At 38.7% G+C, this 243,466-nt stretch overlaps 6 protein-coding genes and 1 long non-coding RNA gene across 11 annotated transcripts; 3 read left to right on the plus strand and 4 right to left on the minus strand.

The window, feature by feature from the left end:
- Positions 1 to 10,062: 10,062 nt before the first annotated feature.
- Positions 10,063 to 13,885, minus strand: zfp36l2 (zinc finger protein 36, C3H type-like 2). 2 transcript variants are annotated; one of them, XM_028006779.1, is made up of 2 exons: positions 13,542 to 13,885; positions 10,063 to 13,459 (listed from the first exon to the last, which is right to left on the minus strand). In XM_028006779.1, the coding sequence occupies exons 1-2, from the start codon at positions 13,629 to 13,631 to the stop codon at positions 12,335 to 12,337; spliced, it is 1,215 nt and encodes a 404-aa protein (XP_027862580.1). In that variant the 5' UTR covers positions 13,632 to 13,885; the 3' UTR covers positions 10,063 to 12,334. The 2 variants fall into 2 exon arrangements, with proteins under 2 accessions (XP_027862580.1, XP_027862579.1); XM_028006778.1 differs by having other exon boundaries at positions 10,063 to 13,462.
- A 4,909-nt stretch (positions 13,886 to 18,794) lies between these two features.
- thada (THADA armadillo repeat containing) lies at positions 18,795 to 128,549 on the minus strand. 2 transcript variants are annotated; one of them, XM_028007547.1, is made up of 38 exons: positions 128,495 to 128,549; positions 128,146 to 128,237; positions 127,953 to 128,062; positions 127,170 to 127,297; positions 126,731 to 126,879; positions 126,610 to 126,642; positions 126,474 to 126,522; positions 125,289 to 125,455; positions 124,824 to 124,918; positions 123,727 to 123,950; positions 122,295 to 122,995; positions 121,001 to 121,155; positions 120,338 to 120,493; positions 119,820 to 119,915; positions 119,622 to 119,745; positions 119,399 to 119,544; positions 118,555 to 118,768; positions 117,434 to 117,569; positions 115,935 to 116,071; positions 115,310 to 115,456; positions 112,685 to 112,845; positions 102,350 to 102,459; positions 99,605 to 99,737; positions 96,446 to 96,568; positions 96,252 to 96,374; positions 95,463 to 95,554; positions 85,430 to 85,519; positions 79,085 to 79,216; positions 70,091 to 70,259; positions 54,787 to 54,890; positions 49,714 to 49,796; positions 37,718 to 38,097; positions 36,361 to 36,485; positions 33,332 to 33,404; positions 32,670 to 32,820; positions 32,456 to 32,578; positions 22,633 to 22,808; positions 18,795 to 20,835 (listed from the first exon to the last, which is right to left on the minus strand). In XM_028007547.1, the coding sequence occupies exons 2-38, from the start codon at positions 128,216 to 128,218 to the stop codon at positions 20,512 to 20,514; spliced, it is 5,712 nt and encodes a 1,903-aa protein (XP_027863348.1). In that variant the 5' UTR covers positions 128,219 to 128,237; positions 128,495 to 128,549; the 3' UTR covers positions 18,795 to 20,511. The 2 variants fall into 2 exon arrangements, with proteins under 2 accessions (XP_027863348.1, XP_027863350.1); XM_028007549.1 differs by having other exon boundaries at positions 128,146 to 128,227; positions 128,495 to 128,537.
- A 1,541-nt stretch (positions 128,550 to 130,090) lies between these two features.
- On the plus strand, positions 130,091 to 164,030 carry plekhh2 (pleckstrin homology domain containing, family H (with MyTH4 domain) member 2). Of its 2 annotated transcripts, none has more exons than XM_028007582.1 (30): positions 130,091 to 130,266; positions 134,436 to 134,568; positions 142,853 to 142,915; positions 142,992 to 143,141; positions 143,594 to 143,677; positions 143,738 to 143,819; positions 143,902 to 144,054; positions 145,098 to 145,852; positions 147,027 to 147,102; positions 147,320 to 147,414; positions 147,487 to 147,646; positions 148,828 to 148,964; positions 149,115 to 149,228; positions 150,656 to 150,742; positions 150,817 to 150,975; positions 151,476 to 151,556; positions 152,660 to 152,839; positions 152,955 to 153,063; positions 154,309 to 154,421; positions 154,784 to 154,963; positions 155,425 to 155,522; positions 157,063 to 157,240; positions 157,620 to 157,775; positions 158,940 to 159,037; positions 159,136 to 159,277; positions 160,292 to 160,428; positions 160,519 to 160,648; positions 161,331 to 161,417; positions 161,578 to 161,715; positions 163,005 to 164,030. In XM_028007582.1, the coding sequence occupies exons 2-30, from the start codon at positions 134,446 to 134,448 to the stop codon at positions 163,188 to 163,190; spliced, it is 4,251 nt and encodes a 1,416-aa protein (XP_027863383.1). In that variant the 5' UTR covers positions 130,091 to 130,266; positions 134,436 to 134,445; the 3' UTR covers positions 163,191 to 164,030. The 2 variants fall into 2 exon arrangements, with proteins under 2 accessions (XP_027863383.1, XP_027863382.1); XM_028007581.1 differs by having other exon boundaries at positions 130,092 to 130,266; positions 145,092 to 145,852.
- LOC114138369 (uncharacterized) lies at positions 154,098 to 155,448 on the minus strand. The gene is made up of 2 exons (XR_003594203.1): positions 155,312 to 155,448; positions 154,098 to 154,391 (listed from the first exon to the last, which is right to left on the minus strand). It is a non-coding gene; the product is annotated as an uncharacterized LOC114138369 (long non-coding RNA).
- A 5,329-nt stretch (positions 164,031 to 169,359) lies between the features above and the next one.
- Positions 169,360 to 171,846, minus strand: epcam (epithelial cell adhesion molecule). The gene is made up of 9 exons (XM_028007785.1): positions 171,496 to 171,846; positions 171,057 to 171,161; positions 170,704 to 170,968; positions 170,546 to 170,617; positions 170,401 to 170,464; positions 170,190 to 170,288; positions 169,920 to 170,117; positions 169,789 to 169,833; positions 169,360 to 169,694 (listed from the first exon to the last, which is right to left on the minus strand). Exons 1-9 carry the CDS (start codon positions 171,557 to 171,559, stop codon positions 169,677 to 169,679), a joined length of 930 nt encoding a protein of 309 aa, XP_027863586.1. The 5' UTR covers positions 171,560 to 171,846; the 3' UTR covers positions 169,360 to 169,676.
- An 8,107-nt stretch (positions 171,847 to 179,953) lies between these two features.
- On the plus strand, positions 179,954 to 208,919 carry LOC114138574 (fibrillin-3). Of its 2 annotated transcripts, XM_028007935.1 has the most exons (25): positions 179,954 to 180,106; positions 182,701 to 182,756; positions 182,860 to 184,938; positions 185,476 to 185,598; positions 185,725 to 187,965; positions 189,418 to 189,551; positions 191,118 to 191,285; positions 191,407 to 191,586; positions 192,683 to 193,262; positions 194,229 to 194,369; positions 194,459 to 194,676; positions 195,336 to 195,411; positions 195,504 to 195,794; positions 197,182 to 197,418; positions 197,505 to 197,654; positions 197,822 to 198,000; positions 199,404 to 199,596; positions 199,686 to 199,805; positions 200,791 to 200,895; positions 201,958 to 201,978; positions 202,068 to 202,129; positions 202,219 to 202,402; positions 203,182 to 203,310; positions 204,054 to 204,192; positions 208,243 to 208,919. In XM_028007935.1, exons 1-25 carry the CDS (start codon positions 180,066 to 180,068, stop codon positions 208,382 to 208,384), a joined length of 7,989 nt encoding a protein of 2,662 aa, XP_027863736.1. In that variant the 5' UTR covers positions 179,954 to 180,065; the 3' UTR covers positions 208,385 to 208,919. The 2 variants fall into 2 exon arrangements, with proteins under 2 accessions (XP_027863736.1, XP_027863737.1); XM_028007936.1 differs by lacking the exon at positions 185,725 to 187,965 and having other exon boundaries at positions 179,962 to 180,106.
- Positions 208,920 to 217,685: 8,766 nt separating this feature from the next.
- Positions 217,686 to 220,921, plus strand: calm2a (calmodulin 2a (phosphorylase kinase, delta)). The gene is made up of 6 exons (XM_028007248.1): positions 217,686 to 217,842; positions 219,122 to 219,152; positions 219,989 to 220,132; positions 220,218 to 220,324; positions 220,669 to 220,804; positions 220,893 to 220,921. Exons 1-6 carry the CDS (start codon positions 217,840 to 217,842, stop codon positions 220,919 to 220,921), a joined length of 450 nt encoding a protein of 149 aa, XP_027863049.1. The 5' UTR covers positions 217,686 to 217,839.
- The last annotated feature ends 22,545 nt before the right edge of the window (positions 220,922 to 243,466 follow it).

Genomic DNA, 243,466 nt, shown 5'->3' on the forward strand with positions numbered 1-243,466 from the left:
AAACTTAAGTGAATGGTGGCGGCCCAGGGGGAAACCCCCGTCTCCAATAGTCACGTTTCCTCGTGACAAATAATGTGCTGATATATCATTAACTGGTGATAAAATCACCCCAATGTTTCTTTGTGTCAAGCTAGTTGAGCTAACATTAGCAACATTAGTTGCTAATGTTGCAGATCAAATTTTGAAGGAATGTTGTGTTTACGTTTCAGCTTCCTTGCTGTCCACATTTTTAAGTGAGCATCATTAGACTGGAGCTGTCAGTCTCATCTCCTTTGGCTCAAAAAGGTCTCAGATCCGGCTTCTTATTACCCAACGACGCAACTAAACAAATTGTAACTGCGCTGTTTTCCCAGACTGACGGCATGTAGCAAGTACAGCTGAGCCAGTAGCTCCAGTTGTGAGCAGGTTTCAGGCTCTCTGCACACAGAAAAAGACACATGTCCACATTGTTTCTTTGCCAGAATGGGGTCATGTAAAGTTAGCACACACAGGTACACAAAGAAGGGACTTTCAAGGGTTGATTTACAACTGCTGGGTGACTCAAAGCTTCAGGACTTTCAGGGACTCTCCCCTGCTAGACGGAGAAATTAAACTTTCACTTTGGTTATTGCAAGTGGTTAGAGCTCATTAAAGAGAGGAAGTTTTCTCTTCAATATTTAACTTTTATAAGTGAATCAACCGGCTCTACAGCTGCAGGGAAAAGCTGATCAAATGGAGGTTTAGGACCTTGTCAGGAACTAATTTGGCAGGAAGAGAGGCTGTTATTCTCCTTTTGGCCAGCTTCCACCCATATGGCTCACATACACAGCGCTGAACATTTTTGATCACACTGCAAATACCAGTTTTATCGTTTTCATTGGGATTTTATCTAGTAGATCAATAACTGTAGTGTTTAATTAACACTATAGAGTAGTGCATGATTTGGATTTAAAAGGAAAATAGTATGTAGTTTTTGAAATAGTTTAGCGGTAAAAACAAAAATACAGTCCTACCTTTCACCGTATTCACAGCTGCAGGTTGTTTGCTTTATATTTCTATGAACATTCTACAGACTTGACATTTTTGCAGCTAAAACAATTTATAAAAAACAATATCAACAACAATAAATATAAATAATAACATAAACATTTGTAACCTAATATCGCGGGGCGCTGCGCGGTTGGCTGCACAAAGAGACAAGGATAGAAACCAAACTTGTCGCTTTACTGTAACTTTTAATGAGGAAAGATACGGCAGATAACAGCAATCAATCATAACGACCTGCAGCTGTCATTGCTAATGACCGTCAGCCCTCGGTGTGATCAGGATTTGCAGCAACACTTTTAACAAGGTAATTAGATTAACCTTCATAAACTTTATAAGTAAGTATGATTAGATTGCATTAAAGGTACCCGTCTAACCGTTGGTAATCATGGAGACAATGTCCGTGCTGTCATGTAGCCTAGCATGTATGGAAAGAACTGGTTAGCATCTCGTCTTTTGTACGTTTTTAAGGCTGCTCCAGTGTAAAGGGAAATGCTGTTTATGACATAGTGACATAAATCATGTGGTGTGAATTCAGGAACAGTCTGTAATTTGATCAACACATCAGTGGTAGAGGAGGAATGGGTCGCTTTCTAAGCTAGCTGTTTCCAACTTCTGTAAATTGGCAAAAACAACTTTATTAAACAATTCCAGTCGCTCTGTTCCATCATGGAGCCTCCACGCAAAGGATCAATAGCAGAAAATCCTGTGCAGTTATTAGAAATAAAAATATCTAACTAATCATGGATTCAAGTTTAGCAATGTGACGAAATGTGAAAAAGCTCAAGGAGTGTAAAAACTTTTTTTTTTTAAAGGATACCAAATATGAACAAAGTCTTAGCCACTTTATGCCATCAGCACTTGACCCCCAGGTCTGGGCTGTTCATGCCAAAACAATACCAGGACGAGCGCTGGACTTCCCAGAGCAGCAGTGGAACACAAATAGCAACTTCTAGAGACTACAGAGGAGAGGGGAAGCTGACGGAGGAGGAAAAACAGCGAAGAAGAGGTGGAAATGGGTGGTGGCCAGGAAGCACGACGCTTCCTGGCCTAATCACAACTCGGAGGGTTTCCTTTCATTGTAGCAGCGCCAGGCACCATTAACTAGTCGCAACGCTGCGACACACGCACACACACACACACACACACACACACAGACATCTATGCTCCACAGAAAACCACTGGTGGAGAAACACTGCACTAATTAACACATCAAAATGTACCACACCAACAGTTTTACTTCAGTAAAAGTAAAAATGGTTTAAAATACTTAAAAGTGCTGAAAGGAAAAGTACTTAATGGATTGGTCTAGATCACCTGTCAAACTCAAGGCCTGTGGGCCAAATCCGGTCCACTTTAGCTTTTTATGTGGCCCTCTACATTATAGACTAAACACTAAGTGTGCTTAAATATGTCATCAATTAAATCAATGCAGTTTTTATCTGTTTACTGCCAAATTATACCAGTCCCTCCAGTTTCTGGGAAATTCACACAAAATCAACAAATCCCTGATATAAAATTTGGAGTTTATTGCAGATTTTTCTGAAAAATTGTCAAAAACTTTCTTACTTGTATTAAACAGCTGCTTCATCTTAAATTGATGTCAGATTGTTTTATTGTCTATAATAAGACAATAATAAGTCGCATTTACAGTCATAAATAAGTACAGATATTTCCAAATTAGTACCACAAACGTTTGATTTTTATTGCAATAAAAATTCCAAAAAGAATCACAAAATGCTGGAGGTGCTGAAAAAATAATACTAATAAGATAGTAATATTATTATGTTCAATAATATTAATTAATTTTAAGAATTCATTGATGTTTTATCAGTTTGTGAACAGGTTTTATCAATATGTTCTGGCACAACCGGCCCTTTAAAAGCCCTTTTGTTTTGATTTGACCCAAAACGAAAATGAGTTTGACACCGCTGGCCCAGATTCAAGAGCTCAGTTTCATTTAAAATCTGAATGCTCTGGCTTTATTCTCGTAAATTAAATTTTTTTATCAATAGTACAAATTGGAGTTGAAATGTATGGAAATGATCTATTATCTATTTCTTTGTTCGGTGTGTCTAATGTAGAAAGCTTTTACTTTAATGTGTATACCGCAGTTGAAATAACATATTAGTTTTGATTTGTGTTAAATAAAAACTGTAAGATATAACATAACGTTTATAACATTTCTAGTGCAAATATCTTAGTAAACATAAAATAAGACAAAACTAACTTACAAGTAACTTTTCAGCTAGATTTAGGATCTTGTTTTAAGTAAATATTTACTTAATTTTCAGTAAAAAGTAATTGTTCCCCTTTCAGATTATTTCTCTTGCACTTTTTCATCAATAACAAGGAATTGTTGACTTAAAAAAAGCTACTATATCTTTCTAAAAAGTTACTTGTAAGTTAGTTTTGTCTCATTTCAAGTGTGCTAAGCTATCTGTACTAGAATCTAAACCAAAAGAAAAAGGCCAAGGAGTCACATTAACAAAAGAGAAAAAACATTAACATTTTGGCTAACTAGCTTGTTTTAAGTCAATAATTTCTTAGTATTGAGGAAAACGAACATGTTCCACTGGCAGATTGTTGCACATGAAACTAGTTTCTAGTGCAAATGTCTTATTACATTTGTAATACGACAAAACTAACATACAAGTAACTTTTCAGCTAGATTTAGGAGCTTGTTTTAAGTAAATAATTCCTTGATATTGATTAAAAGGTGCTAGTTCCAATGACAGATATATTTACTTATAACAAGACCATTTCCCATGTAATAAGTGAAATAATCTGCCAGTGGAACTAGAATTGTTTTTTAACCAATATCAAGGAATTATTTACTTGAAACAAGCTCCTATATCTTACTGAAAAGTTAGTCTGGAAGTTAGTTTTGTTGTATTTCCAGTGTACTAAGATATTTTCACTACTTGGTAAAATTTTGTGTTTTTGCAGTGAACACATTACAGAAACATAGTGGAGTAAAAATTGATTAAATCAACAAATCACAGCTACATAAAACATGTACTGAAGTTCATCCAAGCACTGAAGAAAATGTTCATTTTTTTCAACATCAACAATCTCAGACATTAAATATGGATTTTAAGGATGTTGTGTTAACACACACACACACACACACAGTGTGAGTCACAGGTATCCTTCTTGGCAGAGACCCGGCTCATTGTGCGGCCCTGCGGCTCTGCTCTGATAAACACTTCATTATGAAATCCTGAGGACACAGTAAATATTTGCCAAGGCCGTTATCAGGCCGCCTTATCTTGGCGTGAACTCTAGGCACCGCATGACTCCAGGGCTTTTATTTTCTTAATGCCTTTGCTACCGACGATAACTAGGCAAGAATGGCCCAATAGAAGTAGAAAGAAGTGGGGGGAAAAAATAAAATACGTCTCTTCTTTCAAAGGCTCCTGGAAATCCAGGCAGGGCAACAACAACAACATGGAGGGAAATGTAGGCCAGGCCTTTCAGCCGGTCTAGACGTGAGCGAATGAGAAGCAGCTCAGGTGACTGATAGCTGAAGCACATTTACAGCAGCGGAGTTAATCAGTTATGAGTCGATGCCTTCATCCCTGATCCGGTTCACAGCGGGTCAAACATCATCTAGGGTCGTATAAATCTAATTGTAGTTGTCTGAACAAACAGCTACGTGTTGATTATCAGTTCTCAGTCACCGTGCCTCAGCTTGTTTTTTTTTTTTTACAGCTGCTGGCCTATTTTACTCCACAAACCAAAGCTGACCTTCACTCATAATGAAATGTTAGTACACCCCATTGAATCTGGTATTTCACACGTTCAGGACAAACGACACACAAATGTCTTCATTTCTTAAAGAAGACCAATTATACTTCCTTAACAGGTGGATATTGGTATAAAAACATGTTCATTACATTTTTGCACAAGATCATTCTTATATAATGAGATTTTAGTCTCACTATCTCATTTCAGTTCTGTCTATGAGCTGTTTTAGGGCATCTTGTCACTTTAAATCCAAATAAGATGCTGCTAGCCACGCCCCCAATTCAACGTTTACACTCATGAAAATGGCTGCAAATAGATGCCCAAGTATACAATCATACATCTTTGAAAAGCAGAAGTCACACCTCCTGCACAACTAAAATGAATGAAACAAGTGGTTTCTGGTTGGTAAGTCAACAATAAAACATACAGCCTTAAAATAAGTTGAGCAAAGGTGCTGGAACTCGGGTTGGGTTGCTAGGTGATGAGCAGAACTCAGCTTGGGTTGCTAGATAATGGGTTGGGCTTCAAAGTAAAAAAAAAACATATTGTGAAAAAACAATAATTATTCAATATTTTTAACAATTATATCAGACGGACTAATATATTAACTTTTTGGGATATTTTGGAGATGAAAATAAAATAATTACATAGTAAACAAAATATTTTTTTATTATTTTATTTTATAATTTTTTAACATTAAACTTTTGAAGCTTTTACGAAAACTGTGTGTCTGCGCCTGGTGAAGTTTTTTTTAAAAAAAGGTTTGTTCTTCATTCAATGAAGTTTCTCACAGTGGAAAGAAAATATAGAAATTTTATTCAAATTTCTAGATTTCCTTCTAGAAATTTTACTAGTAGCGATACTTCACAATAAAATTACTCAAGTAAAAAATGTAGTAAAAAAAAACAACAACACTCTTTCCAAAAGGTTACTCAAGTAAATGTAACTAGTTACTACCCATCTCTGCTGTTTGGTCTGAATTTAAGTGGGAAAGTAACAGCCGAGATCAACACGTTTATATTAACACAACAACATCAGCAAAGAAGCAACTGGTCCTGAACCAGTCTCCGGAGGCCTGTGAGTCCATTTCTACGCTACAGGTTTAGAAATCTAAGCAGAAGGAAAGATTATTCACCAGTGGAAAATATTTGATACACTTGTTAACGTTCCCAGGAGGAAACGGTGGGACTCAACTATAACCAGGTCAGAGCGTGACTCAGCGGAAAGGGCGTGGCCAAAGTTTGGCCTCATTCAATGGAAATCAAACATTTATTGTATTGTTTACCGTTTATCTAGATAAATTTCTTACCATGATAAGATTTTGATTTATTGTTTTCACAATCAAATCCAGTTAATGATGTTTAAAAAACACCTAAAGCTGTCTGTATTCTCCACTGTCTGTTCACTGAGATTATCAATAAATATCAATAAACTTTCAAATATGATTAAATAAAGTCACTGTGTGCATGTTAGTGATACAAATCACACTTGTTTATGTGACTGGAGTCCTAAAGGAGCATATTACAAATGGGAATATTTTTCAAGAGCATTATTTGTGTTTGTATTTTGCAGGCAAAGCCATAATAAGTAAAAAAAAAAACACAAAAAAGAGCTTTTTTATCACGATAGTACCACAAAATAATGTGTTAACGCTTTCAGAGTCAAGTCCTCTGCTTTCCTAATGGGATCCAGATCAGGCCAAAATATTTTTGGCCCCCATAGCTTTTCATGTTGGCCTCTACAATCCAAAATACATCAACAAGTCCCTCCAGTTTTTCACAAACCAACAAATCCCCACTTTTTTCTGATTTTACAGTAAATTTTTCTCAAAATTGGTCATAAACATTGGGTTTAAGTGACTGCTGTCACAGTCTGTGATACAGTGAATAATAAAAAGCCACATTTAACATCATACATCCATCCATCCATTTTCTGTCCACCCTTGTCCCTAATGGGGTCAGGAGGGTTGCTGGTGTCCATCTCCAGCTACGTTCCGGGCGGGAGGCGGGGTACACCCTGGACAGGTCGCCAGTCTGTCGCAGGGCAACACAGAGACATACAGGACAAACAACCATGCACACACACACTCACACCCAGGGAGAATTTAGAGAAACCAATTGACCTGACAGTCATGTTTTTGGACTGTGGGAGGAAGCCGGAGTACCCGGAGAGAACCCACGCATGCACAGGGAGAACATGCAAACTCCATGCAGAAAGACCCCGGCCGGGAATCGAACCCAGGACCTTCTTGCTGCAAGGCAACAGTGCTACCAACTGCGCCACTGTGCAGCCCTAACATCATACATTAGCGCACATATCAAAAATTTCTTACAGGTATTACTAAATTAGCTCCACAAAATCTGACTTTGATTGCAAGAAAAACACAAAAACAATCAATACATCCTGGAAGAAGTGACAAGTGTAAAAAGATAAAGCCGACACAGAGAGAGGAAAAGCAGAACATAAGTGGTTTAAAGTTGTTTTACATCTGTTTATCAGTTTATTTCCTCTTTGCTGTGGCACGCTGCAGCCGCTGTCATTTTTTTACTTTCAATAAATGACAAAAACTGGACTGATTGCCTCGTTTGTTTGTTTGTAGAATGTGGCGATATTCATAACAATCAACAACCACGATGAAGAATGAGCAATATAAAAGAGAAATTTGCTTAGTCCGCTGTTGCATCTTGACATAATCCAAACTGTTTGTAGATTTATATCATGGGAGAATACATATTTTTCATTTCAAAACATCGGCAATTTTCCCAGCTTTAATTGAAGCCATATTTGATAGAAATCGGTTAAGAAATGAGGGCGCTGCTACCATTTTGTGACGGATTCCTGCTCATCCCGCATCCCGTACGGTTTTGTGCACGTGACTCAGTGACTCACAGTAATGGCGCCTGCAGGAGCGTCGCTCGCGTTGGCGGCTGATAGACGACGTCCAAACCAGTTATGTATATCAATGGAGAAATCCTTCAACCGCCAAATTCTGATACGATTCTATTTTTGTTTACATTTTGTGAAGAAGGAAGTTGTGTTCAGTGTCTTCTTCAGAGGTTTTGTGCCGATTCCTTTAGTAATTCTTGTTGCAGCGCCACCACAGGCAAGGAGTGGAGCAGGTTTTCCAATTAGTTTGTATCATTTCATAGTGCAGTGTGAATGCGAACCACAGGAGCTGAGAATGTGACAAATGTAGCAATTCTGGTCCCCAATCAAACCGAATTTACAGGACTATCAGGTGTGAAAGCAGCCTGAAGCATGGTAGTGGAGGGGTGATGATCTGGGCGTGTCCAGTGGTGGCAGAATCTGGGTTGATGACCCAGATCTACAGCAGATATGCAGTCATAAATTCAAAGCTCAGCTTCAAAGGTTGCAGTGGGATGTTAGAGCTTTACATAAATAAACCAAGCAGCGGTCTGACTGATGAAGTGGAACAGAAAGGTAAAACCGAAAGTTATAGACATATTACTATAATTTACATACAGGAAATGTTGCAGAAGCGCAGAATACTGGAGGGCAAATAGATGATTCTTTTACATGCCATTGAAAACCATCAAAGGTATCTAAAACCCGTCTTAGAGATCGACTTTTGTTCATCTCTGAATCAAATATCTGAAAGTCATTCAGCTCTGCAGAGGTTCAGTAACGAGTCACTGATCTGATTCAGGTGTGTTGGACAAAGGACACATCTAAAAGTTTCAATATAGTAGATCTTGAAGTCTAAACTTTTGCATTCCTGACTTAACTAATACTGAAAAGCCCATTTATTTCAGGAACTCTATCACAAACTGAGACATTATATAACATCGTTTAGCCTAATTACACACAGATGGATGTTTGAACACCTTTACTTCTGTTAATTATGATGATTTTCCACTTACAAGTGATGAAAACATGACTTTTAAAATTAGAATATTACATCAGACCAAAACAAAACTGTTATTTTCAAAAAGTTCTTTTAATCTGACAAACGAGACTCATTAGGGAAGATATTCTTATTTATCAAATATGACTGTTAGCAGGGCCGGATAAAGAAGGATAAAGGCCCCTGGGCTGGAACCATTTTGATGCTCTATCCAAAAAAAACCAAAAAACAAATAAATAAAAAATAAGGATTTTACTCATGTGAATTACAGTACACATCAGCTCCAACTTGGCCCCAAAAAGATGTACTATAACTTCTTCAAACATGAGGATTGTTTACATTGAACAATATTAAAACAGCACATCATATGAGTTTTAAATGAGATTGTAAGACATGCATTCATTACAAAAACACCCTAAATATTTGATGTTTTGATTCAGGAATGCCTCTATTTATCCATGAAGCCTGGATTTAAAGATGCCTGCTTTAGACTGGGGTGTCAAACTCAAGGTCCGCAGGCCAAATTCAGCCCGCCATAGCATTTTATACGGCCCTGTAAAGCAGGGGTCTCAAACTCCAGTCCTCAAGGGCCGCTGTCCTGCAGTTTTTAGATGTGCCACAGGTACAAAACACTGGAATGAAATGGCTTAATTACCTCCTCCTTGTGTAGATCAGTTCTCCAGAGCCTTAATGACCTAATTATTCTATTCAGGTGGTGCAGCAGAGGCACATCTAAAAGTTGCAGGGCAGCGGCCCTTGAGGACTGGAGTTTGACACCTGTGCTCTAAAGAGACACATAAATAAAGCCTTCAAGAAAACAGCTGTGTTTGTAAATATTTTATCAATCAAATCAAAGCGTTTCCATCTGTATTCTACCAAATTACATCAATGTGAATAAAAGTTAAATGTTATTTAACTTTACAAAGGACTTATCAAATGCAGAAACATATTTATTCATATTTTAACAGTTTAATGGGTATCACTACATTTTGAGCACATTAAGATTTAACTGATCTCAAAAGCTAAATATCAGATTTCCATATCCTGACAAATAAAAGGTTTGGCATTTATGTGATAAATTTACTTTTTAAGAATTTTGATTTATTGTTGCAATAAATTTCAACTAATGATGTTTAAAACCCCACAAAATTGTTCTTGTCAAGATTGTTTGTTCAGTGAAAACATCAATAAATACCAATAAATGTAATAATATAGTTAGTGATACAAATCAAGAAGCGCATTACAAAGGGGAATGTTTTCCAAGTGCAGCATTTGTGTTTGTGGGACTATAATTGCTGTGACACACAGACATAACTTTAGTTATGACAATAGTACTGCAAAATATCACAATAAAACATTAAGTGTCTTTTAAATAGGGTGTTGTTTTTAGTTGAGGGTTTAAACACAAAAAAAATCACAAGCCAACTTTTCCAAAATGATTTTTATTGGGAGAACTACAAAAAACAAACAAAACAAATGTACAGTACAAAGTTAACAGTCTCACACTCAATTTGTAGTGAACTGACTCCCCAAAAAGAAACATCACAACTCTTGTTGTCTTTTTGTCCGTTTTTGTTACATTCAAAAAGCTTTTCTTCTAATAAAGTAGTCAAAAGTACATAGTGCGCATCCCCCTGTACCTACTATGTACAAACCAAAATGTGTTCGTCCACTTCCCTCTGCAGCAAACTCTCAAGACTAGATTTTCAATATATATTTTCATAAAAAGAAAGAGGAATCGGGACTCGGAGAAAAGTTACGGTTGCTTCTGTCAGAAAGGCTGAGTGGTGACAACCTGAAAAGTTGCAGAATCCAACACTACATTCAGCTCAACGTGTATATAAAAAAATTTGCCATGTAGGAAAAATACTTTATTTGGTTATTTTTAAGGCATGTAGAAAGATGGTGAACCCCATAGGCACTACACAATAATAATACTGGGGCAAAAAGGGATTGCTACATTCTTTAGCACGCGGCTGGAATCACAGTGTGACCTCGTGCAAAAACAGGAGAGAAAAATTTAAAAAACAAATACTTTTTGGTTAATTTATTGACTTGGGTTCTTTGTCACTGACGTCTAAACTAGATCAACAAAAAGAAGAAGAAGAAAAAAGGTTTGGACGGTCTGTACACCTCTGTGTATACATTCTACAGAACATCTAAAGTCTGGGGGAGAAAAATAAAATAAAAGACCTTCGACAGCACTGAGCCTCAGGAGCAAAAACAGCAATCACACAAACTTTTGTTTTAATAAACGTAAACAAGGAAACAAAATTAATGAAATAAATATCACATACGTTCTCTTAAATTAAGATTTTTTTTTTACTCAATAAAAATAACCAAGTGAAGTTACAAAACGAAAAAAAAGGAGAAAAACAATATATATATTACTGTGAAAAGAACATACACTCCACTTTATGCAGATTAATAATGGCGATCATAATTTAAACATAAAAGAATATAGATCTATTGCTTCATCATACTTGATAAATACAGTATGGACACAAATTACCAATGTAGCCTATACTTTTTTTTCACAAGATAATAAATAAGTTAAATAGTCCATAGCAAGTTATGCACCGCTATGCAAATCCCTCAAAAAAAAAAAAGCTAAAAAAATATAGATATATATTCAACCATCAGCAGTGATTTCCCCAAACAAGCCCAACTCAAGAGTGCTTTTTAACCAAGCAACAAATTACTGCTGACTAACCAAACCAACCACTGGGTGGCGCTAGAAGAAGGCAGATCTGGAATGGAAGTTGAAGCAAAAAAAAAAAAAAAAAAAGAAAAAGAAGAAATGTGTTACTTTAAGTTAAGGCATATTCTTGGCAGGATGGGAGGAAATCTGAAACCGCTTAAAGTCTTTTTTTTTTTTCTTGTCAAGTCATGTTACACTCATCTAATCCCAGGAAAAGTGTGGCTTGCCTGATAGAGCGATAAGAGAGAGAGGAGAGAGGGAGGGCTGCCAGGAGCCCCATGGGCAAGGCACTGATGGAATGCCTTCTGTTTGCTATCTACGTTTTAATACAGCTATAATACATACAAGAACAAAACACTATTACACTAATGCCTGGTCAAGGATACTTGAAACTGAAGCTTAACTGATCCTCGTGGGACTAGAGATGCACCGATGCACCGATGAGACGCAACACAGACCGGAACCAGCTGATTTTTCCTTGTGATCAGAAAGGCTAAATACTGGAAAAAAATCTATTTTTTAATTTTTTTTCACCCCTAATAACAACCAACGCTTTCATTTCATACAGGAAAAACATCAACAAGCGTGTCATTAGAAAGGTTTGGGATACATCCTTCGAAAACTTCTATCATCAAGGAACCCGCATAAAGATTTTACTTCTGAGTAGGGAGAAAAACAAAAACAGTATCGGTAGATCAGACCACAACGAAAAACAAAACAAAAAAATCGGTATCTGTATCGGCCTAATCGGTGCATTTCTAGTGGAAACTGGTCTCTTGTCCCCCCTCCAGGGAGGTTTGGGCAGGGTTTGCACCCCTGCAGCTGGTGGGAAAAACATAAATCAGAATAAGTCTTGCTTAAAGGCACGTCAAAGGAGGTGACGAGCAGCCAAACTTTTGATATCCTCTGCTTAAAGGAAAGTCTCAGTCTCCAGCACCTCCAGACTCCTGAAACCAACCATAATCCAAAAAAATAAAATAAAATAAAAAATTAACTTAGTCATCTGAAATCGACAGCCTGCTGAAGATTGGCAGACGCCTTCCAGCGTCAAGAATCGGGGACTCGGAGCCGCTCAGGCTCCCGGAAGAGCTGAGGGACCCGCTCGCGTAGCTCTCCCGGTCTGAGAGCGAGTCCGGCGGGCTGGGCGGGGGCTCGAACACCGGCGACTCGCTGAGGCGGCGCAGCGCCTGGAGGCTCACGCTGCTCGGCGCGTTCCCGTAGAAGCTGCCGCCAACGCCGCCGGAGTGGTTGTTGGCGTAGCCGGCCGGGGAGTGCACCGCCAGCGGGGCCAGCAAGGCTTTCAGGTCCTGCCCGGGGAAGGAGAAGGCGCTGTTGATGCACGGCATGGAGCTGGGCGACAGCACGTCGTCGTAGAAGCTGGAGGCGGAGGTGCAAGACGAAGCGGAGGTCGGGGGCGGCGGGGTCCGGGATGTGGGGCTGTCGAGCAGCGGCGATTCGAGTCCGTGGTGGGTGGAGAAGCCGGAGAAGCTGAGGCTGTGGTGGAGCTTTGGTCGGAGCTGCTGCGGCTGCTGCTGCTGCGGGCTGTAGCCGCGGGGCTCCGCCGCCTGCACGTTGGCGTTGGCCGGCGGGGCGGGCCGCCGCTCGTCCGCGTTGTGGATGAAGTGACACCGGGGGCCGTAGGGGCAGAAGCCGATGGTGTGGAAGGTGCGACACGGCTCCGTTTTGTACTTCGGATGGCGCGTCAGGCTCCGCAGCTCGTGGTAGCCGTGGGCGAACTGACACTTCTCCCCGTATTTGCACGACCCGTTCTCCTCGAAGGGCCGGCACAGCTCGGTTTTGTATCGGGTGGAGTTGATCTGCGAGGCGGGCTTCTGCTGCAGCACGCCCCGGTCTCCGGTCTCGCTGTAGGCGCGGTCGCGGAACTTGTTCTCCTTGTTCATGAGGGCCGTGGCGCCGACGCCGCCAACCGGGGAGTTCTCCTTCATGCAGCTGCTGTACGAGCCCAGCGAGTACTTGTTGCCGTTGCTCATTGCCTCCAAGTTGCTGGTGGAGTTTCTCCGGAAAAATCCCGGCGTGAAGGAGCCGGCGACCGGAGCGCCCACCGCCTTCTTATCCAGCATGCTGTTGATGTGGAGGGCGTTCATGTTCATGCTTTTCTCCTGCTGGGGACAAGAAATTATAAGTATTTCTGCGCAACCTGTGCAACAAGTTGCATAAAAACGCGTTGAAAGTCGTTATTACCTTGTAAAGCATGTCCATGTCGTAGAAAGTGGACAGGACCGTCGCTGACATGTCTCTTCCCCAAATCTGCTGCCGCACTCCGTCTTTCATGGAGGACCGAGCGGGATCCTTCACTGCGACGAGGTGTTGTTGTTTGTGCCACGACTGGAGCTTAGTTGGAAAGTTTTGGTTGTGGAAAAGTTTTTAAAAGTTGCCCAAAACGTTTTATTTTATTATTACTGTTATAATTTAACTTGAAGTCCGGAGGAAATAATAAAAAATAGAAGAGGTTAGTATTGTGGAGCTGTGAAGTTGTGGCAGTTGTCTCCTCCTCTCTAGAACCAGAGTGCTTCACTGTGGAGCAAACAGCGTATAAATGCAACGCTGTGGCCGGGGAGGGGCGGGCCGAGTTCGGGCAAACTTCTTCCCCTCTCCGGTTGGCTGGCTGCTCGTCACCGCCTTGAAATCCAACCCTGGCCCACACTCCCTCCTTCCACCCCACACACCCCTGAAAACCTCTGGAAGTGGGTTAAAAACTTTTGCTGAGAGAATTTGGTTAATCAAAGACGACACCAAGGGGGGTACAGAGGGGGCCGGGGCTCCGACTTTTAATTTGTGATTTAATCAGAGTTGGGTACATTTACTACTCAATTACATTTCCTTGAGCAACTTTTTTTTAATGTGCTTTTATGAGTATTTTTTACTCTGCTGTACTTTTTTTTTTTTTACTCGTACTTGAGTTAAATTTCAGTATTTTCTGCCCACAGAATGAAAAAACAAACATGTTTTAACCAAAAATTCACCAGACACAGGCACACACCTGCAATTTGTCTTAGATTCATATGTTTTTTTTTTATTGAAAGGAAGTGATTTGTAAATATTTTTATTTTGCCTGATGTTATTTTTTGCTACTTATATAACTTATTTTCATTTTGGTTGTCAAAATACCAAAATTTCCACTTAACTTTATATTTTCGTCCATCTGATTATGTAATTTTTAAATATTAAATGATTGATCATTTAATCAGTTACTGAATACTTGGATTGGTCATTTTTACTTTTATTTTAGTAAAATATGCTGAATTATTATTTAGCTTTAGCTAGAGTGCACAATAGCACTCTATTCACTTCAGATGATTTACTAGAGGAAAGGACAAGTCTGTTAGTAACATTTATTTATTTTAAAGCTACTACCCAGAATATTCCTAAAAATAGTCAAACTCGCTATAGATATAGTTTTCCACCTACAAAACACAACAGCATAGTCAGTTTAATTTTCAGTTTTACAGTAATTCCCAATTTAATCAAGACACAATTGACTCTTTCCAAAAAATAAGCTTCACAACTCCGGTGACATCACAAAAGGTATAGAGTACCACATTTCCATGTCATCTTGAAAAGTTTGGAATTTGATTCCATAGAGAAAAATATTTTTAAAAAGTGTTATTTAGCTTTTCTCTAGATTGATATGTCTATTACTTCGAGTTTCAAAATCGACAGTAAACAGTGAAAAATAAAGTGCGAGTCAGGAAAAGAATGTGTAAGGAGCCTGGAAGTCAGCCATTTTCAGTAGGAAAGTAGCTTGTTTTGCTCCTACGCCTCTTGTGATGTCATCAAGCACAAATCGGAGTTAGCCTTTTGTTTCCTCAGTGCCCTTTAAATAAAAAGAGGTATTTCGTAAAGTCTTGTAGTTAGAATCCACTCTATATGACCAAGCTATGTTTTTACATCATTTGGTGAAAACAAACATGTAACTGGGGAGCAGCTTTAACAGACTCAGTTATATTTTACGCTTTAAGCTGAAGGTGTGAACTGCTGTGTGTTGCTGTTTGTCATCAGTTACATTCTTTGTTTAGCCTTAGCTAAAAAAAATCATTGCAGTGTCACTTTGTGGCTTTGCAGCTTGACTTTATAGTGAACTTTAGCTCTACTAGTTGTTTCTACAGGAGTCCTGTGTCTTGCAAAGTTTTCTAGATGCGCCGCTGCAGGGAGTTTTCTCTCAGTGCAAAGTTTTCCTGCATCTTGTTCCGAGAGCTCCTGGTGTGAAGACGGTTGCATTTTAAATGACAGAGAGCAGAAAAGTCCTGGGGATTTGAACCTTCCCCCTGTTTTAGCCTCTGGCTGGAGCTGACACATGTTTCTGTGATGGAAGGAAACTGTGCCTCCCCCCTGCTCTCCCCTCCCTGTGGACGGGTGAGACCACAAATATGAGCCAGGAAGAGTCCAGACAAGAAGAGTGCGGAACAGTTTTTAGAACCCACTGATTGCATAATCAGCTTCCCTGCTGCAGGAAAACCGTGTCAGAGCAAAACGTTGGGTTCATTTTGATTTGAAATAAAGTAAAACATGCAGGATTTGCTGTAGCGTGACCTTTTTCTTCTTCTTTTTAACTCCTCTGTTGTGTATTTTCCTGCTCCGTCTCAGAGCCCAGACTGCAGGAATGTGGTCTTCATGCGGAACAGCAGAGCAACACTGCCCCCCAGAGGTAATAGATGGAACTGACAAAGAGGGAGCTGCAGGGTTTTTGCTCTACAGACTGAAACGTTGCTCTGTTGTTTACAAACAGGTCAAGCTCAGTCAGATTGGATGGAGAGCATCTGGGAAAGTTATATTTCAAAACTCCTGATGCAAATATTCACATTTACTTAGGTTTGGTCTTTGACTATGCCTTTCTAGGCGTCACAGTCCAGTCCTTGATGCCATGTCTTCTGCAGTTTAGCTTTTTTTGTTGATAAAATACACTTTCAGGAATATTTTTTTACACAGTACCTTTCACTTTCACTTGAGTAGTTTCCTCATGAAGTATTGCTGCTCTTACTCCAGTAAAATGTCTTAATAATGAAGCTTGTTTTAATCCAAACTTCACCAGATACAGCCACACCTGCAGATTTTGTTCAAGTTTCATAAGTTTTGTAATGAAAGAATTTGATTTGGAAACATTTTTCTTTTTCTCCACTTTTGCTATTCATAAAAAATATTTCCATTTTGACTTTCAAAATACCAAACGTTCTGGATAACTTTATCCATGTGATGATGTAATTTTTAAGTATTAAATAATAAATGTTTTTATCAGATACTCAGTACTTGAGTAATTTTTTGGATGGTTACTTTCTACTTTTACTTGCATAAAAATATGTTGAAATAATATTTTTTAAAGCTACTCCTGAGAATTTTTTAATTAGCTAAACTCACTTTAGAAATAGGTGTCCACCCACATAGCCATATCAGTTTTTCCAATTTTATTGTAATTCACAATTTAATAAAGATATAATCTACCCTTCTGAAAAAAAGCTTCCTCTCACCCATGTCTTTGATGACATCACAAAAGGTATAAAACACTGGGTTTGTATTTTATCTGGAAAAATTAGAAATTTAATTTCCAGGATATATCTATCAGAAGCATCACAGAAAGAACAAGTATTAAGAACTGTTATTTAGCTTTTCTCTATGTCAATACATCTATTATTTCCAACTTCAAAATCTATAATAAATAAATAGTAAAAAAAAAAAAATAATAATTCTGGAAAATTTCCAGAAAACTTTGGTATTTCGACTAAGAAAGTATAAAAAGTCTGGAGTTTAGCTCTTTTCAGTAAATTTCTCTTTTTTCCCACCCGTTTGTATTTGCATGTTTGTTTTTTTTAGTAAATTTCTGCTGAAGAACACTTTTCAGCTAAATATTTAGGAATCCATGATTTCATAATTTACTGTCAATGATTAACCAATTGGAAATGTTTTGAATAAAGAAGACAATGGAAGATACGTATGACCAAAATTTAAACTCAAAGTGGAATCAATATCTACCAAAAGTAGCTTGTTTTGCTCCTATGCCTCTTGTGATGTCATCAAGCACAAATCGGAGTTAGCCTTTTGTTTCCTCAGTGCCCTTTAAATAAAAAGAGGTATTTTGTAAAGTCTTGTAGTTAGAATCCACTCTATATGACCAAGCTATGTTTTTACATCATTTGGTGAAAACAAACATGTAACTGGGGAGCAGCTTTAACAGACTCAGTTATATTTTACGCTTTAAGCTGAAGGTGTGAACTGCTGTGTGTTGCTGTTTGTCATCAGTTACATTCTTTGTTTAGCTTTAGCTAAAAAAAAAATCATTGCAGTGTCACTTTGTGGCTTTGCAGCTTGACTTTATAGTGAACTTTAGCTCTACTAGTTGTTTCTACAGGAGTCCTGTGTCTTGCAAAGTTTCCTAGATGCGCCGATGCAGGGATTTTTCTCTCAGTGCAAAGTTTTCCTGCATCTTGTTCCGAGAGCTCCTGGTGTGAAGACGGTTGCATTTTAAATGACAGAGAGCAGAAAAGTCCTGGGGATTTGAACCTTCCCCCTGTTTTAGCCTCTGGCTGGAGCTGACACATGTTTCTGTGATGGAAGGAAACTGTGCCTCCCCCCTGCTCTCCCCTCCCTGTGGACGGGTGAGACCACAAATATGAGCCAGGAAGAGTCCAGACAAGAAGAGTGCGGAACAGTTTTTAGAACCCACTGATTGCATAATCAGCTTCCCTGCTGCAGGAAAACCGTGTCAGAGCAAAACGTTGGGTTCATTTTGATTTGAAATAAAGTAAAACATGCAGGATTTGCTGTAGCGTGACCTTTTTCTTCTTCTTTTTAACTCCTCTGTTGTGTATTTTCCTGCTCCGTCTCAGAGCCCAGACTGCAGGAATGTGGTCTTCATGCGGAACAGCAGAGCAACACTGCCCCCCAGAGGTAATAGATGGGACTGACAAAGAGGGAACTGCAGGGTTGTAGAGCATTTGTGAAAGTTATATTTCCAAACTCCTGATGCAAATTCTGAGTTTTATCAAAGTCTGGCCTTTGACTGAGCCATCCTAGGTGATTTAGTCCAGTACTGAAACCTTTAGCCGTCTCCCTCGTCCAAAACACTTGAGTGAAAGAAGAATGACCTCGTCGGCATGCAGTCAATTTCTTTCAAAGTTCTGCTAATGATCTACTTTGATAGAGGTGTAATGAATCTGAGACACATCTAAAAATTACAGGAGACTGCCTCTCAAGGACGGGAGACATTTTTATAGTAGCTCCAACTAATGTCGTCTGGAATCAAACTCTTCCATCTTCCCTGCCACCATATTGTTCACAACTGTGCACAATATGGTGGCACAAACACGCTGGGCAAGAAAAGAAAATCTCATTTTGGTCTCACCTGACCAGAGTGCTTCATTCTCAAGCTTGCCATCTTGTGACAAAATGCAAACAGAACTTCTCAGAAACTCTCGCTACATGTTTGTAACAAAACTTATAAAATAAAATAGAATTTTTTTTATTGCACGTAACATTTTCCCTTTAAGATATAAACTTAAGACGGAAAATTTGTGCCATAAGTGGCCCACAGACAGCAAAAAAATCACAGAGTGCTGCAAATGGCCTTTGGACACCCAAAGGGTTAAATTATTTAACAAACTGCTGTTAAAATGCTGAATGTTGGTGATTGCAGGGTATTCTAAGTATTTAGTACAATCATTTTCATGAAAATGTCAAACTGTTCTCATTCTCCTTTTGGAGTTGTATCAATTAAAAAAAATAAAAACCACAGAAGAAAAACTGCAGAGTTGGCAGCAGAGGATGGGGCTTTAAATGCCAGATATTTAAGTCAGGAGGCCATAAAAAATAACCCAGTGCCACACGTATGACCAGAAATTGCTGGTTTTTGCAACACATACATTGTCATAATTCAAGGAGTGGTTGTACAATGTCTTTTTATGACGGGACTGAAAATACGCACAAGTACTGAGCAGTTTGGTTCAAAAAAACTAAGCAAAATAGCAACCAGGGGAAAAACAAGTGACATAAGAGGCTGGAATCTACTACTACCAACCCTAAAATTAGTCTGAGGGTTGCCCCGGGACTAAAAGTTGTGGACAATAGTTTAATGTGGAGGACAGAAATCCCTCGAACATGTCCTCTGCAGAAACCGCACAGAACATCGGACGGCTCAGTTTTATTGAGCGGGAACGTCAGGCAGCCGGTTCCAAAACATTACATCAGTTTTACTGTAGCAGGGAACGAGAGGGCAACCCGAGAGACAGACAGAGAGACGGACAGGAGAGAGACAGGCAGCAGAGAGACGGGCAACAGAGAGACGGACAGAGAGACAGGCTGCAGAGAGACGGACAGCAGAGAGACGGACAGGAGAGAGACGGACAGGAGAGAGACAGGCAGCAGAGAGACGGGCAGCAGAGAGACAGACAGAGAGACAGGCTGCAGAGAGACAGACAGAGAGACGGACAGGCATCCATTGTTCCTGACTCTTAATTACATAAGCAGTGAAACTAGACGGAAGAGCGCTGCTGTAAATTCAGCCTCCCTTCGTACAAACACGCTGGAGGAGCGTGAACGCTGGTGACGTGTTGGCCCGCTTCGCTTCAGGGCCGGCCAAAGACTTTTTGGGGCCCTGAAGCGTTTTTTACTTGAGGCCCCCTTATCCCAACACCAGATGCTTCATCATTCCTGAGCTGCTCTACCAGTATGTATGTAAAATACCGGTTAGCTTTAGCATCATTTGTAATTTGCCTACATCATACTGATGTTACCATGGTTACTGATTTTAACCTTCCAGGAGCAGCTCACAAAAAAAATATAATTAGAATTTTGAGTGGTATTTTAGTGTGCCATGTTATTTTTAGCTACTTGAAAGTAACCTGAGCAGAAAAACATTGAATTTACAGTAAACAAGTGAAGAAGTTTAATATCTTATAATTTAGAGTTTAGTTTGGGGATCAGAGTGTAATCGGGCAATTAGTTTTACTGGGTTTTATTTAGAGGTATCAGCTTAACAGGGGGCTGGAATCACATGCGTGGTAAATTTTTAATTCTTTAGAAAAGATCCAAGTTCATCTCAAGAAAAGGAACAAATTAATTAAAAATCAGATTTTAATAAGACATAAATAAAACACATTGTTTGATGGTATAAAACATAAATCCAGCAGAAACAGGTTAAAAATGTAAAAAATAGTCTAAATTCTTACAGTCCTGAACCCGTTGCCTGGAACCCGTGCAGCAGATCCAGAACCAGCTCCGCCCTGCGGCGCCGCAGCGTCAGCCGGGCGTGCTCCACGGCGCAGCAGAACTGCGGCAGCTCAGGCAGGCGGTCCAGAGCCTGCTGGGAGGCGAGGAGTTTGGCCCGAGCCTGCGTCTGGATCTGACCCAGCTGGTCCAGATCCACAGCCTGGTTCTGACCCAAACGGGTCAGGAGGGAGCGGAGATGTCGGTGCAGCAGCTGCACCCACTGCAGCGGCTCGGCCCAAAGGTTCAGCTCGCCCTTCTCAAACAGGAAGTCCTCTTCATCCTGGTCACAGCAGAACGGACCAGAGTTAACCGGACCGGACTTCACAACCGGATTACAGATTTAATTCACTGCCTGATTTAAGGCGGAGTCGATTTAACGACGATGAAGATCAGAGCCCGGCTAAGAAATAAAAACTCATAATATTACAAGAAAACGTACAAATTCATATAACAATGAAGTCATAATATTACCAGGACAAAGTTGTATGACAAAAAAAGTCATATTACGAGAATAAAGTCATAATATTATTTAAAAAAATAGTCGTATGCCAATAAAGTAAAATAAATAAATAAACTGTAATGTTACCAGAATGAAGACATCAACAAAATAAGTTCGTAATACGAGAAATAGGTCATAAAGTTGCAGTACTCAGATAAGACAAAAATATATAATATTATGAGAATATAGACATAATAATATCCAAAATAGTCTCATAAAACAACCAGAATAAATTTATAATAATACAAGAATAAAGTTCTAATGGCACCAGACAAACGTTGTATTACAAGAAAAGTCATAACATTAACCTGCGAAGAAAAAAAATACGAAAAAGTCATAATACAAGATTAAAGTTGTAATATTACTAGAATAAAGTTCTAATATGACCAGAAAACGTTGCAATATGAGAATAACGTTGTACATCAAAAACGTCATAATATTAACCAGAGGAAAAAAGTTGTATTAGCATAGCTTAGCCTGGCTTTAGATGTTTTTCATTTGGGAATAATATTTCTGAGGCCTTATAAAATCCCAAACTGCTGCGAGTTTATTGCATTGCGTAAACACAAACCTGAGATCTGGTCCAGCTTTTATAGAAATGGTCACACTGATAATTATCTACACTTATTTTATTATAGTTAAGTAAATAATAACAGTGTAGAAACCTTTGGTTGAATTTAGATTTTAGGATCTTGAAAAAAAACCCCAGATAATCTTTATTCTGTCCTGTTATGTAAAGCCTTAAAATGGAAACAGGGTGTACTTTCTTTTTATTATGATTGTACATTTAAACATCTTTGACCTTGACTTCTATCTTTGTGAAAAGCCCAAATAAGCGACGGTTTGTTATTCGTGGAGAGCAGAAGCCTTGGTGACTAACAACACCAAGACTGTTTAGTCTGCTAATGTGAGCAGAACAAAACAAGAGCAGCAAGCTGGAAAACCTTGATTTTCTCCTTTTTAAACATATTTAACCAGCTTAATTTCACGTCAACAAAACACCATATCTGATGGAACCAGGTATTATTTCCAAAGACCTGAATAATAATAATGAGACAGAAACATGTTGTGATCAGCGATAAACATGGCTTATCACAACATAAGCATTTCATATCAGTCAATATCGATAATTATTGATTAGTTTTTTGTTATAAATATTTAAAATTCTACCAAACTGGTAGTGTGACATTTCCTGTTTTATCTAGTCTTCACTTCATATCGTTGTTTTTTTATTTTTTAGCAGTTATGAGGCAAACTGCCTCACTACTGCTAAAAAGTGCGGAGCATGAAACTTCTGCTCCGCAAGGTTGTTGCTAGGTAACCATAGAATGAGTGAGTTGCTAGGCAACAAAGGAATGAGTGAGTTAGCTGATTCCACCAGTTGGCTGCCAGAGGTTGAGCGGTTAAAGTTCAGGTAATATTCTATTTTTTGAATATTAAAAATTCTATCATATGTATTATCTATTGATATTGATCACATATCTATCATAATAAATATTGTTATTGATTTATAGTCCAGGCAAACATTTTTTTGTTGTCAAAAAACCAGAAAGGTCACCAAGAAACCAAAGGTCTCACCAGACAGGAAGCTTCCTCTGCCTCGTCTTCATCGCTGCCATCCTCCTCTCCCATCAGCCACTGGGTGAGAGCGAGGAGCCCGGCTCCCAGCTGCCCCCACAGGTCAAACATCCCACACAGGAGCCCCACACCCAGGTCCAAGGCTGCTGGCGGACAAACGGACACGCCAGCAACATCTGAGGACAAAACAAACGGGTTTACAGCACCTCAGACGTAGCTGAAGACGCTGTGAAATTAGAAAATGTTTAGTTTTTACACACTCAAAATCATTTACTGGATGTTTTTGATTGAAAGAAGAAAGATCAACAAGCCCCAAACCTTTTTGAATGCTTGAGTTCTGATATCTTTCCACCAGAACCAGTTAGAACAGAAGTTAATACCTCAGATGGAACCAGTTTAATGCCTGGTTCAAATGGAACATTTTTAAGGTATTTTCCCAGCTTATGGTCTGGTAGACTCAGCTCCATTGGGGACCAAAATGGCAACATTTGTCACATTTTCAGCTGCTGCAGTTCGCTTTCACACTTCACTGTCATTTGATCCACACCAGAGTTCACTTCAACCGAACCGAGACCGAGGTTTTTAGGCGGAACAGAGTTCACTTTTTTCTGTCCGGATTAGTTTGATTGCGCGTTCACACATCTCCAAACAAACCAGACTTTCTTGGCAAACGAACTAGAGTTTGATTAAAGCAAACTAACCATGCTTAAAGGAAAGGCATCCTGAAGACCATACAAAGACCACCAACGTTCAGATGTCAGACGGAAAATCCCGCAAAACATCGAGATCAAACCTGAGATCAGAGTAAACCAACATGACCGACTAGAAAAGAAGCCATCCCGATAGTCAATGTTCATCACTTCACCTGCTAGCCATCGTAATTCCTACATTTGGCTACATCGTGTCGACCGACCAGCAGCTAGAAAATCTTTAGAAAAGCAAAGATTTTCTAGATCTTTGCTTTCCATTTCCAATACCACCAGCAATCCCAGACGTACCTTTTCTCTGTGTATTATTCCACTTGAACCTTATTTAGAGTGTGGTTGTGTGGCTCATTCAGATGATTGAGTTAAATCCTCAGCAGGCAATGAAGTTCAGCACCAGCCTGTTAATGATCCATTCATATGAATCAGGCGTGTTTTAAGTGGAGAAACATGTAAAACACGCAGGGCGGCGGGTTCCGAGAACCAGGATATAGAAACCCAGTTCTAATGTTTGCTGGTTAATAAATAAACTGTAATCAGAGAATGTCTGGGGGACCTTGACAGAAACCTGCAGGGAAATACAAAGAGCAGCCGACATAATGAGTCCAATCTGAACCTAACGAGGCTAAACACACTTCTACATCTCTGCAAGACAGCCATCACACTCCGATGGACGGAGTAGAAGAAGACGAGGCATAAAACTGGGACTTGTTCTCACTGTGAGTCAAGCAGGGCTGACTCTGCGATCCAAACGTGGCGTTAATGTGCATGCGTGTTTTCTTTAGGGCCTGGACAGCCTTCCGGGAAACAGAACTATAACTCATATAACCAGCCATCATGAGGGGTGTGTGTGAGACGATTCAGAAATACTCTGCAGTGGTGTGCAGATCATCTCCAGGATTGAGGCTTTGCCTACGAGTTTGTGAAGACGCTTTCTTACAGATTTCTACTGATTTGTCACAAATGTTTCAGATCATCACTTTCTGCGTTTGGAGCGGTCTCTGGTCCACATGCATGCGGACCGTGCCAGAGTTCACTTCAACCGAACCGAGGTTCTTGGATTCTACAATCTGAGGTAATCACAGTGATTTGTTCAGACTATTTTTCAGATGTTCCGCCAGGAAATGCTTGATGAATTAGCTTAAATTAACAAAATGTGTTAAAGGTGACCTATTATGCTTCCTTGGACAGGTTGCTATACATCTATGAGCTACACAAAACATTTCCATTACATTTTTGTACAAAATCATTCCTAGATAATGAGATTTTAGTCTGCTCAGTTCTGTCTATAGGCTGTTCCAGGCTATCTTGTCACTTAAAATCCAAATAATCTGCTGCTGGCCACACCCCCAAACTCAACGTTTACACTGACGTGAAAATGGCTGCAAACAGACGCAATTATACAACCGTACATCTCTGAAAAGCAGAAGTAGAGCCTCCTGCACAACCAACAAGTTTGTTGCACAACCAACAAATGGTTTCTGGATGGCAAGACCACAACAAAACACTTGTCTTTACCAGCAGCCATTGTACAATGCATATAGCAGTAAAACCAGCTGACCAGCTCCGCTTTTGCTGCTACGCAGCAGTTGAATGTGGATTAACAATCAGGAGATTTTTGAAATGGCTCGTTTTCCAGACACCCAAAAATATGAACTTGCCAAAAGAAGCTAAGTGTTTTTTTAAAGTCCTTCAGCTGTTTTTAGAAGCAGTAGAGACCCTTATGGAAATATAAAAACATACAAAAAGTGAATTTTGCATAATAGATGAGCTTTAAATGAAAAGGCTTTTAAAGACTGAGCGGTCATATTGATACATATATATCTAAAGACGGGAGTGTGAGGAGAGGAAACAGAAGCAAGCAGAGAAACGAAGCAGCTCGCTCGTGTGTGTGTGTAGGCGTGCGTGTGCGGGTGTGTGTGCGTGTTCTCCCGCCACGGCCTCTCTCACCACAGCTGTCACCCTGATGATACCACAGACTTCAAAAGGCTTTGGGAGCCACTAGCCAAAACACTAGCACTGTGGGAATTGGGGTGAGGTGGATGTGTACGATCCTCCGCCCTCGCCACCGGCACACTAACGGTTAAAAACACACAAACAGGTCCGGGGCGGCGAGCCTAGAGAGCTTTTCATCTGCGCAGAGGGGGCGTAAAATCGGAGCAGAGCCTGAAGTCTGAGCGTGGAGGGAAAGCCGCGCTACGGCTCGTTGATTGTAGAGTATTAGAGGAGATTTAAGAGTTTAGGAGCCTGAGTGACAAATTCCTTTCTTTCCCCAGAAGCCCTGCCTCTGAAGTTCGGCCTCAGCGCTCCTCGCCTTCCCCAACGTTCAGGGATAAAACAGGAAATTTTAGCTGCATGCCGTTTATCATCTTCCCAACAAAGGTTTCACACATCGCTTGACTTGATTCTCCCTCCTGCAGCCAAATGCCTCCTTTCTCAAGGGGATAGTCTTTCCCTTGGCTGGCGGCGTGTGCGCGCGTGTGTGTGTGGGTGTGCGTGTGTGTAGGGGTGTCTGTGTGCGTGTGTGTGTCCGGTGGAGATTCTGCTTCGATCAGATCAGTTGGTGGATGAATGGAGGGATTCTGGGAGAGGTAGAGTCACCGACTGGTTGAGGTTTTATGAGGTTTTTACAGTTTTGGTGTTTCATTAACGGCAACCTCCAGGTGGTTTGTGGATTAATGGGTCCAAGTTTAAAATGTGAATCTTAGATTATATTATATGCTGGATTATAATCAGAAACAGTCACAAACTGGACGGACGGACGAATGGATGGATGTATCGAACTCTAACCCTTAATCTTGATGAAAAGTTACTTATAACTTAGTTAATCTTATTTGCAGGCCACTAAAATATTTGCACTGGACCAAATATAAAAGAATAGCCAAATAAAAAAGTTACTTGTAAGTTAGTTTTGTTGTATTATTTCAAGTGTCTTAAGATATTTGCAGTAGAAACTCGATTAAAAATAGCAGGTTTTGTGTTTTGCAGTGCAGAACAAACTCTGCTTTTGCCTCTCGACACAGAAACACACAGCATCATCTCCTCCTTCAGAAAAGGTGAGAGCAGCAGTCTTTCTTCTTCAAACGAGCCGTCGCACCCTGAGCGACGCTGCAGACGCTGAGCTGGAGCCGAGACTCCAGGAAGCAGAGGTGTGAGATAGAGAAAGAGGTGTGAAATAAAAACACGCACTTTACAACCCCGACTTCCTCTGCTAGATGTTGGGGGAGGACGGAGTAGGCCGGAGACCAAGGGCAACAACAGCAACAGGAAACATGGCAACACAAAGTGCTAAAGCTGCTGGAGTGGCGAGCATTAGCATAAAAGTGACGGTCTGGGAATATCCTGGAAGCTCCTGATTTGCAGCGTTTAAGCATCAATCTCAGTCTGAGGTGAAAGGATCACATAAAAGTAAAAGGCCGACTCAGCAGGAGGCCGACGGCCTGCAGACCAAAAACTCACCATGATCTGCAGTCGTTCACCACTAACAGAGACGATTTACACATCAAGGATCCGGTTCTGGAAACCCAAAGTTACATCTTCTGTGTTAGGAGCTTAAACCGAATAAATGAGGGAAGGAAAGCGTTGAAAGAATCAGTGAATAAAATTATATTTGTATCTTAACGGGGTATATCAAACTCCTGACATTTAGGTGTTTTTTTATTTGAATTATATTATTAAAATCTTAGAAAGAATTTGAACAAAGCTTATTGGTCTCTAGAAATGCTTTCACTGCAAACATGTAAAGTCCTGCCAAGGACTTTGGTCCAGTTTCTAGTGCAAATATCTTATTACACTATAAAAATGACAAAACTAACTTACAAGTAACTTTTCAGCAAGATATAAGAGCTTGTTTTAAGTAAATAATTCCCTAATGATGAAAAAGTTCTAGTTCCACTGGTAAATTATTTAAGACGTTTTCCTGTGCTATAGTGGAGCTAATGATTTTTCATCAACATTAAGGATGTTTTTACGTAAACAAATTCCTATATCTTGGTTAAAAGTTACTAGTAAGTTAGTTTTGTCTTATTTCAAGCCTACCAAGATATTTTCACTAGAAACTAGACAAAAATACTTGGTATGACTTTGTGTTTTTGCAGTGTTCATAACATATTAACAAGATAAACAAAAAAAACACCACAGCACTATATTTGTGTGTTTTTCCTTAAATAAAGTGAAAAAAAAAATCCTAATTTGAGAACTGAATTGCAATCGAAATACTTTTTTTAGAGGCACATGACCAACAGCTGGATGTTACTACTGGCAGAAACCACAAAGAAGACAACAGGAAGTAGTTGGAAGACGATGGCGCTGCATGTGTTTTAACATCTTATCTTGTGAACAAACTTATTCATGTGTGATTTTAATTGTGTTTCTTATTTAATGGAAACACTGCAATTGTGAAATTATGTTTTTTCGACATTAGAGACAACATTTTACAGGCAATTGTAGTAGAAATTTAGCTACTTTCAGGGTCAAACAAACACTGCAGCAAACTAGTCATTACTGTACCAAACATGTGACTTTATTTCAGCTGAGAAATGAAAATCTCATTGGCTTTAACAAGTGAAACATGGTGCGATTCGCACAAACACCACGTCTCTGTACACCTCAGATTACAGTTGATTTGATCCAAATGTAAAGACTGAGGCCACAAATCTCTGCTCTCTGTGTCGTTGCTTTTTAACTCTGCTCAGATGACACAAACTGTAGTTTAGCGGCTGAGAGAGCGTCGTGTTAATAAAAGACTGGCTCTGCTTAATGAGCGGCCCTCCGTTGTGTCAGGTTAATAATCTGTGTCATCAAGATTAAATGAATGTTGCCGGGAAAAAAAGCATGAATGGCACTTTGTGCTGCACCGTTACGGTAATCAAAGTAGGTCACTTTGAGGGTTTGTTTGTTCACGGCTCACTGAAGCTGGTTGTCAGCACAATGCATGAACACCAGAGATGAATGTTATGCAAACAGTAAGCTAATGATTCTAGAAAATTAAAGCTGTAGTAGATCATTTTTATTTAAAAATGTTTTAATATATTTGTTAAAACTGTCTCCATGCCACGACAGTTTCTTATGAGACAAATAATCTATGAATGATAATCCTAGTGCAACGATAGCTGTCTGAAGAAATGCACCAAAAACAACCAATCAGAGCCAGGAAGCAGGTCTTAGCGTTGTCAATCAACTTTGTGTACATGCTGCTAAATGTGCTAATGATGGAAAAACAACGTACAATTACAGGAAAACCGCTTATCCGCCGTCATCAGTGACCATGCTAACTAGCCTTTACCATGGCCACCCCTTGGAGGGCATGCACATGCACTGCAAAAACACAAAATCTTACCAAGAACTTTGGTCTAATTTCTAGTTCAAATATCTTAGAACACTTGCAATAAGGAAAACAAACTTACAAGTAACTTTTTAGTAAAACATAGAAACTTGTTTTAAGTAAATAATTCCTTAATATTTATGAAAAAGAAGTTAATTGTAAGTTAATTTATCTGGCAATAGAACAAGAACTTTTTCATCATTGTGTGTATTAATGCTGAAAAACTAATCAGAATCTTCCAAAACTGAAATTGGCAAGTCAGGCATTTTAAAAGATTGGTGATCGACAAAACAAAATCAGTGAACCGCTATTTTCTTATGGGCTAATCCAGCTGGTGGAGCTTCATTTCAGAAGTAATGAAAGAGTGTGGTGGGTGATGGGAACCTTAAGGGGTTAAATTAGATTTCCTCTTCCTGTCCAGAACAAAACATCTGCTGTACAAAAACGGGTCAAGCTTCACAAATGCCTGACGTCCTCACAAGAAAGTTTTACATGTCTGCAATCTTCGGTTTTTGGGGTTAAAATTCAAACTATTTAATTTCTTTTCCTTATAACCATTTGTGTATAATTGTTTGACTTTTATTTGGTATTTTCTGAGCTTGTTTATGGATTAATTCACGCTGCTAAACAGGTTTTTCTTAACCATAGTTTTCCCAGTCTTCCATATCAAAGGACCAGGCGTTGCCACCGCCGTCTGAAGCAGCTAACGCCTCGGATACTTGACTCAGCAACGGCGGGTCATAAACCCGACACACACACACACACAACACACCCCTCCATGTAAAGCTTCGCTTGAGGCGGAAAAAGAGACAGAATGAGCTGAAACAACTTCAGTATTACAGTCATAAAACATAATAGCGCAATTTTTCCCTTTAGTTCTTCACTGTAGAGCTTCAAGGTGGAACAGGACGATCAAAATGTAGATTCAGTTTTCTTCCTCATAATGTAACGTGAAACTTTGCCTTCCACAAAGAAATAATAGTGTTCTCCACAGGAGCCGTGAATATGAATGGATGGAGGAGGACGAGCCGCTCTGTAATTATGTCCATTGTGTTTTCTTCATGTTGTACAGAAAGGAAACCTTTCCATCCCAGTCATGGTGCTGACCTCGGTTTCTACCTGATTTTCAGCTGATAATGGCTTATCTTCACCCTGTTTGGTCTCATTTATATAGAACATACACAACGTAAATAAAAACACTTCCAGAAACATTAAACTGCATTCCTGACTGAAGCAGGCTCTGATTTTTAAGGTAAAAAGAACATTTAACCCTTAATTTAAAACTAACATTTCATTTAGTCAACAATATATAAGAAGTAGAAATAATGACTCACTTCTGAAATAACAAAACAAAAAAAGTCTCTACAGTAAAATACAGGCAGCTCCAATTTTACCGTGAAAATACTGTAAAATTCTGTACCGTAAAGTTGAAAAATACCAGAGCTGCTGGTAAATTAGAGACTTTTTTTTTACAGTGAAGATTACTCTAGACTTTTTCGTTGTCAGTCGTTTTGACTGACTGCGTCAAAAAAAAAAAAAAATCCCGCCATAATCTATTTTTACTGGTAAACTTTTAAAATGATAAAAATAAAATATTCAGTTGCAATAAATTTTTGTTTAATTTAATTATTATGATAAACTGAGAATCCACATCACAGAGTCAAACATCAATAAGATGAATATGTGTAACGTTTTCTCCGCAGAGACAAAAACCATAGACTGTGTCCACAATAACTAAATATTATACAATATTATATATATAATACAACTGCATTTAAATTATGAATGATTCCCCTGCTGTGGACTGAATGAACCTGGATTGCAAACACGATTGTGTCTAATCCAATATGTCAGGATTCTGGAGGATGAATCTGCGCTCTGCTGCCGCTACAGTCAAAGTTTTGAAATCAGGGAACATTTCTCCATTTGAAGCCATCGAAAGTCAGCAAGATTCTCTAAGCGAAGAGTTTTCTGATTTCCCAAACCCTCAAATCAGATGAAATACGGCAACACTTTCTCCTTCTGCACCAGACGGGCTCCAGGCATCCTGCCCAAAACTCCTCAGCGCATCGTCAGCACCTGGATAACGAAATTAATGCAGTTCGGAGTCCAATTCTCTGGAGAGAATTTTATTTACTGATTTATGTAGTTACCTCTGCGATGCAAAGCTGAAAATGTCGGGTGTGTGAATTATAATCTGTCGAAATGACAGACGGCCTTCAGATTTTTCCATCACCATTTTAAAAAAAGGTGAGAGACGAAAAATATTCGGTTAATGCAACCGCTGGTTTAACCCCAAGCATGGAATACTTTCATAAAAAATAAACAAAGCAGTCAGACATTTGTAGAAAACACCTATAAATAGATTTGAAATATTTAAAAAATCTCAAACTTTTTATAATTTTGGACATTTTGGGGTCAATTGTCTCAGCAATAAGAAGACGACGTTGGTCAGTCCATCTTCAAGATTTCTTCTTTTAAATGTTTGTGCAGGTTAATAAAATATGCACCATTTTTTAACTAAAAATAATAAAGATAATAATAATAATAAACTATATTAAAAGGCACAATATACAGCTCAAACTTAAATATTAACATTTGGTGGTCTGTACCAGATTAATCTACTTCATATCTGCAATCTCTTGACAGGTGACAAAGAAAATATGACGCTACAAATTACTTTCACACTACACAGACAAACACACCCCTACAGGCTTAATCACTGGTGCAACACTCTCTCTCTCACACACACACACACACACACACACACACCCGCACGCCCACACACACTCATGCAGTCACTGATTACATATCTGAGCAGTTTGTAACAGATTTTTCAAGTTAGATTTAAAAAATCTAAAATAAATTCTCAAAAACATGCAGTCGGAGGCCGCACAAAATTAAAAGGCCCCTGAACCACACTTTGGACCCCTCTGATCAACTGTGAAATTACATTTGAATAGGGTACAAACAGGAAATTCATGGAGAGAAAAAAGCAACAAATACTGTATTTCCTTTGTGGCCTTTGTGATAACAACCCTGCAGTTATTTTTCATTTTGCAGTTTCATGGCTTGCTAAGTGATAACATCCAGTGGTGCAAAGACTCAAAGAGGGTGTGATTCTGCAGGGGACCTGGAGAAGTGAAGGAAAGCAGCCAAATGAGGCCAGGAGGCAGCACGAAGGCTGTTTATGAGTCTGAACAGCAGTCAGGGTGTCAGTCCCCTCATGGAGCATCTGAGTGGCTAAAACTGGCATTAATGTGTCTGTCAGCGAGCTCCACTGGGTCACATTACACAGTTCTTCAGTAAACAGGCCTCATACGTTCCAAACAGAATGACACATAACCACACAAACACACACTCGCACTTCCAACTGCTAAACCAGAATTAGAGCCCTTCCTTCCAGGAATGCGCCCCAACCCTGAGCAGGAAATGATGTCAAACTTTTTAACACCAGGATATATTTATGTCTGTCTATACAGATGAGTGTTTTTACATTTACATACATGCATAGATGAATGGTTGGATGCATAGATCTTCCTGCTCATGTTTAAACTTGGTGATGATGTCATGCATTCATTAGCATATCAGTGATGTCATCAGGCTGCATCATATTTACATCTCTAACCTGTATTTAATTACATTGAAAAATTTCTTCCATAAACCGTATTTTCAGTCGACAAAAAGCAAACAATTTTTTATTTTATTTCCCAGTTTATAAAACTGAATCTCTTGAGACAGGAAGTCTTATTTTGAAGTTGTGGCCAGCAGCATGGAAGCCAGCATAGGAGTTTACCTGAGCTGAGCAGGTGAGCTGGCACATAGCAGGTGAAGTCGGAGGCAGCGTCTCTCACTTCCTGGTCTTCGTTCTGCAGCAGCGTGAACAGACTGCTCCACAGCGACACGGTAGCACCAAAACCTAATAGCAGGACAGGAAACCCAAACACTGTGAAGTTCTAGACCCGGAAGGAAGAACCGGGTTCTGTTCTGCTGCTCTGGCCCAGACTCACCCAGTGGCAGCTGAGGGTTGGTCATCAGCGTGGATGAACAGGTGACCAGCACCTTGGCGACCATCAGCTTCACCTCCACCGGCTGCTCTTCAGCAGAGCAGGAGCACACCAGAGCCCCCCACTGGGCGAAACACGCCACTACACCCGGATCCTACATTTAAAAACAAACATGAATATGGACGCAGAAAAACAACCTGGCTGTTGAGTTTAACAAGTAAATTCAGCAGCTCAAAGTTGAAGACGAATGGTTGGATGAAGAAACGAGTGGTTGGATGGACAGATAGGAGGTTGGATGAATGAACAGGTGGTTGGATGAATACACAAGAGGTTGGATGAATAGAGAAATTGTTGGATGAGTAGACAAAAGGTTGGATGAACAGAGGAATGGTTGGATGAATAGACAGGTGGTTGGATGAATACACAAGAGGTTGGATGAATAGAGAAATTGTTGGATGAATAGACAAAAGGTTGGATGAACAGAGAAATGGTTGGATGCATAGACAGGTGGTTGGATGAATATTCGAATGGTTGGATGACATGTGGTTGGATGAACAGAGAGGAGGTTGGATGCATAAACTGGAGGTTGGATGAAAAGGCAGATGGTAAATAAATACAGCAGTTAAATATCACATGTTTAGGAATTACATCTCTGAGTTTTTTACCTGATGATCAGAGCTCACCAGCGCCACCACCAGCTGGGAGGCCAGTGTTACTGCAGCACAGAGGAGCTCCACACTGAAACAGAACATCAAACATCTCATATAATCATCAAATCTCAGCTCTGCTGCTTTATTTTTATTCATTTTAATAAGATACTTTAATTTCTACTCAGTAAACGGAACTCCCCAAGTCAGTGGTGGCCAAACGTTTTACATGTCGGACCAAATTTACCAAGATCAAAATACTTTGTAAGCCTAAGTTTTGTTTTTTTCTCAGTTAAATATACTTATTTATTTAATAAGTATATTTATTTTTTATACCTTGGACTCACTTGCCTTACATCATCAGTGGTTGGCTTTTTATGAACAATAGATTTAAAATCAAATGATTCGACTTGTAAACATTTTTCAAAGTCAGGACTTTTAATTAAATATACTAAAATACCTACATTTTTATTATTATTTTTTGTCTGCACCAGTAACAATTGTGTATATGTGTATGTATTTTTAGTCACACTTGTAGTTTTTCAGTATTTTCTTTCTGTGTGCTCTGGTAACCAAGCAACAACATTTTGTTGCCAAATTCATTGTTGTGTCTTTGTGCAACGACAATAAAGTAAGAGTGAGAAATGGCGTTCCACAGGGTTTTGTACTTGTTACCCTTTTTCTTTTGATATAATTTCACTCTGTAAAACTTTTAAAAAGGGTTTGTTGTTATGCTGATGATAATGTGATATATTTCTCCGTTGATCTTACATTAATGAATCAAGTAACAGACTACAAGTATGTCATAATAAATCACTATGTAGTGAATTGTTTTCTCTGGACAGTTTAGTAGTAATTAAGACATGATGGTCTAGTTCAATACAATACAAAACAATTACTCAGAAAATGCCCTGATTCTATTACTTCAAATCAGTTTGAAGTAATATTTAAGAAATAACATTCACAAATAAAGGTCATAGGGTCCAATTAGGGCTTCCTGCCATCCTTCACACACTAATACCTCCACTTTCTTGCCTTACTGTACACAAAAGAAGTGTGCTAGTACTCACCACGATATTTTGAGTCACAATACCCCGAGTGCCATTTAATCACATGGCAGACAAGGACAACCGGCAACCCAATCCCATCCCTCCTGAGCTCTAATCATAACCCAGGGGCTGCGCTGAAGGGAAAGTGGATCCCTGTGTGCAGAGATTGTGGCCAGGAAAAGGCTTCACAAGGCTTTGTAATCCAATCCTTATTCAAGCCTGTATTCTCTTGTCCGGGGTGAGAAAAGTACAGCCCTGGCTTGTCAAGAAAAGGTGTGTGCGTGTGTGTCTGCCAGTGGACGTCCAAGGGCTTACCGTCTGAGCACAGACACATGAACTGGAACACCAAGTGCCAAATGAGTTTGCGGTAAAAGACAGAGGACTCATGACTCACGACTCTTTCATAAACTGACAAAAACACGGCCTCATGCCAGGCAGGTGTGATTAGTCTTACAGCAGGATAATGGTGCAGATGAAGGCCTTTGAGAGCATAAATATCAGCTTTCATCCACAGAAACATTTCCACGCCTTGGATTTTATTTTGCAAATGCCCGCTCTGTGGCTGGAGGGACAGTAGGGCAACCACAGAACTGCTGCCAAGCAAGCACATAAACCCCAGAGAGAAGCGAAGTGGTGCCCAGGTGCAGCCAGTGACCCTGTGTGTCCCCTCCTGCATAGATTCTCACACTGAAAGCCCAACAGGTACCAGTAGATATACTGTCATCCATCAGAGCTAAAAGTTGAGAATGGACAGCTTTGATGCTGTTTTGACAGTAAGTTAAAATAAGGAAAGGACCTGCTATGTCCCATGTTTCTCCTTATGCTAACAGAGCCCTGTTGAGCCATCTAGAAAACTGCAAAACAGCTGAAACACTGAATTCCTTTAAATAAAAACTAAAAACCTGTTCAGAAAAACACGGACCAACATATCTGATGTGTACGGCACTCATCAAAATGTAATGCTTCTTCGATTGTTGACTGCATGGTGATTTCTTTTAAATTTTCTTTATAAAAATTTTGTTTTTATCAGGTCAGGCTCTTTGAACTGCATTCCTGCTGAAATGTGCTATACAAATAAACTTAATTGATTGATTGTATTCCTTTAACTATCAGTAGTTTGATTGCTTTGTTTCAATAAAGTAGAAAGTCTGACATTTCTTCCTGTTTCCAGGGGTTTCAAGTTTATTAATTTAAAACCTGATTTTAGTTTACGCTGTATTTTCCCTACTAATCTGAATTAATCTGAATTACAAGATAGTGCAGCTTCATAGCACTACCAACCTCTCTTTTGAAAATATATAAACCGATTTACAGCAGTTTTTCTTTAACCAATAGCTCTATTTTCGATTTGATGAATATCTAGATAACATAGAAGTATCCAATCTTTCATAATATTTACAGTTCTGCCTCAGACCTCATGACTGCACATGATTCCCAAAACTGAGAGTTACAAATTATATTGTCTTGGGATCATGTAACAGAGTTGTGCTTTACTTGTCTTGATACATTTCAGGGCTGCATTTGATACTTACAGTCATAAGATTGTAAAGAGTGAGAAATGTACAGTAGTTCCACAGGGTTCTGTACTTGTTACCCTTTTATTTATTTATTTTTGTGTAATTTCACTCCGTAAACTTTTAGAAAGCATAACATTTCTGTTATGCTGATGATATTCTGATTTATTTATTTATCCATTAAGCCTAAATTATTGACTCCAAAATTTCATAAGCTTCAGGTTTCTCTGTTTACCTGCAGGTCATATTGTTTAAACTGCAAAGATTTATTAAAATCTCTTTTCTCACATGACTTTGCAAACTGTTCTTAGAGACACTTAAAAGATCAGCAGGACAAATGTAGGCCAACGTTTCTTCTCCTGTGGCTTTAAGCTACTGCATTTAACAGATTAGTAATAAACTTTGGGCTGAACAAGACGTCAAATTCAGACAGAGGATAAGAATCCTCTGTTCTTATGGTCAGAACAGAGGATTTTTTACCAACCTGTGAGTAACGTTCTCAGACAGAGTAAGTAGATGGATCAGAACCTCCTTCTGGGATAAAGTCTTTTCACCGTCCTTCCACAAGAGCTCACCGCTGGAGCCCAACACACACAACACCTGCAGGACCTGAGAGGAGCAGAGGGAGGAAGAGAAAGTCAGCTACTTGTCTTTTTTTCCAGCTCTAGCTATTTTAGTTTTCCTTTTTCTGCTGAGCAAACATTCCTGCAGCATTCTGGAGTATAGACCTGGAAAGAGAGAGTGGGTGCAGGTTAACTCATGGTGGAAGTATTTGCATGCCATTTCCCATTAAATGAGCTAAAAAGGAAACCTACAAAGAGAAGTATTGTTTCCATCAATGTTTTTATGTGTATTTTGAAGTGTCACTTTAGAAAATGTTGATGGAAATGGAAAAATTCAAAATTATTTCCTCAATTTCATGCTTGCCTAAGGGGGGTTCAGAGAAACAGGAAACATTAAAAAGGAGATGGAAACACATTTGGCAGAATAAATTCCAACATAGCGAACTTTCCCATCCAATGGTGGGTCCATTAAGGAGGGGAGCCGTCACTCCTGAGAGTGGCCAAGGAGAAGCACTCTAGCCTGGGATGGGAGTGGTAGAACGCTCCCATCCACTGCAGGGTCTGTGCCTTACCAGAGGCATTAAACTCTATGTCCAAATCTCAAGTTTTTAAGTTTTCCTAAATGTGTGGCCCATGTCAGTTTCCAGTCTCTACTTCCTCGTTAGGAAGACAACATGGCTAAAAGACAAATCACAATATGGCTGAAAAACGTATCACAATACAAGAGTTTCATATCAAAATGTATTGATTAGTTTTCTTTTTTAAATATCTGAAATACCACCCAACTGATGGCGTGACTTTTTCTCTTTTATCCACAGTTTTATCTCCATGGCATTGTTTTTTATTTTTAAGCTCAGTTATGAGCCATAGAGGCAAAACCTTAAACTTCTGCTGCGCCAGTTACTCAACAGGTTGTTGCTAGGTAACTAAAGAGTGAGTGAGTGAGTTGCTAGGTAACCAAAGAGTTGCCTGGCAAGTTAGTTGTTTCCACCCATAAATTCTGGATTTAGCCATCCAAACCCAGTGAAATTATTGAATATTCTCTCAAATGTATTATTATCTGTTGATATTGATCACATGTCTATGACTATATTTATTGTCCAGCCATGAGAAACATAAAAATCAGACAGAAAACATGCCTAATTTCTATTTTAATTTTTTTACTTTTTTGAGACATTTTAAAAGTTTGCTCAAAATTCACATGCCAAATGAATGGAAACATAGCTACAGACACACCAGAAACACACTAGTGCTTTTGTGTGATTGTGTGTGTCTCACCTTTGCTAAACACTGCTGGTGTCGCTCTTGAACGGCCATGTTGGTCAGGTCGGACACGATGGTCTCATTGAGCCACAGAGGCCTCCTCTTGGCTTCGTCCCCCTCCTCTTCATGTAGCTTCCTCAGGATACCCTCCAATGCTAGCTCCCTCACCTCATAAAGCGGGCTACGTAGCAGACTGTCCAGAAGCTGCTGTCTCTGTTCAACGCCTCTCCACAGGTCAGGACAGTCCACACTCGCACTGAGGCTCACCTGGGCGAGGCTGAGCAAGTACTGCGTGTTGCCGGGGACAAGCGGAGCCAAGGAAGAGTCGGAGGTCAACAGTTCAGAGACCGTGAGGATGGAAAGGGTCGTCTGACGAAGAGCGCTGACCTCTGAATCTGAGAACCACACAAAGGTCGACGTTAGCCAACAATGAAGGTGACAGCTTTGGAATAAATTCAAAGCAGTAGGTAAATGTACTTGTGACAAGTGAGGAAGATAAAACATCAGTTTTAGATGAGCTTGATAGTGATATGAAGGTATAAAGATTTATTTTGATCTATTTTAGGATTTGGTTTAAGGGTTTTAAGGGTAGCTGGACTAGCATCTATAGGCTGCTGCTGCAAAACATAAAGATCAATTTTCCCCACTCTATTTGATTTTGCTACCATCCATTAAAGAATCATTTTCAATGAACTGAATTAACAGAGGTCTGTCTTTGTTCTTCAATACTGGAAAGTGAACACCTGACCCAGGGCTTACATTAGTGTCTTTAAATTTGAAGGCTATATTTGTATTCTTTCTTTCAGTCGTGTCTCTTTTATGCACATAGTAATTTATGTTGTTACTACTAATATTATCTGCATGAACTATGTTTTTTACCATTGAAAGTACACCTTATTCAGTGTTTTTCCTCTAGTTGTATAACTTTTTAGACTTCTCTATTAATGGTTTTACTGATGGTATTGTTTTTGTGAACTCTTCATGTTTTTGGCCATTGAAAGCACACCTGGCTCAGTGCTATTTTTCTCAGTTGTGTCTGTTATGGACAGTCTTTGGGAAGTCTTCTGTGTTTTTTTTGACAGAAAGTACACCATTCTGTTTCTATTTACAGCTGAGTCACTTTTATAGACATTTATGGTGCTACTACTGATATTATCTTTGGGAAGTCTTCTGTGTTTTTGTTTTTACCATGGAAAGTGCCCCTAACCCATTGCTTATGACATTAACCACGTCATTTTCCTAGATGCAGTCAAGGACAAACTCCTTTTTGCATTCATCCATCTATCGTCATATTTTGCAATTATATTTTAAAAATTGGCCAAACCTGAACTATAAACATTAAGAATTTGCACCAGAACATTTCTTTCACTGGCTTTTGCATATAAATGATATTTATTTAAATTTAGTCCACTATTTTTGACAAAAGAAAAAAACAAAATCACAAATTAAGACAAGTTTGTGAGGTAAACCACAGACCAACTCAAGAGGATCTTCTGCTCCTTTCTATTTGTTTATAGGAAAGGTCCAGAGTTGTTCCAACCCTGGCACCTGTGATCACACACTCAAGATGCCCACACACACTTGAGTGTGCACTTCCATTAAGTATATTCCAGTGGCAAGTCAGCTAAGGAGAAACTTAATGCCGAACTAAAGCTTCACCCCACCCTGCAGAATGTCTTCAGGACTGCAGAGACCCGGGTTTAACAGTCAGCTCAATTAGTTTAAACACACACACACCCTCACCCCCCCCACACGGCTTATGAAATCTAGTGCAACTCTATCTGCCCCACTCAAAATGGACCCTGACAAAAGAGCGGGAAACGCCGCATTCATCCGGAGATGTTCTGCGTTAGCGTGGAGACAGGCAGAGTTACTGTAGAACCTGATTCTCAAAGCGGATTTGGAGACCAAATAAGCAAAGCTTAATAATTATTATAGAGGTTTAAGGACACAATAATGGCAGCCGCGAAGAAGAGAGAATGATGACTGAGGGAAAGGCGCGTTGGAGAGAAACCAACAGTACAGAAGAACGCTAATGCTGTTAGCTTGACACAACTTTGTGGCTATTGTCTCGATTAATTCCATTTACTTCACCCAACAACCGACAGAAAAACCCATATCAATGGAAGATACTAATTAATAATTGGTAATTAAGCTGAAGATGAATTAGTATGTGACAGAAAGGTTCCTCGGAGTAAGAAACTATTTTAAAAAATGCTTAGTCACTAGTTGCTATGGTGATTCCCGCCATTTTTAAGGCTCAGGGGAAAAAGCAGAATTTAAATAGTCCTTTCGTTAGAAGAACTTTTTGGTGGCCATTATAGTATGTATTTAGGCACATGTAATATTTTATGAAGGAAATGTTAAAAACAAACTTCACTTTCAGTTTTGAAGCAATGGGGCTCCAAACGGATCGGTTTCCTGACTTATTTGACCAAAAACCCATTGCAGTTTATGTGGCATATTTCATAAACACTATATGATGCATCTCTATTAAAGGTACTAGCAAATAATTACTGATTAACATATAATCTGTTAAATTAATTTTTGGATGTGTTTACAGAGTTGGATCAAAAACTGCAAAGAAGAAGATATGAGCCAAACAGCAATAAGCACACTCTGGCATCCTCATTAATTTTAAGACCATAAATGTTCCTCTTAAAGAAACCAAAAGCGGAATAAAAATAAGAACTGAAACTATAAAACTTAAATTAAATTCAGAATAAAATGGTAAACTTGTTTTTATGAAGTCTTTGTTAAGGTGGACAGTAGAGGAGGGAGGAATTACTTCCTTCACTAATGAAATGAGTTCCAGTGAACTTGTGCACCATTTTTCATCCGGGTTCATAAATAGTCATTGTTCTCTCACAGCTGCGTTTGTTTAAATCCATCCACAGGTGAAAAACCGCACCAGCTCCAAACCCACACTCAAATAAACCAGGAGTTGATATTTTTGGATTTTCTGTTGAGAACATGTGAAGAATGCAAAGCTATTAAAGGTGATGAAGGGAGACAATATGGAATTACTCAGTGTTATACTTTAACACACCGCTAAAAAGAGATACATGCAAAGTAGATAGGGTCTGTTATGTAAAACGCTACAAGATTTGCCTTTATTAAGTGATAAAAGTGGCTTTATGATTTTAGTAATCTGTTACCTGGTAGTTTTGAGACAGACATACCCTTCTGGTGCTAAGATTGCATGTTAAATAAATGTTTGGCAGAGGTGGGCAAAGTAAAAAGTAGCCTAAAACAAAACAACAAGAGTAAAGTATTGTCTACTCAAGTGCTGATCAAATTATCAATCATTTAATGTTTAAAAATGACATCAGATGGACCAAAGTAAAAAGTTAAGTAGAAGTTTTGGTATTTTAAGGATCAAAATCACAATAATTCATAAAAGTAACAAAAAATAACAAAATCAGGCAAACTAGTTTTTTTTTCCAATTAAAAAAAAAGTATGACACGTTAACAGAAACTGCAGATGTGTGTATCTCTACTTCAACACACCTGAGTGAAATAATGAGGTCATTAGCAGGACTCTGGAAAACTTGACTGCACTTAGGAGGTGATTCAACTATTGGATTCTTGTGTGTTGGACCAGGGAGATATCTAAGAGTCGCAGCACACCGGCCCTCAAGGACCAGGACTGCCCACCCCTGGGCTAAGCAATCCAATGAGTGTTCGGCCTGTCATGCTAGTTGTTAACCTCACGGGGTCACCTGGACAGGTCACCAGTCTGTCGCAGTGAATTAAATTCTTTGTATTCAAACTGTTATTATACAGCTGATTCTGATCAGGCGCTGCACAGTGGTGCAGTTGGTAGCACTGTTGCCGTGCAGCAAGAAGGTCCTGGGTTCGATTCCCGGCCCGGGGTCTTTCTGCACGGAGTTTGCATGTTCTTCTTGTGCATGGTGGGTTCTCCCCAGGTACTCCGGCCTCCTCCCACAGTCCAAAACCATGACTGTCAGGTTAATTGGTCTCTGTAAATTCTCCCTAGGTGTGAGTGTGAGCGTGAATGGTTGTTTGTCCTATTTGTCTCTGTGTTGACTGGCGACCTGTCCAGGGTGACCCCGCCCATTGACAGGTGGAGATAGGCACCAGCGCCCCTTCCTTATCCCACTGGGATATTTTAAAACTGCATATGTATTTAATGAAGTGACCTCTGATCTCACACATCTAGGAGGCAAAAACGTGAACAGATTTGAATGGAGGAAATGCATTACATCCTGCATTGGGCTAAGAATGCATGGTGGATTGTACCAGCAGGTCCAAACAGGATCTGAACAGATAATTGCAACATCTCAAGTGAAACATGATTTTTGGGAAGTTTTTTTTTTCCTTTTAGCTCTGCAAAAAGTACAAAAACGTTTATGGAGAAACTGCAATTTAACACTTTTCCCTCGAGGAGGAACACCCAAACTGTTCTCCCCCACTTTTTTGTTGAACCTAATCACGAAAAGACTGATGAAAACGGAGAACACAGCCAAGCCAGCCGTTAATAACAGCCTGTGGTTATGCTGATTTCCCCTGTGCTTCTAGTTTACAGCATGAAACTCAAACCTTGAAAGAGGCAAACCGTGTTTGTAATTCTCTGCGAATGCAAGCAGAACTTCTGCTTTCTGTTCCGACTCTGGCAGCAAAGAAAAACAACAAACACACAAATCCGACATTAAGGAAAGGAAACTATTTCCCACGAAGAACCGTTTTTCAGAAGCAGAAAAGAAACTGTGGGTCATCTTTGATGGTCCACTGAGGCAGAGGTCAAATATTTAAACTAAATGTAACCCCAACATCTGGTTTAAATAAAGTTAAGGTTTTTGGTGATCTCAAGAGAAGATGTTACTCATCATCATCTGTTTGGATGGACAGAAGAAGAAGAAAGGTGAACCCAGTTTCACCTGCAAACTGTTCAAAAAGGTTCATGTCACTCTGAAGCAGCTTGTTACGCAACTCAGAGCTGAATATGATGAAGGTATTAGTAAAGAAAGCAAAGGAAAAAAAGGCACCACAAACCCTAATAAGTGCGCTACGTCTTTATTCGCGCTGCCGACAAGCGGCAAAAAGCTGGGACACTTTGCTGTGTTGAGGTTGAACTTCTCACACGCAACCAAGCAGCTGGATTTCCCATCAGCTTCCATCGTCGTCACCCAAACTGTGAAAAAAAACCCAGACACGCCGAGCACGCATCTACATGTGTGTGAGCATGAACTAGACAAATGGGAAAGTGATAAGTCTCCTATGAAGCCAGAGTTTTACAGTGTCCTGGTGAAAAACTTTATAATGACACATTTTCTCACCATCTCACTTTCTCTGCTAGAATCCATTTATGTATTACTTGAGTTATTGCTACCATTAAGTGCTCTTTGTTTCGCTTCTTCATAGAAAGTACTTCTGGCTTCAGAATCTGCATTTCCATTACAAATGTGAACAAATCTTTGTCGATATTCTGCTAATATGGGGGAAAAAAACACAATTTCGTAATTGGAGTGTTTCCATTAAATGAAAAATAAAATTAAAACCACACATGAATAAGCTTGTTCACGCAATGGGTCATTAAAAATTATGGCAGCGACTGATGTAAACACTTACAAGAGATTATCTTCATAATTCAGCCAATCAGAGGAGAAGCTAGCGTCTTATTCAGGCGTTGGAGCAAGAGGAGCGGCTACGTATGTGACGATTTGGGGAAATTGTAGTCGGCCATTTTACAGACGTATTGAATCATACGTCTATATGACACACAACGTTTTGTGAACTGTGTGATGCTGTGAGGGCTCTGGTGAAAAATAATAATAGTAAAAAAAACATCCTCCTCCTACCACTTCCTGTCGTCTTCTTCAACATTTCTGCCAGTAGTAACATCTGGTTGTTGACCATGTGACTCGTGACGCAAAAAAGGATTTTGATACGGATGAAAAACCACTTGATCCAACGCAAAAACGTTTTTATCAAAAACTGAGAATTTTTTTGTGTTTTCATTAAGCAAGTTTGTTTTTCTGATTTCAAATTGGACAATTTTGTAGTTAGTGGAAATACAGCTGTTACCAATTTTGCGCACTCTTCATATATTTTTTAGTATAGAAAGTTCTATTGGCTCCGTGTTGCTGTGTTTAGCTGGATGCAGCCAATGATTATAATTGTGTGTTCTTCATTTTCCAAAGAAGCAGTTAAATACTAAACTTCCTTCCAAGGCGAAGGCGCTGAAGATGCTACTGCTCCAGATTTCTTCCCCATAGAAAATACAAATTGATGGAAATATAAATTTCTTTAACTTCCCATCCTCTGGTTTTCTTTCCAACTAAAAGTACAGCTGGTCTGATGCATCTCTGTTTAGCCGTGTCTCTTTTCTTGTGAAAAAATAAAGACAGGAAATGTGTATTGAAATGCGTTTTCTTTGTGTGTTTTTGACTGTAAAGTAAATCCTGGTTCTGGACTGTGGTGTTTAGCTGTCTCCTTTCTAGACAAAATTATTAACAAAGCTATTGCTACCATTAAAACTTTGTTAGCTGTTTCTTTGTGTTCCTATGGAAAGTAAACTTGGCCGAGTCATAAAACGTTTAACAGTGTCTTCTTCTTAGAGAAAGTGACTGGTCCATTTAACGTTGTGTACTCCTCGTTTTACTTTTTATAAAATGTATTCCTGGCTCATGTGTCTGAGTTTAGCTGCATCTTGCCCTTGTTAGAGAAAAACTTTATTAACACAGTGTGTTTTTATTTTTCTCCACAGAAAAGATTCTGTTTGGTTCTCCTGGAGGTTTCTTTTTGTTAAAATAAAGTTGTTCCCTTCCTGTTTTGGCTCAAAATGACAAAATTAGTGGATAGATTTTTGCCAACTGCATCTTAAAATTGCATAGAACAGTACGTAACTGGATCTGCATCTGACTGTATGATTGTATTTGAATGAATTGGACTGGTTTTAATTGAAACAGGACAAAACTGGATTCCATATATTTTCATTTGAGCCAGACTTGTTTGTCTTACAAAGCGTTGAGTTGTTAATTATCAGTACAGACGTAAACGCTGCTCCAAGAGGGTGCAACCTGCAGATTTGGGAATACGTTTATCCATCTTGACGCTGGATTCCAGCGGTTTGAGCGTAATCCCTCTTGAAAGAAGAAGTACATCTTAATTTGAAATGGGTGCAAGCATCCACATTTGGATTTAGATGGCTTACCAAGCTGTCAGGAAGGAACATCAATCGTACGCTCTAATGTTACTGGAAGACTAATTATGGAAAAGCGAAGTTGAAAGCTGTCTATGGATACTTTTTAAATTTTTTTCCTCCAGGCCTGTTTGGATAAAACTCACATGTTGCACACTCACAGTGACGGGAAAAGGTCTTAGGGTTTCATTCAGAGTGTTATTACCTAATGCAGATGGAAAAGCATCATGGGGTAATTGATTCTGGATGCCTATTATATGTTAAATGTGGAAACTAATGGCATCTTTAATCCAGGACATGGCTGGCACTGCTTTAATCTCTGAGTCTTATTTGCTTTTAGAATAGTTGCAAAAATTTAGCACAAACAGAAGAGTCTACAATGAAGCAGTTTTCATTTATTGACCCGGTTTTGGAATGATAAATTTCAGCCAACTTGCTCGAGTTTTTATATGCTTTTTTGTTTTTTTTCTTGCCCCAATTCCTCCTCTCTTTTCAACTCAAAGCAAACTTTTCAGCTTATTTTACTGGTGTGTCTGGAAAGCAAAGAAAGGATAGATTGGCAGAGGTAGAGATGAAGCAATAGACGGCAGGGGAGTTTTATTTTATTTTTTTAAATGAGTCTGCATGGATCAAAGAGCAGCGCACAGAGACCTGTGTTCAGACTCCAGAAGAACTGGCTGTTAAATGCAAAGTTCCTACTTTAACACAAAGAGCCAGTTAGAGGGGGAATAAAAAGAAGTCATATTGAAAAAGAGGATTGTTCACCTCTCCGACCTCAGTGCCAGGCAGTCCGAAGATCCTGCTGCTTTTATATGAACTTCCCCAGCTGCTCCCAGTCTCTGGAACAATCTGTCTTTTACATATTAAATCCCACTCCGCTGCTGGTAATTTAGATTTAAGGACTCGCTTCTGTCAAGTTCACCTTCATCTCTTTAAACCGGCTGTTCTTACAGATTGATGGAATTTATCTACATTTTTAATATTTTATAATTAGTTCCAGATTGTTTTTTAAACTAAAATACAGTTAATTCAACATCTCTATTGCATTTACTGGAGTACTTGGGTTGTTATGCCTGATATTGTGAAAACAGTGCAATAAAAAGAAAAGAAAACTACAAGTATCTGCACAAAACACATATTTAGTTGTTTTCAACCAAATCTTCATTTTAGGTTTTAAGAAGCAATGTAGCAATCAGTCTCTAAATATATTACCAAACAATTTTAACTCCATTAATCTAGAGAGCTAGATTACTTACAAATGCAAAATATTGGAAAGACAGTTTCCAATCTTTCCAGAAGTAGATGTTCCAGCAAATTCACCCCAGGGTCAAAAGTACAATGCTCAGAGAAATTCAACTCTGACTCTGCAGGCCTCAGTTAGCAAAAAGGGAAATTAAATAGTGTTGAAACTCATATTGTTCAAGATTTTTCAAAAAGTTGATGCAGATAATGATGGCTGTCAGAAGGAAGGATCTCCTGTAGCAGCATGTATTACAGAGGAATTGAAGAAGCCTCTGACTGAAGAATTTTGTATGACAGACTCATGAAGAAGACGTGGAACATTGTCCGTAATTTTGTTTGCTTTTTTATTTTGCAATGAAATGTTCTTTGAACAATAATTTCCAAAAGTTTCAGAGCTGAACCTTTAAGGATGTTGTCACACTTGTTTGACTGGGAACCAAAATTGCCACATTTGATACATTTTCAGTGTTTTGGTTTTTTTCCACAACGCACTGGGTCAAATGAACCAAACTGTTGGAAAAACCTGTTCCCTCCTCGCCTATGGGGGCGCTGCACCAAGAACTACAGGAGGAAACAACATGAAAACCTCTGAAGAAATCAGTACAACTTCTTTCTTCGCATAATGTAAAGAAAAAAGAGTGGCGTCAGATTTTAGTGGTTGGAGCATTTCTCTTTTGTCTTTGGTTGACAGACCATGAGTCATTTCTCCTGCTAGCGCTGGACTCGCGCATTTGTTTTGGTTGTACTACCCAGAATGCCCTGCACTTTAGTCCACTTTCTCTGGTCCACTTTGCATTCACATATGCATTCGAACAGCACCAGTTTACGTCAACCAAACCGAGAAAGAGGTTTGTAGGCAGACCAGAGTTCACATTTTTGGACCACATCCGAGTTAGATTACATATTCACATCCAAATAAACCAGACTTTCTAGACAAACAAACAAGTTTGACTAAATCTACTGAACATGGCCAGTGGGAATGAACATTCGATTTCCCTTCTTTAGATGTTAAAACTACCAGTAGATTAATAAGAAAAACACTGAAATATGACTTGTTTTAGATAAAAACCAGAGTGCTAGCTAATGCTAGCAGAGTAAATGCTAATGTTTACGGAAAAGCCATATAAATGCTAATGGCTAACATTTTCAAAAAGACAAAAGATATTAAACTTATTTTCATTCATACACACCAGAAGATAAACTCACCAAGTTATAAAACAAACACAAACATACCATATAATGCAGAGTAAGAAAACTGTTTCTAGAGTCAAATATCTGTCCAAAGTTCAGAAAATTTAAGTTCGACTTTTGTCAAGGTAATTGGCAGGGGAAATTATCCTAAACAAAGCAGCAAATCCATAAAGAAAATAAATTTAGTTTTATGTGCATAAAAAGGAAAAGAACAACAGATGAAACCTCTGAAAACTGCTTTGGGATATTTAACAGGATGGAGACATCAGAGGAACCCCGGTCCTATTGGGTCTCTCTTATGTAAGGAGCAGGACCAAACGAGCCAGGAAGAGTTTTCATCCTCATTTCCAGAATTCCTCTCTGCTTCGACTGTCAAGACAGAACATGTGCTCGGCACATGGCCGACTAAAAAACATGAGCCTCCCTCCCCTCCGCCGTACACCAGTCCTCCATAAACTGGGTCATAAGCCCAAACCCGCCATCTGTCAGACGATACGCCCACCTTTGGTTTCACATTCCTTCGCAGCAGGGACCCCCAGAGTTTGGCGAGTGCACACAGCCGGACACACAGGCGCAGACGTGGGGCTTCTCTGGATTACCAAACCCATTGGGAAGGTTTTGGCTCTCAACAAGGAGGAAGCAGCAAATTTAGAGTGAAATTCAGGGCGAATGGAGAGATCACAGAGCGTAAATGATCAGGTAAAGTAGCACTCAGTAACAGAAATGACACTCAGTCAATTCTAAAAGAGTGGAAACTACCTTAAATCCAACTCTTATGCTTCCTTGAACAGGTGAGGATTGGTCTATGGGCTATACAAAACATGTTCATTTTGCACAAAATCATTCTTAGATAATGAGATTTTAGTCTTTATTTTGACCTCTTTTCAGAACGAGCTGTTTTAAATCTTTAAATCCAAATAACCTGCTGCTGGGCCACGCAACCCAACTCAAAGTTTACACTGACACGTTACAATGGCTGCAAACAGATACGCAATTATATAACCTTCTTTGAACATTATTCAAACATCTCTTCTGAAAGGTAAGTCAATCACTAAACCCTTGTCTTTTCCAGCATTCCTTACACAGGCATTCAGCTGTAAAACCAGCTGCCCAAATGTTCTGGAACTCAACTTGGGTTGCTAGGTAACAGGGCTGGGCTCGACTAGGGTTGCTAGGTAACGGTGCAGCGCCTGCTGATTTGTTACATTCTGTTTGATTTTGGGAATCGTTTTCATTATTTCCCCCCCAAAAATAACAAAACGTTGTGGGCTGTTTCTAGACATGGAAGTACAAAAACGTGTAAAATGTAAATTTTTGCATAATAGATCCTTTTGAAATATTCTGTTTTGAGGTGCTGAATAGTATTTCTTTTCTTTCTTTGACTCTACAGTCTTTGCAAAATACTTTAATAAATACACAGCTACAGCAAATTTCAATTGCGAGGATAAAAAAAAAAAAAGAAAATCAGACACGTAAAGGAAATGGTGAATCAGCCGATCACACTGAAGGATCTCAATGTATTTACGCATCGGTAGACATGGTGAGACATGGTTGTTGGAGTCTAACAGACAAGTATGATGATTTCAGAAACTAGTAAAGCCTAATTCACACGGCAAGATTTTTATGACGATTTTTGTCCTGATTTTTTTCCCTTCTGACAAACTTAAGGACGGTGCGATTATCGAAACGGCTCGTAAGATGATCTTAGGAGAAATTCCTGCCATGCGTTAAGAATGATCTGGTTTTCTCGGATGGACATTGGGGCAGCTCCAATCTAATATCTGGGATATTGTAATGTGTGCAGCCTGTTGCATGTGGCGTGTAGCCAATCAGAAAGCTAAGTGACGTAAACACTGAGGAGAATTGAGAATAAACGCTATCAAAACACCTGAAAGTCCAGCGGACATTGTAGACGTCTTTGTTTACATTTTAAAATTTAGTGGACTATATTTTACAATGAAAAATGTAAACAAATACCACCATGCATTCTTAGCCCAATGCAGAATGTAATGCATTTCCTCCATTCAAATCTGTTCATGTCTTTGCTTCTTTGACAAAATATTGCCATTGTTTCTTCCTCGTCTGCCATGTTTGTTTACTCTGAAATCACGTTTAGTCTCAAGAGGCTTTGCGAGATTTCCCATCTGAAATCTGAGGGTTGGTGAGTGAAATCATTCCGTGTGTGGTCTGTTGTCTTTGCCGCGTGGCTCGACAACACACTCTGCACGACCAAACCTGTTACACCCAAGATGTTTTATTGTCTCTCACACTTTGAAAATCGGCCAACAATTTTGTGAATCAGGCTTTATACACAATCTTAATTCCTTGAGTCATTGCAACAGATTCTGACAGAGCAAAACCAAGATGAGTTCCATGTGGATAATGTGTGTGTTTTTACTAAAACACAACTTACCTTCCAGAAGGCTGGCCTTTGTCCCACAAAGACACATCAGCACGTCCAAAAAGGCTCCTCTGGTCACCAAACAGGAATTCAGCCTGAAAATGAGACAAACACACAGCTCTGCATTTGACCTGCCAATAAAAAGTTGATGAAAATCAGCTTTCAGAGACTGAATGCACTTTTGAATGTGTTGGGAGGAAAAACACAAACTGTTTTGGATGAAGGATCTCTTTTATCACGGAGAAGACTGCCTGAGTGTTCCAGACCCAACTATTGATTCAGACAGATAATAATGCAGCCTCCAGCCTCAATCATCTGGTTTCCATTAAGATCACAGATGAAGATTTTCTTCTGAAAAAGGCTCGCATCTCATGGCCAACTACTGAACTGGGTCACTGTGCATTTGCTACTCTATAAATCTTTTAAATGTTGAGACGCTTCGTCTCCCAGTGTTTTTGGTGCCTGTGTTGGATAACATAATTTATAAGTGATGTATCATTACTTTTTCTCTTTTTAAAATGAAAAGAATGTCTTCAATGGGTGCTCGAATGAGGTGGCGTATATGTTTAGATTGTATGTAGGTCTGCATAAAGTTAGTTGATCGTATTGAACAACTGCACAATCTCCAACAATCATGGCCTATTTTTGTGCGCACAGCTTGCAAAACTGTGATTTAACATGACTCTATGGGCTGCTGCAGCTTTCTGACTGTGTGTGTTGTGTATTTTGTTTTCTGCTGGCTTCAGATATAAAATAAAATAATTCTCAGTCTGAGATATTCCCAAACAGCTTTAGGTGCAACTAAAAGAGCTCACAGAGAGCAGCTGAAACATCAGTAGATAAATGTTACAACAAGAATAAAGTTTAGAAAGCAGGACAACAAATCCTGTAATTGTTTTATCTGTCAGGAAATCTTATTAACAAGGAGTCCTATTAGCAAAAGAGTGAAGACATGCTAACATTAGCATTTCAGCTAGCTATTCCTATTTTTTTAACGTGCCCTATCCAGCAGTTTGGTACTCATAAATGTTCTCTGAATGCCACAATGAGGCTCAAAAGATTTACTTCACAAGTGGAGAATTACAGCGTTTGTTATAATGCTTTATATATACTGTATATACAGTATGTAATTATATCAAATTTTATTAGAAATTGTTATAGGTAGTGGACACAGGGACAGAAAATAAAGAGAGAAAGGTAGGGGAAACGAGAGAAGAGTCAAGCTGAGAAAGAAAGACAAAAACAAAACAAAAACACCCTAAAGTCTGCTTCCACACCAGCAGAAAGAGAGAAAAATAGAACAGAGAAATCATACTGGCAAATAACATGTATAATTATTACTACAACATAAATGAAGAGTACAGCAGCCCAACATGGATTGGATCTGAATCTAAACACCGAGTTTAAAACTCCTAATGAAAACATTAGAAGCAAAGGCAAAACAAGAGCTGAGAGAGGCTGTGTTGGGTAAGATATACGCTTAGAAACACTTAATTTCTAAGTCGGTGTAGAGGTTACAGGTGTTGCAGAGAGAGGATAAAATGGTATCTTTTTAACCATTTCCATCAGCACAGTGAGACTGATCTGAAAAACCTCTGACAGTAATCTGACCGTGTTTCTGGTGAAATTTAACATCTTCGCAGTAAATGTGATTCATTCCAAATTTAAGAGACCACGGAGAGTCAGTTTGGTTTGGAGAGCAATTTGGCAACGATAAACGTAATTTATTCTCCTTTTCCACTGCTTAAAAAAAGGCGAACTCTAGAATTTTATGATATTTCACAGAAAAGCAGCATCTGTTTCTACACTTCGAATGAAAAGTTAGATCAGGCCAGTATGTTGCTGTGAACCAACAGGAAGTGGAAATTACTGACAAAATGAACTAATTAGAACATTATCTTTATGTCATGGTTATTTAAGTGCAGTGACCCAGACAAAAAAGTTACTGTTGTCACTGGGTCCAAAGATTTCAGGATAAGAGATGGAAAGAGATGAAGATGGACTTTTATTTCAGTTTAAACCTTAAGGGCAAAAGATTAGTGTCTCATGAGCTGCCCCAAGCTGATCCAGGATTAAATCCATCTTTTTTTCCTTTAAGTCACTAAATAACCACTTCACGGCAAAGCTTATCGAGTTCCACTAAAAACTAACCTAAAATCATGACGTATATTTTCATCGTTATTATTTGTGTGTGGAGAGGTCAGAGCGGATCTTCAGGAATGAGACCAGATCGCTCTGCTACAAAGAATACAGTGTGTCAGCTTGACGTCATGATGTCATCACCCGGACATTAACACCGCACCGCCGTCTGCAGGCTTCACACACACAACACGAGACAAAACAGTCAGCATGAGTTGGAGGAGAAAGTTCATACTGAAGGTCAGATTAATTTTGAGTTATTTTAAAGTACCAGCAATCAGCAACGACGATAAAGCTTTTAAAAATGTTTGTGTGAAGCATGATCTGTGTTTTATACCATCTGTGAGCAAACTTTCAAAATACTGTAAAAAAAAAAAGAAAAAAGAAGTGAATTAGGCATTTTCATCCACTGGTTTGAAGTGAATCCAGCTTGTTCGCTATGTCAGAGTTTACATTGAAAATGTGTTTCCATCTCTTCTTCAGCACATTGACACTTTTTCAGAAAAGCCAAAACTAACCCGAGGCAAGAGCTAAAACTTTTTTGAAAAATTGAGGAACTTTTTCCGAATTTTTAGACCTTTTCTGATGAAATCAAATCAAATGTTATTTGTATAGCACATTTCAGCAGCAAGGCATTTCAAAGTGCTTTACATCATTACAAACACAGAAACACAAAGCAACATAGAATCAACAATCAAAACACAACATTAAGTCAGGTTCCATCAATAAATTTGCAATTGATTACGTTTCAAATACAATCCTAAACAGGTGGGTTTTTAGTCGAGTTTGCATCCATAGAAGGTTGACCTGTTACACTCCTACTGTGTTATATGGAACAAAATACCTGTTGCTATTTTTATTCCCTCTCACGCTCACAATCACACAGTTTAAAATGATGTAGACGCATTTTAATGGGCCTCTGGCACAAAGCTCCAAAGACCTCTTTCATGGGATTTCGCTCTGGGACTCCGCCGTCCCTCACGGATTTTTGTGCAATTCTATGGTGCCTGTTAGTGTCTAGAATTTCTGATGTGATTCTTCTAAATGCTAATTAAAATATGTTGGTTGAAACCTGGTCAGTATGTTTTAAATATGGGAGATCTGCAGCTCCTATTTTAATGAATGAAGCAAGTTTATGTGTAAAGCACATTTCAGCAACAAGGCAGTTCAGAGTACTTTACACCATAAAAACATTAAAATATAATAAAACACCAATTGAGAAAGAAAGTGGCATCTTCAAAATCAATAAACATCAAATATGTTGGTCATTGTTCCAGTTATTATGAGTCGAACGGTAAGCAGTTGGTTTTAGTCTTGAATTAAAGCACATGTGTCAAAGTTAAGGCTCAGGGGCCAAATCTGGCCCACCTTAGCTTTTTATGTGGCCCTTTAGACTCCAAACTCCGACTTACAACAGGGACTAAATGTCTTATTTTGAGTTAAATATTCTGCGAATGGGACAAGAACTTTTTCACCAATATAAAGAAATGAGATTAGCCTGTAGATTACATGTGTTAAACTCGAGGCTCGGGGACCAAATTTGGCCCGTCACAGCTTTTTATGTGGCCCTCTAGACTCAATACTCAAAACTGGAGGAATAAGTTCCTCCAGTTTTTCATAAAGCCACAAAATTTACACAAAATCAACAAATCCCCACATTTCTTTCTGATTTAGTGGAAATCTTTCTCAAAATTGGTCAAAAATATTGGGATTAAGTGACTGCTGCTTCAGGTTTATTTATGTGAAGTTACATTAATAAAATTAATAAAATTAATAAAAAGTCACATTAGACCTACTGCATTACTGCAAAATTCCTTACAATTCCTTTTTAAAAAACTAATCAACAATTATTGATATCAACTGATCTGAAATGTTTATAAAAAGTCACATTAGACCTACTGCATTACCGCATTACACAAAAACAATCAGGGGACTGATCAGTAATTATTTAATTTTAAGGAACACATTGAGTGCTGAAACAAACATCTATTCATTAATATTTTAACAGTTTAATGGGTTTCATCAATTCATTCTGGCACAACCGGCCCTTTAAGAACATTCAGACTTTTGCTAAAAAAATTTAAATGAGTTTGAGACCCCTGATTTAAAGAAACTCAGTGTTTCAGCTCTTTTGCAGTTTTCTAGAAGTTTGTTTCAGATTAGTGGTGCATAGAAGCTGAATTCTGCTTCTACATGTTTGGTTCTGGTTTTAACCCCGGTTCTGGTTAAAACCATGGCAGTATCAGTATTAATTTTGGCAGTTGAAAAGCCTTCATCCGTTAGGCTCCAGTTACTGTTTCACAATGATGCACAAAGTAAACGCTGAGTCATCAGACAGAAATCCAAACGACTCAGATGTTTAAATATGATAGTCACCACAGGATGACAGTATCCTGGAGACAGAAAAACCTCCAACCTGACACGAGCCTGAGACGGTGTGAGTCCAGAGCCCAGCACTGACTCAGACCAGACAAACAATGCATTCCATCCTTTCTGGAAGGCGGCCTTCCTCAAATTAGTGGTGTTCTGGACGAGCTGGGAGGTTTTCCTTTTTCCAAAAACAGAGACCCTTTGACCTGCAATGTCCTGATCAAACGGGCGCGCTCTAGGCAGCAGGAATTCACCTCGTCATCTTAATAAAGCCTCATCAGAGTAATCAAGTGAAGCTAGCAGCGTGTTATCTACCGGAGACCTGGGCCTGACCTCAGCCGGACCGGCCGTGCCCCACAGTGAGAGGCTCTTTGGTGGAGGGGCGGCCGGGTGGAAAGGTCTGCAGTCGGGTCAGCGGGCGGCCTCTTTGAAATAGAAACCTCAGCAGGACATGAAGCAGACACAGCCGGCCAGGGGATGTACGACAAACAAGGAGCTTTTTCTTCTGGAGGAGGGGAGTGGATGCTTATCGCTGCGTCGTTTCCAACACGTGTGCATGCGTGTGTCTAGGATTACCTAGAAGCCAGCCACATGCGCTGACGGAGGGCCTCTCCGATGCCACTTCCTGCTGGCAGGGGTCTGTGTGAGTCGGCCTGGAAGGAGCGCAGCAGAAACAGCACCTGCACACACAGACAAACACACATTCACTCTCACAACACAAGGATGGGTCAGCAGAAAGGAGATCTGGGTTCAGAACAGAAACCGCCTGGTGGGTCGTAACCCGCCAAGCTCTGCAGCCACAGACCAAACTAGAGCTGAGCGATAAATTTGTTTTATCAATTAATTGCTATGCTGACAGGAGTACAACAAGAACTGAGCAACTGTAGGATTGGGGTGTTAATATCTGTTTCATTTAATGTGTAAAGGGTTTGATGTTTATGTAAAAGTGCTGTGAAGAAGACAGGAACGACAAGATCCCTGAGGGAAAATCCAAAAAGGATTAATAAAGTTACTTTGCTTGTTTCTGTCTGTCTATATATCTAGCTAACTTTATTATCTATCATTATCCATCAATCTTTATATATCTTTATCTATATCTATTTATCTATCTCTGGATGATTCGGCTGACAAACAAATCAGAATATAAACGTCAGTTGATATCAATAATTGTTGATTAGTTTTTTATTTTAAATATCTGAAATACCACAAGGCGGTTGGCCTTTCCTCCTATCTACAATTTTCACTTCACACCGTTGTTTATTTTTTACCAGTTATAAGCCACAGTGGCAAAATCTTAAACTGCTGCTATAGTAAGTCGTTGCTAGGTAACCAAAGAGTGAGTGGAGTGAGTTGCTAGGTAACCAAAGAGTGAGTGAGTTGCTAGGTAACCAAAGAGTGAGTGAGTTAGTTAATGCTACCCAGCTAGCCTAGCTGGCTGTGAGGTTGAGCAGCTAAAGTTTGTCCTCTGCCTACATCTCCCAGAATACCTTGCGGTTCTGGATCAGAGTTTGAGCACTTTGTATTGCCTTGTTGCTGAAAATATGCTATATAAATAAAATTACGTCTGCCTTTGAAGTAACTAGTTGAATTTTGACATTTATTGAACTTTCAGAAATGACAATGCGCCACACCAAAGATAAAATAACGCCGTACAGGTGAACAACTCAAAACGAATTGTATATTTTTACTATATGTCTCTCTTTCTGTCGGCTTTATACGCTACAGCACACCCGTTGCCGTGGTAACCGCCAGCCGACAGAACAGAGATTACGTCTAAAACATAACATTCGGTCCGTTATGATATGTTTTCAGGCTTGATATTTATTTTGTGATTATTAACAAGCAGTCACCTGAACACAGCCGTGGATAATTAAACACCTGCTCAGCGTACACCATGCATTAGCTTCGCAGCCTGAAATCCATGGACGCATACAGTCAGTGATTAGTAAAGGAAGTACAAACTCTTCGTGTGAATAACGAGGTTCTGGTGACCGGCAGAGTAAGCACATGTAGTAACAAACATGTAGCCTTCATGTTCATCTTAGCCTGCAGATAAAAGCTACGTCAGCTAAGCTAATTTTGCCAGTTTGTCAATATAATATCTGATATTTATCTTAGTATTACACAGCGGTGGACAGAGTCATAAATTGTTATCAAGTAATAATTATAATGCACTTATATTGTTTATAAGTTTGATAGGAATGAGGTGTGAGCTACTGTAGTTCTAAGCTTGTGACTTGTTTATTGTTGTCATAGCAACTTCCTAGCAACTGTAATGACAGTTGGTCACAGTACCTACCAAGATGGCTGTCAGCTACAAAATTCTGGGAATTTTGGCACATAATATTTTGGATTTTTTATCACTGAATATTTTTGATAAGTGCATCAGAAGATGCACTTATCTTCTGTGCACGCTGAGACGTGCTCGTCTCAGCGTCCTGCGGCGTTCAGTTTGTCTCCTGAACTCTAAACTTTCCTGATTGGACACCCCTGACCTACTGCGGTTCTCTCTCTCAACAAATGTGTTTTTGCAGTGAACAAAACACATTTGGAGAATAGAAAACAGTTTGTACAAGTACATGATACTAGATCCGAATTTTGTGAAATTACATGTGGAGTTCCACAGGGCTCAGTACTTGGACCAAAGTTGTTCATCTTATATGTAAATGATTTGGTAAATGTATCAGGGTTTTTCAAATGTATTCTATTTGCGGATGATACCACTTTTTTTTGTCAGGGCAATGATATAAAAGGGATGTTAAAAGAAATGAAAATAGAATTTATGCAAATACATAAATGGTTCAAACTTAATAAATTATCTTTAAATTTGGACAAAACAAATTATATGTTATTTACAAGGAGACAAAGAACTGTAAACACTCCATTTAAAGTTGATGGTGTAGAGATTTGTAGAGTTAGTGAGGTGAAATTTTTGGGTGTGATAATTGACGAGAAATTATCATGGAAATCCCATTTGAATTATTTAAGAACAAAATTAGCAAAATCAATTGCAGTGCTTTATAAAGTACGGGATTTTCTGAATGATCATGCACTATTTATGTTGTATAATGCACTAATTGTTCCACACTTGGTTTGTTGTGTTGAGGTATGGGGAAAGGCATGTTATACTAGTACAAAATCTGTTTTTGTTTTGCAAAAAAGGGCAATAAGAGTTATTGCTTGAAAACATGGTAAATATCCAACAAATACATTATTTTGTAATTTGAGGTTTTTGAAATTCAATGATTTAGTTGATTATAATATTTTGTTGGTTATGTATAAGGCACACCTAAAAACATTACCCTTAAACATCCAAAAAAATTTTGAAAAGAGAGAGAGTGGTTATAACCTTAAGGGGACACAGATTTTTAAGAAACCTAAATTCAGAACTTGTTTGAAAGAACGATGTACTTCGATACAAGGAGTCAAACTGTGGAACGACCTGCAAAACGATGTTAAAAATGTTAAATCATTACACATGTTTAAAAGAATGTCAAAGATTGTTTTTTTGAAGAAGTATGAAATAGTATAAAGTCAAAGTATAGTATTGTTCAGTTGAGATTGATGATTGACCTTGTTTCTTTGTTCTTCCTTTGTTTTCTTTTTTTGTCACATAAGACAAATCAAAAAAAATTTTAGTTTTTTTTTTTCTTTTGTTTGTTTGTTTTTTGTTGTTTTGATCCATAGTTGAGAAAAAGGGGCAGATATTATAAGATTATTTTCTTCTTTCTGCTACCTTTCATTTCATTTTTAAATTATTTTATTTTTTTTCTTTGTATTAAATTTTTTTTTTTTTTATTTGTATTGAATGAAATGAATAAAGATTTAATAATAAAAAAAAAAAAAAAAAAAAACAAAGCATTACAGAAGTCCCCTGTAATGCTGTAGATAGAAGAAGAAAACCACTTGTGCTTTAAAGGAAATGTTTCCCACTTCAACCAGCGCTGTGAAACAGAAACTGCGCCAGTCTGCAGCAGGTGGACCGGTGGTTGGGAGTGTTCAGAGGAAAGGACACAGGCTGGCTGGCTGACCGGCCTGCTGGGGTGTGTATTCTGAGCCTTGGTAAGTATACTCTTTAAGCTGGGGCCACGGCCACAGACCAGTAGGAAGCCATTCATTACGCCGTGCAGGGAAGGCAACGTGGGGAAAAACCAGGCCGACCACGTAGCACCAAGCATGGCCACCGAGTCCTGGCCCGTCCCGTCCCCTCTCCACGCCCAGACAACACCCACTGGCTCGCACCAAAAGCTTTCACACCCCCACCAAGAGACGCTCTCTTCCTCTCACTGTCACTCAGCGATGAGGTTTTTCTTTTTTTTTTCTGGACCTGCTTCCAAAAGTGAACACTTCTAAGCCACTCTGCAGTCAGGAAATGTAACTCAAGATGATCTATGTGAAACGAATTCAGGCCAAGAAAAACCAAGAGAAGTAGAAGCAATGTCCAAAAATGATCAGATTGGTGATGTACAAATCCTGTTTAATGCAGAATAGGTCAAGTTTTTTTGGACTTTTTGACACCAAACATCAATCAGGACAGGAAGTTCTGTTTACAGAGGCGCTCCTTCCCATGAAACGGTTTGATTCATCCTCCTGTGTCCACGCTTTCCCTCTCTGCCCTCCACTGCTACACCTCATCCCCAGAGCTGGGAAGTCCCTGCATCCGAGGCTCAACCGGCTCAATCCAGCCCGGCATGGTGAAAAACGAAATATTTATAGAAAGCGATGCCTCCCTGTTCCTCCTCCTCCTCCTCCCAAGGACGGAGAGGAGAACAACACCCCATGTGGGTGGGGATGCTCGGCTGAATCAAGCTGAAATAAATCTGGGACAATGAAACAGCAGCACAGAGAAATGCTGTAGAAGAAAATATCTAATTTTTCAATTATTATTGCCATAAAAATGTTTGTTTAGCCATAAAATCCATACATCTCCAAATAAATCTCAGTTAAATGCTAATTATTCCAAGCAAATCGTGACTTTTTACATTGAAATAATTAGATTAATAAAACGTGTTTTTTCTCCAACGTATGAAATTTATTTAACCTGGTCCACAGGTTTCCATTATCATCTGATGAAAAATGACCCAAAAGTCCAACATATATCAACTTCCTCTTATTATATTCTATATACCCACTTGTGAATTATTTAACGATTTGGACAAGTAGTGATATTCAGTAAAATTTGAAAACGTGTTCAAATGAAGCTTGTTTTTCAGATTAAAAGCACCTTCTTGAAGTGAACCTTTAAGCAACTATTAAACTTACTTTTCATTAAGCCCATATTTATGTGTTAAAAATATTTTTTTTATTGGTTTTATGTGTTATTCTAATCTTAAATGTGTTGTTTTTATTAAAAATCATCATTAACACAAATAACAGCTTTAAAACACCTGTCTATGTGTAAATAAACAATATAACATGTTTACTGAAATAAATTAATTTACCAATTATATTATTATTTGTTAAATATAACTGTAAGTATTGGTACGTATCTCTATAATATTAATATCAATGACTGTCATACAAGAAATAATAACTTGCTGAGTCATGTTAGAACCAAACACTCTTTTTATTAAAGAGACAAACAAGAATTTAGATCTCAAACAAACAACTGCTGTATTATACTGTAAAATATCCACTATGTAAATTTGTTAAAGTTTAACATTCCTTCTTTATATACTCACTTAAACTAGACTACGCACCACAATAGTTCTGACGTTTGTCTTATTTGTGGAGCATTATATATATATATATATATATATATATATATATATATATATATATATATATATATATATATATACAGTACAGACCAAAAGTTTGGACACACCTTCTAATTAAATGGGTTTTCTTTATTTTCATGACTATTTATAAGGCAAGAAATCCCCCTTATTAACCTGACAGGGCAGGTTGACCTATGAAGTGAAAACCATTTCAGGTGACGACCTCTTGAAGCTCATCAAGAAAATGCAGAATGTGTGCAAAGCAGTGATCACAGCAAAAGGTTGCTACTTTGAAGAAACTAGAATATAAGGGGTATTTTCAGTTGTTTTACACTTTTTTGTTTAGTGCATATTTCCACGTGTTATTCATAGTTTTGATGCCTTCAGTGTGAATCTATAATGTCAATAGTCATGAAAATAAAGGAAACTCATTGAATTAAAAGGTGTGTCCAAACTTTTGGTCTGTACTGTATATATATTCACATCAAAAATGAATCTTTCCTCTTCTACCTTTAACTATGTTTACACCAAAATGGAATAATAATAAAAGCACCTCCTTGAATATAACCTAAAATTAGCCTGTTGTTTGAATAATTTTGGTCTTCAAATGTACATATGACAAAAAACCAAAAAAAAAAAAAACCAAGGCTGCTTAAATAGCAGCCTCCAGTTCATCTGCACTGCAGTAAAGCAGGAATTGGTACTTTTACTCCAGAATTTCCCCTTTGTGGGACAATAAATGCTGTTTCTATTCTATTTTAGCACTGTGGACAGGAAGTCCTAGAGAAACACCAGCAGATGACATGGCTCCTGAAATCCCCATAAGGTTTGTCATGTCATAATATTTCTTTATTGGTTTGATTTAGTATCTTAGTCTTCTAAGCTAAATGTTGACTTTTAATTAGCTGGAAGCAATAATCAGAGGTAAATCCTTAAAATATGTAGTGACATATTTTACATATTTTAGGTAGTGATTGCACAAAGATTATCCAATCTTTGTGCAATCAGATTGGATAATAGGAGTTGTACAGTTTGAATTACATAAACTCTCATCCTTACAATAATCTTTCAATTGTATAAAGAAAAATTACCTGCAAATACATTTAAATACACCATCAAAACATAAAATCTTACCAAGTTATTTTCTAGTGCAAATACCTCAGTACACTTGAACTAAGACAAAAATAACCTACAAGTAAATTTTCAGTAAGATATAGCAGATTGTTTTAAGTCAATAATGCCTTAATATTGAAGAAAAAGTTCTAATTTCAATGTCAGATTATTACATTTATAACATGGGAATAATGTCTTGTTATTAGTGAAATAATCTGGAAAAGGAACCAGTATTTTTTTCTTCAATATTAAGGAATTAAGGAATTATTGACTTAAAACAAACGAGTTAGCCAAAATGCTAACGTTAGCATGTCTTCTCTCTTTTGTTAATATGACTCCTTGGTGATATCACTCTTGACAAGTTAATCACGAGCGAAAAAAATATTAATAATAATAATATAGAAAAAAGTGTTCTCCTGCTTTGAAATCATACACTGCAAAAACAAAATTTTACCAAATATTGTCGGTCCAGTTTCTTTTGCAAACATCTTAGTGCATTTGAAATAAGTCAAAACTAACTTTCAAGTAAGTTGTCAGAAGATATAGGGGCTTCTTTTAATACATAAACAATAAAAAGTACGAGATCCACTGTTAGATTATTTCACTTAAACCAACATTTTCCCCATGTTCTAAGTGAAATAATTAAGTTTTTATGAATATGAAGGAACGATTGACTAAAAACCAACTCCTGTCGCTGAAAAGTCTTGTTAGTTTTGCCTTATTTTAAGTGTCCTATGATATTGGCAATAGAAACTAGACCAAATATACTTAGTAATATTTTGTGTTTTTGCAGTGTTTATTCTTATTTAAGTCGGTATATTTGTATTTGTCTGTACGCTGAGTACTTGAAACAGAAGTCATATGATTTATATATAATGATTTAAACTTATATGACATTTCCACATTGGAGGGTGTTCTGTTTAAATGGTGTTTGAGTTTTCATTTAATTTAATATTGACCTAATTTAGCTACTTGTTGTTAATTATTATATCTCATAACAGTGGCTAAAAACACCTGCCGCTGTTATAGCTTCGGTTTGCATATTTTTTGTGTTGAACCGGAAACCCCAGCCACCGTAGCGCTAAATATGACAAGAATCAAGACATTCTGTACGCCTTGTTTCATAACGAGGCATCTAACTACTTTTGCATGAGAGAGGGCTTTTTTTCTTGCGTGTGTTGTAGCAAGCCTTCCTCTCTGCTTTTGGGACCGGCAAAAATAGTGGTGGTGGATGTGAGGTCCATTCAGACTCTGTTATCAGCCTGCCCTGCCGTCCCTCCCACTGCCGCAACCACAGACTGACCACATGCTGCAGCGAGAGTGCGCCCTTTATACGCCAAGCTCACACACAGAAGGAGCAAGTGCAAATAATTGCACTGCAATCCAGAACTCCGTCCAGTAAAACACATGCACAAAGAGACGTATGAATCGACGTTAAAAGCAGACACGGAGACGCAAATTGCAGACGCGCCCAATTAGGCAAAAATGGATCCCAATAAAGATGAGCTAAATATAAAAGAAAATAAAGCGAATGCAGACGCGTTCTGACACAAAGCTTAGTTTGTCGTCCAGACACCACGTCATGCTGCTTTACATCTGCATATGCACATGGGTGTGAATGCAGCGTCTAAGCTAGCTTTAAAGAAGGGTTGCCCAAAGTCAGGGCCGGCGTCCTGCACCTTTTTGTTTCCTCCCTGGTGGTACCAACAACCTTTTCAGCATGTCAGTGTTCTTCTTAGGCCTTCTAACGAGCCATCATTTGATCCAGGTGCATTAAACCAGCCACCGCAGTGCTAAAGATGACGAGAATCAAGACATTCTGTACGCCTTGTTTCATAACGAGGCATCTAACTACTTTTGCATGAGAGAGGGCAAAAGAACTAAAAGAGAACTAAAACATGCAGGATGCCGGCCCTCGCGGACCGACTTAGGGCACCCCTGCTTTAAAGCCACAGACGGTTGTTTTCATGAGGAAGGGCGAAACTAAACAGTCTGGGGAAATAAACCTGTGAAGATACATCCTGCTTTACTTTGCTGTTGGGTATAAAGTATATTTTAATTTTGGTTAATTAATTGCACTGATTTTAACGTGTTGAGAATCTTAATCCAATTAATTGGCTTCAACATATTAAAGTCCCGAGCCGGGACCTTTGTATGTGGTACGTCCATAATTCTGATGTAAACAACAGCAATTGCTGCTTCTTTTGGATCAATGGTGGGTAATTTCAGATTCAAAAAACAGTCTGAGTGGACGCTGGAAAAGACTGTTGTTGTGTGGAAGTTGTGCTAAAAGGAGTTAGCCGATCAGCAAATCTATTCAAGCCTAAAAACACTAAATCTTGCCAAGGGTGTTTAATTTCTAGTGCAAATATCTTAGTTTACAAGTAACTTTTCAGCAAAATAAAAATGCTTGTTTTAAGTAAATAACTCCTTAATATTGATGATAAAGTTCTAGTTCCACTGGCAGATTATTTAAAGTATAACAAGATATTTTCCCCATGTTATAAGTTAATAATCTGCCAGTGGAACTAGAACTTTTTAAATAAATATTAATGAATTATATACTTAAAACAAGCTCATATAACTTACTGAAAAGTTACTTGTAAGTTAGTTTTGTCTTATTTCAAGAGTACTAAGATATTTGCATTAGAAACTAGACCAAAAATACTTGGTAGGATCTTGTGTTTTTGCAGGGTGTATTATAAGCCTGGCGGGCCACCTGGCTTTACTTTCGTCCCCGCCAGGCTAAGAGTTTTATGTTTATTTAAAATAAACAACGTTTTTTTATATATATACAGTAATAGTGACAGCAAAGACGGGTTAAAAAGACTCAATGTTGAGAAGCACTATAGTAACATAGTATGGTAATTATGTGAACACAATGTTTTTTTATTCAATGGAACATCGTAAACAAAGCCTGTATTTACCGCTCCACTTGCTAAAAACATCAGCGAATAAAGTGACAAGTAAAGGATCAAAACATATTATGACACTTTAATTAGGGTGAAACAACTGAAGTGCAAAAAAATATATTTATTTATGTTAATGCTAATTGTTAATATCATCCAATAACATAATTACGTTGAGATATTTCCAAATTTCCTCTCAACTTTAAACATTTTTTAACTCAAAAACTCGGTGACTTCCTTGCTATGGGCTTAGGTAGATTTCTGGGGGAAACCCTGAGCATCTCAATGCCAAACATGTTGCAGCAATTAGTAATTAGTATTGCTAATGTCAGCGTCCACATTTAAAAAGAAGGATTTTTACAAAGAAGCTAAATGAATGATCAGGGATTCAGCTAGATCCCAGTCTCTCCTACAGTTACCTAAAAATAAAGAATTAAATGTCATTTTTATCATTTATCACGACACTACCACAAAGTATTGTATTAAAATTCAAAGTCGATGTCAGCTCCCTAATGTAGAAAAACCAGCAGAAGCCCAGGATCTGAGGGAAACCCAGACCGTAACCATGGTGACGCGTTTTCCAGCCGATTCATAAAGTGTATGTGAAAGTCAGCAGAGAGGTAAGGCGCGGCGCAGTAGCTGTGATGGTTCCCAGATTCCCACTTGGCCCACTAACAGTTGTTCTCTGACAGTGACAGAGGAAGTAACTTCTCCCCCCGAGCAAAAACATCTGCTACCTGTTACACAAAAACACACACGGCGAACCGTGGTGCCCCGCGCTAGACGGGTCCCAAGGCTACACACCGCGTCCTCACACACACACACACACACTGCAAACATCCAGCAGAGGATTTCAGACAGTAAAAATGCAGGTCGCTATCTGCCGGATCGGGTGCTCTGCGTGTCAGATGCTCTTCTCCACACGTAGTCCAGACTTCTATCTGCCTGCTGCTAATTTCAGCTGCTTCTCCAGCAGCTGCTGCTGGGACAGAGGCTGCATATCAAACACAAACATCTCTTCATCGTCTTTACCTGCAGACCTGATAGTCTGGATATGCATCAGTCAGCAGATAGTGCTGACCTAGTTCGTTTTCATCCTTGTGCTCAAGCGTTGTTTAGCATCTTCAGTCAGGCGACACTCATTACACTGCAAAAACAAAATCTTATCAAGTTTTTTGAGATCTAGTTCTGCTGCAAATGTCTTAGTACATTTGAAATAAGACAAAACTAACTTACAAGAAGCTTTTCAGCAATGTATAGGGGTTTGTTTAAAGCGAATAATTCCTTAATATTGATTTAAAAATGTACCAGCTCAACTGGCAGATTATTTAACCTGTAACAAGACATTTCCCATGTTATAAGTGAAATAATCTGCCAATAAAACTAGAACTTTTTCATCAATATCAAGGAATTATTGATATAATATAAGCTCATATATCCTGCTGGAAAGTTGCTTGTAAGTTAGTTTTGTCTTATTTCAAGTGTACTAAGATATTTTCACTAGAAACTAGACCAGAAAATGCTTAAGATTTTGTGTTTTTGTAGTGTATGAATAATACAAGCATGAAAAAGCTGCCGAGCTCAAGGCACACAGTGTTGTGTCTACACTGAAGAGTTTTTCCAACAGTGACTCCCAAAGACAGAAGCTACAAATACCTTTGGATTTGTGAATTTCCCTTTGCGATTAATAAAGTATACTCATTCATTCGGATCCTCCATCAGGTCCCTACTGGTTTCTGTCCAAATCATGAAACAAATTATTTTCAGAAATAAAATAGAGCACATTGATCAGAAGAGAAAGTTTGATTTATTAGGGCCGCAATGATAAGAACTATGTTTGGAGGAGTTAAAAGAAACCAATTTTACAAAATTCACATTTCGGATGTTTTTTGTGCTTCCATTTGGGTTTCTACTGCTTCTAAAAACAGAAGAAGAAATGCAGCAAAGTTTTGGCAGTAAATTAACGTTTTTTAGTGTATAGAAAATGAGCTGTTTCAAAAACCTCTGGAATGTAACGTTACAAATCACCAGGCACTGCCCGTTACCTAGCAACCCCAGTGAAGTGCAGCCAGTTACCTAGCAACCCAAGCAGAGCCCCAGCACATTTGATCAGCTAGTTTTACCACTGTATGCACTGTACAATGGCTGCTGGAAAAGACAAGTCAACAACAAAGCACTTGCTGCATTCTTTTTAATTGTGCAGGAAGCTCTAGTAATGCTTTTCAAAGATGCATGTAGTTTAATTGCTCATCTGTTTGCAGCCATTTTCATGCGTGAACAAAAATGTCAAGTTGGGGGGTTGCGGCCAGCTGCAGCTTTTTTTAATTTAAAGTGACAGGAGGCCCTAAAACAACTCAAAATAGGCAGAACTGATCAGACTAAAATGTCATTATCTAAGAATGATTTTGTACAAAAGTGTAATGAACATGTTTTGTATAGACACATCATAACTTGTTCAGGGAAATATAATAGGTCAGAGCTTTTGAAACTGTACCCCTGGCAAAGATGGGGGTGGCGGCATCATGCTTGCTGCCAGAGCATTGCATTTAGTGAAATTCACCTTCAGAGTAAACAGCCAGTGCTTTTCTGGCTGCAATACCCTGAGGGGCCACAAGGGGACGTCTTTCTGCATAACACAGAAAGATAAGGAGACTCAATGAGATGTATAAATAGTCTAGTGAGCTTTTGGTGGCAGGAAAAAGGAAATGAATGTCTACACATGGCTTACAGGCATCAGAATCACTACAGCTCATAAGTTTATGTCCTTACTGAAGCAAAGAAGATGCATCCCAGTGAATCCAAACTCTATAATGGAAAGAGGCGCGCTTTACTGACATTGAACTTCAATGTTTGTTTTAACAAATAAAAAAAAGACACAAATGTGTCTCATAGCTGAAATATTGTTTTAAACGTCACAAATAGATAAATGTGGTATTTACCTATTTGTTTATCTAGTTTTAGACACAAAGAAAAGAACAATTTTATTTTATTTTTCATCAAAAAATGATCACTGGAAAATTACAGTTTGGTTCAAATGAGCATGCAGCTCCTGTTTCATCTTTTTAATTAGAAAACAGGTGGCCGGCGTCGCGGTTCTCCTGTAACAAGCCCCGAACACGGCAAAGACGAGATACAGGAAAGGACAAAGAGGCTTCCTACTTCCTCAGCTCCCATTCCAGGAGACGATTCCATCCTGGAGAGATGTGATCCCTGCCTTTCACGGCATGAAGAAATGGAACTGATGTCAGGAAACGGACAAAAGAGGAAGGTGGGAACATTCCCATCAAAGTTGGGAACTGTGTTTACTGGTCGCCATGGCAATTCCCGCTTCATTACATCACATATAAACACCATCATTTAAGCAGGAGAAGGTAAAACTCACTTTTCAAACATTGGTGAGAAACTTTTCCTGTCAAATGTGATGTATAATATAGTTAATTTAAGAGCTGGAAGGATTTTTATTGCATTTCAGTCTCTTTATGCAATCTGACACAATGTGACTGAAAGCAGCGCTGCTGTGAGTTTGGCCGCATCACAACATGAATTTTATACACTTTTCCACCCACTGCTTCAGCTATTACAGCTAGAAACTAGAGATGAGGCCCGACATGTGGGCGAGTCAAACCTTAACCTTCATTTCTACATAAAGACAATTCCAAAAGTCAGCCTTCTATCACTCATGTCACAGCAAGATCTGGAGCACATGTCAAACTCAAGGCTCAGGGCCAAATCTGGCCCGCCATATTTTTGTATGTGACTCTAAATTACATCAATAAGCCCTCCGGTTTTTTACAAATACGCAAAATCCACACAAAATCAACAAATCCCCACATTTTCTTTGATTTTAGTGCAAAATCTTCTCAAAATTGATCAAAAACATTGGGTTTAAGTGGTTGCTGCCTCGGCCTTACTTGGTGTCAAGTTATAGTGCGTGATTGATTCAGTGATTAATAAAAAGTCACATTTAACATCATACATTAGCCCAGATATCGCATAAATTCCTTACTAATATTTCTAAATTAGCATCACAAAACCACTGAATTCAAAAAAACCACAAAAACAATCCTGGAGGGACTGATCAGTAGTTATTTAATTTTAAGAAACACTTACTGAATACAGAAACAAAGCTATTTATTCATATTTTAACAGCTTGTTAATGGGTTTACATGCTGGTGCATAGCTATACCCCAGAAAAGCAGGAAATGAAAAATCACAAATTATAAGTTCCTAACTGGGTGCCATGTGACTCACTTATAGAGCAGGTCACCATCATTATTATTATTACTATTATTATTATTGTACACATTGGTTGTTTTCTGTTTAAATCCATATGGAAGATTTATTGATGCTTGGTTGCTGAAATCTAAGCATCAAATCTTTAATCTTTGTTACTTAGATTGTAGCTAGTTAGCAAGCTGGGAATATTAACAGCTAGTTAGCGGTAGCCTCAACCCCTTGAAACTGTTCTGTCCAGGCAGTTTCTCAAAAAAAAATAAAACCTACACATATTTAAGATTTGTGATAAACATATTTAAGACCAAATTACATTCTTTTGAAGAAATGTAGAACATTTTTAGGCCTTAGTTTTAGATAGATGAATTTAAGACTTAAGGATTTTTCAGAAACCCTGATTATTGATGCTTGAGGAAATTGGTTGTCATTGGTTGGAATTTATTGTAACACACGTATGGTAAGGCATTTATCCCAATAAATGATCAACAACACAATACAGAAGAAGAACAACAATCAGAAATCCATGTTGGAGAAACAGACGGCGACGAACCAGGGAGGACGAGATCGGGAGACATCTGGGGAGCATCCACACGTGGCAGCCATGACAGCAACACAAACTAAAAACCACTCTCCCCCTGAAACCTCGTCTAGGCTTTTATGAGGCAACCCCTCCATCCCACAGCGGACCTCCCTGGAGTCCTGACCGCCAGCGAGCGGCGCACACTCCGTCTCATCCTGAAGAAACCGCTGCAGATTGCATTCTTTTTGTCGACCCCTGCGTACGGATTCGCGCCGCGCCCACCAACCCCCATCAAGGCTCTGGGAATCCCCCTCTGCCCCTTTTCCTCTGGCAGTGTTGATGTTACAGGCAGACTGTTTGGTTGTGTTTAGTCAGGGTGCAATGACAGAACTAAACACGGGTATTTACCCTGAGATAACCGCCCAGTCTGGATAAGCTCTGTGTGGATTCTGTCCCAGTAGAACCAGCAGACATTCTGTCTTTAAAGGGATTTTCTATAATGTCAGGTTATGAGCAGTCAGTATCTTACCTGAGGTAAGAAACTGTTTTCATGTCTCTATTAGGTGATCATTGTTTTTAGTTTAAAAAGAACTCAGGCAGCACAGCTAACCCAATACTTCTAATATAAATTAAAGACTTTTATACACAAACTTATTATAGTTTAAATATAGTAGAACCTTATACATTTAAATAAATGTTATATTTTTGTTGACATTGTTTTTCTTCTTTTCAGTCACATAATTTAAACAACCTGTAGAGAGTTTGAATAAAAAAATAATTTCTGAATCGAATCGTGAACCTAAAAATTGGAAACGCTAAACACTGAAAGATTCACATCTCTTTTAGTGTTTATTTTTGTGTACAGTTTTGGCTTAATTACTGTTGTTTTTACACTGTTTTTTAGTTGACAATTGTTTCAATAATCAATTAATCACAATTACTCCGATTAATCGTTTCAGCCAAAACTCCACCATCCATCAAAAACATATTTAGTGTTTGTATTTTCTGATATTCTTTCACTCAGCTGTATTTCCTTGTCATGTTAAAGTTATCGAGAACGCTAAGAAATCCTTCTTTCCATCACTATCGACAATAACTCTTTGAAAAATCTGACATTTAGTTTCCCTTTGGCATCAATAAAGTATTTTTGAATTGAATTTGAGAATAAATACCCCACAGGCTGAAGTTTGAGTCCTCGTCAGCGCTGACCTAACTCTGACTCATAAACTGAAACGCAGAGCTCTGACAGGCGTATGATTGAAGTTTTGATTTCAGCTCTAATTGAGAACCTGCGGTTGCTTAAACAACCTATGATTACAGTGAGCGATGTATATTCCCAGTATGAGTGAACTGGTTTGTGTTGATGTGGGTGTGTGGGAGCAGACCTGCAGCAGAGCGCCATGGATGTGGTTTTGTTGGATGTTGGGTCCCGGTTCTGGAGGGAGTTCCTGCAGTAAGGTCCGGACGGTGGACGGGATCTGGGTGACGAGTACGAACGGGACGAGAGCCCGGGCCGCCATCTCTCTGGTTCGGTACACGGCCGACCGACTGCATCTGCACAACAAACATGGTGGCAACGTCATGGAAACGTATTGCATCTGTTTAACAGAGACGGATATCGCAAAAGATCAGAAACTTGAGGTCAATTTTGTAATTACACTGCAAAAACACAAAATCTTATCAATGATTTTTTGTCTAGTTTCTAATGCAGATATTGTTGCAACCTTGAAATAAGACAACACTGACTTAAAAGTAACTTTTTAGTAAGATGTGGAGGCTTGTTTTAAGTAAATAATTTCTTAATATTGACGAAAAAGTTCTTGTTCTGTTGGCAGATAAATTTACTTATAACATGGGAAAAATATCTTATTATAAGTTAAATATTCTGCCAATGGAACAAAACCTTTTTCATTAATATTATGAAATTATTTACTTAAAACAAGCATCTAGAGCTCAAGGCCCGGGGGCCAAATCTGGCCCGCCGTAGTTTTTTATGCGGCCCTCTAATATTACATCAAATTACATCAACGATTCCCTCCAGTTTTTCACAAATCTGCAAAATTCACACAACATCAACAGATCCCCACATTTTTTCTGATTTTACTGCATTTTTTTTCTCTCAAAATTGGTCAAAAACATTGCGTTTAAGCGACTGCTGCCTCGGCCTTAATGGATATTATAGTCCCCGATTAATACAAAGTTACATTTAACACCATTTATTAGCGCAAATATTTCTAAATTAAAATTGTGCCGTGTGAACCAGATCTAAAATTCACAAGCTCTACTCCTCTCTCCTCGTCTCCACTGCTGCCCTAATGCTCTCTGACTCTGGTCGCTATGGTAACGCTTACATATCCCTTCAAAATAAGACACAGATGCGCCACAAAAACGAACATTTTACTTTCGTGAAAGTTTTAACTCACGATAACGACTAATGGAGCCCTGAGCTTGTTTCTCTGCAACTAGACGGTCCAATTTGGGAGAGATGAGAGACAATGACACCAGAAGTGTTCCTGATGCACAGGGTGCCTGGTCTCTAGTGGCGAAGCAGTTTGAAGCTTCATTCCTTCATTAACATCCGGTCACCATATCATGCAGAGCTTGGAATGTGGGAATCGCCTGCTGGGATAAATCCATCCTCCTGTCTCTTCTCTGGGCTTTTTCCCTTCATAAAGAAACTTTCCAAAGAATCTGATCTGTTTCTTACTCATTTTGCTGCTTGTGGCTCAATGTTGGCGCGCAAGACATAACCGAGAGAATCTGGTTAAAGGATTTTCAAAATAAAAGATCCTCCAGACTCAAATAATACATAAAATGGAAATATTTCATTATTTCTTGCGCGGCCCGGTACCAATTGGTCCACGGACCGGGGGTTGGGGACCACTGGACTAAATGACCAAAGTTGTAGTATAAGGCAGAGTTTAGGACTCAACTAGACTGAATTACTATCAACAAAGCTCATCCAAAATGCTGTTTGTAAAATATTTATAAATAAATGTTGTTAATGATCTATAAAGTTCTGATTGTCTTGGATCAAAATGCCCTCAGGTCGTCAGAAACCTCTCAGGATTTTACAGTTTTCTTGTTGAACCATCAGTTCGTCGCTAATAAATTCACCACTTATTTGATTTGGCTTCTATTTTTGCTTATATCTTACATAACCTTGCTTTCGTTCCCTCACCCAGTTCCTCAACTTATTGCAAACTTCACAAAAACAACATCTTCTGGACCTGCAGATGAACGATAAACCCGAATTCAAATATTTTCGAGTCATTAGCTGACCGGGCAGGAAATAGTAAGCGACGTTTTGTTATTGCCCACACACAGACATTTCCCTCCCACGGTCGCTTGCAGCGCTCACCGGTAATGCTGAGTATGGCCTGTCACCCTGAGAGTAAAGCTAAAATTAACCTTGTTTACAAGCCGGTAGAGTTTCCTTCTCCGGTGTCATAACAGAGCCGGAGCTGACACGGGGGGGGAAGGACACGACCAGAACATGAATGAGATAAGACAGACTGGAAGGGGCAGAGCAAGAGTTACTGCAGGAAGTAGGTCATTTCAGAAAGCCTTTGTTTATTCTTTAGCTAAAACAGCCACATGAAATTGAAAAAAAGCAATAAACCTAATTCAGAAATTCACACAAAACAGAAAATTTGGTATACATTCATCTTTGGCACAAAAATACAGTTTAAAAACTCTTTGGTTTTCAGTTTACATTGTTATTAAATGCATAATTAACAAATAAACTTTATTTCAGTTCTTTTTTATCATTGGAAAGAAAAAACTCAAGAGTTTATTGAAATAAAGACAATTCAGATTTACTTTAAATCTATATCTTCTTGGTTTATCTAAGGATGCAACAGACGATTATTTTACTAATCGATTATTCTATGGATTATGTTGAGGAGTAATCTGAACAAAATTACCACATTCTGCAGATTTCTCATTTCACCTTTTAATGCTGCGTTCACACCAAACATGTCGCGTGTCTGACACTTTAAGTTTGACGTGTGTGCAAAATGTCAGACCCTTGACATTTTGCTTGACAAAATTTGCTCTATTCGCGTTTTGGGACGAGTCGTGCTTTTCCGTTGCTGGTCTCTTTGTACCATGAAACTGAGAGAGTGGCACCAAAATATTGTCGTGAAAGTTTCTGCAATCATAACGGAGGCTCAGATGTCTTTGCTGAACATTTTGTGTTCAGTTGTGTTGAAAAAACGACAGCTGAGAATGAAACGACGCACGTTGAAGCCTCTTCTCCTGGCAGGACACCAACTACAGGCCATTGCGTTACCAATCAGAATCTTTCTGATTGGTTGATGCTTCGCGTCGAGCGGCAAAAATTCAGATTTTCCAACTCTGTGTTGAACGCACAAATCACTCGAAATGCTTCGACCGCGCAGCAGACGCCTGGTTGAAGCATTTTGTAGAATATTAGAAATTTATGGGAAAGATTAAAATTAAAAAATAATAATTCAATGGCTTTTTATATAAGAAAATAAGTATTTTATTTGCATTTTAGTGCCTAAAATGCGATAGCATTCCTGTATTGAACAATCTATCGGTTGAGGATGCAGTCAAAGTATATTTGAATACTTTGAATGAACTGATTAATAATTGGATACCAAGAGATGTTTAATACAAGTTTTTTTGTCTACATTTTATTACAAAACCAAGGGAAACTAAAACTGTCTGTTTAGGAGTTTTGGACAGAACATACGAACAAAGGTTTTTCTCTGTAAGTGTAAAATGTGTATTTGTGCTCTGAAAGACGTTATATTCAGAATTTCTAATCGTACTTTCTGAACCGTCTGAAATAAGATTTGTTACATTTTATTTCTACATGTTAGACCACAGCAGTCGACCTATTTTTGTCAGTTCCAGGTACTTGATTATTTATTTTACATTGGCTAATTGCTCAGACTGAACTAATTAAAGTTGTTTTTGCTTATTTAACCAAATTTGCGTATATAACTGTGCTGTACTGGTGCAAATTTATTAAATAAATTAGCGATTTAGTAGATTTATGTCTGTGTTTAAAAAAAAGAAAGTAACATTTTAAGTGAAGGCAGCAGTGTTCCTCTGATCGGTATCGGCCGATATTAAACCCCAGATAGCTATTTCAAAAGTGAACAAAAATGTATCGATGCTTCTTTAGGCTCTAGGAAAGGAGACTCTTTTTATTTTATGTCATTATACTGTTTGACAGATTCAGAAAAACCAATTTACGTTTAATATTTTAAAATAAAAACTAACCTGACGGTAATAAACTGGCTCAGTCTTCACTTTCTACCACTCTCCTTTAGTGGCCCACATGTTAGCTGTCTGTGCTAATTTGTCCCAATGAAGCTGTTTTGTAAAAGGAAATGACAGTTAGGAAGGGTGTAATTTTAGAAATGGCAGCGTCCCCCAGGGGATCCGCAGGCAGACTGTTGACTGGCAACAACGAGGCTCATCTGAGCCTCATTTTGCAGAGCCGAGAGAACAAATTACTCCCCTGAAACTGCGAAACAAGCCAGGACATCGAGGTTTCTCTCCGGTGAGAAAAAGGAAGTGAGCCTTTAACTGTAACAAAACCAACGGCTTACGTTACTAATTAAACTGTTTTAGTTGTTGCATGACTTTAAAGGGGTAAGAATTATGTGTCTGTGTCAACTTTAGTTGTTATAAAAATGCTATATGTACATCAAATATGACTTAAAAGAAATTTTACACTTTAAAATTGGGCCTCTGTCTCTTTAAAAACTCCTGCTCTTTCTGAAACTCTGTTTTCAGGAAATTAACACAACATTTCTCCTCTATCAAGACCTTAACAACATTTCTACCGGCATTGCAGTAACTGTTCGCTAATTGCTGCTGGCTAGTCCGAAGCAGCCGAGTGTCACGAGGAAGGCGGAAGCTCTGAAACTTGGAAACTGCAGATCCAAGGAGGAGCTGTGCCTTAAAGGCGGGGCTGCGTCCACCCACGTGTTTTGACCAACTGAATGGTTGCCATGGCAATTATATAATTTCTCAAACATGCACGGAAGAATCAAATCAACACTCCAGACATGTTTTTGATGAGGGAATAACATTATAACACAATGTTAAGCTCAAAAAAGTTGATTTGACATAATACTGCCCTTTTAACCTGTAAATATAAAATAAAATAAAAACATTCATGCTCATGGAGTTTTACTAACTTTAAGTAGTTCATAACTATCAAATTTCTACATCTAGTGAGTTCCTGTCGGTTATCTGCAAATGTAACATCTGTGATGACTCGATTTTTAGTTTTTACAAAATTCCCAAAGGTTTATGCTGGGACTTTGACTAGGCCATTTTAACCTATGAATATGCTTTGATTTAGTTCAGCCTGTATGTTTTTGATTGCCGAGTCTCCTGTGGACATTTACATTCCCAGCTGTAAGACAGATGGGATCTACTTGTATGTTCTTCTGAAGGTGATTTATTGCACTGTAGTTTATTCAGGAGTGTCAGAGTAATGGGGACTGAATTAAAATGGATTCTTTTCAGAGTTTAAGTTGGAAAATGTTGAAAAGTAGATAATTTTCCACCCATTTCACAGCTATGGATCACTTTGTGTTGCCTCATCACTTTAAAAGGCTAAAGTTTGTGGTTTCACTGAAAAAAATGAGAAAAATTAAGGGATTTGAAAACTTTTACATGGCGCTGTATAGTCACTTCCAATGTTGAAGTGGGTTGACTTTCTAAATAAATAAAAAAATGGCTAAAATTTAATCCTAGGGTTATATAAATGGCAGAAAAAAATTTATTCAGCCAAATAAAACAGGCAGGGATAAATCTTAAAACATGCAGTGCTGCAGATGTTGGTTACGCTGAAATAAAATCGGTTCACATCAGTGAAAAGCTTCTCTATGGTCCTGATGGGAACACAATCCCACCCGTCGTACTCAGACATGAAACCCACGAGCAAAGCTTTTTCCCTGCTGATGGTCAGAGCAGATTTCTCCCGGCACTCGTTCGCTTTCCGCCCGACGAAAAGACAAACACCGGTACGTCATCCGCTCAGACGGCGGTCCGCTCGTTAACGCGCAGCCTTTAACGAAGCGCCGAGCGAGCCAGGTGAGCGGGTCAGAGACGGTAAATCACCATGGCAACAGCAGCTGCAAATAACGTGTCCGCTCCTCGTAATCCTCCAGATCGTCGTGAAATGCAAAGACACCAGAAAAATAGTAAATATCAGAGCTGGAGAACGAAAGAGGAGGCAAAAAAAGATCTGATCTCTGCACATAAACTTTTCCCACCGTAAAATTCAAGCACCTTTCAAGGAAAGTTTTCAAACTTTTCCAGCACCAAACTTTGGAGATAAAAACTTTACAACTGAACTACACAAAACCGTTTTAATTCACTGTTAAATGATTTAATTTATTACTGTTGTTAAGGTTTCTCATTCTACTGCGACAGAGTATTAGAGCCATACGAACAAAAAATAAAAGATAAAATTACGAGAAAAAAGTAATTAAACTAGAAGAATAACTTTAATAAGTTACAATTGATTGATTCTCAATCAATCAATATTAACTGCTTCATAATGTCTACTTTTAGAATTTTTGGTTCATATTTTGGTGTTTTTAGATTTAAATTTCACTTTTTGGTTGAACAAAACGTCCAAAATCTGATGTTAATGTTAAATAAATATTAAAATAAGTGTAAGTCTAAGTTGGGTAAGAAAAGTAACGTATGGAGTAATATGGTATATTGAAGTACTATTAGAAATATTTACTTCATCCTCCTAAACAATTCGATGATCCACAATTCCATCCACTGTCTGTAAATGTGAATATCAGTGCAAAGTTTAATTTTAGCAGTAATTTGACCAAAAAACTTTGCTTAGTAATAGGAAAAAAATGTTGTTATTTTAATAAGCCGCGAAACACTTGATATTTTTTCTAAGACAGAAACTAAAGATTATTTTAGTAACTGATTATTCGGAAGATTAATCGCATTAAAATAAAATGGCACATTCTACACGTTTTTCATTTAACCACTTCTAAAAATGCATTAAAATTAGCAAATGAACAAATAATTAAATTATTTTTATTAAAAGAAGAAAATAAACATTGGATTGCCTAAAACCCAATAAAATACCATTTCTTTAGTGAACTTGAATTGGGTGAAGCTAAAACTAAACCACCTGAGGAGTTTTGGCTAAAACATAATTATATACAAAGCTGTTTTAATCTTAAATGCAAACCGTATATATATTGTGGTTTAATTGGTGCTCTGAATAATGGCCTCTTATTTAGTCTGTATACTAAAGTTGAAATTAGTTTCAATTAATTAATCGTGATTAATCATTTAGGCCTACTTTTTTTCCACGTTGCCATCACAATGGGGCATTTGTGTGTAATATTTTGAGGAAAAAGATTAATTTAATTCAATTTGGAATAAGGCATTGTGTCATTGTGTCATTTACATGACACAATGTTGAAAAAGTGAATGCTTTTCAGATGCGCTGTATTTCACCATAAAGTAGAGTAACATTCACTTTAATCACCAGTCTGGGCGCAAGTCAACAAGAAGTAAATATTAGGCTAATTTCAACATGATATAAATGCATTTCACTTTATAAAAGCAAATAATGTCAGTTGAACTGGAAGCCAAAACATGATGAAGACCATTTTTCCACTCTTCTTCGACATGTTGTCTATTTACAAAGGACAACCATTTGTTTCTTACTGGAACTGCAGATTATGTTGGAGGGAACACAAGATGCCAACCTTTCAACTGAGTTTTCCAGTGAAAGTCAATTAGACTCCTCCCAAATACTTTCCATAAGTATTTTCCCTCATCTCCAATCCGAAGGGGAAAAAGTGAAGGCTGTAACCATAGTTTCCCATCTGCCTGGTTGGTTCACAATAAAAGAAACAAAACAGAACTAAACGGGTCAAACAACCACAGAAGTACAAGACATCACATGAAAACAAGCCAGATTAGACAGCTGGGGAGTCTCAGCAGACAAAAACAGAACCAAAACAGAAAGCTTATCTCGTTTCCACCCATAATAAACATTAAAACGTACAAAATGACAGAGATCTGCGAGATGCATCTGTAAAATAACAAAAATACTGAAGACGTTTATAGAAACGTTACAGAGGCACCTGCGTCAACATTAATATAAAGAGGGTAAGTCAGTAATGTTGAGACTGCGAGTGTTTTTTTAGCGATTTTGAATTGTTGCACACGTGGAGCTGCAGTTGTGTTGCTGACATTTCTGTAATTATTGCTTAATTATCTTCAAATAAACAGAACAAGCAGCTGAAATAAGCAATAACCAACAGAGAAAGGAGAAGCTGCTGCTCACGTCAAGTTTTAAAGCTGGTGGGAAACAACACGCCGCCATATGTAAGAGGTCAAAATACTAATATTTATGATAATGTAATTAGAACAAAGCGCCCAGTATGATGCACCAATCCCCTTTTTTCTCTTCCAATACTGATATCTGAGGTTCAGTATTAACCGATACCGACCTAATACAGATAAACAATTTTGAATTGACTTAAAATGTTTCTTTTTTTTTTTAAACACAGACATAAATGTTCTGAATTACTAATTTATTTAATAAATACATTTAAATACACCAATAGTGCCACAAACGTGGTCCAACATGTCAAGGCAACTTTAATTTGGGTTATAACAGTCGATGTAAATAAATAAAGAAACAAACTGACAAAAACAATAGGAGGACTACATTGGTCAAACATGGAAATAATAAACTGAAACAAATTTTCTGTCAAACGGTAGGAAGTCTAATTATTATGTAAAATAAATTAACCCCAAAGCATAAAATTAGACTACACAGATTTATCTGCCCTTATGGGTCATCCACATGATCACTGATATCCATTTTTTTCACTATTGGGACCAATACAGATATTGATATTCAATTAGTGAATCTTTAATGGAGGCCATCTTGATTCCATGCCTGATAAGAAATCTGACCCAAACAACTCGCTGCAGTCAAAGTAAATGCTTAACGGTTCTACTTTTCAGTATTTCTCCACAAGATTGAATTTAAATACGACAAAAATGGTTTAATGCTTTAGTACGAAGGCAAATTCAGGTTTGGGTTTGAGTGTCAGAAACTTTGGGTTTAAAGTGAAAAGTTTCTCAAAATAACACAAGCTAAAAAAATTAAAAAATGGCTGCCATTTATATGCTAAAGACAGACATGCTCAGTTATAAGTAACTGTTTATTTGCGCTTTTGATTATTTTTTTATTATATGAAAAAATACAGACATACATTGTTACTGCTTGTATTGCTTATAGTCGTTAGCTTGCTTGATCACTTAGCGAAAAATTCCCACATGAGGGTTTAGCCTTCAATACAAATGGAGCACAGGATCACTCCTACCTTATGATTAAGGGCCTGAAAGGAGCGAGACCCAGAGGAGAGGATGACCCATCCATGGGGGAGGGGTAGAGGCGACTGAGCACCAGCAGCAGCAAGAACAGGCTGGGGTGGAGCGTCACATGACCGCTGTCACTAAACACAAACACACAAACCACCAAATGTTAGCAGAGACGCTTAGCTGTTACCTGCAAAGGCAAGAATATTTTATATTTTTTGGTATGTATCAAGAAGACCAGTTAGGCAAAAGGCAGAATATAGTTAGCATCATTTAGCTAAATTATGCTAATTTAGTTAGCTTCATTTAGCCAAATGACGCTCATGCAGTTAGCATTTTTTAGCTTGTCATAAGAACAGAAAATTAGAATCTGCTGGATGTAAACAAACTTTGACAACTCATTTGTGACTTCACAGTTACAAAGAGCAGTTAGCAGCATTAGCATTGTCATAGCTAGATTATGACGTTTGCAGATGACATTCTGATGTGCCCAAGGTCGAGCCGCATTGAACTTATTTAAATGCTACATGACCTTTAGAAAAAAACTCACCTTATAATTTCATTTTTAAAGAACCATTATTTTGTTGGGCTTTTAGGTTATAAAATACACAAAATAATCTTGGGGGAAAAATGGAACTATTTTCTTTTATGCATTACTGATATTTGTATAAAATGATTTTCAGTCATGGGTTGCTGATTGTAAAGCAGTAGTTTAGTTAGTCTGCCATCGACAAAAAAAATGTGGCTTCATCTTTCAAAGCCATATTTTCACATTTGTATTAAAAATATACATATGTAAATATTGGGGCTGTGACAAATGGTTATTTTAGTGATAATCTATTCTGTTGATTATTCTGATGATTTATCAATTAGTTGATTAAAAATGGGCACACTCTGTATTTTTATTTAACCACTTATGTTTATTTTATACAATATTAAAAGTACATAAAAACACAAAGTAAATAAATAGGAAAACAAACATGTTATTGTCTAAAATGCAAACTCCAATCAACAAAATTAGTTGACCATGTTACCAATAATCAGATTGATCCAATTAATCATTTCAGCCGTAGAAAATGTGAAATAACTTGAATAAATTAATATATGTCACTATAGAACAACAAAAAGTTTTATTCACAAATTTTTAAATGTCAGTTCCAAAACAAAATATTTAGTTTAAAGATTAAATATTAAGCTACAAATACAAAATATTAGAAAATAAAATATCTATGATAGATGCTGATTACTGACACTTTAATGTCATCTTATTGTGGAAATATATTTTTTTCATTATTTTTAGGAAAGTCATTGCTTTATATTTATATTATATAAATATAAATATTTATATTTAAGAGAGCATCAATGCCACCATAAAAACCTTCATCATAACTTCATACAGAAACTGTGCGCCATTAACTTTCTTTTATTACACATTCTGACACGGTCAACTCTTCTTCCGTCCTTGGACTGAGCTTTTCATCTCCATCTTTTCAAATCTCATCCCTTCCAGCTGAGTCAGAGAGGAACGTTTTCATTTCTGCCAAAACGTTCAAAGTTTTCACTCTGACTCACTGGCGGTTCAGAAACACGAGAGGAAATTAAATTTTTACTCCACAAGAGTTTCACTTCTTCTCTTCCTGTTATGTTAAAAATGGAGATCAGAAGGAAAAAAGAAAATGTCTTTGTTTATAGAGCAGTGAGGGCTGGCAGCTGCGCTTTGTGAAGGTCTGCAAACATGAATGTTTTGCTTATGTTACCAAAAGTGTGTGAACGCGGCGTCCTTCGCAGAGACCTCCCCGTGACAACGCCGTGTGCTTTTCGTTCAGCAAACCCACACAGAGCGCGTTCATGTCCACTTCATGGGAAACGTAACCGCAGCCAATTTGGAGGCGATCAAATATTTAAACTGTCAAAATCAGATCGACAGGATGTGAGGTCACACATCCAGCAGAAAAAGAAAATGTCCTCCTAATTTTTACGGAGGGGAAAAAAATTTTGGTTTGCGTTCCCTTGCAATAAATTAGCAAATACTCCTTGGTCACAAATGTCGATTTAAAATTTCAAATATTTAGAGGTTTAGAGAAAACGTGTCTGTACATTCTTAATTTTTTGGTGCAAAAAACTGATTAAAAATTTATATAATAACGTTTTGAGGCAGGGTGTCAAACTCATTTTTATTTTTTGGGCCAAATCAAAAATCTGAATGTTCTTAAAGGGCCAGAATGCATTGATAAAACCCATGAAACAGTTTAAATATCAATAAATAGATGTTTGCTTCAGCATTCAATAGATGTTTCTTAAAATTAAATAATCACTGATTAGTCCCTTCAGGGTTTTGTGATTGTTTTTGTGATTTTATTGCAGACAACATCACAGATTACCAGATAATTAATGAAATATTAATGAAAGTTAAAGGTAAAAAAAAAAGTTAAAGGGCAAAAGGTCAACCATCCCCCCGACTTTTACTTTTACTACATCAAAATTACCTTTACACTTTTATTAATATCTTCAAAGCAGCACAAACAAAAGATTTTGCTGCACAAACGTAGTCGAGTTGACACCAATTTTGTTTGATTTAAAGAAAGCAGGGGGCTGGTTGACCTTAAAATAACCTCTGGAAACATTTCTTAATATCTTTAAAATGACAGCGGCACAAACGAAAAGTTTGCTGCACAAACGTTTGACACTGCTTTTGTCTGATTTGAAGAAGGTGGGGAGGCAATGTCACTCAAGTACTTTACAAAAACCTTATATTATAGCAGAAAAAGTATTAAATTACGCCGAATGAACTGACCAGCACATTACTGCGAGACGACGCAAAAGTTTTACAAGAGAATGCAAAAGGAAAAACATCCTCCATCCTCCGTACCTTTTAACATCTCCAACAATTTCAGGACATCTTGTTTTTTAAATCGGGTTTTTAGAGAGGAAACACAACACTGTGACCTTAAGATTCTGAAATCTCCACTTAGACGGAAGGGACATGGTAGCAGAGACGTAAACAAAAGAATATCTAAAGTAAACCAAAGCTTAAGCTTTCCACTTATTTGCCTCAGACAAATAAATCATCAGCTCTGTTTCAAAAACCGCTGGAATATGATACAGACGTTGTTATCCTGGGAAGGGAAGGGAGCTGAAGATAAGACAGAGCGCTGCAACTAATCACTTTAAAAACTCAGACACTGACATGGAATAGTTTACGAGATAAAACCTGGTACAGCAGACAGAAATGATCGCTGCTCTGAGATAATGAAGTCAACAAATAAATCTGGAGCCTCAAACTCTAAGCTACACTTAAAAAAACAACAAAAAAAACAGTTTTGAGCATTAAAATATAAGAAATAAATAAAGTAACAAGAATAAAATCAAATACTACAATAAAGTTATAGTATTACAGGAATAAATTCATAATATTACGACTTCATGCTTGAAATATTATAACTTTATTCTCGTATGATTATTATTGAAATATGACTTTCTTTAAGAAACTTACTCTTGTAATATAATGACTTTATTTTCCTAATTTTATTTTATTTTTTTATTTTATTTTTCTTAGTGTGGCCCTAAATTCAGTTCAATAAAAAATATTCTATTCATCCCAAAGGGAAATTAAATGTCATCGTGAATGGCGATGCTGCGGGAAGGAAGGATCTTCAGTAGCAGTCAGTCTTGCAACGAATCTGAAAAGGCCTCTGACTGAAGACTATTACTTTATGATAATCTCATCACTGTAAAGACATGCTAACTGCTAAATATCTGCTAGCATGTTATACAGACAATATTTCAGTGACCAATAGTTGTTGGCAAGCGCTGCTAATCCACCTCATTTGCTTTTGTTGCTTCTGTTTAAATCTCTGTCTGGCTGTTTGGTCGTCGTTCAGGTGCTATCGGAGCTTTGAGATGCTAATCACCTGCTTCCAGTTGTAAAAACAATGCCTTGTCGCCACGGTTACTCATCATAACAACTCAAGGAAGGTAAATAAGAGCTGCACAGCATCCAAACCCAGAGGGAACAGTTGCCCAAATAACAACATATAACATATAAAATCAAACTACTTTCACAATTCAAATGCTTACTTTAACTTCTGGTGACTAAAGTCCCAAGAACTAAACTAGGAAAGAGATATTTTCAGTTTTCTTCACCATCTTCTTGGAACCAGATGGAGAAAAACTTCAACTTGAAGACGTTGCCACTAAATGTTTTTAAGGCTGTTTTCACTCATTTGGGGAAGAAATCATTTTTCTTTGGATGTTTTACCTGAGGAATCTTTTTACTAGTTTATTTATGAGGGTGTTAACTTTCTCTGTTCTGCTGTGAATGTTTTGAAAACTCTGTGTGCTGCTGCCAGTCTTGGCCAGGGTTCTCTTGTAAAAGAGATTTTTAATCTCTGTGGGACATTCCTGGTGAAATAAAGGTTAATAACAAAGATAAAAAATTTAACCACTCAACGAAGTTTGGAAGAAATCTAAATGTGCACAGAATGTGACTTTGAACCGAAGAAATGAGCCGTGAGTTTAGGGTTTTCCTGACTATTTACTCATTAAAAGTGAAAAAATCCCAACATCCACGCCTTTGAAATGTAGCAGGCATAAAAAAATCTGCAGGACAAATCAAACCTTGATGCAGCCGGCTGAGATCGAATTCCCGACCTTATGACCTTTGATCTATATTCATTAGATAGACTGGTAATTTATCTCGCAGAATTTTCAATACGTTCACTGAACTCCAATCCAAAACTGCACAGCACTCTGGCAGGCAGAGGAAAAGGTTTTAGCAGCTCAACCTCTCACAGCCAGCTAGGCACGTTTGATGGAATCAACTAATTCACTCACTCTTTAGTTGCCTAGCAACTCATTTATTCTTTGGTTGCCTAGCAACGACCTGCTGAGTAACTGGCGCAGCAGCAGTTCACGTTTTTGCCTCATGGCTGCTTAAAAACAAACAAAAAAAAATAACATTGTGAAGTGAAAACTGCGGATAAAACAGGACCAGTCTGGGAGTATTTTAGATATTTAACACAAAAAACTAGCCAATAATTATTGTTTGAGTGATATGAAATGCTTATATTGTGATAAGATTTTCAGCCATATTGTCCAGCCCTACTCTGGTCCAAATAAAAACCTCAGTCTTGGTTCGGTTGAAGTGAACTCTTGTGCGCTGTGAATCAATATGTGAACATCAAGCGGACTGGAGTTTGCTCCAAAGGCAGGAAGTGGACTCCAGCGCAGGGTATTCTGGGTAAATACAATCAAAGCAAACGCACTAGTTTAGCCCTAGCAGGAGAAATGACTGTTGGTCTTTTTACCAAAGACAAACGAGAAATCCTAAAACTGCTCATATCTGACACCACTCCATTTTTGATCATTTTGTAAATAAGGACATTGTGCTCATTGTCCTCTTCAGAGGTTTTCATGTTGTTTCCTTCAGTGATTCTTGGCGCAGTGCCCCTGCAGGCGAGGAGGGGAACTGGTTTTTCAAAGCGTTTGGTTCGTTTAGCAGTGTGAAAGTGAAACACAAAAGCTGAAAATGTAACAAATGTTGCAATTTTCAACAAACTTCCTTGAAGACAGCAGAGAGCAAGTTTGCTTTACCCTCAGTTTACTTTCTGGCGTACTTTTGGTTGTTTTTCTGCCGTTTGGTTCATAATTACGTCCTCTATTCTCTCTGGATCTCGATTTTTGTTTGGCCCAATTTACAAAACACTAAATGTGTGCATGTGCACAAAAAAAGACGAGTCTGTCATCTATTTTGGAGCCGTCTGATGGTGAACGTTCAGTTGGAAACCACAAACAGCTGCTCTGCTGCCTCCTGTCCCGCTGTGTGTCCCTATAGCATGACGCGGTCGGGTCTGTTTGGGTGGCGCGGCGAAAAAAACAAGAAGTCAGACAGCCGAGGTCTGGTTCCGTGGGAAATTTGCAAATGTTTTAACAAGGGTCGAAGGGAGTGTAAAAGAGCTGGTCTGAAAGAGCTTTCAATTAATTGGATCCATATTAAGATAAGGCGGTCTGGGGAGCTGCTGGCCGACTACAAGGCTTTTACAAACAGGGGGAGCTGACAGCGATAAGGCCAATGAACCTCAGAGGAGTCAACCCTCCACTGCAAAAAAACAGAACGAAAACCAAGAAAGACATATACTTTATTCGGCCGTAAAGCCCAGTGCTTTGAGCAAATAATCAGTAAAGTAAGCAAGTGATAAGAAAAAGGCTGTGAGAACAAAATACAGAGCGTTGGAATTTGATCTGCAGAAAATAAATAGTTTAGAGTTTGTTTTTCCCTCTGGAGAAAATAAGAAAAAAAAAAACACCTTTAGCATCAGGAGTGATGAAGGTTTTAGCCTGAGTTGCCTCACCTTTCCACGGTGGCTGCAGCGTCCTCCAGCTGGCTCAGGAGGAACGGATAGAGAGCGGGAAAACGAGTGAAAAACTCCCGACCCGTCATCCTGTGGGCAGAGGGAGAGAAGGAGAACGGTACGATGATTAATAATAACGGCAGGAAATAATCCATGACCTCATATTTGATATTAATCCTATGTTATACTATGTAACTAGTCCGAATGTGTAAAACATACATTTTAAAGGGACAGTATTATGTATTTTACATCCACATAGAGCCATTTTATAGTACAATCCAGTACCTATGTTGACTTCATATGTTATAAAACTGCTACATACTGACTTAAAGGTGACCTTTAAGTCACCTTTAAGAACAGGTTAGGATAGGTCTAGGAGTGATACAAAACATCGTCATGACATTTTTTGCAAAAAAAGACATAGATAGTAAGATATTACTCTGTTCAGCTCTGCCAATAAGCTGCTTTAGGGCGTCATGTTGCTTTAAATCCAAATAATTTGCTGCTGGCCACGCCCCCCAACTCAACGTTTACACTTGCACATGAAAATGACTGCAAACAGATACGCAATTATACAACCGTACACCTTGAAAAGTACAAGTGGAGCCTCCTCCACGCTCAACAGGAATCCAGCAAGGGGTTTCTGAATAGTAAGTCAACATTACCAGCAGCCATTGTACAGCGCATTAAATGCCACTTAGTACCATTTATTACTCTATTTCGTTATAATACATGTAATTTTATTGCAAGGTTTCTATAAAGTTTATTATCATTATTACCACACAGCAGTAAAACCAGCTGACCAAATGTGCTGGAGCTCAGCTTTGGTTGCTAGGTAATGCGTGGAACTCTACTGAGGTTGCTAGGTAACAGGCAGAACTCTGCTGATTTGTGATGTTAGATTCCAGAGGTTTTTGAAACGACTCATTTTCCAAAAAAACATTAACTTATGCCAAAAACCGGTAGGGTGTTTTTTTTTAAGTGCTTAAGTTTTTCTTAGAAGCAGTAGAGACCTAAAAGGAAGTACAAAATCTTCCGACAAAAAACGAAGTTTTCATAATACGTCCTCTCTAAAAGAGGTCCATTTTTGATAACACTACAACATGATCTAATGCTCAAAAAGGTAGATTTTACATAACATCTCCCTTAAAAATGCATGTTTGAATCTCTGTTTATCTATACATAAACAAAGAAACAGAAACCAATAGAAAGAGAAGGAAACTTACAGGAAACAACAGCCAGACAGAGTGACTCAAAACACAGATGATAAACTCAGAAATACAGTAAACTTAATTTATAAAGTTTACTGTATAAAGTCAAATAAACCTTAATTTAGTAGCTTATCTCACTTCCACTCTGATGTTTTGAAATTTACGGTCTAAAATGCAAACTCAGTCTCCAAGCAAAATTTGGGTAGAATTACGAAAACATCAGCATGTGGGTTTTTCACAGAAAATTCAAGATCAGAATTCTCCTCCCAGTTTCTTTTAAATGTGCCATACAAATAAACTTGATTGACTGATTTATGCTTTCAAAGGTATAAAGTACCATAGCATTTAGACCAAATTCTGCATTCTAGTAATAAATGTGATAATTAGATGGACTTTCTCTGCCAATATTGATATTTCTTCTTGGTAACCGAGATGCTAAAGCTCGTAAAGACAAGATGTTGTGGACATTGTGATCAAGGAAGAGCAAGCAGAGTCAGCGATCCCTAATAATAAGGATATAATAACCTGACAATTTACCACCATTATTTTATTGTGTACTATTATGAGTGTTATTGTTATTACCACTGATTAAAGCAGTTTCAGCCAATCACATGTTGATCATCTCCAACCGACACAAACATCTTCTGTGTAACATCATGTCTCTTAGGGATAAGTTAAAGTCTCCAGTCCAAACACAACAAGCAACCAGCATTCAGACTGTTGTGTTTTTACCAGCAGATAAGACACTCCAGGCTGTTTTCTCTGGCTTTAAAATCACACACTCAACAACTATTTACAGCATAATGTGCACATTGTTTACCATTTACCCTCAGAGCCTCATTAATGCTTTACACCACAGATTCTACAAGGTGTCTGAAACAACATCACGCAATCATTCATGACCCAAATTTCTAGTGCTACTACATCCAATGTTGCTCTCTTGGATCAAGATCTGAACTTATGAAGAATAAATGAGTTAATTTACCTCATTGTCACGTTCAAGAAACCAGTTTTAGATGATTTGTGATTCTTCTGCTATACTAGTGTGATGACAAACGTCTTGTGTTTGTCGCAAGCAGTGACGTCTTTCTGTCTCCCAGTCAATGAACTGTAGCTATGTTTTCACACAACTTTGAGCAAACTTTTTAAAATGTTGAAAAAAGAGAGGAAAAAAGCACCTTCAGCATGTTCCCAACCATTAGTTTGGAGCCAATAGATTAGGCTACAGAAAGAGGTTGACATGACGCTATGCTAAGTTAGCATGGACTACAGATCTTCGAAAAATAGAAGTAATGTGAGGTAAATGTTTGCTACAGTAAAACTTGCTTGGCAAATGTGTTTCCATCTCCGGCTTAGCGCCTTAATGCTTCTTCGGACAAGCCAAAAACCACCTCAAGCAACCAAAAAAACTTCGAATTTTGAAGTTTCCATTAGAGCTGGACAATAAATCAATAATATATATCGTGACGGACGCGTGATCAATGTCAAAAGATAATACATCTGATGGAATATTTAATAATTTCACTTAACTTGGTGCTGTCAACTAACTCACTCACTCTTTGGTTGCCTAGCAACAACCTGTTGAGCAACTCGCGCAGCAGCATTTTACGGTTTCGCCTCATAACTGCTTAAAAATATAAAAAGTTGTGGAGCGAAAACTGGATAAAACAGGAACGGCAACACCACCAGTTTGGGAGTATTTAAAACATTTGAAACAAAAAAACTAATCAATAATTAGCGATACTGACTGATATGAAATGCTTATATTGTGATAGGTTTTTCAGCTATATGTGATACTTCAAAATGTGCATAAAAGTACGTTGATAGAAACACGGCTTGGCATTGGCAGCTCCACATGATTCTCATCTCACTTCACAGACATTTTGGCTTTTCTCTCCTTGATTTGATTTGTCTCCGACGGGACAATTCAAGTGGACAGAGGGAGAATTTGTGAACAATTATGTAAATTTTCTACCCTGTTTTTGAATTGTATTCTGACTGTAGTTTTAGAAATGGCAGCGGAGGAAGTGAACAAAGCCGTTCCCTCTGTGTTGGCCATTCTTCCAAATATTGAATTAACATTAACAGACATCTTGTTTGGATTAGCACTTCTTTCTTCGCAGAGGAGGACGGATGATTACAGCACAGGAAATTTATGGTAAGTTTTGTAGTGTTGAACTTTCGCATTACATACGTTAGCAGCAGACGTTAGCAATTGGGTAAAATTGAAAACTTCCAGGAAGCAATCGTTTCTCGTATAGCTGAGACTCCAGATCCTTTGTATGAAGCAAAGCGTAGAACAAGGGGCTGGTTTCTACTAGCACGACGCAGTAGCTCCACCCTAACTGTACCGCTTTTATAATGAAAACAGACAAAACAGCATAACAAACCACATTGACCCCTAACAGTACCGCTAAAAACATATTACCCACACAAAGACACTATGATTACCAGCCTAAACTGCCATTTTGCTTTTAATGACTTCCTGGAAAATGCTCCTGTGGAGGAAACCTGCCTTTTGTTTCAAATATCCCCACATAGCGTGTAAAAGTCATAACTGGAACAACATTAGACCAAAACAGTAAAATATCCTACGCAAGACAGCCAAAAACACAACAACATTGTGATAAAAGGCAGCGATAAAGGTTTCAGAACATGTATGTATGTCTGATGTTATGACGAGCCGATAAGTTTTTGCTCCAAATCCTGTCAAGCTAAACAAATCCAGCCTTCATCTTTGTTTATCCTCCCAAAGCCAGAAATAAACCCTCCCATTCTTGTGTGAGCAGCACCAACCGTCACGTTTGGGCCTATGCATTCGCTCAAACACATATGTGACTGTCAATAAAATTACAAACTTTATATTTAACTCTGGCGGTCTTCAACCACCATTCAGCCTGAGGGCCAATAAAGTTTTTATTTGACTCTGTCTGTCTAAATCAAGTCCCTTCAGGAGGGAAGAGGTTTGCTCTGCCCAACTGTTGATCACAAGACTGAGGAGACACTGCTGCACTTTCAGAACGACGGGGAAAACAAGCTAACACACATTCAGCAGAACAAAACCTGTCCAAAGGCCTTCTCCAACATGGAGGCAACACTTCAGAGAGAAATGGTGATCAATGTATGGCATCTGAATGCAGAACCTGCATGAAAAACATGTGTTTGAATGCGGATGTTCTCCTAATGAGAGTTTGTTTGCCTGACAAGTCTGCGCTCCTGGAAGTCAAAGGTCACAGGCAGCGTCAGAGCATATTAGACGGAGAAGGAAAAGGGTCAAATAAGAGGTTAGTGAGGCGTTTCCATCCACTCATCAGAGAAAAGGTTGTCATATGATTTTAATGATTTATTTGAACTGTTCTCATAAGACACACAGCTGCAGATGTTTGAAGTTTGTTGTGGGAGCGTTGAGATCAAAGCCATCAGTAGGACGAAGTGTGGACTTTTTGGCAACGCTCGCTGCGTTTCCATTGACCATAATGGAAAAGACGCAAAGATAAATTTGCTTACTGGAAACACACCAATTTTGATAAAAAGTTTTAGCAAAAAGATGAGGGTTTTTTTTTTCTAGCAGTAGCAAAATTTGCATATTTCGAAAACCTCAGAACAAGCAAAAAATCATAAGTTAAAATATGTGCACTAAATAGGAAAAAACCTTTTTTTATTTTTTGTTGTATAATCATTTCACTACTGAAAAGGGTATAAAATGCAACACTAAGGTTTATTTGTTTCTAAGAAAAACAATTCAGCTGATTTTTGGCAACAAGTTGATATTCTTGTGTGTCTGGACAAGCAGTCATTTCAAAAACCTTCCAAAAGTAACGTCACAAATCAGCAGGAACTGCTCCTCACCTAGCAACCGCATGGAAGCCTAGCAACCCCAGCAGAATTCTGCCCCGTCACCTAGCAACCAAGCAGAACTCTAGCACTTTTGGTTAGCTGGTTTTACCACTTTGTGTGCTGGAAAAGACAAGTGTTTTGCTGTTGACTTACCACTTGCTGCATTCTTGCTGGTTCTCGTGTGAGTGAAAATGTTGAGCTCTGAACTGATCAGACTAAAATCTCATTATCTAAGATTGATTTTGTGCCATAAATTAAATGTAATGTTTTGGCTAGCCCATAAATCTATCCTAGCCTGTTCAAGTAAGCATAATAGGTCGCCCTTAATAGTTTAATATTAAAATTTAGTTTGTGGTTTTAGCCTTTGTTTCAGGATTAGTTTGTGATTGTGATCTTTAATCATACTGTGGGTGGTCAGGATGTATTAAAAGCATTTTAGATGTGTATTTTTCTTGATGGGGAGTCTGTCAAATTCCTGCAAATGCATCTATAATCTGTGAAATCCATACACACTTGCATGACGCCAAGGCCTTTAGAAACACTTTCTCCTCTGCTGAAAAGGGAGTAACCTTCCAGAGGAGCTTGGCAAAGAAACATTTACGGCAACGCTCAAAAGCCCCTATGCGGCATTAATCTGGACATTTTTATATGTACATGTGGAGTGCAAAGTGAGGAGTTGAGGCAGCGTTGAGATAAAGCCGCCTCAACGCGGGGGCCTTGGCTGGAATGCAGTGAGCAATCTTCACTCTGTCAGCTTTGTTTACAGTTGCATTTATCTCCACCACGATATCTCATCGACATCCATCCCTGGTCACGGAGCGTAGCGAGCCATCAGTCTGAACTTTAGTTGGACGACGATCGCCAAGCAAAGAATGTCACTGGATACAAGTTATTTCAGAAAATACACATCTGGCATTCCCACAGACAACATCAAATCCAGGCTTTCCAAACACTCAAATACACATAATTGTGTTTGTCTGAGCAGGAAATGTGTTTATTCTCCAGCTCCAGTGAACCAAGAGAACGCTGCACACAGAGAGCCAAATATTAGAGTGGACAAGCTGTCACAATACGTTTTCTGCTGCCAGAGATCACAACCACAAAGTCACGGTAATAACAGGGACCAGATGCACAACAGACTGCGGAAAAGATAAACTCCCAAAGTTGCAATTATAGGAATAAGTTGCAAAACAACTGCAATTCTCTGATATGAAGAAGGCAAATTTGACAATTACGCTACTAAAAGAGAAATAAACCAAATCACTACGACTTAAAGAGATCATTTCCATAATAGTATTTTTCATTTATTATGAAACAAATTCTCTCACAAGTACATAAAAATAACCTCATGCTCTAATAAGAAGAGCATTACATTTCAGAAAGCTGAACAAGGTGTTGGACAGAAGACTAAAACCACATGTAGAAGATAAACAGGAGCCAACTCAGCTGGGGTAACAGCGCTCAGAGGCCTTGAGCCAGTAAAAATACTACCTAAGGAACCAGACAGAGGGTTCTGGAGCAGAAAGCCCTGGGAAAGTTAGGGCTGGATTACCCAACAACTTCAAAATCACTTTGGAGTCCCAATCATGCAGGGCCCAAAACTTCACTGACCGTAGGTCAAACTGCAAACCTTATGGCAACTAGAAATTAACATTTAATTTGATCAATCAATACTCACAAATGTTTTTCAAGGACAACTTCATGGTCTATGTTAACAAAAACCTACAAAAAAATAGATTTATCAATATCAGCCAAGCTAACTCTCCTGTGAGGCAGGAGACTCATGCCAACTCATGCCAAAGTAATGAGCTAAAAGTTACACAAAAATTAATAAACCCCATTGCTGATGTTGCAAGAAACCCAATTTACAGGGTCTCTCTTACTAAATAGAAATGAGGTAGCAGATATATTAAAATTTAAACCATGCTAACTTTCTGCAAGACTTCATTCTACCAACAGCTAGCATGCTAATTGTGACAAAGAAATATGCTACAGATTATACAGAAACTTAATAAAAGCTGCTTTACAATTGTACAAGGCTAATACAGAGTCTGTTCTTACATAGAAACAAAATAACATGTCTCCCAAGCTAACTAAGAAGCTTCGTTTGACCAATAGCTAGCATGCTAACTGTGACAAAGCAATATGCTAAAGTATATAGAGAAGTTTTTAAATACTCACCTTAGTATTGAGCAACGCTAATGTTTCTAAATCAAAATTACATGACAGATCAAAAATATCAACCAGCTAGCTTCTCTGAGCCTTTATTTTGGCAACAGCCAGCATGTTAGGTGTGACAAAGAATTTAGCTAAATGTTAAACAGAAAACTAACACAATTAACTGTAATGTTGTAAAAGGATAATTTATAGTGACTCTGTTTCTAAATAGAATTAGTCATTTTAATAAAAACAAGGCAACCCAAAGCTCAATTTTACCACCAGTTAGCATGCTAAATGTGATAAAGCTAAAATACGAATCAAGCTAATGTTAAATACTAGATCAGTCATCCTTATTAAACTAAAGCTTAGTGATGGTTAGCTGATTTTGCTATAACAAGGGTAATACTGTTATGTTATTATATTAATATGAAGATGCTGAAGAGCTGTAATACTTAGTAACATTAACACCAAACTTTAGCATTTTACCATCACATTAAACAGCACACACCACATTGTTTACCCAAGTTACTCGCTAATAGGGTCGTTTTATCAAAGTAGTTCCAGTGCTGGATCAAAACTGGAGTTACAGCTGGTTTTTAACAGGTGCTATAAAACAGAAAAGACCCGAATGTGTTTTCCGCAGGAGAGTTTACTCTGAGAAATGCCCAATGTCTTACTCTGATCTTCTGTGGAGAATCGCAGTGAGGGAACAATGCTAACCTACAACAGATTGGTCTCCATCATAACTGCAAACAGGCTTTTTAAACCCCGTCTTAAACAACAGCACCACTAACATTGTAAACCTGCTTTTCTAATCTTTAATATTTGCACAAGACCTTTTAGATCTTATTTTAAGCAGGATTTAATGACACTATCGTTCATAGTAGTAGACCTGTCAGTGTTTATAAACTGAGAAATTGTATTTAATTCAAAAATACTTAAATAATAATACAAAATAAATGAAGTCATACGTAGCGGTTGTGATTTCAAGTTATTGTAATATTTAAAGAGACAGTGGGAGCAGTAGAAGCTTTGAGCTTTTACTATTTTAGCAATAATTTAAAGTTTTACTAAAATGAAATCTCCATGTTTTGTTGTTTTCACTGCAGATTAACACTTGAACTAACAGAAGTTTAAAACACACCAATGAGAATATTTTAATTTTTTGCTGATTTTAATGAGCAGCTTTTCAGTTTTGAATTAAATCAAACGTTTTTGTGTTTGTTTGTTTTAATAAATAAAGCTCTATCATAATTTCAATCATTTTTAGTCAATTTTTCAGGAGACAATAAAAAGGAGACAATAAAATTACCCTCAAGCCAAATCATGTTGCTGCAGCTCAGCTTCTCAACTACCCTGCACTTCAGCTGGACATGATGATTGCAAAATATATAAATGCATGTGGGAAAAACACTTGAAGCCATGCCTGCCTTCTATTTCAATTCGCTTTTATCCAAACACTTGAGCTGTTGTTTGACAAGGTGCTGTGAGGCAGGATTCTTCCGAAAACCTTAAAAAGCAGTCCGCAATCTTTCAAACAATTCTCCAAAGCAGAGCCAATATGGATTCAACCAAAACAACGAGGGTTTAACTCATAAACAAGACGACTGCTTACACATGGAAACTCATTTTGAGCGTGCGATACTTATAGATTGTGATGTATACATCGTAGCCACGGCTAACTGTGTCACCTGATGTTTTTGACAGCAAGTCTTAGTGTAGGCTCACATTTAAAATTTTAAAAAAGAAAAAACACAGAGATCCACCCACATCTTTTATGATTTCCAAAGTTTTGGGCCGAAATCGCCAGCTCAAAAGTTTTCACTAGTCAAAAAAAACAAATCACCAAAAATGTTAGTTTTTTTTACCCACTCAACAATAAAATAAGCATTAACTATTTTAATTAAACAAATAATCAGGCTTTTTTTGTAGGAATGAGATTGTTCATCCAACTCTTCAAATGTTTTTGAACGTTTTCCTTGTTAAATGAATTGCAGCCCAGTTTGTCTATTATTTTGGGCTCGATTAAAGAAAACTGGAAAACCATTTTATCTGTTCTCAGCAGTAAAAACAGGATCTAGGTCACTCTTCATCTGAAAGCACCTCAGCCAAGTTTTAATACAGGAAGTAAAAGCAGATTTGGGAGCACCAGGCTTTACTTTAAAGTACAAGTCGATGAGCTTATGTGGTCCTAGTTACCATGACAAAAGAAGGGAACCAGGAAGCTTGGACAAGATGATAACTTTGTGTTGTATCTAACATTTTTTAAAATAGATTTTGGTTTAAAAGTCTTATTTTTTTTTCTAATTTATCCTTGAATTGTGGTTAGGGGGCCGCAAAAACATCACGCCAGGCGCCACAAATGGCCCGCAGACCCCACTTTGAACACACTCGGTTTAGGAGACAGTCCAATTATTGAAAAATGTTGAAAAATATAGAATAAAAGTGACATTTATCATCTCGTGCAGACTGTATAATATTTATGTGACTATTTAAAGAGTGATTACTCCTCATATCATTTCAACTTCCCTTTTTCTGCTTCATCATTCCTGCAGCAAACTTGAAATCTGAATCTGTGCAAAAGCCAATCATCAGTCAGGGCGGCGTTACAACAGCGCCGCTCGGTGGCGATGCTTATTCTGCAACTTACTTTAATTTTTTTTAAAATGCTTTCAAAGTTGAACGGATTTATCACATTTTTTTGACATTCATGCTGGTAAAGTCCTGGAAATTATTCTTTTACTATTTTCCTATTGGATGTCTGCAGTACGCTTCAAACCTAAAACTCAGTAGAGTAATTAAAGAGAGAGGGAGAAGCAGCAGACCTGTTCTTCTTTGAGTGTTCGTCTTTCCCTCTCTTCACGCCAAAGATCCTCGTGATCAGAGTGCTGAAGAGGAGCGTGGAGGAGTTCCTCACCTGGAAAACAAACAGAAGAAGAGAGGAGCTGGGAAACAAGATTCAGGAAAATGTTTTAAAAGAAGCATTCTTGAACTTCACTAAATTTAGAAATGGAAATAATTCAATTAAAAATAGTTTATTGATCGCAAAGGGAAATTAAATGTTGCTGTAACTCATATAAATTCAAAATTTTTCAGAGTTATTGCAGATAGTGATGGAATGACCTCCTGTAGCAGTCTGTATTGCAATGACTGAAGACACTGTTTTTCTAAGATGTACAGTGAATCTTCAGTGAAATTCATGTGTGACAGCAGCATCTTACAGGTTCACATGAAAAAAGTTCTTAAAATGTTAAAAACAAGATTAACAATAACAACAATAATAATAACTGCATGCATCGTATAGTTTATCAGGATAAATTTCTTGCCATGATGAGAATTTTCATTTATCATTTTAACTATAAATGAAACTGAATGATTTTTAAAATCTCCCAAAACTATCCGTATTGTTGAAATCGTTAGCTTTAATACACAGTTTGTTTAATGAGGGAATCAATAAATACCAATAAATTTGAAAAATGTAAACATTTGTTGAGAGCTGTTGGGGGAAAGGATCTCCTATTACGCTCCTTTGTGCATCTAGGATGCAGCGGTCTGTCAGTAATAAGACCTTAATGTTGCTTTTTATTAAGTAAAAGCTTCAGATTTAGACTTACTGCCCACACAGGAGAGGTAAATCCCAGCACAGCAGCTTGCATCCCGTCTGAGACGAAGGGAATGATGTTTTCCCCCAGACGAGTGTCTCTGTACAGAGCTCTGAGGATGTTCAGAGCATGCACCTGTGGTGAGGGAAACGCATGTTTGAAAACCACATCAGAAAAGTTTAAATCTGTGAGTGAGAGGGTCCAACCTGAGGCACGGTGGAGGCGTCGTTGTTCCTGTCAGCTGCCGGCGAGGCCAGAGTGATCAGCTGCCTCATGGTCGCCTTCAGCAGGCTGCAGCTGGACGCCTTCGGCTCCGAGGAGAGCAGCGCCTGCAGGGGAACGCGAAGGTAACGGAGGGATCGTTTAGAAACCGCAAAATTAAAGCGTGACTGACCTGAAACAGAGAGTTGACCTGACATTTGCCTCCTCGAGCCACAGTTTGAAGAGAGTTTACAAAGGATCACACGATCAATATTGATAGATAATACATCTGATAAAATATTCAATATATATATCATTCACTGAACTCCAATCCAGAACCGCACAGCATTCTGGGAGATGTAGGCAGAGGGAAAACTTTAGCCACTCAACCTTTCACAGCCAGCTAAGCTAGGTTGGTGGAATCAAATAACTCTCAATATTTGGTTACCTAGCAACAACTTGCTAGGTAACAAGCACTTTTAAGTTCTCCCTCAACTATGGTTACCTAGCAACAACTTGTTGAATAGCTTGCAGCAGTTTCAGTTTTCTCTTAACTGCTTAAAAATAAAAAAATAACAGAAATCAGAGAAAACTGGAAAGATCACACCACCAAAAATCTAATCAATAATTATCGATATCGACTGATACAAAACGCGTATATAATGATAAGTTTTTATTATCCATTCCTAGAATCAATGTGTTAGATATTTCTGTTCGATTGCTTGTTTCCTTTTGCTGGTTTTATGCACTGTACAATAGCTGCTGGAAAGTACAAGAGTTTTGTTGTTAATGACTTAAAATCCAGAAACCACTTGCTGGATTCTTGTTGGTTGTACAGGAGGCTCCACTTTTGCTTTTCAAAGATGTACAGTTGTATAATTGTGCATCTATTTGCAGCCATTTTCGCGTGGCTAGCAACAGATTATTTGGATTTAAAGTGACAAGACATCTTAAAACAGATTAAAATCTCATTATCTAAGAATGATTTTATGAAAAAAATTTAATGAACATGTTTTGTACAGACCACAGAGCTACGGTAACCTGTTCAAAGAAGCACCTTTTTGTCCAAACGGGTTAAAGCTGCTTGTTTCTCTTCTTTTCTGTTTCCTCCTTGACAGTGTTGGCTGTTTTTCAGCTGAATTAAATGTGAAAAAGTTGTGAAATCGAGTCATTGGAGCGAGAAGCAAAGGAGCGAGAGCCGTTTTCCATCCAGCCAGTGACAGTGGGAGGGACCTGGATGACTGAGAATCCTCACTAATGCAGAACGAGGCTGTTTGTTGCCTGTTTTATGGCTCTGATCTCAACTCCAGCTGCGCTTCATTCACATGAAGAGGCACTGATACTCTGACTGCATTACATCATTTCTGATGGGAGCAGAGAGTTATCTCACAGAGATGGGAGCCGGCCGGACCGGGCCGGGCCTCACTGCAAAAACACTAAAACAAGTTAACAAGAAAATGATTCTAGATTCCAGTGGAAACGTCTCAGGACAGCTGGAAGGAAGCAAAACAGCAAGAAATAGAAGCTTATTAAAGTAAATGATTAATAGTTTAATTTCAGTAAGTAAGTAAGTAACAAGGTAGGTAACTAGGTAGGTAGGTAGGATAGAAAGAAAGTAGGATAGAAAGAAGGAAGGAAGAAAGAAAGGAAGGAAAGTAGAATAGAAAGAAAGTAGGATAGAAAGAAGGGAGGAAGGAAGGAAAAAAAGAAGGAAGGAAGAAGGGAAGGGAAGTGTTGATTGTAAATATTTCACCCAAAACTCCTTTTATTATAATTAGCCGGTTCAAATCACTAAAGTAATTCTGTGTTGTTGCATTTTAGCCCATTTATTAGACTAAAAGAAATTGGCTTTTAGGTAAATAAAAAATATTTTTAGTTTTTTTAAAAATTATTTTTTTATTTGCATATTTTTAATGTATTTGTAACATTGCATCTAAAAAGATTAAGTGGTTAAATAAAAAATCTGTAGAAGGTGACATTTTTGTCCAATTAATCGATTAATTATCCGAATAATCAATAGAATAATCGGTTATTAAATTAATGGTTAGTTGCATCCCTATCAGATAACATACATTGGTTTTCTTTAACATATTTATACCAATTATACAAACAAAAATAAATATCAATACACGAGAATGTATTAAAAACTAAGTAGCAATTATTTTAGTTATAAGAATGATCTATTGATTATTCTAATAAGTAATTGGATAAAAAAAGCATCAGATTTTGCAAATTTAAGCATTTTTATTCAATATTATAAATACAGAAAAGATGCAAATAAGCAAACAATTCATTATGTTTGTAAATAATAAAATATTTGTATAAATGCAATAAAATGTTTTTGCCTAATTATTGCTCTGACTGTGGTCTGTTTTGAGTCTGCATGTTCCATACAACGAATAATAAATTACAAAATTAGTTGACAATTATTCAATTAATCGATTCGTCCCAATTAATCTGATTAATCATTTCAGCTTTATTGGAGACTAAGTAGCTCTTCAACATATACACTGAGATATATAACATTTCATGGAAGAAAGTGCAAAAGTTTTAGGTTTTTACTAATTGTAAAACCTAAAAATAGAAATAAAATGGTGCTTCTTGAAAATGTCAACAAATTTCCTGATGTGGAAAAATTCTTTGGTAGAGTATTCATGGTAGAGATTTATCAAAATAAAAAGTTGACTTTTTTTCAAATGTTTTATAATATTTGTGTCTCTAAGTGTGTTTTTTTAGGGAACTTTAATCTAACAGGAGGTCCTGGTTAAATAAGCTCAATCACGCAACAAGGAAATCTCCAGAAATCTTTTTAGTAGAAGAAGAAAACGCTCTTTATATTAAAAAATATTTAAATAAATTTACAGTAGAAGTTCAGATTATTTTTATTATGTACATATATGCAAATTGCAAAAATGAAAAAATGGGTGTACTTTCTTGTTATCATTACCTAAAAATTGCTAACCAAACTCCTTGTGTCAAGCTTTGCCAGGAAGAACGATCTCCGTTATAACAACAGGAATGTTCTGTTCACCTGCTGGTTCTGAGTCTCGCTGCGCTCTCAATGGGTTTATTTCTAAAGCAGAAACTTCTTTAAAATCATCAGCGCGACTTCCAAGGATCTCAAGCACCCTTCGGACTCTTTCTAAGCGTTTCGTAACGTCTACCTGGATGTAGAACGGTATTCCCGCACTTCGCCGTGTGGCACACAGCTTCGACGTCGGGTCGCTGGATTTGACCTCTTCCAGAACCTCGGAAAGCCAGTGGGACGGAAGCTGCTGCAAGTTCCGACTGCCGCTCCTTAAAACACAAAAACAGTAGGAAAATGATCCAGAATTCATTCATGTACTGCTAAATAAATAAATGACATTTAGTGAAAACTGAGGATAAAAAAGGAAAGGTCACAAAAGCAGTTTGGCAGCATTTCAGATAACTAAGATAAAAAGAAATAAAAACTATTTATTATCAATTAATCATATATTTGTATATTATCTTCACCTATACATTTAATTGTTTTATTTTTAGTATTTTTATTCACCAATTGGTATATATAAAACAAACAGTATAGAGTAACAAAAGAAACTGATGTTAACCAACAACTAGATTTCCTCTTAGAATAAATACGGTGAACCTGAATGTGTCTGTCGTGAAGTCGACCTACTGGACCCGAGACGAACACAGAAGGGTTACAAAAGCAAAGTACAGAACGTATTGCTCCACGACCCTCCTGGCTACGGTGGCCGTAATGTAATGAAACTAAAACATTTTGACTGTGTGCCACGCAAAATCGCTCTGGGATTTTGTAAGCATAACCAGAATTACCGTATTTTTCGGACTATAAGCCGCTACTTTTTTCCTACGCTTTGAATCAGGCGGCTTATGTTCCGGTGCGGCTTTTCTGTGGATTTTTCTTCAACCACCAGGGGGTTCTTTAGCAGGAAGTGAATCATTGGAAGTCAAACTTGGAAATCAAAGAAAGTGCTAATTTTCATTTAGAACAAGCACATGCTAGCAGCAGGCACGACGGAGAAATTTCTTCAAACTCATATGATGCAGCTTTTAAGTTGAGGGCTATCGATCTGGCAGTACAGGAGGAAAATAGAGCCGCTGCACATAAGCTTGGCGTGAACGAAACCACGGTTCGGCGTTGGAGACGGAGGGCCCTCCGTCTCCAACAAATTTATTAGAACGCTGCCCTCTGCTGCAGAAAACCGAGAGCGGAGGCGATACCAGCGGCTTACAGCCCGGTGCGGCTTATATATGTACGTTTCCAGTTTTTTTCCAAAAATTTGTAGGTGTGGCTTATAGTATGGTGCGCTCTATAGTCAGGGAAAATACGGTAATCCATATTAATTCACTAAAGGAGTGGTTTTACTGTTGTTTTCTGATTAAATTAAAGTGTGCCTTATACTCCAGAAAATGCGGTATGTTGTTCAGCCATATTGTCCAAATCAACATGAGGAACAAAAGTGGCATCTCTGTAAAACGTTTTATTTGGAGGAGTTTCGAGAGCAACAATTTGGGAATCTGCTGCAGCTAAAAGTGCAAAAAAAAAAGGAAAAAGGAGAAAGTGAATAAGGACGGAAGAAGAGCGCAGAGAGGGAGTGAAAACACAGAGGAACGCAGCAAAGACAGAGCATCAAAGGCCTGCGGTCAGGCACCCCGCAATCAACACCCTGTAACGCAACGCACGGTCTGCATACCATCCACACAGAGCAGAGCAAACACACACTCCCTGCATCCTTCACAACCACCAGAATGTCGCCCCCGATTATAAAACAGAAAGAGAAGGAGGAGAGAGAAGGAGGGAGGGTTTCCGCAGAACAACAAAACAGGAGGACGCTTTGCTGAGCACTTTGCTGGGTGGTTCAAAGCGAACGGCGCTGCGGCGGTGGAGCGGCCCGTCACCTGCCGCAGCATCGGCTTGGAGCGCTGCCACAGGAAAACAGGAACGCTGACCATCATTCATGCTAATGCAGGAATTACTCATGCAGCGTCCGCCATGCTTGTTGGTACACCGCTTCGTAATAAACCCGAGTTTTATTGCAGCAGCATAATCTCACACTGAGACATTTCAGACAAACCCAACCTTTAATTTCAGTCCTTTTATTTAGTCGGGGGAAAACCCGACATTAAGAAAAAAAGAATCGGTTTTATAAAATCCGAATGTGACATGGTTAAGTTAATCAGAGTACAACATAGAATAGAATATACTTGATTCCTAAGTTGAAATTGCTTATTTCCTGACAAGCTGCTCCATCCAAAGTGTTAAATATTCATAAATGCACTGCAAAAACACAAAATCTTATCAGTTACTTTTAGCCTAGTTTATAGTGCAAATATCTCACTTGAAATAAGACAAAACTGACTTATCAGTAACTTTTCAGCAATAAATAGGAGTTTGTTTTAAGTAAATTATCACTTAATATTGATGATTTTTTCACTTTAAAAAATGACATTTTTCCCATGTTGTAAATTAAATAATCTGCCTGTGGAACTAGTTGCTTTTTCTGGTCAAAACAGCATCTGGAAAAGTATAAAGTGTGTGAATATTTACACATAATCAGGATGTAGACATTAGAAGTAAAAGGAAAAGTCTTAGGATACCCAGCAAGTTTCCATAGCAACCATTAGACACCATCAGCAGGCTTGTGAATGAATGTGAAACCACCAGAAATGTGGCGTTTTTGGAATGCTGTAAAGACTTATGCATATAAATTTACAGATATAGATAAATGTGTTGAGTCTGAGTTTTAACATCAGGAAAAGAAAAGTAGGATTTAAATTGTGCAAACACTTCTGAACTCATCCACTTGCTAATTACTGCCCACAGCTGCTCAGGAGTGTTACCTTTCAGCCTCTGTTGGCCTGAGTATAAACACACACACACACACGCCCCCACACACACACACCTGCAGAGCGTGTCGGTGAGCCGTACGAAGCCCACGTAGGCCAGTTCAAAGGCGCCTCGATGGCGGGACTGCAGGAGCTGCTGGCGGAAGTACAAACCGACTCCTTCCACCTGGAGGAGAGAGAACCGGGATGAGAGGAGCAGCAGCTGCTGGTGTCATGGTTTCACAGCTTCCTGTCAGCCAATCAATCAATCAATCAATCAGTCACAAGGTAAAGTAAAACAAACTATCATTTCCATTTGCCTGATTTTTTCTCTTTTCTCTGTTTCTACCAAAGAGAAAAAAGTTCTACGTTCTTCTGGATGATTGAATTATTAGGGTTTTTTCTTATTTCTATGAAAATTTAAGAAATTATAATTTACATTTTTATCTGATTAATCATCAGAATAATCTAAAGGACAATCAATTACTAAAATAACCTTCACATCTGGATATAAATTCAAATTTAAAAAACTCAGATTCATTAATTAGGTGACAATTAACTTTATTTACAAGTATTAGAGTTAAATATGTTGCGATAAACAATAAATTAATTAATTATATGAGATTAAATGAAAACGAGCTCAATTTCCTTTGGCATGATTCATTGTTTTTCTCTTTTCTTTCTCTGTTTCCACCAAAAACTGGATGACAAAAGTCTTCAGTCTGGTCCTTTAGTCTCAGCTAGACCCTGTATTAAAGGATAATTCTGTTTATGACTAGACTAAATAATCTTATTTGTCATTTCTGTTTTTTATTTACTTTGGATGTTTAAAATTTATCAAATGTTCATCAGAATTTAAAGTTTATTGATTCAAAACAATATTATTGTTTATCGCAATAACTTCTGCAACAATTTATCGTCTGGGACAATTTGCTATCACTTCCTTTTTTTTTAAAGAAATAGAAATAAATGGGCACTTTCCTTCATGGTCTGAATGTATGCTTTGTTTTAAATTATTTAATTGCTTCATATTCATATCAGCAAGTTCTGCAGAGGTTGATAAATGAGCCGTTCATGAATCGGAGAGCGCTGGTCCTAAAGGTGCAGTATGCAGCTTTAATAAGAATGTTTGTTTTATTTTATTTGATAAAACTCAATATTTTCTGACAGATAATCTGTGAAAAAGATCAAGTTCTTCTGCCTCTTCTCTGTGGTTCTACTGCCATCTGCAGAAATACACAGATACCAGTCAAAATCAAACAGTCAGAGCCAGTAGGAGGGCCTTGGTGCTGTCAATCAGCTCATGTATGCGCCACTTACCCACTCCCATGCACAGCACATACAAGCTCAAAAGATTGCTTTATTGCTGCAGCTGTTCTAGTGGTGGAAAAACAGCTTATCGTTACAGAAAAACAAATAAACATTTGTTTTATGTGATTTATCCACATTATGTAGCCACAAAGCAAATAAAATGTGTCTAAAAGTTTTTTCTGAGTTTAAAATTTATTCTCTATTTTTTTTTTTTATCAATATAGAAATTTATTTTACACCTGAGAACAAAATACACGGAGCAGAACATTGTATTAGTAAAAAAGAAAAAGACAAACAGAAAAAAATTTGTATTAATGAATGAATATTAACTGTGTGTGTGTAAAACATTCAAGTGATCTGAATGACATCAGATTGTGGAGCAATTAAAACAATCAGGTAATAATAATGACAATGATAATAATAACAATTCAATAAATTATTGTTTATAAAAAGGGGAATAAAGACATAATTAAATACTAGTTTATAAATTATTTCCACCAAGCGGAGTTTGTTGTGTTGCATACAGGAACTACATGGGATGAGAAGAATAATGCAGAAAAAAGGAAAAAGAAGAAAAAAAGACGCCCTAATTTAATTAACTGATTTATTGTTATATAATGCAGCTTTAAGCATCATTCTTCACGCTGACCTGAACCTTTGCTTCTCCGCTGCTGATCTATCTGAGTCAGGGTTTATCTGCTCAGCCCGGCCGAAGCGCTGCGGTGGAAACGCTCCTGAAAGAGCAGCGGTCCAAAATTCCTCCGCAGCGACCAGAGAGCGACCGCCACGCTGAGGCACAGAGCGACTGACGAAAGTCGAGTCCTGATAAGTGTTTTCTGTTTACCCTGACTGTACGTTAGAGGTGTCTAACCAGAACTAAAAGGGTAATTACATGTGTGTAACCCAGAGACCAGAATAAAACCTCATAAAACAGAGCGGACGCACTTGATGTGGATGTGGGTCAGCTTACGACGAACAGGTGCTCCAAGACTGAAATGTCCCGACACTCCAACCATCGGTCACAAATTCTACGTTTTACACCAAATGTGTGATGTAAACAATAAAAAAATCTGTTTTATAACTCCTTTGTGGCCTTCGCACATCGAGCTGTGAGAGTGGCATGTCAGTAGCGTGACAAGTGTGCTGAAATAAGGACGCTGAGACATCCGCATAATGGCCACTGTCAGTAAAACCATCCAGTTAGTAATAGTGTTACCGACGGCGTTCTAACTATACACACGCAGAGACGCGCCGGGCCGTTTCTGTGGCAGTGTGCAAACTGTTGAGCGTGCTGCAGGTGAGGCGGCAGGGCGAGGCGGACGCAGCGCTCCGGCTCCCTGTCATTAAGGCTGCGGTATCACCACCACCGGAGCAGCGGCCAGGCCCGGCTTAGTCAAGGGTGGCACGGAGGGCACGGGGAGGGGTGGCACAGCCCGGAGGCACAAACAGCGCCCGATATGGACTGCAGGGCTCTGTTCCCACAGTAAAACTCCAGCATTTTCAGGTTTTCTGACCTTTCAAGAATCACACTTTGGAGACTAAAACAATAAGAATGAACTATTACTGCAGGGATGAGGTAACCTGAACGTTTTATGGTTTAAAACAAAACACTAATTTAACAAAAACCTTATAAAATATAAGCCAATCTTTATTTCAGTGAGTTATTGAGCCATTAGGAATAATAAATGTAATTTATATGATCGCCTGGAACGTTAGCTGGAGATAGGCACCAGCACCCCTCCAGACCCCGCTAGGGACAAGGGTGTTAGAAAATGGATGGAATTATGATTTACATTAAAACAATCCAAACAAATCATGTTAAAGGTGACCTATTATGCTTCCTGAAATAGGTTAGGATAGATCTACAATTTATACAAAACCTGTTCATTACATTTTTTGCACATATTCATTCTTAAATAGTGAGATCTTAGTCTGGTCAGTTCTGCCCATCAGCTGTTAAATCAAAATAATCAGCTGCTGACCACGCAACTCAACATTTACACTCAGACATGAAAATAGCTGCAAACAGAAGCGCAATTGTACAACAGTACATCTTTGAATAGCAGAAGTGGAGCCTCCTGCACAAGCAACAAGAATGCAGCAAGTGGTTTCTGGATGGCAACAAAACACTTGTCTTTTCCAGCAGCCATTGTACAGGGCATACAGCCGTAAAACGGTGTATGCAGCTTTACCGGTAAAAGCGGTAAAGCTGTAGAGACCCAAACAGAAGTACAAAAACATGCACAGTGTGAATTTTGCATAATATTTCCACTTTAAGGTGAATGACTTTCCTGCTCAAATTAAATGCTTAAAACACAATAAATAAAAATATGTCTAAAAAAAATTCTCGTTAACTTTTCTGGCATTTAGCAAATAGAAATAATTTTATTCATTCTTATTTACCTAAAATAAGAAAAAAAATTGCCTGATTTAACTTCAGATGGTGTGAAAAAAATCATGTCTGTGTCTTTTTAACAGGTGTATGAAAATAGTTTGTTTCAACTGTAAATAATGTATTTTTTCCCAAATTTAGACTTTTACTCAAACATTAGACTGCACTTTATTACTACACTTTGCTGTTTGGATGTCAAGCACTTTCCAAACCTTGAAAACATATAATTGAAAGGATTTCAAGCATCTGTGTGTGAAAAACCAGAACAGGAAACACAAAAACCCGTTTTACTCGTAAAACATCTGAAGATGAAGCAACAGATGAAACCAAGAAAATACGTAGGGCTTAAACAGCCTTAGTCCGATCTTTTAATCTGCCTTACGGCGGGTCAGTCAACCCGACTGACCCTCAACCGGACAGAGCGGACCGCAGCAGAACCAAGCCCCAATGACTTATCACGACGGGCTCCAGGACAGGACTGACCTCACCGGGGGTAAAAATGGCAGCAACAGTCACCGTTAGATGACTGGCGACCGCCGGAGCCCAGACCGCTGCGGTGCCGAGCTGGGCCGAGCCTATTTAAAGCCTTCCCCCTCCAAAGGTTCCCGTCTGTGTAACCGTTAAAAAGGGCCGTACAGGCTTCCTGTGCAGGGCGTGGGGGGGCAGGAGGGAGGGAACAGCGAGGGTTTTATTTAGACATCAACTTCCTGTTTGCAAATGTTTCCCAGAAAAAAAAATCCATGTGGAGAGAGAGAGAGAGAGAAAGATGCTTCCCTGAGTCTAATTACATGTACAGCTCGGCGCGCTGGCAGAAACCTAAATAGCAAATTTCCTCTGTTACAAAAACGTCTGAAGATTCTGCTACAGAAGAAACGGTTCTGGTCTGAATACGGTCCGATAATTAAAACCAGCTTAAAGCAACTATAACTAAAATCATTCAATTTTAGACTAGGACAAATATCCCAACTAAACTTATTTAATTTTATTTTCAGGAATATTTGTACTTTTTTAGCCTCTCAAAACTGTATATTAGCAATATTTGACAAACGTTCTGTAATAAATTAAAAAAAATCTGTAATAAACTCAAGATTTTTATAAAATATTTAATTTTTTTATATAACAAAATTTAATATTTTTTATTTAAAGAAAAATATTTTTAAATATATTTTCTTTTTTTAATACACTATAGAAAATATTTTTAATTTAGCAAAATATTCAGTTTATTTTTTTACATAATTCGATATTTTTTTATTTAAAGAAAATATTTTATAAATATATTAATAGATTTTAACCAAACTAAAAGTATTCCTCTCCACCAGAACCAGATGAATCACAGTGTTGGTGGTCTGCTGCACACAAGGACACATAAATCGCAACTCAGCCCAGAGCAGGTCATGAAATGGACCATGCATGGATGAAAAAGGTCAATAAATGGACCACAAACACTAAACTAAACAATCAGTCTGAATCAGTCTGAAAACCAGCATCTCGTTTTTATTTTAGTTTATGCTGCTGCGGCTTCACTCCGGTCCAGAGGAGACGACTCAACGGACAGGATGTTTTAGAAAATGGAGATATTTTTGAACGAAAAACAAAGTGGCAAAGCAGAGCTGGCGCCTCCAAAAAACGCTCCGTCGTATCTTTTGGTCGGTTTATTTATAGTTGGATAAATTTAAGTAAATGAGGAGCATCTTTGGAAAATTTAGAGTCGGAACTTTAATGCATCAATTTTGAATAATTAATTACATAGATTTTAACGCATTAAAATTTGTATCGCAATTAATCACCTACTTACTTTACATTCGCTTGTTTCTGGTACCAACAAAAACAACAAACAATAATAAACGACAAAGCTGCTTTTCTTGGCTTACTGAGGGTTAATTTTTGGTTTAGAAAATGATCTAATTGAACTCTGGAAAAGACTATTTTTGCATTTAAGAAATTAGCGTATTACTGAACCCTAGCATCTCGACGCTAAACATGTTGCAGCAGCAAAACATCCCAATGCTAATGTTAGCATCCACAGTTCACATTTTTTTAAAGAAGTTACATAAATAACTGATGTCTGTTTTATTAGCTTTAGTGTATAGCATTTGGGCAAACAGTGTTGTTTTAAAGTGCTTTATAAATAAAAGTGTATTGTGTTGGAAGATGCACTTTACACCAATCTGATGATTGAATAACCTAAAAAAACAAATTAAAAACAATAAGCATCTTTGTTGTAGAGATTATATTTTTATTCATTCAATTATTTAGAAGCAAAAAAGGGTTTATGAATAGGAAATGTTGCTTATTTTGTCGATTTACATAATTGCAGACTGACTAGGTCAAAGGGGTCAGATAGAAACCATTTATAGTAAAACATCACACTTCCTGTTCTCAGTGGGCGTGGCTTAAGTGATGTCATGATTTGACCATTGGGTATTGCAGATGCGGATGAATCGCTGAAGGTTTAGTGTCTCAGTGAGTTTTTGTTTGGAAGATTTAGCAGTTCTGTGTTATGGTAAGATGTACTTCGAGGCCCTTCAGCATGCACGAAAACTTACCGTTTTGATAACTTTTATTCCCCAATAAGCAATGAACAAAACGACCAAGTTTGAAACCAATTGGTCAAAATCTCTAGGTAGAGTTCGATCAAATGCGGAAGCTGTAAACGGCAAAGTAGGGTCAAACTTGGAACTTCAGTCCAATATGGCCGACTTCCTGTTTGGTGTAGAGAATTTTCTGTACGTCTTCAGGAGTTCTCCAACTGTACCCAATTTCATGCCTCTATGATAAAATAAGGTCAATGTGGAGAGTATTTTTCAAGTTGCCTATTGAGCCGTTTCTTCTGCGATTTTTGCGATGACCTTAAAAATATGTAAATTTCCCCCTTTTGTCTGTCAAGTTTGCTGAGTTTTCAGACAGGTTTAGGCCTCCAAAAAGCCAATTCACTAATGCTAAGATTACAATTTGCAGAAATCATAGCTTAGCTGCTTGGGTCTAACAAGATTGAAAACACTGAAACCAATACATCAGAGTCCAACTAGGTATGCGATGTTCCTGTTGCCATGGTTTCAACCCAAAAGCAAAAACCGGGCCAATGGTGGATCCCAGCTGAGGAGATGCTCAGCTCCACATATTTTAGAAGACACTCACATTTGGCTACTTATATCCTCTCTGGATTCGGGAATGAGTCCTGAGTCATTCTGACCGTTGATGCTAACGAACTCGAACAGGCAACGGGGGAAAAAGGTTGCGGTAAATGTGAAGAGTTCAAACGTTCTTGTTGTCCGCCTGGTCCATGGCGTGTGTTTGTTAAACCAGGGGTTATATAATAAGACCAACTGGCATGGTTACTGGAGACAATGTGATATCTGGGATGTCCTCACCCATTATCTCCTCTGGTTCTACCTCAGGTGTGACCGGGCGAGCCCACCTGTCCAACAACCCGACTGGGTTCACCTGCCGCTGAAACGGTTTCACAGCTGGAGCATTATTTATTTACGTATGATCACATAATGGTGAAAAGAAAGTATACCCTCCTCCTGTTTCTACATACCAGGATTAAAATAAAAATAAAAAGATATGGCTTATTCTGCTGAGTTTTCATTTAATCTTTTATATACAATATTAGACAGAGGTTAAAAGAGAAAAATAAATTCTTCAATTCCTTTTTTAAATAATATAAAATGAAAAATTTAGGGCTTAAAATGCAATAACAGTATTTATTTAACTAACACTTGATCATTTGAGGCAACTGGAGCTAAAAAAATGCTTTTAACATCAAAATGTGAAAAACTCAACCCTTTCTGCTTTACATTTACACAGTTTAGGGTTGATGTGTTTATGTTTTTTAAATGAATAATTGGACAGCAAAAAGTGCCGTATAGGAAATTTGTTTGTTTCTTTTAACAGAATTTGAAGCGGTTGAAGCTTGAGGAGTTTTTGGCAGAACAAAGTTTTTTTAACCTTAAATATAAAATAAATATATTTTTGTTCAGTTGTCAATTGCTCTGAGAATGTTGTTTTTTCAGCAAATTGTCTTTTTTTGGAGTCTGTATACTCCAATTAATGAGTAATTGATTATTAAATTAGTTGACGATTATTTTGATAATCAATCACGATTAATTCGATGAATTTTTTGTGGGTTAGTAAAAGTTTTTGGGATTTGATTTTGCTGATAATGAACACAAACGTTTTAATTCTTCCTGTTTTCTCTTCAGATCCAAGGGAAAACACAAACATGTAGCCTTCACCCCCCACGCAGACAAACACAGGCGATGTCTGGGTCTCATGTTATTATGAACATGCTGAACCGCTCAGACAATTATTCCTGTGTGTGTGTGCGTGGCTGTGTGTGTGTGTGTGCGTGGGTGTGTGTGTGTGTGTGTGTGTGTGTCGGTGCTTTCCTGCTGGTGTTGGAAGTGATTTGGAAGGAATGCAGTGGAAAAGGGAGGTGCGTCGCGGCCGTTAAACCAGCAGGGTTGCGCCCCAAATGAAAGCGCGCCACTAACGAGAGCGGATGCTAATTGAAGAGCCTCCCAGTGTGGGGTCACAAACGCACAGACACTCGATTTCCAACACGGCTGAGGACGCTGCGCCTCGACAACTGCTCCGGTTTCTACAACTTTTTCAGATTCAGGGGGAAGGAACCAGTAACAGCATCATTATTACGCTAATCAGAGAGAAAACGGAGGTAATTAGTAGCAGTCAATCATCCCCACTGATCTGTAAACACATTAGCCTGAAAAATATCAACTTCTTAATGCCTAAATTTATATTGTTTCTGCTGCGCTGCTATCTTAATTATAGATTATTAATTTGGACATTATAAATTTAAGTATGATGCTAATTATACCCATCAGGCACTTAAGGAATGAAACAGACTTTCCATTATATTGATGTTGCTAATACTCAAACAAGAATATGAAATGAAGTAAAAATATGTTTGTTTTGCCAACATTGCTTCGTAAATGCAGCTTAATGGCATAAAATTTGCAACTTTTTAAAAGATCGTTTTATTACACTGTCCAAGAATTCTTTAGACTGTTATAAATAAATGGATATTGTATTAAGATATGCACTTATAATATTAATTATTAATTATTTTCATCATTATTTATGCATATTTTCATGGTCTAAAGTTATCTGTTGAATCAAACTTGAGCTATTGATGAAATAATATTACAATTTCTACAATTATGCCGAAACTTTACAGGAGGGACAATGAGTCCAAGGACCGTGAGATTATCACCCCGCTGTCTGTCTTTTTTATCTTTTGCATCCCTGAATCTTGATGCTCTTTTGAGGTTACGTCCAACCGCAGGATTAAAGCCTACTTCAAACATGTCCGCATATCTGGGAAAATGAAATCGTTTTTATGCATTTTGGGCTTTCATCCACACAAGAACTCCATTTAATATCGTTTAAAACAATTATTTATAAAACTTCAGACCAAGGTGGAGATTTGAGAAAACTATTTGAGTTTACGTGTGAACAAGGAGGAAACTGAGATTTTCTGTGACAAATAATGTGCCAAAATATTGTTTGACATGATTCCCAATGGAAATTGTCTTGTGTTTTATTAATGTTATATTCTAAAATGCTACTTAAAAGTAGTTCAAAAAACCTTCTGTCACTATGTTCATTTCCCAACAGGAAGTTGTGGTTGTTTTGAAGCAACCTGATTGGCTGACAGGTTTTAGACTTGTGCTACACTACCCCCTATGGGTCTGGCATGTTTACAACAACGCTCAGAGGCAAATTTGAGTGGATTCATGTGGATAAAAACTTTTCTGAAATTGATCCTGTGTCTATTATATTACTTTTCAAAGATGTGGCTGAGATATGTGCCTTTATAAAGATTTCAGAAAAGCACGGAGGGAATCTGCGCTTTCTGATTGGCTACCTGTCACATTCAACAGGCTGCGTTAAAGCTCCCAGTCGGGGAAAACCCCAGAGGCTGCAGTGATAAACTGGCCAAGACAATATAACATGTTGAATATGCCGGATTTAGATCGGAGCGGACCGACTGGATCCGATCAGTCGGAACACACCACACACTACAGGATCATCGGTTGCGATTATAGCAAGACCAATCTTAAAATGTTGGACGTTCTAAGATTGTCGTAAGGGGAAAAAATCGTGTAGTGTGAACTATTGCATCAGGTCGTCGGATTCTGTATCTGAATCTAATGATTATTGAAGGGCAACATAGTATACAGACTTCATAATCTGTACTCTTTTGGTTGAATGTAGTTTTTATTTCCACTTTGGTTTTATGTTGTTTACCAGTTCCAGTGTTAAATGTTCTTTTGAAGATAAAGTGTATTTAATTTTGGCAGGACATCTCTTGCATTATTATGTCACTACCATTACATCAGTTTAAAATGGTCTTCAAACAATATTATTGTTTATCGCAATAATTTTTGAGACAATTAATTGCTCAGCAAAATTTGTTATCATGACAGGCCTATTTCTCACTAGCCTGATTTATTTGTAGTGAATGATGTACAGTATGTGGATTTTAAGTACTGTAGTTCTTAAAACATGGCAGCCACTTCCTTTATGACTTCAAAAAAGCTTCTCACCGTAACTCTAGTTGTAGTATTAGCAGTAAATATTGCTGTGGTATCAGTTACTATACACCCAGACTTCCCGTCCATCCCAGTGCTTCTCGTATTTATGGGTGTTGTGAAGAGCTCGAGTGACGAGGAGGTTAGCATACCTGCTCCTCTGTGATTAGCCCGGGGTGTGTCGGCTCGTTTTCATTGCTGTAGTGCAGAGGCAGAGTCTGACAGAGCTGGCCGAGCAGCATGGCCACTTCCTTCATGCTCCGCCAGCAACATACCAGCACCATCTGAGCCGTCACCCTGTAGCTCTCTCCGTCTGGAGAAAACACACACAAACACACAGAGTGAGGTGGGAAGGAAGACATCTGTGGTTCCAAATATGGACTTTTTGTCATTATTTACTCTTATTGTTTGGAAATGTCACACCGATTCATTTGGATCAGTAACTGTAAGAATTACAAGAAATAATTACAAAAGTTGCAAACATGTCAACCTTCCAGACCAGTCAGGTCTTCTGGTTCTTGTCTGCTCTGGACCAAAACCAGAACCAAACATGGAGAAGCAGAATTCAGTTTTCATGCTCCACAAATCTGGAACAAACTTCCAGAAAACTGCAAAACTGCCAAAACACTGAGTTCCTTTAAATCAAGGCTAAAACCCCAACTGTGTAGAGCTGCCTTTGATTTATAATAACTGGAATATTAATAAATATATTTGCTTGATGATGGGATTTGACTAAATGTAATGTTTATTGCTCTTTACTGAATGGTTACTGTATTACTGTTTTTATTACAAAGCACTTTAAACTGCCTTGTTGCTGATATGTGCTATACAAATAAACAACATAAAAAGATGAAACACTTCCCCCTTTTGGGCATCCCAGGTACTGCAAGAAAGAGATTCACCAAACTAAAAATCATGACAAAAAGACAATATAACCTCTTTTCAAGTCTAGCAATTTTGTTATTATAATTAGAATATTGACTAAATGCTGTGTGTGAAAAGCTATGTCAAAACTTCCTGCTTCCTCAAGGGATGAGGTGGGAAAGTAGCAGCCAGGTGTTCCTAATCAAATGTACCTACATAATTGTCATCATCAGTAAAATTGGCTCTATAAAAGCAGGAATCTAGACAGTTTGAAGCTCTGGAGCACACAGGTGTGTGTTAAAACAACGGCAAACCAAACACAACAAACAACCCATCGGCAATAACCTCAGGAATCGCTGGCCTACCGTTTAGGAAAGGTTACAAGGATGTTTCCACACAGATTATGGCAATCGTTTTACAGAGAGAGAGAAGTGTGTTGGGTTTCACCCCAAAAGGCAAAACCCAACGCGTGTCGAGCCATGAGAGAGAGAGAAGGAAAGAAAGCTGGAACAGAAAAGTCCCAAAAGAAATAAAAGAATATAAACACGACAATATCGGAGATTAAATAGTCCTTTCATGATCAGATTTAAGACATGTAGTTTATGTATTTAAGACCAGCTTTCATTTATTTTTAAGAATTGGAGACATTTTAAGGACTTAATTTTAGATACATGAATTTAAGACTTTTTAAGGATGAGTGGACATCGGATAGTCTGGTCGAATCGGTTGGATTAGGGACCAAAATTGTAACATTTGTTACAATTTCAGCTGCTGCGGTTCAATTTCACACAGCAGCGTGTCAAACAAAGCAAACTAATTAAAATCCTGTTCCCTCCTCACCTGTGGGGGCGCTGCACCAAGGACTGCTGAAGAAAACCACAGAAAAACCTTAGAAAAAGACACTGAACGCAACTTCCTTTTTCACATGTAAACAAAAATTAAGATTTTAGCTATTGTAGGATTTATCTTTTGTAAATGAACCATTTCTCCTGCTAGCGCTGAATTAGCATGTTTGTTTAGGTTGTATTTACCCAAAATGCCCTGTGCTGTAGTCCACTTCCTGCTTTTGGAGCGGTTTCTTGTCCGCTTGCATCCACACATGCATTCAAAACTGATGCTAATTTGCATTTTTACACAGATGACGCAGATGAAACAGAAACTTTGAGATTGACTGAACTCGTCTCATTTAGTGTTTTTAAATCCAAACTAAGAGCTCTTGAGGACGATTCTATGACATGTACCTGTTTTATAGTGTGACTTTTTCTTTTAACTGTTTAATTAGTTAAGTCCAGGCAGGGAGTCATTTTTTTTTTCTGTCTTTCCACAGTTTCCTCTCCACTCTGTCCTGCCTCTTGGCCAGGACTTCTTTGGGAAAGAGGCTTTTAATCTGAATGGGATTTTTATTCTGGTAAAATAAAATTTTAATAAAAAGAAAATAAGAAATAAAATAAAACTAATTTATAAGACCTTATAAAGCATTTTGAACTATCTTGTTGTTGAAATGTGGTATACAAATAAACTTTAACTGACTAATGTAAACAAACACAAAAAAGATGAAACACTTCCCCCCTTTGGACATATCAGGTACTGCAAGAGGAAGAAATATTCAGCAAACTAAAATTATGGTAAAAAAAAAAAAAGACAATGTAAAAAATCTAGCAATTTATCAGGAAATAGTAAAAATAATTATTAGTTTAAGTTTAGTATTGACAAAAGGTTGAAATAAACAAAAAGAAAAAACTGCCTCAACCAACAAACCAGAGTTTCTAGGTGAAAACAACAGGAATGTGAATAAACCCTACGAGTTATCACTGCTAAAAGCGGCTCTACAAGCTCTGGACTCATGGGGTGCACTTAGTTTGTCCACACATAGGTTAACCATTTTGTTTTTGACAGCGGGAAATTTTCTGTACCTGGGTTTAGCGGCGGTGTGCGCTGCGTCTGGGCCTGACTTCGATCATCTCCTTCGGGTTTCTCTAGCTCTCTGGCGCTGTTGAAGAAGTCGTTGGAGTCTCTGGGCCGAATCTCCTGCAGGATCCTCTGCAGACCTCCAGACATCTCTGTGTAAACACTCATTGTTAACACACTTCACAGGTTTCCCCCACAGGATGGAGGAGAAGAGGACGACTACACTGTAAAGGCAAACACTGTATTTAATTGAAAATAATTAGTTAAATCAGTTTCATCAAATTTCTATCAACACTCATTTTTAGTACTTTGACTTTGTTGATGAAAAGTCTTACCACCTTACTCTACTTGATTTCTTTGAAAATTTTGATTTTTCTTCTGTGTTGAAAAGTACTTCACTGCATGTGTCCAAGTACAAATATTTGGTTTTAGCAAGTATTGCTAATACTTGCTAAACTTTTAGCAAGTATTAGCAATACTTGCCGCTAGTAAGCAGCAGTTTTAGCTGCTTATTAGCAGCTAAAGCAGCAGCTGCTGCAGAAACTGCTTTAAGTAAGCAGCTGAAAAAAGCTGCTTACTTAAAACAAATAATGTTTACTTACTCGCTAATGTTAGGCTTACTGTCCTTACCGGAGTCGGTATCCATGGGAATGAGTCCCTCCGGCGACGAGCTCTGGACCACCGGGGACACCACGTCGGACATCCGGTAGCACACGGCGATCAGCTCCGACACCAGAGCCGTCCACTGCTCCGTCTGACTCAAACACCTCAGAGCCCAGACGCACAGATCAGATTTACACCAGAGGACCAACTACAGGGTTTCACCAGCTCAAACTTAACACCATTTAAGAAGACTTGTATCACTGTAGAAACGTACGAAACAAAATCTCTTGTTTAGATCATCACAGAAGACAAGTAGCGTCGTACGGGTGGGTGACAGGAATGAGCCAGAGGACAAAAGTCGTCCAGCAAACTGCCGATGATTTAAACATAAATGTAAATGATTGGGTGGGATTCTGGTCAGAGTAGAAGTAGAAAATACAGCCCTGGACGATACGGCTAAAAAATTTACTGATATAAACATTTCATATCAGTCACAATGCAAAAACACAAAATCTTACCAACTATTTTTGGTCAAGTTTCTAGTGCAAATATCTAATTACAGTTGAAATAAGACAAAATTAGCTTAAAAGTAACTTTTTAGCAAGATATCGATCCTTGTTTTAAGTAAATTATTCCTAAATATTGATGAAAAAGGGATAGTTCTATTGGTAAATACATTAACATAACATGGAAAAATGTCTTGTTTATAAATTAAATAATCTGCCAATAGAACAAGTACCATACTTTTTCATCAGTATTAGATATTTGCACCAGAAATTAGACCAACAATACTGGGTAAGATTTTGTGTTTTTGCAGTGTAGATAATTTATTGATTAGTTTTTTTGTTGTTGTTGTTTTAAATATCTGAAATACTTCCCAACTGATGGCATAAACTTCTCTGTTTTATTTACAGTTTTTACTCCACTTTGTGTTTTATTTTTACGCAGTTTTGAACCACAGTGGCAGAACTTCAAATCTGCTGCTGCGTCAGTTACTGAAAAGGCCGTTGCTAGGTAACCAAAGAATGTCTGAGTTGCTAGGTAACCAAGTTAGCTGATTCCACCAACCTAGCTTAACTGGCTGTGAGAGTTAAAGTCTTTTCATCTGCCTACATCTCCCAGAATGCTGTGCGGTTCTGGATTGGCGTTCAATGAATAGTCTATAAATTGAATAATGACAATTCTATCAGACGTATTATTACATGTTGATATTTATCTTATATATATTGATTTATTGTCCATCCCTACTTACCAATGATAAAAGCGAAAAAGCTAGCTAGCTTTCTGGCTAGCACTGGTTTGTTAGCAGCTAGTTAGCAGTAGCCTCAACCTAAAGATATCTCAAAACATTTGCTTGATGAAACATAAACTACATAGACTATTATATTTAATTAAACCACAATTAAATTAGGACTGCGATCCTAATTTAATTGGATCGCATATTTAAGGCCAACTTACATATTTTCTGATTCAATTAAGACATTCTAAGGCCTAAATTTAAGATAAAAAGCGATTCTCATGCTCACTCTGTGCTCAGACGCTGCAGGACGGCAGTGATGCAGTGCGCTCTGCCGTAGAGCGGAAACGAAGCGGCCGCCTGCAGCAGCGACGCCTCGGCTCCAGACAGCTCCGCCTGCAGACGGCGCAGCAGCAACTGGACCACTGACATGAGAAAAGCGGTCAGACATGCAGAGGTGACAACACTCACTCTCTACTTTAGTAGAATTACAGACACTTGTATGAAAAAATACTCCAGTAAAAGTAAAAGTAAAGAAGTACAAGTTTTGAAATCTACTCAAATAGAAAAAGTAAAAAGTAATTTCCATCTTGAAGAATACAAAATGATTCAGACGAGTCTAAAATACTTAAAAAGTTATATTTTTTGTGCAATCCGTGGATTTTTTTTCCATTTGGTTTTGTTTTTTTCATCATGGAAGTAAAGAGCCATAAGTGAAAATGTAAGGAGTCAAACACGTGCCAAACTTGAGGCCTGAGGGACAAATCTGGTCCCCCATAACCTCCAGGGTGCTTAAATATTATTTTATCAATAAAATTAATGCGGTTTTTTATCTATTTTCTGCCAGATTACAATCAGTCCCTCCAATTTCTTGCAAATTATCGTGGAAATTAACGCAAAATCAACAAATCCCAGCAATTCTTTGAGCAAATGCAGATTTTTCACAAAAATGGTCAAAACATTACAGTTTCAGTAATGCTAACAGCTGCCTCAGCCTTAACTGACGTCAGATTATACGTCTCTTTTACCGACATACATAAGCACAAATAATGTAAATATCTCTAAATTAACACCACAAAAACTTTTTTATTGAAAAAACAATCACAACATCCTGGAGGGACTGAAAAGAGGTTCAATATTATTTCATTTTAATAATTTATTAATGTCTTAATGGGTTTTATCAACACAACCGGCCCTTTAAGAGCATTCATGATCTTAATTTGGCCCAAAACAAAAATTAGTTTGACACTGCTGGAGAAGAAAGCGGGAGGAAGTAAAAGTAAAAAAATAAATACTCAAGTAAAGTACAGATACCTGAAAAATCTACTACAGTAAAGTAATAAATTACTTTAAATTTTTTACTGCAGACATGTGATCAACGCTACGATCTGCAGCTGTCGCGGTTTTTACCAGCCAGCGCGTTGAGCTCCAGGATGAGCGACCGGGACGCCTCAGGCCGGATCTGGAGGTCCAGACCCGGATCGCATTGCAGCAGAACCGGGATCAGGTCCGGCTGCTGCAGCAGCAGGTGCAGCAAGTGGGCGGCGGTGACGCTGTCGTAGGGTTTGGTGCTGGTGCTGAGGTCCAGAGCGGCCCGAAGAACAGAGAGCATCGTCTCCGGAACCTTGAAAGAAACAAATGGATCAAAACAGCAAATCAGAAAAAAACTGGAGGAGAAAAGAAAAGAACAAGAGAGAAAGATTCGTCCTCACAGAGTTACAGAGAAAACCAGAGTTTAAGAGTTTAATCAGTCGGATTTAAAAATAAAATACAATTCACAGTGAAGGAAAGAAAGAAGGATGGATGAAAAAGAAGCAAAGGACATAAGGAAGGAAGGAGAGGGGAGAGGATGGAAGAGTGAACAGCAGGTAAGAAGGAAGGATAAAATGAGATGAAGGAAAAGTAGTGAGGTAAGTAAGGACGGACGGACGGACAGATGGACAGAAGGAAGGAAGGAAGGAAGGAAGGAAAGAAGGAAGGAAGGAATGAAAGAGTCAGGGGGAAGGAAGGAAAGAAAATGAAAGAGAAAGGAAGGAAACAAGGAATGAATGAACACAGCAAAGAAATAGACGATGCAAAGAAAGACACTCAGATGGAAAGAAGGAAGGGAAGAAACCAATTGAAGGATTCAAGGAAGGAAGGAAACGAGCCCCTGCTTCCTTCCTTCCCGTGTTTAGTGTTTCTCCAGAGGTCAGACTGGTTTCATGTCTGAATCTAAGCTTATTATCACTGCACACATGGATAAAATGTTAACCTGGAGTCCAACGGCGGACGGAGGAAGCTGGCTCAGCAACGACGTGGCGAGCTGCTTGACTTCCAGGAAGTTGCTGGCCACGCAGTTCAGGACGTTCTGAGCATGTGCGGGGGTCACGACCTCACCGAGGGCAAACGGGCCGGACTCTGGGAAACGGAGTGAGAAGGGGGCGATTAGAGACAGATGGATCCATCTTATTTAAATATAAGCTCTGATTGGTTACCAGCAGTGAAGGAGAAGAGCTGAGTCAGCAGGTTCAGCAGGCTGAGGGACAGGAGGCATTTGGAGAACGAGGCTCCAGGGAGCAAAACCTCCAGCAGGTTCCCACACAGCCAGCGAAGAAAAGCCTGAAACCAAGAAATTCCCTAAAATTAGAGTTTCGGTTCAGATCAGATCATCGTGGCAGCGACTCTTTGCTCACCCTGTACTGATCCAGGGAGCACTGGTCTTCAGCCCGGCGCTCCTGGACGAGTCTCTTCTGCAGCAGCTGGCTGCTATCCTTCACCCTGCAGAGCAACTGTGAAGCACAGGAGGAGGTTTATCAGACTGTGAGGAACCGACAGAACCTGTTAGCCGCTACAGCTAGCGACACACATTGAGTCAAACTGTTTCGATGCGGCATGAGCAGGAATCAGTCACAAAAATGATCATATCGCCATAATTTCTTGTATAAACCATGGCTTAAATTATGCAGTTATTTAAACGCTAAATGACACCGCACCTCACAACATAGGTGCATGTTGTAGTTGTCAAAGTCAAGCTAGTGTAACTGACCTATTCCTCAATATTTTAAAAATAAGATAAACTGTTTACTGTTCTCTTAGACCTTGTTAGCTAGCTATTGCAGTGTTGACAATTAATGACAAAACATGGCATCACTTTATCCGATCATTTCTGATTGACTCGACAAACAGCAATGGTGTCCAATCAAAGCCTCACCTTCTTCATCAGGCTGGCGGTTTGCTGCCTGACGCCTGGTGATTGGCTGTTCAGATTGGGAGGGAGGAAATGGCGAATGAGATCCATTTCCTGTGAGGTCAGAACCTTGGTGCTGCGGTGACTCTCACACACCAAACCCAGAGCGTCCATCCTCACCTGCAGGAACCGGAGAACCAACTTCATAATTTACTGGGATTTTTTGGGATTCACCAACAGAAAGTAGGGCACACTTGTGAAGTAGGGATGCAAAGAATTAATCAACTTACAATAAATTGTCAAGCAATGGTTTATTAGATTAAAATTTGTTCCAATGTGTTAACTATTAGCGTCCCTTAGACGTTCTTTCAGTGTTGTAGTTTAGCCGCCATCCAGCAGAGGGCGCTGATGTTCATCCTTCAGTGGAACCAGGAGAGAAACAAAGATGGCGGCTATCCCAGAACAGCTCGAAAGAGAAATGGTTCAGAGACAAAATGCACTGTCTCTGGTTCTGTTTTAAAATATAAACACTCGACAAACTTGGCCGCGCGCTTTATTGATATTTATATGACGGAGCAGCGTCACCTTCTCATTCAAAAGTTACTGAAGTGCTACGAAGGCGCTCCACAGTTGTTCCCTACTTTGTGTTGGGTTAGAGTTGTGACCTGGAAAAGTGGGAGAGCTCACCTGATCGTGTTTGTGGATGAGTGCTTGTTGCAGCAGTGAGAGTGGGATCAATCCGCCCCACAGACTCTCCTCTGAGGCTGCGGCGACTCCCTGGGCTCTGGCCGCCCGCAGGCAGGTCATCAAGGCTCCCAGAGCTCCTCTGCTGGATGAAGGACCTGATAATTCAGGAACACATTGGAATTAGGAATGCTAATCAATCAATTATCGCTTAATGGCTTATTAGATTAAAAATTATTCCAATTGATTAACTAAAAATCTTTTGTTGTTGTAGTTTGGCCTCCATCCAGCAGAGGTGGTGGTCATTCTTAAGCGGATACAAAATGGCAGCTATCACAGAACAGGAAAGAGAAACGATCCAAACATAGTCTGGTTTGGGATGAAAAATCCACTTTATGCGGTTTTGAAATATAAACATTCGGGTGGATTTAGTTATCACCTGAATTCAGCCGGAGTGGTGTCACCTTCTCAACCAAAAAAACTGGTTTGCCACATAGGCGAGGATAATGTGACAGAAATAATTGGTAAATGGGAAAGCCTAAGATGATTTATTTTTTAAGATTATTTTTGTAAGAAGGCAAAAACTCTGAAACTTAGAAACTGCAGCTCAGAGGAGGAGCTTCACCTCGGAGGCGGGGCTAAGTACACCCAGGTGTTTTGCACAGTTGAATGGTTGCCATGGAGATTAAAGGATTTGTCAAACATGCATGAAAGAATCAAAGCGTAGTATATTAACATGACTTACAATGTAATTTAATGTCTTGAAATTGGGCCTCTGTCTCTTTAAAACCTCCTGCTTTTTCTGAAACCACCTTCAGGAAGTCATCACAACATGGCTCCTCTATTAACTCTCTTTCAACGTTTTTAGCATCATTACACTGAGAAGTAACTCCTACTATGACGTGCCCAGTTCCACCAGATGTTTGCTAATGGCTGCTGGCCAATCTTGAAGGAGACAGGAGAGGATGTGTTGCTCTGTGAAGCAGAAGCTCTGAAGCCAGGAAACTGCAGCTCAGAGGAGGAGCTTCTCCTCGGAGGCGGGGCTAAGTCCACCCAGGCGTTTTGCAAGAATCAAAGCAACGCTCCAGGTGTGTTTTTGATGAGGAAATAACATCATAGCATAATGTAACGCTTAAAAAAAGTGGATTTTTAATAATACTTAATACTTAAGAAAATGGCTGCTCAGGTTGATCAATGTTAGATTAACTCATTAATCGATAACTTGCATCTGTAGTTGGAAGTCTTTGTTTTTGAGGCAGATTAACAGCGATTGGTCACTACTGTGTTAGTTCTGTACCTGTCCTGGAGGGCGGCGCCCCCTGCAGGGCGTGCACCATGTGTGCCAGACTGGAGGGACTGCACCGCAGCAGCTTAGGCAGGAAGTAGTCCAGTATGTAGGTGGTTTGGTCCGGCCTGGTGTGGCACAGAACGTCCAGCAGGGGGTTCACCCAGATCCGGTGCCACAGCTCCATCCAGTCCGATTCCCGTGCCGACAGCTGCGCCTTGTGGCTGACGAAGAGCCTCTCCAGGAGGTCGCTGGCGTACGGAGCCACCGTTTGATCGCCCATCAGGTCCAGGAGGAGAGAGGGCAGACGAGGATGGACAGCCAGCAGGTGCTCCGCCCCGTAGAGCTCCACCAGGCAGCCCAGAGAGCCGTACTTCCCCCTCATGTGCCACTCCAGGCCCAGCAGGCTGCGGGTCAGCTCCACCACGTACGGATCGGAGGCCGGGTCCGAGTCCGCCGGCTTCGTGCGCCGGTGCAGGAGCAGGAGGTTGTGGAACAGAGAGCGGGTTTGGTGGCGGACGCCGTCCAGAGGATGCTCCCAGTGGGAGTAGATGTGATCCAGCAGGTGGCGCTGCAGTTTGGAGTCACCGCATAGCGCCACCTGGAGGCTGGGAGGACAGAGGCCCGTTTCCTCCTGCAGGCAGTCCAGAGCGGCGCCACTCCAGAGGGTCAACACCCGAGCTACCACCATGGCTGTGCTGGACTCCTTTACACTGCAAGAAAGAGAAAATCACCTTAAAGGTCACCGATTATGCTTCCTTGAACAGATTAGAGCTGGTTTATGGTCTATACAAAACATCTCCAGCACATTTTTTGCACAAAATCATTCTAAGATAATGAGATGTTAGTCTGGTCAGCTGTTTTAGGGCCTCTTGTCACTTTAAATCCAAATAAGCTGCTGTTGGCCACGCCCCCAACTCAACCTTTGCAAACAGAAGCACAATTATACAACCGTATATCTTTGAAAAGCAGAAGTGGAGCCTCCTGCACAACCAACAAGAATGCAGCAAGTGGTTTCTGCATGGTAAGTCAACAACTAAACGCTTGTCTTTTCCAGCAGCCATTGTACAGCACATGCACCAGTAAAACCAGCTGACTAAACGGGTTGGAGCTCAGCTTGGGTTGCTAGATAACAGGCGGAATTCTGCTGTGGTTGCTAGGTAACAGAGCAGTGCCACTCAATAGATGGTAGGTTTTTGAAACTGTTCATTTTCTATACACCAAAAACATTAATTTATAGCCAAAAGGCAGCTGGGCGGTTTTATTAAGTGGTTGGACTGTTTTTAGCAGCAGTAGAGATCCAAAAAAAGCATAAAAATTTATTTTGCATGATAGGTTCCCTTAAATGTAATAAATAAATTAAACAATTCTTTAAATCTGCAACTAGAACCAGGGTTTGTACACTTTTCCCACATTAAAATTGAAGCATTTTCAAACGGCGTACCTGACGTCCAGGTCCAGCAGCGTCTCTGGGACCAGCAGCAGCAGCTCCTCCCACTGCGGCCCGGGCAGAGAGCCTTTCCAGCCCAACATGGCCAGAGCACCATGGCTCAGATACAGAGCCACACCCGGAGGCCGTCCCCTCTTACACAGAGCCTCGCAACTCAGCTGGAGCCAACGCGGGGCCGAGTCCAAACCCGGAGCGGAGCCACGCAGCAAACTGCTCACCTGTTGAAATCATCAAAGGCACAGAAACACAGAATGACTCAAATACTGATTCAATGTTTCTGGTTTCTTTAGAATATTGTAAAACTATGGTGAAGAAAACGTACATCCCATTTCAGATCAGTTTCTGTCTTTTCTGCACAGATCTTCAGGTGTTTTCACTCCTCATAGTCGGTTCAGCAAGATATAAGAGCTTGTTTTCAGTCAAAAAACAATAAAAACCCCCTAGTAAAAGCAGATTTTTCACTCATCACAAGACATTCTTCCCATGTTATAAGTGAAGAAACCTGCCAGTGGAGCTAGTACTTTTTCATCAATACTAAGGAATTATTTAGTTAAAACAAGCTCCTATGTCTCCTATAGGACTTTTGAACTAAAAACTAGATAGAAACTAATTGGTAATATTTTGTGTGTTTGCAACATGATGCAAAAACACCCTCTGCATCTCCTAGATTTACTTCAATCTTGGAAAAATTATGTTTTTTGCTCATAAATATATTTTTTTTTTTTGCAAATGTTTGCCTTTACAATATGAGAGAAAGTCTTAGTTTTAATATCATAAATTATTTATTTCTTTTTGACATCAGAACATCCATGTTATGTTTTGTTTATTTAATCCAAAAAAATTAATCTAGAGATTTCTACGGAAATGTACGTCTCTGTGACCACATCAGTATATTTCTTTTTTTATTTTCTTTCTCTCCCTCATGGAAGCTTTTTTTTTTCTTCTATTCCATCTTAAATATTGACGACCAGAATCGATTCTTGGAATTAAATCATTCTAAAACCTGTTTTAGATCCTAATATTAACATTTATTTTCTCTGATCCAGAAAAGAGAGAGGGCGTACTTTCTTTTTCCAGACGGCAGGACTCACCACTGAGGCGACTTCGTCTCCGGCGCCCATGACGGACCTGATGAGCAGAACCACGGCCATGCCTGCTGTGCTCTGAACCGCCTGGATGAACTCTTCTGCAGGCGGAGAGAAAAACAGAAGAATCCAGTTAGATTCATGTTTGACTTATTTATCTCAAACAAGATTTTAAAAACAAGAAAAAGATCAAACAGTAGGACAGAGAAAAAATTTGCATACACAACCAAGAAACGAAGTAGGAAGAAGTGAACACTTATTTAATCCCACCCCTTATCTCAGTTTGATTAAATATATACCTACCAACACGCTAATTATTAAAATCTGTAATTAAAACCATGTTATAATATCCATGTGCCAACAAATAAATTAGATTACATAGACAAAATGATTACAAAATAACTCTCATGACAAGACATTAAAATCTACGGATAATAATAATGTTAATAGTAGTTTCTGTGTGTTTCTGACCGTCAGTGAGGATGTGGATGTAGCAGCTCAGCAGGCCGCCCAGCGGCTCCGGCGGCGCCGCCCCGACGGCGGCCTGAGATCTCTGGAGAACCAGCATGGACGTTTTCACCGCAGCCAGGCAGGACTGCATCAGCTGGGCCTGGGCGATGTGGCGCCCTGCAAGACCGCTGAGTGACCAGCAGGGGGCGACAGACGCAGGCAAATGAAAGAATTGCTGTTTTTCTAGAATGGAAAAATGTTGTAAAATACAGGAATTGGCTGCAGACGTTTTGATTTTTGAGGGATTTTAATAATCCACACAAGCCTGGCTATTCAGTTAGAGTTACTGTAACCACTTAAGCTTTTTTAATACAATGTTAAAAATATATTAAAAGATGCAGCTAAACAAATATCTCGTTTTAAGTAAATGAATATTGTATCACCTAAAATGCAAATAACATTTTATTCCCTTAATTTAAGCTTGATTATTAGTAGCACAGGATGCTTCTGACGATAAAAAAAAACTAACAACGTGTGAAAAGGTCAGTACTTTCTGTTCAACTTAACATCAATACAGCGTACGGCCGATCTGTTGATTATTTTCTGATTTACTGATTAATAATTTGATAACAAAAGAAGCTTAATAGGAGATATTTTTATACAGATTTTGAACCAGTTGAACCTAAAACTGCCACTTGAGATTTGAGTAAGACACATTTACAGAAAATAAATTTGTTTGTCTTAAATGCACAATGTTTTGTACTGTTTGCACAACTTTAGCTTAAATATAGCCTTTTTTAGTCTGTGTACTCCAGTTAATGATTAATAGAATACTCCATTAGTAGATGATTATTTCAATAATCAATTAATCACAATTAATCAGATTAATAATTTCAATATTCGTTTATATTTAAGTATTGAAGTTAAACAAATTGAAGGTAGCTGTTATTTTTTGTTATTAAACCAACAACACAGTAGTACGAATGCTAGTGAAAAAGCTCCACACCATGATGCTGCCACTACCATGCTTGATTGTTGGTAAAGTTTTCAATCTTATGTGGATTAAGGAAAACCAATAATAAACACAAACTGGAGCATCCAGTTATTGTTTCTAAACTCCACTCTGGAAAAATATTAGTTCCCATAAATCATTAAAGGATAAAATTTTAATAAATCAGCTGAAAAACACAGAATTCGTTTTCATACCTGTTCTGCTGAAGGTATTTGTGTAAAACCTCGCAGATGAATTTTAACACTATCAAAACAAAACAAAGAGAGACTTTGATGAAATTTAGTCTGCAAAGAGAAAACTCTTCAAACTCTTCAAACTTTTCAAACAAACCATGAAGCAGCAGCTTGTTAATGCATCTTTCACCTGGAAAAAACACCAAAATAAAACATAAACTCATTGCTTCCTATTAAAGTGATTTAATAGGCAGAAGTGATTTTCTTTTCTTACTTACCAAGATGGAAGCCATCCAGGCAGGCGCCGATGGTGTCTATCGTGTGTGGATGCTGTTCTGAGCATGTACTGGACAGACAGTCGGACAAACAGGAGGACAGACTGTCCACAGCCCGTCCCTGAAGACACTGAGGCACTGAACTCAAAGCACTGAGGAAAGACACAGCAAGGTAAGGTAATTTCATTTATATTACACATTTTCAGCAACAAGACAATTCAAAGTGCTTTACATAAATTAAAAGGAAATACAAACAAAGTAACAAACTAAAGGAAAGAGCAAAAGAAGAATAAGAATCTAATAAAGCCTAAACATTTTTCAGGCTTTAATCTGTGAAAAACATTGAAAACCGTCTTTTACTACTTTGTGTTGTTTATCCCAGGAAACTCCATGAGAAAATTTGAAAAAGTTCAAGAGATGTGAAATTAAAAGCGAGTTCTACCTGGCTGCAGCCCGTCTCAGGGGGTTCTTTGCCTGCACAGAGGTGTAGATCAGCGATAGGGCGTTCAGACAAGCATCCAGCGCTTCACCACCGTCTTCCTCACTCAGAGCCTCCAACTGGGATCCAGCCTGATGGAGCATGGACACAAACACATCACAACATCCATCTGAATACACAGAAATGTGTGTTTTCCAGGCATGGAGTGTCATTTTATAGCACAATCCACTATGTTACCTTCAGTTGTGATTGAAATGCTATATATACTGTATATATATATATATATCTCAAATATGACTTAAAATAAATTTTACTTATTAATTTAACACTTTGAAATTGGGCCTCTGTCTTTAAAAATTGCTGTTTCTGAAATTCCACCTTCACGAAGTGATGACAACATGGCTCCTCTACTAAACCCTTTGACATTGTTTTTAGCAGCATTTCACTGAGAAGTAGCTCCTATAATGAAACGTGCAGTTCCACCAGATGCTTGCTAATTGCTGCTGGCTAGTCTGAAGGAGCTGAGTGGAAGAGGGTTGCTCTGTGAGGAGGAAGCTCTGAAGCTCAGAGGAGGAGCGGCGCCTCGAAGGCGGAGCTAGGTCCACCCACGCGTTTTGCACAACTGAATGGTTTCCATGGAGATTAAAGGATTTCTCAAACAGCCATGAAAGAATCAAAGCAAAACTCCAGGTGTGTTTTTTTTTTTTTTACGATGGAATGACATTATACCATTATGTAACGCTCAAAAAGTCGATTTCACATAACACTACATCATAATACAGGGACCTTTTTAATCAGCTGGATCTGCTGCACGGCGTCAGTCAGCTGAAAGCAGGTCTGCAGGGTCTGGGCAAGATGTTTGACTTCATCTGCGCCTCTGTCCACAGAGAGGGACGCTGGGTGGGGCAAGAAAGGGAGACAAGTGAGCGGATATTTTGGAAAATTCAAAGCTAGAGCATAAAGACTGTAGAAATCTTACCTATAAGCTGGCATAGCTTCTCCTCATCCAATGCCACCGCCTCCATTTTAGTAGTTTTCTTCTTCACCACCATAATTTAACACTATAATAAGCTGTCACATAGTCAGATGTTTTCACTGTATGCTGTTAGACATGTTATATATTTTAAAAATCAGATAACTACTTCTATAGAAGCACAGCAAGAAACCAAGCTTTGTTGCTAAAGTTCGCCAACTTTCACAAGCCCCCTGAAAATAACTCAAAGTCTACATTAAAAAGACGTTAAATACAAGTAAAGCTATAAAACTGCAACATAATATCAGTAGCAACTCAGAAAATGCCGTTTGATGAAAACATAAAAGGCATTTACCTCAATTGTGCATGTGGTCTACAGCTTTGCTACAGCCGGTGCCTATACCGGATGAAAATAAAACAGCTTCCGGTAGATTTTCGCAATAAAAGATTCCCAAACAGCCTAGCTTACAGGAAAAACAGCCATACGACCTTTGTGAATGTTTCTCTTCCTAAATTAAACCCGAACTGTCAAAGAGTGACAACAATTTTGTCTTAAATTAATTGTAAAGTAAGTGTGCGAAATTAAAAGATTTTATTTTGAAGCTAGATTATTTTTGACCTTTCGTGGACCCCCGCATTGACTTCAGAGAGGAATGAAGCGACACGTAAGCAGGGCCGCCATATTGGAAGGGTAAACTGCGACCAGTTAGTTTTCATTTTTTAAAATACATATATTTTCATGCGGGCTTTTATTGTGCACGGTGTTTAAAATTACTGATAATCTAAAAATGTCCCTCAAGTTGTTCCTTAAACAACAGACTATAAAATAACACTCCAGAAGAGGGATATTAGAGTCTAAATATAATTGAATACTCAATAACTTTAAATATTGTTAATGTTAACTTATTTCTCAATTTATTTAGTAAAACACATCATACAGAATATTTACATATATACTGATGTTTAAAAGCAATTATTTATGTTATTATAGTTTTCCACCTACAGCTTATGAAAGTACAATATTTAAGATTTCCATATTATATCTCACTAATAAGTGACTAATGAAAAAATATGATTAATACTTGCCTAGAGGTTTGTTGTTGGGTTTTTTTTTCAAAATATGTTTTTAATCTTATAATCTACCTTTATTGTAAGATTAAGATTAAATATATATAATTTACTGAATATCTGTATCATAATACATTTGATAAATGAAATGTCCTTTGGTATCTGGCATCTATTTCGATTAATATGTGTACAAATAATGGAAGACTATGGTTATTTTTTAAATAAAATTTTGTGGACCCTCGCATTGAATGAATGAAAAGATGAACAAAAAGTATTCTAATACAAACTGTCAGTGTTATTATTATTATTATTATTATTATTATTATTATTATTATTATTAGTAGTAGTAGTAGTAGTAGTAGTAGTAGTAGTAGTAGTAGTAGTAGAAGTAGTAGTAGTAGTAGCTGTATTATAACGGTTCCTAAGACATTTGCAACTCTACGTCCCTGCGCTCCGCGTTTTGATTGGTGGATAATCCTTTCAATCATTGCGGTTGTAGACTGATGGTGCGTTCAGGGAAACCTTGAAAGTTCGAACTCTAATCGTAGAAACCATGTCACCCGTGTCTCCACCGTGTCTCGTTCCGACATGGTGGACTTTGCTGTCTGGGAAAAAAAGTTAATTAATAACGGAAGGAAAGTAAGCGTACGATTCATTTAAAACGACAAAACCATACTTCCGACAGACAAAGTGGATTTTATCGTTTGAAAATCTAAAACAAATTCTACATTCAAGTTCATTTTCCAACTTGGAAATTGGAAAATCCGACTTCCAAGTGCAACCGGAATGCAGCATGTAGATCCCAGAGCTTGGATAAACGCCTCCCGCGCATCTGATTGGACGTATTTCATAAACGCCCCTCCTTAATAAAAAAAAAAAAAAAAAAAAATCAACCCGTGTCCAACTTTTCCCTGAGCTGAAATGGAAACCTCCCGGAAAAGAGAGAATCCCCCTTATTTTTTCTCATAACTTAGGATTTTAACACCAGACACAATATGTCCGATTTGAGCATGGCGTGAAGACGCTCTGAAAACGAAAAACACATCAGTTTTATAGCAGGTAAGTTGGAAAAAATTGATAAAAATGGCTGGTGGGTTTTTATTACAAAGGGAAAGTAGGGTTTAGATTTGGAGCTCTTTTTTACACCAACTCAGTGCTTCCATATTTATCTATGGGAATACTTAAAGTTTTCTATCATTATCATTTTTATGTTTTGAGTAAGCTAGCTTTAAGTTTTGTTTTTTTTACTATTTTATTAAATAAGTTAATATTAGAATGTGTTCAATAATCACTCTGAGTCCATTCTGGTGGGTTTTTACATTCAAAATGGAATTATTCTAGAAAGTTAAAGAGTTTAAACGTTTTACAGCATCATCCTCACATTGTCATGAAGGCACAGAGTAAATTTATACTTTTGATTTGTGACTGCAGTTAATATTGCTTTTGGAAACTGAAGGCTTGATTTTCACTGGCTTGCTAATGTATTCCTACCACTTGAACTTTTTAAAAACATACATCTCTGTGTAATTTATTGCGTTTTATGTGAAGGGCCATCTTAAAATTGTGTTTAATAGAGAAGTCGATGTCTGTTGTTAAGAAATAAAAATCCAAAAACGATGCATTTGATTACCAGCCCTTCTTTAATTTGATTTCCCTTTGTAATCAATATTTAATTTCCCTTTCAATAAAGAATTTTTTAATCTGAATTTGAAAAAGTTAGTAGTTGTAAAATTGTCTTTTGCAGCAGTTCCAGCTGCTTTGCATATTTTCAATTCAAATCAAAAACACTTTATTTATCCCAAAATGAAGTTAAATATTATCATAACTCATATCACTGAAGTATCTTTAAGGAGTATTTGTGGATGTGATACTATGAGCAGGAAGAATCTCTGGTAGCAGTCAGTCTAACAACGGATTTGAAAAGGCTTCTGACTTTATGAATGTTTTCCCACCTAGCAGCCTGGTAAACTCTTTTAAATTGGGGACCAAAGTTGTAAGATTTGTTACATTTTCAGCTGGTTTGGTTCACTTTCACTGCACTGTGTTAAACAAACCAAACCCTTTGAAAAACCTGTTCCCCTCCTCGCCTGTGGTGGCGCTGGACCAAGAGCCACAGAAGGAAACGACATGAAGAAGACACTGAGCGCAACTTCCTTCTTCACAAAATGCTAATAAAAATCAAGTTAAAAGATTTCTCTTCTGTGTTTGGCAAAAGACCATGAAACATTTCTCCCACTAGCGCTGGACTCTGTCGTTTGTTTTGATTATATTTACCCAGAATGCCCGGCGCTGTAGTGCACTTCCTTTTTTTGGAGCGCTCTGTTTTCTGCTTGCATGCACATATGCATTCAAACTGCGCCATTCCTCACTTCAACCAAACAGAGACCTAGGTTTGTAAGCGGATCAGAGTTCACTTTTTTCGCCCGCATAAGAGTTCACAAAAGAACCGGACTTTCTGTACAAGTGAACTCGAGTTTGATTATAAAGCAGACTAAACAGGACTGGTGTTGAACCGTTGCATGGCAGGCTAAATGTGGAATTTACGATATTCCACTGTAACTTGTCCATGATGAAACCATCAGTTGTTGGGAAACATTGCTAATCCACCTCATTTGCTTTTTCCGTTCGTCTTCAAATTTCTGTTTAGCTATATGGTTAGAAAGCCGAACAGACAGACTCCAGAGTAGGGGATTTGATCCTCGCCCATTATGAAGCTGGAGTAGGGGATTTGATCCTCGCCCATTATGAAGCTGGAGTAGGGGATTTGATCCTCGCCCATTATGAAGCTGGAGTAGGGGATTTGATCCTCGCCCATTATGAAGCTGGAGTAGGGGATTTGATCCTCGCCCATTATGAAGCTGGAGTAGGGGATTTGATCAATAGAAGATGGTTTGAACTTTCTCCTTCTCTCTCTGCTCTATATCCAGGACGCCTCCTTTTAAACTCTTCTGACATTTGGTGTTCTTCCAGATGTTATTTTAACTGCTAATTCTTTGATATGCTAATCAGCTGCATAACCATGGCAACAATACATTGTTACCATGCTTAAGCAACAAATCATATCATAACGTGACAGAGATTTCTTCCCTATTCTCTTTTGCAAACAAGTTAATTAGCTTGTCTGAACATCAATTTTCAAGATTCAGGTCTGAACTTTAACTAGGTCATTCTAATACGGGAATATGCTTTAAGTTAAGCCGTTTAATTGTAGCTCTGGCTGTATGTTTAGGATTGTTGAATCTCTGCCTCAGTCAGGATCTAGGGTTGCCTAGTTTTTAGCTCCGTCAATCTTTCCATCAACTTCAACCAAACGTTCCCACACCATGATCCTGCCACCACCGTTAGTTCCCCATTTCATCCAATGTTCTCTAAACTCTCAGCTCCAAATGCAGGAGTTGATTTGTTTTTGTTCACTTCATCCTGGTGAAGTATGTTGTGTTAAACTCCTTCCTCTCTCAGCCTGTTGTTTTTGTTTTTCTCACACGACGGCTCTTTAATTTCTTTCCTCCGTCTGTGTTTACCGCGGCTGACCAGCAGCAGAAATAGGGTAGTGGAAAAATCGGTTTTATGGCCTTCATCCACACACTGTGAGACGGAGCTCAGGCTGGTAATGAGAGGTTACAGTTGAAGGAGACAGAAAGCCATCATCTCCATCAGAGATCCTCCTGCATCTCCGCCGCCCTCCTTCCTGCACTGGATGCCTGTTTTTCCCAAAGCTTGCAGTGGAAAATGTGACAGCAGTTTGTTCTATAAGGAGTGTTTTGGTCCTGCAAAGCGATGCAAGGCCGATGCCCACAGTGGCTCAGCTGGACACAGACCTGGAAAAAAAAATTAATGAATTTTCCACCTGCACTACAAAAACATAAAATCTTACCAAGTATCTTTGGTCTAGTTTCTAGTGCAAATATCTTAGTAAACTTGAAATAAGACAAAACTGACTTACAAATAACTTTTCAGCAAGATATAGAGGCTTGTTTTGAGTAAATAATTCCTTCATATTGATAAAACTAAGTACTACAGTAGCTCAATTGGCAGATTATTTCATGTATAACAAGACATTTAACCATGTTTTAAGTTAATTTATCTGCCGATGGAGCTAATACTTTTTCATCAATTATAAGGAACTATTTACTTAAAACAAGCCTCTATATCTTGCTGAAAAGTTATTTGTAAGTCAGTTTTGTCTTATTTCAAGTTTACTAAGATATTTGCACTAGAAACTAGACCAAAAAATATTTTGTTTTTTGCAGTGTTTAAATAATCTTTGTTGAATTCTAGCATCAGTGAACAACAGTGGGTCCATACTCTTTGCCAGAGTTTTTTTTAAGGATTAATCTCTTCTCTTCATTACAATATTCAATCCGACTTTAACATCCTAAAATTAGATGCTAATCCCAGTAAGTCTACATAATGTCATTGTAATTTTTTAAAAGGCATATAGTGCCTTTAAAGGCATATCTGTTATTCTTCCTTGAACAAGTTAGGATAGGTTTACTGGCTATATAAAATATGTTCATTGTGTTTTTCTGCTCATTCTTAGATAATCAGATTATCTAAGTTGTGCCTATTTTGAGCTCCTTTCAGAAATGCTGTTTTAGGACTCTGTCACTTTAAATCCGAATAAGCCACACACGCCCAACTCAACTTTTACACTCACACGTGAAAATGGCTGAAAACTGATGCTAAATTATACAACCGTATGTTTTTGAAAAGCAGAAGTACAACCTTCTCCACAATCACCGAGGGCTCAGCCATTGTGCAGCGCATAAAGCAGTCAAACTAGCTAACCAAACGTGCTGGAACTCTACTTGGGTTCCTAGGTAACAGGGCTAGGCTTGCCTGGGGTTGCTAGGTAACAGCTCAATGCCCCTAGACTGTGACTTAACAATCACTTTTGAAACGAATCGTTTTCCAGCCAACAAAAATTGCAAAATTAACTTATTGCCAGAAACTGTTTTTTTTAAGCACTTGAGTTGTTTGTGAAAAATAGTCAAGAGATCAACTCTACACTGTACTGATGTTCAGTTAAGCTTTTAAAAAAGTTTTTGAAGTATTTTTTTTGCCTTTTCTACGACTGATGAAGCGTTCACTAAAGGAATGCTTCGTTATTAACAATTTAGTCCGAGGAGAGCCTTGAAATGCTCGGTCAGGAGGAATAATAAGACTTTGTTCTTACGTCTCTGTTTCTCACTGCTGCTTCTGTCTGTCTGTGTGTGTTGCTGGAAAAGGTTCAGCATCATGGCAGAGGGGGAGGAGGCGATGAGCCAGGAAGACTGGAAGGAGAGGTGTACGGTTCTGGAGGCGCTGCTCGTGAAGTTCAGGGTCCAGATCGTCAAGATCCGGGAGCTCACCGCAGACAAGGTTGGTCCAGGGCAAAACCAGGCCTGATTGATGAATCTTTGATGGTTCTTCCTGGGATGAATGAGGGAGTTTCCACAGTAACAGAAGGTTAATTTTGAATTTCTCTGCTGATTTAGCCTAATGTTTTGAATCATTATCCTGCACAGAGACCCAATGGTGACTAATTTGTTCCCTCTTGTGGCTGAAACCATTAGATTTTCATTTTAAAATCTTCATATACAAGAGTTCAGGATGCCACGTATCCAGAGTCTTTGGAAAACTGCAAAAATACAATATCCTCCCAAGTATTTTTGGTGTAGTTTCTAATGCAAATATCATTTTACACTTGAAATAAGTCAAAACTAACTTACAAGTAACTTTGTAGCAAGACAAAAAGGCTTGTTTTAAGTAAATAATTCCCTAATATTGATGGAACGGTACTGGTTCCATCGGCAGATTATTTAACTTATAACAAGACATTTTTCCTATGTTATAAGTTAATTTATCTACCAATGGAAGTGGTATTTTAGCGGTAACTTAGCTTCCCAAGCTGCATTTTCTTTGGAATATTTTAGATATGCTCTACGAAAACGTCCCTGAAAACTGAACCACTGATAGATGGAAATGTAAACCCATTTGAAGTGTTTGTCCCTCACATCAAAAACACAAAATCTTACCGATTATTTTTGGTCTAGATTCCAGTGTAAATATCTCAGCAGGCTTGAAATTAGACAAACAAACTAAAAAGTAACTTTTCAGTAAGAAATAGGAGGTTGTTTTAAGAAAATAATTCCTTAATTTTGAAAAAAGTTCCAATGGCAGATTATTTCACTTATATAATGACATTTTTCCCATGTTATCAGTGGAACAATCTTCCAGTGGAATTGTTTTATCAATAGTTGATACTTTTGGCCACTTTTTATATTTCCTTTGTACTTTTATCTGGTTCTATGTTGGCTTTTCATTTTCCCAACAGTCCATGCATCAAGTCGATCCACAGAAAGCTAAGAAGTGATTCAACTCATGCATGTATTGTTTGGTGATCTCTGGGAAGGCTTAGCCTCTCATGAGTTCAGGAAGGGATCCAAATTCAGACGGGGAGCTGGTGGTGGTTCTGCTGGGCGCAGACCGGCCTCTCTGGGCCGGCCCAAACCGCTCCGTGGCCTAGATCTGAAGCCGCTCTCTGGGGATGCTGATTAGAGCTCTAATGTAAACATCAGTCTGACCGCGGGGCTCCGCCATGCATTGCATGATGGGATTGACCCAGCTCCAGTCAATTACAGATCCCTGCTGGTGCGCCGCTGGACAGCAAAACAAACTCCCACTGAGAGCTGACAAACCCGGCTTTGGTGGGTTTGTTCAGCATTTCTCTGCTTCTGCTGATCCAATCATCTAATACGAACAAGTTTGAGGTGTACAACAATTTATTTTATGGGAGTTTTGCTCTTTGATTGCGTTATTTCATATCTTTAAAGAGCAACTAAGGTTAAGAAAGTATTGGATGGAGAAATTGTAGCTTGAGAGAAAGGAAACATTTAAAGAAGATCAGTAATCCTTCAGTCTCTCCTACAAATGGGAGATCACTGATTTAACTTCCCAGCTCTAGAGTTCAGTCAGAGTTCAGCAGACTTCGACTTAAAAAAACAAAAAAACACATGGGAACCCACAAATGTAACTGAGCCTTTCAGAAATGTACACACCTCTGAAATTTTGCACATTTTGTCCCGTTACGCCCCAAAATTTCATCGGGATTTTAAGCAATGAGCACAAAGTAGATAATAATTGCAAAGTGAAAGAAAATCTGTCCTAAAACCCCAATAAAATAACCACAGACTGGTTTCAATGTGGAAAAATTTTTAAAACATCCAACATTCTTCAAGGCACTGTCATATTATTAAAGGGGGCCTTTTATCAAAGTTCATTTTGTACGTTTTTGTTCTTCCTTTGCGTCTCAAATGCAGCACAAGCGCTTAAAAAACCCACTCAGCCATTTTTTGGCAATAAGTTAAGTTTTTTGTTGTCTGGAAAAGTAGCTGTTTCAAAATTTCCCCATTATTAAGTCACATTCCACAGGCACTGCGCCGCTACCTAGCAACCCCAGCTACGCCAAGACTAGCAAACCAAGCGGAACTCCAGTACATTTGGTGAGCTGGTTTTACAATGGCTGCTGGAACAGACAAGTGTTTTGTTGTTGGCTTGCTGTCCAGAAACCACTTGCTGCATTCTTGTTGGTTGGTTGTGCAGGAGGCTCCACTTCTGCTTTTCAAAGATGTACGGTTGCGCATCTGTTTGAAGCCATTTTTACGTGTGAGGTCTAACGTTGAGTTTGGGGGCGTGGCCAGCAGCAGCTTATTTGGGTTTAAAGTGACAAGACGCTTTAAAACAGCTCATAGGCAGAACTGATCAGACTAAAATCTCATTCTCAAGGAATAATTTGGTGGAAAAAATGTAATGAACATGTTTTGTATAGACCATTGACTTATCCTAACCTGTTGGAAGCATAATCAGTCACCCTAAGGGGTTTGTTTGCTGTTAGAGTGTATATAATCTCTGGGTTTCAGCATATTCCTAATAATCACCTACGTTTTTTTAACAGATTTAGCAGTTATACTTAAAGTTAATGGTTTAAACTCAGCATTTAGATTTATTTCTGCAAAATAGTCACCTCGTGTAATCTTCTGAGAAGGTTTTAGAAACAAGTCAGGTATGCTTAAAAAAAAGACAGATTTTTAGGATTTGGCTTAAGAAAAGTAGATAAAGGAGCTTTGTGTGAAGAGAGAGCAGCCCAGGGGAGGAAATACCCGATTTAGTAAATATTATGTGAATGTGTGTGATATACAGGAAGTGAGTTTTCAGGCTGAGGCACTCAGTTATTCTGGGAGCACACGTGTACGAGTGCTGGTTAGTTTATTTCTAAATGGTTTTAATGCTGTTTTTTTGCACAAAAATTTAGAATTTTGTTGTGCACAGGCGAGTTGTAGATGTTTGAGAGGGATGTTGGTTTTGGCCAACAGGCAGGAATAAAAGGCCACACAAATTCCTAAAGAGACAAGAGAACATGTGTGTCACTTTCACTGGGAGTTAGTTTCATTTTTAACAACATAACTCAGAGTTACTTAAACAGTCTGCTAAAAAAGTTTACATTGTGCAGATTTTTTTTAATTTAACCACTTAAACTTATTTTATACAATATTAGGAATGCATAAAAAACAAACAATTCATTTCCAAATTTTAAAAAATCTATAACAGCAGTCCTTTAGTGAATGTGTGATCATTTGTATATTAATTCACAAATTTTTTGCATTAACCAATTAACTGGATAAAAAAATGTGAAATAGGAAAATTTTTTTTTACAGAATTTGAACCAGGTGAAGCTAAAGCTATGACCATTTTAGGTGTTATGAGAGGAAAATATTTACAAAGGTTTTTTATATCATTATTTTTTCCCCTTGTTTTTCTAGTTTTAATCAGTTTTGCAGCGAAACCTAAAACTGCTGCTGTGCAAGTTACTCAGCAGGTTGTTGCTAGGTAACCAAAGAGTGAATGAGAGTTGATTCCACCAAACTTGCTGGCCATGAAAGGTTCAGCAGTTAAAATCTTCCGTAAGACTACATTACCCAGAATGCTATGCGGTTCTGGGAATTATTGAATAAGATAATTTAGCTCCAAATTATTATGGAGCTAAATTGGGGACATAAATTTTGTAAAAAGAAAAAAGTTTAAACAGAACAAAAAAGTTATGAAACTGAAAAATTATTCTGAAACTGACAAGAAAAGTTTTAAACCAAAAAAATAGATTTGAAGCAAAAAAATGCTTTCAGACTAAAAAAATTAAAATAGAAAATGAGGATTTGAAACTGAAAACAAAAAGTTCAAACAATTTTTCAGATTCTAATCTTTTTTTGTAGTTTTTTTTCCCTTTGAAACCTTCGCTCCATGTCTATTGATATTGATCACCTCTATATCTCGACATATATTGTTATTGATTTATTGTCCAACTGATTGAACGTTAGTGACTGGAACTCACCCTTGAAGTACTACTTATGCAACAATCAGTTCCCAAGAATTACAATTTCAAGAAGATGCGTAAAGTGCTGTATCATACACTAACATTTCAGTTTGTTTTCTTCTTCCTAACATCTGCTTGCGTTTTATCTGCCGCTTCCCAATTAGCTCAACACAGACACATCTGGTTAATGGACCTCTTTCCAGCCCTCAGCACAAACATTAAGTTCCTGCATCTGTCCTGATCTTTACTTCCTGGTTTCAGGCGACAGAGCATCGTGGTGAGGATCTGTGCCGGTGTTCTTGGTGAATGTTTAACATGCCCAGCAGCGTGTGGGTCGCAGCCTACAGAAGGAGGCTTTGTGAGCTGGCTGCCTGGCCTGCAGGGTGTAGTTCAGGGAGAGGTTGACCACACTGCGGCAGCTCAGGAATCTCAGGAATTAAACTGGATTTTGGGCCCGAAGGGAGAAATTGACTGTAGGTGAGCCCAGCGGAGGAGGACGTGGAGGGAAGATGTTATTCTGGGTGGATGTACAAGAGCTTAACGTGTCTGAAATCCAGTTTAAACTTCTTTACTTTCTTCTTGGCCTGAAGTTAAAGGTGCTCACTTACAAACAGCCAGAAAATAACCATACTCCCCATTTCTGTTCGCTGCTTTTCATATAGATCTCTCTGCGTTGTTTGTGTCCGGTGATGTTTGTGGACCCCAGCTGTAGTTTCCAGTACACTTGGCCTGTAATTGGTCGGCTGTTTTGTGCCAGATGCTAAATGCGTTTTAAAGAGAGGCACATGTGGTTTGCCGTTTGTGGTGCAACGGCAGATCTAAATACGGAAACAGCGTCTCAGTTTGGGTGTCATGGTGGGTTGGTCTGCTTTTACTCAAATGTTCAGGCTGTAAAAGAAAATGTTTGGATATTTTTTAGTTATCGTTTGGTTTGAATAGAATCGCCTTCAGCGGCAACACCCAGTAGCGGTTTCTGGTAATAATAATAAAAAAAGACCGCTTCGTCTTTTTCTTTAGCCGCTCTCTGCTCACAGTTGCTAGGCAATATAAATTACGCTGAGGCAGAGGCTAAACAGCTAGCTGAAGGCTAGCTCTGTCTGAATTCACAGCTTTTTCTCTTCCGGTCTTCGAAGGACACGTCCTACGTGGACCGGGTCCTTCGAAGGATGCAGACCCTGAATTCAGACACGGCTATTGTAAGAAACCATTTTGTGTCACTTAAAGTGTAATATAGTAAAAATTATTTGCCACACTTCACCGCCATTGCCACATTGCCTTAACTGCCGGTTTGGACCGGCAATGAACTATGGGATCTGGTAGGCCATGAAGGATACACCGGACCCATCCTTCACATCTGGGGAAAAGAAGGAGGCATAATTCCTTTTGTAAATAAAAAAAAATAGACATTTTTTTTCCCTTAAATGTATATGTTTTTTGTACAGTTTGGTGTTTTTTTTAAATATGTGCAGTTTTGAGTCTTAATACTACAATTTATCAATTACTTAATTAGTTGACAATTCATTAAATTAATTGATTCATCATGATTATTGTTATTAATCGTTTCAGCCCTAATTTCCAGTTTGGATTCATCTTTGTGTAATAAGTAATAAAACAATGAATCTGTTGTGATATTTTGTACACTTCAGGTTGGATGGAAATAATTTCAGAACCAGGTAAAGAATCAGATCATTTATGTTCTTTTATTGGTGCTAGGGCTGCATGCTCTTCCTCTTATGAGCAACAGAGGACTTTGCATTCATGGTAACTGGGTGGAAACCGCTGGGATGCTGTTTTTAGCCTCAAGGTGTGTGCAGGCAGAGGAGAATGGGATGGCGCCGCTCCAGTTTTCCTTTTGGTACTGCTGACTTCCAGAGAACCCGGTCAGGCCGGAGGCGGACACGCCTGGCCAGACGACCTCACTGTTTTCACTGCATGACCTTTAACCTACTCTTATTTTAGGTAACTTCAGGATGCTTGAAACTCTTTAAAATCGGGTTAGGTGATTTCAAGGTTTGGAAAGCGATTGATTTCTGTATCAAGTCCTTGAAACTGCACAGTTTTGTAATAAACTGCAATCTAACACTCAATTAAAAGTGTAAATTTAGAAAATGTTATTGAGAAAAAAACCAAAAAAGTGACAGACAATTTTTCTTTTCTTGTTTTAACGTTAGTCACCAAGATTACTTCTATTTACTTAGTTCCAAAAAAAAATACAATAAAATTTTTTATAATTTTTTTTAACTCTCTTTGTAAATTGATGTCTATTTTGTTTGCATAGACATCATAACCAATTTTATTCATGGTTTCAGTTGTGTGTGGTTTTATTTCCATTTTATTTATTGATTTGGGTTGTGTTTTATTTTGAAATTTTAAAATATTTACCGGTTCTGGTCGTAAATATTCTTTACAAAATGAAAGTTCATTGGTCTTTGAGTGTGTGAACTTTCATTAATGCTATTATCAATATATTACTTGAAAATATTCTCAAACAAGAATATTATCATTTATTGCAATAATTAGTGGGACAATTTATCACTAATAAATTGTGATAAATTTAGCGTGAGAGGCCTAAATATGACCCAAGTGGATCATATTTAGAGAGAAAGTTCGCTGGCAGGATGAACTTTCACCTTGAATCAGACCTCTGAAGAGCTGCTGAGGAGATTCAGACATTTGGTTCAGGTGTGTTTCAGAAACATCTACAAGTTGCAGTGAAGTAGAGCTCAACCTAGACACCCCGGCCTTAAATCACAGATAATCTGTCAGGATGAAACGTATGTAAAATTCCCCTGTAATCTTTTCTGATTTCATGTATATTTTCACATGTGGCAGAAAATCCAAACTGTAAATTTCCCTGCACATTCCTGCGTTTTCCACCCCTTCATGAATTTGCTGAGGTTTGGGAGAGCTCCCATCAGAAGACACTGGGCTTTGAGCCGAGGAATGCCAGAGGAATGCAGCGGATGAAGTCATGACTCCTTAACTCCAGAGCCGCCCCATCAGCCCTGAATGGGTCTGTGTACACTGCAAAAAATAAATAAAAATCTTACCAAGGAATCTGCCTTCTAGTGCAAATACCTTAGCACACTTGAAATAAGACAAAACTGACTTACAAGTAACTTCAGCAAGATAGTGGAGCCTTTTCTAAGTCAATAATTCCTTAATATTGATGAAAAGTACTAGATTCATTGGTAGACTAGTTCACTTATAATTGGGGAAAAAATGACTTTTTATAAGTGAAATAATCTTCCAATGGAACTACTACTTTGTCAACATTCAGGAATTAACTTAAAACAAGTCTTATATCATGCTGAAAAGCTGCTTGTAAATTAGTCTAGTCTTATTCCACAGAATGATAAATGAGTAGTGTTTCATATCGATTGATATCGAGATTTGTCAGAATTGATCATTGTTATATTTTTATGTCTTAAATATCTGAAATGCTGACAAGCTGGTGGTGTGATCATTCCTTTTTTATCCACAGTTTCACTCCATGCCTTTGGGGGGTTTTTTTAAGCAGTTATGAGTCACAGTGAAACTTTTGCACCAGTTACACAACAGGTCATTGCTAGGTAACCAAAGAATAAGTGAGTTGCTAGGTAACCAAAAAGTAAGTGAGTTAGTTGATTCCACCAAACTTGCTTGGCTCACCATGAGACTTTGAATGAATAAAGCTTTTCCTCTGCTCCCAGAATGCTGTGCGGTTCTAGATCGGAGTTCAGTAAATATTCAAAATATTGAATATTGAAAATTCTATCTGACAAATTTTTCTTTTTTATTTACAGTTTTCACCCCACTTTGTTTTTTTATTTTATTTTTAAGCAGTTATGAGCCATAGCGGCAAAACCTGAAACTGCTGCTGCGCCAGTTACTCAACAGGTCGTTGCTAGGTAACCAAAGAATAAGTGAGTTGCTAGGCAACCAAAGAGTGAGTGAGTTAGTTGATTCCACCAAACTTGCTTAGCTCACTGTGAGAGTTTGAATGAATAAAGCTTTTCTTCTGCCTATATCCCCCAGAATGCTGTGCGGTTCTGAATCAGATGTATTATCTATTGATATTGATCATCTGTGTATCACAATATATGTTGTTATTGACTTTTTTTTTCTAGCCCTATGATTTTTGGACAATATGGCTGAAAACATATCACAACATAAGGGTTTCATATCAATTTACATAAAATGAAAGTAATTCATGAAGTTTCTTTCAGAGAAGAAGATTGATAAATTGTTGTGGTATCACTTCATTATTGTCGGGGAAATCGTTGAAGATTAAAGATCCTCTGTAATGTTTTGTAGATCCAGCAGCTGGAGACGCAGGTGATCGATGCAGAGAAGCGAGCGTTTGCTGCAAACCAGCAGGTGAGGTTTAAAAACATCTTCCTGTGTGTTGTGAGAGCTTGGCGTCTTCACATGTGGTTATGTGCTGCAATCCCAGGTGAAGTGGATGGAGGAGAAGCTGAAGGCAGCAGACGGCCATCTTGGAGACTCTGAGATGCGTTTGTTTGAGCAGTGCCAGGAGCTGCAGGCCTTGGTGCAGGAGAAGGAGGAAGTGATCACCCAGCTGGAGCAGCAGCTGGAGGAGCAGGTAGAAACCCAGATCTTCAAACACTTTCTACTGTTTGTTTTCACTCAAAGCTGCAGCATGTAACTTTTATAAAAAATATTGAGCTTCTCTATTTCCTTGAAGACATGCACCGCTCCGACCAAAAATGACCAATCAGAGGCAGGAGGCGGGTCTTTGCACAGTCAATCAATCTCATGTTCAGCAACTTACAGTTACAGGAACATCGTTTTTCTGCCATTATCAGTGGCCATGCTAACTAGCCTTAGCATTCACAAAAGGCTATACCAGCTGTAGCGTAGCAGAGAGCAGGGGTGTCATGATTGATACCTCCTAGCTCTGATTGGTTGTTTCTGGTTACCACTGGCAGTACACTCTTTTCTCCACAGATTTTTGGTCTCATATTATACTGTTTTAATAAATATGTAAAATAATATTTTTATAAAAGTTTCACACTGCAGCTTTAATTTCAACAGAAACAGACTCGACTCCAGGATGCCAAGTCAGTGGAGGAGAAAGCAGCTAAGATCAAGGAGTGGGTGATGCTCAGGTTGTCAGAGGTAAGAATGAGATAAAGCAGAGACTTTATGCTTCAGAGCTAACAATGCGTTTTACCTAAGTTTGAGGTGGAGAACGCAGCATTAAGAGAAACCAACAAGAAGCAGGAAGCTCAGATCTTGGAGCTGCAGAAACAAGTGCAGGGTGAGATGCACCGACTCCTCGCTGCCACTGCATGTCCGCCGGCTGCAGGTTTTCCTCCTCTTATCTGTGTTTGTGCTTGCAGCCTTTGAGCAGAGGTGCAAACCCGGGGAGGCGCAGCGTCTCAGCAGCCTCACGTTTGGATGCTTCCAGGTTAGGGGTAAAAACCCCCAGGTCCTAACCGGGCCGGCGCCATGTCAGCGGACCCTCAGCACACAGGAAGAGATGGATACAACGCGTAAGTCTTCACATAGAGGAAACTCTTATTTCTCAATTTATCTAAACAAGCAGGAAGACACAGGCTTGAGAAAGCAGCAAAATGTACATTGAAGGTACGTTTATGTTTTCATGTATTAATTAACAACCAAATGAAACCTGAAACCTTTAGAACAGAACTGTTTTGCACAGCATACCTGCAGAAAAATGCCACTCACAACATGGCCGCAATATTGACGTATGATTGGACAGTTATGGTAATTTTTCTATTTCTGTCGTGCTTTAGACTTTTTTAGGACTTTTGGTGCAGTTAATAGGAACATTGGTGGTATGGCACCATAAATTAGAACATCAATAAAAGTGATTTATCTTAGTAAATTAGCAAAGAGTGAAATAACATACCCAGGTCAATTAACTGAAATAGTTTGAATTATTTTCCTTGTCATAAGAAAAAAATTGGGTTCATATTTAGCTTCAAATCAAATATTTGGGTTGCTAATGTAATATTTAACTTGTGAATTTGATATTTAGTCTGCTAACTAAATGTTTACTTTGTAGCTAAATATTTAGTTAAATTTAAATAGTTAGTTTATTTACTAAATATTCTACTTGAAGCTAAATATTTGGGTTGCTAGCTCTATATCTTCTTAGCAAACTAAATATTTAGCTAACAAGCAAAATAACTCAAAATAGGTTTAAAATAGGTAGGTTGTTAGCAAAATATTTAGGTAGCAAGCTAATTAAAACTAACAAACTAGTGACTGTCTGCTGGACAATTGTCAGATCGTCTCAATGTTTACATAAGTTGTAGCATTTCTGTATTTAAAACTTATTTTATTGGTGAAATATAGAATTTTTAAAAAAGATTATCAGACATGAAATGTAGCATTTGTCTGTAATTAATCTATAAAATGTATTGTTTAACTGAACTATGGAGATAATGAGATGCAGCAGTCCAGAGTTGTGCCACGGGGACCCAAATCTAAGACTGTTTTGTCAGGAAAATGTTATTTCTCTAGTGTTTTTTTGCTTCAGTGAAAGTTTCTGTCTGTTTGGCAGAGACAGGCGGAGACGTCCCCGAACAGAACCAAAGTGGGCTTGGGATTTCTCTGCAGGAGGACAGCAACTCACCAAAGAAAAGTCCTGAAAGTGCGTCAGAGGGGCAGGAAGTGTGTGAGGGCAAAGGTCGTGTCTCCGGGTTCAGCCGGCCCTGCAGCGAGAACTACCTGACGGCTTCGGACGACAGCAGCTCTCTGTTTGATGATGACATGCAGCGCGCCGAGCGACCTGTTTTCGGCCTGGTCCAGCTGTCAGACGCAGCACCGGCAGACGGTTTGAGCAGGGCGGAGGCTAAGCTGGAGGACTGCGCCTCCGAGGAGCTCAACCAGCGATTTCAGTCTCAGAGACTCGACTCCTCATCGTCTTCCAGCGAGCCGACCACGCCCAGTCCTATCCTCACGCCAGCCCTGACGCCGAAGCGACCCAATGCCCCTCGGGACCCAACAGACAACCCGGCTTCCCCCAAACAGCCTCGTCTGAGGACCCCCGCGCCTCTGGTGAAGAAACATCTGAGCCAGCCGCCCGTCGGCAGCCAGGCGGCGCACGGACAAACACGCAACGCGCTCAGCATGCTCCGCCCCCTCCGGCCGCAGGAAACTGACCTGGACCTGGAGAACAGCATGGAGACGGGAAGGGAGACGCCTCAGAGCTCACCGACATCCAACCAAACGTCATCCGAGTCCAGTTCTGAGAGTCCGGATTGTGACGCCTCAGGGCCCTGCAAACCCCCGACTCCTCCACTGCACAGACTCCCGTCCTGGGTACGGCTGCAAAAACACAAAATCTTACCAAGTTTTTTTGGTCCAGTTTCTAGGGCAAATTTTCGCACACTTGAAACAAGACTAAACTAGATTACTAGTATCTTTTCAGCTAAATTTAGGAACTTGTTTTAAGTCAAGAATTTCTTAAAGTTGACCTATTATGCTTCCTTGAACTGGTTAGAGAATTGCTAATATCTGTGAGAACACATATAGCTACCTCTTGTAATAGTTCAAACACCAAATATAACTTAAAGGTGACCTATTAAGTTTCCTGGAGCAGAATAGGGTAGGTCGATGGGCGATACAAAACATGTTCATTATATTTTATGCACAAAATAATTGTTAGGTAGTGAGATTTCAGTCTGCTCAGTTCTGCTTATGAGCTGTTTTAGGGCCTGGTGTCCCTTTAAATCCAAATCAGTTGCTGGCCACGTTCCCCAACTCTACGTTTACACTTACACGTGAAAATGGCTCAAACCGTACATGTTTGAAAAGCAGAAGTGGAACCTCCTGCACAACCATCAAGAATGCATCTAGTGATTTCTAACTGGGAAGTCAAAAATAAATCACTCGTCTTTTCCAGTAGCCGTTGTACAGTGCATACAGCAGTAAAACTAGCTTAACAAGTGCACTTGAGTTCAACTTGAGTTGCTAGGTAATGGGCTGGACTTGGCTGGGGTTGCTAGGTAAGTCCCCTTTAACCTTGATGAAAAAGAAATTGTTCCACTGGCATTTTATTTCACTTACAACATATTAATTATGTATTGCTATTAGGGGTGGGCATTTATTGTATTATTTATTATTTATAGTGAAAAATTTATTATGATAATAATTTTGATTTATTGATGTGTCAATAAATTTCAATTAATAATGTTAAAACAGGAAGTTCTTTCTAACTAGTTATCCGCACGTGCTCAATGTTTCCATGACTATCTTTGTTTACACCTGTTTCTGTGAGGTCAATAACTTATAACCCCCACACTGAAAAAACACAATATCTTAGTAATTTGGGTCTAGTTTCTAGTGCAAACATCTTAATACACTTGAAATAAGACAAAACTAACTAAAACTAAAGTAACTCTTTAGCTAAAGGCTTGTTTTAGGTCAATAATTTTTTCCCTTGATAAAGCTTTTTGACGTTTTATGCTCTAAAAGTTGCTTATGTCCCTCGCAGGAAAGTCGTATCTATGCTGTTGCTAAGTCCGGGATCAGACTGTCTGACACGTCTTGTTCGGGTCATCCCAGCAGAGGTAGGAACCTTTGAGAGAAACCCTTTGTTTCTCTGTTATTCTAGGAGAAACTGGGAACTTAATTTATTTAAATGTACGTTTTTCAACCATTTTGTCCAGCCCTAAGAAATTATTAAAGCTAATTTAATCTGTTATCTGGATTAGAAAAGTGATGATGTGTTGGGATTGGGAGGCTAATGATTGAAAACGTTGACAGACTCGGGTGTCATCCCTTCAGATCCCTCTCTGCAGGCGTCCTACCCCGCCTTCGTGATGTACACGTCGCTCATCTATAAAAACATGACGGCTCCTGTCTACACCACGCTGAAGGGGGTGAGTGCAGCCGGCTCTGCGCTGATGGGCGGCGAAGCAGAACGGACTCTTAACCAGCCGGTTTGTCCGCAGAAAGCCACCCTGCTGAGCTGCAGCCCGTTCTCCGACGACTCGTCCAGCTCAGACAATTCCTCCAGTTCAGGAGAGGAGGACGGATCCGTCTGCAGCTCCCACAATTCCTCTGGGTCCAGGAAGGACGGGAGCCCAGGAAGCCCACGCTGCCTCAAGAGAGGTACAGAGAGGGGTATGGGGGTCAGAGGTCAAAGCTGCTGCCTGAAGGAGCCCTCATCACCATCCATCCATGCTACCATCCATCCTCAGCGACCGTTCATCACATCATCCACGTAGCCAGCCATCCTCACTGATCAGTCATCCAAGCCACCACCCGCCAGCCCGATCCAAGCAGCCACGCATCCATCCAATCCATCCACCATCCATCTAACTCATCCATCCTCCATCCACTATCACCATCCCACTATCCATCCATCCATCACTCCACCATCCATCAATCACCACCATCCAGCCACTATCCATCCCCATCCACTATCCATCCACCACCCCAGCCAGCCACCAGCGGAGCCACCCACCCAGCCAGCCACGGAGCCAGCCAGCCAGCACGGAGCCAGCCAGCCACGGAGCCACCACCCAGCCAGCCACGGAGCCAGCCAGCCAGCCACGGAGCCAGCCAGCCAGCCAGCCAGCCAGCCAGCCACGCAGCCAGCCACGGAGCCACCCACCCAGCCAGCCACGGAGCCAGCCAGCCACGGAGCCAGCCAGCCACAGCCAGCCAGCCAGCCAGCCACGAGCCAGCCACGGAGCCACCCACCCAGCCAGCCACGGAGCCAGCCAGCCAGCCAGCCAGCCAGCCAGCCAGCCAGCCATCCAGCCAGCCAGCCAGCCAGCACTAGCACAATCCATCCAGCCACGCAGCCATCCACGGAGCCACCCACCCATCCATCCACTTATCCATCCATCCATCCATCCATCCATCCATCCATCCATCCCATCCATCCATCCATCCATCATCCATCCATCCATCCATCCATCCATCCACTTATCCATCCATCCATCCACTCATCCATCCACTTATCCACCCACCCATCCATCCACTTATCCATCCATCCACTTATCCATCCATCCATCCATCCATCCATCCATCCATCCATCTGATGGTCCATCTCTCTGTTCATCCATCTGTCTTTAGCTTTATCAATTCATTCTTGGTTTTTGCAGATTCCATATTTAACGTTTTAACCACTCATCTAATATCTGTCATGAAACATGAGGTATTTGTATTCAAGGACTCAGAACTTGCTTCAGTTTAAAACATGATCTCAAACATTAAAAATGAAATTCTTTGTTTTCCATTTGTTCATCGTTGCCTCACTTGTAAATCCTCTGAATGTCTTGCAGCCGTGTCCGTGGCGTCTATGACGTCAGAGAGTGACTATGCCATCCCTCCTGATGCCTATTCCACGGACACAGAGTTCTCCGAACCCGAACAGAAACTCCCCAAGACCTGCAGCTCAGCCAGCGACAACGGCAAGAGTGTGAGCCGCACTTTTCAGCACATAGCCTTAAACTGTACTCAGTGGAGGAAGAATTTACTGCACAATCTAATGCTGAATTCTTGTAGTTCAGTAGGATTTTTTGAGATGTACTTTTGCAGAATGTAGTTTTTAAACTGTTGTGTGTCTTAGGAGCCAATGGAGAAGTCAGGCTATCTGCTGAAAATGGTTAAAACGTGGAAGAAGACCTGGAAGAGACGCTGGTTCGTCCTCAAAGATGGAGAACTGCTCTACTATAAGTCACCAGTGTGTTACAACCTCAATATTAATATATTTGAAACATATCTTCCTTTGCTAGATGTTTATGGACCGACTAGTTTAACTAAGAAATTCCCTATCATTTCTTTATTTTCTAGTCAAGACGAGAAAAACAAGCGAGCATGCTAACAGGATGAACACCAAACAAAAATAACTGAAACAGAAATGTTTAAAAGCAGCAAAAAGTTCTCGTATTTGAATGCCTATTACAACAGGCATTTATTATCACTTTTAAAGGGGTCTCAAATATTTTAATTGACCAGTTTGCTGTACATCAACTTCAATCTCCTAAGCCTATTTGGAAGTGTGTAATTGTGTAATAATTGTGGTTAGGACAGGGATAAACTTGCATTTATTTATTGTGAAGCAGACCTATGAGCTTTATTTTGAAAGTCTCAGGTAAATCCAGTTTTATAGAATTTTTTTTGAGCCTTTCGGTGAATTTACACTCTATTGTGTTCTATTAGTTTATGGTTGAAAGCCAACTTGCTGAGTTTTAGCAAGCAGAGACCTAGAAAAGGCTTTGTCTCTGGTTGCTATGGTGATTCCTGCTTTTGGCGGGAAAGCTGGAAGTTCATCAGACAGACAAGTAAGAATTTAAGACTTAGACAGTCAACATATGACAACTATAAGTAATAGTTGAAAAAAAATCTTGAATCTGGCACTCAGATTGTGCCAGACAGAGACATTTTTATGTGTCTACATTGTTTTATTTAGCAGATATGACGAGTTAAAGAGACTCTTCACTTCCAGTTTTGAGTGGATGTTTCACAGGAGAATTATAAACGGGAAGGTTGGTGTGAACTCTCCTTAAGCCTTTACATCAGTGTGAAACATACTGGCTGAAAGGCAACCAAAATATCCATATTCTGCTGCATAAAGTGTGCATGAGATGAAAAGAGTGTGGGATTTTAAACTAAAAAGTATTTTCCAGAGAGTGTGATGTCATTACCCAAAGCTGAACAGTTTGTGGTTGAAATGTAGAAATATTACGAAATTCAAACTCTGATTGTGTAAAAACCATAAAAGGCATCAACATGTAAATTCATTCAGTTAAAGTTTGACTATTGGTGATTTGTTTAAACTTTGATTAATGTTTCTACTGTAATATGTGACTGAAAATTGGAGCTTCAAAGAAGACTGACTTTGACTTATTTTGGCAAAATCCCATTGGAAATAATTTTTTTTCCTTTCATGAATTTTTAAAATAAATACAATGTTTCCCTTCTAGAAATCAAACTTAAATATACTCTGGCTTTATCCTTTTAAACTGCTTCTCATCAGAAAATGCTTTGTGTGGTTTTTATTTAACCTAATGCGTCCCATTAAACCATCCGTCTATAATCTAGTTAGAAAAACATGTTATTGGTGTTATAATTATCTTAAATATGTAAAGTTGACTCTTTCTCCAACAGAGCGACGTGATCAGAAAGCCTCAGGGCCAGATCGAAGTGAACGCGAGCAGCAGCATCACCCGTGGAGGCGGCAAGCAAGTTCTTCAGGTATTTGAGTTTAAATGAAAGGTTTTAACTTCAGTCCTCAAAAACATAATGTTTTTATGTTTTTTATACTCTAGATTATGACGGGGAAGCATGTGTATTATCTGAAAGCGGACTCTCCTAACCTGCTGGAGGAGTGGCTGCACGTCCTGCAGAGCGTCCTGAGGTTGAAAGCTGCCAGTCCTCTGTTCACTCAGCCAGACATCCGTCCCATCATGAAGGGACTTCTCATCAAGGTCCGCAACTATTTACTCACATACTCCAACACTGCATGGAATGAACAAATGAAGGATAAGATTTCATAGCCCTTTTGACTTTTTTATTATCAAATTACATCGTCCTACAACTGCTTCCTGTCCTCTTCTTTGTTGTTTCTGACAGTAGTAACATTTGGTTATTGATCATGTGACTCGTGTGATGCGAAAAAAGTGTTTCCATTGCAGTTTTGCAAAATAAACCAACTCTGACACGCCCAATTAAATCGACATGTTTCTATTAAAGCCAAACTCTTAAATTGATGACCTACAAATAATGGGGACCCGATTGGAAGTACAAAAGCATGGAAAAAGTTAATTTTGCATAATGGGTTTGCTTCAAAGTTTGTGTCTGTAATGTAACAAAATGTAAATAAGTTTATGGGATATTAATCCTAATTTGAAAACCAACTTGTGTATTTACCAAATTATTTGTTTATATGTTAGATTTTAGCAAAGGTCTCGTAACTCTTCTATTCCAGGTAAAGCACGGCTACTCAAAGCGGGTCTCGTGCGCTCTGATCGGCAAGACGTTGTACTACTTCCGCAGCCAAGAGGACAAGGTTTGCTTCTCCATCACTCGAGATCAGTGGCGTACACAAACATTTCGGGGGCTTGGGCCTCAAATGGAAAAAAGGGCACCTTGTGGAGTACAGGGAACCACCAGCTTAAACATATATATTCGTCTCAGGTTCAATAGGTTGACTTCACATCACACACTCTCAGATTCACTGTATTTATTCTAAGAAAGAAGATCAAGTTGGTGGTAACATTAGTCCAGCACCAATTGGCCTACTTGCAAAGAAAACACAGCTGCAGACGGCAACAGAAAAGGGGGCGGAGCTGTCAGTTAGTGGTTGCTATGGTAACCACCAACTGTCAAGAGCAGCATAACAGAACTTATGTAGCAATAAAAATCAGTAGAAACCAAATGAATTTGAAGAATAAATAAACCAATTTTGACAAATTTGACAACTATAATATGGTTAAGATGAAACTCTGTTTCGTAGAAAATAACTTGAGTATGAATAGTTATAGTCTGTCTGATTTATACATTTAATAAACAAAATATAGCAACGCAATAGCACAGAATATGAATGTAAGAAGTATAAATAATCTATACTTCTGCATGTAGCCAGTATGACATACAACAGGAATTATTCCTAGAGTTAAGATTAATGACAGTAAACTACAAGCCCTGACAAAAGATGATAAAATGATTAATATATTTTTTGTCTTGTTTCTTGTACAAATATCTTAGTATGTTTGAAAAACAAAACAAACTTACAAGAACATTTTTCTCAAGATAGAGGAGCTTCGCTTAAATAAATAATATCTTAATATTGATTTCTAAAAAAAGTATTGGTTCCGCTTGCAGCTTATTTCACTTATAACAAGACATTTTTCTGATGTTACAAGTGAAATAATCTGAAACAATCATCAACATTAAGAAATTATTGACTTAAAACAAGCTGCTATATTATGCTGAAAAGTTACTTTAAGTTAGTTTTGCCTTGTTTCAAGTATAATAAGATATTTGCACTAGAAACTAGGCCAATAGATTTTGTGATTTTGTGTGTCTGTGTATGTACTTGCACAAGACATAAAAACGTGGAAATGTATGTTTGTTGTCTGGTGGTCTAACCCAAACTATGCCTGCTTCCAGTTCCCTCTGGGTCAGATTAAGTTATGGGAGGCCCGGGTCGAGGAGGTGGCTGGGTCAAAGGAGTCAGATGATGAGCTGAAAGCTTGTGGGCGGAGCTTAGAGGCGGCTCCCTTTACTATCGCCGTCCACCCTCAGGAGCAAAGCCCAACATACTTGCTAATCGAGTCCCGCCATGAAAAGGTCAGCATCTGAAACTTTAACAAAATTTAAGTATTTAAATAGTTTGGAATAATATGAGAGCTTATATTCTTAGGATGTTAATATGTGTGTTTGTTTCTTTGTTGTTTTTTTTTAGGATTCATGGTTGTACCATCTGTCTGTGGCAGCAGGTACCACTGTGGGTAAAGTTGGCACCGAGTTCGAACAACTGGTGGGAAAACTCTTCCAACTGGACGGAGACGCAAGTGAGCAACTTTTATTAAATGGATTTCAAGTGCAAACGCTACAGTCGCAACATCCACTCATCCTGGGCCTGAATGTTGTTTAAATTATGGGCCTTATTTTATTTTAAAGGGGACCCTATTGCATGTTTTTATACTTCCATTTGGGTCTCTATTGCTTCTGAAAACAGTCCAACCACTTAATAAAACCACCGAGCCGTCTTTTGTCTATAAGTTAATGTTTTTTGGTGTCTGGAAAATGAACTGTTTCAAAAACCCCTCAACAGTTGAGTCACACTGCTCTGTTACCTAGCAACCCCAGCAGAATTCCACCCGTTACCTAGCAACTCAAGCTGAGCTCCAGCACATTTGGTCAACTGGTTTTACCGCTGTATGCGCTGTACAATGGCTGCTGGAAAAGACAAGTGTTTTGTTGGTGACTTCCATCCATCCATTTTCAGTTCACCCTGTGTCCCTAATGGGGTCGGGAGGGTTGCTGGTGCCTATCTCCAGCTACGTTCCAGGCGAGAGGCGGGGTACACCCTGGACAGGTCGCCAGTCTGTCGCAGAGCAACACAGAGACATACAGGACAAACAACCATGCACACTCACACCTAGGGAGAATTTAGAGAGATCAATTAACCTAACAGTCATGTTTTTGGACTGTGGGAGGAAGCCGGAGAACCCGGAGAGAACCCACGCATGCACAGGGAGAACATGCAAACTCCATGCAGAAAGACCCCGGCCGGGAATCGAACCCAGGACCTTCTTGCTGCAAGGCAACAGTGCTACCAACTGCGCCACTGTGCAGCCCTTGTTGGTGACTTACTATCCAGAAACCACTTGCTGCAAACATGTTGGTTGTGAAGGAGACTCTACTTATGCTTTTCAAAGATGTACAGTTGTCTGTTTGCAGCTATTTTCACATGCTAGTGTAAATGTGACAAGAGACCAAAACAGGAAGTGAAATACAGGGCAGGGCATTTTGGGTAAAAACAACCAAAACAAACACTATTACTTTGCGCTAGTGGGAGAAATGATTAGTGTTCTTTGGTCAGACATTTTGGGAAGGAGGAAGTTGAGCTCAGTGTCTTCGTCAGATGCATTTATGTCATTTCCTTCTGTAGTTCTTGGTGCAGCGCCACCACAGGTGAGGAGGGGAGCAGGTTTTTTAAAAGCTTTCGTTTATTTCACACAGTGCAATGTGAAGACAAACATCACCAACTGAAAATGTAACAAATGTTGCAATTTTCTCTGCTTGCTCCTCAGATTCTCAGATCTGGAGAAATCCCACGCTGTGTTTCAGGAAGGAGGCTCTCTCTTCTCCTCTCACCACTCTGCCATCACAAGCCCTGCAGACAGAAGCCGTCAAACTCTTCAAGGTACGCCACACACTCCAAAACCACAAAATCCTGCTGGGTAATTTTTGTCTCGTTTGTAGTGTAAAAATCTTAATACGCTTGAAAGAAGACAAAGCTTTCAATTAACTTATCAACATAACAGCTTCTTTTAAGACAATTATTTCTTGATATTGATGAAAAAGTGTTAGTTTACTGTTTACTAAGTGTACTAAGATATTTGCAGAAACTAGACCAAAAATAGTTGCTAAGATTTTGTGTTTTTGCAGTGACAAAAAGAAAACTAATTGTTGTGCACAAACACTTAGAAGTTAATGATTTACACATTTCTGTTCAAGCTTCACCACCATAAAAACTTTGTTTTCCAACATGTCTGTTGCTCCCAGACCTGTCAGCTTTTCATCAACGTCGCCATCGACGCTCCGGCCATCGACTACCACGTCTCTCTGGCTCAGAGCGCCCTGCAGGTCTGCCTGGCCCACCCAGAGCTTCAGAACGAGTTCTTTTGCCAGCTCATGAAGCAGACCCGCATGAAGCAACCACAAAGCCACGCAGGACCTCTGCAGGTTGGAGCTTTCGCCACAAGATGGCGCCAGTTGCGCACTAATTCTGGCACTCTACTCGACGCAAGCGGGAAATAAAGGAAGCAAATTAAAGCTTTTCAGTTTTTGTTTATCCAACTGAAACTAAGAGAGTTTAACTTTTTCACTGAAAATGTTTAATTTTGTTGTTTTTGTGCCACTAGAATCTCTTCTTATCAGTCATCAGCAGGTGGCAGAAGTCATGGAAACCTTTGGTGTGTTTCATATTAGATTCCAAAGTATGATAGTGTCACCCAGCCAAACAATAAAAACTCACAGGCAGAATGAATCATCTCCCTTGTGCACATAAAGAACCGGTTAGGTCACACCTACATTCAAAGTTTTGTTCGGATGTTTTGTTCTTATTTCACTAACAAATCCCACGACTCAGTCATGTGACCCTGCTGAATGTGTAAGGCCTCTGTGTGTGTTTTTTCGCCCTGCAGGGTTGGCAGTTTCTGGCTCTGTGTGTCGGATTGTTTCTGCCGCGGCATCCTTTCCTCTGGCTGCTCCAGGTTCACCTGAAGAGACACGGAGACTCCAGGTGGGAAAACAGCCGAGACTCTGACACGGAGGCATGAAAAACCACAAACGGAAGACAAAACACAAAATGATTTTTTTTACACGTCCAAACGCAAAGCAAAAACATGGATGGCGCAAACTCCAAAACACAAAAACTCAAATACAAGAGAAAAACGCTGCGCACAACAATGTCGCAAAAACACAAAATAGAATCACAGAATCAATTAATTACTAATTAATGGTAAATTACGATTAGCTCAATAATTTTCTTTCTGATCATAATTAGTTTTTTCCATGGTTTTAGTTGTGTTTTTGTTTTTATTTTTTGGTTGTCATGTTATATTTCAGTTCCAGTGTGGAGGCTCTATCCACAAAAAGTCAATTTATTTCAGGAACTTTATCACTAAATACCTTCCAAAGATTTATTGCACACAGATCAATGTTTCAACGTATTTATTTCTGTTAATTATGATGAATTTCCATGAAAATATGACATTTAAAAAGTGAATATTTCATCAGATCAATATTTAAAAAAAAAAAAAAAAACCCTGAAATGTGGGTTTATTTAATACCTGCTTAAAGATTTTTATTTTCCAAAGATATATTATAATCTGACAAATTAGATTCATCTGGGCATATTTTCTACTTTATTAAATGACTGTAATCATTGCTCCCGTTGATCAGAGCCTTTTTGAATGTTCACCTATAGTATATTAATGTTGAGGAAGTTACATATTGACGCAAAGTTCCTCATGAAGTCAAACATTATAAGTTCTGCTCCTGTCAGCTGTGCTTGGCTTCCCTTTCTTGCGCTTCCTTTTAATGATTAACTGGCAGAACGAAACAATGATTCGGTTTTAAATGGTTCCCTTCTCATTCGTTCGTTATTTAAGCTTCTTCTATCAAGCTAGTTTTGTTTTCCATCAACTAAGTTCAACGTACAAAAAGGCCCCAAATTATAGAATAGAATAGAAATATTCGTTTATTGTCCCTGACTGGGGACATTCAGGTGTAAAGTAACAGGAAGGCTGAAGCATGAAGAGTTACATAAATGTAAAAATCTAAACAAAAATAAGGATGAGAGACTGTACAGTAACAACTTAAAAATAATACTGCACAGTTATTAAAAATAACATACTCGTATTCAAAGAAATGTGCAACAGACTCGAACCGAAGAAGGTTAATTTAAAAAATGTGCAAATTGTGTGTATTAGGGCCACGCTAAGATAATAAAGACAATAAAATTATGAGAATAAAGCCATACAGGAATGAAGTTGAGATAATCCGATAATAAAGTCATAGTATTATGAGAATAATGTCATAATATTACAAATTTATTTTAGTAATTCTATTACTTTATTATCATATTAGGACTTCTCAAAATATTATGATTTAATCTCATGTTATTAGAACTTTATTGTTGTATCATTATTATGACTATTTTAAAAAATAATTTTATGGCTTTTTCTTGTAATATTACAATGTTATTCTTGCAATATTATAACTTCTTTTAAAAAAAAGAGTCAGAGTTTTTGCTTAAGAAGGATTTATCTCCCTCCCAGGACCGAGGTGGGAAAGTATGCCATCTACTGCCAGCGCTCTCTGGAGCGGACCCAGCAGAAGGGCGAGCGGCAGGCCCGGCCGTCCCGAATGGAGATTCTGTCCATCCTGCTGAGGAATCCGTATCACCACTCTCTGCCTTTCAGCGTCCCCGTCCACTTCCTCAACAACACCTATCAGGTAGGAGCACCAGAGTGTTTGGTTCACTTTCTGGGCTCGAAGACTCTGACTAGCAACAACCGGCGCAAATCAAGGTTTCACTTGGATGTGTGCCGGTGATATTAGTGATATTAACTCACCAGCTTGTTGTTTATCCCACTTTGTGTTCCATTGACCTTATATTTCTAGTGTGGTTTTATATTGACGGCTGAAGTGAATGTAGCTATATGTAGCTATATTATGCTACATATATCATAATTTATAGCCTGTGAAAAAGCTAAGTTTATAAGTTCCTTTCCTGAGACGAGAACTTCTTCCAAAGCTCAGGAACCACTGTCTCTCTGTGTTTTCCAAACCTCTTTTTTATCATCTGTCTTGTCGTTTGTTCTTGTCTGTATAGGTGGTGAGTTTTGATGCTTCAACAACTGTGGACGAGTTCCAGAGTCGCCTCAACCAGGACACCGGGATGAGGAAAACCGGACTTTCCGGCTTCAGCCTGTACACAGATGATCCCACCGGACGAGAACTGGAGCACTGCCTGTCAGGAGGCATCAAGGTGCGTCTTTCAATCGCAGGACGAGCCTGGCTTCCTCCGGCTTAGCACATTCAAGATCTGCTGTTGTTGTACCAAACTTCCAGAAAACTGCAAAACAGCAGAAACACTGAGATCCTTTAAATCAAAACTAGAAACCCAGCTGCTTAGAGACCAATTAAACACTGATTAACATTTTTTATGTGTATTGATGATTTTGCTGATGGCTCTCATCAAAATGTAATGTTTGTTACTGTTTTTCCTCAATTGTTGACTGTGTGATGCGTTTTTAGGCCCGAGCAGCGACAGCGCTGCGAAGGTTTACTGTTTTCATACTGTTTATTATTACGATTCTGCCCCCCTGAAGAGGGGACTTTTGGGGGGCTTTATCATATTCAAAAACTCAAATTTGGAGGATGCATCAGGACTGTGAAAAATTTACGTATTTTATGGTTGTCGCAATAATCGCACAAGAAACGGCTCAACAGCGCCACCTAGCAATTTTCAAAAGACCCTCCGCATTGACCTTACTTCATCGTAGAGACATGAAATTTGGCACACTTGTAGAGCTCCCCAAGATGCACAGAAAATACAATTAATGTCATAGTGCAAGTCGAACAGGAAGTCAGCCATTTTGGATTGAAGTTTCCATTTTGACCCCATTTTGGCCATTTACAGCCTTCACATTTGATCGAACTCCTCCTAGGGATTTTGATCGATCAGCTTCAAACTTTGTCAGTCAGATCATAAGGCATGGCTGATTAAAAGTTATCAAAACGGTGAGTTTTCATGCATGCTGAAGGGGCGTTTAATCTTGTGCCATCTGACATAGAATGACATGATGAACACTGTCAATGCTGGCTGCTGGCTGAACCGGGTGGACGTGGCCAAATGGTGAATTTCAATCCCTCACCATAACCATACGGTCATCTCTAAATCACACGTGATCCGATTTGCACCAAACTGGATATGTATGACCTTTGTTCACTTCTAAAGAGCCCAATAGCATTAAATTGTAATTGGACTCCACTGCGCCCCCTAGGTTAATCCATCAGCTATATCTCCTCACTACGTCAGCCAATCTGCAAAGCACCTTAAACTGCCTTGTTGCTGAAAATGCTATGCAAATAAATTAGATTGTCTGGTTTAACATGCTAACACTGGGCTGTATGGGATTTTTGTTGGCAGATTTGTGACATTCTCTCCAAATGGGAGCAGGCGTCCAAAGAGCAGCACTCTGGGAAGTCTGAAAACACCAGAACCGTCCGTCTTACCTACAAGAACAGGTACTTTGTTTTATTTCTCAGTTCTTCTTTGCTATGATGTGAAAAATTAAGAATAATTATTAGTAATTTCCTAATCTTTCTGCATTGTCCCTCGCCAGGCTGTACTTTTCTCACCAGATGAGAGGCGAGTCGGAGAGGGAGAGGTTGCTGCTAGCTTACCAGACTAACGAAGCCATCGTAGTCGGACATTTTCCTGTCAACAAGGAACTGGCTCTGGAAATGGCAGCACTGCTCGCCCAGGTCTGTTAAAAAGCTCTCTCTCGTCGGTTTTAAACTCAGAACTCCAGCAGATCTCATGAAGCATCACTGAGCCAAAAAAACATTTGGCAAAAGCATTTATTTCTTATGCAGGGGTATCCAAACTTATTGTCAAATGGGCCAAAATCATTGAGTCAAAAGGACTCTATGGTCAAAAAATTATTTTTTTTTTTACCAACTCAACAATAAACTGCCTGCCATACTTCAATTAAACAAAAAAAGTATTTAGATATGTTGCTGAAAAAGGATGAGTAAATTATTCTAGAACCAAAACTTAAAATTGGGATCTGCAATTAAAAATAATTTTTACATTTTCTAGGTATCAGTCGGAAAAAATAGAACATAGTTGAATCAATTTTGAATAATTTAATCAGGATTTAAGTCAGTCTTACTTTGAAAATACTTGCTGCATTTAGCAAAATGTATTAAATTAATTCTAAGCAGATTTGGGTAACGCAAGACTGCTTTTGAATAAAAGTCACTAATTCTTTTAAGAGAATGCAAAAAGCAAATCTTTTGTATAGTGCTGTTCTTTATTATTTCATGCAGTAAAACATGTTTTATTGTGAAAAGGAATTAAATTGTTTATTTGCATATTTTAAAGTATTTCTAATATTGTAAGAAATAAGGTTAAGTGGCAAAATAAAAAAATTTGCCCATTTTTATCCGATTAATCGATTAATTGTCAGAATAATTAATAGAATAATAAAATGATCATTAGCTGCAGCAGGTTTTGACTTTCTACAAGCTTTTAACCTAAAGTGTAAAAAAAATAAAATCACTTTTGTTCATTTTGTAGGAAATGTAATTTATGCTAATAATTTTGCAAAAATTTATTTTGTAAGACAATTTTCTTTTTTCAAATAAGCATAGTCAAATAAAAAGTTGAAATTGTCAGATATTCTGCTCATGCAGTAAAAAGTGTAAGACTTTCATCTGAGAGGCCAATGCGGGTTTGAAAGTGTAACAACCTGCTGTGTTTGTTCTCGTTTTCAGGTGGAGTTTGGAGATTTTGAACGGTCCTTGTTTGCATCCGGATCGGCCCAAAGTAAACCCAATCAGAGTTTAAAACAAGTGTTGGACAGATTCTACCCTAAACATTACCGCAGAACCTCATCTGAGGATCAACAGAGGTAAAAACACAAAAACAGTTTGCTTTTCGTCCTTGTATACAATCTCAGATCTGATTTTAAGGCCTTATGATGATATTTGTGCCGTTTTAGGCAACTGATGCAGCGTCTGTCGGCCCGCTGGGCCTCCCTCAAGGGGCGCGGTTCATCCGAGTGTGTCCGGATCTACCTGACTGTCGCCAGGAAATGGCCGTTTTTTGGTGCTAAGCTGTTTCAGGCAGAGGTGAGGGAAACTGTCTGAGAGGCAAATGCAGCTTTGCCAAGTTTGGGCCAAGATTGAGCTGTCAGGCTTCACATTTGGATCTAGAATGGAAGCCAATCCGTTTCCAGAGCCTGAAAAACAAGCCCGCATCATCACCCCTCCCCCACTGTGGTTGACAGTTGGTATGAGGTGTTTGTGCTGACACGCCATGGTTGGTTTGACTCCAAACAGCACGCTGAATCACCCTGTTTCAGATCAATCTGAAACGATTAATTAAATTAATTGTAATTAATCAGATCAATTATGATTAATCAATTATTGAGATAATCGTCAACTAATTTAGCAATCGATTAATAATTAACTGGAATATACACACTCTAAAAATGGCCGTTTGCTGAAAGAACAACATATTCAGAGCAGTAATTAAGCCAAAACTCTATTAAAAAAATGATAAATTTTGCATTTAAGATGAAAAACCTTCACTGTCTGTAAATATGTTCTACCCTACATTTTTAGTGGCATTTTTAGATTCACCCAGTTCAAATTCTATTAAAAGATCTACTATTATTAAAAAAATCTACTTTTGATATCTAATTATTAATCAATTAATCATAAAAATAGTAAACAGATCAAATGTGTGGGTTTACAAGTAGATTAACCATTACTTGTATATACACACATTTGTAAATATTTCCATTTTCAGACTACCACTCCCTCCCCTGAGTCGGGTCAGAGTGTTTGGCTGGCGGTGCATGAAGACGGGATCAGCGTTCTGGAGCACAACTCGATCGTAAGCTGCTCTTCTGGAACAGACATGCAGTCATAAACACTTTGGTTTACAGAGTGCTCACTGCCTCCATTGCCCTATCACTAAAAACATAAAACCTTTATGTGCTCTGAAGTCCGCTCAAAGACTGGTGTCGGTAACGGTTTAACCTGTGTGTCACCAGAAACTGCTGGTGACCCATCCCTACAAGAACCTGATGACGTTTGGAGGCTGCAAAGAGGACTTCATGCTGGTGGTGGGCCAAAACATCGGCAAGGACAAACCTACCGAGAAGCATCTGTTTGCGATGGACGCCTCCAAAGTGAGCAATAATTTATTGGGATGATCTTACCACATGAGAATCTGCCTATCACCTGATTTTTCTGTAAAATATTTGAAAGAAAATGGAGCTTGTAAAGCTGAAATACCTTGACACAATGCTATTTGGCCTTAGCAAAGCAGCCAATCCTGGAGCACAATTAATTTTTCTTGGCGCTGACTGGCTGTAACTTCCAATAGCGGACATACAGAAGACTGCAGAAGATGGTTTCCACCGTGGGCGTTAATGCATATTACGCAAAATTCACATTTTGCCCATTTTTATACTTCCATTTGGGTCTTAAATGCTTATAAAAATAACCTAAGTACCGGTACTTAAAAACATACCCAGACATTTTTGGAGTCCTGAAAATTAACAGTTTTAAAAACCTCCCAATGGTTAAGTCACATTCCACGAGCACCACACCGTTACCTAGCAACCCCACCTGATCCCAGCCCCGTTACCTAGCAACCCAAGCAGAGCTCCAGCACATTTGGTTAGCTGGTTCTACCTCTGTATGTTTTGTTGTTGACTTACTGTTCAGAAACCACTTGCTGCATTCTTGTTGGTTGTGCTGGAGCCTCCATTTCTGCTTTTCAAATTTGTGCCATTGTATAATTGCGTATCTGTTGGTAGCCATTTTCAAGGGCGAGTGTAAACGTTGGGTAGCCAACTCAATGTTTACAATTATTAAAAGAAATTATTAAAATGATCGTCAACTAGTTTAGTGATTGATTAATTGTTAACTGGAGTATACAGACTCTAAAAATCTAAATTTTTAGAGAAGCAGGAGAAATAGTTTCTGGTCTTTTACCAAAGACTAAAGAGAAATTCTACAATCTCTAAAATCTGATACCGCTCCATTTTTGTTTACATTCTGTGAAGAAGGAAGTTGTATTCATGTCTTTTTCAAAGGTTTTTGTATAACTTTTTTCTGTGGTTCTTGGTGCAGCGCCACCACAGGCGAGGAGGGGTACTGGTTTCTCAAAGAGTCGGTTTTTTTCACACAGTGCAGTGTGAAAGTGAATCACAGCAGCTGAAAATTTAACAAATGTTACAACTTTGGTCCCCAGTCAAACCAAGTTTATCAGACCATCAGGTGTGAAAATGTACTTAAAGTCATGGCCATTGTGAAAACATGTAAACATTTGCTGGGAAATATCATCTGAAAAGTTCCATTTCAGTTAAGTGATGCAAAAATGGCAATCAAATAAAGAGAGATGTGTTAGATTTTAGCTAGCAGCCAATTTACCCCACTTTGTTTTTGTGTCTGTTTTGCTTTCGTGGGACAGATCAGGGAAATCACCCTCCTCATCTCCAGTTACATCAACAGCGCTCATCAGCAGAAGGCCGCCGCCCACCACCTGTCCGCCCCGGCTCTGATGGTGGCCCAGCCCGTCAGCCTCAAGAGCAAAGAGCTGAGGAGCAAATCCCCGCCGGCGCTCGGACGCCCGAGCAAAGCCCCCACGTTGCTCTGACGCATTCAGCTAGAAAAACAAGCTCCGACTCTGTTATTTCTGCAAACAGAATGTCACTTCAGTTCATGCTGCAAAAGTGATCTGTTTGGTATATTTTAATATTAAAAAGTGGAAACCAGACCTCTCTTGGCTAGCGAAGATTTTAGCATCTATTCTAAGTACATTTTTGCTTGTGATGAGGAAGGTAATGCTATTTATTATTAACATTGTTCCTAAACTGCTCATCAGTCATGGTGAGTTTGGTTTCCTTCAGTAAAATTTTATTTAAAGTCTGATTTTGCCATTTTTATTATTATTTGTTTTGAATACAGGTAAAAAAGATGCAACAATTGCAGCTAGAGTTAAATCTAAGCATAAAAAAACTCATCTGTCTACCAATCAATAAAGATTTTTATCATGTTTTTTATCCAGAGAGCTGTTTTCACATGCTTTACAGAAGAAAAATTAGAAAATATTTAAGTTAATGCTTTGTGACAAACGCTTTGCAAGAATTTCTAAAATTTCTGTGCTCATGACGGCAACATGTTGGAATAGCTTTGTAATGTTGTATCACTGTTGCAACAAGGTATTGTTTTTACAACCGAGAGCAGTTGAGTAACGCTAATTAGAGTCGACAATGAGGTTTTATGGATGCAGAGCTGGACCAAAGAGCAGAAGGAGGAAGTTCAAACCATCTCATCAGTGATAAGGATCTTATCCCCTACTCCAGCATCTCTCTGCCCAGATTTCTAACCAAACCTGCCCACATCATCATCATCATCCACGACTCCTTGAAAATACATGGATGATGTGAGTTTATGAGTTGGGATAAATAAAGTTTGTTTTTATCATTGAATTAAAGAACAGAGTTTGTTTGTTTTTTACTCCAGGCTTCAAGAACAAAAGCAAAGTTCTTTCTGGGAAGGACATTTTATTCTTCCCAACAGCTCAACTTCAGAACTACTAGAACAGTTCTTAGTGCAGCATATTACTGTAAAAATCTTTGAAGTGTAGATGCAAGCTTAAGCATTCGGATGCTTACTTGCTTAAACACTTGGACGCTTACTTGTATGTTTTTTATATTTCCCATCAACCAGTTGAATTTGGCCAATTGTCAAGATGGCCACCATTTCTGAGCCTTTTAAACCAATTATTATTGCTATAAAATGGTACCGATTTTCATGACTTGAATGAACTTTATGTCACATCATTTGTTTTTGACTATGTGTGACAGAATTCCTTCATTTATTTAATTTAAGTTGAAGATTGTTCTGTTTTACTGTAGAAATTATTCATCGAGCTGTTAGCCTGGGAGTAATCATGTAGTTGCAGCAGTTCGCCATCAGAGGGCGTATCGAACACAGAACACTCCAACGGAAATTCAGCTCTGACGGCCGGTGATTAGCATTGAGTTGCTCTGATATCTGCTAACAGGTAAATATAAATTAATTCAATCATAGTAATGTACAGGTATTGTAGAAGTCCATACTAATGTAGGGAAAGTTGGCCGTTTATCGCTGAGTGTGTAATAGTTACATATAGGCCTGTCGCCATAAACGATAAATAAATTAATCGTACGATAAATTAAAACTATCGACGACATTTTAATTATCGGCATTATCGTCTCTTCCGGCCTATTTTTCTTTCTGTTAATGACACTGAATGAAAAAAAGGCTCAACTCCGGTGCTCTCCACTGACCCAATTTCGCTCCAACTCCTCCTCTTGTCATTTCTATATTCTTTGCATGTTGAATAAACATTAATGTTGTTTCCAGTATCATCTCCGATGTCAGCTGGACTTTGGGTTGCGCCTGTCAGCTGTTTGGGATTCTCCTCAATTTCCCCTCAGAAACCGCGAAGGAGAATCCCGCTTTCTGATTGGCTACCTGTCACATTCAACAGGCTGCGTTAACTTAAAGATCCCAGTCGGGAAAACCCCTGATTTAGATCGGAGCGGCAACGACGATCCACGGTAACACACCACACAATCTTAGAAAGACCAACTTTCTAAGATTGCCATAAGGGGAACAATAGGAGCAAAAAACCTGTAGTGTGAACTATTGCATCAGGTAGTCGATGTGCCCATCTTTAGATTTAAATCTAATTATTACTGAAGGGCAACATAATATACAGACTTCATAATCTGCAGTCTTTAGGTTGAATGCAGTATTTATTTCCACTTTGGCTTTATGTTGTTTAGTTTTTTTTTTCAAGTGCGTTTTTTGTTAATGGAGACCATCTTATTTTTGTTTATCAGTTCCAGTGTTAAGTGTTCTTTTGAAAATAAAGTGTATCCATCTTTGGCAAGAAATTGCATGCATTATGTCATTTCCATTAAATCAGTGTAAAAAGGTCTTCAAACAATATTATCGTTTATCGCAATAATTTTTGAGACAATTAATCGCTCAGCAAAATTTGCTATCGTGACAGGCCTAATTACATATTATAGTTTCAGTAAGCTAGCTAGCAGCTTATGATTGAACCGTTACAGTTGATGTTGAGGTACAGAATAGTGCAGTTATAATTAGTGTACTCGAAGAAGTGAATTAAGGTAGAATAAGTTATCTGCACAATATTTATTAATAATTTGTTTTTTAAGCCAGGTTGTAAATATTTGTTTACATGAAGCAGCCCAACAGAAATTCAGAGATGTAACGTCTGTTAACAGTTGTCTTCATTAAAGAAAGCCTCAAAACCATACTGATCTATTATAAAGTGTACAACATATGATAATGCTCTGCATACAAATCCAAAGTAATATATGTAGCTAAATCAGATACCGAAACTGAAAGGACTTTGCTGTCTGTGAATCTCACACCAACTGGTAGGAGATGAAAATGTATGAAATGGACTCTAAAGGAGTTGTCTTAATGGTTAACGTTAGCTTCTGCAAATCTTTCATGTCTTTAGCAATTTGGAGATAGCTCATGCAATTTTTAAAATGTTTTTAGCAATGTAGCGTTAGCTTAATTATTTACATGTGTAGCGGTTTAGCATTGGGAGTGCCAAAATGCAGCGGTTTGGTGTTAGCTTCTGCTAATTTTTTATGTGTTTTAGTAGTTTAGCGTTCTTGTTTAGTGAAGTAGAAATTAGTGGACCTAACTTTTTGGTTAGCTTTGTTCGCTTCTGGTAATAACTACTGCCAATTTTATGGAAGACATATTTTTCATTACAACATTGGCAGCCATTTTGAATAATATCAACCAAAATTTTTTTTCTTCAGTTAAAAATGTGACACCAAATACTTTAGTCTAATTAGCGATTTTAGTGCAAAATTCTGTTTTTCTTACAACCATGTTGGCTGGCTTGAAAAATGGCTGTCATCTTGAATTTACCAGTTGCTAACTTTTTTTTTTTAACCAGCCCCTGCGAACTTTTGTACGAAGTTAGGTTCTTATGTCTTCATGTGAAAGGTGTTTGGTGAAATATTCAATTATCTGCTGCAGTATCTGCTCAGAATATGCTTCAGGAACAACAGAATGGTCATTTTGTTCAGAGTTAAAGTTAGAAAACATTTATTTTTCTTCTTGCAGACTATGCTTTTCCTTTAACTTTTTCCCTGGGTCTTGTGTTATTGAAAAAGTGATCATCACAAAGCACTAAGGACTTTGACATGAGCTATAGGGTGCAGTCCCTCAACAGGAAGTGAAACCAAATGAAAGCAGGAAATAAAATGTAGACACTTGTTCAGCATAAGCGGTATGCGGTTGTTTTCTAAACCATAAGAAAACTCATTAGAGATTCAGGTTTGCTGAGCTGGTTATATCCAAAGTGTAGAGTAGGTTTTGTTTTGTGTGCCTAGTTACTGAACAGCCAGCAGAGCGGTAAACTTTAATCCCCTACTGCCTTCAGGCCTTTCTGAGTAAGAGAATAACTGGAATCGGTTGACTCACTTGTGTCAAAGACTGTGCGGGCACAGTCTTGTATGGGCGAGTCTTATTGTCTTTAGGTTTCACAGAGAATGAAACGTAAAGCTCAAATTAGTTTTTTTAAAGTGAGAGTATTGCAGTTGTGGTGTCTGGGCTATACCTTAGACCGGTTCTGTATTATAATCTGTAAGAAATTGAGTATTCTTGATGGAATACATGTTCTTTAAAGCAGAATACCAAACATCAGGACTTTGTTTGTCACTGTAAACAGTTTAAATACCTCAGGTCCAGTTTAACCTGAATTCAAAGTTGTTCTGCATCTAGGGAAAATGTGCTTTCTGATTTATTTGTAAGAAACAAACCATTAATCTGTGAAATATGAATTTGTGATGTGGCAAATATGATTGATATTATTCATAATTTGGACATTAATGAGTGTGGAACCAGTTTCAGTTTTATATAGAAAGATTGTCAATAGTCCAAACAACATGTTATTTATTTTGTCAGCATGTGCAATCAATTGGAGCTTAGATAGATCAGATTGGATGAAGTCAAAGTACACTGAAGATGTAACTGTTTATGCACAGAATAGGAATATAACATTTTATCATCAGCGAAGAGATGTAATAAACAAAAAGAGCAGTATTTGACCGAGATGTTGCTTTTTAGGTCAGTTATTTATTTTTAAGCAGTTATGAGTCATGGTGTCAAAACCTTAAACTGTTGCTGCGCCAGCTGGTTACTCCACAGGTTGTTGCTAGGTAACCAAAGAGTGAGTGAGTTAGTTAATGACACCAACCTTGCTTAGCTTGCAGTGAGAAGTTGAATAGCAAAGCCTTCTCTGCCTACATTTCCTAGAATGCTATGCGATTCTGGATCAAAGTTCAGTGAATATTCTATAAATTGAATATCCCATCAGATATATTTTCTATTGATATTAATCATGTGTCTATCACAGTATACATTGTTGACTTATTGTTCAGCCCTAACTTGGGTTACATTTTGAGGAGACAAAGGCCAATTTCAAAGCATCAAATTGCCTTCAATCATGCTTAACGTTTTTTTTAGTCCCAATGTATTGGATAGCCTTCAAACTAAATATTAATTCACTCAAAATTTTTCTCAGGTAAAAGTAGCACTACTTATTTATTTTACTCAAGAAGTGGCTGTCCCAAGAAATTACTCAAGTGTAAAAAAGGAAATGTTAGAGATTGCCAAAGTAATGACTGTTGGATCACAGCACCTTAATTCTTAGAAATGATGTCAGACTGAAAAATAGAAAGTTAAGTGCAAATTCTGGTATTTAAAAAACTAAAACGTGAAAAATCTTAAAGTGACAAAATGACAATGTACTTTTATACCTTAAACTTATGTTTTCTTCTCGCAGTGAGAGACAGTAGAACATATTTTAGTGTTTTGTGGACAAAGGGATAAACACGTAACTGGTTTCTGTAAATGTGAGTCACATAAAGCCTATGGAAAGCTACGTAAAGCCACAGAAACCATAACATTCAGTCATTTTCCTGCCTCCTCCTCATTGGTGCAGAGGGCACCTACAACAGGTGCCGACAGCGATATGCCCGCCCTCATTCCTGTAACACAGAGAGCTGGGGGGAGGGCAGATATAAGACACTCTGACCTGCCTGAACAAGTTACGAAACCTGCTTTTGGGGCCTAGTTGCTATGGAGACGAAGGGCGGGCGGAAGGGTACAAACTGGGTGAGGCATCAGTACACAACTAAGATACTTTGTTCAGTTTTTGTTTACGGTCTTTTGTTGGGAAGTTTTAATAATTTTGCTTCTATGGAAAGTTTTGCTCCTGCCACCTCAGAGCCATTTTGTTTCACGACTGTGGAGCTTGAATTTTCCATTTCTGTCTTATATAAATTCCTGGCGTGTTAACTTAAGCAACCAGACCGACTGCTTCAGCATGCGAAGAAAGCAGTTCTGTTGATAAGACAAGAAATTCCCAGTAAAGGGTATACTGTGGAAAAGTAAACCTACAGTGTGCGCAAGTATATTTTAGTAAATTAATTAAATGACAATGCTTCAGGTTAAGACTGCTTTAGAAAATTTACATTTAAGTAATACAGCAGGTTTCAAAGTCAAGTGACGTTATGGATGGAAAACAAAGCTGCCAGAGGCGCCACACCCAGGTGACCCTCACCTGAGCTCAAAATCTTCCACTGAAACTGCAAGTAAACAAGTCAGGCAAATCATTTGAGATCAAAGTGGTTTGTGTTACACAATGAAGAAATTCTCACTAAAAATAAATTTAAATTGCCACTTAAAAAAAACCCAAACACTTCAACTTGAGAATACACTTTAAAAGTAGTTTTATTAAAAAGTCAAACATCATAAGAAACTGTACAGTCTATGATAAGAAATTTCCAGCTTTTGAACAGATTCTAACATTAAAATGCATTACATCAACCACATTTTCAAAAAAGAAAAAAAAAAAAAAGTTATGATCAGATACATGTTGTGACAAGAGTTTCCACATGTTATAAATAAACAAGCAACCATAAGAGAGAGAAAAAAAAAGAAAAGTTTTCTGGAAACAAATCTCAGTTTCTCGAATAAAGACTAAAAACAAAATGGCACTCTCCCTCTCCGTAGACTTCCTGCTGCTTTATATTTAGGACTGCTCCCTTTGCTGGATTTTTAGAAGAGAAAAAAAGGCAGGTTAAACAAAATCCATGGCAGAACAACTAGTTTTACAGTGACAGTGTACAGGAAGCTGCTTTTACCTGAGTCTTGCTGTAGCGCTGCTGCCGTTTCCGATTAATGAGGAACTAAACCGGGAAAGAAAGATTGATTAGAGCTCCATATAGGTTCATGCAGGAGATTTAGGCATTTTCACCTTGAACTGCGCACTCACCAGAGCCAGAAGGCCTAAGACCACAACCAGCACCACGACCACAATGACGGCAATGATGCCACCAGTCAGGTACTGCATGGTGATAGTTGGACGCTCCTCATCTACGTAGTACACCACAATCTTATTCAGGTCCAGTTTCTGGCTGCCCCCGTTCAGCTGGACCTTGGTCTGGTTATTGAACAGAGGGGAGACCTTCAGCTGCAAGAGAAGAGAAAGTCAGAGAGGGTCCCTTCAGAACAACTCAACTGTATCAGAGACTTAGAAACTTACATCTTTCTCCATGTAGTAGGCCATGTTGCCAAGGTTAGTGGTACGGTCTCCTTTCTCCTTCTCTATGTCGATCACAATGTAGCGACCATCAGGGTCATACTAAAATTAAGACAAAAAGGTTTCATTAGGAGGATCCGTTTTCATGACGTTTGTAACTTGTTTTAAGATGTGGCAAAGCAAACTGCTCCAGTCATTGGCTAGAAGTTCTCACCTGAACATTTTTAACCAGACTCCCGTCGACCTGGTAACGGGTTTGAAGGAGGTTTTTTACGGAACTGTAGGATGGAAAGGTTTTCATTAGGAAGTTTAGTCATAAACAAGGTCTGAATAAGAGTGGAGGTGTTGCATAAACTTACTTTTCCAGAGCTTGTATATTCACTTTATTGTTAGACTCAAGTTCTTTGTGTGTCAGCTCAAGACGAATCATGCTGAAGAGGAATTAAAAATTAAAAAAAGTTAAATACATCACCTTCTAACATTCACCTGGAGTCAGAACTGCAAGAGTTTTACTCACAATGTCTCCACCAGCTTGGAGCAGTTCATGTTCTTATCGCCCTTGTCGGTTCTGCGAACACCAGCGCTGTTGACGCACCAGCACTCGTCTGTGTTGTTGCACTGCTTGGCCTTGAATTTACCATCATTCTCACAGTCTGGGTTGTAGATACCGTCGTTGTCCATAATGGCGTCTTCATGTGGCTTTCCACCGATGTTAATACGGACGTCTTGACCCATTTTTCTTCTGTACATCTCAGCCTTCATCAAAAAGCACTTTGAGACCACTAAAGGTGGGACGATGAAAAAAAAACCATGAGAACACAACCAAACACATGCAGCACGCATGCGTCACAACATGTATAGTTTACTCACATTTTTCACAGTCGATGGCTGGTCTGTTTGAGTCATCAAGGGTGATTTGACATGTACATGGGGCACCGTCACAGTTGACCCATTTCATTGTTCTACATGGACTACCTGAGCAAAGAAACAAGACAAATTTGTATTTAATCTGAGGTGAACACCACAGCCTGCACTTATTGCACCCCTGCTATTTGTTAAATAACTAGTCGGTAGGACCAACAGGTACTCTGGCAGGTTTGTTTAACACCTGGGCGTTGGTTTCCGCAAACTGACTAAGTCGCCAGAGTGAGGTGGAGCTCCCATCCCCCACCTCTACCGATCTGAACGTTTTCAATAGTTTCCATACATTAAAAAACATAAAATAACTCCAAAAGTAAAATTAAATACTATTAATTAAAAAAAGAGACTACAGAAGTGTTATTACACCTAATCAGTTCACGGTACTTACAGGCAGATTCAACGGTTTGCAAAGCTGCAAAGACAGCCAGGGCCAGGAGGATGAAACCCTTCATAGTGATCGTTTCCAAAAGAATAAACTTTAAAAACAATTAAAAGCGTCTCTCGAAGCGTCCGTCGTCCGCAGAGGTCAGACAAAGAATGAAGAAGGCGCTCAACAATACTTCCTTTTTCCTCCTGACGCAGGTGTGTCTACCGGCCGAACCTGTTTGGAGAGAAACTTCACCGGGAGCGCGCACGCACAAAAGAGCAAAGTCACGAGCACGGCACAGGTGTGGTAACAAGCACAGTTCCTGCTGATTGTAATCCGTGGAGTTTGTTGTCGCCCTCAACTAACAAAAACACTCGCGACAGAGTAGATTTATAAGAGTAGAAGCTCTTTACGTCACTCTAATTTGCATAAACGGTGATGGAGGGGGAGGGAGTGGGCGAAACAGGTACTCTTACCTGGTTCCGGTATGACCATATTTGTTGTCTGTTTCGGTCTTTCTGTCTCTGTTGACATATTTTCTGCTTTCGGCTGATAAACATTCCTTATTTTCTTTCGGTCTCAGTTTTGTCTTTATGTATTTTAGCAACACTTTGTAAAATATGTTTATATCAAAACAAGTCAGTTAATTTTAAAACAGCATCAAAAGACGTTTCACATTATTTGCATAATGTGGGCTATTAACCAGTTTTGGTGCCCGCAAGTTTATTTCTCACATAAAATGTAAATAGAAATTATTCTTTATTTTTAAGACCTCCAGCAGAGCCGGCTCAAGGCATAAGTGAACTAAGGAGCTGTGTAGAGCCCCCTGACTTTCAGCAGCCCCCCATAAACATTTGAATTTTACCACAGACCACAGAGCTACCATTTTAACATTTGTTAATTGAGAATGTGAATACTATCAAATACTGTACTATTAAATTTTATGCCATGAGTTTAGTCTTGGTTATCTGGAATCAAACTTTCAGAAAACTGCAAAACTGTCAAAACCAGGTTCATTTAAATTAATATTTTTTTAAAAACCCACCTGTTTAGAGTTGCCTTTGATTCATAATAACTGGAACAATGATTAACATATTTAATGTGTATTTTCTTGAGGATCTTTGATTGTGACGTTTGACAAAATGTAATGTTTATATATTTCATAATATTATGTTTTTATGGTATGAAGCACTTTAAACTTATTAAAAATATAGTTCATTACATGATTAGTGTACTGATTTAACAATTTTTCTAAGCTGATAGATAATGGAAATAAGTTGGCTAACAAAATAAAATGTCTTCCTAAATTTACATCAAAGCTTGTGCACAAACAAGAAGCTTCACTTGAACTGAAGGTGTGTCTGCAGCTCAGGCATTTTTAATTTGTTCTTCATTCAGTAAAGCTTCTCACAGCGCGTAGAGTATACAGAAATTTTACTAAAATAGGAGTAACGATACTTTATAAAAATATTACTCAAGTAAAAGGTACAGTGAAATGGAAATACTCCTATGAGTACATTTTGTCCCAGAAAGTTGTTTATGTAAAAGTTACTCATAGTTACCAACTCTGCTTAAATGCCAGTTGTAGAATACGTGACTTATAATGGATTAAAAAATATATATGTTCCTTATATTTCACAATTATGTACCACTTTCTAATGGTCCATCACATAAAATCTTAATAAAAAAACATTTAAATATGTGGTTGTGATGGAATAAAATTGACGTAACTATTGAAGCTCATTATATTATAGTATTTGTGTTACGGCATATTGAGCTAAACCAGTAAAACTGAATGTCAGCTGGATAATAAACAGAGTTATGTTTTTTTTTTTAATCAATTTTTGTTCTAGAGGAAAGGCTACAATATTATGTTTATTTCCTCAACTGTTATTCAGTTTTCTTATGCGATTTAATCTTATTTTTTGATGTAATGTGATAAACATCTTGTATTGGACCCAAAATCTTCTTTTTGGTTGAACTAAAACCAGCGTCCTGTTTGTCTGTTATCGTTTCATTCTCTGTGACAGGATAACATCATCATCTGTCCACGCAGGCGTTTATCAGCAGAAACTGGAGGCTGAGAAACATAAAACACTGAGCTGTTGTGAGTCACGTTCTGACAGCAGAGACGGTTGAGTCACAGGTGAAGATCCAGGTGAAGAAACATTCTCAGGCGTGTTGAGCTGGCTCAGGAGTTTTTGTCATTAATTCAGTGGAGGGAAAATATTTGATTAGAAATAACGCTTTGAGCGTTGCTGGTATGAAGCAACCAAAGCACAAATTTAAGTAAAAAGCTTCCTGGAGAGCAGAATACAATATAGGAGGACAAAGACTGATAGTCATTTCCTGGAGTCGCCCATTCCTCTACACTGTAAAACATTTGAGCTGCGTTTTTCTTCTTCTCTTTAAGTCAAATAAATTCAGCGAGTTTTAGATTTTGAGCTTAAATGTGAGTTTATGAAAGATAAACTTACAATAGTACGTTGTGTAAACTTTTAATTAATTTTGTCAAACTTCCAAGAGTTTTTAGGTTAGCACTTAAAAAGCTTGAAAGAAGAAAAAGACAGGAGTGGCAACTATTTCCCAGAATGCTTAGCGACATGTTTCTGAACCCTGAGATGGAAGTGTGCTACATTGATCTCACTCTTGTGTTTATTTTAATGCTTGAGGATAATGTCTTCACACTAAATGTTTTTGAGCAAAATTCATTGCGATGTTTAATAAAATTCATTATCAAATCAGAGATTGTGTTCATGTGATTTGAAACAAGAATTTTAATTATTCTAAAGTCAAATAGTTATTTTAACTTCATATTGTGAGTAAAATAATAGAGAAATGTGGCTCTTCAACCAGGTGAGGGCAGTTTTTTTTCTTGCATATTGTGAAATAATTATCTGGTTTAAATTGCAGCATCAAGTTAAAACTCACAATTCAAGATTAATAAACTTAAAAAACATTTCGGCAACTTTTCTCTTGTTAAATCAACTTCAATTTCTGAGTTAAAACCAAAACAGTTTTCTTGTTGACTTAAATTGCATTTTCATGTATTGGGTCATGTATTTGGGTCACAAATACATGACCCAGTGAGCCCAAAGGCTGTTATGTCAACAGTAATCAGTCCTGCAACATACATTTATGTTCATAATTATCGATTCTTCGTAAAATTCTCTTGATTTTTTTTGTCACATAGGCCTCAATCGGGTCAGATGGTAGCTTTTCCTGGGACTTGATAATCTCAGCTGTAATCTATACACTGCAAAAACACAGTCTTAAGTATTTTTGGTCTAGTTTCTAGTGCAAATAAGATAAAACTTACTTAAAAGTAACTTTCCAGCAAGATCTAGAGGCTTGTTTTAAGTCAATAATTTCTTAATATTTGTGAAAAAGTTCTACTTCTATTGGCAGATAAATTTATAACATAAAAAATGTCTTGTTATGAGTTACTTTATCTGACAATGGAGCAAGAACTTCATCAATATTAAGAAATTATTTACTTAATCCAGATAACAACATGAGCCATAATGCTACAGATGATTATTTGACCGACTGAACAAAGTATTGTGTTTATATAATGTTGCCTAGCAGTTGATAGTTTCCAGTAACCCTAAAACCGGTTTGGTCTGTTCTTGTTTCTCCCAGAAGGCATTAACGTTAATCATGATGCATATTAAGCCTGATGACAGCATGGATTTTCTCCCAAAGTCACGTGGTTGGGAATGAACAGTTAAAATTTTCAAAAAAGCTTTTTATTTTTACTTTTACCAAATGGTCTTAATGTCTAAGCAGTGAAAAACATTGTTCCCACACATTCCCACAGGCGTTTGATACGTTGTCAGCCTCCAGTAGATCCAGTTTGTCTGGGACGATGTGGAGCATGTCGCCGATTCTCAGAAACAAGGCTGGGAAAAGTTTTATTTATATAGCACATTTCATCAACAAGTCGATTCAAGGTGTGTTACATGATGGAGACATGAAACAACAAACAAGAAGGAAACTTTACATATTCTCAAATGTCATCATTAAAATCATCATAAAACTAGAATAAAGACGAAAATTAATAAGGTTCCAGCAGGAAGTTCAAAGTGCTTTGCATAACAGTAACCCACCGTAAAACAAACAGCAAACATTACATTTAGTCAAATACCGTAATCAAAATCATCAAGTTTAGAGTTGTTACTAATCAAAAGCATCTCTAAGCAGGTGAGGTTTAGCCTTCATTTAAAGGAACTCGGTGTTTCGGCTGCTTTCAGTTTGTTCCAGATTTGTGGTGCATATAAACTGAATCCTGCCTCTCTGTGTTTGGTTCTGGTTCTGGTTCAGAGCAGACCAGAACCAGAAGTCCTGATGGGTCCGGAAGGTTGCTATGACAACAGCAGCTCTTTAATGTATTGTGGTGCTGAGCCATTCAGTGATTTATAAACTAACAACAGTATTTTAAAGTCTATTCTCTGAGCTACAGGGAGCCGATGTAGGGGCCATAGAACTGGGTGATGAGCTCCATCTTCCTAGTTTTAGTCAGAACGCCAGCAGCAGCGTTCTGGATCAGCTGCAGCTGGAGGATTATTTTTTTTAATGCAGACCCTGTGAAGACGCTGTCGCGGTAATCAGTTCAACTAAAGATAAAAGCACTGATGAGTTTCTCTAGATCTTGTGGAGACATTTCTTTAATCATTGAAAAGTTGCTCAGGTGATAGCAGGCTGAATTTGTAACTGTTTGAATGTGACTCTGAAGGTTCATGTCTGAGTCTGTCACCACACCCAGACTTCAGGCCTGATCTCTAGTTTCTAGCTGTAATAACTAAAGCGGTGTGCTGACTCTAGATCGGTACTTTTAGGTCCAAAGATAGTTCAGTTTTTCTTGGCAAATGTTCATAGGAGTTAGGTGGTATTGGGTTTAATCTCCAGTCTCTAATCTCTAGTCCATGAGGGTTTGATTCATGATATTATAACCAAAACACCAAGGAATGAGACACTGTTTCTGTTTTTGCTTTAGCTCACCTCAAGGAGTTTCTTGATCATTTAGATCTGAGGATTGAAACATCCACGAAAACGTATTGATTTTGTGTCTTGTGAAGCATTTTTGTGTTGATTTCTTCCTAAATATTAGATGGTTATCCTGATGATTGACCCATTAAGGAAGGAGTTTTAGTCTTCTGGTAGAGGCCATCATCTTTTTTTAAAAAAAATGCATCGTTGTATTTCAGAGATTATGATGTTGTTTTGGAGAAAAGTTTAAATAAATGTGAGAGAAATGAAAAGAAAAATGATGTGATGGGAAAAAGAAAAAGTAGTTAAAAAATGGAGAAAGAAAGAAGCTGTGATGGAAAAAGGAAACAAAACAAAAACAAGAACAATTTTGAAAAAGAAAGGGAACATTTTAAAAAGAGAGGTCATAAAAATCACTTTCCATGCTTTTCAACCAGATGGCATTTAGGTGAATCTAGTACTAGAGTTCTCTACTGGTGAACTGGTGAGAGATTTTTCTCCACTCTTAACATCCTGTTCACAAAACCAACGCCAGTTCCTCTCCAGCGTTGTTTGAGCCCATTCCAGTTCTGCTGACATCATTTCTTTGTCTAACAGCAGATGGTACGCAAGTTCAGACAAGTGGAAAATGTTTCCTGACTCTTTGAGATCGACCTACATCTGCTTTACTCAGATGTCTTGCCTCTTGTCTTTCCTGAACATTGTCAGAGATTAATTAGCTTTTGTGTCACTCCCTCCTTAATACCCAAGGAATCATAAAGCATTGAATACTAACAAAAGAGTTTTAAAAAGTTTCCAATGTGACATAATGTGACTGCAATTAATGACTTTTTAATTTTGAAGCTTTTTGCTCATGTTTACCAGGGAAGCGAGTCAGTAACCCAGCATTGTTCCCAGTTTATGATGAAGTTGTTGCACAAAGTTTGTGTGTTACATGCTTTCAGTGGGAGTAGATTTTTAAAAGGATAAAAAAATAAACGCGCTGACACATGCACCAGCTTCTTCTGCATCAGTATTTCAAGTTTTGTTCAGGCATTGCTTCCTGAGAACACAATTCAATCAAATGTTAAAATCCGTTATTGTCGTTTAATAACAGCTTACTAAATGCTCCTTTCAGGGAAGGAATGCAACTTCCTCATAGCTTCACAAAAATGTTAAAAGAAAGCATTTCACACTGTGGTTTATGGTTGTCTGCATGTATTGCTTCAACTGTAACGTTAATATTTATTTGGCATGTCAGGGCCTGTTTAAAATGTTGTATCTGAGTTCCTCCATCACTGCAAGTATGTGAGTGACACAGTCATTTTCACAACCAAAATTACTCAATCTTGTGTTTGTAGCTATAAAAATATAAAACCTTTTAAATCCTCGTCAGGGATTTTAAACTATCAGATCAAGCTTGCATGGAGACGTCACATAATCCCATAAAAATCCCCCAAAAATCCCTGGATGAGGAAAATGTCCTTTTCACACCAAATTTGAGCAGAATTTATTGTGATGTTTGATAAAATTCATTGTCAGATCAGAAGATTTGCTGATGCAGTTTGAAACAAGAACTTAAATTGTTCTAATGTAAAATACGTAGTTATTTTAGCTTGATAATGTGACTGAAAATAATACACAAATGTGTGCTTTTAACTAGACAAGGGCAGTTTTTTCTCGCAAATTGTAAGATAATTATTTGGTTTAAATTCTAGTATTAAGTTAAAACTCACAATTCAAGATCAATGAACTTAAAAAACAATGTTTAGACAACTTGTTTGTTGTGAAATCAACTTCATGAACTTTAATTTCTGAGTTAAAACCAGAAGTTAACTTAGAAATTTTCTACAAAGTGGCTCAAGGATAACAAAGTCAATGTTTGACCATGAAGCCCTGATCTCAGTCCTAGAGAGAAAAACTGGTGTAAGTTTGGTTATTTATAGAGGATTGGGCCAGAACTCTGTGGAAGGAAACCAGAAAGTTTTGACCCAAGTCATCAGACAATTTGAAAGCAAAACTACCAAATACCAAGGAAATGTATGTAAACTTTTGGCTTTAAAGACATTAATACATAATTCTCTGACACATCCTTTCTCTCATTATTGTGGAGTTTAGCAAGTAGAAATAATTTAGGTAATTCTGGCTAAAACAGGAGAAGTTTGGTCTGATTTAACTTAAGACTAAGTGAATGTAAACCTCTGGTTGCAACTGCAAATGTCCCTGCAGTTGCACTTAAGGTAGAAGAGGAACTTTTCTCCTTTTTTATCTTTTTGATAGATATATGGTACAGCTTAGCTGTTTCCATTAATTTTGGGTCATAGCTTAACAGTTGTAACTTTGCGCCAAAGAGTTAGCTCTGATTTTCCAAACTGTGGCAGAAGTAAATGTCTCTTTTATTAATCCAGTAGCAGCTTGTAGGAATTTATTAGTGTCAGATATGACACAGGTATGATAAGATAGATAAACATTGGCATGATAAATTGTCCACGTCAAGACAAATATTCACTACTTGATGCGTCAAACTGCATTTGTTACCTGAAGAGATAAAAAAAAAAGGTGATAAATGGACTAATAATGCAATCAGGATTAACTTGCTTTATGCCATTAATGGCATGTAACTTGTTTCCTGAACAAACAGCAGAGAACATTACCTAGCAATCCAAGCGGATCCTGGCCTGTTACCTAGCAACAAAAGCAGAGTTTCAGGACATTTGATCAGCTGGTTTTACCACTGCATGTGCTGTACAATGGCTGCTGGAAAAGACAGGGGTTTTGTTGTTGACTTACCATCCAGAATCCACTTGCTGCATTCTTGTTGGTTGTGTGGGAGCCTCTGCTTCTGCTTTTCAAAGATGTATGGCTGTATAATTTTGCATCCGTTTGCAGCCATTTTCATGTGCAAGTGTAAACGTTGATTTTGGGGGCGTGGCCAGCAGCAGCTTATTTGGATTTAAAGTGACAAGACGTCCTAAAACAGCTCATCCTGAAAGGAGCTCAGACCAGAATCTCATTATCTAAGATTGATTTTGTGCAAAAATGTGCTAGACGTACAGTTTGTATGCAACTGTACGTCTTTGACAAGCAGAAGAGGAGCCTCCTGCACAACCAACAATGATACAATTGAAACGATAAAAAATGTAATCAGAGACTACAACCAAACCATCCTGTATCGTGAATGGTTGAAGATTAGTTTGGCCTTTTTATGCCGCTGCTGATTTGTTTACATTAGTTTATGTTAAATATTGGACGACTCATGGCAGCCAGGAATGTGTCTACTTGGGTTACATTGAAATCTCTTCCAGAAAAATCGAAACCCCTCTCTCCCATAACCAACAGATGAATAAAAGTAAATTGGCTGATTATCGTTGACGTCCAGTAAAGAGGACAAATGGTGTCCTCAGGTTGCTGGAACATTTATTGTGTATGAGTTGACACATAACCAGAGGAACATGGGTGTTCCTATTCCCAGAGGTTTAAGATGTCAGGGCTGAGCGTGCCGTGGCAGAGAGGGGCATTATCCCAGGTAGGGTGGAGGTATCCAAAAATAAAAAGCAGAAGAAGCTCCTCGAGGACAAAGGTGTGCAGCAAAAGACGAGCAGAGGGACGGAAATCTCCCAGTCATGGCAGACACAAACGGGACCATCAGACTGGGAATTATGAGGTGAGTTAAAATCTATTTTCTCTTTCTTTGGTTTTAGTCATTGGGATTAATCCAGCATTTTTATGTCTCTCATGAGAAAAACATTCATGTTTTTATTCATCAGTTTCTGTATGTTTGAGGAAAGAAAATAGTTAGTAGTTGTGTCATAAATAACTTTTGCGTAGAGCTAAATGTTCTTGTATGGTTGCAGTGACCAATTGGGTATTTATTTAAGCTTTTATAAACTATTCAAAAGAAAATATTTCAAAAGGTAAACGGGACAAAAGAAAGGAACTAATTGATTGAAGCCTGTGTGGAAAGCAGAAAAAATAAGTAAATCATAAAATATAAATAAAATGTACAATACAATATAATATAAATGATTACACCACCTGAAATTACAGGCTACATGTTACACATTAAATCATTTAAATCTGTCTTAATCCAGATTTAAATCTGGACTCTCTCAGTAAAGTCGTTTTGGACTAAAGTTACAGATTATCTCAGCTATTTCTAACCTAGTTTAATTTTTAAACACCTGCACATCTAAACCCAACTCTGTCTCACAGCAACGCTTCAGAAAAGGTTTCACTTTGTAGCAGGTTATTAATTCAGTATAAAAAATATATTTTCCTCAATTTCTGTCAGTTTTAGTTTTTATCACCGATTGAATTCAGCTCTAGCATCTGGGACTAATGTTTCATTCAACATAAATATTGATGTTCAATAATACAAAATGTTTCTTAATGTTTTAATATTCATTAGGGGGAAAAAAAAGTGGAGTTAGATTTTTTGAGGATGTTTTTTAAGAACTTTTTACACCCAGATGGAAAACATAATTTTAGACTTTAAATGAATGAATGACTGAAAACTTCACTCTGAACTTATAAACAAGACATATTATTAGTAGAAAAAAAATAATAATAAAAAAGTCTGCAGAATTAGCATAATTAAAAATATTGCCAATCAGGAAACTATTCATAGAAAAGTCCAACAACAATAAAATTGCTATCTTTTTATTGGTCGATTTAGCTAGCTAGCTAATTAGCTACCTGTCAGTCTGTTTCTAGTTGAAAATTTTCTTTAAATCCTTCGCCTATTTGACCCATTCTGGATGTAGATTAAGGCCACACTCCACACTACCTATAAATTATCTACTCTAGCTGTATATACAGTATATATGGCTGTAATTTATCAGTCATTTCATAGTTTATATATATCTATATTTCTTCAGCATCTACTTTTAGGACTCCTGAAATATTCCATATAAATAACCAATATGATAAATATCAAGTCTTGTTTCTTTTTATGTGGTATTTTATATATTATATTCAATCAGTCATATATACAACTATTATATTACCCAACAGCAGGCAGAGCACGTCTTTTAAAGCTGAGCTACATTCATGTTCTTTTGTGGTATATTTTTATCATTTATTTTTAATTATTTATATTCATACTTTTTCAAGTCCTATTCTTGCTGTTTAACAAATTTACACCACAAACCAACATGCACAAACTCCTTGGTGTCTCTTTTTCTTAAATTAAGCTTTGTGTACATTATTTGACTTCTTTTGAATTAGTCTATGTCCATAAAAAGTCTTCCGTTTAATCTTAAACATAATTAATTAACAATCACTGTGTTTAAGGTAAAAACTATGTAAATACTGATGTTCATTCTCTCACCATGAGGCTACAAACTTCTTTCAGAATAAAAGTACACATTGTATGTGTAAACAACTTTTTAGCCTATAGTTACAATAAAAGCATTAAAAAGTTTTTAAAAAATACAGAAAAAATCTAATAAAACTTTTTTAATGCTGCTTGGTTGTTATCTGTAACGGTAAATTTCACTTTTAACCCACATCTCTGTCCTAGTTGCAGAACCTCAGGGGCGGTAGGTGATCCTCCATGTATGTAACTGGAGTCTCTCCTGCCGTCCATCCAAAGCCTCCGTCTAAGGCAGACAATAGCCCTGCATGTCCTGAGGGGTGCTTTAACATTTAGACTGAAACCTAATAAGAGCAAACAAGAGATTATTTTCATTACTGTTCAGATTTATGGCAATTGCTTCTTTGAGTCATTTCCTGTAAAAGTACTTCAAACAGTGACAAAGCATTCAGGCCTGGGAATATTTGCAACAATTTGACTAGAATATGTTTGATAACAACCTGAACAAATCATCTAGCACTTGTGTCAAACTCAAGGTCCCGGGGCCAAATCTGGTCCGCCGTAGATTTTTATGTGGCCCTCTAGATTCCAGATTACATCATTAATTCCCTCCAGTTTTTCACAAATCTGCAAAATTCACACAGAATCAACAGATCCCAAATTCAACAGTTTAATACATTTATTAATACATCCTTGCACAACCGGCCCTTTAAGAACGTTCAGATTTTTGATATGACCCAAAATGAAACAAATTTTGGCACCAATTGGAACTCAATATGCATTTATTTGTCAAATTATCAAGATCAACTAATATTTTAAAAACATCAAAGCCAGAGACTGAGAAACTAGACACCCAAAAAATGCATCATTTGTCCTGAAGATTGCTTTAGCTAATAAAGTGAAATCTGTCTTATGTGAAAATGAATTTTTTTTTTCCCTTTTAGGTTTTCTATCTTGTGGCTGTTAACTGTCTTCGCCCTGCTGGTTTACTGCTTAGCAGGTTTGTGCAGTTCATGTGCTGTAATGAATAGAGTGATTGGTATTTCTTAAAATTTAGAATAATTTGGGTTTTCAACTTCTTGTTTTCCCTTCTTTCTTTTTAGCTGTCGTTGACAAGAGTGAATGCGAGGCAGAAGGCATTAAGTGCCACGCTCAGGCCGACTGCCTGAAGATTAGCAACAGCTTCACCTGTGCCTGCCGCGTGGGCTACCAGGGTGAAGGTCTGCAGTGCAGCGACATCAATGAGTGTCTGAGTGGCATTCAAAGTTGTCACTCGAAGGCCCGCTGCACAAACTCTCCAGGCAGCTACTCATGCGTCTGTCTCGATGGATATGTTGGTGATGGTAAAACCTGCCAGGACATCAATGAGTGTCAAACGAACAATGGGGGCTGCCACCCTTCTGCAGTCTGCACCAATTTGGATGGTGGGAGAACGTGTCAGTGTAGTTCAGGTTTCACAGGTGATGGCGTCCAGTGCACAGACGTCAATGAATGCACAAGGGAACGAATCTGCCATTGGAATGCCACCTGCACCAATAACCCCGGTTCTTTTGCGTGCACTTGTAACGCGGGCTATAAAGGAAATGGAATCTACTTGTGCATGGACATAGATGAGTGTTCAGAGAATCGTGTGTGTTCTACTTTATTAGGTTTCAAAGGCTGCGTAAACACACCTGGGTCCTATCGTTGTACGTGCCAAAGTGGTTTTCAAGCCACTGGACAGAACTGTATTGACATTGATGAGTGTGCAAACAACATCTGCAGCCCCAATGCAGATTGCAAAAACTCTGTTGGATCATACCAGTGTACCTGCAAAAGTGGGTTTGTGGGAAATGGGTTGACATGTGCTGATATAAATGAATGCATTGCAGGCAATGAATGTGACTCGAAGGCTGTTTGCATCAACAGGTTGGGCAGTTATCAGTGTTTGTGTGTGGAAGGTTTTGTTGGAGATGGACGACGCTGTGAAGATATTGATGAGTGTGCAAAGCCAAACATTTGCCCGTCTTTCAGTACCTGTGTGAACAATCCTGGGTCCTACAAATGTGACTGTGGGAGTGGATTAATATTCAATGGCTCCAAGTGCAATGACATTGATGAATGCAAAGCAGGACAATGCAGCCCTTCTGCAAACTGCACTAATTCACATGGTTCCTTCTCTTGTCAGTGCCTGTCAGGCTACAGAGGAGATGGTTTTACCTGTGACGATATAGACGAATGCTCTTTGAATTCAAAATGCCATTTGAAGGCCGTTTGCAAAAACGTACCTGGTTCTTTCAACTGTACATGTATGACAGGCTACTCTGGTGATGGGCTTCAGTGCAATGACATCAATGAGTGCCTGGTGAATAATGGAGGCTGTAAAAACAAAGCAACATGTGTCAATAACCAGGGGTCTTTTGCTTGCCAGTGCCAGTCAGGTTTCATCTTGATTAATAAGACAATTTGCCAAGACATCAATGAGTGTGTGGAAAAGAGCAATCCGTGTGGAGTGAATGAAGAGTGCAAAAACACTGATGGGTCTTATGAGTGCCCTTGCCAGGCTGGCTTCAACCGCCCTGCTAGCAACATGGCCTGCGTCGATAGGGACGAGTGTCAAGACAAACCGTGCCATATCAATGCCACATGTCTCAACACCATTGGCTCGTACTCCTGCACCTGTAAGAGAGGCTTTACAGGGAATGGCTCTCATTGTTTGGACAAAGATGAGTGTGCTCAGGCGCAAATATGCCACACAAGAGCCACATGCACTAACACTGTAGGGGGCTTTTTCTGCTCTTGTCAGCAAGGTTTCACAGGTGATGGATTTTCCTGCGAGGATGTGAATGAGTGTTCTCGCTCCAATACCACCTGCCCTCCTTTCTCACAATGTGTCAATTCTCCTGGTTCATATGTTTGCTCATGTTTGAATGGTACGGTGGCCTCTAATGACACCTGTGTGCCACCAGTTTTTCTGTGTGATCCTCCCTGCCACAGCAAAGGTTTATGCCACCTTTCACCTTCCGGATATCAGTGTGTTTGTGACATGGGCTTTGATGGCAATGGAGTGACCTGCACAGACATCGATGAATGCCAGATGGACAATATTTGCCCTGACAATGAAACTGAATGTTTGAATACTCCTGGATCATTTTCTTGTGTCTGCAAACAAGGCTTCACTCTCAATGGGACTCAATGTGTTGGTAATGATTTCTTTTAATATTTGTTATTTAAAACAATGAATGTCCAGAGCCAAGTTCAGCCTCTATATTAGGTTATGTGATATTAAAGTTGAAAGACAGAATTTATACAGAGCTGGGAAAAATTACATCCCCTCTAATTATATCAGACACAGATTACCGTAAGTAGAAAAGGCAGTTTTCAAATGACTATTTAATTTATTAATGGAAGACAGTGGACCCAAACCAATATGATGTTATGCAAAAATGTAAATGCCTCCTTTTTAAATCATAAATATATTTTTGTTGCAGTTTTTCTAGCCACACCAAATACCTTAACAGTCTATCTACTGATCAGGCATAACATTATGAGCAGTGAAAAACACTGGTTAGCCTCATCGTGGCACCAGACTGGTTTTTTGTATTGATTTTTTTAAGCCAAGTCATTAATTTGGTGACCATACTTGAACTAGATCTCTGCTTTTAGCTTATTCTGATTGCTAAATTATTTATCTTTCATTGTTTCTCTCTTATTACACTATTTGTTCATGACTTTTCCAGATGTGAATGAATGTGATACGGGGCAGGAAGAGTGCAGTGAGTTTGCCCAGTGCAACAACACAGTGGGAGGCTATTCCTGCTTTTGTCGAAGTGGTTACACAGGAGACGGGAAGAACTGCTCTGGTACGTATCAGTTCCTTACTATGTACAAGCTGTTGATCTTGCTTCTGTAAGTGGACACTCTTGTGAGTTTTTTAGCACATTTTGGGGCTGTTTCCCTGACACTGTCCCATTTTGGATAAATTATAGACATTGATGAATGCCAAGACCAAAATGGAGGATGCCACCCATTTGCCAACTGCACTAACATGCCCGGATCTTTCTCCTGTGTCTGCCCGATGGGCATGGAGGGGGATGGCTTTTACTGCAAGGATGTGGACGAATGTGAGCAGAACTCTACCCTGCCAAACAACTGCAGCTCGCAGGCTGTGTGTCTCAACACCAATGGTTCCTACCTCTGCCGGTGCAATCATGGATACCAAGGGGATGGTTTTATTTGTAATGATGTTGATGAATGTGAGTTGGCTACAGCTTGCAGCAAGAATATGACATGCACCAACTTTCCTGGCTCCTACAGCTGCTCTTGTATATTGGGAAACATATACAATGAGGGCATATGCGTTAGTGAAGATACCTGCCTAAATACTACTAATTACTGCCACCCGCTTGCCAAGTGTAACACACACCAGGGTTCTTACTACTGTCAATGCACAGATGGATATGAAGGAAGTGGGACTGACTGCTGGGACGTAAATGAATGTGATCAGTTACAAGATAAAGCCTGCCCTCCCTTCTCACACTGCCGAAACACGAATGGTTCTTTCATCTGCGAGTGTTGGAAAGGTTTTCGAGACAACGGTACACACTGTCAGGACATAGATGAATGTGAGATGGGAAACTTCACCTGCCCTGACAACAGCACTTGTAATAATACAGAAGGGAGTTACAACTGCACCTGTGACCCAGGATTCTCAGGCAATAATTCCTTGTGTTTGGACATTGATGAGTGCTCCCTTGGCCTGATCCACTGTCCTGTTTTTTCCAACTGCCTAAACACGATTGGATCCTCCATCTGTGGGTGTTGGGAAGGTTTTCTAGACAACGGTACACACTGTCAGGACATAGATGAATGTGAGCTGGGAAACTTCACCTGCCCTGACAACAGTACCTGTAATAACAAAGAAGGGAGTTACAACTGCACCTGCGACCCAGGATTCTCAGGCAATGACTCCTTATGTTTGGACATTGATGAGTGCTCCCTCGGCCTGATCCAGTGTCCTAATTTTTCCAACTGCCTAAACACGATTGGATCCTCCATCTGTGTGTGCTGGGAAGGCTACCAAAGCAATGGCACAGAGTGTGAGGACATTGACGAATGCCTGGACAATTCCACCTGTCCTGATCATAGCACTTGTGTGAACACCAAAGGAGACCACCAGTGTCTTTGTGATACAGGGTTTTCCAATAGTACTGACTTATGTGTGGACATTGATGAATGCAGTGAAAACAACGGGCGAGAGCTTTGCACAAATGGGACATGCAAGAATGCTCTTGGTTCTTATTACTGTGATTGTTTTACAGGATTCTTGAGTAATGGTACAGAGTGTGTGGATGTGGATGAATGCTCAGAGCTTCTCAACTCCTCAGTATGTCAGCCTTTCTCCACATGTGTTAACACTCTAGGTTCATACCTCTGTCCCTGTAATGTAGGTTTCATTCTGAATGGTATCAACTGTCTGGATGTGGACGAATGTCTTCACCCAGATCGTAGCCCATGTCCACAAAACTCTATATGTAACAATACAGAAGGGTCTTTCCTCTGTCACTGCTCCCCTGGGTACCAACCCATTGACACTGGCTGTGAGGATATTGATGAATGTAAGAGCAGCAACACCTGCCGCTCTGATCAGGTGTGCACAAACCTACCGGGAGCATACGACTGCTCTTGCCCTCTTGGTTACCATGAGGAGAATGAGGCTTGTGTCGACAGCAATGAATGTGAGAATTCCCCATGTCATCCCTTGGCATCCTGTTGGAATACACCTGGCTCCTTCTCCTGTCACTGTCACAGAGGCTTCACTGGGAATGGCTCCTGGTGCAAAGATGTGGATGAGTGTGTTGCCTTTACCAACCCTTGTCACTCCCTCGCTCAATGTCATAACACCCCAGGATCATTTGTTTGTGTCTGCATGCCAGGCTTCCTCAGCATTGGGCCCCTATGTGTGGACATTAATGAATGCCAGCAAGAAAATGGGCAGTGTCACTCAGCTGCTTCCTGCATCAATTATGTAGGAGGATTCAAATGCTCATGCAACCAAGGCTGGGAAGCTACCACGGATAACGGTCTTGGAAAAGAAGGCTGTGTAGACTTGAATGAGTGTGTGTCCCCCAACCGGTGTCCTCATCAGACATCCTGTACCAACCTACCAGGGAGCTACGCCTGTTCCTGCCCAGCAAACAACACAGTTTGCAATACCTTAGCCATAATGGGTTAGCTATGCATTTGTTTTTATTACATTTTTATAACCAATTCTTTATGCTGCTCATTTTGTTGATTGGAAACAACCCGATCAAATAAAAAACAACTCAAATCTATAAGGAACTAATCAACTTCCAGTCATGTATGTAGTTAATCGCAAAGTTATTGTTATACCTGACTGATTTAGATCTAAAATTATTTTTAATTTAACCAAGAAAATTCTGAGACAGACATTTCTAAAACGCTAATAAAGCTATGTAAAAGCAATATTATTTAAAATGAAAGAAATTGATGTTTTCTTATTTAAACATAATTTTCTGAATAATAAATTATAAATATTTTGTGGAATTACAGCAATCAAAACCTTCTTTTCATTTTTTCTTTAGTGTTTTGATCTTTGGTGATGATTGGAAGACCTCCTTACCATTACCCTAATCTTTAGCTCCCTTCATATGTTTTCTATTAGATTCAGGTCTGGGCTCTAGCTGGACCAGTCCAAACCATCAATATTACATCGATGTTAGTATTCCACTGATGCCCTCTCAGTTACCAGTGCTGCCTTTAACAAAAAATAATGAATTTGTTTTACTTTAATAAAACAGTGCTGTTACAAGAAAACTAAGCAATATTTGCTAAGACCATTTAAAACCATTTGTACTTTGAAAAATAAAGAAGCAATAAAAGTGAAACATTACAAGTTTAAAATAATTAAAATGCAAAATTAACTTATTTCTTAGCTGTATGTCTTAAACAAAGAGGGCAGAGAAAACCATACTGTCTTAGGCTGCGTTCACACTCAGCCTGAAGTGACCCAATTTCGATTTTTTTTGTCAAATCACATTTTTTTTGGCGTGGTCGTTCACACTTCCAAATATGCGCGAAGTCTGTGATCAGCAGTGTGAACCGCGAACGAGCTCAAAGTATCTGGCATGCGCAGTAGAGGGCGCAATGACGTCACACAGAGAAAGTGTGCTCAGTGTTTTGCCAAGCGCCAAAAAACAGAAGAAGTGCTCAGTGCTGGCGGAAGTAAACACAGGATGCTAACGGTGGAGCATAGCTAACGATTTTGAAGTTGTTGTCTGGCCGGAGGCTGGACATTAACAACTTAATCCTCATTATAGTTCGCCATGGTTGTTGTTTTTCTTCCCGCTTACGCATATCAGGACGCAGAATATTGACGTTTGTCGAGTATCAGTGACGTTCATCACCTCATCGTTAGGATTCAGGTCACATTTGAAAAGATCAGATACGTATCAGACATCCAAGAGGCTTGGGTCGCATTCGAAAAAGAAAAAAACCCGACCTATATTGTTCAGCTTGTCATGAAAAGATTAGACACAGGTCGCATAATGGCGGAAAAAAAAAAAAAATCAGAATTGGGTCACTTTGGGCTGCAGTGGGAACGCAGCCTTAGGTTGACAGCCAAAAAACCAAACTTGACTAACTGCCTGTTCTCCACACAGAGAGCTCTCTGTACCCATACGGAGCAGAGGCTGGAGATAGAGAGGTGAAAATAGAAGCAGAAGATGGAAATTCTCCGTTCATCACGCCAAAAGCAGGGTTTCCTTTCATGGGGAAACTGTACGACAGAGTATTTGTGAGTCTGACTATTCCTTCTTACACAGTCTCTCTACATCATGTTCGCTTTTCCTCAGATCACCTGACAAGTTTTCTATAGGTTTGTAGGACTGACATCACCATGAATGAAGGCTGATTTCTGTGTGGATTTGATTATATGTTTCAAATCGTTATCCGTCTGAAGGACCCAGCGATTCTCCCTTTTCAGTTTTCTGGGAGAGTGCATCAGATTTCCATCTCCTGATGTTTTAAAGTGTTGAAGATTTTCAAACGCTTCACTGCAAAAACACAAAACCTTACAGAGGATTTTGTTAGTCTAGTTCCTACTGCAAATCAGACAAAATTAACTTTCCAATAAGATATAGGAGCTTTTTAAGTCAATAACTCCTTAATATTGATTTTAAATAAAAAAATTACTAGTTTCACTGGCAGATTATTTTACTTGTAACAAAACATGTTATATGTGAAATAACCTGCCAATGTAACTAGTACTTTTGATCAATATTAAAGAATTATTTACTTAAAACAAGCTCATATTATATCTTGCAACAAAGTTATTTGTAAGTTAGTTTTGTCTTAATTCAAATGTGGGATATACACTGTAAAATATTTACACTAAAAACTAGACAAAAATACTTGGTAAAATTCAGCATATCTAAAAATCATTTTTAAGAAATCACTTTCAAAGTTTCAATCTTTTAGTCAGATTTTGCTCTAATCAGAACTGTTGTGCTCCTATATAGTATTTTACATATTTTGTCAATTTGATGCCATATTGGTTCTTAAAGCTGCTGTATTTTCTCAAGAAAAACACAAAAAAAACAGATTATAAATTGTGACGTGCAGAGTTGAATATTAGGTATTCATGGGTTAGCCAGACCATTTTGTTTTGTAATAATATGTGTTATACTTCTGCAAAAATGCAAGGAAAATATAACAGAGAGACTCATTAACTCTTAAAAGAACATATTTTATTATGAAACTATGTTGTTTGAATGGCCGTCCTATGCCTGCAGTGCCTGTGTAACTTGTTATTAGAAATGATCTGGCAGTATTTATGGAAAATCATATCATATTAGCATCAACACTGGGAAACATGTTGATGATAAGAAATGAAGACATTAGTTCCAGAGGTCTAAACTAATAAATTAGTATATCAATTACTGAAAATTTTCGGTTATATTTCAAATAAATTTGAATTCTTACTGTGTTTTTTTTACACTGAATAATTTTATTAAATTGAAACGTCGTTTTCCTCTAAAATGTTTCTGTTTGAGATTATTGTACTTCAATAGATTAATTCGTTTTATGCACATTTTCACCAGAAGCGCCAATAGAGGGCGCTCTATGACCAAAGTAACATCCTGGTGAGTTCAGGAGCTTTTCCCAGCAAAACGTTATGAGATGAGTCATTTTCTGTAATAACAATGTTCAGGCGTAATATTTACATCAGAGTATTTGGTTATTCACAGTTCACAGAATATTAAACTCAACAGAAAGAAAAAAACTTTGATGTCTGAACATTGTACTAACTGATTTACTTTCAGTAAAGAGCCTGACTGTGTCTTTATTTAATTTTTTTCAGTTTTCTGATAACGGCCTGGTCCAGTTTCAGTCGCTGGCTGAGAACGAACAATACTTGCTCCCGTCTCCCTCTACTGATGGTTTCCCTGACGACATGAAAGTGCCATTATTGGCTGTCTTTTGGGATGATGGTGACCTCACCAAAGGCAACGGGAAGCTGCACTATCAGGTCAGATGAAAACAAAGACCAACGCGCTGAAAATATGTTTTTTTAAATTGGGTTTAATTTAAACCAATCAAACTTACTTAATCTTTGCAATAATTGCATCGTTGTTGTTTGATTCTTTTAGGAATATTCAGAACTGGATGCATCAGATGTTTACTCCCAGATGGTTTTCAAACGCACAGCAGATGAAGTGACAAAGTTTGAGGGTTTGAAACAGAGGCCTTCGTTTTCCCCCACCTGGATCATGAAGATCACTTGGGAAAACGTGATGCCCGTCTCCTTTCAGAAGGTCAACCTGTCAGAGGTCAGGTCAGCTTTAAAACCCTGACAAAGAAACAATTAGTACAAACATAAAATATATTAAGTTCCTCACTAAATATGCATCTCTGATCACTGGGATAAATAAATTCTAGCATATTGAACATTTAAACTGTGTTGTTTATATGACCTGCCTGTATTTTGATTCATAAAGATGTGAAGGATCAGTGAGTGTTATTGCTTGGTTGTCCTACTTTAAATGTTGTGCAATGTGAAATTTTTAAGGTGAGTCAATGAATAGGTCGTGGTTTCTGTACAGATTTCCAGTTTGGTATCTGGTGCCACCTGGTGGTGTCTTAGTGGGATTTGATTTTGCCATTCGTCTTATTTTTTGCATCATGTCTGTGCAGATAGAAAAAAAGAAGTAAAGTTTTGCCAAAAAATATTCTCAAAAAAAGAAAATTTCTGAGCTTTGAAAGTCCAGGATTTGCTTGAAAACACACAGACATTTTTAGAATAATCTCAGAAATCTTTTAGAGAAAAATCCAAACATTTCCGAGCTGCAAAAGCAACAAAATTACTAGACAAAAACCCAGACTGAGATTAATCTCAGAAACATTCTAGAAAAAAAACATGGACATTTCTGAGTTTCAAAAGATTGAAATCTTCAACTTTTTCACATTTTTGAAACTTAAAAATGTCAATTTTTTTTCTAGAAAATTTCTAATATAAATTTCTGAATTTTTACTCGCAAATTTTCGACTTTTGAAACTCAGAAATTTCCAAATTTTTTTTTGTAGAAAATTTCTGAAACAAATTTCAAGTTCTTTGTTGCACATTTTTGAGCTTTCAAACTCAAAAATTTCCAATTTTTTTCCAAAAATAAAAATCCTGAGATTAATCTCAAAATGTTTTAGTTTTTTTCTAGCAAATGTTTGACTTTTGAAGCTCAGAAATGTTTTGTAGACAATTTCTAGTTTTTTTGGTGAAAATTTACTCCTGTTTTTTTGTCCCCATCTTCAGTGACTCCTGTGCAGTGAAGTCTTACCTGTTCTATCGCAGTTATTCCTTGTATTTGATCCAATTTAAAGAGTTGCTAACCTTTGTAGCATTTGGTGAGTTTAAATGGTTTTCCTTTGCAGACCAACACCTTCCAGTGTATCTTGACAACAGATGGAGTGCGTTCCTTCGCCCTTCTGCGATTTGGGCAGATGAAATGGGGACCTGGGCTGAGAAAGCATCACGATGCTCTGATCGGCTACACAGACGGAAAAACCACGTTCAAGGAGACCATCAAACCTCTAGGGAACCTCTTTGGGCGCGCAGGCAGATATAGACCTAATGAAGTTATAGGAACACTGGGGAATCTCGGCCAGCTGATATATGATTTAACTGGACCATTAGGGTCGAATGCAGATGCTGGAATCAAATGCCAGGCCTGGTCGAAGGAAGAGCCGGACCCGGCCGTGTGGATGTTGGGGCTGCCCTCCTGTCCCTGCACCCAGATGCAGGCACAGGAGGACCAGGCGCTCCTACTGGACCTCTCCGACCCGGGTGAGACAGTCCAGAAGTGGTGGGCGGGCACCTCTGGGCAGGTCTTTAAGTCGCTCCTGTCCAACCAGCATGGCGCCGGGAAGAGGTGTGTGTACGAGCAGGAAGGTGCCCTGCTGGCTGGGTTCAACGAGCGCTACTTCTACGGACACAGCACTCAGAAACATATCGGTAAGACCCTCAAGTGGTTAGTTTCCCTGGAAACAGTGGAGTACAGATAATGGGTGGTTTGTTGTTCCACTGGTAAATTTCTCCATAAAGTAAAATAATATTTCATTGCAGGAACATAATTAAACACAGAGAAATTTAACCTATAATTTTGCGCATTCATTCAGTGGGGAAAAATCCAACGTTAACTGGAATCTTTTATGCAAATTTCACTTCCATTTGAGTTTCTACTGCTAGAAACAAACCCACCCAGCGGTTTTCTGTGAATAAGTTCATGTTTTTTGGTGTCTGGAAAACGAACTCTTCCAAAAACCTTCTGATTATTAAGTCACAATTGGCAGGCGCTGCCCCGTTACCTAGCAAGCACAGCAGAGCAGAGCCCAGCTGAGCCCCATTAATTAGCAACCCGAGTAGAGTCAGTCACCTGGTTTTAATGCTGCACAATGGCTGCTGGAAAAGACAAGTGTTTTGTTGTTGACATACCATCCAGAAATCACTTGTTGCATTCTTGTTGCTTGTGCAGGAGGCTCCACTGATGCTCTTCAAAGTTTGAGTTTGGGGGCGTGGCCAGCAGCAGCTTATTTGGATTTAAAGTGACAATACGCCCTAAAACAGCTAAAAGCAGAACTGAGCAGACTGAAATCTCATTATCTAAGGATGATTTGGGGCAAAAACTGTAATGAACATGTTTCATATAGACCATACAAAACATTTGTTTTTGCTTTCCTCAATCCCTCAAAGATTTTCTCTCTGCTGTTTAGAGATAAACTTAGTCAAAGAGTTTTATGGTGTTTTCTTACTGCAAGAGTTGACTTTAGATTTGGAGAGCTCTGTAAAAAAAAAAAAAACAGAATATATTGTTGTATGGTTAAAATCTCCAATGCTTTAATACCCAGACATCTCGTCGGATCATCCAGCTAAAACTGAGCATCTATAAGAGACATAATTTCACCAAATGTTTCCTTGCAGACGGGGATCTCCTCCCATTTCAGTGGTGTTGCATCGACTCTCCCCAGTGCCATCTCTACCTCAGAAAGAGACCTTTGGATCGCTGTCAAGGTTATGTCTCCAGCATTCGCAGCAACTCCAGTGGGGCAGCGCAGGGCACCGGTGAGGAATCCCCAGAAAAAAGTTTAAAACGAGCAAATTATCTGGATTTTAGTCTTACTTTAAAAGTGAAAAACAATATTTCCCTACAGCGTTGGTGTACGGCAGTCTGCATTTCATCACCTTCGATGGGACAGAGTACTCGTTTAGGGCCCTGGGGGAGTTTGTGATATTACGTCTCTCATCCGCAAGCGGCTCTAATATCTTCACCCTACAAGGACAGATTGAAAAGCTGCAGACAGTCGCAAGAGAGATCATTGATGTCCCAGTGGTGGTGCGCATGGCTGCCTTCCACCAAGGCATCGGCAAGGTCAGGATGCAACGACGGCAACGCTCACCGTTCGGAAAAGTCATGTTGACCTCTGAGAATAATCCTTTTAACTCAGATTAAATCAGATTATTCAAACCTATTGGAGCACAGGCAAAGTTTTATGTGTTTCATTGGGATGTTATGTGATAGACCAAAACAAAGTAGTGCATAATTGAAAGGTGAAATAAAAACAATACACGATTTTCACATAATTTTGACTAATTAAATGTGACAGTTTTGTTCAGCCACCAACTTTCACTGAATTTATACCTTTAAACCTGACAAAGTGCTGGTTCTACTGGCAGATTTTTTACTTTCGTCATGTTTTCTTATGTTATAAGTGAAAACATCTGCCAGTTTTCATCAGCATTAAAGAATATTTTACTTAAAACAACCTCCTGTTTCTTGCTGAAATGTTACTTTTAAGTTAGTTTTGTCTTATTTCAAGTGTGCCAAGATATTTACAGTAGGAACTGGACAAAAATACAGTGTACGATTTAAGATGTTTTTGCAGTGTGAGGTAGATTATGAGGTCAGTATCGAGAGTTACAAAAGGAAATACAGTATTCCAGCATTTTTTACCTTTATGCTAGTTTTAGTAAAGCAAAACAAACTTGTACCTGCACCTTTAACTAGTTTTAATCTTTATCTGTTATCAGATTGAGTGGAGATGCTCTGACAAAGAGAGCGGACTGCAGATTTTTGTGGATGATGCTGAATTCTCTGTCAGAATCGGTAAAATGCATCACACACTTTCGATGTGCATGACTAAAATATAATTTACAGATCTTAAGAAGAACATCTTGTGCCTCTACCTGTCCTTCCAGGTGTTGTGTACGAGAACAAGCAGAGCTTTGCGGTGCACTGTCGCTCGGTGAATCGCTGTGCAGCGGTCTATGCCAGCGGTCTCAGAGTGGTCGTCTGGCGAAGCGAAGGCTACCGTCAGCTGGCGGCCATGGTGGAAGTCCCGGAGAACTTCTACAGACGCACCGTGGGTCTGATGGGGCTCTGGAGCACCAACCACTCCGATGACTTCCTCATGTCCAACGGGAAGGTCGTCCCCTCCCAGGATCTCAACCCCCCCCAGGAGGAGCAGCTGAAGCTGTTTTACATGTCCTGTAAGTAAAACATGGACTCAGTTTTCTGACAAAGTCTTCCCAGTCCAACCTCAACCCAAACTTATCTGAAGTTAATTTCCAGTCTGAACTTCAGAAAAGACATTTTAGGGTCTGATTGCAGTTTTCTGGCAGATCCCTGATTACTGATCTGTAAAAAGCCACACTGCAAAAAAATGTAATCTTATCAAGTATTTTTGGTTTCTGGTGCAAATATCTTGGCAAACTTGAAATAAGACAAAACTTACTTGTAAGTTATTTTTTAGCAAGATATTGGAGCTTGTTTTAAGTAAATAATTCCTTAATATTGATGAAAAAGTTCTAGTTCTTCTGGCAGATTATTTAACTTGTAACAAGACATTTTTCCCATGTCATAAGTTAACTGATTTACTTTAAGAACCATCACTTTTTCATCAATATTAAGAAATTATTGACTTACAACAAGTCCCTATGTCGTTCTGAAAAGTTAGTTGTAAGTTAGTTTTGTTTTATTTCAAGTATACTAGGATATTTGCAGAATCTAGACCAAAACTACTTGGTAAGATTTTGTGTTTTTGCAGTACCTGACCTGCTGATTCTGATTTTGGTCAATGTCAAATTTTTTTGTTTGAAAAGCTGTTAAATAAAGAAAGACAGTTGCTGACAGCTGCGAGCTGACTGAGCGACTGGCGGCGCTTTGGACTTTCCATCCAGAACGATTCACCTAATTCCAGGCGCTGAAGTGTCTCTAATATATTATCACACTCCTCTAAATGTATTTATTTATTTGTTTATTTCTAGTCATTTTGAACTTATCACTCTTAAGTATATATGTATTTTATAAACTTTGTATTTATTACCTAAGATGGAGTAGCTTTCAACAAATAAGCAATTTCCCCTTGGGGATCAATAAAGTATATTCTATTCTATTTTATTGTAAATAACTTGGTGTTTTTCTTTTTCTTATTTTTTAATATTTTTAACCAAAGGTTAACTTCAATAGGCACGAGATATTCTCCTGAACTTCAATGCAACCAGAGTATGAATTCAAATAAATAATCATATAAAGTATAATTTATTTACTCAAATAGGATCATACATTTTTCTGTTTCCCTTTCCTTTATAGAATCATAGTTTGGGATTTTTGTGTGTAAAATATGTGCATAATTGCTTAGAAGGTGATGCAAGCATGAAAGTTTACACAAATGTTGTTCAGCAATCTGGAAAACCATTTTATTGTGGTGATTAACTGTTTACAGTCACATTTTGTAGTAGAGGATGTTTGTTTTACCCCGAACAGTGTTTTAAAAATGGTTTTTGTTGCTCACCAGCTACGTTTGCTGGGGCTGAGCCCCCCCTGTCCTTAAACCCTAGTGACGCCCCTGCTGCTCACATCTCACCCGTTTTCCAGGGGCGGTCCCGAAACCTGAGAACCTGCTGGTCTCTTCGTCTCAAAACGTCCCCCTGGCTTTGAACTCCACCGCGCCGCTGCTGGAACGCCTCAGTCCTGCTGAGCTGGAAACGCAGATGAGAAATTGCAAAAACAGCGTTGAGTGCGTTCAGGACAGCGTGGCGTCCGGCATCGCCTACCTGGGCCAGAAGACTCTGGAGGCCCAGACTCAGTTCAGGAGCCTGGCTCTCCTCTTCGGTACATTTATCTAGCATTTCCAGAACTTGAAGTGCTTCTGTTTCTGCCTGAGCCTAATGCTGTGCGACATGTTTGTGATCCGGCAGGCAACATGCCGCCTGTAGTGACAGAGCCCGCTGTGATACACACAAAGGTCAACTCTCAGGTCAACGTTCAAATTGTCGCTCAGGACCCAAACGGTGACCCCATCACCTACACATTGCTATTCGCCAGCTCAGAGGCTCATGTTGGCAGGGGTGAGACACACACACACACACACACACTCTGCCTCCATCCATCACTGTTGACATTTGTTAGCTGGACGGCGAAGCCACAGTTGAGTCACACAGACAGAGAGCCTCTTCCTGCTATGACAACTGCGATGCGTAATTGGTAGGTGCGTGACTTTCTTCTTCCCTTCCAGTGAACGGCTACCTGACATGGACACCGCGCAGCACTAAGCCTTACCAGCTGGCTGTCAAGGTCAGTGACGGGCAGACGAGCTCCTTGTTCACCCCTGTCCTGCGCGTCTGCAACTGTCTTAACGGAGGAACCTGCCTGTATGACAGCGTGGCTGAGAATCACCTGCAGGGAAAGTTTCAGGTACTGCATTCCTGGATTTAAGCTGTTATTTTTCCTTTTCTTCAAAAGACAAAAGCAAAAGTGTAAATTAAATTTTGAAAGCGGAGGTAGTGGAGTTGCTGACCGTTTGCAGCTATGGCTACGTTTTAATGCTCAATTCCAATTTTTTTGTGAAATCTGATTTGTTTTTGCATCATTGACGATCACAAATTTTGCAGGATGATAAATTGCACCAGACGTTTTTGCGATAAACGATAATATTGTTGTTTTGACATTTTAGAAGCGACATAAAAGTAATGGCATATTCTCAAAGATCGTTCTGGAAGACATTTAAATATCCAAAATAAACTAAATTAATTATGAAGACTCTGTAAGCAAAATTGTACCATCAGCTAATTTACTTATGTGGTAATACAAATACTTATTTTTTGTTTTTGTATGTCATTGTAATCCTAAAAATGGCTCAGTGATAACCCTGAATATTAAACACTCATCAGAAGGATAAAAATCTACTGTTGCCATGGTGATTCCCGCCTTTTTTGTGGCCTGGAGGAGCTGAAGCACAGTGGGCGTGTCCCAATTCCGTTGGAGTCCTTCAGCATATGTCCTGTCGCCTAGCAACCAAACACAAGCTCTAGTTAACATGGAGCCTGAAATCTTGCTGAGTTTTTTGTTTTACTTACTTAATCCTTTTTAATTTATTCAATTATTTGTTTAAATTAAATTAGGCAAAAAGTATATTCAAAAATGTTTATGAAGATGACATAAACCCAAAAACACAACCAGTGTAAGCTTCTAACATTTTTTTCTTTAGTGAAAGCAAAAATAACCCAGTCAGCCTGCAATCAATCTGTTGTTTGGTGGTTTGTTTATTATTCTGTGTTTCTTTAGATCCGCCATGTTTCTGTTTTACTTCATTTCAGACCTTAGTTTGTGTCTCTAGTTTGTTTATTTCTTGTGTCTAGTTATGCTTTAGTTTAACTATGCTGCTTATGTCCACTCATTCTTTAGTTTTAGATTTATTTCCCTCGTCCCCTGGTGTTTTTGCTCTGCTCTGGCTCCCTGTGTTCTCCTTTAGTTTTTCTAAGCTCTGATAATCATTTTTTCACTAAAACATTCTTCATCTACAACCCTCATCAGATAACCTACATCATGGCTGAATCTTGGGATATTTTAGTCTGTGAAGGAATTTAACATTGTAGCAATGACAAAACACATCAAATAACATCAAGTGTGTCCATTATTTTTCCAATTGGACACTATATCATTTTGTCTTTGTTGAGAATGACACTAGAAACAATTTAAGCTTAGAATTGTCACAGTTTCTTAATTTGAGAAAAACCATCCAGTGGTGTAAAAAGTGTCTGTTTTTAAAATTTATCCTACCTAAATCTTTTCCTTTTTCATCTTTATTTAATTTACAGGTAGTTGGGTGCTTGTGCCCGAAGGGATACAGCGGGATGTTCTGTGGAAACACAACAAACACATGTCGGGGCAAACCGTGTTTCAGAGGGGTGCAGTGCGACCCAAAGTCCGGCCCTGACCAGTTCAGCTGTGGAGACTGTCCTGGCAACACCGTCTCTAACGGCAAACAGGGATACAAATGCTTTGAGTATGGTCTGTATTACATGATATATCGTTTTTAAATCTCACAACCTGAGACCCAATTCCTGTCCTTACCCTTGTTTCCTGGTGTTCCTCCCCAGACTTGTGCAGCCCTCCTTTCACCTTCCCGTGCCACAAGGATGCAGAGTGCCTATCCGCCAAGCTCAGCTACTCCTGCACATGCAAACCTGGCTTCAGTGGAGACGGATACAACTGCACAGGTGCTTAATGTCGACCCAAGTTTTTATACTCAGTTTACTCCATCGCTTTACAACTGCTAAGCTTTCTTTGTGGTCTGATTTGGAAGTGGAATAACAGTTGCAGTCTTTTTTGGTAATTTCTCATGCGGTTTCCACAGGCTGAACACTGCAAAACACAAAATCTTACCAACTGTTTTTAGTTTATTTTCTATGCTAATATATTATTACACTTGAAATAAAGACAAAGCTAACTTACAGCTAACTTAAATTGGAGTTTGTTTTAAGTCAATAATTCCTAAATATTGATGAAAAGCTATTGGCAGATTATTTTACTTTTAACATTTTTCCATCTTATATCTTTGCTGAAAAGTTATTTGCAAGTTAGTTTTGTCTTATTTCCAGTGAACTAAGACATTTTCATAGAAACTGAACTAAAATACTTGGTAAGATTTTGTGTTTTTGCAGTGTAGGTGGGGAGGTTCTGCTATAGCAGTCTGGATTGCAGTGAATTTGAAGAAGCCTCTGACTGAAGACACGCTGTTGTTGTATAACAGTCCCATGGAGAGCATAATTAGAGTTGATTAATGAAAAATCCTTCTTAGAAAGAATTTCTCCTCCACAGAACACCTGCATTTATTCTGAAATTAAATCACACACGGCTGGACTCTATTTATTAATTAATCAACTTCTGAAGGTGATTTGTTTTTATATTTAGGTTGATCAAAGTGAAAGAAACTGACTCTCATGTATTGTGTTTTCTTCTATTTGAGTTGATTTATCACAAAAATCCCTCTAATACTCAAACATTTGCAGTTGTAATTAGGCCTGTCACAGTAATCAATAAATCAATTAATTGCATGATAAATTAAAACAAAGTCAATAATTTCCATTGGCATGATTTATCGTTTATCTCTGTTTTTCTCTCTTTGTACCAAAAAGTGGATGATAAAAGTCTTGCCATGTAATGGGTGACTTGTTTGAGTCATTGTTGGTCTTTGTGTTGCAGATGTGGATGAATGTGCGGAGCTCATGGCCTGTAACAATGCCACGCATGAGTGTCTGAACAAGCACGGATCTTTCGGCTGCAAATGCAGATATGAAGACGGATGTGGTACGTACACTGATATTAACGGTAAATTACCAGCAAAGAGGATTTACTGAATAGACAGCATTGATACTTTGAGAGGATCAGAGATTTTTAAAAGACCCAAAAATCAGACCTGAACCTATTGAACGTTGTATTTCTGTTTATGGAACAATCTGTTTGGTTTTGAGTTGTTTTTTCAGGTTTGTTTATTCTGTTTATTTAGTCTCTTTCTTTTAATGAGATCAGTCTTGTTTCTGTTTTACTTCAGTTCAGTCCTCCTTAGTCTGTCCATGTTTATTTTCTGTCTCTTCCTTGTTACTCTAGGTTAGTTATATTTCTTATATCTAGTTATTCTTTAGTGTTAGATTCATTTCCTTGCCCCTTGTGCCACTTTCTCTCTCCTCAGCCTGCAACCCTTTCTTAATCTAATCTAATATGTTCAGTAATCAACCTTTTCATTACATATCCAACTCATTCTCATTTCCTCCTGCTAAATCCAGTTGAATCCTGTTATTTCCCGGCTTGCTTTTGTTCCTGTTTTTGTTCTGCTCTGGCTCCCTGTGTTCCCTGAGGTTTTTGTTGGTTTTTCCATTAAAACGTTCAACATGGTCCCAGGTATTTTCTGCATTTTGGTCCATCCACAAACTCACAATTCATGACACAATCTGTCTAAAGAAACCAAAGAGAGCAATTTTTACTTTTAAGAAAATCAAGGAATAGTGAAGCATATCGATTCAGTAAAGTGCTGCATCATACAAAGATAATATATTTATATGTGCACATTGCCTGTTTTGTGTTTAACAATATATCTATATGGATGATTGATTGATGTTTAGTAGCTTCTGGTAAAAGGAATTGACTTTTGAGAAAAATTTGAAACTTTTGAAATTTGGGTTTTTAGATTATATAAGATTTTTGTTTTCAAACTACTCATTTTCATTCAAATTTTGTTTGTCAATATATGACAAGAACATTTTAAACTCCAGAATGAAATAAATATTTAATCAGTAGTTTATTACAATTCAAAGAAAATAGCTCACAATCGGAACCGTCTTTGATTTTTGTTTTGTTTTGTTTTTTATGCAGGTAACTCTATGAATCCTCCAGGTTTGGGCTCCTACCAGCAGTTTCACTACTGTAGCTCCATCTGTCTTACAGAGATGTTTGTAAATTTCTCTAAATTTGTATCTGTTCAGGGTACAACATGTTCAATCTGTCCGTGAACTGGACAAATGAGAGAACGACGGGACGCGAACAGGTGTGTGGTTAGGCAGCGCGCTCTGATTTCCCCCATTGCATTGATAATTTCTGCTTGATGGCAAAGTGATGGTTTAATGTTTTCCTCAGCTGGATGACATTCTGACCAAAGGTTTCGCAAACAAGTACTACAACATCAGTTTGAAAGATGCATCCAACCCTGGCATGGAAGAGTACCGGCTGAATGTGTCCAGCGACACGCCCCACTGGTACATCCAGGACTACCTGACCAGAATCAGCGGATACTACGGCATCAACTCCGTGGAAATTGATGGTAAAATACTTCTGTGTAGCTCAAAACATAGTAAACAATAGAGCAGAGCTCGTTAGTAGCTACTTACATTTATTCAATTACATTTGTTAGAGTAACTTTTAAAAATATATATATTTTTAGGAGTAGTTTTACTACTCTGTACATTTTACTTTTACTTGAGTAATTTTATTATGAAGTATTTCTACTCTTACTTGAGTAAAATTTATGGATTTTCTACCCACTAAATGAAAAACAAACATGTTTTAACCAAACATCCACCAGACAGACACACACCTGCGGTTTTTGTTAAAGTTTTAGCAGCTTTTTTATTGAAAGAAATTGATTTAGAAAATATTTATTTTGCCCGATTTTGTTATTTTTAATAATTTTTGTCAATTTGGTCTTTAAAATACAAAAATTTCCTCTTAACCTTATATTTTATGCTTAAGTACTTTTTAAATATTAAATGATTGATAATTTGATCAGTTACTCAGTATTTGATTAGACTTTTTAGCTCATACTTTTTATTTTTACTTGAGTAGAAATATGGTGAAGTACTGATGCTCTTACTTGAGAATAATTTTGGGGTTTTCTGCCCACCTCTGCACACGTCAAAAAAAACAAACCATAAAGTTTCACTGCAAAAACACAAAACATTATCAAGTATTTTTGGTCTAGTTTATAGTGAAATATCTTAGTTTTATCTTATTTCAACTGTACTGAGGTAGTTGCACTAGAAAATAGGCCAAAAATACCTGATAAGATTTTGATTTGCTGCTTCACTTTGATTCTGTAAACAGATTTAGATGAGTGCAAGGCCAACGAGACGGGGTGTGTCTCACCTGCTGTGTGCACCAACACCTACGGAGGCTACCTGTGTGTCTGCAATGGCACAACTGTTGTGGATGGAAGCCAGTCCTGTAAAACTCGTGAGTTTACTGGAAAACATACACAGAAATGAAAAAGCAAAGCAAAACCCGACGACATCTCAGTGAAAATATCACTAAAAAGTTTGTTTATTTCAGTAATTCAACTCACATTATCCTGGTAAGCAGAATAATGGAGGAGCATTGTTGTGATGACGGTATGAAGGCTGCGTATCGGAAAGAGTAGGAGCTTCTTAAAGAGACAGAGGCCCAATTTCAAGGCGTCAAATTGAAAAGTCTTTTTTAAGTCATGTTTGATATATGCAGCAATTTTTATAACATCTAAATTAGACATAGTTCCCTTATTGTGCTATAAAATGGCACTATGTGCCTGGAAAATACACATTAGCTTATCCGCTTAAAAAAAATAATAAAAATTTATGCAATGATTCATGCAAAAGGAGCCCTGACCAAGCATTAGGGTGACATTTTTTATATGTCAACATTTGTATATTAAAAACCTTTTTTTATTGGAGAATTCAGAGGGAGACCAGACAACTTTAGTTTCTATTAAATCATGTTAGGTTCATTGGTCTACTTTTATTGGCTTATCAAATTTTCCAAGAAACTGAATTTTGTCAGCTGCAAAATTATCAAAGTAAGGATTCTATATAATATGATTATAATAAGAGTTTGAATCTTCAGTGCTGTTATGATTTATTAAGCTGCATTTCTCCGCATTCATTAACATATTAACTGTATGGTTTTACCATGTAACAACACTTTTCTTTTTCTCTCTCAACCAGACGAGCCATCAACGAAGTCTGAATCAAATATGGACCTCATTCTGGGTTTGGTTCTGGGCATCGGGATTCCTCTGCTCCTGCTGCTGCTTCTGGCCGTTCTGCTCTGCCTCTGCTGCTGCAAGAAGACTGTTACTGGAGAGTGAGTAGCACTGGCAGGTTGCAGATGTTACAGTTTTTAATTAGGACACAGCATTCAAAGCCGACCGAAAAAAATGGTTGCTGAGGCGCTTTTAACATAGAAGAGGATTAGGGCCACTGGAAAAAATAATTTCTGAATTTTGACTTTAATATTCTGAGATTAAAAGTTAAGAGTTCTAGAAAAAAAAAAAAGTCAAAATTCTGAAAAAAAATTTGAATTCTGAGAAAATAAGTGAGAATTCAGAGAAAAAAGTCACAATTATTAGGAAAGAAGTAAAAATCCTGAAAATAAAAGTCAGAATTCTGACATTTTTTTCTCAGTGGCCCTTATTGTCTTGTGAATTTTAATGATCATGCAGGTAAAAAAAAAAAGGTAAGTTTGACTCCAGTTTATGGGAATCCCAATCTGGAACAATCCCTAATTGTTCTCACTATGCAGACAATAAGAGCAGCACATCAGACTGCAGGCGGTTCAGTTTGTGTTTAGCTGAGTCGCTTCCAAACCTGCATACCGGCAAACATCCTGCAGCCTGATTGGCCTAGAAAGCTGGCAGTAACGGAGCTCTGAATGTCAAGCAACTGGGATATGAAGCCCGGTTTTTGGGTGGGTCAGCAGATCCTCGGGGCGGGGGGAGATGAGGTTCATGCAGAGCGTTAGAGAATAAACTGCCATAAAGACACACAAATTCACTACTGTATTTTAAGGTACAGTAGTGAAATTGGCCTGGCTAGAAACGGTTCTTCTTCCCAGAAACTAGGAGGCTGTAAATCCCGTCTGCTGCTGCAGCTCCAGCCTCCTCCCGTTTAATTTCTCAGTCGGAGGACAAACTGCCCACTCTAGTACTATATTAAACTAAACACTTCCTACTAACAGCCTTTGTGCGAGTTATGAAACTTTACTTTTATACCACACAAGATTATTTGAGGAGGCATTGCTTGGTAAAACAGAGCAATAAAAAGGATCATGGATGGATGGATGGATGGATGGATGGACAGACGGACAGATGGAGGGACGGATGGATGGATGGATGGATGGATGGATGGATGGATGGATGGATGGATGGATGGATGGATGGATGGATGGATGGATGGATGGATGGATGGATGGATGGATGGATGGACGGACGGAAACTGTTTTCTTCCAAGCTGAATAAAATAAAACCACAATTATATGTACTTATAAAAATAGCAAAAGCAGAATAATGTACCTATTTTAGCTTAGTTGGAATGTTTAGCTTAGCTTTAGCTTAGCATGGTGTAGCTTACTTTGACTTCTTACTTTCTTATCTGATTTTATTTGAGTCTGTTCTTTCATTTAGTAACTTTGGTTTTTAGTTAAAGCTGTTATTTATTTTATCTTAGCTGGATTTTCTATTACATGTTAGCCTGATTATTTGTATTGATTTTAAGTTTAGCTAAGTAGCTAAGTGTAGTTTGTGACAGTAGCCTGGAGAAAATATACCTTATTAGCGTATTTCATTGATTTTCTTTGGTTATAAGTTATTTATTTCACAGTTCGTTTAATTAAACTGCACTTATTTTATCTTAGCTTAATTTAGCTTAGCTTAGCCAATAATTTAGATCAATTTTGAGAATATTTTATTGCCTAACTAACTAAACTAGCATGTCGTAACTTAGTTTATAGTAAACTTGTTTTATTATCCTTTTCCTAAGAAAAACTTAGCTTAATTATTTTTATCTGGACTTAAATTACCCAAACCTCTCATGTTTTTCTTATAGAGTTTATTTCAGGTTAGCTTTTCTTTCATTTGGTTTGTTTGGTTTACTTTGGCCTATATTGGCTAAACTAATTTAAACAAAGCTTAATGTTAGTTTGCAATAACCTCTAATTGTTGGTGTTACTTATCAGCATAGCTTGTTATCTCACGTTGCTTTAGTTTAATCTTATCTACATTAATCTTATCATAATTTGTTGTCTTATTTTGTTTATACATGCCTATCTTAAGTTATTGTAGGTTTTAATCGAAATCTTAATGTATAAGTAAACTGTTACGTATAATTGAACACAAATTGTCTGTTAATGAGCAGAGGTTGTGATTATTATGAGTATTTTACCTTCTTCAATTTAAAAACCAGGTTTTTAAACTGAAGGGATTTAATGCATTTAATGCAAAGCCTCTTGTATTTTTTCCAGATGCACATGACATTGTATTTTGTAACATGTCCTTAGCAGCAAAGTGTGCTGCTGTACGTGTGCAGATGTATGGCATCTGGACCAGGTGCTAGAGGGCCGCAGAGATGCCTAATCCCCCTGATGACTGGCCTCCTTTTTCCGCTTTCACTCAAACACACTCTGAGTCCCACAATACCGTCTGCGGCAGCGTTGTCGGATCACCTTAGATTAGCAGGCAGAAAAATAAAACCCACAGAAACATTCATTCCGTTTTACTTTAAAAAAAGAAAAACAAAAAAAAAACTAGGGTTCACTCACATTTTCTGAGAAAGCTGCGACTAAACAGCAAAAATCTGATGATGCCTCTGCAACACAATCATTTCACAAGTTGTGTTGTCTTTGTTTTTAGTTTATCGTGGGATGATTAAGCAGCGGTCTGACTCCGCCTCGTTATCCAGAGGGACATTCTGCACATATTTACACAGAGAGTAGTGGTAATAATGCGTTTTAACTGCAAATAAGAAGCATTCAGACGTGAGCTCCATGTTTTTAATCAGCTTTAGCCCCAGATCTCAGTATCTTTCAACTCTCTGGGTATCTAGGCTAGAAGAGGCATGAATATGCATGAGTCACTGTTGCTCATCCGAACATTTCCATAAACCATCATAATAATATTATGTGTTGTATGAGAAACAGCAACAAACACAACCAGGACATTCAAACCACATGGAAATGTAAGACTTATTATTCAAAGGAGCAGACAGTCGACCACAATACAAACAAAACCTTTTTAGCCCAAATTGCAGATATTGTTCCCTTAAATTATTCCTGAACGCAACACTGCTACAGTGGCTCAGAGAAAGGTGTATAACATTCTGTGTTTATGTGATTTAAAGGACATTACACCATGATAAATGATTTTAAAATTATTATTTTCCCCTGCACAATTCAACCAACTCATCACAATGAGTTCAGGATAAAAATCTAAGACAAAACAAAACAAAAAAAACATGCATAAACTTAAGGCAATGCTTATAAAAAGATAATTTTGGTTCAGTTCCAGGTTTCATTCTTCTTGAGTTCCCACCCAACATCAGTTTTAGTTCATCTGAATCACCAGAAATAAATGATGGCGCTACTTTTAGGATTTTCCTGTCATTTAGACTCTTTGATCCTTCAGCTGAACACAGAAACTGTTCAATAGTATCAGTCAGAAGAAGGGTACAAAAAAATGCACACAGCACTGAATAAAATGTTAGTCTTTCTGTAGCTTGGCTTATACTGTGACTTCCAGTCCAGATCAAATTATATATGTTTTTGTCCTCTTTATGATGGTTTTTTTTTACTTATGCGACTTCTAGTCCAGGAAATACGGTAAAACCAGTTGACATCCAGGCTTGTCTTTATCCACTGTCATCTGTGGTCATGCTAACTAGCTTTAGCATATGTGGAAGAGTATGTTGTGGTGAACTAGCTGTAGCTTAGCAGAAAGCAGGAGGGGTAGAAGGAGAGGGGATGAGCAGTGCCACAATCAGGGGTGATTGACAGCGCTAAGACTCGCCTCTTGACTCTGTTTCTAGGTAGCACTGGGCGAAGACAGAAGAGCTGCAAACTGTGATAACATAGTGACAGTTTCAACAAAAAAATTTTTTTTACAAAAGTTACTGCTGCTTTTAAGCTAAAATTGAATAAAAAGATGCTTCAAACATTATTTTCCACATATATTTACACTTACTAAACTAGATTATTATAGTGTTGTGTTTTTTTTTGTCTTGTTTTTTACATCTTTCACCGTTTGTAATTTAGCTAAATTGACCAGAATATGTGCCACAATAAAGGTGGAAAAGGTTTATAAATTTTTTTTTTGAGATCCACTGCAGGCGGTAACGTTTACTCCTGGTTCCTCTTCTCTTGCAGTCTCCCCCACCTGATGCCAGACTACATCCAGCAGCAGTACAACCCCCCACCCTTCAACTACGCCGACCCGGCCCTGCAGTACATGAGCCACTGCAGCCCTCGGGTCTTAGACAACGTCATGCCCCGGCAGCGGCCAAGATAGCGACACCCACGGCTTAATAACGGCAACACAAGCACTTTCTCTGACATAGTACCAGATAATAACGCTGGGGGTGAATGTTATTTATATTTACTTGAACATCCAGTTAAATCTGCAAAGCTGAATTATTTTCATTTTCTGATCAACGGTTTTCAATTTGTCTGACCCAGCAGAAGCCGCCGATGTCTTGGCAAGAAGTGTTGATTAAAAGTAAAACACTGCAGTGCTCTTTATCTTCCAGTTAGTGGCTAGCCAGCAGTAGCATTTGTCAGAGTATCACGTGTCAGATTCACATAGGATATATGATTTTAATCTACTGGGATCATTATTCCAATACACCAGTCCATAAAAAGGTGCTACCGTTTTCTGTAAACCGTTCATACAACGTTGAGTTTCAAACTCTTGAGTTATTGTTTGTAGCTAATTTGCATCCTAGTTCATTTTCTAAATCAGAGTGTCAGCTGGAAGCTGCACTGCAAGTAAAAAACCATGTAAATATCTTGTAAAATATTAATAAAAAAATTTCCATTCAAGAAAATGTAACTGTGGAAATCATTTCAAGAACAAACTGCTGATACAGCGTTGAATTAATGCTGAAAATTAATGCTAGGAGAAAAGTTTCTTCCTGGAAGCTGATGAGCAGCAAAGAGCTTACGCTAAATATTTATCCTTTCAGCCTTAATTAATAATCTTCAAATCATCAAGGCAAACGTAAATAAGTTTGTTCACATTAAATATAAAAGTGATAAATCTGAAAAACTATTTAAATCCAAGATGTTTTGAGGCCTATTGAACATAAAACTAGCTTATTTATTTTATGCAAAATTTGCACACAAATGTGAAGGTATTCTTAGTTTATGCATGAATTATGCATACCACCACAGTGACCTTCATAATTATTGATATCCTCCTTGTAAAAATATATAAAAGTCTTAAAATAAATGTGTCTTTTATTGCAGCAGTATAATCTAAAAATGTAATAAAAATCCAATCGATTATCTGGCATCAACAGTTTGTACATCTCCTCTTCAGTTGACGCCACTTTTTTGTTTTGTTTTTGTTTTGCTAGGTTTCAGACTTTAGATTGTCATGGAAGAATGTTGATTTTGTCTCAGGTAATAAATTGTTTCAGTGTGGATTTGATGTCTTGGACATTTTGGCTGAAAGACCCATGAAAAACCCATTTTCATCTTTTCCTGGTTGTTTTTATATTGAAAACATCTTGGTAATTACAAAAACAATTCATCATGACATACCTTAGGAAAATAAGCAGTTCCACAGCATCACAGATACTCCACTGTACTTTAACGTAAGTAAGAACTGGAGTTGAAGATCCCTGGTATAGAGTATTTCTGGCCAAAAAGATCAATCTAATCCTAAAATCCTAGTTGTTTAGAACTGACTTTAATAATAACTGGAAAATCGATCAACATTTTTGCATTTGACGAAACATAATGTTGCTTGTTTCATGTGCTGTATTGTTTTTATGGTGTAAAGCAACTTTGAACTGCCTTGTTGCTTAAATACGCTCTACAAATAAACTTTACTTGACTACAGGACTATGTCAGCTAGTATACTAGCTTGATCAGAATATTCGATTTAAAATGTTCGGAAGGACTTATTTGTGACAATAGCTGCAAATGATAAACTGCTTGCGATGTACAGATTTTGTTTGGACTGAGAACGTATTACTAGTTGCCATAAATGGATTTTTAAAAAATCCTCAACACCACTCTTTGCAGGTTTTCTCCAGCTCCCTGCAGTTCCTTGTCTGGTCAGCAGGTGTCACCGTTGAGTCGCTCTGTAGCTCTCTTGAGGAAGATCAATTAGACTTGTTTATGAGTGGAGTTTCAGCAGGGACGCAGCAGTCTCGCAGCCTCCGGCCCCACGAGCAAGCGCACACATCTAACGAGGCACCTGCTCTCTCTGCAGCCTTGATCTGAAGTGGCCACAGCATGCGGCGAGCCTGCTGACCCCTGCAGAATGAGATCATCCGAGAGGGGCGCGGGGAGCGCGGCGGCCCTGCAGGTCCCTGCCTCTGCAGAGACAGACGCTCCGGCTGAGGTCAAGGACTGGAGAGCTGGATCTATCTTTTCTTTACTGTTGCTTACTAAATTGTGCATTTTGCACACAAGTAGCATGACCTTTCCTCTATTTCTGTCGCTGTAGTTAAAGCCACAGCATGTAGCTTTTATACAAAAAAAATATTTTTTTTAGAAAATTGTTACAATTGTCACCATGTCATGACAGATAGACAGTTAATTTGTGCTACTATTGACATCTGAAAAAAGTACAGCTCTCAACCTAAAAACAACCAATCAGAGTCAGGAGGAGGGTCTTAGCGCTGTCAATCAACCTCGTGAGATGTGCTAATGGTGGAGAAACAACAAACAGATAATCTGGAAAAAATCGAGCTTCTCTGCCTTCTCCCAGTGCTAACTAGAAACAACCCATCGGAGCCAGAAGGAGGGTCTTGGCGCTGTCAATCATGCCTGTGTGTGCATGATCCATTACGATACAGCTTCTTGTCCTGAATGCTAAAGCTAGTTAGCATGGCCACCGATGACAGGAGATAAATGTTCTTTCTGTAATGCACTGCAAAAACACAAAATCTTATCTAGAAATTACGATCTAGTTTCTAGTACAAATATCTTAGTACACTTGAAAAAAGACAAAACTAACTTACAAGTAACTTTTCAGCAAGATATTGAAGCTTGTTTTAAGTCAATAATTCCTTAATATTAATGAAAAAGTACTAGTTCCATTTGGGAGTTTATTTCACTTGTAACACCACATTCATTCATGTTATAAGTGAAATAATTTGCCAATTGAACTAATAATTTTTCATCAATATTTAGAAATGATTGACTTAAAACAAGCTCCTTTATCTTGCTAAAAGTTACTTGTAAGTTAGTTTTGTCTTTTTTCAAGTGTACTAAGATATTTGCACTAGAAACTGGACCAAAAATTCTTGAGATTTTGTGTTTTTGTAGTGAGGTGAGTTGTTTCTCCACCATTAGCACATTTAGCAGCATGCTTTCAAGCTAAACATCTGCTGCCAGTGGTGGACATGCTAACTAGCCTTAGCATTCAGGACAGGCTCTGTTGACAGAGTGAAGCTGTATCATAACAGAGAGATCATGTGTTGTCATGCAGGAACAGACATGATTGACGGCATTAAGACCCGCCTCCTCGCTCTGATTGGTTGTTTCTAGGTAGCACTGGGAGCTCGATTTTTTCCACAGATTAAATGTCTCATTCGACATAATGACAATCTCTACAAATACATTTTTGTAAAAGTTACATACTGTGACTTTAAGGAGTGTTTGTGTAAACGAGAAAGTTTCTGGTGACACCTGTGAGTCCTTTGGTGTTCGGCGAGGATGAAATCACCATCAGATTTCTGGAAGCTTCCTAGAAGCAGCTGAAGGCTGCAGTGTTTGAACTCCTGCTCCTCTCTGACTGCAGCAGACAAGCTGGAGGGAAGCCAATGAGGGGAAGGGAGAGCAGGCAAGAAGGACAGTGTTGGATAGTTGGAGAGAGAGAGGGAGGGAGAGGTGAAAAGAGGGAAAACAAAGCAACAGCAGGGACTCTTGTTTGTTTTTTCAGACAGAAACAATAGAGACACATGCAGGTTTAGCAACACTTGATGACTTTCTGGCAGACCCAGCAAACAGAAACACATTTGTTAGACAGGAATGCTCAGCAGTGTATCCATTTCGTCATAACATGATTGAAAGGGGCTGGGAACTGCAGCAGACGAAAATCCTCTTATCTGATTTAAAGCCATTAATCTTTTCTTAATTTTGGAATTCAAGTTATTTTCTCAGGGACAGGTAGGCCAGCCATATCCTGCTGTTGGACTCTGTATGGCCTATGGTCTTATTGCACGCTGTAAAAAAAGCCTTCCTGCTGACTGGGTACGGTTTGCTGCAGGTCATAAAGTTTTTCCATTGGCCAGGAAGTAATGCTGCTTGTTTTGAACTCCTGTCATTATCTAGTCAGAGGTTGAGTGAGGAAATAAGTACTAAAACACTGTTTTCTTGCTACACACAACCTAATCTGCACATAAGCACAAACATTCAGTTGTGAAATAAATTGGAACGCCACAGGGAATGACTGTTGAACATGTTTACAAACATGTTTCAAGTCATAGTCCACACAAGTCCGAACTGGAAGTGATACCCGCAATCTAAGTAGGCAAGAACACCGCAGTGCATCCATGGCTTCAAGACCAACAAAAATAAAATATGTAGAAACTCTTGACCAAAGTGTGTTAGAAAAATACATAAACAAAATGGCTGCTGTATGAGAAGGAAACATGTCAGAAAAACAGCCTCCGATTATTCATTGTTGTCATAACAACTCCATGGCAACTGCCTGCCAAGATGGCTGTCAGTTAGAAAGTTCACGGAAGTGTGAAGTCACATGAAAACTATGTACATTTTAGATATGAAGAAAACTTCAAGACAGCCATTACATCAAATCGGTCAGTTTGAAAACAACTGTTTTGGGAAACAAGATTCCCAAAATCTCTAAGGATTTTGGGAATCTTTTATCCATGTTCATCCTTAGCTGTTTTCACTGTAGCTGGATTCAAGCTGTGTGGCTGCCTGGGCTACGACTCTGCCACTGTCCTGCACCTTTGGATGCCTCCCTTCCCCAACACACCTGAGCCAGGTGAATGGTTAATGACCAGGTCTTTGCAAAACTTGCTAACATGCCAAGGAGGTAATTCAGCCTTTTAGTTCAGGTGTGTTAGAGCAGGAATGCATCCAAAAAGTTGATGGAGAGTGAAACTCAAAGACTAGATTTGACTTTCTCTGAAGAAAAAAGAGATTTTTCCTGGCTTTCTTTTAGATTCTCCATCCATCCAACCTCCCATCAGTTGTAGCAGCTTGATGCTACACCACCAAACTTCACTGTTGGTATATTGTTTTATGGTTAGTGTGCAGTGCAATTTTTATCCCATGCTTGTGTAACCTAATTATATTCTCTCAGTATTTAATTGGTTCATCCAAATGTTCTTTTCCTCCAGGGCTTTAAACATGTTCAAACATGCTTTTCCTTCAGCAGTGGAGTCTTGTGCAATGACAGCCATTGTGTTGGTTCGACTGTGATGACTCAATGTTTTCATGGAAGAAACTATTCCAGGTATCTGCAAGGGAAGAATTTCAGAAAATTTCAAACACATGTTAATGATTGGTTTATGTTGAAATAATGCTATTTTTTGCCTTCTAAATCAGTGTTCAAAAATAAATCTGTAATTAATTATCATTGTTGTAGCTAATATTTATATTTTGTCTTCCTTTCTTGTTCACTGTCATTACACTTTACTCCAGACTTTACATTTAAAGAGCACATTGTTTTGATTTCTTGCTCAGCAGGGATTATCTTGGTTCATCTCACTACCCTGTTTAGAAACGTATTTACTGGAAAAAGCAATGACGTGTTCAATACCTATTTTTATGTGGATGAGCACAGCTCCTCCCCCTCAGATCAATCAAACACGCCCTGGAAAGCAAACACATGCAGGGCTCCATGTGCGCTTTGAAACAATGCAAAGGTCTTTTCACTTCTAGCCTGACATGCCCAGGGAAACAGGCAGCAGCCATTGTCTCCCGTGAAAACCAATCCCCTCACCAGGCAGGTACATTACAAACCCTTCATTCATTAGTAACGCAGACTCTGTATTTCAGTTACACAGGCAAACATCTTCTCATATTTGTCACCAGGACTTAATCTCCCTAGGCAAACACAAACCTTTGCGTTTTTGTTGTGTTTTTTCTTGTAATCTGCTTTATTTCCATCTGAAATCGTGGATTAGCATCACAACATCCACATTCTCTTCCAGGCTGCAGAAAATTACCAAACCTTTTAATTTCCTGTGAAGGAAACAATTCTAGTTATGGGAATTATTCCTTCCCACTGTGGCCATGTGCTTGCTAAGAAGGAGGAATTGCTCAATGCAGGCATTTCGGCTTACTTACATTGCAAAAACACAAAAGTTTACCAAGTAATTTAGGTCTATTACAGTACACTTGAAATAAGACAAAACTAATTTATAAATTAGGGATTGCAGAGGCGTATTAGCTTATGCTATAATCTGGTGTAAATGTCAACATAAATGGTGACATTTATGCTTGAGTTGTACATTGTCCCTTTAAAAAAAGTTTATTACAATTAGATAATTTTTCATCAAGATAAAGGATCTTGTTTTAAGTCAATAATTCCTTAATATTGATCAAATATGCAGATAATTTGACTTTTAACGTGGGGAAAATGTCTTATTATGAGTGAAATAATCTGCCAATGGAACTAGTAATTTCTCATCAATATAAAGGAATTGTTGACTGTAAATAATCTCCTATATCTTGCTGAAAAGTTACTTGTAAGTTAGTTTAGTCTTATTTCAACTGTACTAAAATATTTGCACTAGAAACTAAACCAAACATATTTGGTAAAATGTTGTGTTACTGTTTATATTTTGAGTTTGACTGCATTTCATAATAACTGGGACTGAATTGGAACACAACTGAATCTGAATCTGGTTATGCGGTTGGTTTGATTTTATCAGAAATTTCTGCCTTCAGATAATATTTTTTTGTGAATTGGCACTGGATAGAAGAAAACGAAATTAAAAGTGGAAATTCAGAAAGTAACTTCAACCTTGCCTCAGCTAAACTGAAGTGACCTTTGAACCCTGCGGCACAGAAATTAAAACTGGCGATTATAAATGCGGTCTGGGCTGGGCGCCGCCTGGTAGGCATGTATGACGTGGGACAGCTAATATTCACAGAGCTGATAAGAAGGAAATATGGCAGTAATAGATTCAGCGGAGGTGTACACGAATCAATGCAAGAATAAATTATTACATTGGCATAAAAATTACACCCAACATTAAGTAATACAAATACTACAACATAATAAATGCTGTACTGGATGTTACATCATACATATTGGGTTTGAGTTTTATTGACAATTATGTAATGACTCATAGGCTTCCCTTTGGACCAATTTGTATTTACCTTGATGGTAAAACACCCTCTTCCAAATTCAAAGATTAAAAAAAAAAAAAAAAAAATCCGGATCTAAAAATATCTCAATCTTTAGTACAAAGTTTCTGCTTTTATTTGGTTGACTGGGGGAATTTAATTGCACTTGATTAAATGACTGAAGTTTCAGCTTCTATGGACCACAAATCTGGAACAAACTTCCAGAAAACTGCAAAACAGCTGAAACACTGAGTTCCTTTCATTAAAGACTAAAACCCCACTTGTTTAGAGTTGATTTGAAACCATAATTAATGAAACATTGACCAATACATTTGATGTTGACACTTGACAAATGTAATGTTTATTGGTTGTCTTCCATGATTTTGTATGTTTGGATTTTTATGATGTTTGAACTGCTTTGTTACAAAAATGCAAGGCAATCAAATAAACTTGATTGGTTGAGTTAATACAATATCAAAATTAACCAATTGGGAACATCAATATGGAAAAGGATATAAGACAATTTTCACCTGTTTGAAAGACAAGAACCAAGAGGGAAACATGGATGTCCAAGCAAATTCACCCTAAAGTCAGATTGTGGTACAGTCAGAAAAATGTTAAAGAACGTGAACATGTTTGAATTGCTAGGAAAAGTTTAATCAGTCAATCAGTAACAAGGAGGTCCAAAGTGCCTTATGTCATAAGAACACAAAAATAAAGCCATAAAAACATCAGGCCAATTGAGAAACCAGTAACAAACATTACATTTTGTCGAGTGCCAAATTATCAATGCACATCAAATATGTTGGCCAATATTCCAGTTATTATTGGTCTACAGCAACTTTAAACAGGTGGGTTAGTTCTTAGAAACTCAAGTTTGTCCAGATTTTTAGTGCAGAAAGTGGACATGGAGAAGGACATTTTTTTTATCTAAAGACAAACAGCAGGACAACTTGGATTTGAGTAAACCATAAAAACACCAACGTACTTTTGTCAAATAAGAGCAAACGCTTCATACCAACTGTCAAACATGGTGGTGGATGGGTTGAGATCTGGGGTTATTTTACAGTCATTAAATTGACCATACACTGCCCAATGTGGGTTTTCTAAGGCTAAATGGCTTTTTAAAAAAGAATCAAACTGTTGTAATAGCCTAATCAAAGTCCTGACCTGATTGAAATGGTCAACGTTGGACCAAATTCCTCCTCTACAGTGTGATTGACAGAAATATGTGGATTAACTGTTGTATATTATGAATCTTTGCCTGTATTTTTTGTGTTTCTGGGGTATTTTCAAGGGTCTAAAGGTGAATTCACACACTTCCAGGTACAGTCATTTGCACATGCAACAGCTTATCTGGTCCTTGTGACAGATTTAGGCTTTTGTGCCGCCACCTCAGGAATTACATAATTTGTATACTGACATAAATCCCTGCAGCGCCAAAACAAATTTAAAAGAAAAACAGGAATCTAATTTGCTCCAGATTTTGACAGAACCAGTCTGGATGGAAAGTCAGTTTTCATATCTGTGTATAAACTATGAGCTTCCCACATGTTCTGCACCTTGTATTTGATTTAAAATAATGTATGTCCTTCTGCATCCTTCTGGATATCAGATCCTTTCCACGCAGAGCAGCAAATAAGGCCCAGAAATCTGCTGCAACACCTGTAAAAGTTGCAGTTGCTCATAAAAAATAACGCACAACACAAGCAATCAAAAACTGGAAACTCTTCAGGTCTGACACTGCACAAGTTTTGAAGTGGTTAAAAAAGTTTTTTCAGAACTCTGTCAGTAACTTTACAGACATTATAAACATGAACACAATACAAATATAGCGAGTACAATTACAAAGCTGTAATAGATGACAGTTAAAAGTGGAAAAAGAAAGCTACTGGTGGCTAAAAACAGGAAAATCTTCCTGAGGCTGGAAAACTATGCAACAAGCTTGTCTGGTGCGCCTCTACGGCACTGACTGGATGTCTGTAGACAAGATGCAGCGGCAGCGCAGATCATGGGAGTGACGCATTGCAGGTACAAACGGACCAATCAGAAAGCGCGATTTCTTTCAGCTACGTTTTGTGCCTAACCACTTAGTAGCAGAAAGTATTCATGCGCTGATATTTAGTGCACCGCCGAAACGCGCGATGACGTCGGGTATCTACATAAACGCTTCTCCAGAAACAGTACTTTTATAACTAAGGTGTGTTTTCATTTACCTTTGTATAAAAGGCTGTTGTAAAACGTGATTTTCTAATAATGGAGCAACTGAAGATAGAGGAAGTCGGCGGAGTGATACCAAAGAGAAGGAGGGGTTTAGGACCGCCGTTAAAGGCGAGTCCAGTAGGCTCCCTCTCAGTGTGCTCGCAGGGCTGCTCGGGTCTAGTAACAGCGGGTTGCGGAGATTCTTTTAGGGTTTTTTAAAAGCGGAATTTGTGGTGAAGACGCTGCTGCACCGACGCTAAGATGGTAAGAACAATTACTTTATGCATTTCATTTTCGCTGTAGCACTTAATGTTACGTCTACACAGCGTGGTTAAGCTGAAACATAGCCTTATTGCTGCATTTTATGTTTTTTACTTTAACGCATCATACTTGTGCAGCGCTGTCAAATAATTAGTTGAATGTAACTAGTTTTATAAGCCGATCCATTAGTTAAAACGCAAAATTGCATTGTTTAAGCATCATGGGCGTTGTTTGCTTCTCAATGCTGCTTAAGTCTAAACTGTGCCTCTCAAACGCGCATATTATTCGATTTAATAACCAAGAAAAAAGATCATCCGCACTTCTGCTTATATTCTCCCCTTTTATATGAATTGAGTATTTTATTTCGTCGTTTGAGACCGATCTGTGGCTGAGCCAGTAATGGCTCTTCCTAGCTAGCATTTACCGCCAAATAATTACCCGGTTATTGTCAGGGTGAATGAATGCTCGACGCGCCTCCAACATCTGGGGTAATGTGCCGGGCAACGTTTCCCATTAGTGCCGCTTCCTGTTATATAATTATCGAAAAGAATGAAGGGGGGAACTGCTTCCCTTTTGAGCAGGTTTTTTTTTTTTTTGTTACAGCAGCCTGCGTAGCAAGCTACACCCACCATCTTTAGAGCTTTATAGGATGTTATTAGCATCACTGTGATTTTATAATGTTGAATTGCAGTTTAACTCTGCAATTCAATTAACTCTGCATGGCTTTGACCTTATTCGGCTCTTAAATTAAAAGCTATTGACTAGATTTAATCAGTCCTGGTTAAAATCTGAATTGATTAGTGAGCAACGTTGAGAAAGAGCTAATGTCCTATAAATGCACTGAAACGGCCTCTTTTTTTCCTCTTAACTAAACTTTTTATTTGGTGTGGTTCTTTTTACCTGTGTAAGTAATGCATAATTCAGATATTGGTCCAATCTAGTGCTGTCCAAGTACTCAAAAAGCGTTTTAAATGCATTTTTAACATATTAAAAGTTTTAAGCTATTGCAAATGGCAGAAAAACCTGCCTCAATTTAAAAAAATTAAAGAATCTTGCATTTATACTTCATATTTAGATATGTTGGCTATCTAATTTGGGTCACCTTGTGTGGCATTTAAAGTTATAGTCCCAGTTTAGTTTCTAAACGCATAATAAAGACTTCACTAATCAGTTTAGATTTTGCTCTGAAGTTGCAGATCCTGGAAGCTAAAAAAGCCTTTTCTCATTGTTTCTGGTTCAGCTGGTTGAGATTGTGTTAATGGTTTCATTTCTGTTTTTCTAGGCTGACCAACTTACAGAAGAGCAAATTGCTGGTAAGACATGGCCTCATTGATCTTCCCTTCCTTCCTCATAACCGCCTGCAGCGGCCTCCGTTAAGGACTCGTTGTCTCGTGCGGTGGATTTACACTTTTGCCTTTTAAGGCATTCCACAAGGCAGCGTGCCGGTCATAAAACTGGAATGAAAGAAGCTGCTTTTGCTTGTTGTCAGTGGATTGCTCAAGGACTCCCTTGCTGAGAACTTTGCATTTTCATGGCCGCTGTGTTGAATATGATGTAATCTGGAGGAGCTGTGGGGTGTTGTCACTCAGCTTTACATGCTGGGTACTTTACCCTGGGCGTGCTGGCTTTTATGAACACAGCATTTAGGGTTTATTGTATGTGTCATATGCTGACCTGGGACTTGGATGTTGTAAATTATGAGTGAGATCTTCCTGCAACTGCTTGCATTTATTCATTGTCGTGGTTATAATTTTAGTGATCTGCATTCTCTGTTGGATGGATTGCATAAAATGTTGCAGTGTTAAGTTGTTGTATCCAGTAGCAATACTTTGAATCTCTCTGTTATCAGTAAACACGATTTTATTGTTGTGCTTGTGGTTTCTGACTCCAGCCTTTTATTTCCTGTTTCCTGTTTTATTTCCATCTTTGCGCGTGTCTCTTCTCATCCCTCGTGGCTCAGTACCGTCAGTGATATCTTGACAGTACCCTGATGCTGGGTCTCATGATTGCTGTTTTAACCAGAAACTCCTCCAGTTGGAAGTATAAACATCATTGCCCTGATGGTCCACTCACGACTTAACTTTATAACGTTCACAATCTGCTGCTGAAAGGATTCCCTCACCCAAGGTGTTTCTTTTCCTGTCACCAGAGTTCAAGGAGGCCTTCTCGCTCTTCGACAAGGATGGAGACGGCACCATCACCACTAAAGAGCTGGGCACCGTCATGCGCTCTCTGGGCCAGAACCCCACGGAGGCCGAGCTGCAGGACATGATCAACGAAGTCGACGCAGACGGTGAGAATCGCTGTTTTTCTTAAACAAAGTTTCCAACTGTTATCAGCTGTTCCCATAACTCTTCTGTTTTCTGTCTGTGTATCAGGAAACGGAACGATAGACTTCCCAGAATTCCTCACCATGATGGCCAGGAAGATGAAGGACACAGACAGCGAGGAGGAGATCCGAGAAGCATTCCGTGTCTTTGATAAGGTCTGTGTTTGGAGTCCATTTTCATGTAATATAATGCAAGTTTACCCTCATTTCACACTGGAACTGGAAAACATTTTAAATATTCAAAATAAAATAAACAAAATAATTAGTTATGAAGTCTCTAAACAAAAGTATCCTTAAAAAAAAAAAGCTAGTTGAGACCAGACTGAAGCCTTTTATCATCCAGTTCCTGGCATAAAGGGAAGCGATAAATCATGAAAATGGGAATGATTTGTGTTCTGATTTATTGCAACAGGCCTAGTTGATGATAAAAAAATAAATAAATAACAAAAACAACAAAAAAAAAAACAACCAAAGCTCTTTCTACCTGACTTGATTTCCAGGATGGAAACGGCTACATCAGTGCTGCTGAGCTGCGTCACGTGATGACGAACCTGGGAGAAAAGCTAACCGACGAGGAAGTGGATGAGATGATCAGAGAAGCAGACATCGATGGAGACGGTCAGGTCAACTATGAAGGTTGGTAGTTAGAATCCCAATCAACCTTTCAGTGACTTCCAGTGAAACAGGATGACGAGCTACAACTCTCCTCTTCCTCTTCCCGCAGAGTTCGTACAAATGATGACGGCGAAGTGAAGGCCTTGTACAGATTTCTATATAAATTTGCCTTTTTTCTTTGTGTAATTTATCTGTAAAATCTTAATAGCCCCCATTCGTCCCTGCCCCCTACTGCTGTCCAAAGGAACTGCATGTAAACTGCATAGGCTCTTGTCCCATGTCCCTTTCTTTTGCTGTCATGGTGTTTTGGAGTGACGGAATGGCGCCCTCTGGAGAACTTAGGATCTTCTGTCAAGTGTGCTCGGGGCCCCTCCATACCTGGCGACGTTGGAAACCTGTCACCTGGTTGTCGCTTGGCAACACTGTTGGCATGGAAGCAATGTAGAGGAGTCTAAACTCTGCATGGACTATGGACAAAGTATATAAGGAAATCTCTCAGCATTGCACTACTGCAAAAAAAATGACACGGGTGTATCTCCTGGGTACTCGTACAAACTCTTTTGTATCTGCTGTTCTATATTGGAAAATGACTAATCTTAACATGCCTTTTAATGTTTTACTCACTACTTTTACTTTCCTTTTTTTCTTTTTCTTTATGTATGGCCGCTGGTCATGCCTCAAACAATCCATTCCAAGTTGTATATTTTTGTTTTCCAATAAAATTTACAATCTACCCATATTTGAAACCTGTCTTGATTTTGCAGTTTAAAAATTAAACATTTGAGTTTGTTTACCCTGTAATTGCTGTTTTTGTATGAGAACACTCCAATTTCTAAGATTTTACTTAAATTTTTTTTTTCTTTTATAAAATGTTTAAACCCTCCCCTGTTAATCTAAAAAGCACTTGGGAGCATCAGCCAATGCCTCTTAATGTATTGAGCTCAAATTGGTTTTGTTTAGAAATTTCAGGACCTGACGTATGCTTGGTGAGAACTGGTGCGGTCACCAGTCCGCCAGCTGAGTCCCTGCTCTTCCTGGTACTGTGTCAAAGATGGCTGCCTTATGTCTGTCTTGACCTTTGCCCCAGTTTGAGGTGCGGGTGAGGAGTGCACATCAGAAAACAATGTAAATAGAGCTGTTCCTGTCTCTTTTTCTGAGTTTGTTACAGTAGCTTGCAGAGATACTGAAGTTGTTTGAATGATGAAATAAAGCTCTATTGTAGACCTCTCTTCTGTCTGTTTTTTCTTTCAGCTTTATTTTTATTCAGCCTTATGCATCTAAAATGTCTTTAAAAATGTAACTCGTGTGTGTTTTTTACATATCTGAAACTTGCTGTCTTTAGTTTGGTATGAAAAATCCGAGCTATGTCTTCCCTCCTGGTGCTACCTCGAAGCAACCAATCAGAACCAGGAGGCGGGGCTGTCACACAATGTTATAGCTAGCATAGCCTGTTATGAATGGACCTTACCAGAGGGGCCGCTTTTCATTGGCTGATGCCCATTCTACGTGGTCACGTGCGTGGCCGTCTCACAAACACACTTAGCTTCCCGTTAGCTAAGTACAGCATAAAGGCAGAACTGATACAACTTCTACACCTTGAAGCCTGTCTGCTACACAGTCTTACGTAGCTAAACAGATCAATATGCAATGTGTCTGTATCTGACATTCACTAAAGATTTTATTTTAGCAGAAAAGGCTTTGGACTAAACTGTTACTCGTGTTAGCCGCTCTAGCACCAAGTACAGCTAGTCAATCAACCATCGCTGTGTTCAGGGAAGCGCTGATTAATAATCGAGAAATAAATATCAAGCCTGGAAACTTGATATCGTAACGGACTGAATGTTATGTTTTTAACATAATCTTTGCTCGTCAGGCGGTTGCCACGGTAACATGTGTGCTTAAACTACAAAGAGAGAGAGAGTAAAAAGGTAGGAGTGGTTTTGAGTTGATCACCTGTTCAGGTTATTTTACCTTTGTTTACCTTTGCTGTGTCGCATTACAGCTGTAGTTTCTAAATGTTGGACTAATGACCTCGTTATTTTGTGAGTTTACGTCATTCACAACAAACATCAAATAGAACAAATATATTTCATACAATTTTAACAAACAAATGGCTTCTACCGCGGTAATTATGTGAAATTAAATTAATTGTATCCCAGCTTCAGAAGATTTGCCTTTACCTTTACAGAGCTCTTTGGTTCCTCCTATCAGTCTGTAGCTTCTCATATTGACGTCACCAAACCAAATGTCAGATCTACCATAACTGACTGACACCTGCTGGCCTCAGGTTTGCAACCAGCTTGTGACTGAGAAACCAGTAACCTCCTCCCAGATGATGACATGAACTTGTTAGTTCCTCTGTCCATTGTAGTGGATGATATATTGTGAAAATCCGGTAGAAATGATGCACTAATCGAGTCATGTTTACATAGAAACAACGTTTCTATGTAAACTTGCGGTCACGTGGGTCGGTTGTGGGCGGAGCTTTGTAAGGTCCATGCTGAAGCCAGTTAGCATAGCCACCGATGACGGTGGACAAACGGTTTTCCTGTAATGGTAAATTGTTTTTCTGCCATTAGCACAATTAGCAGGGTGTACATGAATTTGACAGCGCCAAGTTCCGCCGCCTGGAGCTGATTGGTTGTGTTTATTCAGATCACAATACTAACTCAGGACATGAAGGAGAATGATCATTTCACAGATTATCCGTCTCCTATGACATGGTGACTATTTTTAACTAATATGGAAAACATATATCCTTCATGAAAGTTACATACTGCAGTTTTAATCCAATGTGTATTTTTTATTAGTTCTTTGACTTGAGGCTACCGGTAACTCCCTAAACTCAATCTTGCTAGCTAGCTTTTATTGTTTGTCTATTGATCCTTTGCATGTGACGTCACGCTCTCCAGAACCACAACCAGATTTGTTTTGGTTGTATTTACCCAGAATTCCCTGCATCTTATTCCATTTTTGGAGCGGTCTCTGGTCCTCTTGGTGTTCACCTATTCATTCGAACCGCACCAGTTCACTACACCGAACCAAAGCCAAGGTTTGTAGGCAGTCAATTACGCATTCACACAATATGTATTAATCAATTAAAGGGAAATATTGTTTACAGAAACATCATAATCCAATTTTATGGTTGTAATTAGTTTATGTTTCAGTTCTGTTTATTGGTTTTAGTTGTCATGCTTTATTTCGGATATTTCTTCCAGTTCCAGTGCAAAGTGTTCTTTAAAAAAATAAAGTTCATCAGTGTGGCAGAAGGCCAACTTGCAGTATTATTCCATCAACAATATGTTATTTGAAAATGCTCTAAAAAAAACCCCCAAACAATATGATTGTTTATCGCAATGGTTACTGGGACAACATATATATTATATATATATATAATATACTGTATATCTGCTGCTCTGTTTGTTTTGTCTGCCACGTTACAACACCAGGCTTCGCTTTCTAGAGTGTCCTGGGTTCTTACTGTACAATATGTTGTCCCATATATATATTTATTTATAAATAAATATTTATTTATAAATAAATATATATATATATTTATATACACATTTGTGTGTGTGTGTGTCAGGGTTTATCTTTGTTCATTGCGGCGGCACATCAACACTTCGCCATGTGGCAGCAGTGAAGCTTTCCAACACGTAAAGCGTCTCTTTAACTCAGTCAGCTCATGAATCATGGCTTGATCGCTGAACCCTTCCCTCTCGTCTCCAACATGGAGGAGTAATCACCAACCTGCTCTCTTTCTACCTTCCTCTCTACTCCTGTTGTTGAGCTTTTCCTTTCTCTGTCCTTTTCTTGTGCAGCGACCTGATGTTTCACTCGACTGTGCAGCAGATCAGCTTTCTCCCTTTACAGTATCTGGTCACCAAGATCGGTTATTAAGACCATTCAGTCTTTCCATCGCTCAGAAAAAGCCTTCATTACAATCTACTTTCAATAGGTTTTGATTACAAGCTATGACCTAACGTGGATCTGCCATGCATTCGAGCAGGTTATGACAACCACAGGGGTCAGAGAAAACCGATCCTACAGGCTGCCTGATTGTATCCTCACTTGAGGGCCTATTATGGCTCTGTGCTGGTTGACCAGTCAGCTTTGGCTCGTGTTGCAGTGTTGCAGCCTTAGCCTGGTGTCTAAGCTGGTAGCTGATGGATATCTGAGCTGCGCTGGCAGCTGCTGAGTGTTGAGAGAGAAGGAAGGGTGCTAAGAAACCCCGAGGGTGCTATTACTGCAGAGCTCAGAGCAGTTTTCTCTTTAGCTGCGTCGTTGCGACATGAGGAATTTTTTTTTTTTTTGGTCAAAGGTTAAGCAGCCAAACAAATCCCACAGTGTGGTTAAGTGAAAGTGTTGCTAATTGACACTTCGGCCTGATGGAAACGGCTCACGTTAAGGTGTTTTAATAGCTTCTGCTCAGAAATGTAAATCTTTCAGCTGTTTCCACAGGCACAAATCTGATTAATGGGTAACTAAAATAGAAATTAATAATAATTGTTTGTACACTGCAAAAACATAAAAACTTACCAAGTGTTGGTCTAATAACACCTAGTGCAAATATCTTAGTTAACTTGATATAAGACAAAGCTAACTTAAAAGTAACTTTTCAGCAAGATATGCTTGTTTTAAGTAAATAATTCCTTAATGTTGAAGAAAAAATACTAGCTCCATTGGCAGATTATTTAATTTATATTTAACAGACATTTTCCCCATGTTATAATCGATCTGAGAATAGAATTAGTATTTTTTCATCAATGTTGAAGAATTATCTTGCTAAAACGTTACTTTTAAGTAACTAAACCACAATTACATGGTAAGATTTTGTGTTTTTGCAACATGCAAAAGTCTTTTAAATAGAGCATTATTTAATATTTGTCTACTTTTGCATGTTGATAATTAGCTACTTTTACATGCTGCTAAGTAGCTACTTCAACTGTGCTATTAATTAGCTGCTTTAGCATATATACATGCTGACAAATAGCTATTTTAGCATGCTGATAAGCTAAAGTGAAATGCAAAAATACCCAACCTTTTGTTAATTACACGTTACTGTTGTCTAAACTAAAAAACGAAGGATCTGACAAACAAAATACAGGTCAAAGTTCAAAAGCTCAGACAGAAGGAGTATGTACCAGCTACCCGTCCCACTCAGGAGAACATTTCCACATGCTGTCCCAGTGGAAAATCAGGCCAGGCGCTTCGGCTTGAGCACACTGTCAAAGAGGCTCAATGATTTTACCACCAACTCCCCTGAAGCCACCTGCATTGTCACCTGTGGGAGCAGGTGGGTCAGGTGTGGCAGGAGCTGGTGGCTGGGATCAAATGGCACATAGCGGTACCAGTCGACCCTATGAGGAGAAAAACATTGTCCTGTCTCTTTCGGTTAAAATCAGAGAACAACTGGAAATGAAAAGCTGGTCCTGTGTTCAGGGACAGAGGAGGAGGGCGGAGGAGGGGCAGTGCTATTTCTGCTTGGCCCACCGCTGGTGATGACCAGTATGTGTGTTAGTGGGTGAGAGGAAAGGAGAAGTGAAAGACAAAGACAGAGATGGAGAGAGACTTTTGAAAGGCCTATAGCAACACACCTGCTAGCCAAAACGGTGAAACACAAGCTTAAAATGTAAAAAATACAACTTCTATAGATAGATAGATAGATTTTATTACAGACTCAGAGTCCAGATTACATAGAAAGGAAAACAAAGACAATAAAAGAATAAAAAAAAACGACTCCTAGCCATTCAGAAGGCAATCATACCAATGTCTCCAGAGTACAGATGAGTATTTTACTGCACTATATTTAATATTAGTCAACAGTAGTATAATTCTATTATTAGACTCGTTTAAACGACAAATAAATGTATACATAAGCTTTCTTAAAACAGCCAGCAAAGTGCTGACGCGAGCAGACAGTGCAAACAGTTCACTGGCACTGGACCATCTGGGTTTATTTAACAAGAGTCTCAGTGCATCATTATAAACCACCTTCAACCTTTGAAGACTGGCTTTTTTAAAATTGCACCACAATGTGCAGTATACAGTGATGTACACTGTGTGACACACATACTGTGTGTCATTCACAATAATACACAATACACAATAATTAGTCGTATGCTAGGTTTCTTCAAACACATTTATGCTGTCAGGGCCTTGTGTTTTAATATAGATACCAGTAAGATAATTAACAAATGATCGGACATTTTCGCATTTCACATCAACTCATCAGCATGCTAAAGTGATTTGCAGCATTCATTACTAGAAAAAGAAAGAGAGGAAAACTGAAACATGGTGGTGGCGCCGTCACGCTACTACTTTTATGTCAGCAGGAATCTGATCAAAACATCTCTGGTTAGAAATGCTTTCCATTTAGTCAAGCTGGATCATTTTTAGTTTTTTCATGTGCAGGCTGGCTGGACATCATGCATGTCACATTTTTCACTTCTTTTGGTCCACATTTTAACTCATCTATCATTTTCTCTTCACCACTTTGATCTAGTTTGTGTCAGTCAATCATCTAAAATCCCAGCGAAATAGATTGAAATTTGCAGTTGCAGCAAGAGTTCAAGGGTTATGAACACTTTAGCAAGGCACTAAGTAGATGGAGGTGGAAGGATAAACGAAAGGATCAATCCACCTGGAGCTTTTCTCTTGCACTGCAAAAACACAAAATCTTATTTTTGTGTAGTTTCTAGGGCAAATATCTTGGTACATTTTAAATAAGACAAAACTAACTTACAATAACTTTTCAGCACAATATAGGAGCTTGTTTTAGGTCAATAATTCCTTAAAGGTGACTTGTTATGCTTCCTTGAACAGGCACTACAACATTAACGAAGCACAATTACAAATTACGAAAGCACTATAGATTAACAAAAGCACTACAACATTAACGAAATGGAAGAGGTATGTCCCAGTGGGAGACCTAAGAAATCGCTGATTGGACTACAGCTCGTTTGAACTGGAAGTTACTCTGGTGTGCTTCGTTTTAATGAGAAGCAAAGCAAGCGGGAATACGGTCACGTCGCCATGTATTGCCCAAACTGTGAAAGAGCTGGTTGAGCCTTCACCAAACTTTTGTAGCAGTTGTGGCAAGAAGCTTTGGATCACCGAGAACATTCATGTTTTTATAAAACACGTTAAAGCCAGAATAACTTCCGTTTTGTTAATGTAGTGCTTTTGTAATTTGTAATTGTGCTGTCAATTTGCTGAAGTGGTTTAATGAATTATTTACTTAAAAGAAGCTCTTATGTCTTGGTGAAAAGTTACTTGTAAGTTAGTTTTGTCTTATTTAAAGTGTATTAAGATATTTGCCCTGGTGCTTTTGCAGTGTGTGTGTGTGGGTGTGTGTGTGTTTGGCACGACGACTGGCAGCCAAACTGTCCTGGAAGGCAGTGATCCTCCCCGTAGTCTGATTTCACACAAGTGTAATCCCAGATCACCAGCTCTTTTCATGCTTTCTGTTCGCTAACCGAATGCATGAAAAGAGGGAAGAGCCTTTTATTACTTGGTCCAGGGTTTATCAACACGCTCGCGAGGGATTTTGTGGTTTGCCACCAACATTATCAGCTGCATTTGTTGTGCACAAATTGCTTCGGTGACGCCAGCCAGGGAAGCAGAAGGATCTTATCTGCTACAAAGGGTACTTCATTCCACTTAACTGCATGTTCTTGGTAATACTCCCTTCCCTCTTCGTCTTTCCCTTTTTGTTGGCAGCCGGGCCGCTCTGCCTTCCTACTATCTCGGCCCTGCTATGCACTCAGGAGGAGGAATGCTGTTCAGCCATGCGTCACGTGCACATAGCTTAACGCGGCATGCTGCTGCACCCTCAGATAACACATTCAGCATGAGGAGGCCAAGGCAGTGGCACACAATAAAACAGCTATTCTTATCGCTACCTACTTCACATGCCTAGCACTTTGTGGTGATGAAACAAAACCAGGGCGGACAACAATCCCAGAAAGAAGAGATTGGAATCATCGCCGTACAATCAGGGACAAATGAAACGTTTCCTGTCATTAGAGTCGAGCGTTTATTCAGTGCCTGGTTCATCCTCACAGCTAGCAAAGCGACGCCCAAGAGCAGAAGAATTTTGTGTCGTGGCCAATTTGACAGTTGTTGAGGGAGTGGAGAGTTATATTCATCCCTTTTCTGTCCGCCCGGACTATCAGATCGTATCCAAGGATTAAAGCCCACTCCATCAGGCTTTACTTGAGTGCTTTATTGATTATAGAGGATAAAACAATAACGCCTCTGGTAATAAACCAATGGCTTTTTTTAATTTTTTCAATAAACGTTATTAACAGATAACAGGTTCTGCAACAGAAAACAAATGGAATGAGGACATTTTAGGCCTCATTTAGATTTGTTGCACCTGGAGTGTCTATTACAGTGCTTCATTTTTATATAAAAAATATGTTTTTTACACATTTGTTTAAATGATCATTATGTCATGAGAAAAAACTGACCTTCTGTAGCCACACTACAAAACTAGTTCACCACAACATAGCCTGCCACAAATGCTAATGCTAGTTAGCATGACCACTGATGATTGGTTTTCCTGGAACGTTTAGTTGTTTTAGCACATTTAGCAGCATTGATTGACAGTGCTAACTTCAAACCCCTTCTGAAAACTCTTAAAACTGCTTATTTTAATTGTTCAAACACTGAATATAACTTGACATGCATCCATAAGCGAAGTGGAAGCTGTCTTAGAAGTCAACATCTACAGTCTTCCCTCCTTTTAGGAGGACAGCCAATCAGTGCCAAGGAAAATAAATGGAGCTCCTGGATTGGTTGTCTTGAAAAAATCAGCCAATAGCGTGTCAAGTATCATTGAGCCTTTGTATTTTAGCTTCCCAAGCTACATTTTCGTTAGGAAATTTTAGTTGTGAATAGGGGAATTTTCTGTGAATTATTTGGAGTTTCCATTCACATAGAAAATCTTCGATTATTTGAATACATATGGGCGTTGATCCAATGTAATTTGCTTACCGTTCTCTTCAGTGCTAATATTTATGTCCTTCCATGCTAGTTTTACACAAATATATGGAATCAAAGCAATAATATACAACCACATCAACTTAATTTCACAATAATTGATGGATATTATGTTTACATACAACTGTGTGGCTAAAATATTGTCAGAAAGACATTTTGCTGAAATGTCCTTTTATATTTATTTATATTGTGTATTTTGGTCAGTGAGCAAATAGCAAAAGGTTTGTTGTGATATCTAATGAAAACCTTTTTTAATCAGAAAACATTGGATTTCCACAAAAATTTGCCCCTTTCTGCTCAGTAGCAAAACTCGATTAAATCTGTTGTTTGGTGAGAGGCACACTGCAAAAACACCAAATCGTACCAAGTATTTTTCTAATTTATAGTGCAAATATCTTATAACACTTCAGAAGTAACTGTTCAGCAAGATGTAGGAGCTTGTTTTAAGTAAATAAGACCTTAATATTGAAGAAAAAGTACAGGTACAACAGGTAGATTATTTCACTCACAATATGGAAGAAATGTCTTATATGTGAAATAATTTGCCAGTGGAACAATTACTTTAAAAAAAAAAAAAAAATCTATATTCAAGAATTATTAACTTAAAACAAGCTCCTATATCTTGCTGAAAAATAACTTGCAAGTTTGGTTTGTCTTATTTCAAGTGTACTAAGATATTTGCACTAGAAACTAGACTAAAAAGTAAGATTTGGTGTTTTTGCAGTGCAGCCAACATAATGAGGATTTTTCATTCGTTTGTTGTCATTTGAGCTTGAACTGCATGAAACTACCTTAACTGTGTGAAGAGAGGTTTTCCCTAAATGGAGGAAACCGTTAAATTCTCTGAATTTCTGTAACTGCTGATACTTTGAAACTCATAAAGGTTCAACAAGACGCTGTGAAACAGATTTAGATGTTAGGTGGTGGTGTGTTGAAAGCAAAAAGCTCTCAGTAACCTAAGTGTGTCTCAGTCTCCAGTCAGAGCTCTTATTCCCTCCGCAGTCCAGGCCTGATCTGGGATAGAAGCCTCATACTGAGGACTTATCACCGCCCGCCTCTCCTCGGGCCAACCCCAGCTCTCTTGTTCTCAATTAAGCTCCCTTTTATAGGCGCGCATGGTTTTAAATAGCCACACCACATAAATATGTTTTTGATTTAATTACACAAAATTCACCTTTTGCATGCTTTTGTACTTCAAGTTGGGTCTCGACTGCTTCTGAAAATAAATGTTTTCTGGTGTTTTTAGAATTGAGACGTTTCAAAAACCTCCAGATTGTTGGGTCACATTCCATGGGCACTTTGTCGTTGCCTAGCAACCCCAGCCAAGTGCAGCCCCATCACCTGGCAACCCCAGCGGAACTCCACTGGGGTTGCTAGGTGACCAGCACGTTTGTCAGCTAGATTCTCTACATTTTTAGTCACATTTATTTGAAGCTATTTTTGTTACATGCAGCATTTTTTAACAGATTCAGATTCACAAACAGTAACCAGCTGTTTAAACTACAAAATGATATAAAAAGAAGAATAAAAGAAAAAAAGGGTAAGGCAGAATAAAAATAAGTGCAAACTTTTGCAACTTTTAAAAATAGAAAGTGATAATGTTACTAGACTGTGCAATAAAATGGCACAAAGAGACTGAAAAACACAGAATAGACCATTTTAAATGCAAAGCACTGAGGAAGATCCATAATCAAATGCCTTCAGGAAATAGTTATGATTGAACAGGACAGACAAATATTTTTGTTTTATTTTGTTGTGACTTTTTGTGTCTAATTCAGCTAGTTTTAGTTAGTTTTTAGAGTGTGTTTTTAGAGTTTTATTAGTTACTATTAGTTAAATAATGTTTAGTTTTTATTAGTTGTTGTAGTAGTTTTAGTTCTTTCATACTTTAACTAATATTTAGTTGCTGAATTAAAAAAGTTTGAAGTATTGAATTGTGATTCTGGGTCATTGAAACAATTTTTTTAAAAAAATGTTTTCATTTATTTTTGAACAACCAGCTGACTTTTGTGTTTTCTACCAACTTTTCCTGTTGCCATTTTGTGGTTGACAGTAATTCCCACCTGTGTACCGTAATTTCCCGACAGCTGACGTCACTTTGGAAGAAAAAGGCTAATAAATAGAATCATAAACATAAAAATGAAGAATATTACACTGATAATTTCAGTATGATCTAGTTAGTTTTATAAACACACAACATAGTTCCAGTTAGTTATAGTTTTTTCCGTGTTTATTACTATTTTTATTGATTTCAGTGCTAACCTTGGGAGCATTGAAATTTTTCAACTTGGACCATGGATAGAACTTCCTAAAGCTTCTACCCCAACCCAACTGAAAATGTATGAATTATTTTGAAAAGAAGAGCTCATCCCAACCAATTTAAAGGAACTACATTCTCCCGGAACAACTGGTCCAGTTTTGGTTGGTACTCAGCCAAAAACTTGATGTTTTCAGTTCTTGTGGTGAGTTTGTGATGTGAGCATATCCAAATTAAAGCTTTAATATAAAACCTGAGATGTCTTGAAAACGTTGCCGCTCAGCTCCACAGACCAACTCTGAGGGTGATGACTGAGGAGTTTAGCTTTGGTGAGAGGCTAGCGGTGTGACCAGGTGTCTCTTTACTCCTTCAGCCGACGACAGACCCACTGCAACAACGTTCCACTTCTAATAAATGACATTTAAAAGTTTAATCAGCTCCAGAGGCGCCTGTTAGCGAACAACAGGGTCATTGTCTGGGTGGCTAATGGTGCTGGCACCACGGCAGAGTGTGTGTGGATGGAAACCAAGAAAGCTGGAGGCTATCAGGTGAGCCTGGAGTGGTTGATGGAGGCCAAGCTGCTGTTCATGCTAGTTGCTTGTGGATAAACACCAGAATACATCAAATGTGTATCTGGAAATTTGTTACTTCCGTATTTTTGTGTTGTGTTAGCTTACGTTATGAAGCCCTAAAGGTGATTTCACCTGGTTCAGACTTCATTTAAATATTGTTGCAAATCAAAAATATGTAGATTTTAAAAAGCCCTAGCTTCTGTTTAAAACACCGGTATCAAACTCATTTTTATTCTGGGCCAAGAATGAATTAAAGGGCAGTTTGTGGCAGAATGTGTTGATAAAACTACCTATCAATATTAATAAACAGCTGTTTCTGCATTTGGTGAGAAATTAAATAGTATTAAACATGTTTTTACCTAATTTGGCACAATACAAATAAAACTACTGATTGATAAAATAATATTTAAAGAACACAACTGTTATTTTAAACATTATTTCTAGAGTCCAGGGGGCCACATTACATCTTCTGGCGGGCCAGGTTTGGCCTGCGTGCCTTCAGCTGGACTCACGATTTTAAGGATGTTATTAAAAGCTCTACTAAAAGTAGTTAATGGTTCAGAAAGCAGCTTACTCTGCCATGATGGACGTCAAAGCAACTGCGTTAAATCCTGATAAGATTGTCTAAAAATTATAATGGTGTATTAAGGACATTTTAGATAAAAAAAATTAAAGGATGAGTACATTTTCACCAAAAAACTCAGTTTAATCTCTGAAATTTTGTAGAAAAAAAACATAATTTTTTTAATGCAAGAAAAAAAAAAAAAAAACTCTTGACACTAGAGGTTAATTTCAGAAGTTTTCTAGCAAAAAATAGGAAATTTCTGAGTTTAAGTCAAAGGTTTGTGAGAAAAGAATTCTTGATTTTATTTTTTGACAATTTCATTTTCTAAAGTCGAACATTTTGGACTTTTGACATTTAGAAAATGTGAGAAAGTAAATAAAAAAAACTTGACGGTTGAAGATCAGAAATGTCCAAATTCTTACTATGAAATACTTTAGATAAACCTCAAACTTTGATTTTTTTCTAGCAATTTTTTGACTTTTGATTTTTTTTCTAGAAAAATTCAATTACGGTAATCACAAAAATGTTCAAATTTTCTACTTTTGAAACTCAGAAAATCCCAAGTTTTTACTATAAGATTTTAGAGATTGATATTAAAATTGAATTTTTTTTCTTGCAAATTTTAAACAAAAATGAGAAACCCCCCCCCAAAAAACACCAGATATTCCATTAGACTTACTTGATAGCAATTAAGAGTCACATTTTTACCAGTCATTTTGTGATGATTTACTGCTTAGTTTGCTAGTGCTAAGGATTAGCCTTAGCAGAGCTAGCGCTGTGACACATTGTCTGTAATTTGGACTGGAACATGTCAGATCTGGCAACCCTCAACATGTTTCCAGACACTGTGAAAACTATTATTAAGAGCCATCTCTGGATTACGGTTCCAGATTGAATTAGGCTAAAATTCTGATGTTTAGACACCAGGAATATTAGTACCGAATGCTTTTATGAATGCATATGGGAACTTACATATGAACATGTTTAGCAGGGAATTACAGTGCAGTAATGCTGCAATCATCACAACCTCTTTCACCTTGGGGATAAACTATGCATGTGGCTGCTCTCATTTCATTTCTAAATGGGATTACGGGACACATTTGATCCTCATAACCTCTCTCACACCATGGCAGCGTTTTGACAGCCACGGTTTTGTATTTCCTTCTTGGCGTCCAGCTTTAACCTGCCTCTGCCCTCTCTGCCCCTTCCTGTTTGTAAAGTTACACAAAAATCAACAGAAATATTTTCGTTTATCATACAGAAAAAAATTGGGTGTTCCTTTTTCGTCATATTTTCACCATTTTATTCATACATTTCCAAACTAAATATTTAATTTTCAAGCTAAATATTAATTTGCACATTAAACATTTAGTTCCAAATAAAATATTTATTTTTTATAACAAGCATTTGATTTTCAAACTAAATATTTAGCATGGACCTACATATTTAGTTTGTTAACTAAATACATACATAGCAATTTAAATATTTAGTTAGTAGGCTAGGACACCAACTAAATATTTAGTTAGCTTACCATTTATACAATTTGTAAGCTATTTTTATTTGTAAAATAAATATTTTTTTTCCAATTAAATGTCTAGATTGGACCTAAATACTAACTAAATATTTAAGTAGCAAATTAAATATTTAGTTCACAGGCTACTGTGCTAAATATATGTTTAGTCTGCAAACTAAATATTTAGCTTGGACTTACATATTTATTTGCTAACTATATAGATAGATAGCAATTTAAGTATTTTGTTAGAAGGCTAGCTGTCATGTTGGAATCAACTCTTTTTGCCCACATGCAGAACACCACAGAGTAGACAAAAGATCAGTAATAATATTTATTGCAGATTCAGATAAGGGTTGTCTTGAAAGGACACGGCACTCTGGAGGCAGCTCTGGAAAAAGGCGGCTCACTACGGTGGCAGTAGAGAGAGAGATGATGAGTTCAAGGATGTGGGAAAATGGAAACACAGATTCGTAACAGAACTGGTCTTACTTGTGGAGTTGGCGGTTCAGATTGGGGAGGGAAATCTGCCGGGTTGGGTTCCGATCGGACGGGGTTCTTCTTTGACCGTAGCTCGGGTGAGCTGGCGCGGAAGAGGCTGTGGTGGAGGGCGGACAGGTAAGTTCAGGCGGTGGGAGACAGAGGAGCGGTTCGACTGCACGTCAGGATTCCTCAGGAAAACGGCTTTGTCCACTTGAGGAAAACAGGGAAGGAGCTCGGGCAACCAGTGGGTAACTTCCACGGCGTCACGAGAAGGTAGGTACAGGGAAAACCAGGGGAGAAAAAACCTCTCACGGAGGAAACTAAGCATCTGGCTGAAAACACCTGGAGAGAAGAAAAAAAAACAACAACAGGAATCACTCGAGATTTCTTAGGAATCCAGGAGTAGCTATACTAGGAGGGTCTGACTACCATTGTTGGCAAACACTCAGGCGTCGGAGAAACGGCAGTCAGCTCCTCTTGAACTCCCGAGATGATGAGAAGATGTGGTTCAGGTGCGCCTGATACCGGCACGCCCGGCCAGGAGGAGCCACCTCTGGCGCCATCTGGTGGAAAGCTGTAGGAGCACCACCAGAAACCCCACCAGGAACCCATATCCCCAACAGTACCCCCCCCTCAACGGTCGCCACCTGGCGGCCGAGAAGAGCTAGAAGGAAGAGAGCGCCGATAATCAGCAATAAGAGACGGGTCCAAAATAAATGACCCGGAAACCCAAGAACGATCCTCCGGACCGTAGCCCTCCCAGTCGACGAGGTACTGCCAACCACGACCACGCCGACGGGAGTCCACGATCCGGCGGACAGCATAGACCGGGTCACCCTCCACATCACGGGCGGGAGGAGGGGGCTCGGAAGGAGGGCAGAGAGTACTGGCCTGGACGGGTTTGATTTGTGAAACATGGAAGGTGGGATGAATGCGCATGGAGGCAGGGAGACGGAGGCGGACCGCAGACGGACTGATAATGGATTCAATGCCAAAAGGGCCAATAAACCTGGGGGACAGTTTCTTAGACATGGATTTTAACGGGATATTATGTGAGGACAACCAAACTTTCTGACCCGCAGTGTAGATTGGAGCGGGGATTCTCCTGCGGTCTGCTTGGCGTTTATTTTGCTCCGCTGTGCGGCTGAGGGCCTGGACAGTGTTACTCCAGATCTTTTTACAACGACGGATGTGGTGTCGTACTGAAGTCACTGTAATGTCTTTCTCCTCTGAGGGGAAAAGCGGTGGTTGATAGCCTAGGGATATTTCGAATGGTGATAACCCAGTAGCGGTGGATACATGACTATTGTGCGCATACTCAGCCCAGGGAAGGAATTGGCTCCATTCGGATGGGTTTGTGGATGTGAAGCAGCGAAGGGTTGATTCCAGTTCCTGGTTCATGCGTTCAGTCTGGCCATTGGTCTGTGGGTGGAAACCTGAGGAGAGGGAAACCTTAGCGTCAAGCGCGGAACAGAAATTTCTCCAAACTTGGGAGATAAACTGGGGCCCTCAGTCCGAGAGAATTTCCTGTGGGATGCCGTGTAAACGGAAAACATGTTTAACCATTAGCTGGGCTGTCTGAAATGCGGTGGGTAACTTTCTCAGGGGAACTAAATGACAGGCTTTCGAAAAACGATCGATGATAGTCAGGATGGCGGTCATGCCCTTAGACGGAGGTAAGCCGGTGATGAAGTCGACAGATATGTGGGACCACGGACGTCCGGGAATGTGGAGAGGTTGGAGGAGACCCGAGGGAGGTCGGTGAGAGGACTTATTTCTCGAACAAACCGGGCAAGCTAAAACGTATTCTTTTACGTCCTTATGGATGGATGACCACCAAAATCTTCGGCTTATGAGGGCGACAGTGCGACTAATACCCGGGTGTGCAGAAAACTTGGATGAATGAATCCAATATATAAACCGGGCTCTGACTGTTGTGGGAACATAGATCTTATCCTGTGGACAGGAATCGGGGGTCGGCTCGGATTGTTGCGCTTGTTTAATCAGATCTTCTATTTCCCATGTGACCGCAGCTACAGTGCAACTGGGCGGCAGAATCGGATCGGGGGCTTTAACCACATCATCGGAAGAGTAGATGCGGGATAAGGCGTCGGGTTTAACATTACGAGAACCAGGGCGAAAAGAGATGGCGAGATTGAATCTAGAAAAGAATAGTGACCAGCGGGACTGACGGGGATTGAGTCTCTTAGCGGATTTGAGATAAGCGAGATTCTTATGATCCGTCCACACTATTACGGGATGTACAGCCCCCTCCAGCCAGTGTCGCCACTCTTCCAGAGCCAGTTTAATGGCCAGTAATTCCCGATCGCCCACATCGTAGTTGCGCTCCGGCGGGGATAGTCTACGGGAAAAAAAGGCACACGGGTGAGTCTTATTGTCAGAACCTGAAACTTGAGATAAGACAGCCCCCACACCCGTATCTGATGCATCCACTTCAACTATAAACTGTTTCTTGCGGTCCGGCTGAATGAGCACAGGAGCACTAGCAAAAAGGGTTTTTAGTTTTTTGAAGGCTTCAGCTGCTTGTGTGGTCCAACTGAAAACCACCTTGGAAGATGTTAAAGCCGTCAGAGGTAAGGCAGTCTGGCTGTAATTGCGAATAAATCGGCGGTAGAAGTTTGCGAACCCGAGAAATCTCTGCAGCTGTTTTCGCGTCTCAGGAACTGGCCAGTCTAAAACAGCCTTAATCTTCTCCTCTGTCGGTCTTACCTGTCCGCCCTCAAGAATGAACCCCAGAAACGAGACTGATGCGGTATGAAATTCACACTTCTCTGCTTTCACAAACAGCTTGTTCTCGAGGAGGCGCTGGAGAACGAGTCGGACATGGCGTCGGTGTTCAGCGAGGGTCTTGGAATAAATGAGTATATCATCTAGATACACAAACACAAAAACATTCAAAAAGTCTCTCAAAACATCGTTAACTAAGGCTTGGAAAAATGCTGGAGCGTTCGATAAGCCGAAAGGCATAACCAAATACTCGAAATGACCGATAGGGGTCTTAAATGCTGTCTTCCATTCGTCACCTTGACGAATGCGGAGCAGGTGGTAAGCGTTCCTAAGGTCTAATTTAGAAAAAATTGTGGCATCATGTACTGGTTCAAAAGCTGAGGATAATAGTGGCAAAGGATACTTGTTTTTAACCGTTATTTGGTTCAACCCCCGGTAGTCAATGCAGGGACGGAGGGAGCCGTCCTTCTTTCCCACAAAAAAAAATCCTGCTCCTAACGGAGAAGAGGATGGGCGGATGATTCCTGCAGCGAGAGAGTCATTAATATATTTCTCCATTGTTTCTCGCTCAGGTCGAGAAATGTTATAAAGGCGACTGGAGGGAAGAGGTGCCCCAGGGAGGAGATCAATGGCGCAATCATAGGGACGGTGAGGGGGAAGAGAGAGAGCCTTTGATTTACTAAACACAGGGGCCAAGTCGTGGTATTCGAGCGGAACTGAAGACAGGTCGGGAGGATCTGCTTGTTTAGAGGCGACCGGTGAGTATCCTGGAGGGACTGCGGAACGGAGACAGGATTGATGACAGGAAATAGACCATGATTCTATAAGACTATCGGACCAGTTGATGTGCGGGTTATGCTGTTGTAGCCAACTGAAACCAAGGATTATGGACGAACTGGCAGTGGGGAAACAAAAAAAAGAAATTAGCTCTCTATGGTTGCCAGAAGTGACTAGATGCAACGGCTTGGTTTGGTGAGTAATATGAGGGAGAGTCTGATCATCAATAGCTGCAACCCGCAGGGGAACCGATAACGGAATGGTTTCAATAGATAACTGCTGAACTAAAGTTGGATCAATAAGGTTCTGTTCGCAGCCTGAATCGACAAGGGCTGACATAGGTAGAGACTGGTTACCGTAAATCAGGGTAACAGGTACCAACAAACGAGGAGACTTTTCATTCAGGAGGTGGTCCGCCAACCTCCTCGCTTCTACTGGCGGACCTGTGGGTTTAAACGCACAGGGCAGAGTGCTATAAAGTGACCAGGGGCCCCACAATAAAGACATAGACGAGATGTCATTCTCTTATGTCGCTCCTCCGGGGTTAGGCGGGTTCGACCAATCTGCATCGGTTCTGGATCTGTGGAACTCTGTGGAGACGTGACAGGAGGAGATAGTGGAGAAGAGGTGAAAAATTTTACTGGTGGTTCTCTACGGCTCCTCTCCTTTGTTCGGGAGCGAATTCTATTATCAAGACGAATGGTAATGGCGATTAGATCCTCTAAGGATTCTGGCTCATCTAAGGTGGCTAGTTCATCCTTTATCGATTCACTTAAAGCGTGAAAATACGCACTCTTTAGTGCGGCGGCGTTCCAGTTGGAGGCTGCCGCTTTTATTCTGAAATCAACTGCGAAGTCAGCGACTGTCCGCTGCCCCTGCTTAATCCTCCATAACTCTCGGGAATCAAAGGTTTTGTCATGTTCTTGACTGAATACTTGTTTAAACTCCCTTAAAAATTCATCGAAGGTGCAGCCGTAATTGACGGGTGACGGGAATCTGGCTTCAGCCCAGCGTAATGCTCGGCCTGACAACAGGGAGAGAACATACGCAATTTTGGCACCATCATGGCCAAAACTTTGAGGGGAGTGATTAAAAATGATGGAACATTGTAGAATGAAACCCCTACATTTCTCCATATCGCCAGAATACCTTTCAGGGGTAGGAGGACGGATCTCCGAAAACGTGGAATGGACCGGTGGACCTGGATCCGGAGCGCGGGCTGGTTCGAGAGCGGGTGGCTGTGGAACAGAGCTTTGAAGGAAAGTTGTTAGTTCCCCTAGACGCCGATTTGTCTCGGCCTGTCGGGTACTTAATTCTTGTAAAGCCGTTTCATGAGATTGTAGGAGTGAATGTTGTTCAGAAAGAGTTCTTCTGATGGCGTCTGCTGGGCTTGGTGATTGGCCTGAGTGTTCTGTCATGTTGGAATCAACTCTTTTTGCCCACATGCAGAACACCACAGAGTAGACAAAAGATCAGTAATAATATTTATTGCAGATTCAGATAAGGGTTGTCTTGAAAGGACACGGCACTCTGGAGGCAGCTCTGGAAAAAGGCGGCTCACTACGGTGGCAGTAGAGAGAGAGATGATGAGTTCAAGGATGTGGGAAAATGGAAACACAGATTCGTAACAGAACTGGTCTTACTTGTGGAGTTGGCGGTTCAGATTGGGGAGGGAAATCTGCCGGGTTGGGTTCCGATCGGACGGGGTTCTTCTTTGACCGTAGCTCGGGTGAGCTGGCGCGGAAGAGGCTGTGGTGGAGGGCGGACAGGTAAGTTCAGGCGGTGGGAGACAGAGGAGCGGTTCGACTGCACGTCAGGATTCCTCAGGAAAACGGCTTGGTCCACTTGAGGAAAACAGGGAAGGAGCTCGGGCAACCAGTGGGTAACTTCCACGGCGTCACGAGAAGGTAGGTACAGGGAAAACCAGGGGAGAAAAAACCTCTCACGGAGGAAACTCAGCGTCTGGCTGAAAACACCTGGAGAGAAGAAAAAAAACAACAACAGGAATCACTCGAGATTTCTTAGGAATCCAGGAGTAGCTATACTAGGAGGGTCTGACTACCATTGTTGGCAAACACTCAGGCGTCGGAGAAACGGCAGTCAGCTCCTCTTGAACTCCCGAGATGATGAGAAGATGTGGTTCAGGTGCGCCTGATACCGGCACGCAAACTAAATAGTTAGCTTACTAACTATTTAATTTGGAAGCTACTACTTTTGTAAACTAAATAAAAAATTTTCTGATTAAATATTTAGTTGCTATATATTTATCTAGCAAATTAAATTTTGGTTCACAGGCTACTGTTCTAAATATGATTAGTTTGCAAACTAAATATTTATCTTCGTAAGTGTTCAATGTGTAAGCTAAATATTTAATTCCAAATAAAGTACTTATTTTTCAAACTACGTATTTAATTTCCAAGCTACAAATGTATTTTTCAAACTAAATATTGAGCTTGGACCTAAATATATAGCTAACAAGTTAAATAGTTAATTAACAGGCTAACTAAACTAAATATTTAGCTTGTAAACCAGATATTAGGTTCCAAATTAAATATTAATTTTTAAACTACACATTTAATTTCCAAACTAAATATTTAGCTTGGACCTAAATATTTAGGTTGCTGGCTAAATATTTTGTTAGCAGGTTGGGCTAGCATGTTAAATGAATATTTAACAAGCAAACTAAATATTTAGTTAGTTTTAAATTCCCTTACAAGGTTCTTCTGCCTTATTTTACTGTCCACTCTCCAACAGTCAGTACCAACAAATTATGTTTTTTAAAGTTTTTTCCTTCTGTTTGTATTTTATATCTAAATTACCTTAAATTTCAGTGTGTACAGAGTGATATCCATACTGCCAAATATATTAGAAAACACACAGAGAGTAAGTCTTGTGTCACTGGGGTTTCATAAATTCAGGATTTTAGCATTTATACACATACTGTTGTATAAGAAATAGGAAAAAAAGAAAATAAATGTATGAATGCTCTGACATCACAATGACGCAAACACAAAGAGTACAATCTGAAGCGTGTAAGCGTGCGTGTAAATAAATCTTCATCTGCAGGCTGTCAATCCCCAGTTAATCTGTCCTGACTGCATTTAAGCATGAGCACAGTGTTGAATTGTCCCCTGTAATGCAGCACATTTTAATCCTTTATACGTACTAAAAAGCACATTTATAAACTGTCCTGTTGTATAGCTACATGAGAAAATCTGCAATTTGACCAAATTATCGAAGGACATCAATTCTTTTGATTACCTGCACAGTATTTTATGGTGTAATTGTGTTAGTAATGCTGCAGTATGTAACTTTTATTAAAAAAAAAAACGTTTTTCTTGAAAACTGTTTTACATTTTTAATGTTTCTGTTTATATTTCTGGGGTTTTTCACACGGCATGTGAGAAAAATTGTAGCTAATTTTAGCTTTTTTTCACACGGCATGGTGTATGTTACTGTAAATCAAGATGATAGTCCTAATCGTTAGCATTTCAGCTAGCCTTAGCTTTTTAGCTAATTGTAGCTCATGAACTTTTGATACCTTACAGTTTATCTTTGTAAAAAGTGTTTTGCACAAATTTCTGATGCTCTTTGCTGGGATTTTTGGTTTGACGGAAAGTTTTCATTCCTCTTCTACAATTTTTCTATTTGCGTTTTCCAGGCTTTTGCTTTATTTTGCTGCTTTTGTTTAATTCTTAAATTTCCTGCAGTTAACTTTGAATGCTTCTGCAATTTTTACTAAAAACATTCAGCTTACAGCATTCACACTGCATTTAGTAGGAAATGCAATTTTTTCTAGCTTTATTTGTAGTTTTATTTGTTTATTTTGAATATTTAAAATGGAGTTCCAGCATGAAGTGTTCCTTAAAATTTACAGTTTATTGATCTTTAAGAATGCGTTCTTGCATTATTATTATACAGTTACTATTGTGTTACTTGAAAATGGTCGCAAAACAAAAATTATTACGATAACTTCCAGCAAAATTTGTTATGACAGATCTTACTCTAGTTTTTCGAGGATGCAACTGGAGTTTATTTTTAAAGGGCAACGAAAGTCAACTCCAAATTCACATTTTCAGATTTGTAGCCTTGCAGATTAATTATTCTACTTCACAATTATGCACAACAATGAGAAATGTTTTAGAAATTAAAATATTGAGCTGAGTCCTTTTCTGATATTCAAATTTTTTTGGCGCAAACTAAGACGAGTGTCTCCAAATTTGTCAACAGGGGTTTGCAGGCCGGCCCCCTTCTCTCCTCCACTGTGTGTATATTTGTGCACGTGTGAGCACAGTGTAATATTTCACTCTCTCCCCTCCGGGATTAGACCATTCATCTCTCGAAGCCCCGGCGTAGGTGTCTCACATAGTGCTAATGAGGAGAGGATGGAACAAGAGAGAGCCTGTGAGTCAGGAGGGAAGGAAGTAAAAATAGATTTTTCTCTCTCTCTCTTGTTGGACAGCAGAGACGGCAATCAATTACAAAAAAAGAAAAAAGTATTGATGAATGGGAAAGTTTTATTCCTGAAGTGATGGGTGCAGTTTATCTTATTTTTGTCTTCGCATAAAATAAATGAATATACAACCAGACATTGATTACAGCAGACATCCAACAGACCCAAAGTCTGCAGCGCTGCATGACGGCGGCAGCGGCGTTATTGGCCTCCTCTGCCTGTATGCGTGTTGTTGAGCAGAGCGGATATCTCCCTGCTTTCCCCAGTTACTCAAACAAGAGGCTGGTTGCTAGGTAACCAAGCCACATCACA

Source organism: Xiphophorus couchianus, chromosome 22 (assembly GCF_001444195.1).
Source record: "Xiphophorus couchianus chromosome 22, X_couchianus-1.0, whole genome shotgun sequence".
Taxonomy (NCBI): domain Eukaryota; kingdom Metazoa; phylum Chordata; class Actinopteri; order Cyprinodontiformes; family Poeciliidae; genus Xiphophorus; species Xiphophorus couchianus.

Excerpts from the sequence above, each read along its gene's own strand:
- plekhh2 (XM_028007581.1), top strand. The coding sequence starts at position 134,446 with ATGGCAGAGGGGGAGGAGGCGATGAGCCAGGAAGACTGGAAGGAGAGG. Across the intron at positions 143,142-143,593 it reads AGCAGCAGCTGGAGGAGCAG|AAACAGACTCGACTCCAGGA; the intron begins GTAGAAACCCAG and ends TAATTTCAACAG. Across the intron at positions 160,429-160,518 it reads TCATCTGAGGATCAACAGAG|GCAACTGATGCAGCGTCTGT; the intron begins GTAAAAACACAA and ends GTGCCGTTTTAG.
- LOC114138574 (XM_028007935.1), top strand. The coding sequence starts at position 180,066 with ATGGCAGACACAAACGGGACCATCAGACTGGGAATTATGAG. Across the intron at positions 191,587-192,682 it reads AGAAGGTCAACCTGTCAGAG|ACCAACACCTTCCAGTGTAT; the intron begins GTCAGGTCAGCT and ends TTTCCTTTGCAG. Across the intron at positions 199,806-200,790 it reads AGACGGATACAACTGCACAG|ATGTGGATGAATGTGCGGAG; the intron begins GTGCTTAATGTC and ends TTTGTGTTGCAG.
- thada (XM_028007547.1), bottom strand. The coding sequence starts at position 128,218 with ATGGTGGTGAAGAAGAAAACTACTAAAATGGAGGCGGTGGCATTGGAT. Across the intron at positions 119,545-119,621 it reads GCTCTTCTCCTTCACTGCTG|AGTCCGGCCCGTTTGCCCTC; the intron begins GTAACCAATCAG and ends TCCGTTTCCCAG. Across the intron at positions 36,486-37,717 it reads ACCAGCAGTGTTTAGCAAAG|GTCCTGCAGGTGTTGTGTGT; the intron begins GTGAGACACACA and ends TGCTCCTCTCAG.
- zfp36l2 (XM_028006778.1), bottom strand. The coding sequence starts at position 13,631 with ATGAAAGACGGAGTGCGGCAGCAGATTTGGGGAAGAGACATGTCAGCG. Across the intron at positions 13,463-13,541 it reads ACATGGACATGCTTTACAAG|CAGGAGAAAAGCATGAACAT; the intron begins GTAATAACGACT and ends TCTTGTCCCCAG.
- calm2a (XM_028007248.1), top strand. Across the intron at positions 219,153-219,988 it reads TACAGAAGAGCAAATTGCTG|AGTTCAAGGAGGCCTTCTCG; the intron begins GTAAGACATGGC and ends TCCTGTCACCAG. Across the intron at positions 220,325-220,668 it reads CATTCCGTGTCTTTGATAAG|GATGGAAACGGCTACATCAG; the intron begins GTCTGTGTTTGG and ends CTTGATTTCCAG.
- epcam (XM_028007785.1), bottom strand. The coding sequence starts at position 171,559 with ATGAAGGGTTTCATCCTCCTGGCCCTGGCTGTCTTTGCAGCTTTGCAA. Across the intron at positions 170,618-170,703 it reads TCCAAGCTGGTGGAGACATT|CATGATTCGTCTTGAGCTGA; the intron begins GTGAGTAAAACT and ends ATTCCTCTTCAG. Across the intron at positions 170,289-170,400 it reads GTCTGGTTAAAAATGTTCAG|TATGACCCTGATGGTCGCTA; the intron begins GTGAGAACTTCT and ends TCTTAATTTTAG.